This window comes from Columba livia, chromosome 2, assembly GCF_036013475.1.
Source record: "Columba livia isolate bColLiv1 breed racing homer chromosome 2, bColLiv1.pat.W.v2, whole genome shotgun sequence".
NCBI classification, from domain to species: Eukaryota; Metazoa; Chordata; class Aves; order Columbiformes; family Columbidae; genus Columba; species Columba livia.
This window is the reverse complement of record NC_088603.1, coordinates 26,557,759-26,846,116: the sequence shown is the minus strand read 5'-3', so window position 1 is coordinate 26,846,116 and position 288,358 is coordinate 26,557,759. Positions and strand designations below refer to the sequence as shown.

The following is a 288,358-nucleotide window of genomic DNA, read 5'->3' as shown; positions in this document are numbered from 1 at the left end:
TGCCCAGGCCTTTGCTTAGTTCTGCTATCTCATTGTTTTGGAGTGAGATAACATCAGGGGAAGGACGGATGAGCTGGAGTTTGCCCTTCGCAGAGTTAATAACGAAATCAAAAGGCCAAGACTCAAAGCCTTAGGCTACCTGCTTACAGTCCATTCCCATCTCCTCTAAAAACCCCACAAATCAGTCAGCAGCACTTAAACAGCTTATTATTACATACAAATAAACTCTGAATTGTTGCATAAATGACAATCTGCTCAGGTACAGATGGTTTTAACAGTTATTTTTATACTGTTATTAAGTTAAAGAAAAAAATACCAAGCACCCAGCCAGATCACTGAATCAATACATGGTACAGCAGATTCCACTGAGGCAGAAGAAAGAAGACACCTTCCTGCTGAACAGACAAATGTGTAGCTGGACATCCACTTTTGTCTTTTTTTTTTAATCAGAACTAATTATGCTTGCAGAATAGATGAGAAATACTAATACATTTATGGGTTAGGCTGAACAACAGGCAAGGTCAATTGTTTGACAAGCAAATCTGCCCTTCATAGTTAAAAATTTTAAAGCAAATTTTCTAATAGGGGAAGAGAAATAACTTATTCCATGTCCTGTATAATGTCAGACAAATTCTTGGCAGATACTATTTTGTATTTTTATGTTTTCTAAGTCAATACAAAACTGTGGAGGCTTCATTTTAACAATGGACATTTTGAATCATTTTTGGCACGTTTCCTTTGCAACGTTGTCTTGAAAAGCTGATTAATTTTCTTCATAACTGTAAAACCTCTTTTTTTTCCGAATAAGACAGAGAAAATAGCTAAATAGCTTGAATTCATCTAAAACTGCACAATGTAGGATGGGATGAAAAGCTAGCAAATGTTAAATACCTAGAGTACCATGGGGAAAAAAGTACACAATGGAATCTAATAATCTCCATGAAAATGTCTATATAATCATTATATTTCTTGAATATAATAATAATCCATTTTTCAAAGATTTCATTGAGAAGTGAAATGTTAACACCTAATTCTTACATAAGATGTCCCTTCTCCCAGTAGATCCTGTCTCTCTTCAATCATCACAGCTAAAATAAAGCTTCTAGCTCTTTCTCTCAAATCAGTTAAGGAAAATCAGTCCCATTTTTCCCATTTTACAGCCAGGAAGCAAGACTTGCAGAAGTACAGTGATTCATCCAGGAATGCCCGTCTCTCTCCTGACTTCCATTCCAAAAGCAAGGCATTTCAAATAAGAGTGAACTGAAAGTATTTGAGCACATTTTTCATTGCAAAGACTGAATTCAACTAATTAGGTCAAACTATTATGCTTAAAGATTATGCCCAACCCACTTGTTTAATACCTTCATTAATCTCTGCAGTAAGAACAAGAAAGAGCAGTTATTCTTTAAATACAATTCCAGAAAACACTGTGTGGGCTTGTGCAGCGTGATTGTGAACAAGTCCTCTAGTGTTGAAAGAATTCAGGGCAAATACCAAGAAAAATACATGTATTGACTCTGTAGCAGCCAACAAAATGCAGCTTCACAATCAGTGAAACAAAAGTGGCATGTTCGTAACAGCGGTAACTGTGTGGGTTAGTGAAAAAGAGTCCACTCTTATGCAGGAGCATTTAATTTTCCTTCTCAGGCTCTCATCTACACTTGAACTAGAGGATCCTCAAGTCCTTTAATTTGATCTCTTCTACACCAGTATTTTGAGGCCATTAAACCAAACAGGTCTGCAAATAAAAGCTTCAAAGCAGTTTGGACACGCTCAAGTATAGCAAGAGGCCAAGCTGATGGAAATTTTACGCAAGCATATTCTGACGGGCAATTTATTCAGAGGTCAGTGCCTTGCCCATCACTGCAAATGTGCTTTGCACTGGCACCTCTTTGAGAAAGTATCACAATGTGTGATGCAAAGTATTAGAAAATGGAGTAAACTGTTCTGCTAATTTGCCTAAGAGTCTAGAACTTGAAATACGGAAGAAATTATTGTTTAAGTGAACAAAAAAACTTTCAGGAAGCAATAATGAATAACAGTAGGCCTCCAAAGGCTGAAAAGGGCATCAGCAGAAAAGGGAAAGATGGGTTGCTCTGACTGATTACTTCCCATACATTACTCTTGCTAGACAGTAATAATAACATATATTTATAAAAAATAAAATATCTGTTTTGATTGAAGAGAAGGGGAGAGGATAGGGGAAAAAGAATCAAAAGGAAGCCTCTCTATTTTAAAACTCCACTCTGGGCCCAGAAGGACTATGCTGCTCAAATCTCCTATGAGGTTCTGGCTACTTTCACCCCTTCTATCTTCACTACACTTAAAAAGAAAAATGTTCTTTATTGTCACCTCTGTCATCACTGTGGGCTTGAATAAATCCAACTGTTTCATGTCTTTATTTGAATCAGAATTCAGTAAAGGTCAGAAATAAACCACATCAAAAGCACAACCTAAAATACACAAAAAATCATAGAATATTTTGGGTTAGAAGGACCTTCAAAGGTCATCTAGTCCAATGCAATGAGCAGGAACATCTTCACCCAGATCAGGTTGCTCAGAGCCCCATCCAGCCTGGCTCTGAATGTCTCCAGGGATGGGACACCCACCACCCTTCTGGGCAACCTGGGCCAGGGTTTCACCACCTCATTGCAAAAAAACCTTTTCCTCATGTCTGGCCTGAATCTTGGGTAAATTAAGTTACATTAATTCAATGATTGTGAGAAACATCACTAATTCAAGCCTCAGTTAGTAACAGTGGATGCCACGCAAACTTTACAACCACAGAGATTTGATAAAACACCAGTTTGAAATGCACTTGCTTCCTCAATATACTATCTTTCTATACACATGGCCAAACATATGACACTGCTGTATGCTGATGAGCCACTGTGTAATGGTATAGGAAGAGCTCCACATGTCCATTTTCACAAAATGTAGCATTTGCTGTTCCATTTTCCTGATCACTTTTTATTGCAATCTTAAAAATAAAAGAAAAAAAAAAAAAAAAAAAGAAAAAAAAAAAAAGGAAGAAAAAAAAAAAGAAACCTGCTAGGAATAGATGAACTTGCACTTCATCTTCCTCGTCAAAAAATACAAACTAAGTGCTGGGGCCTGGTGACTTCCGTGCTGAAACCATAAATGATACATCACTCTCCATCAATCCAACAGTCACCCGAAAGCTGACATTAAAACAACTCTGAAGACCAATTCCACTTCTTTTAAGCATATCTTTTTGAGTCATTCAACAATACTGAGCATACAAGCAGCTAGAAATCAACTCTAGTATTCAAGAGAAAAATAAGCACTGAACAATGAGAGAACTAGAAATCTAATTCCAGTGACATATTTCAGGAATATTTTCTGATCTACAACTTACCTCTTTGAATTTGTGAGCAAGCTTGCCGGTGTCCACATCACTGGGGGAGAACATGTCATCATTTTCAGGGAGATCAAACACTTCAATAGCCATGTCACCTCCTGGAAGGACAGGTCCCATGTCTTCATCTTCTTCATCTGTAGCATATTCCCCTGTCTTAATTTTACAGCATTTAAGAAAGTCCAGTTATCCTCTTTTTAAGTAGAAACTGTTTGAACAGTAATTAAATTACTGTGCAAATACAGCATACTGTATACAAAAAGGGTTATATTTTTCTTTAACTATAATCCCAGTACTTATGAATTCTACCAGACAAAAATATACAATTCCACCATAGTATTTCAGAACATTAAGAGAGAGGAGAAAACAGTAACCAGGAACTCAGTGCTCAAGCACTTCTGGCTGAATAGTTCAATGGTTTTCATCCTTTTCCAAATGACACCCTCTTTTCCATAGGAAGAGCTCTCACAATTTATCTCAAATTTAACAAGAAATCTTTTCCAAAAAGAAATAAAAGCAGAATAGGACCAACAAGACCTTGATTAGTGTTTTGTAAGCCATGTAGACGCAGTAATTCTCCCGTGATATTCCATGCTGAATTTGAAAATCTATCGGTTTGTTCTTTATAAACAAATCAGCAATAGAAAAGTCACACCCACACAGAAAGACAACGGCAGGAAAAAGAAACCGAGTGTCAGAGACAAGTTCAGAGACTAAAGTCAGAGTTTACTGAACTTTCACCCTAAGGAGCTGCTTCTAGCTAGTTTTAAACAGAAAATGCAGGTGTTTCTTAGGCTGGTAAACCATGGGATGTTAACAATTTTCTGACAAAACCGGATTTAAAAACACCGTAAGCTACAATAAGTATCTCAAGACTAACAAAATAAAACAATAATGTCGAAAAAATAAATCTAGTGATATTAAACACCAAGTTGCCCTGACAATCTTTTGCACACATGTGCGCGCATCTCTCTCCGTGCCCGAGGTAGTCAGGTCCCCCGTGCTCCAGCGGGGCTCCCGCTGGGAGTACATAGCGTGTGGATCACTAACAGTGTGCAGGCTGCGCAAATCACTATGCAAACATATAAAGCAAACACTTCCCTCAGGGCCACATCTGGATTTACAAAGCTTGGGACTCAATATATACATGGAAAAGGAAGGGCAGGGGAAGGAGTGTAGTCCTCCTGAAGTAAATACAGTCACAACACCAAGATTTTGACACAACTATGCACATTTTTGTTCATGAGCTTTCAGTTACCAAGATGCAGGCACGTAATATTATCAGAAGTATATTCCCACTAGTGCTGGGATTATCTATTAGTGCCATTTTTCATCAGAAGAACTTTTCAAAACAAGATGTAAGAACTCAGATGTCCCAACAACAGTTTGAGTCTCAACTTCCTACCTTAATTTAGTTTCCCAGCTGTTGTTTAGGCTTATTTAAATATCTCGCAATTCAAAAGCAGGGCATGGAAGCACGTTAAATCTAAGCGCTCAAGTACATACGGGCAGAAAGGATATATGTATGCATTCAACGACAGGATGATATGCTTGCAATAAAACATCACCATTTCTTGGATAAATAACACACAGGATCATAGAATAACAGAATGGTTTGGTCTGGAAGGGACCTTCAAAGATCATAAAAAAATTACATACTCCTTTTTAAAAACTATTAAAGTTTTAAAAAACAAAGCCAAAACACACAGAAAGCTTAGAATCATTTGGTAAAATCTTCTGATATTAAAAGAACTATCAAAAAGAAGGTAAGTCACCAATGTGCATGACCCACCCATACTTTAAATGCCACTGTTAATGAGAGCAACTCTCTGTCTCTATAAATAGTTACATATTCTCCCATGGAACAGTAACCATGTATTTTACATACTTTATATATATCAAGCCTGAGAATCCCAGTAGTCTTCAACAAACAAGGTAACAACTGGTGTTGCTTATTTTTCATTCTTTAAAATAAAAGCAGAAATCACACCATCTATCTCACTGGAGTTTTCAAGCATATTAGCATTACAGCTAAATGAAACAACACCTGAAATTAAATTGATCAGTCTGTATGTCCAGATCTCACATGCACACATGAAATTTTCTGCTACGCTACGCCTGTAGTAACTTCTGGTTTTATTTTATTCCCCACGGCTACATGGAGTCACTACCTAAACAGAAAATTAGGCTGCTAATTGCCCTGGCTTTTTCCAGGAGCATGTAACACCACCTTCACACACCATCAGGGTGGTGAGAGGTGGAACAACTACCTCCACAATCCCAGCAAGATTTCAGTGAAAGGAATTATTGTGGGGACAAAATACTAACACAGTCCATGTACTGGCAATTTTGCAGTCATTATCCCTGAAAAATCTATAAAAACATAACCATCAGTTCCACATGAAAAAAACACATCTTGGCAGGTCCGTCAGCAGTGGGAAGGAAATCTCTGAAGCACGCAAAGAGGAAGCAGAAATTGGATCATTAACTAGCAAACTCATGCATGGTTTATGTAAAAAAATGGATCTGGCTCAGCTACACGTGCTTTTTAAATGAATATATTAATTTAGTGCAAATCTTAATTATATTTATCCATTTTAGTATAATAATAAAACAGATGAATTTAGTTAAAACAGATTTCGCAAAAGACTTAAACTAAAATGAAGTACTTTACACAGAAAGAAAAACAAACACGTATAAAGGACTACGTTATATTGGGGAAAAATTCAAGAGCAGGCACTACTTGAAGGACCTCAGGAGCCAGTGTTTGAAGGGGGACATCAGGCAGCTTAAAATGAACACAAAAGATAACTTTGCTTCAAACTGTACATAGCAAGTGTGGATGAACACAGTCATTTTTGCATCAATTAATGCAAAAAGTAGTCATCAAAGCAAAGCACAGTAGTTTGTTCAAGTAAACAAGACAGCAAGATGACACGAACACATTACAGAACACTGAAATAAATGAGACATTTGCTTTCTTCTCCAAAAGAAAGGGATCCAATCTTATAATCACACAAAACTCAAATTACAGGTTGAAAAGAACCAACGTGTACTTTAAGGAAATGTATGTCATAAACTGCATGAAACATACTTTTCCAGGAAAAAAAATAGCTCTGCTGACTTCTGTTTCACATGAAACTACTAGAAGGTTGTTCAGACCCTGCACCAGTAAGATAGAATGGGAAACACGGTGTTTTACAACCAGCAGCAAGGCACAGACAAGATTTATTTTACTTCAGAGTAACGAAGCCTTGTAAGGTAACAGTTGTTATTGTAGTTGCCTGAGGTTCCTTGCAATTCATGTCGTTTTCTTAGCTGACAACGACAATAATATTTTTAAGCTCAACAGTCAGTGAAAACTTACATGCTCTTGAAGGAAAACCTCAGACTCTTCAGTCTGTATCGGTGAGCAAAAGCCCTCTTTCTCATTTCAGTAGCACCTAAAGCTTAACCTTACCCCACCCACAGTAATAGCTTCTGATATTAGCCATTCCATTTTGCTATATACTATCACCGCTAATAGCATTAAATTATCTTTATAAACATGAACTACAATTTCCCTTTTTAAAAGGGAAAATGCATTACTCACATCATTTAATTGCCCTGTAAATTCTTGAAACAGGCCTAACAGTCCCAAGCAGAAAGAAGGAGCAGCAGCACCAGCCAGGATAAGGCAGACAGACCTCCCCCAAACCACCATAACAAACGCTGCATCAAGCTAAACCTTTTGTTTGTGCTGAAACTCTCCCACAATCAGGGAACACCATCTGAAGAACTATAAAAATAACTCAAACCCACCTCTTCACTTGAGTATTTGATGGTTTATACTTAACTCTTTCAAAAGAGCAAAGAAAAATATAAAGGTACAGATCAATCACCACTTTTACAGAAGTGCTTCACATTAATGATGTTGGAAAAACCATCTGCTCTGAAAGATCTTGTTTAACAAATGTGTTCTTTGGGCATTAGGCATTCAAGCACATTGCAACATCTTTGTTTTCATATGTGTCAATAATTTCTTCAATGATTTTAATGTTGCTTCGCTCTCAAAATGTCCTGATAAATGAGAATTAAAAATGAAAAAATTGTCAAATGACTATGAGTGATATTAAAATACATTAAAACATCCCTTGCATGAAACTATTTGTCTGTGGCCACAGAGTGAACAGAATTCTGTAATATGTTATTAATTTCACATCCTGCATTGCCATATGCAGCCTTCAGGAGAACAGGTCATCTGCTTTATGTGACTCTTGCCATTCACTGTAGAACATGAAGAAGATAATACCACGTTCAAATCAAAACTCTAAGAAATGTCAGAATTTGACTATAATGTGCACAGAACTCTATGTTAACACAGGGAAGTCAAAAGGTTTCAGTCGAGGATTCTGATTCAGGTTGTACTTAACACACAAAGTAGGAAATACAAAGACAGTACCCGCTTCAAAGCCACCTAGGTTTGTTTGCTTTTTTTTTCTGACAGAATACAACAAATTCAAAGGATGTGGAGTTTTAGGAAGCTAGATGAACTGATGATGAATAAATTCTGTGACAGGCTATCGAAAGGCAGCACCTGAAAAAATAGAATCTCCCAGCTTTATTGTAGTTTACACAGGCTCGTGGGGAAATGCCAACACTGCCACTGTAAGCAGTACTTGAGAAATAACTGATACTGCTGGCTCTGCTTGTCTCCTGGGACCTTAACAACAAATTGTGAGCTGTTGAGCTGTTGCACATTTATCCTGCTTGTCTTTGCATGGACCCCCTTTGGGGCATCCCTTTTCTTTTAGTGATCATCAGTTCTGCACACGATTCTTGTGTTTTCACGTGCTGACTTAAACGAAGGAGCATCTGAAAGGATCCTGCAATCCCCTGATGACCTGATATCAGCAGATTATAAAGTGCAGGGATGCAGGGCATTCATATCATATATTATGTTTCTTTCAGGATTACTTGTATAGTTAATGATTTACTTTTTAGAAACACTATATATTAGTGTGAATCTCCTCCAACAAATAACTGTCATGTAACACTCCTGCAAGGCAAAGGAATGAGAAGTTACAGCAGACCAACAATCATCTCTTTAATTTAGCATCTGACTCAAGTCCAGTGCACACTACTGGGTGGCAGAAGTCAAAACTGTCCCAGTAATGCTCCTATTTTAACGAACTCAGATCCTTCTAAAAGAGCTAGATGCTGCTTGGGCTATGATGAAAACTACCCTAAGTTTCAAACCAGAGGACATCCAGCCAGCTGGCGGCACAAGATAAAACACCAGGACCTGCACACGCTTGGCACATGCTTTCTTCTTCTGGTTTGACCAGCTCTACCAAATGCAGTCATGTGCAATGACTCCAGGACTCACACACAGATCGCTGATTTCCTGCTCCGGAAACCCGATACGTTATTGCTGTCTTTGTGGTAAAGTCTCAGAGGCTTGCAATTTGACAGCCTCAAAGGAGGGCTGAATAAAGATCATTTTCTTGATTATTTATGCAGCATGACAGCTGTAGTTTGATAGCCCTGAGACTGAACAACTCCTGCCCAACTCTGTGCCACCTCAGCATGAAACTCCTTACACTGGCAACGCAAATACTCCTGAACTTCATGCAGTTAGAATCACTATCACTTTGAGGGAATGGACTCGAAAGGATAGGGGTCTTTGTACATTTGTGGATATTCACTCAGACAGTGTAAATTGAGATAGTCTTGCCCAAAAGATGCCCTACTTACCAGAGCCAAAGAACGCAGGGCTGGTAGTGGTGTCTGGTATATAGCAACATAAGCCCAGACACATATGACCTCCCAGAGCAAGGTGACAGTAAACGGACCAGAAGTGCTTGTGGTGACCGAAAGTGTCTTTGAACTGTCTCCAATGTGCACTAGATCACAGCTTCCATCATGTCAATTGCCCAGGAATGGTGCAAGTTATGTGAACTTATTGGGACGGCATAATCAGGTGACAAAAAAAAATTCAGGATTGCTGCAAGTTCCCAATAAAAACTACTTCTGATAAGTTTATTAATTAAGAAAGGGAACATGCCTAATTGCACACTTTAGTAACTATACCCCTGCCATCTATTCTGAGAACAAGGTGTACCACCCCCCTCCCAAATATATATATATAGCATCAAGTAGGAAATGGGTATGATCTTCAATGATCCCAATGTAGATTTTGAGAACTGATGTACTGCATTTGTTCTGATGCCTAATTCCTTCTCTTTTCAAAAGAGATCTTTGATGATCCCTGGTAGATGTCTTTTCTTTTCCTCTCTTGTCCTACTTTTCTCTCATACAGCATAAAAGTCTGCTTTGCATTGCAAACACTAATAGCCAAAAAGCACGTCATAGTCACAGAAGAGGTCATCATCCTCAGTGTAGTTCTATGATAAGAAAAGATGCCTCTAATTCCATTAATTACTTGCCCCATCTTATTTTCTCTCTATCATTCAAAGGCACTACCAATAGAAAACACTTTATCCATTCAGTATTTTTTGTGTTAAAAATTTACGCACTGAACAGGGCTAAAGAGTCTGTAACCACTGAACTGCAAGGACAAGAAGATACATCACAAAAAGAATCCGATACCTACTCACCCCTGTGCTCTTTCACTATTGTGCTGAGAAACATCTGCATGGTCATCTGTGATTGAAGTGCTGCTGTCAGCAGCAGCCCAGCAACAGTCCTGAGGCACTACTACCAGTATCAGTATTGATCTGTTTGGTTTTAACAGCATTTTCTTTATTGTCAGATCTTGAGTTAAGGCATCTGTGTGGAGCGTGAAGGTAAGCAACACAAACCTCTGAGATTTCTTTCAGGTAAAAGGTGTAATGCATGAATTAGTCACACAGGTCTGCCTTCAGCCACACATCCCTCTACTAGTGAGTACACAGTGAGAAGGGTTTGAACATCAGGCACTTACGACACACCTCTCCTTGCCAATATGAAAGCTGTAGGACTACGTTTACCATAAAATGACCTCACAAGTCTTTGCACCCTGGCATCTACAGCACGCTGTGATGAGGTGTGAGAAGTCTCTTGTTCCCAAGGCTAGAAGGAGTTGTCTCTATTTTTTTTTTTTTTGAGGAGATGATAGACTACCTTCAAGAAATTACTCAGGCACTTGAATTTTAATTCTAAACTAAACAGAACACTTGCATGTTTCTATAGGTTGAGGAGAGAACAGAGAGGATACGGATTTTCTATCCTTCATGATCTTGCCCAGGCACATATACATATGCATCCCTAATACACACAACTTTTATTTATGTGAGTTAAATATGCACCTACAATAAGATTCATTCTAACACATATTCAAATATTTTTATTTTTAGTATCAGTGGAAATTAAAGGGACTGAAAGCATCACTGGGGCTCGAAAGAACTTTTACTTAGTTTCTGGGACACTTCTCATTGTTCTGACCTGTTGCTAGTTTTAACAGTGTGTTTCAAACTCCAAGTGTATCCGGATTTTACATAAGAGTATTTTTTTTCCCTGTTTCACTGTTTAGAAGCCTCATCTCAATGCCTAAAAGAAAACTAAACTGAAATTAATGCATTGCGTGAATTCTGTCTCCTCTTCTCTATTGACTCCTTCCCCAAATAATAGAAAAATCCTGGCCTGAGCAAAACCACACTAATAGATGGAATCTGACATTTCAAACAGTATTCAAGATTATGTGAAATGAAGACAGTATGCTTGAGCTAAGTGGCTTATTAAAGCAACTGCCTTTTACCTTAGCCCAGCAGCTAATTTTGGGAGTAAGAGAGACAGCAGTCTCTGAAAAAGATTTCTTATTAGTCTTTCCAAGCATCTTGATATTCAGGTATATTAGAATTTTAGGAGAACTGGAAGGAATTATGGAAAATCTACTCAATGAAGTTGATAGTTTCAAAACCCTTGTATTGGGACATCAGGCACTAATCATGAAGATCAATACAAGCTTCAGATGAGGTAGATTAATTCTCTATCCCATGGAATCTCTGTTCACACAGGAATAATAAGCAGTGTGTGGGGAATAAGGGGTCTTAACCTGGAATTTAAAAAAAAATTCTTAATGTTCTCTATTAAGAACATTCTAGGAAAGAAAAAGGTCTAAAACTTCCCCAAACACCCAAAAGTTAGAAGGCAACTTTTACCAGTTTTCCCAAAACCCACAATGTTTCAATGCACGAGAAAACCAACTTTATTCCCTTATTTCAGCCAAAGCATACACTTTCAGAGGAGGAGCAATGATTCCAGAAGCATCAATGAATTTGATATTTGCTCTTCTGGAACAAAAACATTTTAAATACATGCTGAAAAGCTTTTCAGTAACTTTGTTCTTCAAATAAAATCCATCATCAAGATATGTAAAAATCAGCAGCAGAAGTAATGGGGAGGGCCAGAAGCTGACCTCTTAGTGACAAATAAAGAGCAGGAATTAGGAACAGGAAACAGAACATTGAAAAACACTGCATAGTGAAACACTAGACAGTCTGTTACCTCATCATCATCTGCATCGTACTGTGCGTAATGTTGCTCCAGCAGCTCTCGCTGGCGTCGTTCTTGTTCTAGGGTTTGGCTGATCAGCTGCGCAACCTCACTCACTTGTCCTGGTTTTTCTCGTCCAATTACAAACCTGTACAAAACATTAATGAAAAAATATTACCTCTATTGGTTTACCAAAGTTCTTGATTTTTAGCTGTGTCTTGTATCAGGGGTGGCCTTCTTCTCCAGAGATACATGGCTGTGATTGTTGTAACGTGTTCTGTGGATGACACTTGCCAGAAGGACACTGTGTGCAAGACCGTGACAATATTTATAGGAGGGGGGGAAAATGACCACTAAAGCCTGCATTCCAAATTTCAGCAAAAAATATTAGCTAAGTTTGAACTTTATGGACATAGATGTAGAGCAGGGCAATTAAAAAAAACACAATAAAATCATCACTTCCATTCTCTTAAGAGCAACACATTTTCTAGAAGCCTGCAGAAGACCAGATGCACAATAACAGCACAGACAAACTTCCGGCAGCTCATCGTGGAAGGAACACACGTCAGAGTAACTTCTTTCTCCATCTTGACTTGAAAGATATTTCTGAACTTTTAAATTTGCCTTCCTCCTGTCTCTAACAGAGAATCTATCCCCACATTTTGAAATCGGACAGACACTATTTTCCTTATTTTAAGCTGCATTTAAATCTTTCTTTTATTTCATGAACTTCTATTGCTAAGGAGAGTTTGTCTCCACTGTCAGCTGCTGCTGAGCTTGGGAACTACATTTCTTCGGCGTAACGAAAGATACAGAAAGTGCCTCTTTCTTCAGTGAGACTTACAAGACTGCTTCCCAATCTTGCTTTCAGCAACTGAAATTCAGAATTGCCTTGGACTGTAACACTTTTTCCACCATGGTGGCATAACCATAATTAGATATTTTTCTGTCTATAGTATTAATGATAAACACCCATTATACAGTATCAACACCGTAAACTACCGAACAAAAGCTCAATTTAAAGATGTCAAGCTGAAGGAATATTTTCTTAGCAGGCTAGAAAGACAATTAGGTAATTACAGGTGAAAAAAGGTATTATGCAGAGCTGAAAAGCACAATCAGGTGACACTAAGACACTGCATATAGTGAATTATTTGCTTCTACAGCACTTGGCTTAAATGATGAATTTAATTTATTACTGGAATAAGAGGTAGAAATGTGCTTTGTATCCCATACAAGAAAATGATTTTCATTAGTACTCCTTATTAGTGTGAAAGTCATTTGGGATTTGGCCTCCATGTGTAAGCCAACTTCCCAGGAGCGGATGACCCTGAGTCCATTTCCTATGCCAAACGATTTGTCAGAGTCTATGAAGTCAGGCACTAGAGAAAGGAATACAATTTGGAGGTTATTTCAACATCATCAAAATATCTAAGTTAGTGATCACTTCCAAAAGGATATGAAAGGTGAGAATGAGTAACTCCATTTTAAATAATGACACAAGGCGCTCTGAAAATAATTTGCAGGGAAGTGTGTTACTTTAAAAACATTTACAGAAAACACAGCAGAAAACAGAACAAAATCAAGGAAATAACATCAGCATTTTAATCCTGATCAAACCAGATCACAGTCTGGCACTCAAATCCTACAATTACGAAATATTACATCGGTTCTCATTAATGATAAAGGCCTTGGGCTGAAAGAAAAAGAACGTTGCTTCATGACCCCTATACTTCATCTGTTCTGTGTACTGACTCATAGTCGGATCCTGTTTCCTCTGACTTTTAATTTTAGAGCCAAGTATTACAAGACTAACCCAGCCATGTTTTCAGTCTCAATGGGGAGGAACAATGAACTTTTGATATTACTACATGAAGTAAAAAAAAGATTCAACCCATATTTGCGACATATTTGTCTCTTCCACGTAAAAATGAGTTACAAGATAATACGGAAAATTACCCCACTTCCATTTTAAATAAACAACTTAAGCAACATTATGCACGGGTGCATTTTTTATACACAGCAGAGAGAACACCACATTTGTAAATACAAGAGGGAGATCACCGAAGTGGTAAATTATGAAATCACACAAAGCGATGCAAATATTGTATTTCCTACTGCCCTCTGCCTGATAATTCACCTCCCTTAGAAACTAAGATACCTGAAGCACTTCATACCTAGAAAACCTAGACCAGGCAATATGTAATGGATCTGAAGTCTGATAACTCATGAAAATTTAGGAGCAGTTTTGACACATTAGACTGTAATGCAGCAATATTTTCATACAGATAAGCAAGTTTAGGTAGGAAGTAAAAATGTTAAAGCTTATTAATTGCATTTTTCTTCTCATGCCAAAGCCACTCACAGTTTATAGTGATGTGATTTTCAAGGCTTGAATCATATGTCAAAATGAAGTTTCTCAGTGACACCTGACACATGAAGAAAAGCCTCAGAGCAATGACAAAGTTTAAAGCAAATTATTTCCAAAATAGAAATACACAAGGAACGTTTTATTCTTCTATAATCTACTGCTTTAAAGTGAGACATTTCCAAAATGTCTGAAAATAATATTTAGAAGCATTCAACCTACAACTTATGTCATTTATAGAATTGTAAATTTGTAAAAGGGAATGTTGTGTTGCTAACACAGTTTTTACAGTTGAACTAAACTTTTTGCTATGTTACACTCTGTGACCTTAAGGATACCTTGCTACATGTAATTATGTTTAATTTGTAACTAAAATAAGCCATAAATCATAGATATATGACTTAAATAGACATTATTATTTCTCTCTTAGAAAACCATAAAACAGAAGCAGTTATTAAAATGCTAAGCATGAATTAGACCTTTATGCCTAGTATAGCTTTAAATATAAGAACTATCATCATCTGAAGTGTTTAAATACAAAAAAGAGACATAAGGTTGTGATTCACTGACCAGAAAATTAGTCACTGAACCATAATATGCACACTTCAACAAAGTAGCTAATTATGTATTTCACGTCACTCTGGCTCACCAAAATTAAGCACATGCATTTCAGACTTGATTAATTAGTCTCAAGGGCCAAAAGTATTATAACAAAGAACTATAAATTCTGTCATCAAAAATATACTTAAGAAGCTGGCTATGTTTCTGGATATGTGACAAATGGGGGTTTTAAAGCCTTTAAACTTCATCACGATAATACCCCCTTTAATTATTACAGCCAGCAACTGCAAAATAAAACCCAGCGGATCTGTGAGGCTGTACTACAAGCCATTACTGTACTAAATCTCAGGCCATTACTGATTATTTCTGATGTTTGCAAAAAAAGAGAGGAGAGAATATCACAGAGAAGCAGGGCATGAACTGACCTTGATATTCAGAGTTACACACAATCGAGCTGAATTACCAGCTGTGAAATATTCTTTTTGGTTGTGGTTAAAATAAATAGGAACAGAGCTAGGAATATCATAAACATTTGACTCTACCTTGTATTTATGAACATCCAACAAAATACAGTTTCTTCAACTGTATTTTGTTGGATGTTCTTAAATACAAGGTAGAGTCAAATGTTTATGATATCTGAAGAAACTGAAAATTAAACTACAGCAATGGTGGGTAAGAAAAGTACTCTACTGAAATTGGCAGCAACTCCTACATCTCCTGCGATCCAGTCATGATTTAATGATTTTCAAGTACACCTGGTATAGAGCTTTCTGCATATTTCCAGTTTTTATTAAATGAGGGTCTGCAGTCCTGTGCTTCTTGAAATAACAAAAAATAATGTATTGATTTTTTTGCCAACGATGGGAACCAGAAACATTATTATAAGAATTAATTTAATCAAGAAACATTTCAATTTTGAAAAGAGCCTCGGTACTAGAAAAATGGAGGGGGGGGTGGGGGGTGGCGGAGCACCAACTCTCTGAAACAAAACTGAAGTTCTGCAGCATGGATTTTTAGTGCTTTATTCCCTGTGAATGATTTATCCTAAAAATACTTCAGGCATTAAACACTCAGTTAAAAATAATTTAACATGTATTTTTTCAATTCAACAAAAACCAAGTAAGAATACAGCAGACTCTGTGTTTTTTTGCTGCAACAGGATTCATGTTTTTTTCTTCCAACCTTTCCTAAACTATAATTTGGTCAATAAAAAATGTACAGTAAAGTTCATTGTATTTGGGGGAGTTTTACAGATGGTTTTAAAAAATGGTTGCCCTCTGAGCTTTAAAGCACAAAGCTGCTTCTGCTACCATTTCTCTAATTTATTTCAAGATGTCTTCAATTACCTACTCTGGCTGCTTCCATTAGGATAATAGCCATATAATTAATCTAAAGTGCTAAAAGTGGTGTGAACCCTGTAAGAAGGCAGTTTATTTGGTTACAGCAGCGCAAGCTGGAACTTGTCAGGTTTTCATGAACAAGATCAAGCCCTCTGAAGAGATGGGAGCCTCAAATGCAGGGGTCACTGACTGGACATAAGGAATTCACAAGCTACAAGGTTCCGCTGCACTTGCTTGGATAAAGTGAACCGAAACTGACTTATAAAAACTCTTTGAATCATTGAATAATTCAGGTTGGAAGAGAGCTCTGGTCCACCCCAACCCTCCTAATTCAAAGCATGACCAAATCTGTCATTGCCTTGATCAGTTTTAAATCTCTCTAAGGATGGGATGGAACCTGTTCCAGTGTACGTTTTTTTGGTGAAAATATCTCGTCAGGATCTCATCCCTAGCTGCACCCTTTGTTCACTTCCTGTTATTTTGTCACCATACAGATTACAGAGAATCCGGGTTCACCATTTCTACCTTCTGGAAAGCAGCTGAGACAGCAGGAAGATCCCTGCCATTCCATCCTCCTTTTCTTTGGAGTGAAGAAGTTCTTTCTGCCCATTCCTAGGGTGTTTTTTGCACAGCTGCTCTCCAGCCCACAGTGTTTCACAGGGCTAAGCTGCTCCAGATGCAGGATTTACATTTGCCCTTGCTGGACTTTATGAGGTTCCTGCTCCTTCATTTCTCCAGCCTACTGAGGTCCCTCTGAATAGCAGTCTTGCCCATTAGCTCATAAGCTGCTCTCCCCAGATCAGAATCCTCTGCAAATTTGCTAAGGATGTCTTCTGCCTTAGGTCTCTAAGTCCACCTAGCCTTCCCATGCAGCAGAGACTCAGGAAGTGGCTGTCATCATCCCTGGAGTTGTTTAGAAGATGTGTAGATGAGGTTCTTAGGAACATGATCTAGAAGTGGACTTGGCAGTGCCAGGTTAACAGTTGGACCTGATGATCTTAAAGGTCTTTTCCAAACAAAATTATTCTATACTTCTATGTACACAGCAATCTTTAAAGCTACTAGCTGTAACCACGAAGAACTGAGGGCAATTAGCAGAAGGACGTAAAAAAGGTTGGCCTGGAGATTAGTGACGGTAGTGACCCAAAACTAACGCGAATAAGGGAACAACTCTGCCTGGAGGCTAACACCCAAAGTAACATGAGGAAGTAACTACCATCAGTAGATTAAAGGCACAATGATTGAATGAAGTCAGCCAAGGTCACATAAGAAACACGTGACGGACCAACCTGTGTATTGTCCAGTGGAGAATGCTGGCTAAGTACAGCCAGCACAGAAGAGCAAACTTTGGGAAGAGTCTGCAAAGACCCTGGAGATAAAGCTGCCAGTAAACTGACCTACTGTGCAGAAGTTCTGCAGCCTCTTTGTCCTAGACCCACGATGAAGTAAGCTGTGTGCTGTACTTTGAATCTGACCCCAGACAGCAGTACCCCGATGTAGTAGTGGTTTCAGCCAACACAGGTGTCCCTTTGCCCAGTCAACAGTCAGGATGGGTGCATGGGAACATGACTTCCTTGGTGTGGCCATGGCATGAGCTGTAGGTACAAGTAACAGTAACGTGCCAAGAATGAGATGCGTGTGTAGTGTGTGCTCTGTTACTTGCTGTTGTTGTTGTTGAAGTAGCAGTTTAGAACAGAATAGAAAATAGAATATTAACATTTTTAAACTATTCCTAAGAATAGAAGAGGACAGAACAAACCAGAACAAAATAGACTCTTTCTGTTGGAAGGGACCTACAATGATCATCTTGTCCAACTGTCTGACCAAAAGTTAAAGAACATTATGAAGGGCATTGTCCAAATGCTTCTTAAAAACTGAAAGACTGGGGGCATTGACCACCTCTCTGGGAAGCCTATTCCTGCATTTGACCATACTCTCGGTAAAGAAATGCTTCCTAATGTCCCATGTAAACCTCTCCTAGCGCAGCTTTGAACCCTTGCCACATGTCCTGTCACTGGATACCAGGAGAAGAGCTCAGCACCTCCCTCTCTGATTTTCCTCCTCAGGTTGTGGCAGAGAGCAATGACGTTGCCCCTCAGCCTCCTTTTCTCCAAGCTAGCCAAGCCCAAAGCCCTCAGCTACTCCTCATAGGACATTCCTTCCAGCCCTTTCACCAGCTTTGTTGCCCTCCTCTGGAAACATTCAAGGACCTGATCATCCTTCTTAAATTGTGTGGCCCAGAACTGCATGCAATACTCGAGGTGAGGCTGCCCCAGCACTGAATACAGCTGGATAATCACCTCTTCTGACTGGCTGGTGATGCTGGGTTTGGTGCACCCCAGAATGTGGTTTGCCCCCTTGGCTGCTCTCCACAGCTCCTGATAAACTACACTACTATCAACACTGAATGAATATGGAGTCAGGAAATCACAAGGTCATGTAAAAAAACCACACAGCAATATTAGTGCACTTAGATTAATTATTTCCACAGAAATAAATTCTAGTCCAGGGCCCCATGGACACATTAGATTTATTCAAGAGTACTTCAAAATTAGCCAAGGGATTCAATGTTTTGGCACCACTCTAGGTTCAGACCCTTACACTGTTCTGCTCTTCTAAGAGCGCAGGTAGAGAATCTCTTCCAGCTAGTCTGACAGTATCTCAACACAATGTTTGCATAAAAGGTTTTCTTGAATATGTGATTATCATTAAATCAGCATCTGCTATAGCACCACACAATTCTTAGAGGAATGGCCAGGTCAAAGAAACACATTTGTAAGTCTATATTTTAACATATGTGAACGAAGTGAAACACATACATCAGGTCAGTTCAAAGGGTTCAGATGCTACCTGGGAATGCTTCTAAAACCTGACCGCATTTTGAGGTGAGATTCGCTTTCCCTCTCCCTCACCCTTGTGGGCATCCAGGAAGGAAATACAGTCAGAAGTCAGCTGCTGAGTTCAGACCACATCCCGCATCTGGATGGTTTGGTGATGCAGGTTCTAGGAAAGCTGGACCACACTCATAGCACAGTGCAGGTGTAGTTAAATGCTCCTACAGCAGCATCCCTGTTCCTTGCTGAGTTACCCTGCAGGGGTGAATGGTGGGTATTTCTGGCCAGCTGTCACAATGTTATATCACATTAATCAAGGTGCACCAGAACCAGACTGTAGCTTCTACAGCAAAGTATCTCACACTTTGAAAGAGTAAAGAAATCAGCTAAATAAACATTTGTGTTGATATTTTCGTTGCAGGGGTAGGACCTTATATTTAGATCCAACCAACCTGAGGATGAAGTGATTCAAAACCTGTGAAGTTGCGCCTTGACAGGAACAGAAAACTGACTCTTAGTGAAATTCAGTCCTGCTGAATCTTATTAATTCATGTTGTACTTAAGTTTAAAAATAATACTCTAGATATCTAGCAAAATAGTTTATAATTCAGCCAAAAACTTTTGCATGAAGATTTGTTTATGTATTTTGAACTCAAACATATACTTTTTCGTTCAAATGTGCAAATATTACAATAAATAACTTACCATAAAATTCAAATTAGGAAGATCTCAGGACACAGGGACTATGTTTATGCCAGCAAGTTAAAACAGTGCCAAGGAATGCTCCCAAGCACTGGTAGTGTATAATCTACACTGCTAAATCACTGAAACAGTTGCTGGAACAGACTGGCCCAAGTTAACTAACATTCTACCAAATAATACTCAGACATGGTCCAGGAGTTAGCTTGGATGTTTCCAACAGACAATTTGGACATGGCCACCCTGCTCTAAAAGGGTAAGAGAGTTTAACGGTGTGAGCAATGTCCATTCTGGTGCCAGCTGGCCTCAGCACCACAGAACAGTCTGAGGCACAGTTCATCTCCTACAACAGGCACAGCCAAGGAATATAAACCAGCAAAGCACCGATGAACACAGCCTTACCTCACCCGTGCTAAGGGGTCACAGTGTTCGTGAGTAATTTTTCACGTTAAGTTCAGTACGCTGCTCCTGCTAGTCTTACACAATGATCACCAATGCTTGTAGGAGTTCTTTGCAGAGATCAGAAAGAAGAAAACAGCTCATATTATGGAATTTTTAGTGTAACCATAATGGAGTATACAGGAGAAAGTCACACTATTTTGGTAGAGAACATCACAAATTGAAGTTCTGCTGGGTGAATGACTCAGGTTTATCAAAGCAGCAGGATATACAGTAAGCACACATGGCTTCTTAAGCAGCCCTTCATAAAGTCCCGGCTCAGCAATCAGCGTCACAGAGCAAAGAACTTTTCTTTCCTCATCTTTTTCTCTCCATGGCTCAGCACTTGGATTCAAGGAAAGAGAAACAGACAAGAAAAGGAATAACAAAACCGTCACCCCCAGACAGAAATAAGACAATTTAATCCAGCTGTCTGAATCAGGCATGGAGAATGATATCTTTTGCTTTTGGGTCCTGTCTCATTAGCCAGGATAAGGAAGAAGTAGAAATCTCTCCTGCCTGTTCCACAATGTGGATCTGCAGTATGGAGAAGGCCTGCAAATGTTTAAAGGACACAGTTGTTTCGCAGGGCAAGAGCACCCGTAGGGCAAGTAAGAAAGAGCAGGCGAAAATCTGCCCAGGCGTGTGCACCACAAGATGAGAAGATGACAATCTAGGGGAAGGAGTCACTAAAATAAAGTGATGCTGTTCACTGTTACTGTGAGCAAACCGCATTCCCGCAGGGCTATACTGCTGCTGGCTTGATCCTGCAGCTGACTTAATCTGTCCTCTATACTGTCTCAGTTCTTCCATAGACACGACTGTAGAAATTACCTTTCCATATGTTGTGACATTAAACAAAACTAACAGGAGGCATGCAAATACTGTTTTCTGAGACAGTATATTTTTCAGAAAAAAATCAGCTCAGTATGGGGTGAGGAGTTAGCAGGAGAAGGAATAAATGGCATTACTAGTTGGTGTTAATTAAGAAGCGAATATTTTCACTTCTTGCCCTTTAACTGCTCCTTGTATAAGAGCTATCTAAGAAAAACCATTAAAACTTCATTTTTGTCTGAAAGACTGCATTTGCAGTACATTAGGAGTGAAAGAATTTCAGCTGTGAACTGGGAGTCAGAGTTGGGACAAAATGCTGCTTTGAATTAAAACCATCCAGATAAGAAAAAAACACAAAATGTTAATAAATTATTCTTTACTAGAATAGAGAATAGTTAAAAGTGGTAAGCCCCAGGGTTTGAGAGCTACCCTGCTATTGTTAGAACCTACTCTTCATGTTCTAGAAGATTAATTAAACATGGCAATATTTGCTAACTAATTATTTAGATTCTTTATTAAGATGGGAAGACTTTGGGGCATTTCAGTAGAATTTCATTAAACAAGAACCCGTAACCTCACTGGTAGCTTAGAATTAATGAAATTGCTTTCAAGGTGGTGCAAATCATGAGAAACAGAACAGGTTTTGCGCAGGTTCTGTGTGGCTCTCTGAAAACCCAAGAATTGATGCAGAAAGTACCATGAGAGCATCTGCTCAGTGCTTAGCAACAGTGTGGAAAGCTGAGAAAATGCTTAGTCATATTCAGAAGACAGGATACAGAAGGAAGACATGGAATTTAAAATTTTCTTCTCCAGTAAAGCACTGAATGTGGGTAATTTCCTTAAAAGGACCATTTCAGAGGAAAGCAGTAACGATAAAAGCATAGCAACAGCATATGAAGGACTGGGGTTTTCCTATGACTCTCTCTCATGCAAGACTCTTTCTGCTGATCAATGCAGTAAGTCCTCCCAGGACCATGTCCTCCTTCCCTGGGACCTGCCCTTCCCAGAGCTGCGTGGCCACGAATCTTTGTATCCAGTGAGGCAGAGAAGTGCCGTCCCCATTGAAAGCTCATGTATTTGTTCTAGGAGGGACAGAGATCAACAAAGGACAAAGGGCAAAGGACAAAGTTTTCTCTGTAAAAGAACTAGATTTTCTCTCTTGCGAGTGTGTTCAAGAAAAAATAAAATTCGCTGGAGGTGTACCCCTCTCCAAGTGAGCTTTCTCTGGTGAAAATGTTAGGGTCCCCCAGCACCATTTCGTTATGATGAAGAACAAGGAGAAATAACAGGGTCACAGAGGCAACCCAAGCAACTTCAAGGAACTTCAGGTCTGCTACTCAGCACCATAGTCCATGAGGAAGAGTGCAAGCAAAATAACCTAGGAGAAGCTCCATGGCAGGATAGGGCTCTCACTGTCAGCTTGCCTCCTTACCCTGTCTTTAATGATTGCAGGCACCACTCAGAAACTTCAAGTTGCCAGATTACATCCTAGACAGGGTCAGAAGAAGCACAGAACAATCAGTGACAATAGTCTGGCACTGCCCTCTGACTGATCCATTAATCTTAGAGCAGGGGCAGCACTCAACGATATTGGAAAACAACACACATTTCAAAGCAAAATCCCTCCTGTATATAATCAAATTCTGAAATCCACTAATATGAGATATTAGTAAACAAAATAGTTAAGCAAAATTATAAAGACGGCTTGGTATTTACATCAATAGAAATTGCATTCATAGTTGTATTTGCCAGATTAAGAGTCACAAGGACACTAATTCTCATCCCTAAAAACAGAAGCTGATTGCCAACTGGGATTATAAAAGAATTCCCTTTCCTTTGTCTCACAGGCTACCAGGGTACATCAGGCAAGTGCTGAATATCTTCCTATAAAACATTATAAGAAAGAATAATTGCATTTATTACCACTGGAGAAGCCAAATTGGTTGGGTCAATGATCTTCCATTATGGTATGACAACTCTTCTGAATAGTCCAATACTTCAAACAATGGATAAAATAACAATGGATGCTTCTACTTGCTCTTTTTTCCCCCCTTCTCACCCTCACCTAGAACAGTTCAAAAGGTAAAACCCATGTCTTAATTTTCACAGATTCTTTACTGTGTCAGCTACAGACAGTCTGGATACATTTTTCTGGCAGAAACATTGCAAAAATCTATTCTAGGTCAATGCCTTCCACTGTCAGGATCACTCAAAAGTGTTCAGAAGGCTCAAAGGAGAAAAATAAATCACAAAGTATTGGTATTATGCAAGGTCCCTGAAGAGGTATTGACTGCATTTATTACAAAGAATTAAGAAGGAGCTTTAATGTCATTCTGTTCATGAACGGCCTTTCTTTGCAACTGATCTCACACAATAAATCCTGCTACAAAAACTGGCATGCACTATAGGACAAAATGACTGTGCGTATGTAACACTGCAGGTTACAAACGTGAAGTAACGCCAGGGAAACACACACAAATCTCTGTGTGTGCAGGACACCAGGCAGCAGAGGGCTTTGTGCATCCCAGCTCTAAGACAGGTGTAAGTAGGAAAAAGTATCTGTCAGAAAACAATGTTCTCTCCACAAAAGCAGCTGCAGGCAAGGCCCTTACGTCATATAGGAAAGGAAAAACAGTCAGCAAGACAAAAATACACCATTTTCTTTCATATTAACATTCATCAGTATTAGCTCTTGCTTACTTTACACGAAATATTTAAACCTACCGCAAAAATAGGGGGAGTTACACCAAATTCTACTCATTCTTTTCTTGTAATTAGACATATACATTAGCAAGAGGCTGCTAACCACACAGTATGGCACTGTGCATATAGACAATGACACATCTGTTTTATTTAATATTAGTATTATTTTATATCGTAATTCATAATACAAATTATGTTTAAATTTATTTTTAATTCAATATTTTTATGAGGTTCCTTACCTAGTTGTGACACTAATGCATTAGATCATTTTTCTCATGAAAGCTCAATATCTTAAGATTACTTACAAGGAAAAGTGTAGAAGCTGAAATCTTTCCTTGATAAATGAGACCTGTCAGAAGCCAATGATCCCTGTGCACAGGATACATAGTGCACTTGACAATGTGAGCTCAACAACAATGACGAAATACTTTTTACAGTCCACTATTTTATGACAAAAGGGTCTAGATTGCAACCAGTCTGACTCTAATTTACTTCCCAAGAGAAAACTCTGGGAGCATTCTGTGTGAAAAATCATTTTATGTTTCTTCCTTTCTCCAAACCCATTATTTCTCCATGGAAGCAAGTATTTTATTCTGTAACTTATGCAATAATAATTGCACAAACAAACCGATTATAAATGTGTATAATGCATTTGTTGCATGTGAGTGCTTTCTTTTTTTTTCTTTAGCTAAAACACGAATCACAAAATACATATACCAAAACATAGGAAGACATTATTCTGTCATAAAGATTTTATGATCAAAGGTCTCAACTCTGCAGAAAACCTAATAAAGTATGTACTCATTTTTACAGTCAACTCAGTAAAACCACCCAGAGCACGTCAGTCTTTGCAGAAATAACACTGATGTAGCTTAACTTGTGAATGTTACACAAAAATATATTCACCTGTAATTGTACTACAATTTCTAATACTTTTTTTTTCCTAAATAACCTCTTTCAAGTAAAATGTTCATCAACCTCCCCCAAGATTCTTTGCAGAATCCACATCCCAACATTATTCCTTAATGTCATGCGGAACAGCTATGGAATTACCATGGAAATGTGCATGCCAGTGTACACCACCACTGTCTGAGGGGGAGTGCAGATATTACCACCAGTAGTTTAGTCACAGTTCAAAAGACATCAGCCCCAAACTCGTTAATTAAAGAATTCAGCTGTACTCACTAGAGGGGATTTTGAGAGAGAACCAAAGGATGACTACAGAATGGCTGTTGCTTTGCAATATGTCAAAGATGTTTACGGATTTATTTTGTAGAGCGAAATCTTTGCTGAACTGAACAAGCTACTAAACAAGAAAGCTATGAGACCGCATAGGTTTTTAAATGGCAAACAAGTTCATTTCTAGGGAAATAATGTTCTTATTAATTTACAAACACTTTACAGCCTTGCACCTAGATCAGTTTAGACTTTTACTTGCAGCATGTGTTACATTTTCTAGCCTAGTCATTACTTATGGATTTTTACAGGGATGCTTTTCAATGAACCGCAGCACAGGAACTGACAGAAACCCAGAGATGGTGCAGGGAGGTGATCAGTGGCAGCACAGTTTCCAATCTGACCAACACCCATGACCTTCATCATTACAGGTAACAGAAACAGTCTGAGGTCCATGGAGATCTAGATCAGCAAAGACTCGTCTTCTATGTGCAATTTCAGCTTCAGTCGTCATTTTTTAAAATCTAAGTCAAAACGCCCATCTGTAACACCACAGCTCATCTGTGTCTTGGGATAAGAGCAGAGAAGACACAGAGGCCAAAAACTCTGATTCCACTTGCACAAACTGACATTCCTGTGAAAGATGCCAGGTAAGCTCAAGTATTCAGTCACAGTTTATTTTCATGTAAAATACTCACCTGACTTTCCCTTTGGTGTTTCTAAGAACAGTTGCAGCAAAATTTTGCGTAACACCAACCAGACTGATGCCATCAACTTCCACAATTTGGTCATTCACTTGGATCCTTTCAGGGGACAAACACAAATATATAAATAACTCTGAATTCTTGGTGAATTTTCAGCAAAACTTAGCATACAGAGATCTTTTTAGTTTGGTTTTAAACAAAAACTTTAAATAAAAACTCAGTCATAAAATGATGGAGATAAATATGAAAAATGCATCCTTCCTTGCACGCAGACATCTCATAAATCCAGCTTCAAAGTTACCATTACAATTAATAGCATCACTCATCCCGTCACTTTCCTTGCATAGACAGCAACACAAACTCTTGAATTTGTCATATGACTTGAATTAAACAAGATACTTGAACAGTTCTTATATCATTCTTTCCTAAGCCAATCCTGAAAAACAGCATAGGACATAGCTCTGGTATTTCACACTAATGGAAAAAAAATGCAATATTTAACTAAAACAACCTGCTTATCTGTGGAGAAAAGAGCTTGTGTATTAGACTTAATTGTGACCTACTCTCTTAAAATATTTAATCTAACTCGCTCCAAAAAGATGCATTCCCAGTGTAAGTGTGATCTTGCTGTACACAATAATAAGCCCTTGGACTGTTTTAATGAGGACTCTCTCTGAAACCAAACACCTCCTTACAGTCAATACACTGTTTGAAGGAGGAAAAGTTAGCTGGAATAAAAACCGTGCTGCTTTTATCTGAAGCAGGCAGTGCTATGAAATCCCTAGAGAAGGAACTGGACTCATCTGGATTACAAATTCTTGGAAGGAGAACTGCTATACTAAAATATCCTCTAGAAATGCATGAACTCCTGTAGTTTCAAAAATTAAAACCAAACCAAAACAAAACACCACATTCAGAACTAGTCAAAGGGAATAATTTTCAAGCACTTAATAGGAATGCTACTGATCCAAACAATACAGTTCACAAAGGAAGAAAGAAACAGCTGCAAAAAAAATCCCATTTAAATTATATGAAAATACCTAGATAGAGGTATTTTATATCTTAGGGTATCTTAGCGATAAGACTTCTTTTCAAAGAATAACAGAGGCTTCAAAGGAGGGCTGAAGCATTTTGACTTGGAGTACTAATTTCTTTGTCATGTCTGGGGCAATGCATTGCAATTCTACACGTGTTCAACCTGTACCTTCAGTTCTGTGGACTCCACTGACAAGTTAAAAATACGAGCTTTATTCTTCGGTAGCCTCACACCACAGAATGTCACTGTTTTCTGGGCAGGATCTCCCTCCTGTATATAAGAATGTTTGAAAATACGATCTTTGCAACAGCCTAAAATCTCCTGCCTTGAAAATACTATCAGGCATTTTATTCTCAGAATTTTATTGCAATTTTCACTGAAGCGTTTAATAAATGCCCCAACCACATTAATATTTATTGTATGTTGATGCTGGGTTTTGGTTTGATTTGCTTTGGTTTTTGGCTTGGTTTGGTTTGTTGCGGTTGTTTTGGTTCGTTTTTGTTTTGTTTTGTTTTGTTTGTTTCTTTTGGCTGGGTGGTTTTTTGTTGTTGTTTTGTTGTTGTTGTGTTTTGGTGGTTTTTTGTTTGTGTTTTTTTCAGTTAGTTGGCCACAGGAGTTCAAGAAAAGAAGTTTAAGAAGTTGGGGCTCACTGAGTGGGAAACTGTCACCCTCTTGGCTGAAAGCAAAATGGTGTAAGAAGATCCCTTTTTAATGGCAGTTGAGCTGTAACACTTTACACACTTCACCACGCAGTGGACTAGTAGTGTTCCTACAGATATGTAGGATTTCAGCTGACGGAAAGTCATGTTCAAGAACCGCTGCCTGCAACTTTGTAAGTGGCTCCATCTTGATCAACTGCACTTATCCTTCAGGCATAGTCTGTTATCTCCTTCTTTCTTGTTTGTACAGTTCCTAAATTCATGTCCAAGTCTTATTTTTATGGCCATTGTTCTACAAACCTCCTCTCTTTCTATAAATGCATATATTTTATTTATACATAAACACATATAGATATCAAACAACATATACTTACATAATCGTTATTCAAATTATATAATCACATGTAATTAGAAAAGAAGTTTCCTGTCTGTTACTGTGTACATTCCGTAGTGCCCAGACTAACGTACTCTCACAGTCATACTCTCCCGGACATCTCCCTCATCCGCGGGCCTCCCCTCTGCCCACTTGCACCCCAGCTCTGTACCTGCAGCCCTGACCCCCAGACAAGACACCCCAGGTACCGTCTAGACCAAAATATTCTCACAGCCACGTTTTCTGGGCAGCCTTCTCTTTAGAGCCCCCTCTGTCAGCAGCTCTAGGCTTCTTCTGCCTCTCAAATACAATTTCAAACATGAATTAAAAACTAGGCTCAAGTTGGCAAAGTCCAAATTCAAGAGGTTTAAGTGCTTCTATCATTAATGAAACTGATAATTCTTCTGACAATTATTTTTGCACGCTCCTGACTTTAATATTTGCCTATGTGAAGCAGCACTTCAATGAAGCAGCAATGAACCAACTAAAGTTGAACAAATTACTTGCAGATATACTGCTCTGTATGATGAACTGAAAAATTTAACCTGTGCTTCAAGTTAAGAGCAGTGTAATGTTTCAAAACTGTTGTTCTCAATGTTATCAAAATACCTGAAAATGTGAATGACTCATCACCACAATAATTTGAAAGAAGTAGCTATTAATTAATCCAGAAAAAAATATTTTTCATATTCAGTCTAATGACTGATTTCATATTTTACACACTATTAACAATCTCTCTTATTACTTATCAACACGTTTGTCTCTGGATTCATCTCGAAGCATCGTCCTTGGTTAAATACTGCCACACACCACCTTTTGATATGACAACTGAACACTACCTGCTTGTTTGCATCAACATGAATCAAGCCAGCGGTGCTCAATCACTCAGAAACTTCTTTGTACAAATTTTGGGTTTCCATGGGAGGCAAGTACTTTGTATCATGATTTGATGGGTTTTTCAATAAAAGATGGGAGTTATCCTACAGATACTGTAATGTTTTAAATTGTAGTTTCAGAACTGACTGCTTGAAGATTGCTATGCAGTTATTCAGAATATCTGATGCAACTGCTGAAATATAGCTTTATTTTCTGCAAGGAGATTTTGTTTTGCTATCAGTGTTAATGATTAACTAGGCTTTTGACAAAGATGAAGTTAACAGGACCCTTTACAGTTGACGCACTTAATTACAGAACTGGCTGCTCCCGACTGAGAGGATTACATATCCCTTTCCCAAGTGAGCGATCAGTCAGGCTCTCAGAAAGAAAATCAGAGGCTATTTCTCAACTGACCCAACATACAGCCAGTTGAAAACCAACACGAATATTAGAATGGTCAAAGAAATACATTATTTTTTCTCGGCTGACAAGCTCCTTTCAGCTGCCATCTAGGGAAATGAAAGAAGAGACTTGTGATTGTACATTAACTTCCATAGCCCACTCAAACATGTGAATAATGAAACAAACAGAAAATACAGATCATCACAGAGCAGTAGGAAGCACGTCTGTTTCTCAGCCAGGGAATGTCACACACAATGCCAGTTGTAAGCTTAATGTCTTCTGGCTCAGCTGAAGTGTACCTTTTAGAAAAACGTTCACTTAAATTTAAAGTAATGGATGAAGTCATGACATCTTGAGGTGTCAGCTTCTTCACTTCCCTTCATAATTTTTAAACCTATGATAAATCAGTATTTGGCCTTCAACCTGCTATCTTATTGCCAAGATCTGCAATAAAGATACCTGCAAGCCCAGTCTGGAGGATGGTATAATTCACTACTTTCAGAGCAACGTTACTAAACTTTGCAAGCCCCTGCCATATGGAGCCTTCTGATTTAACCTGTGTGGAGCTTCCACAGCAGAACAACCTTTGCCTGGCTGCAAAGTTATAGGTGTTCATCAATAAGGAACCTGTTACTGCAATAAGATTTTCAGAAGACAGTATCATCTTTTGAGAGTTTACTCTTACTCCATTTATCTGTGTTTATATTTGGTGCCATTTATAACTAATACAACAAATCACTAATGGTTAAAAATAGAAGTAGAGAATGCATATAAGTAGATGTAATTGCTAATGTGTCAGATAAGTAATATTTTATTTGCATGCAAATTTACAACATGTATGCACTGGGAAGAAACAACAGACTGTATGGGGTGGAAAATGTTTAAGAATACTTTTCATTATTGAATGATTACATAGTAAAGCATTTTTCTAATTTTTTATGAGAAACATTGGCCTGATTGTGGCAGGTATTTGGTAATACGCAGAAAACTCTGCCCCATGTGATAGGAAATACTGTACGTTCAAAAGGAATTACTCAACTTACACGTACCAAGTAAACAATACTAGAAGCAAGCAGGTTTTATATAAGCATCACGTAAGACTACAAACACCAGTTCATTTCTTTAGTGGGCAAGATTCATGGTACAGCTTCATATTCCAATTGATTAAAATACTTTCAGTGCAGTAGGGGTGAAAACTCAATTCTGGAGCAGATGACTATACATAATAAGAAATACAAAGTAACAGCCTGCTTTAGTAAACTTGAAATAAGGTGTATTTAGTAAGAGTTTAAGCATTCAGATACACAAATTATTTTGCTAATCAAATGTTGAGCAGAACTCTTTTTCATAAATATTGTGTGTGTAAAGCTGATTTGAAGCCAAAAGAACACACAGAAACTCAACACCTTTAAAATCTAAACTACCTTCAAAAGTGATACACAACAGGGAATCTCCAGTTTTATTCACACCAAAGCCTCTGGGTTTTCAGGTAGTCACAAACACACACCTTTGGCGCATCTGTTCTCCTTAAACACTTAAAACTCAGTGCACTAAACTGGTGTCTTCTCATAACTCTATCAGGCAGTTGGACCTCACCAGTGAAGTTTCCAAATTTTAAAGCTTTGAGTTATCATGACATACATTAAGCAAACAACTTTTTCCTATGAAAATCTTAATTCATAGTAACTATTGCCGGGAAAATTTCCAAATGCTGAGTCTAGTTTACCTGCCATCTCTTTCTGCTGCCCCACCTTCTGTTACTGTTTTGACAAATATTCCCAGTTTTTCAAGGCCTGCATCTGCTCCAACTCCCATTCCAATGATGCTTATGCCAAGTCCATCTTCATCTGTGAAGAAGGCAAGTGAAAGCAGAAACTTCTTACATTTGATTTATACAGGTACTTGGTAGATAAACATTTATTCTTTGGCTCCTCTTGGTTTTTCATATCAGTAACATTAATATCATTTTGCTTCCTTTTATAAACTTTATTATTCCACCATTTAATTACACACAAAAAATATCACCTTCACCCTTATGAGGAGCTCCGGACAACAATCACAATTTTTACTCTTCCAGTGGAGAATGAAAACATCAGATCAAACACTGTGTAAAATCATGTGTTAATGCAGGGACAGGAAACAATTCCCCTAGGGAAATAAAGAACTGCATGTCTCTGAACTGCTTCTTTAATTCCTTATCAAACAATGCTTGAAATCTAAACAGGCAAGGTGACTACAACAGATTCATGGAAATTCAAGAAAGGCTGTGTAGGTATGTGTGGGCTCATAGATCAGTGTCACAGGAACTGGAAATGGCACACAGAGTCCATACCTTTTTCTAGTTCAACTGGGAAGAGCTCCAGCTTTTCCACACGCTTCTCGAGTTCATATTCAGCTGATGCAGCCACTGGGTCAACTTCATCATTTCTCCTGTCATAGTCTTCATTGGAATATGTATTGAAAACCTGTGGAAACAAAAAAAAAAATCACTCAGTTACCTACTCCAAAAATACCAACTGCTTTTGTCCTGTGATGTTGCAGAGTATGAAAAGGCTTTTAAAAGTAAAATTTCTCCTGTTCCTTCAAACTTCAGATTTTTAAACTTGTGCTTTTTCATTCCAGTAAAGCACAAGTCTGGTTGCAAAAGTCAATTGATTTTTATTGTTTCGATTATAAATGCAGAAGGTGATCTTGAATGACTAAGTTGGACTGTACATGTCAATATTTAAATTACTTAATTCAACTCATTAAGAATGTACTATTAAAAAAGATTCATGGACAGGAAAAAGCAAAATACATTGGAATAATGATCTGCATACAGCCTCTGTTTCAGTCTTTTCTCCCAATTAAGTTCCAGTTTGCATCCATCTGACCAATGCTACACCTGAAGATTACTCATGTACATTTATGCCGCCTATGGATACCGTTAGAGATTATGCTCTGTAGTATGTGTTACCTTTTAAGAAGAGCAATATACACAGCCATGGGTATTTTTTAAACTAACCAGGTTTACAGGTTTTTTTCTGCTTTAAAGCAGTAATGTAACATTGACTGTATTAACCTGATTATTTTATTTACACTACTTTCTATTATGCTTTCAACATGAACATGTCAATCAGAGATTATTCAGACCTTTAGGAACTTTAAACAGTCAGGAAAAACATATTTTAATATTTTAGAGGCCAGCATAGTTCACTTAACCGTCCACATTTGGCAGTAAGTAAAGAATACACATTATTACTGGTAATAATTTTCTGAACTTCAGTCCCATGCATGTATCATGTTCATTAGTTCACATAGAGCAAAACAATTTCCCATATCCCATCTTCCTCTTTTACAGGGATCCTACAGAGGATACAATCATGTCACCACGTTTTTCTATATCACTGTTTCTCTTACAACACAAACCGCTGCACCACGCGATGCAGCCATACATGTGCTCGGATCTCAAGCAGCCCAGCCCGCTCTGTCACAGCCGTGCTTGGAGGCTCCGTCACGACCTGGGCTCATTTCCACCTGCGGTTTCACCTGCCTGAAAAGCTGTTAGTGCAGATCATTTTCTTTTAAATAGTAGTTATATTAAAATTGCAATACAGAAATACTATTCAACACCATTGTAAGTACAGTAACTGTGTAATGGCTACTGCAAAGCTACTTCAAAAACCCTCTCAGCTTTACATAAAGTAGTGGTTGAAACAGAGAGACATTAGTCACTCTCCGGAAATTTTAACTCCTGTATTTTACATCAACGTGAAACACTTAATAAACTGCCTTGTCCAAGAAGACTGAGATTATAAGCATTTTACTAGAATTCACAAACCTATCTCACATTGCATTTTAGTGATACTCATGCAAGAAAGACTGGTTTAACTAAATTGTGTTCCTCAGAAGCCTTCTTAAATATATCCAAAAGCTAAGTAAAGTAAGTCACATAGTAAATGTCCAATGCTGCTGAACATTTTATGCTGCTTTAGTATGTGTAAGATTGGAGAAAAGACACTGACACAGAGATAAGCATAAGAAAACACAACCATTTGCTTGGTCTAAAATGACCTGCAAAATCTATGTGCAAGTTCTGGCCATGCAACACACTAATGGAGAAACTGTGGAACAGCCAACTCCTTCAAAATGTAAGCGATCACCTTCAACTCCTTCCCTAAGCTTCTGTTTCTAGATGCAATAATTGCATCTGCACTGGGTATTTCTTAAATGCCTTGAACTATGTGTTAATTTCTGCTCCCACTGTTAACCCCACTGGGTGTTTGAACTCCCAGTTGCAATGGAAAACAAAACAAAAGGTAGCCTCACCAGCTCAACAGCCTGACACAGGAGCTCTGAAAATCTTTTGTTACTCCAAGTCTTTCACAAACCTCTTTGACACAAGATAAAGCCTTCGTCATGTTACCTACCCCGTCTGCTACTTCTCACAACACTTGAAGACAGGAAGAATCATGAGCATGGTTTTCTACGTAGTCATATCAAGACAGAAAAAGCCTGGAGATATACTGATGCCAGGCTGTATGCAGTGAAAAAGCAGCAGGTACAGGACAGAAGGCCATCACATCTATCTTTTGATTGAGATGTAGAACTCACAGCAACCATCTAGTCTACTCTGATGCTAGTACAGATCAGTCAGAAGAGCCAGGGGACAGCACGGCAAGGCCCCGCTGTGGGCTGGTGGGGAACCTCCAGCTGCCCTTCTCAGTGGTTTGCTGTCAAAGGCCACTGCACTCACCAAGGGTTCCATATCCAAACCCAACCTCATTCCTGCTGACTCCGACCAAAACGGGGATCAATCAGTAAAGCTGGACACAACTAAAGCACTACCAAGCTAAGGTATGACCACAGACCTTTATGTCTAAAATGCAGCTGTCATGCAAGCGAGTACAGGTTAAAAGCAACAGCTGTGGGTTTAGCTTGGATTGTCTCATTTATCCACATGACGAGAGACACTTGTTTCAAATACAGAACAAAGACAGATGTTCTCAAGGAAAATGGAGATACAGACACTAGCTGTTGAAGGATGGTGAGAGATGCAGATAAACATTGTTTGCTGAAGACAAAGAATAGATGAGGGTAAGGTATAGAGAAAAATCATGTCACAAAATAAGTTTATTTCTAAATTCCTTTTCATCTTGTTAACTAGCCCCATTCTTTTCCTTATGTTCAATGACTGGCATTAGTATATTGCGGCAGCAATTTCAGATTTGTTGCCAAGTGACTAGATATGCCCCAGGACAATTTTCTTTCAAAGCATCAAATCATGTATTGAGTTTGTGTTTGCGATGGTCTTTCTTGAACCAGATTAGACAGAAGAGAAGGCTTCTTGGACCTTGCTTGCTGTTTTGGAATATTTAGATCTGCACACACAAGGGAACTAAAGATACTGTTAGTAGTGAATACATTTATCGTTATGTCTCCAAATACATCAGGCCACCCTTATCTAGTATCTCTCCTAAGCATTCAATCTGAGATTGCAGGATCACTGACAGCATCAGGGTAAAACAGTCTACGTTTCCTACCTGGCATTAACTCACTGTCTTTTGTACACTGGTTATATGATCTTGTCCACTGCCTCCAACATGTCTTTTGATTAGGGGAAAAAGGAGGATATTCTTGTATGACATTTACCTCATTTTGCACAATCACATTTAACAGTTGACTGATTCTATTAAATGAATCTCTAGGTGTTAAAATGAAGAAAACAGAATTTGTGCTTGGAAATCTTATTTCTTTGTGAAATAGTCTATCCATCACAGTCACGAACTGCTTGCTCAGTACAGTCAAAGAACTGTCACTCAAGACTTTACTTTGCTAAAATTAAAATAAACAGTTCTAACTTTTTCCTGAAAGTATGCTTAAATTGATTTAAGTAGACCTACTTCACCACGTCTGTCGCTGCTATTTCCTAGAATGTGTGTGGGATTTCAGACTCATGGGAATTCTCCCATCCCCTGTGATTTAGAAGATTTGGTTTTGCCATCACACTGGCCAAGTACCCACTACAATAAAGTCTACTGAGTCATCACTTAAAGAGAGCTCTTTTTCAGGAAAATCCAATACACCATCTTAATCTCTGCTTACACCTCTCCAAGTATTTAGAAAAAGAAAACAAAATAACAAAACAAAACAAACAAAAAAGCTTCCATGAATTCACCTGTGATGTTTACTAGAATTTACAACAGCACATTTAATCCAGCAAGAGTGGAAACAAAGAGCAACTAACAGCGGCAACAACCCAACAGATACCAGTGCTTAATGTGCATATCAAACCCAGCAAACCCCGAAGAACGGATGGGCTCACTCCAACACTGTTGTTCACAGAATATACTTCTGTCTTCTCTACAGTGAATAAAAGAGAGCCATCAGTGATTCAACCAGCACCAAAATAATGACAAACTGCATGATCAAATTAGCAGGTATTACTGTCAGGTACCCTGGGTGGCACCCCCAGGGAAATCATACATACACATACGTGCATACTTGCTTCTCTTTCAGAGGGCAGTGACACAGCACAATCTAGAAAAGACATGTCACTAACTATAAAAATATATTGCACACTCCAATTCAGAAAAAAAACCCCACATTTTGGTTCTAATACTTCATTTTATGAATAAGACCAGAAAGACGGAAACAGATTAGTCTTGGAAAAAGGAAAAGTTTGAGGTATTTTCTCAAAACTCTCAACTATCAAGAATGTTTACAGAATTTTGCTGGCAGTAACCAGTAGGTAGTGCCAACTTTTCTTTTTTATTTAAGCGAGCCAGAAAGGAGATAAACTACAAAGAATCACATGGGCTATCCTCGCCAAGGGCTGGCCATGTCATTTCTGTTGCATACTATAAATTCTGTAACATTAAAAATGCCTCATCTGTTGTGTTTAAGAAAGTCCCAAACATACTGAGTATACGCTGGGTATGCCTATACTGTCTTTGCAAGCTGTGCTAAGAAACAAGACCTGATCCTGGGTTCAGCTGCTGCTGAATACCTTGCCATCCAAGCTTTGTATTGCTCCAATGACTGGTGGCCACCAAAAAGAAAGAGCTGAGGAAGAACTGCATCTTGGTGGATGGCATCTTGCTGCAGTAGCTGCCTGACTACACCTTCAAGTTACTCAAGTCTAATACACACATAAATAGTCTCTCATGTGCAGTTCTTTATTATACCAGGTTATTCCATCCCAGGGGCCACAGCCAACATACGATGGTGATCACTGTGCTATATCGATTATGAAACCAGGCTTTCCACCCACTATTGCAACGCTGCCAGAACGCCTGCTCCTCATGCCTCTGTGCAGAAGGCAAAACCAGCACCTAAGATCCAACTCAGTCATCTGGGTGAGCTGGATCACCTTCATCATCATGGGAGGGCAGAACTGCAAAAAATGGCACCAACAGTTACAGCAAACGTTTGCCAGCAAGTCATGCCTCTAGCACCCACTCTGGGGAGGGGAGTAGGCATCACAGCCATTACCTCACCATAATGATGCCAGGCAAGCCCAATAAACTACTACTTTTCCCCAACATTTTATTATTTCTGAAAATTCAGGGTAAAGGTTTTGTAACCCTTATGTGCTAGAGACCATTTTGAAAATGATGCTAAGTCATGGACTGGTTATTACAACCTCTGCTCCTGACCTCATCACTGCCATTACTATACATGTTGCTGGTGGCCACCAACAGGCTTAGCTTGACATCGCTGATTGATCTTCAGAAGTATTCTCTAGCTGATGCAGATTTGTCAATGAGCAGAAGATAGGACCTGCCAGCAAAATAGGCTGGTATTGCCTGTATGAACAGTAAACACAGATGAAACCTCTCCTCAAACCTGCACAACAATCACTCTATCTCCACTTTTCCTTTTATCACCATCCTTGGGCAAGAACAACCAAAGACACCTATTAGAGTCATCTTCTGTCCCATTATGGAGAACTGAGAGTTCAGGCATACTTGCAGTCATAAAAAGCAATGCTATTAACCTTGGGATGATCCAAAATCCTCTCCTTTTTTCACATCTGCCAAGGCAAGATCAAGTTTAGAATCTGGGTATCCTGGGTCTTTTATGGAGCCATGGTTTTAAAAACAGCAGCCACATAATTTAAATGTGGCTTCCCAGTGGAACACCTGATGTTCACTGCTTTGGTACACATGACAAGCTCAATGAAAAATTTGGAACAACTTTGTTCCACATCTTATTTGCAGACAGCAGCAGCAGCCAAAAGTGTCATCTCTCCGTATATCCTGCTGAGAAGCCCTGAGAATGATCAGGTAGTCTTCTGGCCGTACACAACCTCTCTGCAAACATCCAGTGTGGGAAGGTGATTAATTACAGAACTGCTTTATAGTTTTATCTTTTCATAACTCATCTCTAGAGTGTGTTGTGTATTTGCTGGAGGAGAGTCACAGAGGACTCCCTCAGTGGAGGGAACAAAATCTGGCACAGACAGTGTCCGTATTTGGAGAGCATGTACCTTAAAGCACAAGTTCTTATCTTTCCTATCTCATTTTCTTCTCCAAGTGAATAAACTTGTTTATCCCGCACTGAAATGGAGAAAACAGAAATGTACAAACACTAAGGGGGACTAATCAAACTGATGCTACGGATTCATCCTTTGACAACCTTAATTATAATTAAGGTTGTAATAACAATTTACTTTGGCTGCTTCTGCTATATATACCCTATTGACCTTGGGAAAGATGAAAACTCAGAGGCTGTCTTTAATGCAGACATGGGTGGAAATCATAAATATTTTGTATCAGATGCATTAATTACAGTAACAGCTCAAATTTCAGACAAGTTTTGTCATGATTGCTAACAAGAATCCAAATAAGGAGTGACGGTGGCTAAATAAGTCATTTGGACATTCAGGAAAACAAAGATGCCACCATCAGTACTTTCTCAATCTAGAAAAGTCTTTAAGTCTAGAATGGCATGTGATAGCACCTCCCTACCCTCTGTGAGGAGGAACAGGGACATTTGCAGGGTAGTTGACAATTTCTTCCGAACAGTTGTACAATAATCCCTTGCTTTGAATATACTAAACTGGACTGCTGGGCTTCCTCCACTAAGGATGAAAAACTCTCTTGTGGAGAGAGAAGTGAGGAAGAGCCATAAGAGCGCCATAGGAAGAATCAGACATGTTCATGGACATGACAGTGACCTACCGTGTTACACCTCAAGCACAAGCAGTGTGAGGAGCACTCCTGTGCTGCACCCCACAAGGGCAGGAGGTGGCTCAGCAATGGGGATAACTCTGGCTGTGCTCAAGAAGCTAAATGAGAGAAAAAAAATACCACCACCAAAAACCAAAACAAAACCACAGCTTGACCATTCATTATCTTCTGCTTGAAAGTCTCTCTACAGCATAGCTTCAAGGAGGAGAGGAAGCTCTGACAACGTCTGAAATAGGTGATTTTTTTTTTAAAGAGTCTTTTCTCTGCGATGTGGTCGCTTTGTCACAGCCAAAGGGAGTGAGTCAGTGAGGAGGAGCCACCACAGGCTTCCTCCAGCTTTCCTGGCTTCCCACTCTCCTAAAGCCTGCGTGGGCATCAGCTGCCACTAACGCTTCAGCAGGGAAGCACCAAGGAGACAAATCTTCCGAAGATGCGACTGCAGGGGTGAGACACAGACAGGAATTAGACAGATGCAATATTGAAAGAAACTAATCACCTAACGCCAAAACCAAGCCTGTGGTTTCCCCCAGAAAGCTCTGTAGGAGAAAGACCTGTTTTAAGCAGCCTGAAATGCTGGCAAAAAGAACTGCACAGCAGGTTTTAGTTTCTGAACTCCTACAAGCATCTAAGCCCTAGACTTCTTCATCCCAGAGTGTCCTCTTCTGACACACAACAGAGAGCCAGGAGCAACTGCTGACATGCACAACCAAACTGTTCAACTTGTTGATACAAATTGGAAAATATTATCTCTAGATACTATTAATTTAGGAAACTAACACAGGCTATCATGTCTTCTGTCTGTTGCAACAGCCATGAAGACAATGTCTAGTAAAAAGCCACAGTGTCACTGTCCTGCAGCAGCACCAACACATCTCAGCATCCACCCAGCTCCATCCACTGCAGCACGTCCTGCATCCAGCCTGTTGACAGGGAGAAGCACCCAACCAATGTGAACCCCAAACCCTGCCACAGTCACGCTGCCTGGTGGGACACAGGCATTAAAATGCATGGACTAATCACGGCTTGAGACAGGAGTGTGATTTTCTTCCCAGTATAAGCAGTTAAACAAGCAGACAGACTTCACTTTAAAGCTCGTTTCACTGAAACTAGTATCTTAAATTTTATACAGTGCAGTTTCAGGCCCAAACATGGAACTGAAATTGCTTTGGTGGTAGCCAGCATCTCCTGGTATCAATGATGAAAGGCCGTACCTGCTTACTGTCTTTGACGTCTCCACTGCACTCACTGCTGTTGAAGCAGAAGGTCCTAGTGCTTCAGCTCAGGGGGGCTGCAGGGACCCTAAGTAACCTTAAATTCTGTGTAGGTTGGCATAAAAATGTGGCCTTCTTGGTTCCTTAAGTCAAGTGGAAGGCCAAAATTTTCAGATTTTTCTTTTTGTCTGTCATCTCAAATTTTCTGTGTACAAATATGATTTTTACTCTCCCTTTGCTCAGTTTCAGGTGTGACCTCTTTAATACACCTGTCTTCATTAAGTAATTTCCTAGAATCAGTGAAGTTATTTATCCTACCATTAATTATTTATTCAGTTTGTACTTGGTTTACTGCTGATGTATTAGTTTTGTTACAATTTATGTCGCTATTTGTCTACATTGCAGAAAAATACAAAGTCACTGTTGCTGGAAATGAGATGTGTGCCCCATGCTAAAAACTTCAGGCTGTCACTCTTAATTAAGACAGGTTAGAGTAATTAGCAAGTAAAAATAAGCCCTGTACTGAAGAGTAAAATCAAAGCTAATACAGATCTGCTCTTACAGAGTAATTTCTAAGAATACAAAAAATCCTTACCATCATTTGCCTAATACTGTGTCATTACCAATGAATGTTATAAGACAAAGGAGATTAAGATCTCCTGAAAATACTAGGTTTTCATATTAGTGCTGTCTAAAACCTTGCTCCTTGAAGGTAAGTTACATTTTTACTTAGATAACTAAAGTAGAAGATAAGTAAACATTTTTACAGTAGCAACACTCCTTCAGCTGAAAACATCCTGCATTGTGTGTGCTACTCTAACAAGGATCAAAGAGGAGATAAAAGATGCTCTTTTCTTGGAGTGAGTTCTTCTCACTCTTTATGAAGGGACTCTTTCCCTCCTCAAAATATCCGATCTGGAAAAAAAAAACAATCCAGCAGTTCAAGTCCTACAAAAACCAGGTAAGTTCTGAGAAACTTGGTTTCTCCAGACACCAGCTCTCATTTTGACTCCATCAGTGAGGTAGCAGAGCTGCCACCTCCTTCATCAGGAGGAACAGATGCCCCTCTGACTCCACCTGTGCTTTTTAATATATTTTTCAAAGCCTCTCCCTCCTTCCTCCACAATAGTGTATATCGCTGACCCAGTCTAAGGCTACACGACACAGACAACTTCCAGTCATCTGCTAATTACACTCAAAGTCATAGCCAGGCAATGCTCTTCTTTCAGAGATTTTGGAACATAAGATCTCTGCAAAGCAACAAGTGCTGGGACAACACTTGAATAAAGCATTTAACAAAACAAAACCACCTGAGAAGCAGCCTGCCCCACTACCAACAGCAGTTCAAAACCAAGGAGAGAGAGAGGGTGTCCTGCAGTTTGAGAACTAGTTACTCCAAGTGCCTTCAGTGACATCGAACTCCTGCTGAAAAGGAATTCCCTGCAGGATGAAACTTCTACAAAAATAAACTTTGCAGTGGCAGAACGTGAACTTTCCCATGCTGCATCTATCTCAGGTGGATTTAGGGTCCAAAGCCTGTTGGAAACAAGTGGGACCACAGCCCTGCACCACTGTTTTTTCAGACTTTCTAAGGGGCTTGAGAACAAGATAAGCTCCTTTGAAAACAAATTAATACTGATATACTTAAGAAGCTATACAAATTGTAATACTGGTCTCATTAACACTGAGCACTCTTCATTATACAACTCCTAGTGACCTTGTTCACAATCTCGATCTGGTGTACAGTGAAAAAATGAAAAGTGGAGACTGATCTGTATCCCATGGGTGTGAGTCCTTGTAGTCTGGGCTTGCCCTTTGGAGCAGCAATCCTGCTCAGGTGAAACCTCAGGAACATCACGTCATGAGAAACACAAACAGCATGAACCATTTCTCTTTTTTAGACACAGGCAACAAATTATGGCCTCTAGGTTGTTGAGGGCAAATATGTCTCCAAACCAATCCTGGAAAAACTTCAGCTATTTTCCCATGGCAACCCTAAAAACTCAAACAGTCCGCTCATTGGCAAATATCAAATTACTTCAACACAAAAAGCTTAAAAATATTTCTCTGTTCTTTTTTAATGAACTATTTTTTCATGTTTTTGGTGTACAACCCTTTGCAGAGTAGCTGAATATCAGATGTACCTTTTGCTGGAAGGCAATCTAAGTAACTCAACTTGCTTATTCTGAAAGAGTCACCCTGGTCAGACTTGAAGAGATTCATTGGAATCAAAACATGGCTTGCATGGAATTCGCAACTCGCACAGCTATTAGGGTTGCTGTGGCTCAGTTTTGGTTTAATAAGTGAGTAAAACAACAAGGTACACTGAAACCTGAAGCTGACAAAGATATCTGAATTGTCTTATCTGAATATTCCTGTTTTTTTTGCACACAGTGACTGGCTACAGTTCTGTGAGTTTTTTTTTTTTTTATTTCCATCCTTCTCATTATGTTTTTTGTCATAACCATTATTACAAATGGAATATTCCAATTTTCTCTTACATTAATGGTACACACTAAATGATTTTCACTGAATTCTGTTTGATGAGCTTTGCAGACACGGGTCTAAATTTTCTTGAACAGTGGGTTGTTTTTTTAATGCAGCAGTACAATGGGATGAATAAATGACTAGTGAGGTGACTATCCTGAGTCTTACTGATCATACAGGAACCCCAAGGAGACTTTTTAAGTTTGGTGTACTTCACAGGTATGATTCATAGGTAATTAATTCCTTTGCCTTGACCTTGCCGTTTTTTTAATGCTGGTTTCTATTTCTGGAAGTTACTGACAAAAAATTTACTTTGCAATTGTTTAAATCTTCTACTGTTTATTTTTGGTCAGTAATCCACAATATAGAAACAGAGAATAAAAATAGGAAAAAAAAAACCTTGTATTTTTTGTGTCAGCAGCTTGACAATTGCAGGGAAAAGAGCCAAGAGACAAGCTCCATTGTATTGCATTCCCGTAAAGCTCATGGTTCCTCAGAAAAACTCTCCTGCCAGACTTCTTTCACAGATCCCGGACAGACTGGAGATCTAGGTACAGCAATTTAACACGTTCCTGACTACAGCAGTGCAGTACCGACCTTTAAACCTGAATGGCTTTGGCTGAATGTAACCGCACTCCTGTTTCAGGGCAAAGTAAAAAGGTTTCCCTGCACCTCGGGAGTGTCTCCATCCAGCAGAACAAGGAGCAGTTGCAACAAGAGCACATCGATAGTCATGCTATACAAAAAAAAAAAATGAAAATATCAATAAGAATATTTAAGAAGAAAATTCAATTCCAGTGTGACAGCAGATACATTTTATCAGTCTTTTGGCAAGTTCTTCTATTGCCAAGGTAACAAACTAGCATGCTCAAGAACTCACTGTATCTTTGAACACGAAAATAAGTATGCCAATGAGAATGTCTGTAGTGAGCTCAGTTGGACAAATTAATTATAACATTGCAAGTCTGGACCTTTCATGCCTAAACAAGTTTAAACAGACAAGAGAGCACAAAGTTGCAATTTCTGTCCCTAGACTCTTATTCCTGAATCTGCTGCAGTATTTCTTCCAGAACCTTGAATCGCTGCCAATTTACATCGTAACTGAGGGTGTGATTTTTCTTCTGCTTTCAAGAGTGTGACACACGAGCAAGCCAAGAGTGAATGCTGTTTCTGGTACCAATTAGTACAGACTGCCATACAGTAGCGATGTCGCCATGAATCCACACGGCAGTGTTTCTTCTCCCAGAAATCGCACTCTCCCTCAGCCTACACGTCAAGATGGCCAAACAGAGTAAAAGTGCCACACACGTTCTCGGAGGCAAACCTCTGAAATAAAATATTGACTATTCATAATACAGTCTTATTTCTGTTTAAAATAAATCTCAGCAGAGATAAATCGTGTAACCTGCATATTCACTGAAAATGAACCTACATGACCAAAATTTCATAAGCAATTCCTTTCATCCACTTACAGATGTCACCACCATTAAGAAAATAATTCAAAGGAAAAAAGGGCATAAAAAGTGATCACAAGCATTCATTTAGGATTTAAGAGATTTACCAAATAAATGATACAGATAATTCATCCAACTCTAATTTTATTGTGTACTTAATACATATTATATAAACTGAACAAAATTAATACAATGTTTTTTATATATAGATATAAATATGTATACAGAATGTACTACAAATAGTACACATGGCTATATATCCCGTTACTTAAGGCAGAGAAGAGAGCTGAAGTGGAATAAAAGAGTTAGGTGGAAGCAGCCTGACTTGGTGTCAAATGTTCTCAACCCTACATCATCAATACAAATCCTATTCTGCTTTTTGAGATGCAAAGTTGCAACTGCCCCAAAGGTTTTTCATGACTCTTTCATAAACCTTGTCTCAGTCCCAGCAGCTACTGCATTTGTTATTAATGGGCAATCTCACTGATATTGCTGCAGACACAGCAAAGACAAGTGAGCCAAGGAGCCGGATCTCCAGTGCCAGAAACCAGCAGACTTTCCAGCTTTGCATCAGACCAAAGCACAACAAGCAAATGCACTTCCACACCAAACCACAGTGGAAGCCTTTCTGAATCTCTAAAGCTATCCCAGCATCACCTTTCACAGTAACTAAGTTCATATAAAAATCTTAAACGAAGAAATGCTTGCATTTTTTTTTAATGACAAATACTACTTAATGAATTCTTTAACTGAGATCGGATAACTGAACAGGGTCCCATGGCCTAAGATGACCGTGGGAAATTCTGTTATATTCTATTACGAAAAACTCAGAGATGTGTTGAACTCTTCCTCAGCAGAGTGCCAGCCCACACATTATTCATTACTTAAGGACACGGCTTATGAGTTGAAGCATAGCTTAAGTATGACACTAGATATTAGACAGCCCTTCAACCGGCCTTCTGTACAGGGTGAACATAATCCCCCAGTTTAAGGTGGCACATGTTACAAAGGGTATTTATTTAGTTTCAAATACAAGCATGAATTTTCCTACATCGACTAAAATGCTTGTGATTCTAAAGAATCTAAAGCCTTTGGTAGCCTATTGCTATATTCACATTAGTATCAGCATGTAGTGACATAAAAAAGACCAATTAATGGGGTGTTGCATTAATTTGGTAGGAGTGTTGCACCCGCTCGCACCAAAACCCAGCCGTTCAGCCTGTTAATGCCATTGCTTGTACACAAAAATGGACAGGCAGAGGCTAAGAGGATTAAGGGAAAAGCTTCTGTAGTATAGCAAAAGGTTTGCTGTATTCTGTAAACATCTTTCAAACGGAAAGTGCAATGCAGCATTCTCAGTGCCAGATCACTACTCAGTTACTTCATGTTGTAGACTTACCAATCCCTTAATTGCACCTGCAGGCAGAATTCATTTTGGCTGACTGCATTTTTTCTAATGATAGTTTCACATTTGCACTGTTTAGCACAATGAATTGCATCCTAGTAAGATGTAAAGCTGCCTAGGGTAAGCAAAAGAATGTTTATCCATTAAGCATTCATACCAACTGTATTACATTGCAGTTAATCACACCAATGCTTCAAAAATCAGACATTCTGTATTTCTAGAGGAATTTAGTCCTCCTAATGCCTCCTAATATGGTACACGGGGTAACAGAGACTCTCACACTAGCAAAGAACAGGAGTTCATTCCCTGGTCTGACTGCGTAACTGGTTCAAATGCACCATCTCTAAGTGCAATTTAAAATGCGGTATTAATGGCGCAAGAAACAGAAGGTTACAAATGTGTGCACACAGTATATCCGAACAAATAGACAAAGAGAAAGAAGGATCATGAGGATAAGCTGGTATTAATGAATAATGCTAGCTTGGGATGAGACTACAGCAATAATACCACAAAGTGGGGATTCAAGATAAATACATTTAAAGTGACTCAATTCAACTCTATTTTTGGACATTTTTCAACTTCGATGTTTGCTATGACATTAGCACAAAGTCTGATATTACTCCCTTGAAGTCAATAGCAAATTGACTTCATCAACACCAAGAGGGAGAGATGGGTGTCTATATTATGATTGTTTTTCACTCTATCCCTCGAATTATGGAAAAACTAAATGAGTATAGAAACTGAGTTTTGCTTGCATTAAGTATTTACACAGTCCTACTCTCCGTGCCCAAATTTACTGCACAAATTAAAATTTTATTGATGTTCCCTACACACCAGTCTGTGATGGATTTGAAATTCTGGAGAACCAAACACAAAGTGTAGCACCCAGTGCCATCCACCCTGAGAAGGCGTCTGTGGAGCTCTATGGAGCCCAGGCTGTGGGCACCCCAGCTTTCGGTACAAGCCCCCCATTCTTCCACCAGGTTTCCCGTGCCTGTGGTGGGTGTGCCAAAGACACTGAGGTAAGGCCCAGTGACACTGCCTCCAGGGCTGCTATCGCTGTGCCTCGGAAAAGCAAAGCAGGAGACCTTTGTTGGCTCCATCAATACCATCTCCTATGCTGATGAGTGAACATGAGCCTTCTCCACTGATACCTGCAGAGTCCTGACTCCTGTCAAGCTCCTGCCATTCAGCATGCAGGAATACAATTTAGGGAAGCTACAGGAGTCAAATAAATGAAGAGTGGGGATGATATATTCTTTTTGCTCTCTCTCTGTTCTAGAAGAAAACAGTTTCAGCTTGGCTGCTGTGGGAAAGTAGAAGGACGCATTTGTGCATTTTGGAGTTTTTTCGAGTTTTGAGGTTTTTTATTCCTCAAGAATTTTGGTGTATTTTTTTCCCCATAGGAACATCTTGCTTTACTGTTCTGTGATTTCCGGAGCATCCCCCTGTGCAAGTCCCTAATAGTCCCAGCATGCATGGCTACGTTTGGGCAAAGCAGCAAGTGGGGCGCTATGCCCGTCCATGTCCATTACTGGATAAGAAGACTGACACGGGGTTACCTGTGAGCCCACTGCTGTCCCAGCCACACGCCAGTTGCAGAGGTGGCCATGGAATCCGATGGATGGCCAACAAACTCCTGGACCTCCACAACTGACTTAAGCCCTCTGAGTTTTCTTCTCCTACAGATGCAACTTCTTGATCTGCTTCAGACAGAAATAGCTGAGGCTCAAGACACATTCTGCCTTTGTGAGGGAAATTAAAACATGAGGCTCAGCTTTCTGTCCTGGTTTGCCCAAGCAGAGGAGGAGAAAGCACCATTTACCATGTGCAGAGATGGAAGACTGTAAAAGCTACAGAAGAACCTCTCCGTATATTGCGTCAACGTAGTGGACAGAGGGGCATCTCTAGGAACACTGCTCAGTTATCCAACCGCTGAAGTGTGTGGCACACAGCTGGTACCACTGTCACTCACAGTAACTGTGTTCTGGCTACAAACAGCTGCACGTTTCTCTTAAAACAGACACCATTCAGAGGAAGCTGGACGTACTCCAGATAACAAATTAAAATTGATATAATCTGTGTATGACAGAGTATCAACCCAATACAGTAAGCCCTTCAATAATCTTAGCATTATTTTAACAGTTATCCCCGTCTAATATAATGAAGAAAGAGAACACACCCAAATATCTCTAAAAACTGCTGACAAATATTTTTAAGTCAGCTAGTTTTCATTGTCTAAAGAAATCAGTAAGGCTGTGACTCTTTTCTAAACTTGGTGCAGTGAATGAAAAACCAGAGGAAGACAGCAAACTGATCTTACAAAGCTTTGCTAGAATATATTTACATATATAACCTCAGCTATTTTCAAGAAACTCTAAGTAAAACCAAACCAAACAAACAAACAAAAAACAAAAACAACAACAACAACAACAAAACCACAACCAAAAAAAAAGTACACATCCAATTACATCTTCCAAAATACTGGTTTATAGTTACGGTTTCAAGAATACCCATCAATGCTGAAAGGCTTCTTTCCTTGGGCATTACTATTATTCCTAATCAACCCTCCATAGAACAAACATAAGGTAAAACAGAAAACAATTCAAAGCAATCTTTACAGGTCCTTCTTTAGTATTACTAACAAAAGTTATCACTAGCTCAGGAAAACCACAAGTGATGTTGACATTCACTGGGAAACTGCATGACAGGCAATTGGTACAAAACATATGTAACTCCTGACTGCTTTTTATCCCTAAAAAAACAATAGTGAATAAAACCACTGTCTTGGATGAGGGAATTAGATACAGGTAGTGTGGGAAAATAAATATGTGGCTGGACATCAAAACGGTCAAGCTAGTAAAACTTTAATCCTGAAAACTTTAATTTTAACCTTACTGTTATTGATTAAACACTCTGAAGATTCTAAAAAAAAAAAAAAACTTAATAAAAACACCTTTTGCTAACAAATAAAATATTTGTAATATTTGAAATTTGGAAAATAGCACAAAATTACAATTTGAAGAAGCCTACTGGTAAATTGAGTAACCACAAACGCAGTTCTGTCTATAAGTCGGCTCAAGTTTTAGCTTTCAGTTCCTCGTAGCCAAGTGAGAATAAGCCACAGTGCTTACAAGGATGCTATAAACCACTTTAGTCTTAAAGCGAAGAAATATTCTTTCAGATTATTCATGAGTAAAATGAATGAAACTGCATGCCAGAAGGTAAAAATGTATCCAAACATATTTATTTCTCAAGACCAATAGGATTAGCCAGATCCACAGCAGCTGCACGAATGCGATCTTGCTGCCTGAACCCTGGAGTAAACAGGTGGGCAGAAGAACCCATACTGGCCATGTAGGTCCCCTCTTGCGTCTAGACCAAATAATGTACTGTTTTGACAGATTTCCATACATATAAAACAGATTCCCTCCACTTTTTTTTCAAAGAAAAAGGAAAATCTCAGCTCTTTAGAATTCAAAAATCTCCGGAAGCATGAGCACCCCCCTTGCAAAATGCACAGTTACCACAAAAAAGGAGAGCAGTGCACAAAATACTGGAGGAGAAAAAGGGTGTCAACTGCAACACTGGACAGTGTAGGGCATTTATCATTTTACTTAACTTTTCAAATGACATTTTAACCCAAATGGCTAAATTGTTTTGGTACCACACAGAACATCAACAGTAGGTGGTTGTCACAGAAAAAAAATGCAGAGAACTGGTAATTTTACAGCAACAGCTAACTAAAAACTGTCCGACAGTACTTCGAATTAAAAGCAACTTTAATATATCATGCATGTTTTTGCCTATTTATCCTGAAAGGTATGAGACACTGCTTCAACTCAAGTTTTAAAAATTATTTTATCTGATCAGGCAGGCCTCATAAAAGCTGTATTAAAGTAATCTTACTTTACCTACCTTCGGGTTAAAAGCCTGTTTGTCTTGCCAAAAGGGCAATTGTCATAATCTTCCTTAAATTCAAGCTTTCAAATGGTGAATATACACTGCCCTCCATGCCCTAAGCTGAATTTTATTTCTGATAAATGTCATAATGTACCTCAATAAAGAAGGCACAATAAAAATACAAGCTGTAATTGTTATGTCTTTATGTTATGGCTTTTAGCTTACAAGAAACAGATTTATGGGAAAGCCATCATGTCTCTGTTTAGCAAAGAACTTGTATTTTATTAACCCAGCAGACTTTTCTGAGCTTTGTTCCAGCATAGGTGCTTGAAAACCAGATGCACAAAATGGGTTCCTCCACGTGTACACAAAACGCATTTTAGATACAAGAGTTATTCTTCATACTCAAGCTTTTTCTTTGTACCACCAAAAGTTAATTGTCTTATGGCTTGCATTGATTTCTGCCAAAATACATCAGGACAAAAATCCTTCCACTGAGTAGTAAGAACAGTTTAAAGGCTGTCGCTTTGCCTTTCAAAAAATGCTGGATTAACTAGGGACTTACGTAGGGAACCAGATATTAGTCAGCAAGAGACTACTGCTACATGATAATCACCTAAATGAAAATCCCTCTATGTGCAATGCAAGATAATTGAATCCAGGTCAACCCTCCCCCATGGAAGCCACTACAAACTGCTGTTCTTCTACTACCCTAAGAGATTGCCGCTGCCAGTGACAACAAATAAATCCTCTGTCTACCATCTCCATGGCATGTCATTAATGACTAAAATCCTTAATGCAGGCTGCCAAACAAACCACCTGTAACTGAGCGATGGAAATCTCATACCTCCTCTGTGGCTCAAGACCCTCATGAGGTTCATTAAACCTTGATGATCCCACAATACAAACCCAAGAGCTCACAGCTAGTAACAAAACCAATGAGGTGAGTGTAATGCACCCAGGACAGTCACTGGGTATGGTCCCGAACTGCTAGAAACAACGTGTAAGACTGGAAAAAGCTCTTCTCAAATTATGGCTATGAAAAAACCCTGTATGTTACTAGGTAATAAAAGCAAGCAATAATTTTATAGTAAACTGTTCTCTTCACTACTTTCTAGTCTATTACTAATAACAAGGTAAAATAAAATACACAACAAGTTATGGTGAAAGAGATAGAAGCCTCAAATCTGGCAGTTTGCGGGTACTGATTAATAAAGTAAGAGAAACACCGGCATTCGCCATCAACGCAGTCCCATTTGTCTGTCTTCCATAAGGTCTTAAATTATATTTATTAAAAAAAAAAAAAAAAGAAGAAAATTTAATTTTCTCCAGAGCAAAATGTTTTCTTGCAATGGTCTCCTAATGCTGAAAACCCTATAGCATGACTTAGCATTTTTAACATTATTTTTTTTTACTGCAGTTTGTGTATTCAGGTTGCACAAGGTATACCAGCAGTTCAGTGACGTGCTTTTGTGAAATGCTCAGTAAGCCATCCAAACTCTCTGCCCACACCACAAATTCCAGTAAGGAGAGATCCAAACAAGCCCCTGGGTTAGCAGCTAACAGCAAGGCTGGAGCAGACAGTTAGTACCGGGTACACCTTGCTTGAGTGCTCAGCACCAGAGGAAAGCGAAGATCGTAGCTGCAGAAGTCAGCTTTGGCCAGAGGGGATGTAGCAGCTCAGTTTGCTGCATGAAGTTACAATCCAAAAGCCAAAATCACAGCTTCAAAAGAAGAACCACGGTGAGGTGTTTTTTGGTGACATGTAGAAGTACTTCCAAGAGAAATGAAATAGGAGAAAAGTAGTATGTAAATCTAGCTAACTTAAGTCTGGCAGAGGGGAGCTTTGAGTATTACCTAGGAGCAAAATGACTGAAAGATACAGAAATGTCTTGATACAAAGCTGCAAATTTATCAGCCATATTTTATATTCTACGTCAAAATTGTATAGCTCAAGTAAAAGTAAGTAGTTTTAGAAAAGTAACAGTTAAGTATTATTTCCAAAACAAGCATTTTATTCACTATATTCTCCATTACTTAAAATCCACTCAAGGTGCCACATGCTATCTCACCCATGAAAAGGTATTCAGTGGTCACAGAAGGTGCAAGGAGCAGCCCTGGTTTAACCAAGGCACAGCGCAGGTGCACACAAAGCCCAAGGACACTCTTCTGCTCGGCCGGAGACCCAGGGCCCCCTTGCAGAGGGGAAGGCCTGGCAGGCTGCAGGCAGGAGGAGGAAAGCAAATACGCCCCTGGAAGTTTGGAAGTTCCCCTGGCCGCTGGCTGCTCCCATATCGCACCTGCAGGCAGGGGACGAGCCCTTGGTGCCCGCCATAGATGGAGTGGGATGAACACTTCACCCCCAAAACGTCCGGTAAACAAAATCAAATTTTTGCTTCTGGGCAACATTCAACAGCAGGCAAACAAATCCATTATGTTTATTCAAATAAGAGTCAAAAGGTCACCACTATTATCCAAGGAGCTCTGTCAACCTGAAATATTATCACATTTTACAATTGTCAAAGTTTTTTACATTGTGAAATAAAAGTATTTCAAAAAGCAATGTTTGGCATGCAGTGCAATACAAGTTATCCATCACACTTACCATATCCGAAACAATTATTTTTGTGCTTAGAACAGGTGAGTGCATGAGATTACCTGGAGAGCTAGATCTCCAAAGCCAGGCAGGTGTAAGGGTTCATCCTACTTAACCATCATTTTGGCTGCGTGTCACATGAAGAATAGTTTCAGTGCTACAGTAGCTGCACATTATCTCCTAATCGCATGCGTCTGTAGTGAAATGATCAGCATACATTTCTAACAAAATTTACATATATTTGTTTATCTTCCTACACGACGAAAGAAATGCAGATGAAATATTTATCATGGCACTTCTGGTCCTCTCTCTCAAACTGAACAGGTCAGAAGTTTACTGTATTTCGTGTTCATATAGTGGATGAGATCAGAACTGATTTCTTTTTTATTCTCTAGAAGAGTCAAATGAAGCCGACTTAAAATATTTTTGCAGCTATCCTCCAACAGCTGATACATAAGTAAACCTGTCCAATAACATGCCAGGAGAACAGAATTCCAAAAGAAGCATTTATAATTGTCCAAATATCAATTATATATAATAATCATTCTACATTAATACATTGTTTCCTTTAGTCATCCATTTAAAAGACCTTGTTAAAAAGATTTGTTTTCCCAAAACACAATTTCTTCTCTAAATGAAGACAGCACTTTCTACATTGAAAAAGCAATTCTCTCTCTCATGAGACATTCAGCAGTTCATTAAAATGTCTGTATTGTCTCCTCATTACATAAATATCTTCAAAATATTTAAAAAACCCCAGCAAATTCACCATGTAATATCACACTTTTTCTTCTAATGTCTGAGTATCAGCTGCTGCTGTCCAAGGGGAGGAAACAGTTTCTGGCAGAAGAGCAATGCTGCCTGGTGGCCCAGGCCAGACAGCTACAGGACAGACAGACCTTCTTGCAGCTTCATCCACACGTGTGTACTTAACAGGCCAACAGGATGGTTCGATACCTAATTAAGGCTACTTAATTCTGCTAGAAGCTGACTTTTGTGGGTAGACAGCTCACTTCATTTGTTTTTAAGAACCAGTAAGTGACACAGCTGCTATCCTGTCATCGTGCTGTCCCTGGCTAACCGAGCTCAGTCCTACTGCTGAGGCTCAGCCCTTCTTCCTCCCGGCCCTGCAGAGAGGCAATGGATGTGGAACCTAACCCTGCCACTACACTGTAGATGCTGTTTTGTATCAGCTGTTAATGCCCAATCTGTTTCCCTTTTGAAGCGAAGGATGCCATCACCCCTCAAGGAACACGATGGGCTCAATAACCCCCACGCTGCACAGAAAGTTAACCAGGCCGGCAGGCTGGTAGACATGCAGACCAAGAAAACTCTATTTTTCTCTGTCCTACCTGCTTGCTAGTTCTATCGTGGATTTAAATGAAAGCAAATGACATATGATGGCGAATTGTCCTAAGAAAGAAAAACGCACCAGTATTCCTAAGAACATGGCTTTTTAAAGCCTATGATATGACTACTGATCAAACACAGTCTAGGAAAAAAAGGAATTCCATCTTTGATTCTGTAAAACAGGCGCATCTTTAGCATTTTCAACATCAATGTTTTAAAAGACTCCTTTCTTCTGAAAAACAAATTATTTTCAGAAAAAAAGAAAAAACATTATCTCAAATCTGAGATATCAGTGGCTTGGCGATCTCCTTTGCCCTGCAAGTTTATGACTGTAAGTAATGAAATAGGTGAAACGATATCAGAAAGCCTTAGAAAGAATGTAATATAGTCGGTATATACACATACAAGAATATAGTCAATGTAAGTTCATCTCTGATAAAAACAAAAGTGCCAGACACCCCTGCTACAGAAGTTTTGATGTGAGCTATGACTGTCTAAAAAGTTCCCTCAGCAGAAAGACAACTGAAGAAAAACAAGCTGTAGAGAAAAGAGATCTTGGAAGCCACCAAGGCACAGTGAGATACTTGAAGATACTCATCTGCTATGTCCTGGAGTAAACAGAACTACTGCTTAACCTATATACAAACACACACACAAATCACCTAATACCCCATTTTGGTCTACATGCCCTCCTGAAGATAAAAAAGATTGTGTAACTGAACACTTCTTCAACCATTTCTCCAAATACCTCTACAGAAACGCAGACAGCCTCAAAATGCAAGGTGTAGGTGAGGTGTCCAGGAAGGAGACACCATGAGAAGTACAAGGCAAAAGAATTACTTTGCAGAAACAGCCAAAATCCAAATTTAAATTAAAAGCAAATAGCCAGTGGTGCATATTTACATCAAAAAAATCTGTAGGTATCTGGAATTAATATAGTTCTGCTGAGAGAAAGCTGATGAACTGGCAGTTATCAAAGAGCTCCAGGCCTTGCTGAAAGGAGGCCAGAGTGACCTCCAGAGTGTCCATCAGAGCCTGGCCCCGTATAGAGAGGGTCACGCACAGGTTAGTAGAAATGGATGAAACAGAAATCTCCATTTTTTGCCATTTTGCTGCTTCTCAATTCATTTTGTTTACCATGCAGAAAGTATAAAAAACATGAGACTTTTCATTAGTCAACCTAGACAGATGCTGTAAGGAATCAAAATGAATGGAGAAGAAAAAACAGACCAGGGAGATGTGATACTACCAAGCAACTGGTTTAAAAAAATCCTGTTCAGCCCATACAGATTTTCCACCAGGGCAACTGCAGGCCCACTGCTTCTTTGTACATATAAAATTTAAATGGGAATCAGGTATTTGACTGAATATTGCTGAATCACTGCTGTTAACAGCCCCTGGGGCTCTCAATAGCTGAGTAAAGCACAGAAACTAGTCCCGATATAGCAATGAGAGTGTAAGGAGAGATTCAGTCTATCACTTTTTTCCCCATCCAAACTACTCTGGTATCGCTGTACTAATGCAAGTGCACTGAAACCAGCTCAGTGTCCTGAAAACCCGTTAACATCTCAGCAAATGTCAAAGCACTGAGAGCTGCTTTCCAAACAAGTCACAGAGACATCTCTCCAGTGCTTTTCAATACAATCACTATCAGGCCAGTATCCAGAGGCTGACAATGCCTACTATCCCAGCATCAAAAATTGGTCCTACTCAGGGGTCACAGGTATTCACTGAACTGGAAAATTCTGAGACTCTTCCAAAGGTTCATCACCTGCTAAGACATCAAAACTACCCCAAAGGTTCCCAGATAAGGCACAGCTGTACCTCTTTTTAGGGAACGTGTCTCCTGAAGTATAATCAGGCTTGGCTGGGCCATGGACCTCCCAGCTGCTAATGTATGAAATGCAAAGGAAAGGTAATAGGCAACTGATGCTCAGGGAAGGCAAGAGCGTTGATCTACAAACAGAAGTGGTAGAAAGATCTTGACAAATTCCCTTCTACTCTGCCTTGCTACCTGACCCAAATGCAAAGGGACCATGACAAATAACACGCCCCAGAAACTACCAGCGATTTCTAATCCAGAATTATTTTCTTTATTTTTAACACACAGAGCAATTAAACAACGCTATGCCAGGGTTCACTTCTCTTTGTCAACAGACAAGGGTGGAAAAGCTACTCTTTTGTAAAGAACCATGTGATTTCCTCATCTAGAATCTGACACAAGAACATTTCCTTGTCTTTTCTATTTTTCTTTTTTTTCCCACTCTTCTATCTCAAACATTTAAGAAGAACAAGTTAATATTAATTTTATGCCATTTAGAACAGATGCTATTTCTGTTCTTCAGTTATCCAGATAACATCTTAATTAAATATCTGCATACAGCACCCTGAGAACTGGATTTATATTTTAATTACATATTCCTCTACTTTTTTATTTTGCTTTTACTTACTCTGGCCTGTGGGAACATTGCACATGGCTGTAAAAAACCTGCATGTCTAAATTCTGTAATGCAGACCTTTGAAACCAAGCAAACAATGAATTAAATACGAACAGTACTGATTCTCAAAAACAATGAAATGTAAATCTGTTCTATAAGATAATAATTTAAGTCACCATGCTTGTATATTTTATATATATTATATATGTACTTATGTATTACAGGTGAAACAAAACTTCTCAACTATTTAAACAATAGTTCTCTCACATCATAAAAAAAAACTGGTTCCCAAATGTTGCTTGTACAGCGAAAGCTGAAATGCTGACCAGCAAACAGCCCTCATATTCTGAGCCCCGCACTCCCACTCCTTATTCAAGAACTTTCAGAGAACACACAAAAATCTAGTTGGTGAGGCAATCCTTTTGTTAAAAAGCATCATGTATGCGCACAGCAAACTGAACAAACGTTCTTCCAAATATATTTCCAGTATCACAGAATCAGAGAATGTTAGGGATTGGAAGGGACCTCAAAAGATCATCCAGTCCAATCCCCCTGCTGGAGCAGGAACACCCAGATGAGGTTACACAGGAATGTGTCCAGGCGGGTTTTGAATGTCTCCAGGGAAGGAGACTCCACAACCTCCCTGGGCAGCCTGTTCCAGTGTCTGTCACCCTCACTGAGAAGAAGTTTCTTCTCAAATTTAAGTGGAACCTTTTGTGTTCCAGTTTGTACCCATTACCCCTTGTCCTATCATCGGTTGTCAGTGAGAAGAGCCTGGCTCCATCATACCATTCAATTTTCTCTCTACCAACTTTCAAGGAAAACAGTTTTTCAAGACATAATTACACATTTATCCTTCATAGAAAAATAACATGAACAGTTCGTGTTACAGCTAGAAGATTCGTTCAGCCTTCACGTGGGAAAACAATTTAGAGCTCCAGTATCCATCCCTTGACATGCTTCTCTAGGGTCAAATATCAGATAAACTTCCCCAAACACATTTTTATTGAAGAGGGCTGCAGGATTAAGTTAAAGTTGCACTATCTGTATCCTTTTCTAAGGCATCACACGTTAGCTAATCCCATTCTTTCCTAATGCACTGATTGATTTATTTGTTGTATTAAAAATGCCAGATCACCTTTACTCACCAGGGAGGATCCTGTGGTAAACTGCGTAACTCTTTCACAGCATTGACCAATTTTTGACTGTCGTTTTATGTCTAGCAGCTAGCTCTCTTACATTATAATTCACAAGGTAGCATATATATTAAGCGAAAGAAGGAAAGTGACATTCCACATGTTAAATTTAAAAAATAACCTTTCCTCCCAACAAATGAAGCTTTGCAATAAAATTCATACTGTAAATATAATACAGGTTTATTGTATTACTCTCTAGAATAGTTCAATATTTTATATGTATGTTTAGTTTTTGCACTTTGATTTACATTTCATACATTTATGTATTATGTATAAACATTTAACACTTTAATATTGATCTTTAATATTAGATGTTTATTAGTAAATATTTAAATATGTCATATATAAAACATAACTGAGTTACAAAGTGAAGGAAAATTTGGATAAAACACTAATAAATCTGTAATGCATCTAAAACACAAGATGCTATACTCCTCCTCAGTGGATTTTCTGGGTTGTTGTTTGTTTTGGTTTTCAACTTAGAAAGTGATAATTTGCAGAGTTTCCCAGAATGCCCATAGAGATTCCAAAACGGAATTCCAGCACGGTGCACTCCCAGCAGGTCAGAGGCCGACAGCCCTGCTGAAAAGACTGTGTCTGGTGTCACCAGGGCCCATCGCTCCTACGCCTGGGATTATATCTACAGCAGGTGAGGGCTGAGAGCAGGCGAGGCCGGACCTTGCCACTGCCTTCAGCTGCCTTACGGGAGGGATTAACGAGGGATCACAGCTCTCAAGGGAAAGGACGAGAGGCCACAGACAGAAGCCTACACACGGAAAATTGTCGACAGAAGGGAAGGTTTCTCCCTGTGAGGATGGTCAAATGCAGGAACAGGCTGTCCAGAACGACTGCGGAGTCTCCTTGGCGATGGGGAGATGTAAAACTGGAATGAGCAACCTGGTCTGGCTCCACCTGCTCCGAGGTGGGGGCTGGATGGAGGATGTCCTCACGTCTCTCTTAAGCTCAGCTGCTCTGCGATAGTATTCTGTGCTTCTGTGCATGGGCACAGGATAATTCTGTATCAACACATCAGGTAACCAGCATTTAGCGGCATACCACTGGTCAAGAATGAGATAAATACCCAAATAAAAACTTTAAAACCTTTTTCTGAAGTGCTTCCTAAGATTAAAGTGCCACATTTTGCAATTTTTCATGACTCCTGTAACACCTCTCCGCAGCGCCGTCCCTACAACTTGGTTCCTGCTTCTAGAACCCAGTGACCAAGTTGGATGCAGAGCTCGATCCTCTGCCCTGCGTCCTCCAAACATACGGGCATTTTGGCCCCTGCTCTGCAATGGTGGTTCCTCACAAAGTTATTTTCAATCCCCTAATGCTGGCTTTCTCTGTTACAGATGTGCTACCAACCAGACAGATTTAGATATACAACTACCCTAACTGTGAGGGGAAACATGCAACCAGACTGTAAATATCATACGTGAGATACTGGAGAGATAATTTTGTACCTTTGACACTGGAAGTCCTTTTATAAGTAGAAAGTTTAAGTGTTTGTGGAAGTGTAAAGAAGGGGAAAGTGGTATTCTCTGCATACTCCAACATAATTCTCCCTGGCAATTTCTCCTGAAAGTGTATGTCGCTATTCTCATTTAAGACACTTCATAGTTGTTGATGTATTTTTTCTTCCCATTGCCGTGCACAAACTATTATTCATAGTTCTCGCATTGTATTCAATGATAAAGAGAATGTCCTAAAGCCACTAAAACCGCACACCTATCAACAACATTCAGTTCTGTGATGAGTGTCAGATTTTCCTGTTCAACTCACATTTTTTCCACCTGTAAGCTCTCTCAGACAATCCTTTATTGTGATACTGTTTTTAATGTAATATAATGATGGATTGCTAATCACAGAAATGTTATACCTGACCTGTTTTTAAATGGCATTCTGTAAAACACAAGTAGTTCCCTAAACACAAGAGTCAAGCACAACACCTCAACATCAGGAAACCTGAACTCTGTCTCAGAAAATATTTTTTTGATTTATTTCATAAACATCTGAAGCCTGTATAAAAATTCAGCTCCCCATCTCTACATTCAAGGTGACAGAAATAGGACTACTGATAAAAAGACCATGATCCATGAATTTTGCTTTTGTACTTGTCTTTGTGCTGGAAATTCTATTTAAGAAAGCAGTATTTGGACTACATTTTTAATCTTTAATAAATATTGCTAGAATGAAAATAAACTAATTTTTTAAAAATGACAATGAAAAAGGTGGGAGAAGAAGGTTGCATTTAAAAATATACATTAGGGCTTCATGCAAAGAATATTCAACATTACAGACAGCATATTGTCCAAATCAGAAGACTGACTAGATTAGCACTAAAAACATTTGTATTTGTATCCTGTAGGGTATTGTGGTCTCATCAGACACATAATAAACAGAAGTCTATTTTTAGTGCAAAGTGAACCCTATGTGTTCAGTGAAAGGCTATGACATATCAGGAAAGGCTTAACCTAGTCTCCCCCCACCTGTTGAGTACCTAAGTGGCTTAGCAACTTAGCCTGCCCACAAGCGCAGTATTAAATATCGTCTGTGTATGTAGTTCTCACTGCACTTCCCTATACAAAGGAATCTAAAGATTGCTAATGATCTGTAATCCAGCTAAAAACAGGAAGAAGTGGATAATCTCTTTGAGAGGCACTCTCCTAAACATTAACAGACGACTAGATTGCAAAAATATTAAGATCAAAAGCTCCATGACAGTAAGTGACTGAAGGTATTGTTTGCTTTGCCTTCCTTTCTTAAACATAGGGCAATGTTACACAGTTTATAATTAATTAGCACTATTTCTTCATGACAATTTCAAGTGAGTTATCCAAGCTATAGTTCAAGTTTTGCCAACAAATGGAAAGAAGGAGTTTCTCACATTTGTTCTTGCTCTTTATATACAGAGAGGGCAAAAGATGAGAATTCAGGACACTGTTATTCCTAATTACCCAGTGCAGGTATTCCCTCACTCCTCTCTTCCCCCTGGCTGTTTGGAAGAGCAGGGATGTGTGAGGTTGTGGGTCATGGCAGTATTCTTTCTTACCCTTCTGCAGCCTCCTAACCTGCATTTGACATTATCACTGCTCACAGAAACACCCTGCCTTTTCAAATGTCACCACAGCTGGCTATTACTATCCCAGCTTGACGTCAAGACACTGGGGGTCAAGTGTTCCACATAAAATTTTAAGATGTTTCTAAAAGCATTCATTTGGCATCATCATTAATGTACTTTCTCCAAGAAGCACAGAGGAAAAACATGAACTTAAATCTATTTCACTGGTTTATTCAGAAAATGGTTCAGAAGCAATGCCAAATGTTAGCAATACCCTATCCAGACTGAGTAAGATATTTACAGGTAATAGTGGGATAAACAGTGAGAGAAGTAGAAAGGAAAGTGAAAACTATAAAATAAAACTTGGACATTGAATCAAGTGACAGAATAAAACACTGTACAGTATTTTTTAAAATAGATTGAGAATAATTTCTTTAATCCTGTATCGGTAAAGATTGTCCTTGAAAGATACATCATCTTACAGACAGACATTTTGCTTAAAACATCTAGAAAAGAGCAAAGGCAACCTTTCCAAACTTTCCAACATTTGCATATATTTCAGCATGAAAAGTCCTTTGCACTGTGCACACCGGTTAAGTGCTCGCACAGGTTCCTCTTGGCACAGCCCTCTGCTCCCAGCATTATTACCGCATCTTCACCTGCTACTTCTTGGAGCAAAACCTCCCCTTGTGCAGAAGTGACTCCTCTCAAGACACATGGGGAGAGCACAAAGTATTAGGCTTTTAAAACCACCAGGTCCTCACACTGCATCTGTCACTTCTCCCATTTACCATGTTCCTAGTTATTTTTGTCAAGCTATAAAAAGTACCTATTTCAAATAACTTCTTGTGAAAAGAAGGAGCAAGTCAAAGCTTATTGTCTACCTAAAGTTAATTTCAGAAGAATAAACCAAACTTTTTTTCATTTTGGAAAGAAGCATCTATGCAGATACTAAGCCACATAAACATCCTAGATTACAGTTAGTTACAGCTACGCTGGAACTTGTGACCACCCGTTCCAGACGCATCGCTAAACCAGAGTGCAGTGGAAGTCCACCGGCTGTAATTAAGATTCTGATCCATTACTGGAAGTTTAATATTTTATTCAAAATTCTATATACTTGTGATGGTATTCTCTTTTTGTCAAAGAGAAGCAGATCTGCAACCCCACAATGAACCCTGGCAATAGTCCTCACAGTGACGAGTACCCAAGCAGTTCGAACACTGACTACACAGTCACTTCTGAAGAACCACCAGGACACCCCGCCCTCTAACAAAAGGGTCTTGAAAGCAGTAAGCCCGACTACCTCTGGTTTTAAAAACTCCTGCCTACTCTAAAATCTGGAGGTATTCATGTGTGCCTGACTTGCGGCTAGCACGGGTTTGCTGTTTAAACCAACACTGAAGTTGCAGCCAGCATGCCTGGTGCTGTGTTCCTACACCATCAGCAGCTCAAGGCAAGGCTGGGAGACAGAAGGCACAGAGGAAAAGGCATTAGCAATGTCCCTTTCCTGTCTAAACACTGCTGGGAAAGGATATAGACACACTGATGGGACAAAGGATTTTTGGGTAAAGAACAGCATCAGTTCATTTTTACTTCATGGGTTGATATATGAACTCCCCTTCCTTAAGACAACTCTCTAAAAGCTTTCTTGGTATCTTTCTCTATCCATACCCCTTTCTGAGCCAGATGCATGGTGCCCACTCCCTTTTCCTGACCCCTCAGCTCTCCAAAACCACTGCAAACATACGCTGGTGACCTGAGATACCACTGTCGATTGCCACAGTTAACTAGAGTTGGTACTCACAAAAGAGCTGAAATTTCATTCTGTGTCTACATTACTATCTAACTAACCCTAGCAATTTAACAGTATGAATGACTGCATGACAGTGCTGGAAGGTATACGCCAGCCCTGCTCAGTTTCACACTGTAGATACAGATTTACAGAGAAATGTTCCTACAGACAGCAAATAGGCTATGGTCATTTCAAGGAAACAAAGAGATACCAGAACTCTACTTAAGACTCACGCTAATAAAAAGGGACAGGTCAGACAAAAAGTCAAATCAAATACAATTAACTTTCATAAAAGCTAGCACTGTAAGATAAAACAAGAGTTGAACATACGCAGAAGGAAGAGGTGCCATAAAACCTAACCTTGAACAGAATATTACCAATAAACTAAAGCCGACTTCCAGTACATTATTATATGCTTCAGTGTCTCTGAAGGCCTTTTCACCGTCTACAATAGCCTACTGTAATTGTCACATGGTAATCAGATCTGTTGAGTATGCAGGAACTTGCTCCATTTCAAAATGTTATGGTGCTTACAAAGGATTTTATTCATTAGACAGATTAATAGCTGTTCTTTGAACTCCCTCTCCTTCACACAAGTCTGTGCCGAGTGCCAGTCCAGTGCTGCCTGGAGGACAGTGGAGAAGGGCTTCAGAAACGAAAAGCAAGCTTACGTGAAAACTATTACTGGGAATCGTAACTGAAAATAAATTATTGAGCAAACATGAACCCCTTAATTATTAAAATGGACAAACCATAAAAATGAATTCCCTTTAATAAAACAAGAGGAATCCGATGATGATCTTTCTCCCTCTCTATTTCTCCCACTTCAGAATCAGATCACTCTGTTTTTCAAGTCTACATTCAGCAAACAACTTGGGTACTATAAGGAAAATATCACAAAAATCTCTGTCACAGACAACTATGTAAATATCTTATTGTGTTACACGAATAAAACATAAGCACAGGTAATCTGCAAGCAAGCAAGCAAGGGCACACTTATACTGTGTTGATACATATTCATCATGTTGCTTTTCAGAAAGGGTTGTTCGTGTAGGTTCCTTGTACAAATGTGAGATAGTTACTGTTAAAAATAACACAGAAATGCTTTGTTGTTTTTATGTTTTATGTTTATGAACCTTTTATTTGCAAAACTTCTTAAATGACATTTTATAATCACATTTGAAACGTACTGAAGGAAGCAAAGATAAGAAACTTTCATTTATTTAAACGTATAATTTTACATACACTCTTAGGTTCATATTTTTATGAAAATGAGTCTGAAATAGAATTTAGAGGCTGTAGATAACCATCCCTCATTGCAAGCAGACTGAAGTGCCTGCAGTCTTTGAGATTTGAATTGTTATATACGTATATTTAAATTATTCAAGAAAATGACACTATTTGGAATTTCCTTAATGTTCTTAGGATGTTAAATTCATTTGTTCTAAAATCAAGCCCAAATAAATGATCACTATTATTAGAACAAGTTTCAGAAATGTCATCGTAAGGCAGTATTTTCCCAGGGATGCTCTAACACTTGAAAATGGTAGCTCACTCTGATTTTTTTCCCTTTCCTGTATCTGTAGTATTGTTAGTCTGATTTTGCTTCAAGAAATAACACCTAGAGAAGCCTGGGACTCTTGTTTTAAATGAAACAGTACAGTTTCCAATCTTGAAAGACCAAGAGGTGACAGCACAAAAAAAAATCATTACTGTAAACCGGTGGCTTCCAATTTAAAGGAATGCCATCTTGGAACACCATCTGGGGTTTTACTCAATTAATCTTTCCTATAGTTCCCATTAAAGACAACGAAACAGATACCATGAACATCAGCCCGGCAGAACATCCCTGACTGACATCAGCACAACCACGCTAAAGACTTGGCTCAATACTTACAGCAGGAGCTACCATCTAAATGATGAATTCATCTACAATGAATACAGCCATAATTAAGTACGGGCAGAAGTAAAACATCTAGCTGATTTGCAACTGAACCACAGATGACAAAATAAAAGCAGCTATCGCAGTGCCAACAAATATGTAAATGAATGTGAAAGCAAACCCGCAAGCCTGATGTTGTAAAACTCAGAGATTTGTACTTGTTCATCATTTCTGTGATAATCTTGCTAGACCCGTTTACGTGGTTTGTGCCACAACAAGAAAAAAGTAGTTGCTAATTGCAAGAAAAAATTTAAAAAAAATAAATAAAAAAAATCCATATGGACTTCCAAGATGTTTTGTCCAAATGCAAGGATCCCTTCTGGCAGAGCCAAAGGAGAGCAGCCTGAGGTGCTGCACTGTGGTGCCAGGCCGACCACAAGCTCTTCAGTGATGGTTTGAACATCTGGAACGCACAGAAGAACTCTCATGGTCACATTTCCTCTTCCCAAGGGACAATAGCCAGCTCTGCACATAAGAATTAACACTCAAAGTCCGGAAGTAAACAGCAGTCAAGGTATTTTGAACGGATACATCACATCACAATCAAATCCAAAACAATAGCCAGTTACAACTTCCAGAATAATTACAGCAATGAGTAACAAAAATAAGGGCATTGCTTTTACTTTATACAACATGTACATAAAATGACAGCAAAACTTTACTGAAAATTTCCCAGATGCGTTACTGGTCCTTTCACATAGGAGGAAACCTGTCCTTACAAACTGCTGAGGGGGCACAGTGCCCACACTCCAGGGCATGGAAGGAGAAGGGCTGCCGGCCACAGGAAGCAGAAAAACTCCTTATGAAAAAGAATTTGGGAAGACCGAGACAGCCAAAACACCTGTAAAGTACATTTTCTCCTCCAATATGAATTCATTCCAGTTTCCGTTCCAAGTCAGCAGGAGACCTCCCAGTAAACGGAAAGGTTGCTTATTTTCTCCTTTTTGTTTTTAATTTGCTTAGTCTAAATTAGATCCTGATTTTAGAATGTTCTTTAGCCCTTTAGCATGGAGAAGTAAAAGAAGTCTATCGATTCCTCTTCAAATCTAGTAACAGATATTTAACCTCAAAGATGCGATGAAAGACAGTTTCTGTTTAGAAAAGAAATATACAGTTAAAAGGAACTATCTCTCATGTATTGAACCACTAAACCTTGCGAACACTATTTTCTTGCCATATACACTAACTGCGCTTCATTGAGAGTTTCACATAGTATCACAACAACAAAGACTGGTATCCAGCAAACCAGGAATAACAACACGGTCTGGGAGATCCTGCCAGTCTCTCACTACAGCGTAAGAAGGACCACATTTACACCAAATGACAACCATTTGCCCAAAGAACAGGGTTGCCCAGACAGGTGGTAGACGCCCCATCCCTAGAAACATTCAAGGCCAGGCTGGACAGGGCTCTGAGCAACCCAATCTGGCTGAAGATGTCCCTGCTCATTGCAGGGGGCTGGACTAGATGACCTTTGCAGGTCCCTTCCAACCCAAACTATTCTATGATTCTATGAATTTCAGTGAGACAACTGCAGTTTTCCCATTGTTTTGCTTTATCCTCCTTCCTCTCTTCACCTCTTTCTCACAGTCCACTTTTTCACTGCCCTTTCTCTTTTAATGCTTTCCTCCACCCCGAAGCAACAAACCAAACACAGTCTTCTAGCAAACTTCTAGTAGTGACATTTGGTGCACTGGCAGATGACCAGGGAGAGCATCTCCTCCGCAGGGATGCTGCCAGGGAACACGCCTGGCTGCTGCGCTGGGGATGGACCCAGGCTACCGTTCCTGACCAGACTCACCCATACTCCAGTGAGCAGCAACTGGTTTAAAATGAAATGTCTCCATAAATATGTTGTTCAGTCTTAGCAGCAGCAGCAGCAAAGCATAAGGTTGAAAGAAAAAGATTTTGCACTTCTCTGTCTTATCAAAAGCCCATATCAAGGTGGTAACCCTGACCACCCTGTGCACTCTAGCAAGCCAATGATACCAGCATGAAGCGCTTTCAACAATCAGTGACATCTTAACTCAGGAAATGGGCTATTTTTATTCGTCAAAGTTGCTTTACTGGCTCTAATCTTCCATCAGTAGCTCAGCATCTCAGCAGGGTGCTCCAGCTAATCAAAGTCTGATGACCCTCATCAATATAATAAACCTCAAGTAGCTGAGAAATGCCCTAGCTCTAGCCTCCGCTTCCACTGTCTACCCTTCTTCCAAAATCTTTGCTGTTTAAAGCCAGCATAGTCACACAGCAAACATCCCACTAACCAGGCTGACAGACATATTAAAACGTCTAGAAACAGCCTCCGCTTGTAAGTAAGACTGTAAGTGCTGCAGAACTGCTGAAGGGTCAGCTGGCTGAGGCTACACACCCCACATTTTCTTTCCTTCTATTGTCAGGCGTTACAAAAATCATAAAAACAGAAATACATGTCAGAGAAGGGTAAGGGATGTAACTGGTCTTTTAAAGTGGATAAAAAAAGAACAAGGAAGTATAACACACAACAGAAGGAAGTAAAGCAGCAAATACACCTCAAAAATCTGTAACAATGAACTACACTTGTATTTAAGCAGATGACAAGACAACCAACCCATCAAGTGTAAACTTAGATGCAGAAAGTGAAAGACTGAGATATTGTTGCCAAAACAAAATATGCCACTAAACCTTTGGCAGGAAGGCAAATGGAATCTATAAACAGGAGTAATTATACTAACAAGCAATGTACACACTTTAAATACTGAATAAAGACAAGTAATAATTAATTCTTTGTGACAGCTGTCAGTAGATTATAGCAATCACATTAGCACTGTAGATACTCGGAAGCAAAACTACAAAAACAGTCACCAAAATGGCCTTTATTTTTCAAATGTTTTAATTAACATACCAGTTTTGAGTGCTGTTTAAGTCCATTCCTAAATTAATTACAATTCTGAGCTGTTTGTACTTCAGAACAGGCAAATCTCATGCCTCTCATTATGTCAAGGAAATAACAACGACACACTTGAAAGCTAATTTGGAAAATCAATTTCCAGTATAAAATAGACTTAGCCATTTTGGGGAGTTTACTTCCCATACAATGTACTTTCAAGATCTCACATATCTGGCTTCAGCTATGCACACGAGCTCTGTATCTTCCCAAGCAGAGAAAGTTCTTTTTTCCTAATTTGAAAAGATTAAATGAATTTCACACACATTCGATTATTCTTCCTTAACACACACATGAAAGGAATGTGCCATGACCTCTGCTGCTGTTCTCGAAAGGCATTTTGTACAAACTAATTACCATACAATACACTGAAATTTCATGTTCTGAAATGTAAGCATCTTACTGATTAGTCAAATTTCATTGCAAAAGCAACTGGGAAAACTTATTGTGACAATTTACTAATGGTAATCATATCTATAGCAAAAAGAAATTATTTTCTTATGCTTCCTGTACATCTTGTATTTGGCTTCTGCTCTGATGTCTGTGAAAAGCGGGAATTTTTGCAGAAAAGCAAAACCGAACAGAACTCTCCATATAGATACAATAGAGACACTCAACTTTCCTCTTTCCTAATAGTTCTATAAATCCATAGGTCTCATGGAAGGGCTATAAAGAATACAGTTACAGACACATCCATCTTCTGAGGCAGAAGGAGTTAGATAGAAGGAAATTCTACAGAGGAATTATCTTAACATCTTCAGTTATATTAACATCTCTTCTGCCTTTTGGGGACATAACACAAAAAATGTAAAGCTGCAGAAGTATTCTATTAGGATCTACCGAAAGAAATCCACAGAAATGTCTTGAGGGAATAAATTCTAGCACAGCTTTCAAAACTGCTGCTTTACTCTCACAGAAACAAGTTGAAGTTTGTTAGCTTTGCTTTTAACTCAGGATATTTTTCTTCATTTCTGCAGTATTTTGATTTTTTTTTTTTTCTTTCCTGTCTCCTTGTGCTTTAAATAGCATTTGGTGGCCTGGAAAGATACCGAGTCAGATTTCCTGAAAAGGACTGTGATTTTAATATCGGCAGCATCTGATCCTGTGTGTTTCCGGCAGATAGAGCAGAAACACCACCTGATTTCTGCAGTTGTGCTCTAGATGTTAAGACCCATCCAAAAGCCTGAGAGAGCAGGAATTTGCTTCTTTGTGCCAGGTAAACTGATCTCTAAGTGTGTGTGATAATTAACTCCTTTATTTTTTTGTGGCTATTTTTTATCCAGACCAGTGGGGTGGCTCGGATCTGTGCTGGTAGGTAAGGGCATACAGCTCCAGCCCAGCAAAAGTGGACTGAAATGACGGCCAGAGTGGAGAGAGAGGATGAAGCTCGTTCTTAGCAAACCAGCTGCGCAGCGTCTGCAAGAGCAACCCCAGCAGTGCCTCCAGAGCTCTGGGCTCCCACTGGGAAGACCTATCTCCATTAAAAGAATTGCTATTTCTGGAATACTTACTGAAGTCTTACACAACACTCTCTCAGTTGCATTATCTGCTTCAAAGACTGCAGTGGTGTGGGCTACAGTACGCTTGGAGAACTAGAGAAAATGCTTTTTATAGCACAGACTAAACCTCAGAGGCTATGCTGTGGCAGGGACTACATTCACTAGTCACCACAGTGCCTGATTTCTAAAAAATAATGACCATGATAATGTGGAGACGATGATGGATTTATACAAACCACTGTGTAAACAGGATTTAGAGGAACAATTCTAAATTGACTTATGTGACTTCATACAATCAACACCATCCAAAATCTAAATCAAGACAAAATACCGCAGCATGAGCAAAATTACTGAGTCCACACACAGGTTACCTGCCTCATCTTTAATCAAAATATCAATCTCTTTGGAAGGTATCAAGTTCTTTGGCTATTTAACCATGATGTTTAAAAACAACGGAGTATTCAACTCTGCTGGTCTTTCAAAAATCTGAATTGCAAACTACTGTTACAACTGGCTATTTTTGACAGTTAGAATTGTACTTAAGATTGCTGAGATATTTCTGAATGTTAGTGTGTTGGGACTCCAGAAAGAGAGACCCTCATGAAAACTGCTTTGCTTCTACTACTGTCGTCCCTCATGCGCTTCCATCTGTATCACTTGTGCCATCCTGCACCAGTCATCCTCCCTGAAGTCGTTGTGCCTCTTTTGTTTCGCCTTCCATTTTCCTGTTCTCCTTATATGACATTACAAAGGAAGAGAGATCATTCCACATAATTTCAGGTTAGGAAACTAGCTTTCCTATTTAAACAATAGCTGTAGCATCTGCGCCCCACAGCAGAGAAGAGAAAGCTCAGGAGGAGCAGCAATGGAAACCCACGCCCCAGAGGCGGCTGTGACGCAGCCCCGGCCCGGCTGGGAGATGAACCTGCTTTCTGACACCTAAAGGCAGGCGGGCAACCTCCCACACTTGCAGCCTACTCTTAGAGCACTATTTAAATCTTGAGCAAATAAAACCTAAAAAGGGAAATACCATCGAAGCATAAATTTTATTAACTACCATATAGCTCTTCAAATGAAAGACCTCGCAGACTCATCACCATTTCCACTGCCCCGAAGTGGAGGCTGGCTGAACAGGAGCTTTCCTTACACTATGAGAATTGTACCTGACATTGTATATAGCACTATGCCGGCTCTCCACCAGGTACACGGAACCTGAAAATCAGCGTGATGCAGCAGCAAGGGAGAGTTATGGGACTAACAGGGGGAAAGCAGCCCTGGGGCCGCAGGAAGCCGTACTGCAGGCCGAGTTGCAACCAAGATGAGGGATTTCTAGGTAGACACAGACACTGCATGTTAAATATACTCCTATTCCACAGGGCAAGAGGGGGAAATCCAACTATTCAGTCAATAACTCAAGGCAGGATAAAGTGTACGTCATTGCTTACAATCACAGCTAAAAAAGCAGAAATATGCTTTCTTTAAAAGCAGAATGAATGGCACAGACGCAAAATGTGAGTCTGAGGAAACCATTCTTCTTTTTGTTCAAAAAAACCAAAGTTCTGATCAACACAGATGCTCCACCGAGACTTGCTGGTCTGTATGATAAAGTGATCCATCAGACTTTGTTCAGAACAAGTTAAAAGGCTGCTTCAAAGTCTTAATTGTAAAACAATCACAAGAAAGAACAGTTCATATTCAACTAAGTCCATAACAGCCACTGAGGCTCTTTCAAATCACTGTCAAAGGACACTGGAAGAGTTCACCTGGACTCTTGGACCACTAATTTAAAGATAATTACGCCTTCCTATTTTTTTCCCTTTCAAAACATGCTGAACAAGCACCAGAGTATCTCACACTTTGACCTTACAGTAGATTTTTTTGTAGTGTGGCATCTGCTCCAAAGATTTAGCGGAAATCTTAAGAAATACATTACATACTTTTTAGTAAAAAATAATTTTCAACTGTTCATTTGTAACAGGTCTGGACTGAAATCCATTTACTGTCTGACTCTACTGAGTTTCAGCCAGACCTTCATAGATTTCCTCATCTCAGCAGCTTTTTTAAGGTTCCTGGAACTCCTAACTTGATGAACCAATTTCTGCTGGTTTCCTACCTTGACATACTGTATTAAAAACTGCAGCCTGAAGCAACTTCTCACAGCTGAATTAATACCTCCTGGACAGAGCTTAAAATGGAAAAATCTGATGTGAACTACAGCATAAATATCAAAGTTAAGTTCTAACAACACCTGAGCCTTTCAGCAAGGTTTTTGCTCACGAGTGGTTTGACCGTATTCACAATGCCCAGCGCTGCTGACCACTAAAACCACCATTTCTCTTACCATGAGTAATGTGCTTCTGATATTTTAAAGGTAAATTTGCTTGGAATTCAAAATAAGAGAGAAAAATAACATTGTTTCATACAGCTACTTTTGTTTACATTGACAACCAAAGACAAGTTTTTGCAATGCAGAACACAAGATTTACACTTCGAAATACAAATATCTTAAAGAAAAATGCAGAATATTTTCCTCCATATGGTCAGCTTTTCTCCTGCACTAAACAATATGAAAATTAATAGAAACAGAAGGAAAAGGAACATCCTTCTCTTTTCACCCTCCCCCAAAAAACCTGATAACAAAATTATCTTGTGGTAAATATAATTATTTCTGGGGGGTATACAAGACACATTAATTTAAGCAAGACCACATTATTTAAATAGCAGTAGCTTTTGGGTTTGCCTAAAGACATTCTCTCTATGCACTCTCATGCAAAGTCATTAAGGACAGAATGGTCAGGAGCTTTTTATATGGTATTCATCATGGTTGAATACCATAAACAGCAGTAAATATTCAGGCTTGAGCTCAATGCATAAGCTGTATATATTTCTCTAATACCAGACATATTTGCCCAAAGGATGCCATCACAACTTGTTCTCTTATTTAAATTTCACCTAATGTTTCAATAAATTTATGTATACACACTTTTCTACACTGCCTTCCACGTATTTATGTATAATATACAATACTGTGTGTACATAAGCCTCTGCATACTTCCTATACGTAATTTCTCAATGCAACTCTTCATGTTCCACTTAAGGTCTTCCACCATTAAAGACTAAAAGTATTGTCTCATGCAAAACTCTTTCAAATGGCCTCAAAGGGTTATTTAGCTTTTTTTTTTCCTAAACATATAGTAATTATTTATTGCAATTTACTATTTTCCAAAATCCCTGCAAGTTCTCGTGCAACAAACTCCTCTTACTTCTCTTTTCAAGGACTGCATTATTACTTTCCTTTGATACTCATTTCTCTAATACAGGGTCTTTGTGTTCATTTCTCCATCTTCACATCAGATATATCAGAGAACAGAAAAATATCTGAAGTCTTCTCACAAAGCCTATTTCATATTCCACTTCACCACCTGAAGGCAGCCTCCCAAGTCCCTGGACGGTGGTGTCACAGCTCTAGGCTGTGGCCAACCCAGCATCACTGGCCGGGCTAGCGGGGGGCTGCTCATCAGCCCTCAGCACACCCAGGGGTGCTGGGGGGGTCCAACGCCACCTCTGAATAGGGAACATCTCCCTAAAGGTCTTTGCCAGTGAAAGGTTTAGAACAGCACCACACAGGTTTCAACAGGGTATGTGGATAAACTGGTACCATGTTAGTCCTTATTTGGAAAAATGTCAGTGGAGGAGTTTCTTCTGCTTCCCGCTGTGCCATTCACAGCATTTAAAGAATTCTTCCTTTTAAAACAATTAAGATATCAAGATCAAGATAATTGTACATCATTACAGTGTCTACCAGAAGCTATTAAAAACTTGTCAAATAGCAAAAGCCAGGGAAATACATGTGATTCATATCAAGAGTCACCCCAGTATTCTAAAATAGGCTGGGTATACTTCTAAAGAAATTTAAAAGTTCTGAATTTTTCCTTCTTTTCATATACATTTTGAAAAACTCATCCAAAATTTTCTCACAGAAAAGAGCAGAAGATGTCAAACTTTCATTTTGTAAGAGCAACTTTGGACATAAACAGGTGACCAGACCTATTTTTACTTATTCAATTATTGGACGAAGAAATATTCTGAAAGAAAAGGACTTGTTTCCCAAATGGTTAAAGAACACAGCAGTCTGTATTTAATTTATCTGAATTATCACTTACAAAACCAGCTGCAAAACTTTAAAAATGATGAACAGCTGCACTCTTTGAGATTAGTGTCACATTCTACACAGCAGTTGTCTTTTTTTTCATCTCCTGAAAGCCATGGTGACACCAAACTAGCCAAAATTTTCTGGTCATTGTTTGCAAATGCCTTTCCAGGAAGTTCTCTCTTGGAGGCCTGCTTGCTTTAACACCTCTAGGAGACAGAAGAGCAAGTGCAAGTAGCTTGTCTACCATCATTTCTGGCAAATGACGGCTGCTCAGTTAACAACAAGGGCTGTCACCAACCCATTTTAAAAACTGTACTGTGTCTCAAGTCTAGGGGTGTTCAAGATAGAAAACACAGCCTTGCAGCTCTTGCATGCAACTTTTATCAGGATTCGGGTAACAAAGCAGTCTCATATAAATCAAAGAACTGAAAAAGCTGTTAGGCATATGTGGCAGTTCAAATATGAAGCAAAAGGCATTCAGTCCTCTAAGATGATATTTAAAAAAACATTCCAAGGATTTAGTAAGATGTCCAGAAAGAACAAAATACCCTAAATAAAACAGAAGCTTTACTGTCAAATAAACTCATTCTATTAAAATGGCTCTGAATTGCAAAAAATTACAGAATCATAGAATACCAGGTTGGAAGGGACATCAAGCACTATCTCGTACAACCTTTCTTGGCAAAAGCACAGTGTAAACAAGATGGCCCAGCACCTTGTCCAGCTGAATCTTAGAAGTGTCAAGTGTTGAAGAATCCACCACTTCCCTGGAGAATGATTATTCCAATGGCTGACTGTTCTCATAATGAAAAACTTCCCTCTTATATCCAACTGGAAACTCCCCAGGAGTAATTTGCACCCACTGCCTCTCATCTTCTCCATGTGATTCCTTGTAAAAAGGGAGTCTCGCTCCTCCTGTAGCCACCCTTTAAATATTGGAACATGGTGATGACATCTCCTCTGAGCCTTCTTTTCTCAAGGTTGGACAATCCCAGTTCTCTCAGCCTTTCCTCATAAACCTGAGACATCCAAACAGTTATGTTAACAGGAGTCTTAACAAAACATTTTAAATTAAGCTCTCAAGACAAACTCAAGAATACTGTAAAACTTTACTTCTGTTTTGCTCTTTCTGGCAGTGTCTGGGAGTAGAACTCATGCAGCTTGACCACTGGCAGCAGTGGAAGATGCACCTACTTTCTACCAACATAAATCCGTGGTATCTGTCCTGCAACTTGAAAAAAATTGCTGCTGTCACTGCACTTCGGAGCTATGAGAAAAGGCATCTCACATGGTATATGACAGATATTAAATAATAATTATAGGCACACACAACCTGAGGCTGTATAGTTGCTTCTTACAGCATTTCTTCTAGCAAGACACAAACTAAACTCCATTTTTTTATAGCAAACATGACTTTAACCAACTTTTGCTTCTTTTCACCCTTGAGATGAGGCTGAAATGGGAGCAAACTAGTTATACACTCCACTCTTCAAAGTCTCTGTAGCAGACCAGTTGTTTTGAATTCCTTGAAACAACCAAACCATGATGTACCATTTTAAAGCCATTATTTTATTTATGTATACTCCTAATTCAAGAATTATCTTGTATAGAGACAGCTTGAGAGAATGATAGACAGGTACCATTAAGCTAAGTCTATAGGAGCATACTACAGGTTCAGTAACCATCCTCATTGACTCCTCATCTATAATACCAAATAAAATGTTTATAAAAATGTAAATGGATTTATCTTGCACAAGCTTAAGGGTATCCACATCTCCCTGTCAAGACAACAGTCAGTCTGAAGTTTAATACAACTACGCTTTTGACATATACAATGAAGAACAGAGAATCTGAGCTAAAACACGTGCAAAATCAAACTAAAACCAGCTGAATATTCCAAAACAAAATATCTTAATAAGGCACTTTCTAAACACCATTTGTTTAGAAAGAAACTCCCTCAAAATTCTGTTCTGTTTTGGGACCTTACATTTAAATACACATGGATTTTTCTAAACGGTATTCATTTCCTTTGTTTTAGGTTTTTAAAATAACTTCAGCACTGCAGTCATTACATTTAAGGGAGGGGAGTGAAAACACTTTCCTTTGTGCCAGTAGTATTATGCCAATTTTGTACTGCTGTATATTGCATATTTCAGATCCCATTTATCACCAGTGGTCATTTTCTCTATGTAGATCAGAAAGGCTTTTACTTCCATTCTGCTTTGTCTTATAAGTTTGATACCTACTGCTTTGTACTGAAAAATACATCCGCATAGTACATTCTGTTTTATATGAGTTTGTAAATATTCAAGATATAACTGCATGAATAAGAGATTACTAACATTTTTCCTTTTATAAAAGCCTAATACTGAAACTGTATTCCCCTCTGCCATTTGAGACTTTATATTCAGTGAATTCCTGCTTTCCTAAATTACATTTTCTCATGATACAAGTACATAACTTCACTGTGTAGGCTGCAAATCTGGTGGGAAAAAAAACATTTTTTAGAAATGTCGAGTACTATCCGATTATCATTTTGTGGCAAGTTTTCCGCCTACATTAAAACCCACAGATAGTAAAAGTCAAAAGGAGCTGTGTTACACACCAGCTTGGCTCCGGAGGGAATGCAATTACTGCTTTTGTACTGAATTTAGTGGCTTTTTTTCAACCACTTTACATTCCCAAAACTGCATCCGGAAACAACTGTATGCGAAAATATTTGTGCTATATTAAAATAGATGTTTCACAGCAGCCATGTTTTGAATTTTCCCAGTCACTCTGGATTCTGAATATTCCCAACTGTTCTACAAATGTAATACTATTTTTTGTTGAAGATTAGTGCTTAAAGATAACTAAAGAATGCCTTTTTTTTTTTACACCAAATACCGTAGGTCCCTGAAATAAAATGTACGTGTTTCAAAATGCACAATTCATGCACATTAGTTCAAAGTATGCATGAACTTGCCCCTCGGGACTTTATTTTTAGGGGATCTGGGCTAAACCACCTCTGTGAGATCAACCTTCAGGGCAGGTTCTTGCTTTGACTTCTATTATACAATGTGTTCTCCTGCAAATAATAGCAGTTTTTTCTTCAAGGCAATTATACATGTTTTAAAAAGAAACCCTTATGTAAGCCTTTCACAACTGAGGAAAGAGTAATTAACTTGCATAATTGTTGGTTGTGACCTGTAGTTTCAGCAATGCAGCTCAGCAGGCCTTTCAAATGGTCAAACACCGGTTGTTGAATAGTATTTACCAGGAAAGGATGCAACCATGGAGTTTCACCCTCCTTTTTATGCATACACATCCCTGTCACTGCAGTAAACAGAGGGCAGATGTAAGCAGAGACGACCTTCAAGAACAGATCTCAGATATCAGTTTTATTTCCATAAATTTTATTCCTGCCCTCCAGACAGAACATTTCTTCATGGCATTATGGTTGGCTGAGCAGAGCAGGAGGAAACACGAATTAAAAATCCCATTACAGTGACACATGCATAGCTCCATATAACTAATGAGATACAGGAATTTCCATAAGATGTAGGCCTAAAAAAGCATCAGGGAAAGTTACAAATGCAAGTTCAAAGGTATACATTAATCCTAGAAATAGAAAATTTTAATGTAAATAACTGAAATTTGAAGGAAGACTGAAAAAAAGAATATACACGTGAAATGTTTTGGCAAAAATTCATGTCCCGTTATTTCAAAATTGACAGATGTTTAGCACTTCAGGTTACGACTCAGAAATGCTCTGAGGGAAAACCTGCAGTGACGCTGTACTAGATGTATGACCTCCCCTCCACTGCACCTCCAAGCAGGAAGGAAGGCTGGTAGGTTGGACTGACTGCCTTGGCATCAACCTGATCCCTAACCCCACATTCTACATTCAGTATTCTCCTTTTGTTCCTTCCCTTTCCAGCACTCAAAATTTGTGTTCTTTCAAATGACATCTAAATGTATTATTTAAGTACCAAAGCAAAGGTATTTGCAGACATATGCTCTCACTCGGTAGCTCTTCTGTACAATTAATTATTGAAAATGTAGTAGGTAAAAGCAGAACAACCTGGACATTACTACCTACCTTCCTCAGAGAAAGGTGCAGCCCCATCTCCATTAGTGAAACTCTCCTTTTGATAACTAAGCAACTACTTTAAAAGATCATTTCATGATCCACAGCAACACCAGCCAGGATTTTAAAGCAGTGCCATTCCTTTGTGTGTTACCACATTGCAATGTTCAATGAACACTGCTTTGCATTGACAGAATCCATCTGCCCAAGAAGTTCATGCCTGTAATTGCTCTAGTGCACAGCTACCTGGTCCAAGCAGTCCTAATACACACAGGGCCTCAGACTGGCACAACTTGCCAAGAAATCCAGGGCTGCCCTAAACTTCAACCTCTGCCACCTCTACACATCACCATATTGAAATATGGGATCTTAAACAAAGGTTCTTTACACTCATATCTGCTGCACGCAAGACCAATGTTAAAACCCCTCGGAGCTGAATCCATCGACAGAGCCACAGAGCACTGTGAGGACACACGGTCACCGTGGGGGACATTGAAGCAAAGAGTCACGGCCCCTGGTGCTGGCCGTGGGCTTTCATGTTCCCCCCATCCTTCACATCCCCCTTGGCGAATCTGTGCCCGGAACACACCCGCATCCCAACCCCAATTCTCTCAGTGAAGCTGATTCAGGATCAAACTAAAACAGAGAAAATTAATGAAGAAAAAAAAAAAAGAAAAAAACAAACCAAACCCACACTTCAAATATAGGGCTGTATTTTCAAAAGCAGCCTGCCATTTTTGGAGCAACAGCTTTTAAGTCCTCCGCTTGAGACATCTTGAGTGCTATTTCCATGAAAGCTGAACATTCCCAGCTCCCATGGAAATCAGCAAGTGAGGTGGGTGCTCAGTATCTCAGCAAGCCGTGGCAGTGCTTTTGCAAAGGAAAAATGTTAAAACTGAAGCACTTACAATTAGGAGGTACTACCCAATTTTAGAAACCATGTAAAAAATACAAGGTCTTGGAACTGGAAAAAAAAAAAAATTAAATCAAAAGAAAATGTAGGGAAAAAGGCAGCATTTGGAGATGCATTTAATTCCTGCATCCCCAGACTCCTGATTTTTCATAGCCTTGGGGAGGTGCCAGCATGTTGAAAAGATGAAAGATAACATTCTTCCAAAGGGGTCACACATACCACACGCTACTAACCGTCAACAAAATAATAATTACAATGGCTTCACGTTTATTTGAGAATATTTTCCATTAACAAAGCTCCTTAAAAGATTGTTAGATGTTTTGTTCTGGTGACATTTCTACACTGAGTGCAATTTATACTCTACAAAAGATCTATTTTAACACACCAAAAGACTCCACTAGAACTGGGTATTTAGGTCATTTATATTACTGCAGTGAAGCGTCAGTTATTTCGTCTGATACTGCTAGCCATTTTGTAATTTGCCAAGAGTAATGTTTTCTGTCAGTAAACTCTGGCAAGTCAATAAATGCAGGCTTGATTTGACTCGAACTGGCATCAAGGTTAGAAACGGAGAGGGCAAATGCGAATCTTCATTGTAAAAGTAAATGCCCCATTTTGTGGATGGTTAGCCGTGATTTCTGCTCCTTCTCCTCATCACGCTTCCAGGACCATCTCTTAACAGATGTAAGGAAAGATACATGTACAGAAGTTTGTACTTGTCGATGAAAATATCTATTTATGAATGCTACAGAGTGAATTATAAAGCAACATAAGCTGAATATGCTGGACAGCTAGTAAAGGGTTTAAAGGAACGGGAGTGACCATCACGGCAAACTTTGAATACAAGCAGAAAAGCAACAAACGTTTGGTTTACAGGCAGAGATCATAAACCAGAACTGCTTCTACTTGCCCCTTTCTCCCAGAGGGGCAGTTTGGTCCCTGTAAGCTCCTGGGTACCCTGGGTCTTCCCCAGTTCTGCCCACTGCAACTATTGGACAGTTGCTTAAAACCTGCTAATGATATTCTTCCTAAGTATACAAAATAATAAAATAAAAACCTCTATTTGCCAGTTCCAGCAGACCTGGGGAAAAAAAAGGATGAAGAGATCACTGATGGCATGCTCTTCATGCTGATTTCAAGACAAGCAGAATTCAGTCACTGCTGGATGGACTAGGAATAATTAATTGTTCTTTACCCCCATGGTGTGAGCTCTTAGAGGTACAAGTTCTGGGAAAGAGGTGAGGGCTCCAACATTCAATTTTTACGCAACAATAGCAAATAAAACCAAATCCAGAAGTTCGCAAATCTAAACCCCTAGATGTCGTCAATATGTAGGTAGAACTATAATATTTATTCTAAAATCTAGTGAACTGTGTATTGTGTAATTTAAGCATCAGCAACTACATTTACCTGTGTCTGCTTTTTTGGGGTACAACATAATGTGCCAAACCACAAACTGTATGCACGTAGGACACAAGTCCAGCACAACAAAAGAAACATAACAGAAGTAACAGCATATATGTTCATAACTGTAACAGCTGGCCAACAAAGTCTTCGTTTTCACTACCCTCTGGACTTGATGGTGTGTAGATGGCTGCTATTTTTCTTTTTCTTCTTGTTTCTTCTTTCAGTATCAAAAGAATGACATCACCACAATTCGCCTCTATTTTCTGTCGCTCTCAGCTACCGATCAGACCAATCTATACTGGCATTTCAGTTAGCAAAATTACTCTAAAGCCCTTTCATTAATGGACAACTAAGCAACAATTTCTCTCAGGTAGTAGTACCTCCTGTCATTTCCCAAGAACCCTGCATCCATGTACTGAGAGAGGAAAACAATGATACAGCCTAAACTATAACACCACTGACAGTAGCACAATAATACCCTTAATAGTCTTCAAACTGCTTTCTTTTAAACAAGACAAACAAAAGAAATCCATTTGCTTAGACCTTTCATGAACTGCACATTTTGAAACTTCAAGTCAAAATAAGGGGCACAGATGCCATGATCAAAGAGCAGCTGCTTGCTTAATCCATCAGGCAAGGGATCTAAACAAAAGCTTAAATAAGCAAAATGACAAGAACTCAAAAGATGAAGATACAATTTTCATTCACTGAAAAGGAGAGTGTGCCATTCACATAACTGCAGAGGGGTAAAATAATACACAGATATTGCGATGTTTATGAATTCCCAGCTTCAAAATATTTCACTGACAAAGCCATTAGAATCTACTATATAGCAAATCCAGTGTCTTCTTGGTGATTTGAGCTACTTTCACTTCATTGCCGCTACAGACAGAAACTGTCAGATTGTTTGGGTTATGGAACTGGGAGAGAGTGTAATTCTTTTTTTATTAAATGGCTTGTGCCTCTAATTAGTTATTTAATACAACCAATGATGCACACAGCCAAGTGGAACAGGTCTTATTACTAAATTTAATGAGACAATTTGTTAGGAAAAGTTACTGTGAAATGCCTGAATGAAGAATAAACTAATATTACAGTGTGAGAAACCCCGGTTATGTTCAGCTCAGACATACAGTATTAACCAGATGAACTGAGGACTCTCCCCAGGCTAGAACCTGAATTCAAGAGCTGGGTACATTGCTAAAGACTATTTTTGTCCTCAGAGACTGAAAAAAAATACTTGTAGCAATGAAAGTTCACATTTGAATTGCTGCAACTACAGTTATATCAGCAAGAACGTGATGCACTCAATTTACAGAGCAGGGTCATTTCTGCCAGCTCTGTTGATCCTTTTATGTTGTCAGTGCAATGTAAAGTACCTGCCAAAATAAAGAAAGAATCCAACTCAAAATATAGTTTCAAAACCTCTTGAATCTTATGAAACTGGCACTAGAACAGGAAAGAAATCTAGATGGTGGGAGATACAAGTCTCTTTATCCATAGGGATGATGAAAACAGAAGAGCAGGACTCATGAAGATTATTTGAGTAAGACCTCCTTAAATTAAAAGGCATTGGAGTCACTGAACACTGATACACGGCATGTAGATGTATGCTGCATGGTGAGAGTTTGAGAAATTATATTCAAAACTACAGGTAAGAATGCACCACCAAGAAGTTCTCCCAAAACAGATCCATCTAAGTTTGTGCCAGATATTTTGTCTTCCCAGTGTCTACACTAACATAACACTAGTGCTTTTTTTTGTTACATCTTCTCAAATCTGTTTCTAAATTCTAGAATATACATCTCACTACCTGTTCAACTACTTCGGTATTTTACTGAAATAAAAACAGTGAACGGTTCCAATTACCCCAAAGTTGAAGTAGTGCAGAAATACACCATTAAATACTATATGCAATAATCTCACTTTTGTCATTGCTCTCATGAGCAATTGTCATTTAGAAAAGTCCAGCAGAACATTACTTCCATTTCCTTGTGCACATCTGAGATAACTAAGATTGTCATATACTAAAAAAATATTTTTCATACAAAAACTAAGGAATGTAATATGTAGGGTCCAAGAATAAGAAAAGATAAACACTCTTTTCAGCACAGCTGTGACCTAAGACCCCAAACCCAAGGCTTAGTCATTAATGATATAATTTGAAAAAATCCATGTTAATTTTCAGTTCTTAGATATTCAGATATTGATACTAACCCTGGAGAAAGGTGTTTCTACAATCCACAATTTTATTTCAGTTACAAATGCTATTGAAAACAGAGCCCTAGTGCATCTGAAGTTCAGCTTACAGAATAGTTTAAACTGTCAAGTAATGGCAGAGTCTGTCTTAGGTGACCCACCACATTGCAGTTCAGTTCTTATTTTTTAATATTTTAATAGCTAAAGCCAACTTCATAGTCATTGTAGAGAAGAAACAGGTTCATTTGTAAAGTAATCAATCTGTTTCAGACATTTCCCTTAGGATGATGTTAATTACACTCACTATACTGACTAGATTGCTATTAACCATAAACTTTGAGATGACTACCCCACATCAGCTTTTACTGCTTTTCAACAATATCTGCTCTTGGTGCAGTAATACTCAGATAGACTGTTTAACAGTCTGGCAGGTTATTTCTGTATTTCAATCCAGAATACAAAACTAGGTGGCTTAGAACCACCTCAATCAAAAACGGCAGTATTACATCTGGATGAACTTCAGGTATGCTTTACTCACCTCTGCCCATAAATGTGTGAAAACTCTGAAATATCACTGAAGAAGAAAAACTTCCTTCTTTACTAATAAGGTTTATTTTTCTCATTATTCAGGCTTGTCTGTGACCTGGAGAGACTGTGAATCAGCTGTTCATGATTGAAAGCTAGCTCACAATGTATTTGCCTAGAAATGTATATGGGGAAGAATGCAGCAGAAGGCAGCAAGGTGCCCAGCTGTCCACTGAGGTATTTAGCCATGTACTCGGAGGCAGCATCCACTGGTGCAATCACATCAGAAATCTCTTGTTCCAGGTTTCTCAGTTCAATTTAATTAATTCCTCTGACAGAACATAGGATAGCTTTACTGTAGGTTTTTTTGTAGAGAATGCTTTTCACTATGCAAACAGAACCATACTTGATATCAGTGGCATTTTACAGCTGCCAAGTTTGCCAGTTCCAACACGTTAGAAAAATCCATAGCTCTTGTGTGATAAACCTGCCAAAATGAAGTGGAAATGCAGGCTTCTGCAAGTATTCATTTCTTCTGTCACTGGCTTGATCCGCCACATAAAAGCTCATCTAGCACATCGTAACATGAACAGAAATCAGGAGGTCCCTTCTGATTCTCAGATAAAATTCTGCTCCTGTGGGGTACTTTGTAATCCCTTTCATGAATTTACTGAATTTCAACTTAATACTGTTTCTATGTCTTCTACCCCATTATGAAGACCCAATGCACACTGGTCTGGTATTAAAAACTATCCTCTACTTTCCATCCTAAATTGACTCATGGCTCTCTTAGATTCCATTATTGTTAGCTGTGCCCACCCGTTCATTGTGGTGCGAAGTCAAGTTTCTCAAATGCAAGACATCTCAACTGTAAACACCATCACTCAGGATACGCTTTCCCAGCTCTTCACTACCGGTACTTCATATACCTCACTGTATCTCTCTAAATACACACTTGCTTTGTATATGGCTACACAGCTCAATAGACTAATTGTACTAATCCTATGATCAACAGGGAATCCAGGTTTTTCCTCTTTTCTCCCGCGTTACCAGGAGGTGTCAGTTATAAACCCAGAAGTGCAGGACCTCATTGCCCTTCTGACTGACTGTAATCTCATGTCTGTGACACTGGTCTTCAAGGTAAACTGGATCTTCTTTTTCTATATTGTTTACGCCTCCAAATTTTACGCAGTGAACCATCTCCACAGTTGTGAAAACATTCTTAAACTCTTGAGAATGCTTATTCAGTAATTTGTCAGTAGCCTGACTGCTCAGCTTTCAACCTACACACTGATGTGACCTCTTTGCCCAATTTTCTACCTAACTTATAATTCTACTGCACTGGCAGGAAAAACAAACAAACAAACAAACAAAAACAAAAAAACCCCAGTGTTATCTACTTAGACTGAAGTTAAGCAATACTCCAAAAAAGTTTCACAGATTCACAGAATGGTTGAGGCTGGAAGGTCGTCTGGTCCAACCCCTCTGCTTAAGCAGGGCCACCTAGAGCCAGTCACCCAGGACCAGGTCCAGACAACTTTTGAACACCTCTGAGGACAGAGACTTCACAACCTCTCTGGGCAACCTGTAGCAGAGCTCGGTGACCCTCACAGTAAAACACCCTTTACTTTTTTAACAGACAAATGGCACATCACTGGCTCATGTTCAACTTGGTGTCCTCTGGGACCCCCAGGTCTTCTTCTGCAAAGCTGTTTTCTAGCCAGGCAGCCCCCAACATATACTGCTTCCAGGTGCAGGACTTTGCAGTTCTCCTTGCTGAGTTTCATGAGGTTCCTGTTCACTGATTTCTCCTGTCAAGGCCTTTCTGGATGGCAGCACGACCCTCTGGCATATCAGTCTCTCCTCCCAGATTTGTGTCACCAGCAAACGTGCTGAGGCTGCACTCTGCCCCATCACCCAGATCAATTAATGAAGATGTCAAACAGAACTGGGCTCAGCAGGAGTTCATCGCTAGTTACCAACCTCCAGTTGCACTTTGTGCCTCTGAGCCCAGCCACTCCACCAGTGCTCAGCCCACCCCGCTGTCTGCTCATCCCACCCACACATCATCAGCTTCTCTGTGAAGATGTTATGGGAGACAGTGTGGAAAGGCTTAATGAAATCAAGATAGACAAGATACACTGCTGTCCCCTCATCCATTATATCAGGCCACTCATTTCATCAAAAGTGGTATCAGGTTGCTCAAGCATGACTTTTCCTTGGTGAATCTATACTAACTGGTCCTGATGGCTTTTTATTTATTTTAAATGCTTTTAAAACATTGGAAAATAACACATCTATAATCATTACTTTAGCAGATAAAAATTAATGTAGTTAAATTTGCTCTAGTGCAATTTGCTCCAACCCAGAGTCTGTCATTTCAGTCTACAGCATGTCTTCTGATTTCAGGCATCCTGGTTTTTTTTTTTTGTTTTTTTTTTTTTTTTTTTTGCTTTTCCCCCAAGTAACAATGAAGTACAAGTCAAGCAATTCACACACTTAAATAATGACAGAAGGAACTCACCACAAGAGATTCTATACACACTTTCCATCAGCATCTTAATTTCTCATGAGATTTTCTGTGAACTCTAAAAAAAATTCTCTCTTAAATCCTATCCCCCAACCTTTGGTCTCCAATTATTAGAATCTTAGCGGGTAGCCATAAGTAGACTAATCAAACAAGAAAAACTGCATTTCTTTCCAGCTGAGTATATAAATCCTGCTCCCTAATGTTTTTCCTCCCAATTAAGCAGTTTGTAAACTTGAGAAAGCTTTTGGGAAAACAAAAACCTATTAAAAATTCTAGAAACTCTTTGACTCTATGTAAAATTTCAGGATGAAATTTTGTTACCTGAATTCTGGATTAAACACATCTAAAAATATATGAAAGCCCTGATCACCCTCAGGAAATGCTTCAGTGACCTGAATGTGTCAAAAAGAGGGAGAAGCAGCTGACCATAGTGAAAAAAACATGAATGAGAAAACAGTAGATCAACTATTTATTCTATCACTGCAAATAAAATATTTTTTACCACAATTCAGCATAGGCTTAAAATTGATGAACTACCTTTAAAGAATCATTTGTGTCACACAACGTAGGATTTTGCTATATAAACTGTCAGAAAGCATCATCTCAAATACACTGGAAGACAAAAGCATAGATGGTTCTGCTTAGAAAGCCTCACATCACAATGAAGTCTGGTGAGAGAGCGAGCTTTCTCTTATCCATTGTTTAATTTGTCAGGAAAGGTCCCCAGAAATAATGGACAAATCCATTTCCATTGAAAATAAAATATTACTCTGATTTTCAGAATAACATTATTCAACTTCCATGTTGCAGATAAGACCTGGAACAATGGTTTAATAAATCTTTATCTCATTAGAATAAACTACCAGAAGATAATGAGAAAAATCAGTGTTTCTATGTGATGCCTCCAAAACTGGATGCAACTTTGAGTGCTCATCTGTTGTGTAAGTTAAAAAATGAAATTGTAATAGTGTGGAGATTAACACAAGACCAGGAAGTACACAGTGAAAACTACATGAAAAGCTAAAGGGAAAAAAAAAAATAAAAAGTAGTACATTTTTGTTCCTTTTTTTTCCCTATCTCATGGAAGAAAATAAAAATACTATTTTCAGGACAGTTCGTTCCAAGGAAACCTGGACTGATGTGGATAGAAAAGGCACAGCCAGTGCTCCTCAGTAGAGCCGGGCAGGAGCAAACTCCTCCTTGCAACCCTGTGCAGCAGCCGTGCCACAGCTGTACAACGAGATAATGCTGAACTACCATTATACAGTTAAATTCTGCTGCTGCACTGATTCAACAGCTGTATAATGTAGCCTCAGACATTAGTAAACAGCTTTGTGCTTCTCCATTTTTTTTATTTGCAAGCGGTTGCTCATAAGACATATTTACATGTTTTAAAAAATATACAATAAGATTAATCCTCTTTGCTGTCTTTTCAAGGGCTAAAATAAAAAAACAAGCAGAACATTTTACTGGAACCTAAAAATAGCCCTCTGAAATTCTGATACTTCTGGAACAAAGAGATTAACATTCTTCAATTAAGACAGGAGAAAGCATTCTTCAAATTGATTCACAGGGAGTACATATTATTTAATCAGTTCAGAGATTAGATGTGTGGGTAAACTGGTTTCCAAGGTAACCGGACTAACCATGGGGAAGTCATCAGGGTGATAAGTAACTCAAAAAATTTAGAAGGTACCATGTGGAAATAGAAGCAAAGTTGCTGAGCTGTAGCTATTCAGATAAGCCTAAGACTTATTTTACACAAAGTAGAATGGGATTATTTAGAACAGTGTTTCTAATGTTTAAACTGAGAAGTCATGAGCTGTACCCGAAAACCTGATGTGGGGCCAGAGGAGACGGTACTTCTCACTGAACACCATGCGCACGAGCACATAAAGCTCTTTGGTGACCACACAACCCAAACTGTTGCCCAGGTTGCTGCTGCGTTGCTGTCGGGTACAGTGCAGCAGGGACATGGACCCCGGCAGCAACAGGAAACCTGGAAAGTGTTTAGAACAACGCAGATGGCTGAATTATGAATTTTAAGGCCTTCACGGGTCCCCAGTTAAGTTCCACCACAAACACCGCTGAAAATATACGAGCTCAACAACACCAAACTTCTGAAGTCTGATAAGGGGTTCTTTTTCAGGTTCTAGGGTTTTAGGCAATGCCATTCCTAGAAATACAGTTAAATAACAATGCAGTAAAATATTTTTCTTATTTAACAGTTTAATTCATATGTGCGGACATAAGTATCGCTAAATACAGAACTTGACATTTGCAATTTTTTATTTGAATGCCTGTCCTGGTTTTGTTAAAAACAAGTTTCTCTTTCAGTGAATTTGCCTGTCAGCTAAAGCCTTCATATTAACTGCATTTTCCTGGAGAACCAGACACATGTTTTGGTAAACCTAGCAATGGAATGCAAACTTATTGATAAGCACGGATGGACATCTCGCGAGAGGGGCGACGAGAAGCAAGTGACCAAGAAACTGACCAACTGTGTATAACATCCCATTCACGTGAACACTTTATATAAAAGTGGGAGATCACGAGGATCTCGTCCCTTTTTTTCCCTTTTTCCCTTCTGCTTATGGCCGACATTAGAAGAGGACCTTGCTAGTCGTCCCTGCAAACTGAGGCCTAGTGACAGACTGAATCCAGCTCCGATTGGCTGCAGAGTCCAGTCCAGGACTTCAGGTGCCAGCTCTGCAGTTGCTGAGACTTTCAAGATTGGTTTTGTATATTTTGTATTATTTTCTCTATTCTTATTAGTAGCATTAGTAAAACATCTTTATTTTTTTCCAACTCTCTTCTCTCTGTCCTTCTTTTCCTCCCAATCGCCTCTCCTTAGTGGAAAGGGGGGAGAGGGAGGGGCAAAAAGGGGGAAGTGGGGGGGAGAGGGGGTTAACAATACATCTGCCAGGGTTTTATTGTCACCCCGCAATCTTAACCCTCGACAATGCCATATTTCAGCAAATGTTTAAACTGACAGTGCAAACTAGAAAGCGCGAGTGTTTCAGCCACAGAGCATCATTTGAAGCAAAATCAAACATAACAGAGAAACAAAAATAGCTAGCCTTAGATAGAGCCTTCGAGGTGCTGTTCACTTTTTCCTCTTGCACAATTTGCACAACATATATCAATTTGCGGTATCAATCCACACTGCAATTTGATTCAAGGCAAAATATGAGCAATATACATTTGCAGACAAGTTTTTTACCTGAAGGCACACATACACACACAAGCATTCTGAAGAAAACAAAAATATTTTGTACGCAGAACAGGAAAGTTCCTCCCAGTCTGCTGCCACCAGCAGCACAAGGAGGAGAGAACCATTTTCTTCTGCAGAGGTGGAAGAGGGGCTTTCTGGAAAATGTGATGAGCTGCTGCCAACATCTGCTCTTCCCCAGATGGGGCAGAAACTCTGACATGCAGCCAGGGCCCAAGGCCACAACACGTGAGGATCAAAGTCTGTCTTCGTGTCAGATCCTAAATCGGGTAGTTAATTTTATTTATTTTAAATAAATCACCATGGCATATTATATGCCATGGATTCACTTTTGTTACCTTATACTGTGGGAAACTATGTTCATTTTCTTTTTCAGTGCGCCAAATAGCATTTCTGAAAGCTTTTAAAAGGACCTGGGAAAGAAAAGACCAGCTCATAATATCTGAAATACTTCTCAGAGCTCAATCCTGTAAGCTGCTTCTCAACTAGAAACACCATCATGTACTGCAGACATTCAGGGGGCTTCTGTAAGAATATAAACTGAAACAGCTTTGCCCAGCTTTGCACTCAGTGCAAATAGTCCTAAATCACATCAAATTCTCATATGCTGTTACATGCTTCTTGCATACTAATTTCTTAATTTGCAGTACCGGAAATAAGTTTGATAAAGCAGCAACATAACCACACATAGTGGCAAAAATATCTTGCGCAGATTCAAACACAAAATCCTCCACATTATATAATGACTCTGAAAACTACTTAGAGAACACAATAAGGAATACATTTTCTTAAGATGTCTACAGAGAGACAAAAAAAGAAAAGCCACCACCAAAATCGAAACTCTTAATTTGGCTAAGGAGAATTCATTGCGGTGGGTAGAGGCGATAATTTGCACCTCACTAACAGCAGGATTCTACTGTCCTTCTATGTCTGCCCACAATTTAACAAAACCAAAACAAAAAAATAAATCAAAGTCTGTGGAGCACGGTAGCACTAAATATTTCCAAGGTCTTACCATCCCGTAAGCTACTTAAAAGACTGGACATCCCAAAAGCTTCTCAACGGGACAGAATAATTTTTTAGTTTAACCTCTCTGCATTGAGCTTCCCAGCACCTTTGGTCTTAGGTTAGCACAGGAAGAGTCACTGTATGTTCTGTGTAAACATGCTTTAAACCACAACAGGAAAAAGAGAAAATAAAAAAAGTGGCCACCATCTGTAAAAGACATTCACCAACATAGAGCTGCCCCTACCAAATGACAAAGATGTCATCCCCTCCAACTGCAAGAGAAAAGTCTCCAATTCTTCAAATGTTGCATTCTGAGAAAAGCTAACCAGAAGTCTGCACCTGCGTCCTCTGGTATATGGGGAACACGCATTTATTTAGCTGCTTGTAAGATCTTAAAACACTCAATTCAATCACGAAAGGAATTTTGTCTTCAAACTGGAAGCTTTCTAAACTACATTCTTGAATCACCATAAATAAAATCCCGTGAAAGCATCAAATATAAGTTCACAGTCTCTTGTTGTAAGGAATATATAATTATTAGCAAATTCTATAACCATCCATCAGCAGTTAATGTTTGGTCAGGCAGGCTCAGTAAGGAGAATTTGCTTGGCTTACTTTATGTAACATAAAATAAGACAAAGTATACAACTACATTGCAAAGTAAATTATCTTTTATTGAAGACCAAACAGCTACAACTAGACTGCTTTTGGTACCAACTCATCTTGTTTAATTTTAATTCACGTACACCTAATTTATGCTGCTGCCTGCAGCAATATATACACGTACTCCCCACGACAGTCTCCTCACTCCTAAATCTCTTTTGTTTCCTGAATATAGCTTGATACCATTATACAAAGGACAGGAGTACAGAATCTGGGAACTGCAATTTGTTTCCAACTTCTATTGGCCAAGCATGTAATTATACCCACGACAGACAGTATTTTCAAAGAAGTATCAAGTCATATGGGACTGCTGCAGGGAAAAAAAAATCAGCCCTGTGGTGAACACACTAGGAACTCCAAGCATAGGCTCACGCTGCTTTCTTTTACTTCCTCAATACTAATTTCAGTTTCAGTTCTGCTGAAGATATCACTGACAACAAACCCGCTCTCATCAGTCAGAGTTACACGTGAGGTACAACTCTGTCCACAGTACATTACCACCTTTCTTTGATTTCTGAACCCTGGTTTCATGGTTGGTAAAGAGCTATGACAATGCAGGAGGTGTGCTTTGGTGATGTTGAAGACCACACAGAAGTTCTCTCAAACCAAAATGGTGAAGGACAGAGCAGTAGTACAGGCAGGAGGCAAGTGCTCCAACACAAGTAGCTGCAGCTCCTGGCTCTTTCTCCAGAGCTGAGGGAGCTGGGTCTCTTTAATTTGGAGGAAACCGAGGGTTGACCTTATTAATGTTTACAAATATATAAAGGGTGAGTGTCACAAGGATGGAGCCAGGCTCTTCTCAGTGACAACCAATGACAGGACAAGGGGTGATGGGTTCAAACTGGAACACAAGAGGTTACATTTAAATTTGAGACGAAACTTCTCAGTGAGGGTATCAGAGCACTGGAACAGGCTGCCCAGGGGGGTTGTGGAGTCTCCTTCTCTGGAGACATTCAAAACCCACCTGGACACATTCCTGTGTAACCTCATCTGGGTGTTCCTGCTCTGGCAGGGGATTGGACTGGATGATCTTTCAAAGTCCCTTCCAATCCCTAACATTCTGTGATTCTGTGATCTCACCTCAACCCCATTTATCTGTAGGTCAGTGAGCACACATGGTAAATGGCAATTAATATTCTCCATCTGAACTGGAATACTATTAAATCGATTAATCAGTATCATAAGATTCCCTGAAAGCAGTTATCTAAATTTTACAATTTTTATTTTCCATTAAAATGTGAAGGTCTCGGTTCTACTCCTCTCTCTCCCACTAATCCCAGTTGCATAACTGAGCATTATTTCGCTGTCCTCTGACTATTTCTCTCCCTACTATGTTATCTGTTGAGCTTATTCATATTCATTATGCAAAAAGACATTCTAGCCACAAAATGAATACCTCGATAAGGCCCCAACCGTGTATCAAAACCATGAAAACTTCAAGACATGAATAAGAAAACTTATCCTGGTTATCCCAGTTTGAAAATTATTCTAGCTTCTTTATTCATTGACATTTTATTTATCTTTTTTCCCTCTTGGGATTATGTTCCACATTGAAACTGCTTTAGAATAGTGAAGTTAAACGTTGGTCTTTGTCATCTCCCAGCCACCAATTGCAAATAGCATAATGGGAGAGACAATGTAGAAAAAGGCCAGGTTTCAACAGATATTGCAGCTGAGGAGTAACGGATGGAAAAACATCCAAAAGAGGTTCTGGTTTGAGAAACAAATACTATTTATTCTAATCAACAGGGTATTTATGGTCTTATCTGTCGGTCAAAGGAAAACACCACATTCATGTACTGACCAAATTAAAAATCTGGAGTTGAGCACTTAAACCCCCACAAAATCTGAAGGGAAATTAAGCTGAGTTAGGGGTGGTGCTCCACGAAGTCAGCACAAACATTGACTGAGGTCCTGCCTAGAGTCAGGAATCGATTTATTGAGTACTGCAGTCTCTCTGACTACTTATTCTTCCAGCTTACAGCCCTAGTAAGAGCTGCAAACAGACACCTACCTTTACTCAAGGGTCAAAGCCTACACATGCCTCCTGAAGGCAGGTGACTGTTGCATTTAATCAAAAAAACAGGAATATCTAACTCTCTTCAGGAAAGCCTATCCAGAAGAGGAAAAGATGATAGTAGTACACAGCATATGATAGGCCAAGAGGTTATAACACTCATCTACTATGTGGGAGTTAAAATTCAATCCCCTTTAAGTCAAAGAATCTCTTTTGAAATCTACTGTCTCCTTGTGTATTTCATTTTAATGAGTCTTTCAGCACATCTCAGATGCCAAAGCTGCCATTGGGGCCGAAGTAGAACATGCTAAATTTTAAGCCACAGAATCATCCTCACCATTGTGTTCTTTCCTGCGCCAGGACCTGCAAAGTCTTCCTGTACAGATGGTTCTTTCAGTCCCACACTCAACGGAAAGACTGGAAGAACACACAACGTAACCTACTCCATAATGTTTAGTTAGACATGCTCCTAGAAAACGATGGAGGAAAGTCTGAGTCCCCTTCCTCAGCACATGTTCCAAAGATGGTCAATCTTTCTCCAAGCTCTTTTATTACCTGCACGGACAACACAAAGTTTTTTTTATAAATTTTTATTGCAGATTTACAGCACGCCTGAAAAAGCTGCCAGCCTTAATGATATAATCTACATGTACTCCAAGATCAGCAAGTAAGAAACCCCATTAAGTGGTAGCAAAGGTTTTTTGAGTATCTCTTTGATCAGTTAGAGTTCTGATGTGATCATACAAAGGAGAGTCACTGACTAGTAATGAAACTCAAGAACTGCTTTCAACTGAAGGCACTATGCTCTCTTTGATGCTGATGCCATTTGTTACAAACTGTCACCCAAAAATGCAGCATTTTTTTTTTACTTACACATCAAAAGCATTGAAAGTTAGAAACTTTAAGTCATTTTGTTTTCTTATTAAAGTAGCTTTGCATTTCTTTGAACACTACCAGATATTGAAACTGTTTCCAGAAAAGCATCAGTTCATGGTTTCATTATAAATCTACCTGATGTAGACAACTTCTGAGGCAACAGTTGAACACTCCCCACTCCACACCACTGATGTTGTTATGATCTTTGCTAAAAAATAAGCCTAGCAATGAGGTTGTAGGGTGCCACTAGCATAAATGGCAAGCACACTACCAATTCATGCAGAGGTCCCTCCTCAGCTTTTAATAGTCATAATTATGTTTCCATCTTTAAGAATAACTCCCTTAAGTCATCCCAGTTCAGCAAGCATTTTAACGTTAAGTGCCACCTTATCTTGCTGGATTACACCACTCTCCAGTTTTGTATGTTCCAAACTTTCCCATTCACATTTGCTTCTTTTGAGTTTATTTGCTGCTACACCCTGGTGCTGCCTGTCAGCTTTGCAATTCTCCTGCTGCTCACTCAGCTCCACACTGCCAAATGCAGCGTAAGAGCAGAAAAATCAGCATCTGTGCAGTTCTTCAGGTCATTGCCACCATCATGGCTGCCCAGCTGCCCTGTTATTAGTGCATGCTGATACCTTATTTTTTGTTCCCAACATGCTAACTAAATGGTGCAGAAGACAACACGTGTCTCAGGGGGTTATAATGAGGATTTCCAGCACTGTCGTCTGCCAGTGTCATACAGTATGGTTTGCATAGTTTATACAGAACAGTATAGTTCATGTCACCATGTTTGACACCCCATCATGTGCCATCAGAAATTCTTGCATGCTATCTCAGTTAACTGAATCAGAGTTGGCGGGGTAACTCCTGGAAATCTGCTATCAGCACTACTAACCTAATTTACTGATCAAGTTCAGAACGGTAGCATGACAAAGCGCTGCACACTGTCAGGAAATCGCCAAAATATCTTATTTCTGATGGTAACACTGATGTCTGCACCAAACACACAGGCATCACCAGAAGCAGTTGATTCAAAGTAAGATATTTTAAATTTAATTTATTCTACAATTGCATTTTTTTCACTTTAGGAACTTAAATCTGAGATCTGAAAGGGGGATGAGGGACAGTCCTCCTTTACTTCTACTGCTGGTGTTTTTTCAGATAGTGAGACAAAAGATAAAATTTTGACCTTCATTTTCAGAATAATGTAATCCAAGCCAGTCATCAAAAGACAACTATTATTCAGCAAGTCACCAAGTGATGTTGTACCTTGGAATGCCATTGCTAATAAAAGACAAAGAATTCAATCTAGTATTTCATTATTATAGTACCACTCTTGTCTAAAAGAGAACAAAAAATACCTTATACCAGAAAGAAGGCATACTATGCTTACCCTCAACAGACATTTTTGCACCCTACTGGTCGGTTTACCTTGCACTGCAAAAAATTCTTGCAGCTAAAGCAAGCCCCACACCCTTGGGAGCACTGTGTTTATCATAATAATAAATTACAGAGTTTTTAATACAAAGATTTCTCTTTCAAAACCTTTTGATGAATTACCACTACAGTATTTTATTAGTCAAGCATCTGCATACACAAATCACAGTATCACAGTATGTTTGGGATTGGAAGGGACCTCAAAAGATCATCTAGTCCAATCTCCCTGCTGGATAAGTGTGTTCTTTTAATTCCTACTTTTGTAGGTGTACAAGTGTATCTTCTAAAAAGAAGTGGCTGCGATCTGCTTATAAGTTGGCCAGGTGAAAGAGATACTCCATGCAACACAGCCCAGAGAAGACACTTCCCCTCCTCTCAGGTGTCAGCCACAGTTTTAAGGAAAACTGTGATGGAACATATGGCACATCTAGATTTTGTCTCACGCAATAAAGAAGCAAGCTAACAAAAGCAAAGAGTGAGATCGGAATGATCTGTGGAGAGAATAAGAATAACAAAAGAATGAGCAGCGTTTACAGAGCCTCTGTGGATATGAAGCTATACATTTCACATGTTATTTACTTATTACAAATAATAAAACACAACAAACAAAATCCACAGACAATGCTGTGACAAAATAAACTCAGTGGAAAAAAAGCACCACAGTAAATTCTTCAGTCTTTCAAGTGATAAATATGCTCTGCATAAAACAATTACAAAAATTCATAAGTTGACAATTTTAAAAGCAGCTTTTTTTTCTCTCCCGTTTTTTAATATAATGCAAAATGTCAAGCATATAGTCCTAGAAAACAGAAGTAAGGATAAAACCAGAAATTATGTCCTAGGCCATCAACAAAACCAACTGCAGTCTGGGAAGCATCCAGAATCAATACAGTGGATAAAAAGAAGAGAAGATAACCGGAAACTACATTTAATTAAAAAAAAAAAAAAAGAGTCAGACTACAATACTCAGATAACATCGGGAAGTCAATGGAGTCAATGGAGGCAAAGTGGTGAAGAAAGGGTTCAATTGCATGTTTCAGATAATGCCACACTGCGGGACTACTGATGCAGTAGTAAGCGTTTAACTCTTAAAAAGGCCACAAACCTGCCCTATGGCTTCTCTGAGTGCAGCGCTACCGCGTATCAGGCACCTTGGCCTACGAGAGCTGAAGCCAGGCCCAGTCAGGGCAGGGTGCTGAGGAGGCTCCAGCTCAGCCCGTGCTCCCAGCCCACTCCTCGGGGTAAACGGAAACCCCGCTGCTCCACCACCACCCCAGCTCCCCACTAAGCCCTCACAGTTCTCATCACAGTGCTGCTGGAAGCTAAATCCAGCTTTCTCAAGCTCAGAAATGTGCAGGTCTTAATGGCATGGATTAACTACAAGGGTTCTCCAGGGCTTAGAGACACAAGTGACCCTCTGGACTAGAAAAATAAAATAAATAACATAAATCATATATAAGCACAAGAGATTTGCTTTAGCAGATCCACTTTTAAGCCAAAGGAGTGAAGAACAATTTACTGTATACTACTCACTATCTTTCAGTTTCAACGCCTTTATTCAAAGTGCTACCCAAAAAAAAATCCCACTAATGTCTCACGTTTTATAAATCACTGTTGGTCATCTTCAGCCATACACATCAGCTTCTCCGCTGGGAGATCCTGTGCTTTATAAAATCAGCAAAGTGCCTCTCTTCATCATTATCTGAAGGATTTCATAGATAAACAAAGCAATGCAAGCAGCTCAGTACATTTGAGAAGTGAGTAATTTCAAGACTGCACCAAAGGTGCATTGCGCAGTGTGGAATTATTTACCAGTTTGACCAGAACTTCGGAGTATTCAGCCTCAGCCGAGCGCTCAGCTGACGTTCCCGTTCCAAACAGTGCTCACCCAGCTGCAGGACAGCCACAGCCGTACAGACGTGGGCTATGCTGCATGCAAAATGCCAGTGGGCTTTGCCTCTGCTGCAAATGAACTCTACCCCTCAACAGTTTTATTTTTGTACTGCTGTTTTTAATTTCTCCATTTATTCATAAATATTTAACTAATAATGTTTGTTTAAACATTTCCCAATTTATTTATTTTTTTTTTGCATTCTTAAATGTTACTTATAAGGTTAGGTCTACCTGCTCATGCTATAACACAACAAAACTTGGCCAAAACAACTCTTAAAATCTTTTCTTAGATAGCTGTTTTGATTGACAGTGGTGGGTCATTGACAGGGAACATCAAATGGCTATTATCAATCCTTAAACTAAACTATCTGTAATTACAGGTATAAATTCAAGCTGTATTCTTGAGCTCTTGTTAAAATATTCACGTCTATTCAAAAAATGTTAACTATCATAATTTAGAGCTGCTGCACCACCTTTGGAGTTGTGAAACCACACACTCTCATAATTTTTAGAAAGTATATGAGAGGTCACTTAGTGACCAACAGCTATTAGAGTTGGAAACTGCTTTATATGCCATACAGAGAAAAGGGGAGGGGAAAACAAAACAAAACAAAATAAACCCACCACAAACAACAACACACCTGTTATGGTATTTCCATCTCCCCATCTTAAATATCAACATGAAAGAAACGCACAAAACATTAAGGTGGCAGTTTTTAGTCAACCTACCAGATTAATAAATGGGAGATAAAACTGAGTAACTACTTCAGAGAAAAGGGCTGAGCAAAGAGGAATTAAGAGTTACATGGTCCGGTAGCCTCCTCCAAACACCGTACTGAAACATTCTCATTTGCATTAGAGCACTCTGCCACACTTCTAAATCACCAGCTTTTTCAAGATTGCTCTGAAACTCTAGATTCACGAGTTCTCTCTGGTTTTCCCTTGTGAAAAAAATATGATATTAAAATATTCTTGAGTATTCTGTTTAAGCGGTCCATGCACAATAAAATCTACTGAACCCAAGGTGACATTAGTGAACAGGTATCTTTGGGCTTCTAACAAGGCAGAGCTAACAGGTAAATATTTAAATATGTCAGAATCTACATACCTACAGAGTCTAAATGTGTCAGTATAAAAATATGTCAGAGTCCATCTTGAAGATGACTGCAAGCTTATAAAGATGTAAAGAGTGATTACAAGCTAGATAAAACCTTGGGATGTTTTTTTTATCATAAAGGCCATGATCTAGATAAATTAGACAGGAGTTTAGTAGCATGACTTTTACTATTCACATCATTTGTTTAAAAGCAATAAGCTATAGAGGTTTTTAAATTTGAAATACAGGTATTTTATCAAATAAAAGGCCCTAGATCTACATGCAGAATAGTCTGAATATTAAAAGACATCCTTTCAATGTGAACCAGCATCTTATGCCCTTGAGATTACGCACTGAATACTAACACAGATGGAAACCGCAGAGAAGAACATAAAAAGTTACAGATGTGCACAGACTAAGAAGTGCAGCTGTATGTGTAATAACTCAAGGCAAACAGGTCTCAGAGATAAATTCTGTATTCACACCTTCCACTGACTTTATCGTATGGAAATATCTGAGGGATCTGACAGGTCTCTTGAATCAACTCTAGTGAATAAAATTAGCTTCTGCTCTCACTAGAATACTTTCTATTTAAACAAGGACACCACAGAATAATAGCTATCACTTTGTACCAATTAATTACAGGAATGTCAGGTACTTTTTTTAAATAGTTTATTTGTGGCCTGCAAGTTCAACAGTGCTGAAAGAAATTCCAACCTTTAACAGAATTAATAGACACTGTTAGATAATACAGCAGTCTATTGGGAACATAGGAAAAGAGTACCTGTGCTTACAACTCTTTAATCTTAGCGGGAAAATGCCCAACTCCACCTTAAAAGTGGAATGCTTCCCCTTAGCCTTCAGATGCTTTTTCTTTATGAATACAGCAGAGATGCAATTATGCTCTTTTTCAGGCTTTGTCATCCCTCACTAAGCAAGATAAATTTCTTAAGCCCCCTGTTCTCTGACAGAATTAACCAAGAAAGGCACAGATAAAAGCAGCAAGTTGCTGCAGCTCTTCCTGCAGATTCACTCGCCTTCAGCAGAATCCACCAGACACTTTCCAGATGAAGCTTCCTTAGCAAGTTATGACATTCACAATTCCCTACCGCTAACAAAACAGTTTGCCTCATGGATCTAAAATGCCATTTTCCTTCCTCACAGCTGCATGGCACCGCGGGTTACTGCTGCCATTCTGCGTGAGCAACTCACAGAGTGGCTTTCTCCCTCACTTCTTAACTCATAAATCCATCCCCACTACTCAAGCCTTCCCAGTCGCCTGTATTTTACGGTAATCCTATGCAATGATAAGGCTTCCCGACTTTTCGTCAAAACCAAGTGTCATTAGCAAACTCCAACTTTCTGAGGCAGAAGTACTGAAATTTTTAACAAGGTCTTCTATCTTATCAAAGGCAGACGCTAATTTAGTCTGACATATACTACCTCTCATAAGTCCATTTACATGTATTCCACTCTTCCATTTGCCTCCCTGCCTTTGATTCTTTTTAAAATGTTTTTCTATTGCTTTGCTATAGGGGAAAAAAAAAAAAAAAAAAAAAAATCAAGCTGCCAGAACCACCTCTTCTCTATTTTCTGAAAAACAACTACTGCATTTGCTCTTCTGCAGTTAATACCATCTCTATTTTGATAGTGTTCTGTTTGTTTTGAAATATTTTCTACAAACACTTCTAATATATAGCTTATTTCACCCAGCCCCCTACTAACCTAAGCACTAGGAACTTCTAGGTTTCATCTTCATTTCACTACAAGAATTTCCAGTGTAAGCGTTTCCACCTGTATACATTTATTTCACTCCTAATCACAATTCCATGTTCAACATGACCAACTGCACCAAAAATGAAGGCAAAATATTAATATAAACTGGGGATGACAGCTCTGACCGTAACCTCATGCTCACTGTGTAACACAGCTTCCTTTCTTCTTTCATTTTTAGAGATTATACAGCTTTTTACTACTTTGATTATTTTCCTTTACAAGGTCAAACTAAGCTTGACTTCTGGCAACATCTTATTCACACTTAAGACTTCTGAACTCTACAACAGTCTTCATTTTTTGAACAACCACTTTTGCCACTCCCTGCAAGTTCTTGGCAAGCTTCTGATATTCTCTTTGAGTGGCTTTTCTTCCAATTAGGTCTGCAATTATTCTGCTCGTGTACTCTGCTTTTTCTTGGGAGGCAAATCCTACACACTTTTTGTAATTCTGAATCAAAGAGATTCCAAGACCCCACCATTAGCTCCCTTAGCTCTTTGGTTCAATTAATTTCAAACCATTTCCTTACAGTTTCTCAGCCTCCATTTTTGAAATTCAAAATCTCTAAGTGGAAACCCCTTTCAATCTAAACCATATAAACCTCTGATGCCAATTATTCAATCCAAACTCAGTTTCTACAAATGGCTCTTCTAGAATGTCCTCAATGCTTATAAAACCCAGTTTAAAGCAGCATTATTTATTTTTAGTTCAACAACTCCGTGTGAACATTGCATCCAGGAATAACTGGTCCCTAGAATTAGTAGTCAAATTATGACCTATACAATAGTTAAAGTCTCCACAGCACACTGTGGCAGGCAAATAACTTCATTCCATCTACTGCACACCAATAATTCCATGTATACTTAACACTAGAAAACTCTTTTGCATCTAAAATTGTTGTGTGTGAAAGACTCATCCAGTGAAAGTATACAATTCCAATATAATAATATACTTCATGTAGGAGGTAGATGACCATGTTGAACACACTGATCTTTTAATAATCAAAATAGCAACTTGTTCTGAAATGCTTTATCCCTTCACTATTGTTCTTTATGTGAAAGCATCCAGTCTTTGAATCTTTAATACTTACTTCTTGTTCCTTTCACCAACAAACATATTTAAAACATTCTGCCTTTCACAGCAAGATCTTCCTTAACAAACATAACTGAAATAAAAGACCAGGTCCCAAAAACACTCTATATATCGTGCCACCAGAACAAAGAAGCTGGTTCTACATTACTTAAAAAAAAATAAAAAATCAAAGCTAGCATCACAATCCTTGCAGCACAACACATTTTATTACTGCTTAAGTCTGTAGAATTTCCCATACTTCACAATACCTGAAAAAAGTATAAGGTCATTTTGTAGCAGAATACACACATTTCAAGCTACCCAAGCAATAGCTCAGCATGTCAAACTACTTCACAAGTGGAGATTAATGGAATTAATTACCAACATGCTGCCCATGTTACAGAATTCAAGTACACCATAAAAGTTCAGTGGTTTATTCAACACTACAGGAGATGGAGCCTAAGCCTATTTAATACCTAGTTTCATGCTTTAGCCAAAACTACCATCCACGCCTAATGCTGTAAACAAAGCATGGACACAGGAGCTAGAGAACCAAATTTAAGGAAAGGAAAACATACTTTCAGCGATTTCAGAAGGAAGCTACACATCCTTCATAATCTGTAAGGTGTCTTAATTAACTCATTCAAAAGTGGATTAATTTATCAGATTCTATAATCATTTTAAATCCAATATAGCCTCAAGATCTTTCTGCAAGTCCTGCCTTTCATGTCTGCCTTCGACAAGTGTCCTAACACCCTCTTGGACTGCTTTATTTACAGACTCATATGCTCACTGAAGGTAGAAGAGTGATCTGGAAGTCATCTAAATCCAACTCTGTATTCACCCAAGTAAAACACTAATAGAAGCGGTGGCAAGTCTGAAGCCAGGGACTGTACAGTGCTTGTGGATGGGCAACCTTCACTTATGACTTCTTTGATCCAAAATAGCTCATCAACATTTTAACAATAACAGGTAAATAGCATACTAAACATCGAATCAGGCAAAGAAATACCTTCTCTTTCAACACTACAATTTGAAAATATTTCCAGCATACTTTATTTTGATGCTTACTGGAAAAAGAACTGTAATATTTTAGAGAATAAAAACTTCCAAAGTAATTACAGTGTCAGATTGTTTCCGATTCTTTCCTTGGCACTACTTACATTCCTGAATACATTTTAGTGAGAGAAACAAGGAATAAATTAAAAGAAAGACTTACTCCTTGAACTTATTTTGATAAGAAAAATCACCATACAGCTTATACAAAATTTCAAAACAACTGTTAAATACAAATATTTACATTTACACTAAACTACAGTCACAGCACTTCTTGTAAAAACTTCTTCAACGGCTCACTTTAAAAAGAGAGAGACAGAAGCACATATTCTGATTCTTAGAGACCATTTGAACAAAACATGATCTGGAAAACTGAAGTGTTGTAAGGTATGAGATTCAATCAAGCTGCATGACAAAAGAGAGGAATAACATGAGGCCTGGGCACCAGTGACCATAATCCCTTTGTATGAAATTAGCTGAAGCATGGAAGAGCCATTTAACTATATCATTTCCATTCCTGTTACCCTCTCTCTCACCCACCCCAAAACTCAGAGGTCTGCAGAGAGCTCCATTCTCTACCACTGTACCCTAAGGAAGCTTTATGGAACCCTGAAAACAGCAGCAGTAGCTTGGCCCAAAACCCCTCACTGCACAACAAGTTACCTGCTGTCTGCCATACGGTCTGACCACACACCACCCAACCTCTCCAACCCCTTGGCCAGGTAGGGCCAAGCCAGCAGAGGAGAAGGTTGCAAAAGGAGGCTCAGCAGGAGACACCTATTGCTGCTAACAGTTCTAAAGTGTACCTGGTGCCAGAAATAGGGCACTAACTAAAGATGCAGCCATCAGTTATTGAGATCCCAGACATTCTGGACTTGGAGGGAAGAGGTAAATGTTACTCTTCCATCCTAATTCTATCCAGGAGAGAGGAAGCATGGCTCAAAAAGAATTATGATTTGGACAATCAATGCATTCCATTCGCTAGAGTGTGGAAAGCCATGAGCTAACGAATTTTGCACTACTGGCAAACCTCGTCCAATTATCCCACAATGTTCGGGAAGCAGCATAACCCATAACCCAGGAAACTCTGCGAAACTCAACCAAAGGCCTATAAATCACAGAGTTCCTGTTTTTTTGTATAGAGAAGTACCCCTGGCAAAATGGGGGTATTTTTTATCTCATCACAGTTAGCTTAAATTATTCACCTCTTACACTTGCCTTGAAGAGTTTCAGTTCTATCCCTGAAAAGAAACACAATATCTCAACACAAGAACAGGACAGTGCTGGTGATGGCCTCTGTATTGCTAGATAAAACACTGATATCAACTGCTGTATCAATGTGCACATACCTTGTTTAGCAACATACACACTCATGTCCGCTCCCACTACCAGCACCAACTTTTGGGCCCTTTTAAGTTATTTTTTATAAAGCTGCCTGAAGCTCCCACAGACACACACAACTGCTCCTGTCACTGATGCCACACTCCAAATACCTAAAAACTCTCCACGACTGCAATGGCCCCTGGGCAGCCACCTGCTCCCCAAGGGACTAATTTCCAAGAGAGACAAGATCAGCAAACATATCCCATAATCCTAGAGCAGAGTAAATGGTCCATGAAGCGTGGGATCAGTGATAGTGAAATTACAGTCTCCAACGGGGTGGAATTTCCTGTACGCATGGACTTGAGTCTTTCTCTTTATAGCGAGTTTCTCAATAACAGGATCTTCTTCCTGCTTGGGAGATGTGCAGAATTCAATCTTTATCACTTTGATGAATAAGATTTTATTTTTTCATCCTTCTGCCTTCATTACTTCTCATATTCTAAAGCATTTCTCCTAAAGAGAAAGAAAGGATTCCCCTTGGTGGTAATTGAATCTCTTTGCTCAGTCTCAGCACTCTTCTCATTTACTTCTTACACGTCCACCTGAAAAACCTCTTGGAAAAAACAGTTCAAAGATGTTTATCTAAACCTGTTGAGACCTTCAAGTAAGAACTTTATGGTAATAAGTACCCACTCATTTCACAGGTTACATATTCACATGCCGGTTTTGCTAATTATTTCAGAGCTCACCTGTAGGAGGAGAGTGGAGGTATGATGCTGTGAAATCAGCAGTAAACATCTTGAGTTTGGGATGGACTTTTAACACCATTATCTAGCAGAGTAATTAAGTACAAATTGCTTCATTTTAATAAAGATAAATCAGTGTCCAACAGTTCAGAAGATACTCCTACATTGCTTTGTATTTTCCTCTCTCGGTTACATGCATGAGATGACATTCAGAAAAGTATCAATGAAACCGGTTATGGCCACTAACACAAAAAACTGGCTAGAACAGAAAAAAATCTTAAATTGTTGCTGTCTAGTCAGCTAGCAAGCATCATCCCCACATCCCAGACAGAGATGGGGTAAATTCACACGCTAGCACTGTGCAAGGGGACAGAACGCAAGTCCCCCTTGCCCTCCGGACGGCTCACTGGTATCAGAAACCACTTGGCAAAGCCAGTTCACGCCCCCCGGCAGCATGCCCGACGGGCAGTGCTGTGAGAGGCAGGAGCCCAGAGACTCGCCAGCCCCTGGGCACCCAGCAGGGGAATCTCCCGCTGCCGTCCCGGGCCCCTGCTGCGGTGGCGTGGCTGGACAGTGACCTGACACTGTGAGCAGTGACCTGATGCTGTGGGCAGCCCTGCCTGGCAGCTTACACTGCTTGACCCTGCTGAGGGAATCATAGGGCACTGTGGCAAGAAGACAGGAAGGCCCAAGAAGCAGCTTTTAATTTTCCACAAGTTCCGCTGCACTTCTTCCTCCTAGAGCAAGCCTTCCACACGGTCTCACTTCTGTTTCCCCGCATGACTAACAGATTGCATGCACTGGAGGCACCCAAGACAAAAAGCAGGGGATCTCCCAAGCCTCCCAGTCCCTCCTACACTGTTCCCTCTCAAAGCAGCTTTTATTCTGTTTTCTTCCTATCTACAATAAAGATGCTAAAATAATTAAACTAACAATTCTTTTGCTTTGGATAAGCTTGTTAAGAGAGCTTTATGCTTAAAACCATGACAAATGTACTCTTTTATTTTTTTTTACATAAATGACTTTTAGAGCATTTTCCTGATGGACTGCTATTATTACTTGATAACATGTAATCTGAGAGGAACATAGCATGAAAAACTTGAGAAGAAAAGAAAAATTTTATAGCTAAATAACTGAAAGAATACTCTTACAGCACTTGGCATGACAGCATGATTCAGACGGACAACAGCAATATGCTGAAGTAAGGATGCCACTTTCAAAACAGAAACAGCAGAAAAATCCAACTGTCTTAAGAATAAAACCAGGAGTCACTCTCTGGATTCTGATCTGTTGGAACCATAATAAATACGATAAACCAAACCTCTGCATGTAATTGGCAGAGCTTTCAGAAGGGAGAACATCATCTTGTCTGTTAGTACAGCCTGAGGGGGAAGGCGGTGGGGAGAACAACCTCCATAATCCTTTGTAATAAAAGTTTTCTCTACTTCATCTCCAAAAAAAAATTAAAGTAAAATAGCTAGACTAATTTCGGGAACAATCTAGAGGGAGCACAAGTAGTGTTAGAATTTTTGGTCCACGATGCACGCCTGAATAAAATACTAACAAAACAAAATCAAAAAATCCATTATCTTGGCTTGGAATAACTTGATTCAGTGTAAAAAAAATGGTCTTTTTAAAGTACGAAGAACACAAAGCCATCCTCCTCCCTCCACCCCCCAACAAACAGATGTGAAAACCTGGTTGCTTCACGCAGATGAACATTTCCGAATGCAAATATACGTCTTACCCCGACTTAAACCACAGGTGGTGTAGATGCAGCTTTTGTAAACTGCATTACTTCAAGTTTGATAGCATTGATTCAGTAATTTTCATTGGTAAACTCACACAACAAAAATATAGTCAATTACAATTACATATTTTTAATTTTAAAATGTTTAGACTTCAAGTAGTCCATGGTATATGGCTGTTCCAAGAGCCATTTCTGGAAAAACAACTATGTTTTTGAATTGCCCATTTGGGACCATTTGCACTAAAAACAACTTGGAAGTAAAATACTTTTATACTTAACCCAAAACTGAGCAGTGAAAAGCTGGTAAAACAAAACATGACTAGTTATTCCTTCCTGAACTGAAAATACTTAAAACAACATTCTTAACCCTAACTTCAAGGTACTTAGAGCAAAAAAGCTCTGCAAGAACCCCACCCTTCATTAGGTATTTCAATCAACTGACTTCTATAGCACTGAGATATACTAGATATACATATACTAATGTTTTAAAGTTTTTAAAAAGTGATGATACTACTAGAAAAAAATTATACTAATTCAGATGCAGAATATTAACAGCCCTCTACTAGTGAGACGGAATCACATTGTATTTCATGACACAGTGTTTAAATACAGGGACCCAAAAGAACATCTGATGAGAGCACAAGACAGCCGCCATTCAATCTAAAGAAACTGTGATTTCAAATGAAAAACAAACAAACAAACAAGCAGCATGAAAGCCACCAACTACCCACTTCTATATTTCTCTATGTGATTACAGGTCAGTCACGTAAATCAAAATGTGCATGTTAAAATTCCCAGACTTCACAAACCCAGCTGTCATTCTCAATTTCTGCTGGCTTACTCAGTCATCAAGCAGTCTTGGAAATGACACAAGCTCATCAGAGCTCAGCTTCCTTACTTCATTTAAGATCATGCTCGCTGTCTGACTGTAATAACGCATATTGAAATATCCTCTGCAATCTTTTCAGAGCCAAGGTCAGCTGTCAAAATCTACTTCAAATACAGTTGCATTTGGAAACAAACCAAACTGCAGAAAAAGAATATAGGAAACTTTACCTTAATTGGAGCACGACTAAACTGTATTTTTCTGTTGGCTGGGATTTCATCTTCATCTGGCAATCCATTGATTTCAGAATATTCCATATCAGGTTCATAACAGTTATTTTCATCACTGTCATCCTGATCATCCTGTTCTGTACCTGTCTCTCCCCAGTCAGAATTATATCTCGATCGTACCCGATACACATTGTAGTCAGAGTGCATGTACACGTGGGAACTCTGAAAATTATTCACATCTTCATGCACTTCTTTTTCACTCGCCTCATCGTAATGGGACTCGGTAGCATCTGAAACAGTATCTGTGGCAAAATCAACACCTGAAGCTACATTTCTTGGCAATTCTGCAGCTTCAGGTCTATCAAAGATACCCTCTGCGTGTTCTGACCGTTCCTTTTGTTGCAATGAAAATTCTGTGTCTGTTTTTGACTTACTCCTAGCACAGCTGTCCACAGATCTTTCGCTGTCAAGCACATTGACCAAATCCTGTTGACTCGCTGCAGAGTTCTCAACAGAATCAGCACTTGCCTCTGTACTCTTCTTTATTTCTTCAGTTGCTTTTGAACTTGCCAAAGTGCCCGTGGACATCTTCTGTCTCGGCGTTGAAGGTGTGCTGTTCTGCTGAGAGTTCTCAACAGACATCACGCCCGTACCCTGTTTGGCTGGAGGAGACCACGTGCTGGCATCTTTCAAGGGACTGAAACCCTCAAGGTTTGCAACCGGGGAGGTGATATTTGTCACAGCAGATGTGAGGTTTAGTGGATAGTGGCCAGTTACAGAATACTCTTCATTGTTTTCTGATTTTTCTACGACGATTACGTTGTGTGAGTCAGTGTTTTCAAAAACTGCACTGAGCTGACTCACAGTCGGAGAGACAGTCTCTGTCCTTGGGCTAAGACTGTCCAGCGAATCAGTGCTGCCTCTGTGAGACTTAGAGCTGCACCACTCATCTGGAAGCTCATTGGAAATGACTTTCTCTTTCTTTGGGGAATAGCGATTGGAACGTCCCATTTCATGAGCATTTCGCTCAAACATCTTCCGAGTTTCAGTAAACTTGGAATAGGAAGGGCCATCATGGATAGTATCAAATCTACTAATCCTTTCTGAGACAGATGATTCCAATTTTACAATTGAACCATCTGCTTTTTCTACAAATTCTTTGGGCCTAATTCGTCTTTGAGGTGATGAAGGGCCACCCTTCCCCCTGGTTTTAGGGGTAACTCCAGCACTTTCAGTGGGCTCCATGCCCATCTGCATAAACAAGTTCTTAATTCTATTGACATTTGAGCCATATTTCCTTCCCCTGCTCTGCGAGGCCTCTCCTTCCTCTTTCGTTTTTTGGTCCCCATCTGATTTCGGTTTGTCAAAGGTGCTTTTCAGTGCCTGGAACTCAGTCCTGTAAGCATTTCTGTGAGGAGAGGCACTTCGGAGGGTTGATCTTTCTCCTGAAGACTCTGTTTTCATCATGTTTACTCCAGGAGTGCAAAAACAGCTTACATAGTTTCTGCAGTACCACTCTCAGTCTCAGTCTGTCACAGCTGAGATTCTGCTTAAGGAGTGTTTTTCTCAGGGGGCACTGCCCTTTGGCAGGGCCATACTCAACAGAAGATCTGGAGACAAATATCCAAACACATGCAGTCAATTCTGACCAAGCAGCACAACCAAGGACTCTCAAGAACAATGGGTAATTTAACCTGCAACACAAAGGAGGGTTTTCTGAATCATGTTGGGTACCTGTACTTTAAACCTAAGCCATAATTTCCATTCAAAGTGCTTACCAAAAATAGAGAAAAAAACAAAACAAAACACAGCATAAACTAACAGCGCACAGACACAGGAAAGCTTGTAATTACAAACTTCCAGATTGATTGCTGCATAGTTTGCAATCTATAATATCATTCCATAGTGAAAGAACGGATTATTGCATCTTGTCATTCACAAAGTATTATATCATGCCACAAACATGCATGCAAAGGCAATGTGACAAGAAAAATAACACTACTTTGTGTTATTGAACTTTTCTAAAAACTATAGTAAAAAAATAATCCCCAATTCAAACCTCTAAGTAACTTACATTTAACTGTAAAATAATTCATGCAAACATGATGGTTCTACTTCCCTAAGGCATTGCAAGAAAACCGTTGCTCTCTCAAAGAAACATAATGGTAGAAATACCATCAAATATAATACACTTAGGCAAATTAAACAGCGGCTCGAGGGAATAGGAAAAAAACTGCACCCAAAGTTAACATCCTCAGTTGACACAGTAAAGAAAGTGAAATTCAGTTAGAGAAAGTTGCCCCCTGTCACGGGCAGTGGTTTTAGCACCTGGAGGTGCCTGCGAAGGAGCTTCAGAAAGGGAGCTAGGGTCTGGATCCGCTCCCACCGCCCGGCCCGAGGAGCTCGCAGGGGCCAAGATGCCGGAGCTCCCCTACCCTGGCGGCCGCCCCCGACCCCCGCATACCCGGGAAGGGCAGCACACGGCTCACCGAGAACCAAACCCCCCTCCCTTTCCGTCCATTCCTCCTCCCCAGCCCTCGCTCCGCGAGTCCGCACCGCCGCCGCTCCCGCCGTGACGGGGACGCCTCATTTTGGGCGCTGCAACACGCCGTGGTGCTCGCACGGCACAGGGAACCCCGCCGCCGCGGCGGGAGAGGCGCTCCCGGCCCGCCGCCCCTGCCCGATCGCCACGGGAGACTGAAAAGGCCACACGGCAGCGGCTGCCAGCGCGATCCGCCGCTCCTGCAGAAGGCAATAAACTTAACCCGAGAGGACAGCGCCGGAGCCCCCGCGGCGGCTCCTCCTCGGGCGGCCGCGCCGTGGCGGCAGGCGGGCGGGAGGCGCGGGACGCCGGGCAGCAGCACCTTGCGGCGGGGTAGAGCCCGGGCAGCCACCCCCGCGCGGCCGGGCCCCGCGGAACAAAAGCCCGCTGACGGCGCGGCTCCCCCGCGGAGCCCGGCGCCTCTCCCGCCGAGCGCGCACGCCGCCTTACCTAGCCGACAGCAGCGGCGGGCTCCCCCAGCCTCCTGCCTCAGCGCTGCCCCCGCTCCTCCTCCGGCCCGCGGTGGCCCGGCGCCTCTGTGGAGAACGGCCGTTGCCGCCGCCCGCCTGACAGGAGGCAGCAACCGCCGCCGCGCCTCAACGCCATTGCAGGCAGCGGCGGCAGCGGCGGCTGGGGCACCGACACGGCTCCGCGCGCACACCCGCGGCGGCAGCGCGGGGGAGGAGAGCCGCCGCGCCCCGCCGCAGCCGCGCTCCCGCCCGCCGCCCGCCCCTCCGCCGCGGCGCGGCCGCCGCGCCCCTGCCGCGGGACGCGCCCCGAGCCGCCGCCGCCGCCCGCCGCGGGGCCGCCCGCCGCCGCCGCCGCCGGGTGACAGGTGCCTCACCTCCTCAGCGAGCCGCAGTGGTTCGCTCCGGCGGGGGGGCGGGGGAGGCGGCGAGCCGCGCTCCCGCTGCAGTCCGGCCCCGGGCGGTTACCGCCGAGCGGTGGGGGCCGGGCTCGGCCGCGGCCACGCCGCCTCCGCGCCGGGGCGGTGAGCTCGACCGCGCCGCTCCGCCGCGGTGCCAGCGCCGAGCCCCTCTGGCTCCCCTCGTCCCCTTCCTCCGCCCGGGAGCGCTGGGTTCCAGTCCGACCGCCGAGGACCGCGCCGGTTCGGCACCCGCCCGTTCCTGAGGAGGGCAGCGTGCCCGCCTCCGCCGGAGAGGGGCAGGGTCCCGGTCCCGGTCCCGGTCCGGCCGGCGGCCAGCGGCGGGGAAACCCGCGGCCCGTCCCGCTGCAAGAAACCCGCGGGGCGCGCGTAGCACCGGCCGCGCTGAGAACGCACTCCAGAGCAAGACCCGGCGCATTCCCTCCCTCGCTATGGAGCCATTGAACCCAGCCTACACGAAAGAGTAACATGCCGGTAACAAACCCAGGCAAACCGCTGAACAACTCTGCGAACATGACTTGTTCCGGCACTTGCTGACAGGGACAGAGGATGACAGCAAATTGCCCTCCAAGTACAACCACAACCAGCGTGCTTTTATTGTTTGTTACCTGGGCGGCTTCGCCACAAAAATGTTTTGTTTTTATGCAGTGAATAACAAAACTTAATTGCGGAGCAGGAAACCTCTAGGTAATTTGTAAAACTGGCAATCCAAGAAGGTAATGACTGTTAATCACATAGCAACTCCTCAGCAAAGTTCATTAAACTAATTGCATAAATGGCCTGGGGATGTATGTTGCAAATTCTGAAAACTATTACGCATACAAAAGGAAGACAGGAGTGACTGAAAATGAAGACATTAGGTATATAGGTTCACAAACTTAATTCATTAGTTTTAATGAAACTGAAGCATGGGTACTATACACTATTCTAACTGTTCACAGATGTCAGTCTCTAGTTAATCTAATTTGCACCAAGGGAATGCAGCTCAAAATGATTGCCTCTATATAGGTTAAATACTCAGCACATTAATATTGACAGGCGAACAACAAACCTTGTGAAACAGATTGAAAAGGAGCATTTTGATAAATACATACACGAGGTGTGGAACAGAATTGAGGACGTTGCAACAGTGATTTTCCTGCGGTGGGCAATAAGCCTGTCCTGGTGCATGGCACAGCATCTCTCAGGCCTGCGGTGCCGGAGGAGGGAGGCACAGGAGGTGTTCAGGCGGATTCCGGGTGCTCTGTGGCATGGCTATACTGGAGGACGACAGCACAACAAGCAAGAGGAGGAGATCAGGTGAGGTACATAATGAGTGAGGATATAGAGCAGCTACAGAAAGCTCACCTTCCCAGACTGTTTCGCAAAGCAGAAGAATGAAGGAACAACTCTTTCCCCTTGCGTTGGTTTTGGCTGTGATAGAGTTAATTTTCTTCATGGTAGCTCGTATGGGGCTATGTTTGGGATTTGTGCTGAAAAGAGTGTTGATAAGATAACACAGGGATGTTTTAGTTACTGCTGAGCAGTGCTTGCACGGTATCAAGGCCTTTTTTGCTTCTCACTCCACCAGCGAGGAAGCTGGAGATGCACAAGAAGCTGGGAGGGGACACAGCTGGGACAGCTGACCCAGACTGACCAAAGGGATATTCCATACCATATGGTGTCATGCTCAGCATATAAAGCTGAGGGAAGAGGAATGAAGGGGGGATGTCTGAAATGATAGTGTTTGGCTTTCCAAGTAACCATTGCACATGCTGGAGCCCTGCTGTCCTGGAGATGGCTGAACACTCTCTTGCCTATGGGACGGAGTTAATCAATTCCTTGTTTTACTTCGCTTTGGTGTGCAGCTTTTTATTTACTTACTAAACTGTCTTTGTCTCCACTCATGAGCTTTCTCACTTTTACCCTTCTGATTCTTTCCCCCATCCCACTGGAGGGAGTGAATGAGAGGCTGCATGGGGCTGAGTTTCCAGCTGGGGTTAAACCACAGCACACAGCTGCTTGCAGTGAGGAGTCCTACAGGTGAGAATTTGCACAAGGACTAAAAATATTGCAGCTAACCAGGACATTCCCTACTAAATTCTAAACATCAGCTAACATACCAGATCCCAGGCTCAGTCTCTGACAGCGCCAGATGATTTTGTAGACGTGAAGCTGTAAGAACACTTAGAGGGCTGCTTGAGTTTCGAAGTTAAAATACATTAACAGAATTTCAAGTGTCATTGAAGAACAATAGAGCCATAAAGCAGTAATTTAAACATTTTATTTCCTTTGTGAATTTAGGCTAAGCACGCAGAGTGGTTGAAGAGCTTAGCATGTACCAGATATGTATCTGGAAATGTTGTATAATTCACTTACACAAGTGAAAAAAGGTGCACAAGCAAATATTAAACAATCTATGAAACTATTTAAACCAGTTTAAAGATATTAATTCATAACTAATTATGTAAAGATACTTAGGAAAGTATCCACTACCATATCTACATAACCAGAGCTATAAATATTATTAAATCCCTTTTCTAACAGATGTTTTGCAAACAAAATGGCCACTTCTGACCCATGGCAGAATAGCACAAACTATCTCTATATTATATTTTAGTAGAAAATAAGGAAATTAGATGACTCACTGATGCTGATAGAAGCACACAAGAAACTTCAAGTTTTATGTGATGAAAGAGATAATGTTACATTTATGTTCTCCCTAAATGTATTGTAAATAGACAGTATAGACGTTCAAGCAGACAATACCCAGCTTTGACACAGAATCTAATGCAAAATTATTTGAAGTAATTTCATGTTCCTTCGATGCCACCTCAGGATCAGAATGGCCAAGAGTTGTAGAAACTACTGGCAATTTTGGTTGATCAATCAGTTTGGACCTTATGTAAGGGTTCAGCGTTGGTCATTGACATCTAAGATATTCAAACTTAATAATCACTTCCAAAAATTTTCAGTAAACATCCTTATTTCCACAGTGCCTATGTTAAAGAATATTGTTATAGTCTCTGGGATAATAAACTGTATTTTGTTTTCATTGGTATGTCACTTTACAAAACAGACTTTTCATATATGAGTATGGCTATGCAACTAACTATAAAAATCAGAATTTTGTGTCCTTTTACATTTTCAGTATTTCTGTGACAATCCATTTGACTAGAAGGTATTTTTAGGCCCTGCTAAAGCATGATTGACATTTCTGTTAATTCCTGAGCAACATTAAAATACTGCACAGCATACTTTAGGGAAGATAAGAGACCGAGGAACTCCTTATTATGTTAGTATAAATTCAGAGTAACTTCACTGAAGGTACAGAATAACTCTGCTTCCCAACCAATGGGAATTTAAAACCTGTTCAGTTTAATATTTACATATGATAAAGTATAACTGGCATTTTATTTGCACCAGAGTAGCAACTCCATTCAAATTATTCTGAATTTGCACAAATGACAGGGAGACCCAAGTTGTTTAACCTGACAGCATCACTTTAAATTATGCTCAGTATCTTTTAAAACCAGTCCTCTAACACTGAAAATAATTGATTTTCTGTCTATTCTAGGTGTGTGAATTATATTTACTTACAAGCATGACTTTTTGGATGTCACTGATGGGTTGTTTTGAGTCACTTCTGTGCTTCTAAGACACCCAGGTTTTGAAATAGCAATTTATTTGCGCCGCAGAGCGGCAGTGGCAGATTTCCACATGGCTCAGGCAAAAGACGAAAGTTCATTCCATCATCTGTCTCCTGTCCATGTTTTTTAAGTCTTGCAAGATAATATCTGTAGGTACACGTACAAATGGAAACTATTTTACCTATTCTGATTTTTGGCTAAGAAAGCCTCTATCTGCTATCCTGCCAAACCACTGGCAAGGAGGAGGTTTTTCTTCCTTACTCATATCACAGCATAAACAGAATTGAATTCTAATTTTTAACACTCAGACATGAATTCTTAATACATCATCCAGTCTAAAGTAAAAAATCTTGTCTGAACAAGATACATGCATTTTGGCAGATAAGGAATGTCCAAGTTAGGGTTCCCCTGTACCAGAGTAGTGGGAGACTAAAATAAATGTCAAACAACTGTAATAATGACTTTATAACCTTTAGTTGCAAACATTAACAATCTCTGGTTGCAGTAAGTATAATTCTTTTACATAGGAAGCCATTAATTGTGAAAAATGTGAGCTCATTAATATCACTCATTTGGCAACTGCAGAAGATTGTGCTGTTTTAACACAGAACATGTCAACCGACTTGAAAGCGCAAGAATAGCATAAAAAAAAAGAACTTTGTCCTGAAAGAGCTGAAGAAGATCTCTGCTAATGATAACGAAACTGCACATTCTAGCAGTTTATCAGAAAGGCAAATATTAGCATTATGAAGGCCTAAACTCAGACTAGTAATAGCCTTTTCTCAGTTACAGTGAGGAGACTGTCACATCCATTCTTAAAAAATCTGCTTTTATATTATTCAAGAAATGCACAGTTATGTCTCAAATAAAATGGGATTTTCAAAAGGGAAAGATATGGATTATACACTGCGTACAAGTATTTGCATTGAAGTAGTGCTTTTGCCTATATTAAAAGCTAGAAATCTTAAGAATGCTCGAAAGTGTTGTATTTCACACATCTTTCTCTCATGGGCCCTCAATACTGAGCTCTGAATTTATAGCACAATAGAGACAGCTATTAGTTAGCAGCTTAGCTAGAATGATGCCAGCCAGTTGCAGAAAATATATGATCTCATGGGAAATGAAAAGACTAAAGGTACAGTCTTTTAGGAATTCACTAAGAATAAAACCCTGGAAAAACTCTTATTTCATGTTAAACTGTTCAGGTGGGGAAATTATTAGGAAACGTTCTAGAAAAAAGATGAGTTGACAAAATGAGTAAGATACTCCAAAGTAAATGGTACCTGTCACATACCTTAATTAATCAGATAAGTATCATATGTCGATGGAAGAGAAAACTCTCAAACATCAGCAAGAAATATTCAGACTTGGAAATGTTACTATTTCAACTATTCTAACCCCAAAAAGCTGAATTTTGCACCTGACATATTCTTTCTTAACAACGTAAATATGAAAGTTATGCTTTTCATAGATGTCACATTGATTAAACTAAAGCAGAAATAAGATATAATTGGGAGCCTCATAATAATTTTATAATTCATATTATTTCTTAATAGAAAAGCTTTCTTATTATAACAAAATTCATTTACTATTGAAAATATTTTTTTTCCTTAACAGTCAGAATCCAGAATACAGAAAATAATGAGGTTCACCAGTCTGTGCAAAAGCATTATCTCAGAGTATTTCTTGTGCAGTAAATATCTATTATTATTCTTAAAGAACACTTATTTAGCAAGAGGAAAACTGGGAGAAGAGGGAGAAGTATACTTGATGCTCAGGGGTTACAAGTGTCCTTGATACTGTCAGTATATAATACTCAAGCAAATCTGGTTACTGAGTTCAGTAATCATTACCTTGCCAAACCAGGTGATGTTTTGTGCCGTGGAAAAGGCAGCAAGTTCGGCATTCACCTTTTCCAACTGACTAATTCAGTGGCACTTTAGAGCCTATACTCCCATTCTGGAAAGAGCAACAGGTGACTTCTCAGAGAGAGAAGCATAGGCCAGACTTCACAAACAGAGCACAGTTCTGCTGTCTTGTTGTGTGCAATCTATGGGCAAGTGGGAAAAATATCTGTCTGGATTGCTCCACCCAGAAGCTGATGCATATGCCTCTATTTGAGCTCACATCATAGTACCCTGTGTCCCAAACCCTCCTGGTAATACAAGTGTGGGGTGGTTATGGATGCATTAGTAGAATTTCTTTCTCCTTTTTCCTTAAAAAAAAAAAAAAAAAAAAATTAAGAATAAATACAAATGAGAAAACAGCTTTTTAGCTCAAAACAGCAATCTGTCACTTATAGAATGCAGAGCCAAGCGTAGTTCCCCATACTTTGGTTGCCTGCTGCATACTTTGATTACATTTCCTCCTCCCTTACAGGTACTGCCTTCCTAATACATGCTCAGTGGAAATTCGCTCTTAAAGCTAGATTTAGTAGTCAGTTTAATTTAGTGCATAAGAGCATTGAATACTTAATTACTGTGTTTTATATGGCATCAGATAATGAATGTAGGCCAGCTAAAAATATTCAGTTATTTTGGAAAAGCTGTGCTCTTTGCCAAAGCGTAGAAACAGTATCACTGTGCCACAGTCACTGTAGGAATACAGGTTACCAGGTAAATGTGTCTATAAATATAAATGAGAGTTCTGTGCTACCAATAAAGCACCTGTGTAAAGAGAAAGAGAAATCAAGAAGAGTGACCACTTCATCACACCATTAAAAAGAAACATGAGAACACTGCTGTCATGTTGAAACACAAAACATAAGATTTAATCAAAGTCCACAAATTTACAATGACATCTTTAAGAAAGGGAAGGAAAACTCACATTAATCAGTATGGAATTATAGAGGAATAGGGTTACATCAATATTTGCATAAACCAGAACAAGTAATTGCATAAGGCAGAAGAGACAAGCTTTTGAAGGACTAAGGACATTGCCCAAGAAAAAATACCCAGGAATAGCTGCTGTGGGGTAGCCAGCTTTGCACAAGCAAAACCATTAAGCCACCAGGAAAACAGAGAAAAGGAAGAGCACAACTCTAAAAGCTGAACAACGGGTCTAATATTAAACTTTCGGGCTTGTAACATTTAAAAAAAATACGAAATCCGACCGCGAAGGTCAGTGAGGAGCCGCTCCCCAGCGCCCCCTATTGGGTGGCAGGGGCAATGCCTCACGCGTGGTACACACGTTTCGACGCTTTTCTGAGAAACAATTCAGAACGGAAAAAAATGCTGAGTTTCTTTATTGCTCTGAAGGGTTGTGGTCCATTAGCTCTGCCAGTACAAATGGAAAGGTGTGTCGCTGGACAAGGGGATCCTCTTCACGTTTCACTGTTCAATCACTGACAAAATCCAAAAGGGAGACCAACAACAAAAGGACTTCTCCTCTTTAATAAAAATTCAGGTGACATGCTGAGTGGGTGCAAGCAGGAAGGAACACAAGATAGCTGGAAAATGCCGTTATTTGGAAGCTCTATTTCCTGTCCTTCAAGAACAGGGTTGCATTCTGCAAAGCTGCGTTAGTTACGATTACTCTGCTGCAGTACATATTGCTGGTAATAACGAAGTAGATGCGCGCTCTCTCGGAAGGGAATTGACCCCCCTCTAGAAGAATATTGAGAAGCTCTAACTTGTATCAGCAAGCGTTGGAATAGGCCTTCACAATGGATTAGGCAGTGGATCCTTGGCTCTCCAGGAAGAGAAGTTTCTGTCTAAGCCAGAGGCAAACAGGGCTCTTGCTACCAAGGAAAGTTATATTTACGCACAAAACATCTATCTGTTTTCATTACACAAGTTATGCCTGATCTAGTAATTTGTAACTTTACTGTGAAATGATAAAGACACTGAGGAGCTCCAGGACGTATCTGATGAATGGCTCTCAGGCCTGAGAGGGCCATTGATTATTCAAGTGCCCTCTTTTATGGGTGACCATTTTCATTCATTCAGGCAGAGAGTCATGCACACGTTAGCAGAATAATAGATCACTTAGTAAATAAGCTGATGGTAGGGCTTGGACCAAAATATTTGTACATGGTAGTGTCTTGGGCAGCAAAAGCGGGTACTGCAAGCACGCTGCCTGATACCTTGATAGAAGCAAACATACCAAAATCAAGAGTCTACAAGAAGTAAAAGGGAGAGGATGCAGAATCAAGGAGAAATAGGATGCAGAGTTTCAACTGTTTTACTAAGGTCTTTGCATAAATTGGACAGTTAAAGTAAGATTCTTTATAATGAGGTCATATAAGTATTTTTTCCTCTGTATTGTGGTGGTATTGGTATATGTAATGCAAGTTTTACAAATGACCAGTCTCTCTTCCAAGCACTATCTTGTCATCTAAGGAAAATGTCTGTAAAGAAGGGGGAAGAGAGAGCTGGACCAAAGGGTGAAGGAAGGAAAGTGAGATTACAGGGGACTAAGCTAAGTTAGACCTACTACCCAGCAGTCTGCATTAGTTTCATGTTCTGCCACGTGAAAGAGAAAACAGTGTTTGGGAATAAATGGTGATGAGATGGAGGCAGAAGGGAAATACAGATGGGTATGAAACTGCCAACAACCTGTCAGATCTGAGAGGAGGGAACTTGTAAGGGGTGCATGAGGAGCAAAAGAACTTGACCCATTTTATTTATCTTTTTTGGATGTAGTGGAATTTTCAGATAGGGAATGAAATGACTGAAACACAAGAAGATAAGGCAGTGCATGTGTCCATGCATCTATACAGGCAGCTTCAAGAGTCCCACCACTGACTTGACTACAATGACAAAAACCAGACTAGTAAGCAATGGCACATAAACAATAAAATATTGGAATGCATCATGTACTAGCTGGTAAATGTCTTGATACTATGTAGATTCCAATAAAAAGAAAGAATAAAGTTGCATATATTTATCTCTGCAGAAGCTTTGTCTAGAACATGAATATTCTCTCCAGCATCTTACTTTCCTATCAGGCATGAAATCACCAGCTCCAGTTGGGGCAGGTTGTATAGTAGAGACATCATCTAATCAGTCCCAAAAAATCCCAGCTGTAAGTAAACAGTTTTGCTTTGTATGTCAGGAACTCCAGCTTGCCCGTAACTGGAACAGGGAAAGAAGTTTTTAAAAAGAAAAAGGAAGGAAGTGGCTCAGGCAGAGCAATGAAGGAACAATTAGCTTGCATGGCAGTTCTCCTCTCAGATTGCACAGAGGACTAAAGGCAAAACCCCACAAACAGGCAAGTAACTAGGGTAGGAGAGGGGAAGGAGAAAAGAGCATTTTCCTAGTCTCTTGTATATGAGAGCCTACTCAATCAGCTTCGCACAACTGCTCTACAAGAGCGTATACAGGCAGTGAAGAGACTAATCTCATCAGCTGAAGAAATTATCATGTTATTTCACTGCAAGGAAAAAAAGTAAATGGATATTTAATATAGTATGAGGTAGTAGTAACTCATGTTGCTACTACTAGTAATGCACAGTGCCATTCAGAGAAGGAAAAAGAACGCAGTGCACCAAGTCTTCAGAAACAGCTGAGAGAGTGGGAGTTTAGATCAAACCTAAATTCACCAGCACTACAGTTCGCCCATGCATGGTGTTCTAAGCAATTTGTAAGTGCTTTGGAGGGGCCATCTAAAGCTATACATAGATGCATGCCTGCAAACGGGTACCACATTACTATTTTACTATCTTTGTAAAAAATAAGAGAATGCTCGGCATAAGTTTAACTACGATCATTTTTCACTTCCCACAACTGCAAAACTGACAAGTCCCTGCCAGATGCCTGAATAAGATTTGTGGATTGCTGGAGGCAGTCTGCACCTAGTAAGGGAGTTTGAGATTTCACTTCTGGTTTTCATTGCTCTCCCTCCTCCCTGGGCAGCAGATGGTGGCTTTATCATGGATGGATTATTTGTTAACAAGGATCTTCTCACGACTTCTCAATATAAAAACCATCTAAGCATCAGAACACAGGGCACACCAGGTTGGCCAGGTGTATGAACTGCTTTAAGTTTAAAAGGACAATTGAGACAACTTAACAGAAAAATAACATGGAAAAAAATCTTTTCCATTGCAAAGAGAAAACATGGAATTAAATTCTGCTGTCTTAATTATTGTAAATGTACATTGTACCGAGGCACCAAATTCTGTTTTTTATCAGGATAAAGACTATAAAGTCATAAAATTATTCTACAGCTTCAAAATTATGGGAACTTCAGTAACATTGCGGACAGGTAAATAAAATGGGGAATGACTTTCTGACTGTATTGAACCATCCCAATCACTAGAAAAGGAAATGTCTGTAAACGTCCCAAACTGCAGAGAGCACTGGATTGTTTGAATGTTAAGTTTAGAACTCTCAGCCTACACAGTAAAGGCAGAAATGTGGACAATAAATGAATAAGGACAAACTATTTATTTTTAGGCAGGCTTTCTGATTGCTGCCCAGAACATTTCCTATGGCACTTAAATGCCTGAAACCCTTATTAATTTTCTTTTAAATAGATTTTCTGAAGCTTTCATTAGTAGCTGCCATAATAGCAAACTCACTAAATAGCCAGCAGACCTATCTGTTGGTGACAGAAGAAACAATGGGAAAGAATATTGAACAGTAGAGGGGGGAAAGCAGAACAAGGAGGAAATATTTTAGGGAAATACATGTGTATATATTACCACTTGAACACTTATTTTAATATGCTGAGTAAAACTTGTGTTCGGTAGTAGTACAAAAAGGTACGTTAGGCATCCTTCAAAGGACACTAGGACACTCATGTTACCATGAAGCAAAAAGAGAAAAAAACCATTATGATCAAAAGTCAAGCTGGACAAATCTCTTTAGGATCCCACTCCTCCACCTCCTCCCCTAAATTTCTATGGGTCTTTTCATACTGATATATTTTGGAAAAAATGCTTAGTCTGAGCATAGACAAGCTTTTACTGTTTTTCTACAACATATATACATGGCACTTATCCTTTCTGCACTCATAGTCTGCATTCTGGCAACCAGTCCTAGCAGGAAGTTCAGTGGTTCAGAATCTCAAAATTGAGGCATTTATTTCTTTCTGCCTACTTTCCCTAAAGCCTTCGCTCTATCAAAGCATCTTATTGCAAGGATTCCTTATTGCAAGGAATGACTTGTGCTACGTTGCACTTTGAGAAGAATTAACCTTCTGCCCATCTCCATTCTTTCACCTTTCCCCTCAAACTGTCTTGGTAGAAGTAACCATTTGATTCAGCACTGAATGGCAAACACTGACCATATAGCCTTGTTTAACTTTTGTTTTCCGTTTCCCTTGTAGTGAGCTTTAAAAGTATAAGCTTGAAATCAAATTTCCAACCCTCTGAAATTAATACCATTACTGAGATACACACTATTTCTCAGATTGAAACTACCTGTAATACTTTGTATCACAGAATATATGATTACCCGGGATTTTGATCAAGCCTTCTGTTTCAGTGATAGGTCAATAACAAGGTCCTCATGGATGCAAAAGAAAATTAAGAGCTTCTTGCTGAAGGAATGAGAAAGTTCACTGGGAGATAACTCAGTAGGAATATGATCCTCAGGCCACAGAGGTGGGGAAGTTCAAGAAATATTTTGTAGGAATGAGTCATGGATTCTTCACTAACTGATTCATCTGTAACACAAGAAGTTTTAAAGACGACACATCTTCATGGAAGGCTCAATAGTGGAGAAGAAAAATAGAGGCTCCAAAGGAGAACTAGATTTCTTAAATTAGTGTGCTAATCTTGGGCATGATTCAGAGAATGTTCAACTTTTTGCCTTCTGAGAACAGACCATAGCTTATCACAAAACAGAAACTGTTTTTAAAGTAAGAATAATTGTTGCAGACTACACTGCCTTAAAATATTCTAAAAGGAGAGATTCATGTTAATTAGAAAACTGTTCCTGTCGCACGCACTGCTGCCTGTTCTATGCTGCTTTTGGTGAAGGGAATTGACTTTGCATTTATTTATTTATTTTATATACCTTTATATTTCAAAGTTCTGCAAAATTAAATGTATGAAGTAACAAGGTGATGGAAGCTATTTTCAAAAAAAAAAAAAGCAGAAGTCTTGAACATTGGACTATGCCATAATTACAGAGATGGTGCTAATTTTTATGTGCTTATTTCTTTATTTAACCAAGCCTGTACAAACAAATGCAGTGAAGTAAACACCAGAATCCTAAGTGAAGTCTTAAGTATTTTCAAACTTACTGAATGGAAAATAATATAGACCAAAATCAGGAGTTCTGCAGAGGGCTGCACCAATGTAGATAGCTATGATATAGTAGCAAAAAAAACCCATCAAAACAACCAACCCAACCAACCAAACCCAAACCAAACCAAACCAAACAAAAAACCTAAATCAAACAAATAAAAAAACAAACCCAAAAAACATAGCCTTCTTCACAGTAAGTAGGTGTAGGAATTCTCCTTTTAACTTGCTACTTCTTAGTTGAGCCAGTCACAGCTCATAGTAAACCCACAGGGGAAAGCTAACTACTAAACACCTCCCGTGGCATAATCTTACCCCGCTGCACACACAGTGGTCTTGCTCTACATGGTTACAGAGTGGAGAATAGCACGGGAAAAGCTTCCGCACCTCCCACATTGGGATGCTCTGTTTATACAGAGAAAACAAGCAGGAGGTCATCTCCCTGCCCCTTGACCACAGAGCCCATGGCTTTGCTTGCCCGTACAAGAGGGAGCAGAGCTCCCAGTATTGTTCTCTTCTCTTTATCCATGCACACAGACAAGGGTTAAGTACATAGGGCCACAGAGGGAAAAGCAGACAAGGAGGGGACGGGAGCAGAGCATTTTCTCCTGCAGAATTTGGTTTGAAAGGTCAAGCAGGCCTGACACATAGTGGTACAAATCTTCCAAAACACAGTCATGGATTCACTCAGTCTTCCTAGAGCTCGTGTCTGGTGTGGGAGTGCTTGTGGGAACATTTTGCCCCTTGAAAAGAGCACAGTATAAATCCCTGGCAGACTGCTGCATAAGTCACAGCCATGTTACCAAGGACAAAAATGTAACCCCACTTATTTGACTAGATCCTCTTTTAGCCGAAGTCAGCGTTGCTTGAGTCACTCTGCAACAGCTTAACTAGCACATCACAAGGGCATCTGCTGGGTTCCTGTGAGCCGAACTCCTCTGCTACAAAAATTGAACAGAAAACAGCCTTTCATTTCAGTGAATCAGGAACAGATCAGTCCTGGAGAAGGTTATGCTTCCAACATAACAACTCACAGTTGTTTCTTAGGTGCTGCTTTTACTTGGTCCTGAAGAAATTCCTCGTCAGTTGCTCTAAGATCTTCTAGTCTAGCAGTCCTTTATTTCCTTTAAAAAAATACTTTAGTAAGTTTAACTCAAGAAGTGGTGTGGTAAAGAGAGGACTGGATATTTTTTTCGGATATAAAGAGTATGATGCTTATATAGTAAAAATAATCCTGATATATGTCATACACATTGTATGATAATATCTACCTAAGATACTACAAAGGAATGTAACAGTTCAAGCAGTAGCTAGAATAATGATAGATGGGTTGTAATTCTTGAGCTGCTTCCCACCATTGTAAAAGTTGAAGTCAAAGTATTTCAACACTGTGTCTACTCTTTTCCCCTCTTACTTAACCTTACTTGCTTACACTTTTAAGTTTGCATTTCATGGATCTAACAACTTCCAGAAATAGAGACTCCTTGTGTGAAGGACTACTTAGTGGTCATTAAGTTACTTCTTGCCAAATTTTCAAATAGTCACCTCAAAGGTTTCTGCAAGGTAAAATATATTTGGCATGCATACTTGGAAGAGACAACATAAACCATACATTGCATCCATTAAATAAACAATTAAAATATTATTGGTTTACAGAAGACTACATGAAAAAGTATGCAAGACTTTGCTGGCAGGCCTGGCTGGCTGGATCATTAAAATAATTCTACTTTTTTGCTTCTGTCCTTCACTGGGAATCTTTATTTTAATGTAAAATGACTGCTGTTATTCTTGCAGATGGATGTTAGACACGAATGTCACAGTAACAAGCTTCTTTTAGATGACTCTTGCAACATTCTGTACAGTCCCTTTTCTAACCTAGCTTACATTTTAAAAGCTCCTTCAAGCTTTTCAGCTCATAATGATGTTCAAATAGTGAAACACAATAAAACAAATATGACTGGCAATCAAGTGTGATATCAGGGAATAAGCACACAACAAACAGGTTTTTTATGACTCTAAATTTGTTGATGTTTATTATTTCTTCAAAGACTCTTAGATCGTAGTTCACCTACTGGGAAAACATTCCTTCCTTGGATGGCTAAGAAACAAAAGTGTATCTGATAGTTTTGTCTTCCACTGGGATAGTATACTTTACAAAAGAGTGAATTTTCTATTAGTATTGTTCTACCAAGATTTTCAGCAATAAAAAGAGATGTATTGTTACCTCTGACTTGTACTGTATCAAAATAAGATGAATTCCAGCAGTGGCCATGCAGGGCTGCACATTCAGCAGGGAGGTCTACACAAGTCCTTCTCTAACCTAGTAGAAATACAGGCTCTCCTTGGTCGGAAAAGACACCTGCTGCTTCAGTGAAAGCTTTCCTAAAGCACCTACATTTTTATCATAAACAGTGGGAATTAAGGGTCCAGCATAAAGAAGACCACAGCATATAACCGTAGCTACTACAAAAAGTCACTCTAAATCTCAGCTGTTATTTCAGACCAATTTAGTTAGCAGCACACTAATCTGCACAAAACATTTATTTCACTGAGCGTGACAGTGACATTAAAAAAAAAATGAGTGTCTCATGCAGGTCTGTAGATTAGTCTAATTAAAATGAATTAACCAACTTAAAGTTTGATTTTAAGTACAATTTTCTCATGAAGACAAGCCCACTTTCTTGGAGCGTTGCCCATATTCATCACATTTGGACATTTTGTTCAGAGCAGACATAACATTTTTGATAATATACAGTATGCGGGATAAAGCCGCAGCAGTTTGTCATGGGTGGGCTGATCCTCGCCCACTTGAGTTAGACAGGTTTTGGAGGACTTGTGAGAACAGCAGAGAGCTTCTCTCGTGATTAATAAGCATGCAGCATTGTTTGATCTCCCAGGAAACGATGCTGTTTGATTTGGGCATGCTGCGATGAAACGGCAGTTGTATCAGCCCTGTCCTTTGTTCCACTGTCTCCCATCAGATGTTTAGGAACCACCACCATTTCTCCTGTTCTTATATGATTATCGTTACATTTTCTCTCACTGTACCACTCATACCTTCAAGATAAGCAGCAGCCCTGATGCCTTTTTCTCTGAAAGAATAAGTGCTTGAGATTTATGATTCATCAATAGTAACAGTCTTCAGTTTATCATCTAACAGTTTTCTTGCCTATTTTCTTTGGTCAGCAATTAGGGATCTGGCTCAGAGAACAGCAGGGAAAACAGTGTTAAGCAGCCTACCAATATTAGCATTTGGTGGCTTGTTATACTCCACATCTACCATGAGCCTGCTTTTCAGACTGTAGGAAAGAGAAGGAGCAGCCTCTTTCCTGGTATAACTTCAGGTAGGTCAGCTGGTCACAAGAATGAAGAATTTTTGTGATGTTCTTCACTCCCGAAAGTCGGAGCAGGCCTACTGTATAGAGAGAGCGGCAAATATAAGAACTGGGTAACGCTTGTCTCAGTCAGGCAGTTAGAAGTGAATGAACCCTTCCAGGCATGAAAAACATGGAACGACCTTTGAACACCAGACCTGTATAGGGCAGTCATTTAACAGGATGATGTTTTGTACCACACAGAAGGAAATGTGGTATTAGAATTCAGGAACAAAATGAGCACTACTTGACCTGTTTAAACTGCACACCTCTTGCTTGCAGGGTCTCTGCACACAGCAAAGAGTGCCCAAATAAAGTGACCCAAAGAGCATAAGGGTTTGCCAAACCCACCATATTCCCTAGCTGTGCTTCATCTGCTACTCCATCCTCCTCCTGTATTAGGGATTCTTTGATATTGTCAGTAATAGAACTGGGTTTTCATCTCATGAGCCCATCAAAATACTTACTTAATGCAGAAAAATCCTTCTTACATTTTTTTTTTTTTAATGGAAACATCTCATTTATTTTAGTTTCAGCCACAAGCTAAGAAAAAATATTTTAAAATTTGAGTCCTCATTTTTAAATACAGCAATTGCCTTCAGTGTTTACAAGATACTAATTACTGGTAAGAGACAGAAATGGGATTTCTTAATTTAATCACTGGATTAGATCATTAATCACATCTATGTTTGATATATTATACAATGCAGAAATAACAATAGCTGTTCTCCCTCAGGATCTATTATTTCAACTAATTGAAAAAAAAGAAGTTTTTCTGAACACTGTAATGATGCTCTATGTATGCACTTTTCTTTTTTCTTTCTTCATGTTTGTGAAATAGAAATCAAAATAATCGCACAAAGGTGTGTATTAAATACTTAAGCTCAAAACCACTGGAAAATCAGATTATGCTAAAGAATATAAAAATGAGTTTAAGAGAAAACATGTATTTTTTTAAATCATACCTTACCATTTACCCTCCTACAATTCAAGTTTGAATGGTAGTACATTAAAACTACAAGGCATAGGTCAAATTTAAGTTTCTGTAAGGAAGACATTTCTGATCTTTTCTATGCATCAGCATTTACAGAGAACTGGAACTTTGCTGCAAGATTCGTGGAACCTGCTTTCTTCCGCTTTTGGAGGTCATCTTTCATAACAGATATAATAGATTTTAAAAGGGCAGATATTTCTCTATTCTTTCCGTATATTTTCTCTGCAAGAGTGAAACATGGTGTTCTTATCTTTTCTCAGTATTTCAGGAAAATAATCCCAATGACTGTGACGATCAAATAATGGCCATCTTAGCCAAGCATCTCATTGGACTTCTGTGTGACTTTATTTACACAGAATGTCTGCTCCCTCCTACAGTATCACAATAAACAACCCTCATTGTAGCTAATAGTCATGGTAAGATTCACTCAGCACTGTGCAAAAACTGGTGTCAGTGCAATTCTGGAGACAAGTCCACGCTAGGACCTGGAACGCTGAACCCAGGACGGTTTTGTGCAGGATCTAGAGTAGGCTCTAAAATGTTGCACACTGGTAACCAACTCAACTCCTCATGACCACTGCTCCCTCGCCATCTTCCCTGGACTGTGAGTGTTTGGATTGAATAGAGTTTTCCATTCTGTCATTCAGGAAATCTAAATGCACAGGAGAAGATAGTGGTTTTTCCATTTAATACAGCTAGCATGAACCCTACAGGTACACAAAGCAGATTTGGCCTCCTTCCAGGTGTCTTTTCTCTCCTTCAAAACATAATAAGCTTTAGTACCTTCCATTAAACATTGGAGAAGTAAATCTTTGCCCACTGGTAAAAAGCAAGATTATTATTTGACTGCTTCAAGACTCATCAGTTCTCATTCTCTGGTTCCCATGGAAACCATCCCAAGTGAAGTTTGAGAGGGGCTATGTGCACAGCAGAAATGCTGATAATAATGCAGAGAGTTGACTTTCTGCAGGGGAAAATCTCAAGTCATTTTCAAATTTTGTCCAGGCATTGGATGGCAAATCATCTGCTAGTTTATTTTTTGCCTGAGATTTTTAGGGAAATAAAAAAAGGATACTGGAATAAGGAAGCCTGTTTTCTCTGAATAGAGACCTACGTAATCAGCATAAAATTAAAAGTACACGATTAGGCTGAAAATAGTCTAGTATTAGACAATGTTTTCTCAGAGATTTTGTACCTCATTTTATGGATAAAAATCTGTCAGCAGAGATACATTTACAATCTCCCTTGAAACACTGAGACTGTTTCACTGAACCTGTAATGTATATTAATTTGATGGAGCAAGAAGTAATACATTACAGTTGGAACTGGCCCAGCATCCTCAGCAGAAAAATACAAAGGTAAAGGGATACAGCAAAATATGAGAGGAAAATATGAGTGTTCACTTAAATACAAAATTTTGTTAAATGTATGAGTGCTCTATTAAATTCTAACCCTGATGAATGAAAAGCAGTAGGTTCAATAATGACAGTACTTCATAAAAAATCCTATGCTTAAAATTAAATCTAATTATCTTCTGTAGAAAGAAGTTACACAGATTTAAAACAAGCTGGATGATTGAAAGAAGTGATTATAATGATGAGGCATGATAATCAGGTAAAGTATTACAGAAACTATGATTAGTAACTATTTTATATCTCTTTTTTGTTTTACAGCTTTGGAACTGGAATTGGCAAAGAGACAGGAAAAGGAGCAAAGGCACTAACATGGGGCCCTACTCAGTTAAGGCTACATTCAAGAGAGAACTTAAACACCTACATAATTGTATAGCAATTCCAAACCCATCGATCAGCGAGCTGCCGGTGCCTACTCCAAGGAGCACCTCCCAGTTAAACTTGCAAGTTTTCTAAAACTTCTGTTTCTGTGGAAGCAGAAAATGAAGCATCTTGGCAGCTGTGTCACTTGCCTATTCTAACTGAAGACCTAAAAACCCCAGGTTTCACTCTGCCCCAGGAGGAGCCCAGTACCTGCACTCAGAACATCCCCAGCCTATAGCAGGAGCCCAGAGTACTTCAGAAAATGAAGAGATGAACATTTTCTTTTAAAACACAGCCAGAGAGGAAAAAAATGTTGCAAGTGTTCTTTTCCACACAGTATCTTGCTGGTTAGAGCATTCACTGGAAAAAACCAGGAGACACCTGGGTTAAAGGTCTCTTCAGCAAGAGGAGGTTCCTCTCCTGCCTCTGAAGCGTGCTCAAATACCAGGCTGGAACGTAGACTGAGCAGTGGGAGGGGAGCAGAAGACATGAAGGAGAGGGTTTACCTCTGGGTAGTTAGGGCTCTCACCTGAACGACAGAAATAGATATCGCATCCCTTGGACTAGTTTTGGAATTGCATTTAAAATGCACAAACAAGTCTGGAAGCTGGGAGTGGACTCCAGAAGTTACCCCTCCCTGCTGGGAGAACCAGGCCAGGGGTCATTCTCCTCCCTGCCCCAGGACTCGCCCATTCCTCCCAGCCCACTCTCATCACACAGCTCTGGCAGCACTTCCCTCCCCAGGCCCAGCCCCGGGCAGCTTGCTCCGCTGGATGCTCCCCCAGGACCTGGGAGACGCAACTTCAACATGCCCAAGTGAGCAGCAAGCCCTCATATATTTACTAGGTTAATGCTTAAACTACTGATTCACCTATAAGAGGCACAAGGAAAAGGGAAACCACCACAGGTTTGGTGGGGTTTTTGTGTTTGTTGTTGTTTTGTTTTAAATAAAAGACACAGAAGGATAAAAGATGGACCAGAGCTCAGAGAACAAGCCTGGCATGCACTGGCAGGAGAGGCTATGTGCCAAGGGAAAGCGTTGCCCATCGCCCACAGAAAGCTGAATGCCAAAGCTGCGGGAGGAGGCAGGATTTCAGAGACATCCCTGTTCTTGTCAACTGGCTCAGAGCGGATTCCTGCTGAGAACGCCGACTCTTTCAGATCACACTTCCCCATATGCAACATCCACCACCTCAACTGTTTAACAGAGGTAATTAGGGTGCCAAACACCTGAAAGTTATGCACAGGAGCTTATTTTCCATTTCTTCTATTTCACATAGCCTTCAGCCTCTACGGACCACAGTTTTCAATTTGTTAAAAGCAAATAAGCTTTCTATTCCACAGGGGTGGCAAGGATGAATGTACTGAACATTGAGATGCGCAGATGCTACAGTAATGAGGGGTGTAGACTTTGGCATTAGAAATTTCTATTTTTGTCCATGCAACTTTAATCAAATCCTTATCATGTCTCAAAAGAAAAAGTGTATCTAGTCAGAGTTATACAGGGTTTCAAAGTGGTAGTGATTGCTATTTAAAGGATGCCGATACAGACAAGACTAGTGGACTGTGTGTATAAAGCTTTACTAATTGAGTAAGACAAGAGCAAATATACTACAGTTCATAAACCTCACAGAGATAAGATCCTTGTCTGAAACCTTAACTATACAGGCAACAAACCAAACTGAGAAGAGTAATATGAAGTGATACCAAACGATTAGAATATTGAGTTGGTTAAAAGAGACTGACCAACCAACATTGTGGGGGGAGAATCCCCTACAAGCTACACTAAAATCACAGGATTTCTGCACAAAAGCAAAAAACAGCAAAGCCACCCTCAAAATTCTCTCCCAGTCCTGCTGCCTACTTGAAGGAAAGACAGTAACAGTGTAGCCCAGTACTTACCCCTCCAAAGTGGTGCAGCACAAGTTAGGAAAGGTAAATAATAAGGAACTGACACAACCAAAATGAGATATAATTTTTAATCCCTGGTTTGGGGAGGGAAAGAGGCAGAGGAACAATTGCAGAAATGAAAAGCTTTGGCATAAAACAGAGTAGGGCTCAGACTTGGACCCTCCTGCTAGGGCTGCCTGGAGAAAGACATTTCTGCTTCATGAAAGCTGAGATTTCAAAATCTGGATTTAAGCCAAACCAAGATGAAATTTTATAAGCTAACAGTTTCCAAACATGAATTTTGGAAAATAAGCAAGATGCTTGATTTTCCATCAAGCAATGATCCTGTAATACAAAAGCAGCATTTGTTAAAAAAACACAGAATTTAGACTTTGGCATTAGAAATTTCTATTTTTGTCCATGCAACTTTAATCAAATCCTTATCATGTCTCAAAAAGTGTATCTAGTCAGAGTTATACAGGGTTTCAAAGTGGTAGTGATTGCCATTTAAAGGATGCTGTTACAGACAAGACTAGTGGACTGTGTGTATAATGCTTTACTAATTGAGTAAGACAAGAGCAAATATACTACAGTTCATAAAATTAAATAGTTCCTTTCTCATGCTTTTGCTGAATCGTCTCTTCTCTATCACTGTGCCACAGAAGCACCATTTCAGCACAGACTGATAGCAGAGCCTTGCTCCTGTAGATAACAGAAGTCACAGACTGAAACCCAGAGACAGTAGATCTAAGGTTTCCTCCTCTTCCTTCAGGCACAGAAATACATTTGGGAAGTTGCCCATTTTTTAACCGAGTCACATAAATTCTGTTTTATATGTAGAAAAATATGGAAAATGGGATAGATAGATAAAAATAAGCTCAGTCTGGGAAAACCCAGAATTTTCTAACATTCGCCACTCTCTTTAGAGCTGCAGAGCTGTTCAGCAGAGGCCCCACTTTGGAAGCCTAAGGTTGCCATCTTTTGGAATTGCATGTGAAGTGTGGAGCTCCTATGCAGTGCCATTTCATGAGGTCAGGAAACAGCAGTAGCTTAGTAAAAGAAATTTTGGATCAGACAAATCGCATGTATTACTGAAAAGTCTTTACCTCCAAGTGTTTTAATCAGTAGTAGCATCTGACTTCAGAAGAAATTTACATGCTTTTCTTGTCATCAGTATTTACATCACCTAGGTAAGTTCTATACTGGTCCTACAGGTCAGCATGACATTCCAAATCAGCTTGTGCCTCACATGGAAATGCCACATCACCTGCATTTCGAATGGAGCATATGGAAAGGCTTTCTGTTTTGGAACAGAACTGGGCCTGGCCTAATACCCTCCTCTGGGTGATCCCGCTCTAAACCAGGGTCTAAGCTTCTCATCAGTTAGAGTGGCCACATACTTATTTTCCAAACATATGTCTCCATGCCTCTTTCCCTCAGAGGCACTGCTCTGAAACATCCTCAAAGTTACAATCCTATCTAACCTTCACTTCACTCTGTAAAGCTCTTTTGCTATGATTATTGGGTTGTTGATGTGTTGTAGCTACCACTGACCCAGGTGCTCTCATTGTTCTTTTTAATTCTTCTGTGTTTCTGCATTCTTCTGTCATCTTGTTTTATATACCTAAGGAGTAAACTCTTGGAGTAAGGACTGGCTTTTTGTTTTGTGATTATACGGCCTCAAGCACCTTATGCATACCTAGAATTCCTAGATACTATGGTAAAAGCAAACAGTAGTAAAAATGATCTGTTGATGTAACTTTAAGAAAGTACATTATCTATCACTTTTATTTTTAGATACTTGTTCAAGAAGGTTTTCATCGTGGAAGACATTCATTTCACTTAAGTTTAGCCATTTAACTGCCAGAGACCTCGTGGAAAGACAGATAAGCATCATCAGCCAGGCATTCATCTCACTTATCTCAAGAAACCTATCTCAGCGTGGTATGATCTGCCTCTCTCTTTCCATTTATTAGAAAAGGAGCATAGAGACATAAAATTTAGCCAGCTGTGATTATGCGAAAAGATAATCTTTTGACTAGACATGAGTCTACGTATTCATCAGTAAGCATCTAACTTTGAACATTTTTAGTTCAATGGCCGGGATAAAATCCCATCTTTTATCTTTACCCAGAGAATGGCAGAGAGAAAGATAAGATTTCTTATAACACAACATTCATGTAATTTAGTCACAAGATTATGCTTTACTACTTGCAGCGTGTCTTCACAGAAGCTGAGAGATTCCAGTGTGCATCTACTTCTTGTTGTGCACTGATCCAGCTTTTTGAGAAAACAATCATTTTTCTCATCACAGACTGCAAAGCTGCTGTGAAACACAAAAACCCACTCAACTGAGCTGTTCGAGTTTCAGTTGAACATGCTTAAGATCTGACTTAGGCATTCCCAAAAGATACTTAAATGCTTATTAACTTAAGACAACATTGGAGTGGCACAAATAACTTAAAATTCTGTTGAGGACTCTGAAAGTACTGCTAGATTTCTGGTAATAAGGTGCTCCCGTGAGTGGCATTCAGTATCCTGACATTTATGTTTGGGGGAGAAAATGGCTTGTTAGAAGTAGTAATGGATGACTGTTGTAATATAGAAAATATTCAATTCCAGCAGTCTGTTATTAATGATTTATACAGCTGTGCAATTAATATTCTGCCTTTTCAATATAACTTAAGTTACACAACAACAGTGAGAAAAATGAGGTTTTTACCTAACAAGCTGACCAAGGCTGTGCAGTGTCCTACACAATTTGCAGCTAATATTGAGTTAAAGAGATTGAGAGAGAGCACTTGTTTTTTCTTTGTTGTGAAATTCAGTCATGCAGAGAGAGAACAAGTGTTTACTATTCTTTCAGAAAAAAGAAGCGTCTGTGATGATTGCCAAGAAGGACTTACTTGCTCATTTAATGATGTGCAAAATCTTGGTCAAGGGCTGGAAATATTTTAAGTTTCATTTGAATTTCAGTAGAAACAGTGCAAAAACCCCTTTGTGGATATATAGCAGTCACCTCCAGGGCTACTCAAAGGAGACAAAATTCATTTTAGAGCTTGCTAGGTTTTGTAAGTTTATAATAATATAACTGCAACATTGACAAAGATTAGACCTCTTCATTATTTTTGAATGGGTGGAGGAGGGGAAAGGGAGCAGGCAGGATTAAGGTTCAGTTTCAGCACCTTTAACTCCTATCTAAGCATGATTTTACTCACTAACCAGTCTTTGTGATCCTAACATTAAAGTATTTACAAAATAATATAATTCCTCATAAATAAATGCAGAGTGAAAAAAAAAAACAACAAAAAGGCTTTCAAATATAAATATCAATTCAATATTTAGTGGCATCTTAAAAACCAAGGACAACTTTGCTGGCAGCACACTGCTCAAGATTATCTAAAGAATCTAATTCTGGAATATAATTTAAGTTCCTATTCTTGATATGAGCTTGTACAGTCTAAGCTTTGCTGAAGTTTCAAGACAGAGTTCAAGTTACAGATGCTAAAAAAAGAGGTGGTGATACAAAGTCTTTAATCTCTGGCAAAAATACCAAATATTCTCATGAACAATGGCTGCTTTGAAGTAGGCAGTTGAAGTTAAACTGAACACACCTTCCCTGGTTTTGTTTCTTTAGTAATTATAGAAATCCGTAGATCAGTGAGATCTTTTAGAGAGAGAATCTACTGCTTTCTGTGAATCTTCCCATCCCAATATTTAAAGCTTTAAGGCAAAGCTCAGCCATACTGTGGCAGTCACAGCACCGACACTTGAAGTGAGGTGTTACTATTACTGAATAGTAATTTGATGATGTGAGCTCTTACTGCAAGCTAGGGCCTGGCTTGTCACACTTATGCAAATCTGCCATACTTTCTGCTTGCACAAAAGCTCTGTGCTTGACATATACAAGCCAAATATCTTGTTACATGATCATTAAATGTTCTTTGTACTTAGATCCAAAGTGTAAACAAGACAGAAAGCCACAGAAATGCCAACAAAGAGACATAATTTGCTATGCCACACCTACTTAAATATCAGGATCTTCATTCTGGTAATTCCAATGGGAATATTCTGCTCTGTTCAACTGTCCTTACCACCTGACTATGTATATAATCTCACAGCAGTTGTCCCCATTCAAAAGCACTTTTCTGTGCTTTTACAGCTCCAACATCCCCCTGTTTGTCAGAACAACACATCTATCATTTTGTAGTTATTTTTTCCTCCAACCACTCTGAGTATTTTGCCAAGTAGCTTTACAAGATGTCCTTGAAAAATAAGCAAGTCTTTTTTCTTACTCCCTGTGGTTGAAACCTTTGACTGAGCTCAGATCATCTTTCTTCTGAAATTCTTAAACTACTGCTACCTCCTCTGTTGCTTTTCCTAATTCCTACTTGGTACTCCCACAGTGGCTACAAACCCTTTCCACAAAAGAACTCCTTATCATAAATCACCTCACTACTTTCCTCCATCATAGCAACCAAATATTTCCAGTTTTGCTAATCTTATTCTTTCTCGTATTTCCAGTTTTTCTTTCAATCATATATTCAGTTGTATTGGCACTTCTGGCATTGGTAATGCAAAATCAGTTCTTATGCCCTGCAGCAAACTTCCACTGTCTCCTTCCCAAAACCCATCACTGCCATACCTACAATTATGCTGCATACAACCTTCTAGGAATATTGTTTTTTTCCCCAAAAAAGTTGGTTTTGAGTATTCCTGAACCAAACAACAAGAACTCCTGCACACAGCTTTCTACACAGCCTGTGTGACAGGCTCACATTAGAACTTCACAGTGAATTAAATACTGTAATTTCTAGCTTAATGCAGCTGATGTGCTACATAAAGGTCCTCCTACACAGCAAGCTCTCTCATGCAGAGATTTTGTATTTGTTCTGACACTGTGCTGAGAACATATATGTCTTTAGTTCTGATAATATAGGACATTTATTCCTTGTAAAAGCAAAATAAATCCCTGCCTTGCCCTTCCTTCCGAAAATACAAGCTATCCTTCCCCCTCCCCCCCGCCCCATGCTAATCAACAAACATCTAATATAAAGGACTTGAATCATTAGCTTGCCTGGTGGCAATAATTTTACAACTCAGGATGGTGCATGCTTAAAATAGAATGTTACTTTTAGAGGGGAAACACTCAAATTTGTTCTTCAGATAGAAAAGGTGAAATGGTCTAGCCTTTGTAAAATCATGTGTTCAGAAAAAAAAATAATCTTCTTGTATTCTAACTAAGCTTGTAGTTTCAAATTAAGCTCTTGTGCCTTACCAAAAAAAATCTCACCAAAAATCTTCTGTATATGACACTGCCCAAAAACCATCATGACTGGGAAGGCTGGCATGGATCCAACAGCTTTAAAGACCAAGGAGGGAAGGAGTGTTCCCCTGCATTACGGCAAAAAGAAAATGCTTAGTGTACAAAGTCACTTCTTTATAACTGGATTAGAGTTTAAAATACTTCAGTTCTACTCTCTGTCTGGACCCTTACAAGGCTGTGCAACTTTATACAAGTCACATCACTTAATACCTCTCTGCTCTACCTTCATATACTGTGTGTGGAATCTTCTCTATAGTTTTTAATATACATGGTTACTGCAACAATAGGTAGCAAAATCCTGGGTTGCAAAAATGACTGAGTATCTACTTCAGTATCTTCTTCAGAGTATCTGCTCTCTCTACAGTTATTTTTAGGATTCTGTTTACTAACTTGTAAAACACAACTGAAAGAAACATTTTTCCAATTACTGCTTTGAGTTCCAGAGTATTCCACGCATCATGTACTGCTCATTATTTTATTGGCAAAGGTATTGTCTGTCTACTGGTTAAAACTTTTTAACCAAAAGATAAACAGAACTGTCACTTTCAGTACTGTAAACAAACTCCCTTGTCTTAGCATATACAAGGTGCCTGAGACTTTTCTTCAGTTAGTTCGCACCTTTAGGTCTGATTAACCAGAGTGACAGTGTATATACAAGAATATACAGAAAGGGAGTGTATCATAGAAAGGATGAAAAATACAAATGAGTCAGGCTAACCCTCAAAACTTGGGTACTAACCCCTTCCAACATCAATATGGGTGTACGAATCCCTCTTCCCAGCAGCCAACATACCTAATCTTAAAAGGAGTGCCCCTATCCAAAAAAGGTTGCCCTGTGCATAGTTACAAGGCAACTATTTTCTGTGGAAATGCTCTTCTTGTACAGAAGTTTAAAAGCTGAATTTTGTAACATGGTCAGTTTTCCCCACCCATTTTTTATCTTCTCCCCTCTATGCATTCCCACCTGCTGTCTCCCACCCAGCACATACTGTTTCCAGCTGGGATTCTCACACCTGTAATCTCTGCTCACATTCTAGATAGTCAGAACTTGTCTCACCTCAGGAGTCTTCCCCTTTTGTCTATGCAACATTAAAGGGTACAGTCTAACCTGAAAAAGAGATACATGCAATATTCAGTTCCCTCTGCAATCGTATATCACTTCTGAGAAAAAATATAAAGCTTTTCTTGATTTCAGGAAACAGCTCAGGGTTGTTCCTGCCACGCAGCAGAGGCTGGCAGATGCGACCGTTTGATATATATCCATAGTCGCTGATGAAACATAGATGTTCTTGGTGATGAATTTTGGTGATGAAATGTCAGGTAGGACATTTCCAGTAAACCAGAGTAAATTCCTACTATGACTAGACAGACTCCTGTAAGGTAGAGAAAAGCTGTTCACAGTGAGCCAATGCCCTTTAAATACAAGTGCTAAGTGCCCCTCGAGAGCTCACATTGCAGATCTGGACATGCTTCATGCATCACGTCCTTCATGTGCAGGGATGGCGACTGTAACATCCCTGACATAGCTCTTCTGGTCTGAACAGAATCCCATTTCTCTGCAACACACACCCTGTGAAGAACCGTGGAGGGCCAGCCTGTTGTATTGCTTGCCGAAATCTTTTAGCAATTGCCTGTTTGCTACAGGCGTTCATTAAAAGGTCAGAGCTAGCAGAGTACTGACAAAACGTCTCTCTCCTTCTCAAAATGACAGCACAATGACAAGCCCAAGAAACTCCAGTCTTGCTGTGAAATCTTGATGTGGCAAGATGTTTTGTTTACTCCTAAGAGTAAGAGGAATGAAGAGGAGGGCCAAGAACAAGGGGAAAAAACCCCAAGCTTTGAAAAGCAACCTGGAGAGGTCATTCACAGATAGGAAAGGCAGGCTGGGCTGTCAGACTGTGCTCGGGGAAACATTTAATAGAGGAATAAAAGTAGATCCTGCTTCTCTCCTCTGCCTTTGGATTTCTGCAAACCAGAGGCAGGTATGCTATTGCTAGTTCAGAAGTTATCTGAGCTGGCCTCTGAAGCATGCGTGGTGTGAGAGGGACAGCCCAAATCATGTCCGGATCATGACCAAATAACTGTGAAGGCTCAAACGCTACCAGATATGTGTGTGTCTCTAACACTGACCTGTACGGCACGCTGAAGATGGTCAGCATGGTCCAGCCCAGACTCCATGCTGAGGTGCTTATTGTGCAAACTCGGGTTGCATTGTCTGCCCTAGGCTGGGTACTCAGCTAGTAACACAGAAGGAAGACTTAAACTCAGAAACACTGTAAGAATTCATCACATGGTGGAAGGTAGCTAGAATGGATTAAGTTTTATAGCACTGTGTTTATTTCTCTACCGTGAACAGCATTACCATGCCACAAATCAGGGAAACACACAGACAAAAGCAAAGACATTCCTTTAAAATTAAAGCAGAGCAGTGGCAAAAAAGAACATGAGGCTGCACAAAGACAGGCAGAGAGGTCTAAATATTGTTCAGCAGTTTTTGCAAATCTGTACACAAAAGAGCAAAACCATTTCTGCAGGAACATGATGAAGAGAGCAGGATACATTTAATACATTTAAGGAAATACAGTACATACACTGTCTTGCAGAGTTAAAGAAAGAAGAGATTGACAAGCAACCCCTAATTAAAAACTGGAATATTATTTTGAACATTCCTATGCATAAATTAAGGTTGAGTTTTAAATATATGAAGAAACTGAGAGATGTAAAGGTAAAAGTTCTAATCAGGTGGAAGAGGATTGTGCTAAACAAAGATTTAAAACAAACCTTCAAAATAATTCACAGTTGCTGTGGGAAACTGAGGTCTTGCTCTAAAGCTAAAATGTGAAAAACCTGCATGTCAACTGAAACAACCTATAATATTAAATCAAGAAGCTTTATATCTTTGGTCTGTGTTTGGCATAGAATTTATTTTGCAGTAGAAACTGGCACAGATCAAGATTTTCACTGTGCAGAACACTTCAGAACAATGAATTTCAACCTCATTTAAAATCCAGATTTGCCAACAATGCAAAAACTATGACAGATCACACCACAATTTGACTTAAAAATCTGTAATAATGCTGGATGTAAGTAAGTTCAATCTCTTGCAAATTACTTCAAATCAAAAGACAGCTAGAGTCTATTGGAAAATAACATGAAAATGCTTAAAAGAATTATTACAAAAACCTGAGGAATCCATTATAGAACTTGTTTGGAACCACTACATGACAACAGTTGTGAAACCAGGACCATCACATACTAATGACGTTCAGTGGTCAGATTTTATTAACCTGATGTTGTAAGAATTTACAATACTCATATTTTTGCATTAAAAAATCCTGAAATACGATGTAGAATAAAATGGGTTCACATAATCCAAAATCATTGCATGTGTATGAAGGCAAAACCAGTGGGCTGCCAGGAATCTGTAGCTTATTTCCATGTGACAGTTATAGGAGCAGGTCTAGAAGAATCAGAAAAGGCCTTCCTTCTCCTATTGCAGAGGCTGAAAATATGAATTTTGAGTCCTACAGATCTGAAGCAGAACATGCCAGCAACAAGGTCTAGATCCAGAAATCTGGCTATTAAGAAAAGCTTCGCCAAATTTTCAGTCCTGCACAAAATCCTTCTAAATGTGAGAATCACAGGACTTCTGACTTCCAAGTCACCCCTTCCTTCTCCTCCTCCCTATCACTATAGGCCTAAATTTGACAGTATTGCCAGTTTAGAGTGGTCATGCGCACCTTCATTCACTAGATAAAAGCACTACTTGCAGTCCACTTCATCTAACTTGGATGCTTTAGCATTCACATGATTTACTACCATCAGATATGGAAAACTTATCCAGAGAAAGCAAACAACCTTACCAAGATTTGATAAGTGAAAATCTTGAAACATAAATGCCCAGAAAAAAAGACTAATCCATTAACTTTTTGGGCTGCCCAGTCTGAAATGATCTAATTTTGTTTTGTTCCTGCTCCAGCAGGGGGATTGGACTGGATGATCTTTCGAGGTCCCTTCCAATCCCTAACATTCTGTAATTCTGTGATCTTCCAGGATGCTAAATTCTCAGTTCCTACTAAAGTCAATAAGAGTAGTAAAGGACAAGACCCTGTGTAGGCTGTTCCTTCCCGGATTCATTTAATCTGATCACCTGCCTTTAGCTGGCTGGTCCTCCACCTCTCCAGATTAAATCCTGCATTTCAATAACTCTTCAACTCTGGTTGAAGCAGTAAAGGTTGAGGGCTGCCTTGGTTGCAGTGACCATGAAATGGTGGAGTTCAGGATCTTGTGTGGCAGGAACAGAATAGCAAGCAGAATTGCAACCCTGGACTTCAACAGGGCAAACTTTGACCTTTTCAAACAATTGCTAGGGGAAATCCCATGGGAAAAGCTGCTTGAAGGGACTGCTTCTACCAGGCACAAGATCAGAGCATCACAACACGTAGGAAGTCAAGGAAGGGAGCCAGGAGACCTGTGTGGTTAAACAGGGAACTACTGGGTAAGCTCAAGTGGAAGAAGAGAGTTTATAGATCATGGAAGGAGGGGCTGGCCACTTGGGAAGAATATAAGGCTGTTGTCAGAGGATGTAGGGAGGCAACTAGGAAAGCTAAGGCCTCCTTAGAATTAAACCTGGCAAAAGGGGTCAAGGACAACAGGAAGAGCTTTTTCAAATACATGGCAGATAAAACTAACACCAGAGGCAATGTAGGCCCACTGATGAATGAGGTGGGTGCTCTGGTGACAGAAGATACAGAGAAGGCAGAGTTACTGAATGCCTTGTCTCTGCTTACTCTGCCGGAGGCTGTCCTGAGGAGCCCCATACCCCTGAGCCCACAGAGGAAGTTGGGACAATGGAGGAGTCTGCCTGAATTGATGACGACTGGGTTAGGGAGCAGTTAGGCAATCTGGACATCCATAAATCCATGGGTCTGGAGGGGATACACCTGGGGGTGCTGAGGGAGCTGACTGAGGTCATTGCTGGACCATTCTCCATCATCTTTGCCAAGTCTTGGGGAATGGGAGAGGTGCCTGAGGACTGGAGGAAAGCAAATGTCACTCCAGTCTTCAAAAAGGGTAAGAAGGAGGACCCGGCTAACTGGTCAGCCTTTTCAAAAGGTCAGACTGGTCAGCCTCACCTCCATCCCTGCAAAGGTGATGGAATGACTCTTGATGCCATCTCAAGGCATATCAAGGATAAGAGGGTCATTAGGGGACCAAGAGGAAGTCATGATTGACCAACCTCATAGCCTTTTATGAGAACATAACGAGGTGGACAGGTGATGGTAGAGCAGTGGATATGGTCTACCTTGACATCAGTAAAGCGTTTGACACAGTCTCCCACAGCATCCTCACAGCTAAACTGAGGGAGTGCAGTCTCGATGATCGGGTAGTGAGATGGACTGTGAACTGGCTGAAGGGAAGAAGCCAGAGAATTGTGGCCAATGGGGCAAAGTCTAGTTGGAGGCCCGTATCTAGTGGAGTGCCGCAGGGGTCAGTACTGGGGCCGGTATTGTTCAATATATTCATCAGTGATTTGGATGAGGGAATAGAGTGCACTGTCAGCAAGTTTGCTGATGACACTAAGCTGGGAGGAGTGGCTGACACACAAGAAGGCTGTGCTGCCATCCAGAGACCTGGACAGGATGGAGAGTTGGGTGGGGAAAAATTTAATGAAATATAACAAGGGAAAGTGTAGAGTCTTGCATCTGGGCAGGAACAACCCCAGGTTCCAGTATAAGTTGGGGAATGACCTATTAGAGAGTGGTGTAGGGGAAAGGACCTGGAGGTCCTGGTGGACAGCAGGATGACCATGAGCCAGCACTGTGCCTTTATGGCCAAGAAGGCCAATGGCATCCTGGGGTGTATTAGAAGGGGGGTGGTTAGTAGGTCGAGAGGGGTTCTCCTTCCCCTCTACTCTGCCCTGGTGAGACCACATCTGGAATATTGTGTCCAGTTCTGGGCCCCTCAGTTCCAGAAGGACAGGGAACTGCTGGAGAGGGTCCAGCACAGGGCAACAAAGATGATCAAGGAAGTGGAACATCTCCTTTATGAGGAAAGGCTGAGGGAGCTGGGGCTCTTTAGCTTGGAGGAGATGAAGGGGTGACCTTATTAATGTTTACAAATATATAAAGGGTGAGTGTCACGAGGATGGAGCCAGGCTCTTCTCGGTGACAACCCGTGGCAGGACAAGGGGTGATGGGTATAAACTGGAACACAGGAGGTTCCATTTACATTTGAGAAGAAACTTCTTCTCAGTGAGGGTGACAGAACACTGGAATAGGCTGCCCAGGGGGATTGTGGAGTCTCCTACCCTGGAGACATTCAAAATCTGCCTGGACACATTCCTGTGTAACCTCATCTAGCTGTTTCTGCTCCAGCAGGGGGATTGGGCTGGATGATCTTTCAAGGTCCCTTCCAATCCATAACATTCTGTGATTCTGTGATATGCTACATGTTTCCTCCCACAATCTGTGATATTTCATAAGCTGAGAGGTTTGGCAACCACTAGTTATTTACTTTGCCAGCCAGACAACACCACAACACATTGATGCAGGATTATCTTCTCCTAAACAAAATATGGTTTACTTACCAAAAGACATAAACATTCCACATGGGAAGACATGGCAGTTAAACAACAGAGTCACCTGAGCACAATCGTGTCTATATGCAGTATTTCTTTTCAAAACTAAATACAATTGGCTCCCTTGGGACTTATTCTCTGGGGAACAAATTTTAATGTTTGCTGCTTTCAGTCAATATACATCTCATAAAGACACATCTGTACAAAACTAGCCTAAGATCCTGGATATAAACTCTACACTACTCAAAACTAGTTCAGATATGTTTAGGTAAGGCACGCCTTTGGCTCTCAGTTGAGACAGAACCACATTCAACAATCCTGTAAGTACAGCTGCATTGCACCCTTCCAGCCTCCGTGTTCTTGCTGCAAACCTGAATATTGTATTTTGTGGCACGCTCTTAATTTTTTTAGTCTTTCTTAACTGCTAGCCTTAAACAGCCACTTTCAACCTGGCTCTCTCCTCGTATGGTAATACCTCACACAAATACACTGGAGAGCATGTGATACTTATTTAAAATAAAATAAACAAGTATTTCACTGTTCCTCCAAGCAAAGCTTGTTCTTGAACAGAAAGAAAACTTGTTATTTGTTTCGTGAAAACCTTGGCCCTTCTTCCTATCACCACTGTCAAATTTCATGCCTTCAGGCTGAAAACATTCCATTTTTCATCAAAACATTTTCATAAACCTGCACATAACACTCACATCTGTCACAAACTTTTGCTCTGCACCTTTGAGATATTCCTGCAACTCCCACACTTTTGGCAAGAACAGACTCCAGGTACGAATCAAACACCCTCCTTTATTCATCATTTAGGATGTACAATTAAATCGCTTTTTTCAAAGTTGTTGCCTTAAGCGCTGGGTGTTGACTATCCCCACACGAGGAACTACACCTTGTTCAGTGCTGGCCCACGTTTCCGCTTCTCTTGGCTGAGAATTCATAATGAAGCTGGATCTGTGTGTTGCACAACCTGGCCAACACGATACTGACATCCAAGGTTTGGCACTCGCAAGAGTTCCTGCTGGGTGTGTTTCATCCCCGCGTTTAGTCATAGACTCCATCTTGACATGGAAACTACTTCTCCAAAGCATCACTGATCTATTCCATCAAATGTAATAAAGGACTTCAGTTCACAGACATGTATTTATGACAATGCATGTGAAACCCCTAAACAGAATGTGCACCATTCAGTCTAGATCACATTTCACAGGTGCTAAATTACATTTGTTACCAATCCTAGTTCTAGGATAATGTCAGCCCTTTCCAGTAAATTTTGTAGCAAATTATTTGATCAAAGCAGAAGAGATGGACATTAATGCAAAGGAAAAAAAAAAATCGAACCTTATCGCCAGAAATTAGGATTTACTCACTCAGTTTGCATTTGCCAATGTTTTCTCTAATAATTCCTTTTGAGCTACTTCTGTGCATCCAGGGAGTGCATCACCATAAAGCTGCACTGCAAGGCCTATGCTCTGCTAAAAAGAAAAAAAATAAATAATTCCAAGTATAAATATCCTCTTGTTTCCAGAGCAGGACCTACAAAGTACAGAGGACATTCCTTAGTGACATTATCCACAAAAGGTACATAGCTTTATGCAGCCACACATTAGGAGAATGTAAAAGTTCTCATTTTTCAGCCATTAACTCTGATAATTTTATTTCAGATATGCTTCTGAACAGACACCTACTCTTATCTTCCCAGGTGGGGGTGGTTTGCCTTGATGTGGATTACAAAAAGAGGCTGAAACAAGGAATTTAGGTAGATAACTCAAGAACTGATAAACAATGAAGACACAAGAATTAGTACAGAATTTTAAACTAGTTTAGTGATTAGACCAAATTTTCTAGGCAGAATTTACAAGAAATTAAGCCAAATTAAAACCTTGAGATTTAGGAATGGAAGAGCTCAAAGATGAGGAAAATGTCAATTTAGAGATACTTATACTGAACTAAGTAGTCTACTAATCTGAGTATTACAGACAAATATTTTTAAAAATTCAGATAATTGTTCTGGTACTGTTTTTTTCCCCATGAAAAATCAGTATAGGTACAGTATTTATTCTCTGTGGCATTCTACAAGATGCAGCTTTTTCCAGTACTGACCAAGGAGAGAAAAATCAAACTCCCCATTGCCTAGCTATTTTTTTATTTCTAGAATAGCAGTTAGAAATATTAACAGATAGAAATATTAATTATTTGAAGCAACATGCTCCCTAAAAGCTCAACCACCAGAAAAATTGTGTGACAGAAATCAGAGTCAATACTTTTTTATTTTAAACTAAGGTAGGAGCTATCAGTGAACACCCGTCTGCAAGCATGTTTGAAATGGAATTCTGATAAAAGCAAAGCACACCTCAATATTGTTTCACTCACTGCTGCCTGACAGTACCCTATAAAAGGAGAGAGGAGCAAACATGGGCTGTTTGTACATATAAAGAGAGTGAAAGCTTTCCTATAATGTTGACAAGAACCAATATTTCAGGTGCAGTGGAGCGTGTCTGAATAGCCAGAGTCACGTCTCAGATGCGTGAAGCCATCACGTCTAGAGTAAAGCCAAAGTCACTGACACACACGGCTACTGGCTAAACAAGCGCTGGTTCAGCAACTGAAGTTGCCCGAGGGGTGTTTTAACTTACAGTGCACTTCTTATTTCTTCCAAGTTCTATTTCTTATTTGCTCTTGTTTGTCACTTCCATATTTGGACATATATAGCCTCCTTTTTCTGAACGCATGGTATTTTCCAAAATATGTGCCAAATTTTAGAGAAAACTACTACATCGCATAATTAAATCTTTTGAGCTCCTCTTCACCATTTAAAATTCCTGGAAAAGATAAAATACATGGGCTAAATCAGCCAAAACCACAGCTCATAAAAATCTATTTCTGTTCAACTCTGGAAGTTAATTTTGAATGAAGTGCTTTGTTTCAATAACCATCTGTTGGGTGCATATCACATAAAATTAAAATTCTTAAAACCTTAATTCTTGAAGAATTTTTTGTTGTACAGTGTCCTGTAGCACTGCTGCATATGAAAAATGTACTTAAACACTGCACAAAAACTGGTAGTATGCGGCAGTCACAAATTACCACATTAATAACCCAGAAGTATTCCAGTAAACACTAGAGAGACAGAAGTACAAAAGAATAAGAATCCTTGGAGTGCAATGAAAGGCGGTGTTATAAACTCCTCAGGACTTGCAAACCAGAACACAAATTGTAGTAGCTCTTTTTATGTCTTACATAATAACTTGGTATAATAGTTGCTAACCTTACTAAAGGTATAGAGATATACAAATATTGTTTCTCCAAGAGTGCCTTGGGGGAAAAAAAAAAAGGTAAGAAAAAAAAAGACTACTTTTCCTTCTTTTTTTTTCAGGTGGGCTGATCTTCAGAAGCACTGAACACTTCTAAGTGTTCGGTATCTATAAAGATCAAGCTGGAAGCACCTGTGGTCTAAAAGACAAAGAGGCAAATGGATGAGGTTGTTTCTTTCTTAATGAAGTCAACAGCCAAATGTGTCTAAAGAACAAAATAAACCTTCAAACCTGCAGAATGCGTGGGGAAAGAGTAGTTTTCACTATTGCATCTCTAAAAAGTGAGGGGTTTATACTCTGGAACTAAAAGATTTTAGCTAAAGCTTGTAGTAAGTGTTATCCAGCTTTCTACTTTCCAAAGCAAATGCACTATATATGGAACACAGAGCAATTTCTGTAAAAATGTCTAATCACTGCATCTCTTTCCATTAATTTCCATTACAGTCTGTTAAATTACAGTACATGGAGAAAGAAATATTTACAGACGAAGTATTTCTAAACAATACCAAGTCATTGGTGGCTGATATGAACAAGTTGTTTCCTCCATTTCACTTCATTTTTTAAATACAAGCATGAATTTCTTACAAAGCGCACAGACACAGAACCGTTTCCTCCCAGGCAGCGTATCTCACCAACATGTTTCAGATACACGGAGCCTTCTTTCTGTGCAGAGCTGGCAGAGCACTCAGCACTACTACACGCCTGCTACTACATTAAAAAACTTGGTGTTGACAGCTTTACAGTGTCTATAGGAAGATCTCAAGATGATAATACTTGGAAAGAAAATAGTAATTAATAAGCTAATGACAGTACAGATGTTTACGAAAATCAGACACTCCACTAGCATAACAATTATTGTTGGAAAACTACCAGTATCCTCATTCATTACTCTAAACATCACCATCACAGGATGAGCTGGCTATTTGAGATCATTATGGTACAGCTGCATCTGCATGGCTTTGTACGCTTCCACAAGGGAATGAATTAAAAAATCACATATATTCAGAGTGGAGGGAGGACTACTCAAAATTGTAAAGTGCCGTGGAACAGAAGAGTACTTCCAGATAGAGGTAAATGAAGGACATTTATTTCTGCTCTTAAGTATCTATGTAGTCAAATAAAAAATGTGAATATATTCTGAAAGAAGGTCTCAGTGGAAAGAGAATAAAAAAATCTTTTATCTGGGATAATGAACTGGCTGACTAAAACACTGGAGTATTTTGCACCTTAATGTCAGGCAGAACTTCTATACTGAAGAGCCTCTAACTATGTAAAGTTCCCCTTCATGAGATGGTTTAATGGAAATTTAGAGCTGAAACAAGACTAAAGCCAGATAGGGTAAAGTCTTCTACAGTTGTATTTTTTCCCCTGCTTATAAAGAGTTTAATAAGGTCAATACAATTTGAGTAAGCCAGGTTATATTTCTTCCTTCCAAACCCCAAACACATACAATTATTCTTAGTTTTCACAAATGCATTTGGCTCGTGAGAGTGGAAATGTGTATGAAATTTCATGAGAAATCAAAATTCTGTATGCAGAACAAAGGAAAGAAGGTCATTTGCACAGATAATGAAAGACTTACTGCAATTCGCAAATATCAAACATGACAATACACCAGAAGGAGAAAAATAGAAAACAGATTTATTGAGCTGGGGCTTTAGTTGTGGAACATAAAAAAACCCCCAAATTTCAACTGCATTCCATGCAATTCCAAGCAAATATTTCACAGAAACTCCCCATCCAAGTCTTGTCCCTATTCAAATGTACTTCTTTGCTAGCCTATACAGCAAAACATTTACAAAGTATTTGTCAAAAAAACATACCCTCACATGGATAACTGCCCTAAGATACTGCAACTATAAATAATGAGTTTATCAAACCTATTAAATAATACATAAAATCAGGCATGGCTTTAGATGAGGTTCTATAGGTAGCTCAAGTACAGGGACTACTCTTATATATACCATATACAAAGGTGAGACAGTGTAGCTCGCTAAAAGAAAATGCTGTACTTACATAGCACTGCGTCTTAAGTGGTTACATATGACATACACATCCACCTACCCGCAAAATACATCGCTACTGCCAAGAAGTGTATTTGACAATATTCTTCCGTCCTACAGAGGGGGATTTGCTTCCACAGCAGAGCAAATACTGTCATGGCTTTTGGGCTACGCCACAGACGTTAAACGGCAGTCAAAATCAGTAATTAGTCCAGAAAGCATAATGCAGCTGCTGTGAAGTGAGGCAGCATGGAATGGTCAGAGCTGGCTTAGGAAATCGGGGCCGCAGAGCCGCAGGACGGCAGTGCCAGAGGGGCGCCAGGTCCCCGTGTGCACAGGAGCCCGGAGCTCAGACCCCCACCATTCCCCCCTGCCACCCCACTCACAACTCTGCTATCCAGTTTCCCTGAAAATAATACAGGGTCTTATACAATTTTTGCTCCAGAAGTTGCTTACTTTTTTACACATGTAGCTGCCCGGACACTATTTAAATTGACTTGTTTAATGAACTGTAACTAGGACTTATTTTTGGATTAGGGTTTATATTTGGAGCATCCTTTAAAATCCTGAAAAATCATGCTAGGACTTATTTTCGGGGTAGGTCTTATTTTTTGGGAACAGGGTAGTTGCAGGTGCAATTGCAGAATGTTTGGGAAACAAACAACTTTGGCTGTAAAGGCACAATAGGGATATAGACTTAAACCAGGGTAAGATGTCCACAAAACTGATGCTGCAAGGACTGCAGCCGTGACGTCCTCCAAGAGCACAGGACACCCGCGTACACCAGACAAGCTGTGAGGTGTCGTGTCCTGCTGCTGGTGTCCTAGTTTCGGGGCAGGGCGAGGCAGGCAGCGGGGGCACAGCCGCTGCCCCCTTCCCCACCCGGCGCAGCACCAGCGCCTCCTGCACTGCCGCTTCGTTCCCGCCGGGTGGGCACCGCGGAAAACGCCGAGCCCCGGCAGGTCAGCAGGAGGTACCGCCTCGCCCCGGCAAGTCAGTCAGCCAGCCGACCCTTCCTTCAGGGGAAACGGCTCCCGCAGCCTCCGCCCCCCAGAACCCCTCACCGGGTAGGATGGCACCCGGACCGCTCCCCGCTCCCCCTCCAACATGGCGGCCGCTGTGGTGCGGCGGGCGGCTCCTCCCGGCATGCCCCGCGGGGCAGCGCTCTGCCAGGAGCTCGGCGGGGCGGGGCGGGGAGGATGCTGCGGCCGCCGCGGGGCGAGGCGGCACCGGCGGCCCCGCACGGCGCGGTGCGGAGGATGCGGCGGCGGTGGCGGCAGCAGCAGCAGGCGGAGGAGCGGGGAGCGATGCGGTGCTGCGCGGCGGGGCCCTGGCCGCACAGCGGGGGTGCCCTCACCACCCTCCTGCTGACAGGTCGGTCACGGCGGCGTCTCACCGCGGTAAAGGGGGTACGGGCCTCGCCGGTAGCCGCCGGCCCGCGCCGCGGTGCCCCCTCTCCTGTGGGCTTCGTGTCGCCCCCACCCCGCCTTGCCCTGAGGCTGCGGTTCGCTGTGCCCCTCTCCCCGCTCCGTATCCCCCTTGGTGCGGGGTCCGAGCTGCCCCGCATCCATCCCCGGGGCGGCTCCAGCGGCTTCCCGGCGCGGCGGAGGCACCCCCAAGGCGGCGCAGGGGTGGGGGCCCGCCCGCCCCTCGCCTCTCCCCCTGCGGAGGGCACCGCTGCAGCCCGCCCCTCCCAGCGCGGCAGGGAGCGCCCCGAGCCCGGCGGGGCCCGAGCTGAGGGAGCCCGGCTGCGGCGGCGGCGGCCGGGCTGTGGAGCGGGTTTGCGGGCAGGGCGCGGGAGCCAGGCCCGGCCGAGGGCCGCCGGGTGGTGGGGGCGGCTGTTCTCCCGGGGATGTGGCCGGGCCGGGCCGGGCGGCTGGGCCCGCTGCTCTCATCCCCTCGGTGGACCTGACGGGCTGATGCCTGTACCGAGGGCTGGGCTATTTTGAATACAGTGGTATCTTTCGTACCCCCTCTCCCCTCGAAATTTATTTTCTAGCTTGACCACTTAATCAAACTATATCGTAATTAAGTCTGAAGAAAAAGTCTTAATTCTGCTCTCTAATGCATGTAAATAATAGCTGTCATGCAGCAAGCGGGTTTCACACCCATGAGGCTGTTCACAGTGAAATACTTTAAATGGGTAACAGCAGCAGCCCAGACATGAATGCCTTTGTGAGACTATTCCTCCTTAAGAACAAGTTAAGAGCAATAAATCTGTTTCTTTAGCTTATTTTGTGACGTGAGATGTCAGTGATATGTCATTCAAAAGCTAACAATTTGCTCAGTTTCTTCTTGAGTAACGTCTAGATACACTTCTTTATAGGATACTGACAACAGAAGTGATGTGAAGTGTTGGAAATATTAGAGATGCAAATAGCACCTAAACCTTAAGCTGTTCAATGTGAGGATAAAACTCGGCATTTGTTAGATGCAAGATACTGCTTTCTCCTGATGTGGAAATTCTTCTGGCTTCTTCCATCTCCTTTTCTCAAGACCGGTTGTGGGATAGCAACCAGGAAAGAGTGAGGACAGTCTGAGGATAAGCTTTTGGTATGAACTATGATATTATGTTTAGAAAAGTTCAACTGAAACTATCTTCTAGAAGCCGAGTTGTGGGCTACATGCTAAAGGAAGCGATCTTAAGGTTTTTTTAGTGTTAACATTTCCAGATTAAATTCAGACTTTTTAAAGTTTGGTTTAGTTGGAGTTCATTAGTTAAAACAGCAGAATACATGGCTTGAGACTGATGTAAAAAAGGAAGCATAAACGAAGTTCAGTTAAGGTCTCTTAAGTGTTATCTATGTAACATCTGGGGGACAGTGAATGGGAGGATGCTTATGTCCTGTCTGGTGACCAGCAATAGGACATGAAGAAATGGTATGGTGACTGAACTGCTTCCCTGGGCAGCCTGTTCCAATGCCTGACCACCCTTTCTGTGAAGAAACTTTTCCTAATATCCAATCTGGACCTTGCCTGGTGCAACTTGAGGCCATTTCCTCTTGTCCTATCACTTGCTACTGGGGTGAAGAGACCAACACCCTCCATGCTACAACTTCCTTTCAGGTAGTTGTAGACAGCAATAAGGTCTCCCCTCAGCCTCCTTTTCTCCAGGATAAACTGCCCCAGTTCCCTTAGCTGCTCCTCATCAGGCTTGTTCTCCAGTCGCCCTTCTCTGCCTTTGTTGCCCTTCTCTGCGCTCTCTCCAGCACCTCAATGCCTTTCTTGTAATGAGAGACCCAAAACTGAACATAGTATTCAAGTTGTGGCCTCACCAGTGCTGAGTACAGGCGGATGATCCCTTCCCTAGGCCTGCTGACCACACTATTCTTGATGCACACCAGGATGCTGTTGGCCTTTTTGGCCCCCTGGGCGCACTGCTGGCTCGTGTTCAGCCGGCTGTCAGTCAGCACCCCCAGATCCCTCTCTGCCAGGCGGCTTTCCAGCCACTCTTCCCCAAGCCTGTAGCGCTGCCTGGGGTTGTTGTGACCCAAGTGCAGGACCCAGCACTTGCCCTTGTTAAACCTCACACAACTGGCCTCAGCCCAACGATCCAGCCAGTCCAGATCCCTCTGTATGGCCTTCCTACCCTCCAGCAGATCAACACTCCCACCCAACTTGATGTTGTCTGCAAGCTTACTGAGGGTACACTCAATCCCCTTGTCCAGATCATTGATAAAGAGATTAAACAGAACTGGCCCAAATACTGAGCCCTGGGGAGCACCACTTGTGACCGGCTGCCAGCTGGATTTGACTCCATGACCATGTGAAAGAACTTCCAAACTGGACTGCAGGCTCTGAGACGAGCCACAGCCTTGCGTAAATGTCCTTTCTTTTGAATCTTGTTCTTAAATAGCCTCTCTGGTATTGAAGCATTACTTAGCCAGGCAAAAGGCATCTTACAGACAAAACGGAACATGAGAAGTAGCACAAGATCTGCGAATAGTTTTGAGTTCTCTTCCACTAGTAGACATGAGGTTTTCCCCTTTCTGTTTTAGCACTTGATCTACAGAAGAAACTTGATTTGTGTTTTTTGCACTTCTTAAAGATGTATGAAACATACACTTAAAGGCTTTTTGGAGGAGGCTGCTTACTGTCAGAATTCCAGGTTGTTGTGACTCTCACACCCCACACCTCCATGGCAAAACAATAACTCAAAATCCAGGGATTTCAAGAGACTTAAGAGTTTAAAGGGTGTAAGAGTGATATCAGAAGTCCAACATTTGCTCCTAGATGGCCAATGTAGTACTCAAATAGAAGGCATTGACTCAAACACTAGCCGATAATGATTTTCTACAGTGCCAGAAAAAATGGGAATTGACATTATTATGAGGTTTTAAGGTTAAGCTTTTCTGAGACAACCTAGGTGGTTTTCTTTGACTTCAGCTCTCACAGTAATAGACACAGTAGAAGTTTGTTAGACTAAACTAGTAGAGAAGTTTGCCATAGAATTTGGCAGAACAATGAGCTGCCACCATATTCTGCTTCTGCAGAGAGAGTGGTCATTAAAGAGTTGCTTGAATGATTGTGGCCATTTTGTGGTTATTACCAGGTATTTCTGCACTTGAAAGAATGAGTTGTCAGTGCCCATATTTTCCCTGGAACGCCTGTTTGCCCCTGAATAGGAAATCATAGAGCAACTGAGTCATATTCTCCCTTCCCTATAAAGAGGTCAAAATGGAGAAGCAGCTCACTAGTTCTCATTTCAGAAGATGTGATTATGTGGTCACATTAGTTTGTCATAAAGCAGTGTTGCTGCCAGAAGACATTCTTGTGCCCTTCCACAGCTAGGCATTTTTCACCACCTCCCTTGTGGGGGCTGAAATAACTCGTACAGTGATACTGTGAATTGGGTCATCTGTCTGAAAACTGCCCACAAACGGAATTGTTCACTGAAATCAGTTTACTGACAAGGACTAGCACAGGATGATTTACACTGGTGTGCTAGTTGGCCAAGAATGTGCTGAGAATCCCTCCTTTCATCAGGGCTGCAAACATAGGCTAGTATGAAACAACTGTGAAATTGCGGACTAGGACGGATATTCAGGAGACTGAACTAAATACCTGCACTTTTCCTGCTCTTCGCAGCAGAAGTGCTATTGGCAATACTCTGCTTCTCAGCTGCACCAAACAGAGGGAGAGAGAATGTTTCACAGATGATCTGCTCTTTCAGTGTTTCCAAACTAATATTGTAGCCTGCTTGCCCTGTTTTCTTTTGTGGGTGCAACCATTAGGGCAAAGTATCAGTTTTTATTCACACAGGGCTCTGAATCTCTGCCTCTGAAGATGGCACCTGTCAAGTCTTTGTACTAATCTGACCCAGATCAATAAATAAAATCTATTGCCAGTAAGTACTTGCTTGAATAAGTAATTCTTGGAATGAAAAGCTAGCCATTCCATTAGTATGCTTTTCATTATAAAAGCATGTTATTTATAGGTAGTATAGTTTACATGGAGACAGCTTAGAGATTTTAAAGCCAGATAATAAGAAGTTAGCTTTATAGCATTAAATCATTTTCTATATGTAACTTTAAGTATGTAAAGACAAACTACTTTTTGGTCTTTCATATTTGGTTTGTTTTTTGGGTTTTTTTTAGGTTTGGTTAGAAGTTCATTAGATTACTTATCATGGTTTAACCCCAGGCAGCAACTAAGCCCCACACAGCCACTGTGCCCCAGTGGGATGGGGGAGAGAATCGGAAGGTTAAAAGTGAGAAAACTCATGGGTGGAGATAAAGACAGTTTAATAGGTAAAACAAAAGCTGCACACCAAAGCAAAGCAAGGGGTTGATTCACTCCTTTCCATTGGCAGGCAGGTGTTCAACCATCTCCAGGAAAGCCAGGCTCTATCATGTGTTATGGTTACTTGGGAAGCCAAACAGCATCTCTCCAAAAGTCTCCCCTTGCTTCTTCTGTTTGCAGTTTTATATGCTCAGCATGACATCCTATGATAGGGAATATCCCTTTGGCCAATCTGCGTCAGCTGTCCCAGCTGTGTCCCCTCCCAGCTTCTTGTGCATCTCCAGCCTCCTCCCTGGAAAGTTCTTGACTTGGTATAAACATTGCTTGGCAACAACCAAAACATCAGTGTATTACCAGCATTCTTCTCATACCAAATCCAAAACACAGCACTATACCAGCTGTTAGGAAGAAAATTAACTCTGTCCCAGCCAAAACCAGGATAGTATTTAAGGAGTTACTGTCACCAAATTAGAACTCTTTAGATGAAAGATTGTTTGCAATCAAACTAAGGAGAATAAATTTCAAACCTAGGCAAGAATATATGTTTTCATATAGCTTTTGGGCTCTTCTTGAATAGGTGTTGATAACTTTAGAGCAGACGCTGTCAGTGTAGAGTGCCTTCTTTTGGCAGAGCTCTAGAGGAAAGGAGGGAGGTGGTAGTTTTGATTACTTCCACAGGAATTTGAAAGAAACAGAGGAGCCAAGAAACCAGTGAACATATTAGTTTCCCTCCAAATTATTCAAACTGCTTTTCAAGCAAGTAGTAGCAAGAAGTGGTAGAACCAATAAGTGCTCTAACTCAAGAAAAGCTTTTACATTACTGTCTTGCTGAAGTGTTTTCAGATTGAGAGCTGAAGGTACACATAAGTACTGATAAGTATTGCTGTGTTGGAATTAGCAGGAACTTGTTACGCTCATGGAAAGTATACATTCTTTTGTTAACAGCATAGTTATGGGGCTCATTATGTAATACTAAAAAAAAATAGTTTACCTAGACTGTGTCTAAGTGTTACAATTGCAACACTAACCACCAAAAATTCCTGTAGTCTTTTAAATCAATTGCCACCTCAGAAATTTGGAATATAATTGCAGGGACACTCTGACAATTAATATTAAGAGATGACAGGAGTATAGGGGGCACCTTGGAACAGTTGGCTTACAGGGGGACCTGGCCATACCTTGTGGTTACACCGTGGGTTTGGGGCTGGACCTCAGGAACTAGCAGTTTTTCTCCTCGCCTTCATGGAAAAGCTGATCTAATTAAGTTCTCTTGTCAGGTCTGCAGTAGGAGGGAGAATGGTGGTGGGTAAATGTTACTATTAATAAAGCATAAGGTTTTTGTTCACCCAGTGAGACTAACAAAATGTATTATTCAGTTACTTTTCTCAGATGATCTTTGAGAAATATTCAGGTGTTATAGTAATCAGTGGATGGCACAGAAACAGGTAGAAAACCATTACTTACTGAACAAAGTTGAGTGAGTATAGAGCTTAGAAACATTTCTGTGTTTGATTTGAACTTTCACATAATAAATGGAGTGCAGAGTGACCTGAGCAATCCACAGTGGTCATCTAGCACAAATTAATTCTTGTTTCTTATGTAGTAGCTGTGGTTGAAGAGGATCGTAGCTGTTAGAAAATACCCTATCTCAATGTGAATTTCTACTGAGAGAATCGTGTTTAGTCCATAATGAATTTCTAAAATGATGATTGCTTATACTGCTCATTAGCTAAGAACAAGGGGTGGGGGGGCTGGGAGAGGAGGGAGAGTAGGTGCAGGTGCAGCTCCTGCCTCCAGTAGCAGGCAATGTGACCCGGAGGGCAGATGTCTCTGTGCAGGTATCCGTGGATCCTCAGGAACTGCCGGGGTACAAGCTCTGACTTGAACTTTGGGCTGAGCACCTCGATGCAGATGGCTGCTTGACGAATGGTTTGTTGTAACTCAGTTTCTGGTTGTTCTGTATAAAAATAATATAAATATAGTTTATATTTATAAAACAGCACAAATATAATTAAAGAAAAATGAAAAATATTAGTTTAAGGGAAATAAAAAAAAGGACTAATTAAAGAAAATATAAAAGAAGACACTGTATTTGTACTTCACCTGGGCACGTTTAAGGCTCAGGCAGGGAACTGTGAGCTGCTCCTGCTGTTACAAGCATTGGTGGGTGCTCCAGCAGCTGTGGCAACATATATAACAAACTGAAGACCCTGACACTGTTAACATTTTTTTCAGTGAGAGTTACAAAGCTTATTAAATTAATTCTAAATTGTCTCTTTGATAAAATGCGTAGTTTGAATCTCTGCATTCTGTAGTATAAAGCCTCTTTTGTCATCCTTTAATCGTATTCACAGATCTTCCCTGAGCCTTCTTCATGTTGTCACTATGCTACTTGAAGGCTCCGTGTAGGTACTAGACACAGCATTTGAACAGTGATCATATATGTGTCGAGGACAAAAATAAAATCTTCCTACTTTTCTTTCATGTTGCTGTTTACATATCAGCTGTTCTAGCCAGTCTTCTGCTGAAAGCTTCTGTTCAACCAGTTGTTACCAGACATATCTCCCTGTTTTTTTGTCAAATTTCAGCATCCCTGAAGTGTGTGCTCTTTGTAATATGCATATGGCATGCTGCCTTTGTTCCTGGGTATGCATTTACATTTTATTCTATTGAAGTGCCCATCACTGATCACCTTTTTACCAAACAACATAGACTGCTCTGTGCTAATGGCTTGTCATCTCCATTATTTATCTATCTCCCTGCCTTTGTTTTTGCCTTCAAATTTTATTAGCATATGTTGTACATCCAGGTCATTTTATATATATATATAGTATATATGTATATATGAAGTCACATTGCGTAAGGCCAGTGCCAGAAGCTTGTGAGGCCCACTAGAAATCTAAAAAATTAACTATCCAGTAGTTCTGTTCTCTTGCTTGAAACTGCCGCTCCTGTGGTGAAAGCTGTTGAATGGGCAGTGTGCTCCTGAATTATTTCATTGCACACCTGTCATTTGAAATAAAATAGGTGGTGACAAATATTTATATTAAAACGCCACAGTGTAAACTCTAGGATCTAAAATCAGGCACACTGGTTGCGTTTCCGTTTCCCCTGTGAAATGCAGCGTAGGGTGAAGAGGTGGACACATAACCTCTTTAATCCCCACCCCTAAACCTAGCACAACTTTGAACCTAAATCAAAGATGTTTACTGATTGTTTATATTTAAAAATACATCTTGGAACCTGTTTTCTTTTTTTATTCGATTTAAATATGCTAGGATGATTTTGTGTCTAGTTTCTCAGAGTGCTATGTGATATGCTGCCTATCTAAGGGTAACACATCATTATTGCTATTTTTGTCAGAAAAAAACTTGTGGGCTCATCAAAAGTGTCAGAAAAGATGCATTAAATGCTTGTTGACTGTGATAATACTCTTATCCATTTAATAATTCAGTAATCAAATCTTGTATTAATTATTTTCCTTGGTGCTGGTTTGTAGCTGACAAGCCTTTGATGGCCCAGCTCATCCTGTTGAAATATTAGAACAACTTTATTTTACCTTTCTGCATTCTCTTGAGTGTTCCAAGAATTACAAAAAATTTGCACTAAAGGTCGTATGCAGTGCTGATTTGAATAATCCCTAGGATGGTATTATGTTAAGACTTGCAATGTGTGCAGATCAATTCAGCAGGGAGAAAGTTGTCCATCTTGCAAGACAGATGCAGAACAGTGGATGCAAATAATAAATTTTTTTTCAATCAGATCCTTTGAGTATATTGAAAATCTAAAGAAACTTAACAGAAATTCATAATTTAGAAATGTTATTTTGTTGGTATGATAATTTGAACATGGAATATTTTTGTTACATTTCATCCTCAATTCAGTTTTAGGTGTTTTGAGTAAATTATCATTAATAAATGCCTCACATGCATAGATTATTTGTGTATTGTGACTACTGCTTAAACCAGATCTGTTTGGCCTCCTAAATTGTGTTTGGAGAATGCGATATCAGTAATGCAATAGCTGACCAGTGTAACTGTGTCAGCAGAAGTTTCCACAGATGTTTAAGCTTCTGGTGTAAATGATACTTGTATAGTTGGAGTGTTTGCCAGTAAGTGTTGGTTTCTTCCTGCAGACTGATGTATCTGAATGCAAGTACTGCTACTTGTTTGATACCATGCTTTTTACAAGGAAGTTAAGATGCTGATAACATCTTTTAACTGGGGTCTGACATGAGTTCTTGCTCTCAAACTATTTCAAAGGAAAGACTGTTTATTACAGCCACATTCCCCTTCCTAGCATCTGACTGCAGTTCCTTCCCTCTACACTTTCAGTTGACACGTAGCTCTACAAACAGCTGATATATCTATTATTCACCACAGATGAAAGGGAACAAAAGAACAAAAAGTGGGAGGTGAGGAGCGGGCTTTCTTGGCAGTTCTGCTACTGGTGAAATGGAGTTTTTCTGTCAGCTCCACAGCTGCTGTCTGTCTCTTATAATCATTTGCTCCTCACCACATTTAAACCTTCTTGCACCTTCAGCTGCACTGATCCAGCTGTTTCCAAGCTGTGTTCTGGCTGCGTGGGATGAACACAACTGGTTCTTTTTTCAGAACTGATTATTGGTTATGCCTGCAAGGCAAAGTGGCCAGCCCCATGTGTCTTTATATAAGCAAAGCATCTTTGTATAAGCAAAGCTGTTCTCTTGATTATGTTGCTTTCCTTACTTTGGCCAAAATATACTATGCCAATGAAAGCAACTTTAGATATGTCTTTACCTGTGTATGTGGTTTTGCAGGTGAAAATATATTTATCACAGAATGCTCTTCATCATCTTTATTATCAGTATAATTAGGTCAGCAGTAGTGTCTGCAGAGGTTTAAGCATTTATTGTAAACTTAGTCTGTTTGGAAAAATGAGTGTCAAAAAGGTGACTCTTGGAAAGATTATTATGTGTTTATACATTCAAATCAAATGTCACCATTTTTTTTAACCTGAGGCTCCTAAACTTTGACTAAAACCAAAACCTGGTTTAGAAGGCATCTGATCCCATCTGATACTTGTTTTTTGGAAGTCTGTTGACCTGACTAATTTTTTTTGCATTTGTTTTGTTCTGAAAAGCTTTTTTGTTAAGCTCTGCTGATGGCAATAATGGAACAGTTAACTGGAAGACTAAGCAAGCCCACAGTTATATTATCAGCAGAAAAAAGGCTGTTGAGAAGAATGGTGAGTTTAGGTTGTAAATTTAAATCCCATGTTGGTTCAGTCAAATCTGCTTTTAATATTACTCTTGCTTTTTCAGTCATGTCCTTGTTTTAGGAATAAGGTGCTATTTCAAGGTAAGTAATTTGGAAAATTTTACATCTCTTCAGTCAGTTCAAAAACATTCACAGGGCTGCGTGTTTTTGTGAGTCTTCCCCAACTTTTCCTGTTCCTGCAGCTTTGCTTGAAATAATGGCTGTGCATATACCTAATATTGCACATTTTCTTATCACAGCTGGTTGCTTTGAAATACCTCTGCAGTTCGCTTACTACAATAACTTGTCTGTAACAATTTAAAATATCTTTTCATATACTGATGTAAAAAGACTATTTTACTGTCGTTTATGCAAGTACACACAGAATATTGTAGCTAGTGTACACTAGCTGAGAAGAGGCTTTGCACTGATTACCCATCCAGGCAGGCAACCTGGATTGGACCCCAAATCAAGTTATTTTTGGGATTGCACTTCATCTGCTAAAAATCAATGGAGAGAGAACCCATTGAAAGTCACGGAAAAAATTTCAAGGGTGTGTTTTTTTTCTGAAGGTCGTCAACGTACAGGCTTCAACCAACATAGTAAATAATCTGAAATTTCTGGAAACGGGTCATCTGCTCCATGCTGGAGGTTGATACAGTCCCAGCTGTACCCATGTTCAAGACCTACAAGAAGAATGGCTGGGACAGTTTCTTGATATGTTTAAAAAAGAATAATGCATGTTTTCCAGCCTTCAGTTCCCAGTTAATCTACTTCTTTCTCAGTCTCCAGAACTTCTAAACTTTCTGCACAGATATGTCTTGGGATCTACAGAAAGTCCTCCAGGAGATCTGGAAACAAGAAGGAAGAAAACGGTGGTGTCGAGGTAGCTGATACTATCTTTTTTTTTTTTTTTGATCTGTTAGGATCCTATGTAGTGAAGATTTTTAATTTCCCATGGTTAGTTTTACAAAAGCCTTTAACAGTCCCAGAGATTTTATTTGCCAGAGGGAATTTGCCCAAGCAATTCACACCTGGCAGTCTGCTGTATCAGACTAGTATCTAGAAGTTGGTAAGTATATTCGGTTTCATCCCTAGATCACCTAAGATGATAACACATTCGTCTCCAGTCTCAGGCAGTCTTATGAAAATAATTGTGGGTTTTAAAAGCTTCTGAAGAAAACAGTATTTCACTGATTTCATTATTGAAAAGCAGTGGTTGCTGTAGTGGGCTGAAGACTCATCATATTTCTTCTGATTTTGAAGGATCTTCATAGGAAAAAAAGAAGGAGGCTTCTCTGACAAGTGGGGGTGAGAACTTTTGAGTTCTAAATCTCCGTACTTGTGTCATTACAATGGTTCTGTCATAATAGGATAAAACAGATTTGTTTTGTTTTGTTTTGTTTTCCTTCTGAGAGGCATTTTTAGACTTCCACCAAGATCACTGGTTATATCTGCATGAAATCCTTATTGGCATGCTTACTTCAACAACAGAGAACATCTCATTACTAGGCATGGACAGGTGTTCAGTGGTGGCTATAGATTTCCTCTAACAGGCAAAAGCAATAGGTTATATGTTTGTGTTTTGTTTTGTTTTGTTTTTCAGTAACTGCTGATTCTGTTATCCTTCCTGTCTAAGATTATTGCTTATGGAGAAAATATACATTACCTTTTCACTGTATTTCCTGTTTGAAATGGATTCTTATTGTATAGTCAAAGCATCAAAAATGGTCTATATTCTAGATATTTGACACATTTTCAGCCAGCCACTGTATATTTGTCGGCTTTTCTGCTTATGTTATAAATGTCTTCTTTCAGATTTTCTTGAAAATATTTTAAAGGAAATTAATTAGTTTCCTTGCTCTATTTACAGTTCATTCATAGAAGTGTGTAAGATTTTTGGGTCATCAACTTACTAATTTTAATTATACAAATCAGATAGCTATGTTACTGTACTTAAATCAAGTCTACATGATTAAAATTACAGTAACTGGTTTATTAACCACACAAAATTGTAATAAACTATTTCAACTTCAGGATTAGTTTTAATTTTATCTTTATGGTAAAATTATTAGAAAGATATTCTGTTCACTACTGTGTTAAAAAAGGTTTCCAAAAGTGGTGAAAAGCAGCTGCTGTAGAATTTGATCAGTAGTATGTCCAGGGCTTGAGACTATTAATTCTGCAACATCAGGCTTGAAGATTGGGAAATGTGTAACTAAATGTAGAGGTCCGCATTACAGATGTCTGCACCTCCTCTCGGCTGCCTCTGCAGTCACTGCAGATCTGGTTTGTGCAGTCAGGAATCTGGGACATGATTCATCTCGTTTTACAGGAGAAATCAAATTAATCAACCCAGAGAAGTGTCTGTTTCTTCTCCACTGACTATAAAAGGAGCCTGACTAGCTCAGTGGTGGATGTTGTTTCTGTAGGCATCTAAAATTAGGTGAGATAGATTCCACACGGAGTACGTGGTTCAAGGAACGGAATGTCTGTGATTAATGCCTAATTAGCAGTGGCTGTTTAAGCACATCTCAAGTAAGAAGGTTGGTATAGTGATACGGGTGGAGAAATTACACCAGGATGAGAAAATTACGTGAAGTTGGTCCACATTTCAAATGTATCTTGCTTACATCTTTCAAATGTATCTTGATCCAAGTGTTGAAATGAGCCCTTTTATCTTCTATGAATTTGTTCCCAAGAGTTTGTTACAATACAGACTCTGAAATCTCTTTCTGAGTCGCTCTTCCCAATGAGAGTTTCCCCCATGCTGTATGGCCTGTAACCTTTCTTTGGAGATAGGACTTCTTATAGGTTCTTTCACTTTAGCAAGCAGGGCAGGTAGCTGTGTGTCTCTGTATCTGTGACTTATCGTCTGTATGTACCACTTGTGTAATCCTCATCTCATTGACAAAATTTACCAGCAATGATTGATTCTTTCAGTAGTAATATGGAATAGCAAAATGACTTATGACCAGTCCCATTAAGACATAATGAGAAATGGTATTCTCCATTTATACTTAAATTTTGAAACTTGTTGATAAAGTGGTTTATTATCCATTTAATTTATAGTAAAGATTTTTTTATTCTTCTAATTCATGCGTTATACCTAAATAAGATTTGCCTTTATCAGCTAAATTTGTAACTCCATAAAAATAGCATATTGCTTTGATATATACTGGTGATTCTGAATTGTTTCCTTTAGGTTTTTAATTCTGAGTCCTGTAAAATATGGCTTCATTTTTTGTTTTCGGAATGAGTGATACCTGACTGGCCTATAATTACTCATGTCCTTCTGTTTTATCCTTCAATACAAGCACATCTTCAGTAATGAGCTCTCTAACCAAATTTTTAGATATAAATTATCTGAACGTGCTGATCTAAGAAAGTCGAGCTTTAAGAACTTGTAGAAATCCTCAGCTGAAGTTAATCACTTTGTCCTTTTCTGCACAAGAGCTGAAAAATCTGCCAATTCCATTCAGTGAGGAATCCGTACCACCAGTTGGTAAGATTCCTCTGTATTCCTCATGTTCCTTATTTATATGTAAAATATCAAGAAAATATGATTGTATCATGAATGTTTTTTTTTTATGTGATATTACAAATAAACCAACTATAAAATTACAATAGCCTTCCTTGTTTTTTTTTAATTGCAAAAAAAATGAAGAGCTTGTACAACTTCTGCAATCAATCCTAACCCATTTTGTTTATTGCAATGTTGAAGGGACCCTGTTGGGCAAAGCGAGGGTTTGCTCTGCCGTCTGTTCTTATATCTATGCAACCTTTTAAAAAACTTATTAACAGTTATCTAATATTTGTTGCTTTCCTTTTCCCAGATGCCCGCATTGCCATTGAAATGCATGCTGTATTATCTAGAGCATGTCTCACTTTTGCTTTTTTCTGTCTCTTATCTTTCCTTCTGCATTTCAGTGTACACGATTCTGTCTAAGGTGCACTCTGATCGGAATGTATACCCTTCTGCTGGAGTTCTTTTTGTTCATGTTTTGGAGAGAGAATACTTTAAGGGGGAATTTCCTCCTTACCCAAAGCCTGGTATGGGATGCTACCCACTTTTGCTTTAAACACGAAATTGTGAAAGTTTAATAATTGTTAAAAATGCCATTTATCTGATCACTGCTTCAGACATAGTATGTATATGAAAGAGCACTTTGAAAGCATATAATAAGCTTCAGACAAAATAGAAGATTAAATCAAATATGAGACTACATAATGATGTTTTCTTCAATTTTAAACAAATATTCATTTGAATTCAGCCGCCTTCTTATATTTAGGAACAGTTTAATGTTAGTAAGCTGTTTGTTTTTAGAGAAAGAGCTGTGATTTCCTAAGGTTAAAGCTAAGGGATTGATCATTGACAGATTAGAATATGTGTAAGCAACCTGGGGGTTGGAAGAGAGAGTATTCTGCCCCACATGCTTATCAACAATGAAAGGGAATATATATGTATATACAGGCAAGAAAAGGAATAAATATATAAATGTATCCTATTCATCTAAGTATAACTATGCTGTTTTCCTATGAAAATGGGAAAAACCTATAATACGTATACAGTGCACAGATAATCAAAACCTGTTTAATTAATAAGCTTTTGAATTTATTTGAGAGTACTATTTTCAGAGCTCACGTTAAAGAAAAAAGGAAGCTTCTGTTAGCATTGGTTAAATTTTGTCATGAATAAACCCAAATGTTTTAAAATTGAAAACTGAATTGAAAACTGAAAAATTGATGTTTTTCCTGACGTGTAAACCTGAGTCTTCCTTTCATGTAACAGTGACTGGCAGAGTGAAGTTTGTCTCAGTCCCCAGTTTTCTCCTGGTTTTGCCACACAGATGGAGGGAACCTGGAAATTTTACTAATGATGGATTGTCTTTCAAGTCCTTACAGCCCCATCCTGTGTTGACAATCACGTGATTCAAAGGCAGCATGAATTTAGTCTCACGTCCTGCTGAAATTTCTGTACCCATAGACGATTGCGATCATAGAAATTCACTGAAGGCGAGATGTTACCATGGTCCTTTTATTTTTGTCTGCTGTGCTGGATCATTAGCGTGGCCTACCTTGATGAAGGGCAAACCAGAATGTGCCACAGGTGGCTTTCACGGTTTCCCCCAGAATAGTTTGTGATGCTGGGAATTTTATTCAGAATGCAATAGGTTAGATTACTGGGACGTCCCTAGGGAATCAGAGAATGCCAGGGATTGCAAGGGACCTCGAAAGATCATCCAGTCCAATCCCCCTGCCGGAGCAGGAACACCTGGATGAGGTTACACAGGAATGTGTCCAGGCAGGTTTTGAATGTCTCCAGAGTAGGAGACTCCAAAACCCCCCTGGGCACCCTGTTCCAGTGCTCTGTCACCCTCACTGAGAAGTTTCTTCTCATATTTAAGTGGAACCTCCTCCGTTCCACTTTGTATCCTTTGCCACTTATCCTACCATTGGTTGTCACCAAGAAGAGCCTGGCTCCATCCTCCTGACACTCACCCTTTACATATTTATGGGCATTAATGAGGTCACCCCTCAGTCTCCTCCAAGCTAAAGAGCCCCAGCTCCCTCAGCCTTTTCTCGTAAGGGAGATGCTCCACTCCCTTCATCATCTTTGTGGCTCTTTGTGGAAGTTGCGTTACACCCTGGTGCTGGTTTGGGGTGGTTCTGGTCCCTCTTACTTACAGCCAGATGTGTAAGTGTGGACCTGAAAACTAGTTAGCCCTTGGCCACCGGTCTCTGGAGGAGATGTCAGCCCTTCTTTATTCGCTGGGCTCAGTTTCTGCCTTCTGTGCCAGCCTGCTTGTCATCTTCTCTTGTCACCTGCCCTACGATGGCTGCTATTGCCATTTCAGAGACCAGCTGGAGGAGTGCAGTGCAGCGGTGCCTGCGCAGGCTCAGAGGGATTTGCCCAAGTTCTGTGCCTCAGCTGCAAGGTACTTATGCCTCAGGGGTGAGTATCTGGTAGTGTTGAGGCACACCTGAATTCACTTAGAAAAGCTAAAGTAAACTGAAGTAAAATCCAGACATTTGTAAAAGTGGTGATAAGAACCACGAGAACTGTTGTACTGGTTTGACTTGAGGGACTTTTAGAGATTGCATCTGGACCATTGCGTTTAGTAGCTATCAGTGGACCAGGAATGTCTGGTCCTTTTTTGAATTATTTTGTTCCCTAAAGAAAAAGCTACTGCCAGCTGTTGGTGCTGAAGACCTGTGTGTCTGTCCTGATGCTAACAGAAGCTTTCAGGCATTGATGGTTACTCTTCACAGTAAGCCCTCCCAGGTACATTTGGTCTCTGGAGCCATTATCAAAAACATGAATAAAATAAAGGTTTTGGGGAATTACAGAACTGAGACCTTTGTGCTTTTGTCGGTGAGGAGGTTAGATGCTTCAGTTCTAGGTGGAATTAAGCTCTCAAAATCAGACCTACTAGTTAAGGAGCATGAGCTGTACCAGTACATTCATCTCTGCAACTGGTTTACACTTTTCAGATATTGATTTCTTAATACTTACAAGTTTTAAGTAAGAGTTCACATATATCTGGTATGGTAAAGGTTAGCAATTTTTGTTTTTGGAAAGGTTTTGCAAACATAACTGGAAGTCAGAACAAGACTTTCTAGTGGAAACGTCAAAATCAAAGCATATAAATGTTTTCTTGTAAATATTCTAATACAGTGTTTCTTATTTAGGTGAAATAAGTAATGATCCTATAACATTTAATACCAATTTAATGGGTTACCCTGACAGACCGGGATGGCTACGCTATATACAAAGGACACCATACAGTGATGGAGTGCTGTATGGCTCACCAACTGTAGAAAATGTGGGCAAACCAACCATCATTGAGGTATTTTCTTTCAAAAGTTCAAAAATATGTGTTTTGGTTTAGAGTATAAGATTCAGTACTGTCAACAAGTATTGCCTCTTATTTTTGAAAAGTTAATTACAATAATAACAAAAATCTTGTAAGACGGGAACTTGTGACATTAACATTTAGTCTTAGGTACCATTATATCCTCTTTTGAAAGAAAGCCAAGTTGTGTGACATTTCATGTTTTAAGGTATAACTAGTAAAAAGGAATAACCACTTAATATTCCTAGTTGCAATGCCTTTTGATTCTTGCCCTTCATCTTTCTAAAAGGCATTTTATTTCAGTAAATTATGAATATATTAAAGTTTTATTCAAAATGCAGGGCTAAAAAACCTTTGTAAACTACTGTACTTGAAGAACAGATTAATTCTGAACTTTGTAATATTCAACGCTAAATATGTGTCAGACTCTTGCCCACTGGAAAACATAGTGTTCAGTCAATAAGCAAGTTTGGTTTTATTTTTTAAATTAAGTTGCCTTTCATCAAATGTTCCCTGGTTCATTATTCATGTTTATTGATAGATTTTATTTTAATTAACCCTTCCATTTATTTAATTCTGTTCATACAAGTTTAACAATGACAAACCCCACTACTTTATTTTTGACAATTAGCTACACAAATGTTTAAAAGCACTAGTTATTAATTGAGCAGTGATTGAAAGGTAAAAAGGACTGTGTATTCTGCCATGTATGTCACAGACAGCAAACTGAATCGGACACTGTGTGCTCATTCACAGTATTCAGGAGAAATCTGCTCATTAACTTGCTCCAGCCATTTTGCTGCTTCAGCAGCACATTTGTCTTAAGTTCTTGATGAGTTTTTTTTTTTTTCCTAAATTGCATTTCATATAATTTTTCTGCCTCAAGGATGACATCTCTAAATGTTAAGTTGTACTGTAGATAATTTCTCCCATGCTTAGTTTTATATACGTGATTCAGTTTTGATTTCAGCAGGACTCATCACATCTGTAAAATTAATCATGTGCAGAAGTATTTGCAGACTCTGCTTAGCTTTCTGTAGAGGAAACCATTATTTAAAATTGCCCTTTTTTAAATGGTACATGCTTTTAGATACTAGGATCTATATCAAGATCTCCATTCTAAGCATGACCCCAAGCCTGTATTGAACTAAATCTTGCCTAGCATACAATTTAATTCCTTGCAGCCCAACTCTCAGATGTGGCTTTTGAATTAATTCTTTAGTATGTGAGGAGGTCAGATTGCATTTGATCCACTTCCCAGTGCCATCTGAGAAGAGCAGCTGCATATTCTATTAATTTTATAGTGGAATTGTTACATTATGTAAGATATAATTGTGTCAGGTAAGCTTTTCCCACCACTCTTAAATGAACCTGCAGAAGATATTCCAGGGCAATTTTCCTTTTCATTTACAGTCCTTAAAATACAACATCTGTTTCTTTTGTTTATTTAATAATCAACGTCACAATACTTTGTAGCTGGTTGCTGAGAGGCAATGTGTTTGTCACTATTATTGCTACTCCTCTGCCTCTCCTTCACCCCTGAAAGGAATGAGCTAAAGTTTAAAATTAGGAAGAAAATTTGTATTTTTCAGTTTGTTTCATGAAATATTCTCACTTTTCAGGGAAAAAAAAAAAGTATTGAAATTTATACATAATTATTGCTGATATCCAGCCTCATTCTGTATTTCCTATGAGTGAGCACTTAATTGTAGTACAACTTACTAGACTACAGTCACCTCTGAGGAGCAGCCACTTGTGAGCATTTCAGGCATCCTGTACATTTAAACTATAAGATTGGTATCCTTGGGTAATTTGATTACGAAGGCATAGGTTTCTAAAAATAAGTCATCAATGCTGTATCTGCCTACGAGTTTGCAGTTCCCCTACAGTTACAGATTCCAGTGGTTGCTGTTTTTTTTAGATTACTTGTGTTGGAGCAATGCTTGTGAATCTGTTCATGGAGTGTCACTTCACTGGGGCTACTGCTAAAACTAAACCCCAGCCCCAAAGATTAGAATTGCTGGGATCCCGACACTCCTTTAAATATCTCTGTCTTGGTTCGTTCTCTCAGAGTGATCAATGAATGTAGATCTTCCAGTATTGATGGAGGGGAGTTGGAGAGTGGGCAGGGAAGTGGAGAAGCTGGTCTTCACGTGTGGTGGTTCCTAACTCAAAGACAGCAGAAAACAAAGAATATACGTGTATGGCAGAATGCTTTTATCTGGACCAAAATATATTATTTTCACACGTATCCCCTGGATAATTGTATTTGGCTATCGGCTGGTCGAGAAAATTCTGGTATCCTGACCTGAAGGCGGTACTGCATCAAATAAATCGACCTTACCTTTCAAACTTTATATTAATGAATGAATGTTCATACTTTTCAAAATAAAGAGGCAAGGTGCTTAAAGGTGAGAAGTATTTCTAAATTATCAGTTTCATTTTCTTTGATGTTTTATTTACCTGATTTTCATATTTGCATTGTTGGTTTGCAATCATGTCTTTTCACTCCAGATCACTGCATACAACAGGCGTACCTTTGAGACAGCAAGGCATAATTTGATCATTAATATAATGTCAGCAGAAGGTATGTACAGAAAAGAGCTTCTCTTGTTTTTAACTGAATAAGCAAAATCATCTTATGGGCTCCTGTTCTTTTAAAATTAAAAAAAATATAATAAAATAGTTGTCTGGTGTTCAAGCCAAATGCAGGGGCACAAAGGGGAAGCAAGAGAATTTTCCCTCCTTTGATTCAATTTGTTATTTTTATCCAGATTGTTTGTATCAGGCAGAACTGTTATTCCTCATTTGCAAAAAAAGTTCTGTTTCCCTTTTATAAAAAATTAATTTGAATTTTTTCCTGTCTTTTCAAATAGACCTTAGGTGGAGGATTTTACTCTTTTTCTGCATGTTGTTCATTTTTCTTAGTTCTGCGTGTTCTTTATGCAGAGAACAATTGTATAGGTGGATTCTGAAAACAACAGATTATGGCATATATGGATATCCTTAAAATTAGTTATTTTCATTATATTTATGTATTTACAATCTGGCAGGTTGGAATCCATTGTCACTGCAGGTCAGTTTTGACCCCCAAATTCGCATGAATGTAATTTTATCTGTTTAATGAAGATTTACCAGCTGAGACTCTTTTACTCTAGTCTGCTCCTTCATCTCCCAGTTGTTTTATAAATAGCCAATGGTTATCAGCTGAAGTGTTCATAACAGCTAACGGTACTAACTATTTCATTAAACATAATCACATTAGGTTCAAAATGACCTAATTCAAATACATGAGTTTTGGAAAGGTGTATCAATCTTGAAGGGGTATTACGTTAACCATTACTTCAAATTCTTCGTTATGGAGCCTTTATTTAAGGCAAAACTCTTCCTTTCTCATCACAAATAGATTTTCCTTTACCGTATCAAGCGGAGTTCTTCATAAGGAATATGAACGTAGAAGAAATGTTGGCCAGTGAAGTTCTTGGCGACTTTCTGGGAGCAGTGAAGAATGTGTGGCAGCCAGAACGCTTGAACGCTATCAACATTACTTCAGCCCTCGACCGGGGAGGGAGGGTTCCGCTTCCCATTAATGACATGAAGGAGGGGTAAGCACGTGTGTCACTCGGATGTTTTTGCTTTACTCGTTTTGTTACTGAAAAACACAATATTTTTTCAGGTTTTCTAGAAATTTGCAATTATTCTTTTATATTTTGGAATTAGGTATGAAAAGTTTACTGATGTTCCAAGCCCCCATTATACCATGGGTTTATTGTGCTAGATGCCGTTTCAATGGGCAACAGTTTCTATATATTGATTTTAAAATCCATTAACTATAAAACAGTTGGTAGTAAATACGCTGATTTTGTAATTCCAGTCTTACTTCTGACTAGTCATTTAGCATGATTTTCAAGTATTTAATAGTTCCCAATTCCAAAAACTTGAAATTTTGAAACAAGGTGTGATAGATCGTAGGTTACAAAGACACTTGGATTTCCAAGAGTGTTTTGCATATAACAGTGTCATTTGTAGCTGTAATCTCATTTAGTGAAATTTAGTTAAGTGCTTCAGAAGCACTGTGGACTTTCATGTGAAAGTGATTGATAAGCTGAAGTATCTGGGGAATTTAGGTTATTGAGTGTAAACTGCACTCTTTCTTTCCATTTGTGATTCATAACCATAAATTCTGCTCTGAAATATGATGCTTCACTTAGAAACTAATAAGGACTTAGTTTTTTCAAAATACCATTGTGGTAGTGCTTTTCCCTGACAACAATAAAGATGCCTAGTTATTTTTAGATATTTATTTTAGCGCTAAATAATATTGAAGAAAGGGCTGAGGGTTCAAAATCTGTGATGTGTGTATAAAATAATGCTGTTTCAGAGCCCTTTTGTGCATCTGGAGTTTCTGAGCACATCTAAGGAATGAAAGTGACTTCTATACTAATCGGAGTAATAGCAGAGCCACTTATATTAAGTGGCTACATATGTGGCCACATTTGAAACGTTTATTTAGGTAGTACCTAATATACCAAATATAAACCAGGACCTGATTTCTGTTTCATGATCCATTGGTACATTATTACTTGTTGCAGCTGACTATATTTTCCAGGAGCATTCTACATATTTAAATATGAAAATGAATAATGTGTTTAGGTCAGTTGCTCTATTTTATGTATTGTAATACTAAATGAAGTATTAAGTTGACATTCAGCTTTCAGTATTCTGCAAATGTCGTTGACAGTAGACATGGAGTACGTATGGAGTAGGTATGGAACCTTTTAGGAGAAGCTGGAGGCTTTGGCAGGTTCGTATTAATATTAGGTTTAGAAATAACTAGGCCTCATGAATTTCATTTGAAAACATGGGAAGAAACTCTTTAAAAATAATCTTGAAGAGTGACGTTTTACTTAAGATAAAATTATGCTATTTCAATGCGATTTTCAACAGTAGTACTGATTTAATTACATGAGGAACCTACTCTTGGAGCTCTTTGACTTCATAGACATTGACAGCTAATGGTAAGCAAACATTGACGTTATGCAGCAAACCAGAATACGTTATAATAAGTAGCTAGAAAAATAATTTGATTTCAGTCTGTTATTCATATGCTTAGATAAAGCATACTGTCAAGAAAAATAATTGAAAAAAGTCTTTAAAGCACAGCTGAATGCTACCACGAACAGTAACAACGTTTGGAGAGTACGTCACTGTCCCCTGGGGATTTGTGAGAGGTTTCCTGACAGTCTGTCACCGGTCTCTTTCTGCAGTGTCTATGTTATGGTTGGAGCAGATGTTCCATTCTCTTCATGCTTACGAGAAGTGGAAAACCCACAAAATCAGCTGAGATGCAGTCAAGAAATGGAGCCTGTTATAACCTGTGATAAAAAATTTCGAACTCAATTCCATATTGACTGGTGTAAAATCTCTCTGGTAAGTTATTTTATTATTGCCTAAAAATGATGTTTGTAGGAGTACAATATTTTAGCGAGGCATGATTGAGGTAAGAGTTTTGCCAGCCTGGCCAGAGAGCTCTGCCACATTCCACTTTGTCATGATGGATTGACGTTGTTTTCCATCTAGAAAACACTCTTAAAATTGTGAAAGAATTTAGCTATGTAGAATAAACTCTAGTAAATGTGAGCACCAGTGAAACCACCATATTTGTTTTTACTTCTGATGATTTATATAAATGGCCAGAGAACTGTAGGATTTACAGAACTAAAAGTAATGAGAGAATTATTTAAGTAGGTGTAGTTCATTAATTCAGTGCGCTAATACTGCTAGTTACACTTGCTTTTTTAAAAAGCGTGTGTCTATATATATATGTTTTCTCAAATATTGAATCTACAGCACTGACCAGTTAAATAGTATTTCTATTCTGTTAAAAACTTCTTTCTGAAAATTATCTAAAACACATTTCCTGTTAAAAATGAAAAATAAAAGAAAATAATGTTCAATAATGAAGCAAAAATAAATTAGAACATTCTTCTGAGTCAAATACAAGAAAAATTATAACTGAATGCTGGACTATTTGCCATGGAAGGAGTATAATTCCCAAAGAGGCTTTTAAAGGTTATTTTTTGTTCAGTTCTGGTAAGGCAAAACTAGAAATGATACAGTATTGGAAGAGAATGTTGCAGATAAATTTGAACAAAGATGGTGGAGGTACATAAAATAAACTTAGGTGATTGTTGAGCGGCTTCAGAAATTACCCAAGAGGAAGCAGAAAGGGGAGATATGAAAAGCTTTGGTACAAGGTAAAAAATGTATTGAATATGAGAAAAGGTATTCATAGACAAAATAGATTAGATAGCTTTCAACCCTTTCTTTCTATACACTATAAATTAGGAAATCTGTTAGAAAGCTGGAAAATACTTGTTTTCAAAAGAATTTTGAGACTGTTTATTCTTTATTGGCTTTCTGTTGACAAATTGCAAAAGGTACATGTGTACACAGCAATACTTATCAGCACCTGAAAAACAGCAGAAGTCAGCCTTTGTCAAGAGCAAACCATTTCAAGCCTTTGATTTCCTTTTGCAAGAAAGAAGTAAAACAGGTGCTGCAGCAGATGTCAATTATTCTTGATAAGGTTTTTTGATACTTTCTCATAGGCAAGCTCAGGAACATGACCTAGGGGAAGCTAGGGCCTAGTGGAGAGCTGGTTGGATAGCCATAATCAGAGCAGAATCATTAATAATTCCTTGCCATTCTTCATTAATAAGCTAGGTGATGGAATGTGCTTATTAAATTAAATGTGCAGTCCCCATGAAACTGCAGGTGTCTGCAGGCGCATTGAAGGTCAGGATACAATTCAGAGAGGTCTTGAGAAATTGGAGGAATGGCCTTAGAAAACAGGGTGAATTTCAAAGGGAGCAGCAGAGGAGCAGTGAACTAATGTGAGAATAATCAAAAGTACCCATGCTGAATGAAGAGCAGCTGGTGAGGAGCACTTCTCCAGAAAAAAATAACCAAACGCCTGGTAGTGGTTCATCACCTACTGGTGAAGCAGCATCGTGCTGTTCTGAGAAAAGCAGAGACCACCCTGGCATGTGTAACAGGAATGGGCTCTCAGAGAAGTGTTAATTTTCTGCAGCAGCCTATGAGGCAACCTTCACAGCACTTGTTTGGGCAGCGCACCATGATAACCGAATTTAAACAGTCTTAGGGGTGTTTGCTGTTGCCAACAGCGTTGCTGCTGCGTGCTGTAGCCTGATGCATCGAAGGGAAAAGGGAGCATAGCTCCCCCCATTTAATCACAGAATGTTAGGGATTGGAAGGGACCTCAAAAGATCATCCAGTCCAATCCCCCTGCTGGAGCAGGAACACCTGGGTGAGGTTACACAGGAATGTGTCCAGGTGGGATTTGAATGTCTCCAGAGTAAGAGACTCCACAACCCCCCTGGGCAGCCTGTTCCAGTGTTCTGTCACCCTCACTGAGAAGTTGTTTCTACTCAAATTTAAGTGGAAACTCCTCTGTTCCAGTTTGTACCCACTGCCCCTTGTCCTATCACCGGTTGTCACCGAGAAGAGCCTGGCTCAATCCTCGTGACACTCACCCTTTACATATTTATATACATTAATGAGGTCACCCCTCAGTCTCCTCTTCTCCAAGCTAAAGAGCCCCAGCTCCCTCAGCCTTTCCTCATAAGGGAGATGCTCCACTCCCTTAATTATCTTCGTTGCCCTGCGCTGGACTCTCTCCAGCAGTTCCCTGTCCTTCTGGAACTGAGGGGCCCAGAACTGGACACAATATTCCAGGTGTTGTCTCACGAGGGCACTCACAGTCTGTGCTTCACCCGGCAAGCGAGGGGCAGGAGCCCCCAAATCCAGGGGCTGGGAGGGAGCTGAGCTCCATTTCTCTAACCACAGCATAGACCAGGGAGTGGAAATAAAACCATCATCTCCTCTCCCTCCCATGTTTTATGAGGTGACGATGGTTGTTAGCACATGAATGAAAGTGACAATTTGTGTGTCCCAAATTCTGAAAAGGGGGGCAACATAACACATGCTTCCCATTAACGCTGCTGATAGCTTGTGCATGGGCTTCTGCCAGTCACATCAATAAGTGCATAAGGATTTTTCGTGCTTTGCTTAGGGTTGTAGAGTCAGCTAAGCAGCCACGTGCAGCTTGGTGTACCTGACATAAAAAAAGATACTGTGGAATTAATGAGTGGAGAATGCATAAATTAATTTTTATCAAACTATCTTGCACTTACATTTGACGCTCAACAAAACATTATTTCTAGCACGCCATGAAAACCTGTTGATCCATTGCGTAAGTTTTAATACACCATTTTATGACTTAAAATATGAATTATAAAGAAATGACCGTCAGTTGGTAGGTTTCTCAAGGAACAGTGTCAGGCAAGAGGTCAAGAATGTAGGCAAATATAATTTATTTTCATTAATGATCTGGAGAGGGTTTTAAAACTAACACTGATAAAATTTAAAAGTGCTATCTAACTGAAGGGAACAGGAAAACGAAGGCAGAAAATTGAAAAGTCATGTGGGAAAGGCAGTCAGCTAAATGCAATATGAAAGTCAGTAGCAAAAAAAAGAGTTGAATTTGTGGCAACATTAGATACAGACATTTAAAAACAATTCCTTGTGACCAGGAATGCAGCCTTCTGAGGGTTAGTTGGATTAGGAGGTAGAAGCAGCCTTGGCAGTCCTTCTCTGATCACCTAAACGCGCATCTTGTGTCCGGGGCTTCCTGCGTGGGGTCGGGGGAGGCGCGAGAGCTCCGTCCCCAGCAGCTCCCTTCACGTCTCCTGCTGCTTCCAGCGCTGGATGCAAAGCTCAATAGGGAGAAGGAGAAAGGAAATCCATAGGTACGCCACTCTTCCTCTCTACCACCTCTGTACAAGAGAGGGCAGTATGGTTATTTAGGAAGACTAGTAAGAAATGGGTGAATTAATCAAAAAGAAATCAGTGTCAAATAATTAGTTTGCAATAAAAATGTTTACTGAATTTTTTGCTCACATACTATCTGTGTGAGATATCCCTAAAATTAATCTGTAAAAAATGTAATATCTCTGGTAGGCACAAAATAAAGTAATAATGTGGTATTGTGACAAAGTTATAAAGTGGTATTATGTATCACATTGATCAGAAGCTTTCCACGAAATGTAAGGTTTTGTGAGTTAAAAAAAGGTATTGGATGCAATTGTATAGAATTTGTCAAATGTGTGATAGGCATTCTTTTCTATGTTGTGGCTGGTTAAATACTGCCTGGTTTTTACACACTGGTACTTTGTGATACAATTGTCTTTTTTTTTTTCTTTTCTTTTTTTTTTTCCTGGGTATCAGGTTGACAATACAAAACAAGTTTCCACCTTTCAGGAAGTGATTCGTGGAGAGGGGATATTACCTGACGGTGGAGAATACAAGCCACCTTCTGATACACTGAAAAGCAGAGACTATTACTCGGATTTCCTAATTACACTGGCAGTGCCCTCGGCAATAGCACTGGTGCTTTTTCTAATACTTGCCTACATCATGTGCTGCCGACGGGAAGGAGTGTGAGTACTTTAACACACTAACAAGTAACTGTAGGTTTTGCTAAGGTTATAATGCATAGAAGACTGTTTGTTAGAATTCCATTCAGTTCATTAAAAAACATTTAAACAGGCCAAAAGATAATCTGCTTGAAGTATTGAGCTATTTCTCAATTAAGCACATACAGTAATTTCCAAGAGAATGGATGTAGGGCCTTTAATTGTTCTAGCTGAAAGGGTTAAAAATCTCACCGTATGCACAAAACTCCACAAAATCTTCACATACGCACAGCTCGACAAAATGCCCCAAACAAATAAAATGCTAATAAAGGATCGTTGATTCAGGAAAATACTAAGTAATTTCTAAAATGCTACCTTTTATAAAATAAATCTGGTTGAGGATATGAACTGAATTTAGACATGTTATAAAAGAAAAGTGCATAAAAGGAAAGCAGCAAGTAACGCAATTTCTGCCATTTCTTACACAAACTACAATTTCATTTTGTCACAGAATTTATTTTAGCCAGAAGCTTGTTCTTTAACTTGCATTTTCATTTCTCTGTGTGTGTCCGTGTGTGTCTGTCATCAGTATCACGTCTCTATACGTGCGCTCATCGAGGCCTCATCATAAACCCAGTTGCAAATGCTGCCAAGTTGCGTTTAGCATTAACCTTGTCAGCATTTCAACATCATGTACTATTTTCATCATCAGATAGATTTAATGTTCCAACTATCAATGCTATTATTTAATTCATAAATTTTGTTTTGTTTTTAGGGAAAAGAGAAACATGCAAACACCAGAGTAAGTGTCTTCTTTCCTGTTATTTTTCTTTTACCATTTAACTTTCATTCTCAGTAGCTTGTGTCACGCTTCATACATGTGTGTCATAATCTTCCTTCATTCTCTCTATAATCCATGGTTTAATTCATAAATATGAAAGCTGCTTTTAAATCAGATTCTTGGCAGGGATAGAAGACTAGAATAAAAAGGGTTTGAAATTAACAGCTGTCAATTGAAAATAAAATAGTGCTGTTAGAATAAATATGCTAACATGTAATTTATACTCTGGTTATTGGACTTCCCAGCCTCTGTCTTAAGGGCAGTGGACAGGAGAACAAATATCTGGGAAGGTATCCAGTGCCTATACTATGGAGCGTTTTACAATTAATCTACGAGGGCTTTTTAAATCTAACGCAAGAATCAGGAGTTAATAAAAACTTTTAACTGCAGCAAATAAGTGGAAAATTAGACATAAATTGCACAGTCTTTGATCCTATGAAAAATACTTATGTAGACAGCAAAATCTAATGGAATAATTACTGCTTTAAAAATTAAATAAACGTAATTTTTATTAAATTAACTATGTAAAGTTTTACTGTAATTGCTGCACTATAGAGTCTGTAGCATGTATCAAAGTCCTTGCATTTTTAAGAAAAATAATAATTGTAAAAGTCTATCCGTTTTGATAGAGCACTTAAAGCCTGTATTTACTGTTTTATTTCCTTTTGACACAGCATCCAGCTGGTCCACCACAGCGCCATCCAGAAATCAACCAAAGAGCTTCGTGACATGTCTAAAAACAGAGAGATCGCGTGGCCCCTTTCAACGCTTCCCGTGTTTCACCCGGTTACTGGGGAGATCGTGCCGCCCCTTCACACCGACAGCTACGATAACACCAGTATGCCGCTGATGCAGACCCAGCAGTAAGTATTTACCGTTTATTTTCTTTTTTAATACTCACTATGTTGCACGATGCTTGTCATCTGAAATGTGTTTATTATGGAGGTATCAGTAATGACTATAGTTCAGGATTGCTCTGATGTTCGCATTTCAAGCAGAAGGAAAGGCCTTCTGTTATAAAATGAAGTGGCTGGGTTTCAGTCTGCACGCTTGGCAAGAAGCTTTGCGTGGAGCAGCTACATTTCTGCATATTTTGGAGGAAAACTACTGTTGACAGAGGAATCAATTAGAACTGTTCTATTTTAGACACGCTACGTCTTAACCCGTGGTATAAAGCTACCACCGCGCTGGTGGTGGTTTGATACCGGAAAACCACCCAGGCTTTGTAAGTAGTTAGTCATGTTCTGTCACACGTGGTTTATGTTTGAAATGGTAACATTGAACAGAAGAGCATATTCCATTTCAGAGATAACCAATACAGACTTGCCAGTGAAAACGCTCAGAGCTCTCAGCCGTTTCCATTGTTGCCAGCCTCTCTCCAAGAGAGACACCAGAAAAATACTCATTTGTGTTTCTTGAAGTTCATTGACCAGTAACTTAATGAAACTATCGAGACAGACCCATCTAGTGCTTTGCACGTTTTCTCATTCAGGCAAGTCAGTGGTGCTGTAGGGAAAAGACATTCCTGGGAAGGTTTGGCCGAGGAGCCCGTGGTTTTGCGATGCTCACAGAAGCGCCTGGTGGTGTTTTGTTGTTCCCCAGCGCCGTCTGTTGACGCTGGATCCAGTTGGGAGCTCAGCTGGCAGGTCTCCCTGGCCCCACTGATACCCACGCAGTGCCAGCACTAACCTGGCCCTAATTTAGACATGCTTGCCCCGAATTCCCTTCATAATGTAGATATGGTAGAAGAGTGTTTTCTTCTCCCTGTCCCAAAGCTAAATTCTATATAAAGTAGAGCTGTGTAAATTAATCCATGTACAAGTGCTGTGAAGTGCTCTACCCTCTCTTTTATAGTTCGTTCTCTGTTTGGGATAGCATTTATTTATGACTGGGGTGCCAAAACCTGTACCAAAGGCTTTCTTGAGTTGTACATAGAGTGTTTATCTGCTTCACTTGTGTTCCAATCCCTAATTCCTTTCTCTAAAAACAACCTGATTATCTGGTAGCTGTGAAAGAGACACTTAAGCAGGACACATAAATGTAACTTTGCCTTGATAAGTCAACTGGTCCAATATGTAAAAACTAGCTGACCATGAATTCATCCCACAGTCAATAATTAAGTTGCCAATACTGTCACCTTTTCTGTATTCATCACTTATGGAAACCAAACACCAGAAACCTGCGGTGACTCTTGTTCTCTCTGGCGTTTCGCCAAGTCTGAGCCTTTGAACCTAGTTGACAAGTGAAATAATAGTAACTACCCTGTGACACTGGTTTTCTTTATTTCATTGACTTGGCTGACCTTTTGACAACTGTTATTTGCATAGTGAAAATGGATTATTGCCTCATAAGCAAAAAAAAGAAGTTTAAATACTGAACTTTCACGCATAATGTACTTCAGACTTCATATGGAAGCGTTAAATATATTAATTTTTCTTTTTTTTTTTTTCGTAGGAACCTGCCACATCAGACTCAGATTCCGCAGCAGCAGAGTGCAGGTCAGTAGTGAGAAAATATTGTAACTATTAAGTGACCAGTGCAGAGGAATCACTAGTCAAAACACACACAGTCTATGGATAGTGGAAACCATTTTCAAATCTAGTGAAGTATTACAGCATTGTAATTCCAGATTTTATTTTGATACATCAGTGGAAATTTTGGGATGGGATTGATGGAACAAGTAGGAGAAATGCTACATTAGGACTCAGCACGAGACACTGGAATCTGGTACAGCTAAGTTAGAAACCTCCTTATAGAAATCATTTTCTATTACAACATGAAGCTACAGCCAGATTCCCAAATGTGGTTACACTGTTCAGATTCTTTAAAACTTGATAGGAAATAAAAATTTCTAGTTCCCACCAATACTAGTTAAGCTCTGAAGAGGGAGCTGCTTATTGCTGTTACCAAACATGAGGAGTCGATACCGGGGAATGTGGTGAGGCGCACATCCGTGTTGCGGGTTTGCCGTGTCTTAGTCATCACTTTTACATCATTTTCACAAATCCTCATGTAGTGACTGAGGTCGTGAATGATCCCATCAGAGTACTGACTGAGGCTGATTGTTCTCTTTAGTTAGTGTATCAGGTCTGAGAAAAAGCTACAGCCATAGCCATATGAGAGGGGAAAAGGATCATACAAGGAAAATGTAGAGGTCAAAGTGTAGTTTTTGAATTTTCACAGAAGTGTTTAGGCAAAACTCTAGAGACAGATATGTATTGAACATAATATGGGAACTACAGCTCCAAGAGGAAGACTTGTTTTAACTTAGGAGTTACATAAGCCACTCTTTCTTTTCATTCAAAATCCTTCTTCTTCATTACTGCTTTCGGGGATTAAAGGAGAATTTCGTATGACAACATTTCAAAGATTTGAGGCAAGTATATAATAGATGCTTCTGCCCATGTGGGGTTTTTTTGTTATCTGGAAATTAAAAACGTTTATAAAAAGGAACGTGACTGCAGTTTTGCTAGCTTTGCTGTTTGTGTGCTTGATTATACATACAGTGGAAATGGCAGATGACTCTGGCAGGCAAAACCTCAACCCAAGGCCTCCAGCACTGGTTTGGGTTGACATCTAACATAGATAGCTCTTCACACTCACTACTGCGGGCGTTTAGAAGGTACAATAACAATCTCACACACTTCAGCTCTTCTGTTACCACCGTTCTGTTACAAGAATTCCTGCCGGTCTGTCTTGCAGGAAAAAAGTTGCAAAATCACCTGGTAGCACTGTAACTTGACAGCAGTGAGGAATTCTTAGAGAGGTGTGAAATCTAAACAAGCATGGGCTTGTCCCTCACAAGTTGCACTGAACTACTGCCGTAAAAATAGACCTTAAAGATCCTCCCGTGTCTCTGTTTTCTGTCGTATGTTATTTTTGTAGAATACACCTTTTCCTTCAGAGTCATTGCAGATGCTGCCTGTGACAAGCTCTCAGAAATCGGGGGGCAAATAAAACGTATTTGGGATAGACGATGTTTCCTCCTCTTTTAGTATACACTGACGCCTTCCTTCGTAGCTCAGATGTGCACTGCAAGCACTTCCATGACATGATGACACTGATGGATTATAATAATTCTCATCTATTTGCAGGTAAATGGTATTCCTGAGGAAAGAAAACTAACGGAAGCAATGAATTTGTAATCAGAGAAGGCAGCAAATTGTCTTATTTCCTTATTTGTTCTGACTGATGCATGAGCTTTTCTGGTGTATATTGTGTATGCCCACAGTACTAAGATGATTTCAGTGCCAGAGCGTACAATCACTTCCATATAACTAATGTACTGTATCCTTTTGTACTTTGGACATTTTTGACAATTTGTAAACACTGATATCTTTTTATATTTGTTACATTCAGAAAATAATCTTTCAAATATATGTATTAATAAATATCAAACTTTATTCTGTCTTGTGATCTCTCCTGAAAGTTTCAGCAGGGAAATTAAAACTTCAGAATAAACAGCAGGTTCAAAGGATTTTAGACTCTTCACTGGGAGGGTATAATTGCCTGACATTGGCACGCGAGAAGCAGTGCTGTACAAGCATGAACACTTCTGCATTGGATGAGGCTCAGAAATAGTACTCTAGATTTATTAAGCATTAATTTTGTAGAGATCATAAAAAATATCATGAGGAAAGTTATTTTTGGAAGAAAAAAAAAAAGGCAAAATAAAAAAAACCCCAAACAAAACCCTAAGATGACTCCTGTTGAAAATTGGCTTTCTCTTCCTTTACCAGATATTTTTGCCTGTATTTGACAACTTGCAAGCAATAAACCATTTAAAATCTGTCCATTCATTAGTCTGGTTCTGTTAGAAGAAGCTGTTACAAACTACTGTAGGCAGAAATGAATATCTGCAAAGAAGGGTAAATTTTGTTATGGTCTCCATAGACTAATTTTTAACTCTTTAAAAATAGTCTCTTTTTTTTTGGTGACATTCCTGATGTCCCAATGCGTGGTGCTGTGGTTGGGGTTGGGGTTGGTTTTTTTTTAACTGTCCTCCACATTCTTCATTGTTTTTGGAGCAAAAAGAGTTGTGGGAGAGCGAGCTGTCCAATAAACCAAGGGTTATTTTGTTAGAGTCTTAAAAAGGAGCTGATTAAATACCTATTTTTTGGGAGGTGGTTACTTTGAGAGGCATTTGTCTGTGCAGCTAAAAGCTTAATAACATGAACTTTGTTAAAAGGATCTGAACTGAGGTTTCCTTCTGTTTCAATAGGTGGTGATAAATTACCTTCCAACACCTTTGTGTGTATTTCAAATGAATTTTTCTGATGCTTATTTAAATCCTCAAATAGCAGCACAACACAGGGCTTCAGGGTCTCCAGCTCTTAACAGCTCCCACCACCAGTTCTTTGGGTTTTACCTCAAAGCATCGTGCTGTTCTAAGCTGACACTTATGTTTTGCCTTTTTTCTGCAATATTTTCTCTTTCAGAAGCTGTATGTTGATCAGGACGTTGCACTGTAAACAGAAAGCTGCGTCTGCTTTGAAATTACTAAATGCCGGCTACATTTCCTTAGCTGAGGTTTCTGAGGTCTCTGCTAAGAGAAGTTCTGTGTAATTTAGAAATTTAAGACTGAGGCTAAAAAGACACTTTAAAATAAGGTTTCTAGAGTTTGTGAGAAGACCCAAATAGTCACTGGCTTTTTTTTTTTCACTCCTTATTACAATTATGACAATTTTCCTTCAAAACAAACTTGTTTTTATGTTTATTTTTAAGCAAACAATGATGTGTTTATAGGCTTAGATCTGAATGCAACACCTCAGCAGGTGATAGTTAAAAGAAGTCCTGAGCTGCTTTTTAGATGCATTTTGTGCAACAATATGGCAACTATTGCAGCAAAGTATATAATCAGTGCTCAGTACATTGTACTTGTATATTGCTGAGCCTTAAACGTCGGAGTTCACGAGGCTGCCCCAAGTGCTGAGCACAGCCCGGGATTATGTTACCAAATGCATCCAGCCATAGCAGCAGTGCCAGTGGTTGTGGTACTGCCAGAGCAGCTCAGGCTCCAGTCGTGGAAGTTGAAAAACTAAGTTTCTGAAAGAGCTGGAATAAAGAGCCATCCCTACTCACCACCGACCTCATCCAGAGGTGCCAGGAAAGAGGTTTCCTCAGCCACGCAGCCCTCAGAGAGCCTCCTTTCTCCCAGCAGCTTGGGTAGTTACCGGTGAAAAGTGGATTAGGAAACTGCACACTGAGATTTATAGTAAAGAAAAGATTCACATCTTTTATCCAAGCAGTGAAAAATTTAAGTACAATCAGCGTTTGGTTTCTACTGATTTGTTAGTTTCTACTACTGACTTCAAATGCATGAGCTGTCAGTGCTTTGAAACAGAAATGAATGGAATGGATTTTAAATAATGATACTTAATGCAACCTTAAGACTAAACATTGTAAATAGTATTGGATTTGGCTCATAACAATTTCTGATAATTGATTGTCACATCATACTCAAGTTAACTACTAGTTGAGCTACTCCTATCTGATTTGTATTAATTTATAACAGTGACAATATATTTAAGGAAATTTATTAATTGGTGTGTACATGCATAAAGAATCAGTTTTCACCTACTCCGAAAAGAACCTAATGATGTAGGTCACTTGAGTATTAAGCACACCTGAATTATTTTATGACTGAAAGTTTCATTTATTTGAGGTAAATTTAATAACAAATTATTTATTTTTACTTATTAAAACAATTACTACAGAAGCACAGATTTCTAAAGCTGGCTAAAGACACTTAAAAGAATTAGTTAAAAGTGCTGATGGTTAAAACAGTAAATTTACAGCCTCTTTTAATGTATGATGACAGTATGAACTGATATTGTATTGATTGACAGTTGCAACCAAAATAAATAGAGAGCACTACAGAACTCTTTGTAAAGATATGAAATGTAAAAATCTAATAAATAGGAAAACATTAAGTAGTGATGTTGCCTGGTTATTTTACATAATGATGCCTGGACAACTTTGTGTTACAGCTGTTAACATCATGGATGGTGATACTGGATGGCAAGTGCCTAAGGATGGAAGTGGCCCCAGTCAAACAGGGTTTAACTGGGCCAGCTGGTGTAACTGGAAAGGATGGAGAGTATTTGCAGGTGCTCAAGTTAGATGTTATCTCCCCAGTTATACCAGGAGCTTTGGGGATACAAACTACCTCTCTAAATCATTTGCTGAAATAGTCCTTTCTTAAGCAGCTAATTAAAAGTTAAATTCCAGAAACCAAACAAATCTTACGGATAGGTTTCTTCACGTTGCCAGGCTGAAGAAAAGCCAAGTCAGTTCCTCTGCTGTGGTTTCTTTGGGGGATGAAGTGGTCGAGACCCCGCTGTGCCGTTCTGCTGAAGGCCCCTGCGCCCCAGGGGCGGTTTTGGCTGCAATGTCATCAGAGGCGGGACAGCACGATTTACTGCAGAAGAATCGTGCTCCCTGCATTGCATCTGAAATAATTTGTGATACGAGTGAATATCTGCCCTTCATCTGAAGTAATAGTATCCAGACCATCACTTTGGAGAAACTGCAATACTAATCTGTAGTTTAAGGTGGGTATAATAGTGAACTGTAGTCCAGCTAGAGTCAAGTAATAAAAAGTTTTTACTTAATTGATGCTGCTCCCATTACAAAAATAAGCATCCACAGCACATTTATTTAATATTTAAATTACATCATATTTTTACATAACCTGAAAAGAAAATATATTTATCCCACATACAGTAATAGTAAACAAGTGCATTATTTCAAACATTAAAAATAAATCTTTTAACCAAGTCTGTACAACAGATAAATAAAATTATATCTACAATACTTAAGTTGTGAAGAACAAAACAAGAATTATCCCTCAAACCCCCAGTTCCCCATTGCTCCTAATACTGGCATAGATGAAGGTTACGTGTCCCATGCCCACCTCAGTGTTCACCTACACCGTGTCTTTCAGCCGTTCCGAGGTGCTGATCAAGGAGCTTCACTTCCCCAACACTGGAAATAATGCGCACAAAGAACAAGTAGCTGAGTGTCTTTCCAATAGCTTCAGAAGAGCTGGCAGACTTAGTAATAACTGCTGAATTTGGGGGAAATGAATGATTTATATTTTTATGATGAATGCCTGGTCATTCTTTAAAAGAAACTGTTCTCCACAAAAAAAAAAAAAAAAAAAGGAAAAATTGAAGCCATTCTTTTCACATTTTTTCCTTCCATTGACGGCTGCAAAATTGAATTCAATTTTTTAACTGGGATAAGATCAAACACACGTACCTGACAGTACATATGGTACAAATTAGAAATCATATTGTTTCTAATCACACATAATTGCACATATGCTCAGAAAACAATACTGTGCTTGTGCTAACAATCAGTAGAAGGATAAAGGTCAAACTATCACTTGAACCAAAACCACAAACAACAAAGAAATGACTGTAACTTCACTGCCACACAAAAGGGCTATTTCTTTCAGGTTTATGTTTTTACGCTAAAGGGAAGAGTTACTAAGCAAGATGGGTGCTGCCAAAAAGGATGGGGAAAAAGGTTCCTTCAAACAGCTCCAACCTCATTTCACTTGTAATTCTGGGACTCAACCATCTGCACGCAACAAGGCGACCACTCAATCCCTCCTCCTCATTACACCAATGGATTGACTCTCATCCTTTTAAACAATATTATTACAGGATAGAATATGGCACCAGTTCCCTAACGAGACGTAGTTCAAGGTCACCTACAAACTCCCAGAGAGGTTCAAAGATCACCGTTCTCCTGTTCACCCATTTCCAGAAGATCCGATGGAGCAGATGTGGTGGGATTTCATCTGACTGGAAAAGGCTGGAGGTCTTCCAAAGATTCTCTGTCTTGAACTGCGCCTCTGAAATGTATTCATCTGTTTGTTCACTGGGATTGTACAGACAACTGCACACAGTTACAGGAATCAATGGAAAAATTATGAAAAAGCAAACAATTTTAGGGGAAAAAAAATCAAATTTTCTGTATAAAAAAATTCCACCTCAGAATTCACCGTATTTGCTGAAAACATATTAAATTTCTAAAAGAAGCCCATAAAATATTATGTAAACTTGTATATAATCTTAAATCACTGAATTGGTGATGACTGTTTAGTTCCATATATAAAGGGTTTCATCTAACATATACTATCTCCACCCAAAATACTCATTTCTAACCAAAAAAAAAATTACCATTTTGTTCAGAAAAATGCCCTGGTTTACCAGTAACTTCATGGTTCACATCAGCTAAAGGTGACCGTTAACGAAGGATCACAAGTTTGCTGTTCTGTTCCTTGATGACAAAGATGACGGCACGTGTTCCGCGCAGGTGGTGCTCTTGTAGCATCCACTCTTCATTCGGCTGACCCAAGGTAAAGTTAATTCCGTGATATGCACATGATATTGCTAACAGTTGAACTTCACTTCTTCATGTCATGTTTAAACAGATATGTAAACAGAAACATATATCCAGTAGAAAAGACTCATTTTCACATGCAATGCTGTACAGTGCATTCTTGTTTCTCAGATTCTTTGAGAAGGTGATTTCCACACAAAATATGTACATTCGCACTATATACATTTTCCACACGCTTCATTTAAGTGTCTTCTTGTACCTCCAGTTCAGAATATTTGTTCAGGCAGACACAAAGTAAACCTGAAGAAAGTTTCCAAGAATCTTCTCAAATTAATGCCTTGCCTGATCTTGCATTGCTGAGAAGAACAGTAGTCCAGATAAAAATCCAGCTATGCATAGCAACCTTTTCAGCAGAGTTGAGTTATCTTTAGGAACCACAATCTGTGCCAGATCATTAGTGATCTGAGAAATTTCATGTGCCACACACACAAATATAAAAGTGCTGACAAGAACATTAAACATTGGATATCCAGGAATGAGCACCAAGATCCCCTTTGTGTCTGCTGCCAGCCAGATGTGGTATTGGCAAATGAAAAGCTGAAAGAAAAAAAAGAGTGTTTTTAATAATACTTACATAAAAGTATTTTTACTTATATAAAAACATATAATTATTACTATTGCATCAAATGACACACTGTACTTTTGCCTAAGTCAGACATGCATGATTCAATAACATACTTTGAGAAGCTGTTTTCCACATGTCTTTGCTATAAGACAATACTATTAGTCTTTACAGTGCACAGTAAAATGGGTTTACTTAGTCCTTAACCAACCGTGGTGTCGGGGCACATAATTCACATTAGGTCAGAACAGAGGAGGAATACGCCTCCGCTCAGTTACTCAGCCTCTGGTGAGGGACTGAACTAATGTGCCTGCAAAGACAAGATAATGCTTCAAAATACGAAGGTCCCTGGAGGTGATCAGCACCTTACCGTTCACCAGGAATCAGGACAATGAAAACGTGATCATTTATGAAAAGTTCAAAATCACGTACTACATATACATTATATTACGAGTTTCTCCTCTAAGTTCCTTTCCCTTTAAATAACATATTCTAGTAGTACAGTAAATTAAACAGCAAGTAAAATGGAAAGATAACTCCTACTGTTTCAAAACATACACTCAGTGGAACGACATAACATTTGCACTAAGAAGGGTTTTGTTTGTCAAGTTACATTTTCTGTTAATGCAGGAAAGCTTTCTAGGGCAAACACATAAGTGTAATACTTGCCAGTATAATTCATGCTGATTCTTCCCCTGCTTTAAATTTTTATCTTCCAACTGCATACACACCACATCTTACTCCGGCATTCAATCCCCACTCTCGCAACCCAAAACTCTCCCCCAAAACCAGCATAAGAAATAAGTTTGCTACTGTGAGACTGCTATTTCAGCTATGATATTTAATTGTAGATGGAAGCTACAGTGCTAAAAGAAGTCAACGTGGTAACTTTTTTCCACTATTCATGTGTTATACTACAATTTAGACGAGAAAGCCACCTTAAATTTCTAAGTTTCAATTCACTGTACTTCTGATCATCCTACTTACCTCTAAAGAAATTTTGCCAAACCAGGCAAAGAAGGAGCTATACACAGATCGGACATATCCAGGAATGTTCCTGATGAGGATGAAAGCTAAAATCTTTAAAATAAAAATTTTAAAAAGGGTGGCTGTGGATGACAAGCCGATTACACACACACAGAAAAGGTTTATTCATTTTCACATCTAAATCAAAGTGCATTCTGCATTCAATTTTCTTTAAAATTTAATAAATATAAAAACCAAACAAAAATCCACACAAGTAGGTCTTGAATTTGCAAATCTCTTACACTACATTCTTATAGCACAGCAAGTCACATTTAAATCTTCAGTAGAATCACGGCCTTGATGCTGATAGATATTCCTATACAGTTACTAGGCATGGTCACAAAACATGTTATACCATGCTGGCCTAAGATGAAGGTGGCCACAAATCTGAGTCAACCCTCACTTTTTAAAGAGAAGGTGTCAAGATGGACAAATCATATTGAAAATGTTACACCTGCTGCCCTCAGGAGAGCAGGACAAACTATTAAAAACAAAACAAATCAGAACACAAAGCAAAACAAAACAAGAGAGGGAACAGAATCAAACATCTGGGGTACAGAGGGGCACGGGACACAGTAAGAGGAAAATCTACACTTTAGAAAACCAGACGCATGCCCCTGTGGGCCACCTCTTCTCTGCATAAAAGTGACTACGGGGTCCCATAGGTTGCTTCCTACGTTAATACCTCCCAAACATGCACATTTCTCTACAGCTTTCTTCTTTTCCACTGCTATGCAATTAGTCAAAAGTTGGGTTTGGACTTCAAATGGTGCATAAGAAACCTACACTAAGGACATTGAGGTTAATCAAAAGCAGAATTGCAGTATGTGATTTCAGTGCTTGAAGGCAATGAAAAACGAGCAATGTAGTTAAACCCTTTTCCACTTTCAGACATGAGAATGAAGCTCAATAGCTGACATTCCATGCTAAAGCAAAAATATATTTTAAAGCAATTTTTTAAAAAGCCCAAACAAGAACGGAATAGAGATTCTGTGACTGTAAGGAAAAGGACTATAATTATAATTACCTGCACCACAGAAACAGAAGGATGTAGTTCATTGCACTCTGTCTTGTTTTTACAGCTACTAGCCCAAATAGAGTAGGTCTGAAAGATAAAAAAAAAAATCAGTCTGTGTAGCAGTTATATGTAACATTTAAAAATGAAACAAGAGGTAACCTATTTTGAAATGCTTCAGCACTAGTTGGTTCACTAAGATGTGGGACAGTAATAGAAAAAACTCCATGTGCTTAGTTTTCTCTTTCTCTCAAATTCTTCTCTGCAACTAATGAATACCACACTTGTTAATACTCTAGGATACAGCTACACTGTTGTCCTGGTTTTGTTAAAAACAAGACTGGTTCTCTTTTAGTGATTTTTCTTTCAGCTAAGTTCTTCTAGGTGGCTGTACTCTTCTGAGTTTTAGCCTGCATATTTTTCCTAGGATGCTGTACTCTGTGCTGATAAGAGACCAACGGAATGCTGAAGAAGCTCGTGTTTAGATTTATTACTATGGTAGCTAAGAAAGACTGATAAGTTTTCCCACGTTCTGTTGTGAGAGGGGCGTGTTTGAGGAGGGGTGGATGGAACAGGTGACTGGAACTGACCAACGGAAGTATTCCATCCCATAAATGTCATACCCCCTGTATAGGAGGGTGATCACGAGGGTCACTCTCTCCGACCATGGCCGGCATCTAGAGAGGACCCTGCCTATCCGCCTGTGATCTACAGGCCTCATGCCCCGCACCCTGCAACCAGGTTCCGGTTTGCTGTGCAGTCCCGCCCATGACTTCGGGGGCCTGAGCTGCAGCTGCTGGAGCCGCCAGCTCCACACACCCAGCTCTGCTGCTGGAGTGACGCCAACTCCACATCCAGCATTCGAGATTGGTTTTGTATATTTTGTATATGTATTGTCTATTTATTAGTAGCATTAGTAAAACCCTTTAAAACTCTCCAGCTTGAAGTCTAAGTCTCTCCTCCTTTCCCCTTATCTTTCTTATCATCTTTCTGATCTAAAGGAAGGGGTGGCAGGAGGTAAAGGGGATAACAGGGAGTGTCTGCCACGGTTTATTGCCGCCTTGCCTTAAACCTTGACAACTGTTGACATTTTCTTCATCACAAACAGAAAAGCCATCAAGAGTGGAGATAAGAGCTCCATTATCTACCATATTATTTTCATGTTCCAATTTTCCAGTAACGTTTGAACAATGAACTGAAACAGTGATGATGTTTTCATCTACAGTTGACTGAAAGGAAAAGTATTTATTGAGTAGATAGGTAGGGCTGTGCACAAAAGCACACCTGAAGTATCTCCAGATCAAGATCTGATTTTTTAAATCAATGTATTTTCTAAACAAGAACTTCAGGAAACTTGTTCTTTAGAGATCTACAAACCTGATTGTACTGGTTATACTAGGTACGTACCGAAAAGGATACAACTGAAATAAATAATAAAACATTTGAAACTCTGTTGGAGAAAAGAGGATCTCCCTTTCCTTCTGATATCATCTGCCGTTTCTGCAATGCCAGATAAATAAAAGCAAACAGCATCCCATGAAAAACCACCTGTAAAAGACAAACAACACATTGAATATTTCATGGCTTTACAAGTACTTCAGGTACAAACTCTTAACAGAAATGCTACAGGATAAACTATTTCTAATACTGAAGCTTAGGTGTCAAAAGGCCCTTTCCCAGAAGCAAACAAAAATAGGCTTTCTACCCTAAGTTGTCATAAGCTGCATTTTTAACTCAACTAAGAAACTAGAAATAAAATACTCCTACTAATGCTTCACAGGGCATTAGAGACAAGACAAATTTCAGGAAGCTTTCAAGTACCTACTGTCCCCTCTGCAACCCATGCCAGCACTGAAAAGGCCTTTCTCTGGGGAAAAAACATGAATCTCTGGCCTTCTCCCAAGCTGGCAAGTGAAAACATTCAAGAAGCACCAGAAGCGCTTCCCTCTCCCACAGACACAGCTCCTCAACACTCTGTTCTGTGACCTTATGCCAAGTTCTCACTAGCTACCAACACGATGCTGCCTCACGCCCATGCGGTGCTCGTCTCCTCTGTTTATTTTGGGATTTCCTCTCCAGCAGCACCACAGAGCACACGCTGTTCACCAGCAACACAGCTCCAAGTTGGGAATGTCCCTGTGCATGGGATCCCGTTCAGGATAAGCTTAGCAGATAAATGCTCCCATCTCAGCAACTCACCTTACCAAGAAGGCAAAACTAAAAAAAAAAAAAGACCAATGTTCTATTCCCCCACATCACAGGGTCAGTAACTGGAAAGAAAGCGCTTTCCCACTGGAAAACCACTTAAAAATATGTGAAAAAAATAGTCTGATTTGGGCACCAAGACACTGATTTTAAAAGCGTTTTAAAGGTAAACCTAAAAAAAATATATCCTTAATTGATACAACTGTCAAAAAATATTATTAAGAAAGCCATCACAGTAATCTGCCCCGTATTTCAACAGCCTGAAGTGCTATAATTGTTAAGCTTTCACAGTAAAATTTTTGAGAAAAGATACATCTAGGTCACTTTATGACTTTATTTTTTAAAAGCAAACTAAGCAGGATCCAGCAGCAAATAAATCAACATCCATCTTTTAAGCAAGGCTTTGACAGACATTTGCAGAAGTAAGTTGAGTGCAGCTTAGTGTTATATTAAACAATCCCCAGGGACAAACTCCTGCTTCTTCTGAAGGCAAGGAAAACAACCTTCCCTTCCCCCAAATTAAAAAACACACTTGAAAGACCAGTATAAATTTATGCAAATGTTACATACATAGCGATCCAGTTTCCACCTAAACCACCACTCATAGACGTTCCCATTCAGTTCAAAACACTTGGAGAGTGGCCAAAAAGAAAATATCTTCTCAAATGCACCCTGTAAAAAATGATCATGGCGAAAGTGTTAACACTGATGTCAACCATATTCACTACATTTAAATCAATATGCTGTCTTTTAATTTTATCACATCCCTGTTTCACTAGCTACGCAGCATTACTAAAACAACAGGCTGCCCTGAAGGCACTCCACTTGACAAAAGAAAGCAAACAAACACCATGACGAAAAATACTTCTTCAAATGAGAAAGGGTTTCAGCTTTGCTTCCCATTAAGGTATTGGAATACCTTCCATTTTGCACCGGAGGCTTAAAGGGAGAGATACACTGATAGGCTGGGATAACAAATGTACACTCTACAGAAGACTCAACGGGTGTAAAATCCCAGAGTGCCCAACCCTGCCCTTGCTTCTGCCCGCTGTACTCACAGCAGGCAGTGAGTGGCTAATTTAGTGTGAGAACCAGGCTTTTGATACGGTATCAAAGCCAACTCCAGGACTAAGAGACACAGATCTTCGTATCACCATACATATCAGCATATGCTCACAAAAAAACCAGTAACCTTAAGCACATCAAAAAAAACCTCACTCCAAAACCAAAGCACAGACCTTTGAATTTATTACACTCATATTAGTATACTGAAACCATAAGAAAGATACAGAATTGTGGTTTTTCCCAGCATCCACACCAATTCAAATATGAAAAGAAACTGAAAGGTTCCATTTTCCTTCTTCTGTATTTATGATGCAGGAGCAAATATACAAGTTATGCACACATTAATAAGCAGAGAAAGGTAATACACTCTTAGGTCATTAAGCACAAATATAGTGAAAATTTACAAACCTGAGAATATGACAGAAAATATATACATGTCAGTAAGCAAATCAGTTTCAGCAGTAAACCAAAGTGCCATAAGCAGTTGCCTGAGGAAGAAATAAATTAATCAGTATACAGTCATCAATTTTTCAAAAGCAAAACACCCAGGACACATTAAATAATAATTGCCAATTATTTAGTGTAGCTATGCTTAGTAACAGATACATTAATAAATAACTGTTCAAATATTGCCAGCAATATTTTATCACTATGTGCATTTACCTATTACATTTGACTTTAAGCAATTAAAATAAATAATCACAGCAATTAACAACTTATTAATTCTAAATCAAGCTTCATGTCTAAAACAGGAGCAACACATATACAGAAAGAAGAGAATTTAGATGTTCAAACAGAAACATGATTTTAAAGTCTCTGCTTTCCCAAGCACTCTGCACAGACAGTCCTTATTCTAGTTGAATGTCAATGAATAAATAAAACAAAATGCCCAACAGTTTTGCCATGTGAAATAAGCAGACCATGCGTTATTAAACTTTGAGGTACCAGTTGTACTCTAAAGCTCAGCTGAGGTGATGAAGGACAAGTATCTTGTTAAGATAAGCCTGAAAATCTGCTCCTCAAAGCTGTCAACTGATACTAAGCTCTACTCAAGCCTCACCATTGCAGCAGAGATCATCTCCCTCTCTCGCCACACAAATTGGTGGCTGTAAATAGGGACTTAAACAGATGGAAGATGTCACTGAAAGATTTTCTAGTTTCATAGTACACTATTACCCTGACATGCAATAGTAATTTCTCTCTATCTGGAGCAGAACTGCCTTTGTCGAAAAAAAAAAAGTAATATTGGAGCTATTTGCCTTCAAGATATCTTGTAAAACTACTCACTAGTTATATTTTTGCAGTATCTATTTCTAGGACTCATTTGGTATATTTCATGGTCATATCTGCAGACTATACAATTTGGATATTACTCCATCAATAGGGAAGGAGGATATAAGACTTTTAAGGTTTTAGTTCTAATTTAGGTGAATTAAATAATAGGCATTTACCACATGATGACAGCTCTTCAATGAACTGCAACACATAAAATAAACTGGGATTTCACTTCAGCTTTTATTTAACATATCCATCTCACAAGACATATTTCTGATAATTCATTTAATCAGAGATACTAAGATAACAAAGCCCAAGTTCTCATTTGGCAGGATACAGCAGAATTTGTGCTCAGGATGGATAAGACATGTTGACAATGCAGAACAGGGAAGTCTGAGTGCTCACTGTTCATGCTGCCCCCAGTAGTACAACACAGCAACAACCTCAAGTAGCATCAATAGCATGGCCTATATTTTTAGTTTGCATCCAGTAAAATTACAGCTCTTGATAAAACACATTTCTGATGGTCAAAACCTATTAAAAAGTATTGTACTATGACTGCAATCAGAGATAGACTTTAGTCATCAGCTGCTACATTTTTCAACTGACATATGACAATCGTCTATGACAAACCAGAGGTATGTGACCAGCTGTTTAACATATTTTGACTATGTTACAAAGAGACTGAGGTGTACTAACTATACCATTCTCTGTATGGTTATCATTTGTATTAACATGTAAATGTTTTATAGCGGGGGGGGGAGGGGAGGGGAATCTTACCATTTGCTTTTTTCTGGACTATCTGAGGCCATATAGCTAAGGTGGCATAAATGATCATAAACCAGACAGTGACTAGTGGCACAAAATAGTAGAACTGGTAAGGTCGGTCCATCACTACACACAGTACCACGACCAAGAAATTGAGACGAAATAAAACCTGGAAAGAGTCAGAGAAGACAGACTATATATCAACTTGTAGGCAAAACTAAGAAAGACAGGGAACATGCTTCTTTAGCACTGTATGAAAATATCAATGTATTTCACATAGAATCATAGAACCATTTTAGTTGGAAGAGACACTCAGGATTATCGAGTCTAACCATTAACCCAACTCTGGCATTAAACCACGGCCCTAAGAACTCCATCTACACGTCTTTTAAACACTCGCATCTCACATGCTGATAGTATTTCAGTTGAAACATGGGTTAAATATCTCAGAGAACATCAATAATGCACTATCAGACTGCAGGCTGATGATGTAGTACTGAACCTGTCCTATGCTGGCCTACTCGGGTGGAGACAGCAAGAAAAGAGTGTAGAACAGAACTGACTCTGGGCTGGGACGGGTTATTCCAGCTGCTGGATGCTGTCAATACCTCTCTGCTTTCAGTCCCCCAGTGCTGTCATCATTCATTTAACAAGCATGATGAGCTGAGTTATATGACAATGTAACACTTAATAGCAATTAGAGATTCATTTTTGGTTTATTTTTTTAAGCTGGTAGAGCACGCACTGCAAAACTTGGGAGGGGAACCACAAAAACAGGTACATTCTCCAGTGTTGTTAATTTTCTTTATTAACAAATGTAGGCTTCAATGCACTGTCTTTGGAAAAGAAAACAACCCATAGAATCAATAAAGCTGACTGGAAAGTATTTGTTTCCTCCCTATTTGCATTTTGATCTGAAAACTCAAACCCATAACTGAAAAGGCTTTTGGGCCAAGCAAAACACCAATTTTTAAATAAAAAATACAAAACCAAAACAACAATAAACCTGCATATTTGTTTTTCAAAGGAAGCAGATACATCTGATACATTTGTGACATTTTCATCTGTTTCTAAAGAAAAAACAGCAGAGGGGGTGTGGTATTTCTGACCATATTCTATGTATCAAACAGTTAAACATACTGTTGCACAGAGCTAACTGTTCCAATCAAAAATACAACCCAACAAATTCTCAGTTGAGAACAAAAGAAAAAGCAACGTACAATATTTGGCAATACTTTGCTATGTCTTGAAAGAGGTAACAATTACTACAGTGATGCCTCTTGCTCATGTATTATTAATCTACTTCAGTGCAAAACAGTTGGATACTTAATAAAGTAGCAATGTGAAGAGTTTCTTTAACAGATCAGAAAGATCACTCATCTGAAGGAAAGAGAGGTACCACAAATGCTTTGGGACACTGTCAATTTCCCCAACTAACCAACCAAAAAGTTTTTCTTTTCAGCAACAAGTGAGGAAAAAATCCAAAATGCACACTAAAATCAAAAGCTTTCACAATTTAAGCAAGTGGAAATGACTTAAATTTTAATCAGAGACAAGAAAACATTTGTTCCCTCTACATAAAGACTTGTTATGCTGGGAGAAAGCAAATCAATGTGCCTAATAACTTGCTGAATAAATACCTTTATTCACAAAAGAGGACAAATAAAAGAAATTCTGTACACAACTGACTAGGATTTGCCAAACATTTATCTACTTGTATAAAGAAAACTCTAAGAGAAACATACTAATAATTAAAAAAAGGCAAACACACACGGGAAAATGTCAACATGGAGCAGACTCATGTTTTAAGAACAAGGTAAGAGAAACAAAATGAAGTATTTCCAATGGCTGATTTGAGAAAACCACCATGTTTTGGTGTTGTTTTTTGGGTTTTCTTTTTCCCCCCAACAGAGGTGAGCAGACGAGAACCTTCACGTCATCTATTTATTCTCAATAGTAACTGCAACAAGGCTGTTCCAGAGGGCGATTCAGACCATCATAGGTATCCACACAAACCTCTTACTCACCAGTGACTACTGAAAAAAATCTAGGAAGATTTAGCAAATAAATTTCTCGCCAGTGATATCGCTCTTTACTGCCAGCCGGCGTGTCATCATTACTCATATATTGCTATTTATTGTAAATTGCTACCACAATGAAAACTCCATTGTTATATATTGAAAATTATTTGTCTTAATATTTTAAGGGCTGCATACTTGCATTTTTTACATTGCAAGTATCATTTATATGCTATATGTTTGTATTAGATAAAGGCTACCATTTAAACAGATCAGATTACATGGCAACAACAGCCATTTTTAATGCGCAGACCCTGGTTAAGTAGTCACATTATTTAGGGAGTATGGATATATCATGGATGTGGTGTTATCTGAACACATTTCTTTATAAAAACAGTAAGTAGATATTCTTACCTGACACACTCTGTATACACCAAAGTCCCCTTTTACCCAAAAATATGAGAAGTGTCCATAACCTGTTTGGAACAGATATGCAGCCACCAGGACTCGAATGTGCATGTACACAGGCAAGAACTGTAGAGAAAAATAAAGTACCTTTTATAAACGGCCACGTAAATGCTCTTGATGTTCCTTTCTTCCCCTCATTTTATGCTGTTTCTGCATTGCAGTAAAACAGCTCTAACTAAGAGATGAAACATTATGCTGAATTTCCCTGTTTCTTACTAAGCTCTTCTGTTGCCCTAAGCTCTCTGATGTTAAAATGAGTTGCTGCTATTTATTGCTCTACACTTTCCATATTCTGTAACCAGTTAAGAGAGAGTTAAGAAAGGATCTTTGAAAGCTTGCCTTCAGGAGTTTCAAGTTCTGAATATAAAAATGAAGTGTTGTTAGCAATTACAAATAAAGTAACATAATATTCTACATGGAGGAAACAAATATATTTTTTCATCGGCCAAGTAACATATAAAATGCTCTTATCAGTGAAATCTACACCTAAATAGAGAGAAAAGCTAATCTTGCTAATACAATTTTTAAAACTACAGAACAATAGCATGAGTTATTAATTCTATTCAACACTAAATATGCATTCACACTTTCTTTTGCAGTAACATGCCCAAATTGCATTCCCGCTTAAAAAGAAATGAAATTCAAATCACTTACAGTGCTTGCTCCAGAGATATGATAAATCAAAATAACAAGTTGCATCCAGCCCTTCCATTCATCAGTCTGTTCTCTATTTAACACTTTAGTCTAATGCAAAACAAAACAAGAGTGTTGCTATTCCAAAAAGTACAACGAACATCTACAAAATGAGGAGAAAAAGTTCAAAACAATAAACCACTTTATGGGTAAATAGGTCTCAGTTTTAAAAGACTACTGCCTAATGGACACAGGTCTACCAGATTTTAAAGTGCTCTACACGCTCTTGTACCTGAGCTGTGCTCACTCCAAATTTCACCGAATGATAAAGGATAAAAGCGCTTATACTCATATGCTTTCAAAACACTTCTGCATCTAATTCCATGTAATCATTACATTGCTTGTGAATGCATTTTTTGCAGGTGAGTCATACTGACTTTGAACATTTGACTTTCAATATTTAGCAATTACTTATTTACACTCAAATGGGGAAACAATGTTATAAGTAGGATGTCAACATGATCATTACCTCTTTGGTATTTTCGGTATAAAATACTCCCAAAACCAAGATATAGACGATTGGTATGAAGAAAGATGAATGTGTATAAAATTTATTTTCCTTCATGAAAAGATTTGCTCTGTCACATAGATAAAAATAGGTCATGATTAGACCAAGTTTGCAGAAGGAGTGTAAGAGCATCTCTAACGTAGAAACATTAGGAGCGCTGATGGCAGGTTTCTTCTCCTCTCCACTTTCCAAATCAGTGCATGATTTGTTCTTCCGAAAATTATTCCGATGAATTAAACTGATAATTAAATACCCAATAATGGACAAAGTAAAGAAACAGAAAGCTAGCTTCTGTATCAGAGTGAGAGGAGGCTGAGGTTGGCAGCAGGAGCCATCAATCGGCTTCATTATCTTATTGCAGTAGACATTCATAAGAATCATTGCATTCTGTCAAAGAAATAGGCAGGTTTGTCAATTAATCTCTAATAAAAATGTTAACATTTTAATCGTAAGAAATTTTCTTCTAGAGCATGCATTGACATAAAACATACGCAATTCTCCCTTATCATTACACAGATTAAATTTCCCAGTACACCCATACACTTTGTTGCATTCAGCAGTACAGACAAAACCATCTTTTCCAAACAGGAAACCCTTGAGCTTCTTGAGGTAAGCAAAAAGAATTAATCCGAATCCTTACAACAGCAGGGTTCTCTTTACCGGCTGTAAAAGGAGCTATAAAGAGCTAAACAGACTATAAACAAAAACCAGCTCACAAACTTGGGTCCTAAAGCGGCACAGTAAGGAAAGTCTCTAAAATACAACAATGAGACTGAAACCTGTGTTAAGATGATATTTAGTTCATCTGGTACTTGAAAGCAATTGAAATCTGCAAAGGAGTGGAACTAGAGGTGACACAGTGGGAGAGCTCCATCACAAGAAAGGCAGACTGACAAAATTCAGAAGGGCTCAGTGCATGCATCAATATAAAATAAGAAATAAAGGCAGCGGTGCTCCATATACCCAGGATATTGTGTGTTTTCTTATCCTTTTCATACTCCTTACTAAACAAAATTATATGGGCACATATGGGAAAATTAAAGACATTTCTTAGCACTGCCTTACAGATCATTATCAGTCTAACTCATTCACACGAAGGCACCAAGTTTGCACTCAGGATGTAAAGGATCTAGTAGGTTAACAGCTATTTTAAAATAGCTACGAACTACTTTGTTTGCTATTGTTTTTCAAACATCCTATATAACTGAATGCCCTCCCACCTATTGAGATCTTCTGAACAAAATTTCCAGAATAATGTGCAGACGCTCATTACATTCATATTATCTGCCATTTCAGAACATTGACTTAAAATCTTGTTTTACTGTTATTACTTTTTAATGCTGACCAGTGATAAAAACACTTACTGTATCTCTACTTGATTCAGGGAGATGCAGGCCATCTGCGGACTTCATGATAGTTTCTTGTGCTATCAATTTTGATACGCTGAACACTTTAACTTTAGCTTTGGAATTTCGGGAGCTGCTGTTCAGAATACGAATCGCTGCTTCATTATAAGCATCTATTTTCTCATTAGTGATCATTTTCCGACTTTCACTCAGCATATCTTCACAAACAGGGTCTGAATTTGAAAGGACAGAGAATAGGCACATTAATCTTCTACTTAACAAATACTTAGCTCAAATTGTACAGGCTACTTTCATTTAGGTAGCCACATTTGTTTAATGGTACAGAAAAAACATACAATGAGGAATGAGTGACCGTTACAGTAACTAGTGTAGTATGGAGAGTCGTTTATGAGGAAATGTTCTTAATGCCATTCCCCTAGTCATGCCTAAGTGCTTATAGATCAGAAAGCTTTAGCCAGACACGAACGCCTGTTTGATTTCCCCAGACCCATGAAGAGTGTATAATGATGGAGTGCAGAGCTGTTTATGCCTTCTCTCAGCAATGGAATCCCCCAAGGAAAGACTCCAAAGCCAAGAGGACCAAAGACAGGCAGCAGAATAGACACATGAAAAAACACACAAACAGAACACAACAGCAAAAGACTCTCAAACCCTCTAACTAGAACCCTCTAAACTCTAACCCTCTAATTAGCTGCAGAAGAAACCAGTTTCTCATTTCTCTAAGTCATAGTGTATAGGCATACTCCACTTGCTCCTGCTGATTCCAGTTTAACTGATGGCAGAATTTCAGTCTTTCAGAAGAATGGAACATGACTTAATTGCCTGCAGGCTTTAGAAATTATGTAGAGCTTAACACAGGGTTCTAGATCAAAAGGTCAGCGAGAGATCAACAAGTTGCTATGAAAAGCTACTGATGTTTCTAAGTCCTGTGAAACACCCTCTACGGGCTTTAACTTGATTTGCTGCCTTAATGCCTACTTTTGGACAATTAATATCTAGAAAACTCTGTTCATACAGACTGCTTTTCCTCTTATTTGTTTCATTAAAGAGCTCAGAAGAGACTTAAATTGACTGGATCTTTATCAACAGAACACTGAGAAATGTCTGACAGCTAACTGCTTCTGTTATTGATAAACATGGTTTTGAAAGGAATGCAAGATTAACCTCTTGATCCAGGTTAACCTCTGAACTCATCTTTGACAGGAACTTAGATGTGACAGTACAGCTGGATATAATCCCATCAGGGCTCAAAATCTGCTGTTGTTTCTAAACTCAGGTGATGATCATCTAAAATGCTGTATCCCACAGCAGATAAACCAGGAGCACATTCTGCTGCTGAGCTCATTGTTCAGAATCAGAGACATACCTTAGTTTTATTGAAGAAAGGCAAAAGAATACGAAGCTTGGTGACACAGTAAAAATAACACAGACTTACTATGAACCATGATTTCCAGCTCCTAATCTTAGTGTATCAGTGCTCAGTGTACGGAAGCAAGTTTCATCCTAGAGACTTAAATTCTCTATAGCACGTAATTTCATTCCAGGCACACAGAGAGGATGCACTTGTTGAACCTTTTTCTATTACTCATGTAATTTGAAAATTTAGTTGAACACAAACACAGGAATACAGCTGGTTTATGCACTTGTGATCTTGACTCCTAGGAGGCACATACGGAACACAGCACAAGAAACATACATACTGTCTCTGACAGTATGCTAATGCATAATTAAGAGTTCAGAAGGCAAAAGACTTTCCTGAGAAAGCTCTAAAATTTCCATCATTAGTAACAGCTAGTTAGACACCAGCTAGTTAAGGGTGCAGAATGCCAGACTGGAATTCAATCAACACCCTTTCTACTCTGCAAGTAAGCACTATGGACAAAATTTTCCGTATCCCACAAGATAATGATTCAACGGACAGTGACAGTACAAATTGTTACCTGATGCTCATTACTTTACCTTGTAAGACCCAGTAAACATCACTACTTTTTGCTAATTTTTCCAAAAGAGGAGCAATTGAAGTGATATTGATTTTATATTGCGTGAGGGCTTCATTGCTGCCATTGTGAATCTTGATAGACCACTGGAGAAATAAAGAAAGAAATTCAGAACCTGTATGTCTGAGGACACTTAATTGATTCCATTGCTCTATTAGTAGGTATTTTCCATTATTTCTATAAACTAGATTATTTCTTCAGTCTTCACCTTTAAAGTGCTAAAAAAATTCTTTGGACCAAGCAGCCATCTAGACAGATAAATAGTCTGTTGGAATGTAATTATATTCAACCTAGTGCATATTTGATTTTTCATAAATTGATACAAGGTGTTTTAAGTAAAATCCCTTTGACTTCAAACAATGATGAAGTAGCAAAGCCAGAGACATCATATAAAAATTGTAGTAAATTTGGTCAATTTTAGTCTATGAACACTGACCACAGGAAGAGATGTGTGCAAGCAAAACTTGAGGTAGTATCAAGTGCCATGATTTCCATCTGTTTCGCAGATATCCACAAAGAAAAAAAAAACAACTAAGAATAAAAGATCCATTTTCATTTCTGATTTAATCTTCTATATGAAATGACTGGGAGAAGGCTACAGCCACCCAAGAATTTCTCTTAACTTCTGAAAAGAATCTCCCATATTGTAGGAAAAATAAGATTTAGCATTTTTTTTTTAAGTATTACTGTATCTATACTAATTTAGTCAAAATCTGTAAAAAAAAAAAAATTGGCCTGAATGTAGAGAACTCTCTAGTTATTTTCATATATCTACATAAAAATTTTGATGTAACCCAATTACACTGATTCATCTACTTCTTGAGAATATTACTGAATAAAAACTAATACTTTATGAAAACAAATAACATGCAGCTGCTCCAAGAACTCACACTCTGGAAAAAAAAGCAGTTTCTTCCAGAAGCTAGATCTTTACTTATGAAATTCCTACAGTATTTAAACAGACAATTTAAGAAGCATATTCTATTCAGCAGAAAACTAAGAAGCAGAGCACTCCAGTGACATTCTGAGACCATCTTCTTTTCCCAGAATAAGCAAGCAACTGAGTTTTGTACTAGCTGGAGGTTCTCCAGCTTATAAGACTTCTATTTATAAACTGTTACACAGTTGACTTCTTAAGACAGACGTGTCCAGACCAAAGTCGCATGATCAAACTGGAACATGACTTAATTGCCTGCAGGCTTCAGAAATTATGTAGAGCTTAACACAGGGTTCTAGATCAAAAGGTCGGCTAGAGATCAACAGGCTGCTCTGAAAAGCTACTGATGTTCCCAACTCCTGTGAAACACCCTCTACAGGCTTTAACTTGATTTGCTGCCTTAATGCCTACTTTTGGACAATCAATATCTAGAAAACTCTGTTTGTACAGACTGTAAATTAAAGATACAGGTAAGTTTCAAAATGCTGACAAGACCAAGGACACACACCAATTTAATCTATAACAGCAGCAGGTTACCTCACTAGTGCCAGCAATAGTAATGTTGCTGATGTGTCAGATTTTTGAAGCACTTTATTTTTCTGCAAGTCCCTTAAAATAGGGGATATTTATCTTTGGCCAACTCTAGATACCACTATTAATGTTTTGTGTGAATCTGTCAGTGTTACAAAGAGCTGAGCATCACATACATATTGTTGGTTCATATCTCCTCCTAACGTAGATATATGAGTAAAAAGAATTATTTAGCTATGAGTCCGCGAGTTTTGCAACTTGACCTTCTGCATGTCAGAACACTATCTATATATAATGGCATTTTCTGTGTGAGAGACAAAGACACCTGCTAGCAAGACATGCTAGATTCTCAGACTACACGGAGATATTCTAGGCTTACTGAGATTCCTAAAACTCAAATATTTATGTGGATCCTACAGAGATTTTGGGGGTTTCACCTGTAAGGAAACAGAGAATTTCTGATCCCTCAGGAGATGTGTAGGGGGTCTGCATACATATATGGACCTTCCCCTAAAACTGGGGGAATTCACCCTAGACTGGCATGCCCAGTGGCTTCCAGATTGGTAGAATGCCCGAACTGTCACTGGACCAAACTGCTTTCAAATAATTTTGCTTAAAATGGAACACATTCTTCCCCCTCTACATTTGACCTGGTATGGATTTACAACAGCTAATTCCTTTCAAATTCCATTTCCAAAATATCCAGAAGTAAGGGACATTAAATGTGGAATCAATGTTGACTTGTTGACTCCCAGTACCAGCCAACTACTGGAACAGACTACTTAGGGGGGCGCTGTCGAATCCTGTCCTTGGAAGTTTTAAAGGATTGGTTCACTCCTGCCAAGCACAACACAGGTGTAACTGATCCTGCCTAGCGGCAAACTGAAGGGTTAGGAGACCTTTTCAGGTCCTTGTCAACCCTGCTTTCCAAGATGCTGCAGCTCATAGCAGTGGTGGAACCTTGCAGTGGAACAAGATTCAGGAAGTGCAATCTCTTTGGTTGTTGAATTACTCTTGTAAAATTGAGGGTTTTCCCCCTGTAAGTATAAAAGAAATATGTGTGCTCAAAAAGAGCATTCCAAATTGGACCGTGCTCAAAAGCAGTACTTTGAGACTGAAAAGAGTTCATTAAAAATACATCTCAGTTACTATGCAAGTACTTTCATTTAACTTTTTAAATTAATAATCTGCTTTTAACAAATAAACTACTTTATTAGCTAGGTTCAAGCTAATCAATGCTTATCAACCAGTATTGCTGCCAAAAAGCAAGTACTGTACACCACACAGCTACAATAAAATACATCTGATATTTTAGAACTACTTGTGGTAGTGGAAAATTCACTGAGAGTATATTTTTACTATAAATTTGGCTTAATAACTTCATCATGTAACCAACTTGAGAGCATAAAAATTATCCTACTAGAACTTCCTTCTTTACTAAAATACACTATATAACTTACCGTGGCAGCTCCTACTACAATTATATGAGGTTTTGCCACAGAACCCTAAGACAGAAAGTAAAAAGCAATTAGTTTTAGAATATTCACAAATTTTACTTGTTGTTATATTGAGCAAGGTAATTAGGACTTATATCTCAATTAACTGTGACTCAACTTGTCCATCAGTTAGTGGTTACAAAAGAAAAGACTCTGAATATGTTACAGAGAACATCAATTTGTGATACACCAGAATTTGGAAAAGATTCAATAAGCACTTAGAATCATTATCAAATTAGCAGCGTAAGTTGTCTTTAAAAGCTATTTAAACATCTCCTCCTAAAGTCAAGTAAACTGTAGATCACATTATTGAAGTACTTCTTCTCTCAGCATCTCTCACCATTCTCAAACATTTGTTTGAGCTGTTCTACTGACTGAAGTGACCACAAACCCACTGCAAAAACAAGGACAAGGGGCAGTTGTTGCCCTTGTTTGAAAGTTACGCCTAGGACAAGGAACAGAACATGTAGTCAAACAGAAGAATACAAGGAAACAAACAGTGCTGATCAGCTCAGTGTGAGTTTTGCCTTGGCACATCAAGGGTTTAGCAGCTCTCAATTTTTGGTAGTAATAACAGAAAAAGAAATATGAATTTTAACTTCAGCTATCTTAATGGAAGGTGTTGTGCATGAATGACAAATAGGGTAGCAAAAGGATCACTGGGGGCCATTGCTAAATAACCCCAGGCTTTTTAAAAGACAACAAAGAAAGAAGAAAAGTTTAGTTGCCAATCTGTAAATATACTACTCTTTATCAGAATTACATACACAATTTTATGCTGAATAACCCGACTGAAACATAAAATAATTAGTATGTAATTTGAAGGAAATATTGGAAAAAAAATCAAGGCATTCCTGACTTTCCACATTGCATTTGTCCTTCAGGTTGGAAGACTCAAATTGACATAAATACAACATCACAGAATCACCTAATATCTCAAGTTGGAAAGGATGCGTAGTATACAAAAATATTTGTTCACATAAAAGTGGAGTCATTGCAGACACAGAGGAAAAGTTAAATCAGAGTAAAATCCTTTCAGCTCTTAATAGGATTAATCAACCTGCTCCTAGGAAATAGGGTTCTCCTGGTTTGGTTTGAGTTTTCTTTTAACCCAAGTGAAGCCAACCTTGTGAGACCAGGAGATGCCCAGAAGCATACACATCAGTAAACATCCCACTTTCACTATTTTGATATCAAATTTCAGATTTATGGTACATAACTGACTGAACATATGTGATATGTTGCAGTCTGGATGACTAGAAATTATAGTTGTGTCTATGAAAAAAAAAGAAAGCCAGTACTCCTCAGTCAGTTGCTATATTTTCCTAAAATAAACAGTTTTTAAAGACAAACCTCAGTCCAAGATTTGATACGTTGCCTCATAGAACCATTAACTTCAGGATACCACAGGAAATCCTGTAAAATAAATCCAGATGTACTCTGTAAGCTTAAAGACAAGCAACAGATTAATAACAACAGATTTAAAAAACCCCACTAATTGCCATCAATTCAACTGCAAAGGAATAACACTTGGCCCAAAGTGAGATTTCCTTTATAGTTAGCATAAAAAGTCTGACATCTCAGTCTACCATGGAAAACAGACAGAAAGAAAAGAAAACAAAACTAACAACAACAAAAAACCCCACTAACAAAACAACAACAAAAACCAAAACAAAACAACAAAAACATACCACCAATAAAATCTCCACCCAACCAAACAAAAAAACCCTTTGCCCCCATGAAAAAAGGGAAAATTCTCATTTGTAGTTCAGAAATTGGGATTTCACCAAGAAGGTAACTGTTTAGCTTCTGCCAAAGGGGATGTCCTTGAGCCTTCAATGCAATCAGGGCTAAAACCAAGCTGACATCTATAACTTATTTATTACAGCTTGCTTTTTGCTCAATTTCCCAAAGTTTTTACAAACAGTTTTTTGTGGGTTTGTTTGTTTTTTTCTTCCAGGACTTTCCATAATACGACTGACAGCTTGAAATAACAATTTTCAAACAGAAATAAATCCTAACATTTTACATGACCACTTTATAAATTATTAGCTGTTTAAATCTAATAGTGCTATGGACATTAAATGTATCATCTAGTGACCTTTTTTCAGATGTTACGAGTAGTGTCCAACCTTCATCTAGAAGGACAGACTAATGTAATCTATTTATACAGTCCTAAAATTACATTCAGCCTTTTGAAGGCAACCGCGAAGCTGATGTGGCCCCCCAGTGAAAATGAGTTTGACACCCCTGGTCTATACCTTGGCTAGTGCTATTATGTCTCCCAGATAAAGCTGGGATCATCTAGCATCTAGTTACTCCTCAAGTGCAGAACTACTGAAAGGCTAAAAATACAGGAGAGCGCAATGGTAGGGACTACATATGCAGAAATTATTGTGAGGAAACTTTATAATGCAGAATGCAGAAACACTACCAGCAGAGAAAAAAAAATCTCTACCTTCCACCTGGCACATACCTAAAGATTTTGGTAGTTCACTTGTACTGTCAACTCAGCCTTTGGCAGGAATCTGTGAGCAACCAAGCAGCCACCCTACAGCGGCTGAAGGATGGAAGGGTCAATATGATGACTAGAAAGGGCAAAATTAAACTCTCCACTTGTTCCCAGTGATCTTCTCTTTTGCTGGTCAAGTATTTTCCACATTTAGATTATTGAGGTTACTGCCACTCTGAAAGTGAAAATTCAGCTACCATGCCAGTAATGTCAACAGCAAAGCAAGGAAGCAGCAGACGATTTTCTGAACTACTCAGACGTCTCCTAAAAGCCCAAACCTGCCATCTCAAATCTTGGTGGTTAGACATCTACCAAAGCTTAAGGAGTTTTGAAGATGTAGTTCTGTCTCAGACTACACCAACACAAATCACATTGCTTTGTCTCCTCTGCCATGCCTTGCATTCTGCCCTCTCTCTTCCATCATTCACATACCTATATGACAAGCCACATCAGACTTGACCAAAAACCCTATAAGGTAAGATTTTGGCTGAATCGACTCCTAAACGAGCCCACCCCACAGTTGTACCAGCACTAGTTACAGCAGAGACACAGTGTGGAGAGCAAGGGAGTGGCAGAGCATGCGCTTAAACTGCCACGGGCTCATACCTTAAAATGTGATTCTGTGCCCCAAATCTTAACCATGTACACAAAACAAGTACTGAAAACTCACTTGCAGACAACTCAGCAAGTACACTACTGCTTTGGTTTTCATGAACAGAGAATGAGTTGTCTCCAGGGAATAAACAAATACATGACTAGCAGAACCCCAGTGCTGCTGACAGCTGTCATGGGAAGCATCGAAAGCTACTGAGGACACCATTGTCATTGCCAGGGCAGAGGAGAACTGAGTCCTTCATAAAACCTACCCTCAAGTACTTTGTTTGTTTTCTTTTTTACAATATACACATTATAATCAACATTGTGGTTATTTCTCCATGCAAAAACGGTGGAACGAACCCTTGCTGGGATAGCATAGAGCACTTGACGGCAATTATGACAATTACCACTCTGTGTAAGTTAGCCCCAGATACACATTCTTACAGCAGTGGAAGACTAAACTTCCTGGCAAAAACAATTTTTGGGAAGGCCACATTATAAGACCTGACAAAAAGAAAAAATCCAGCTCTTGCTGCAATTTAAATTACATTGTATGAAATAATAATACGCATTACCGCGGCTCACAGTTCAACGCTAGATAAAAACTTACCACTTTAATTGAAGAAGATTTATCTTCAAAAGGGATATTTCCATGCTGTCAAAAAACCCAAAACAACAAAATCAAAGTAAGACAAACTTTCAGAAGGAAAAAAAAATTGCATTCATATGTTAATTTGCTCTCACCCAAAGGTTTATCTTCAGTAGAAAGGATTTTTCTTGTATAAACTTGTCAGTATACTCATGCAAAATGTTTATGTTACTCACTTGCTAAAACAAATTACTTGCATAAAGGGTTATCCTTCCTGGAAGAAATCTATCCAAGAAAGCCTGAAAATCTCACTCTCTAACGAAAGTATATTTTTTTTTGCCTAAAATTAGCCTCCCCAAATGAGAAAAACTTAGACTTTTTTTGTTTTTCTTTTCTCATACTTCCTTTCCTCTACCGTTCCTTTTCACTTGTCCATCTTCTTTGCACAAAACACCTGAACAGTTTTAATTAAAGAATAAAAGAAAATAATCTCAGGTAGAAATAAATTCTGGAATATATTATTATGTTTGCTAAGTGAGACTGAAAGAAATCAGAGAGGAAGAAGTCAGACACGGCATACCCAATCCTCCTTTAAAATATGACTAAATTCAATATTAGTTTCAATCCTGGTACAAAAAAAACAAGTGCATTTCTCTTCCACAAAGTGAGATCTTGGTTTCATAAATACCTGACAAAAGATACCTCTTGAAACAAACATCAATGATAGCACTCTGTCATCTCACCATCACTTTTGGCCAACAACTGTGACCCAACCAAAAGACTAAGAAAGCCAGAGTTATTCGATCAATCAAATATCTTGTTTTGACAAGTGAAAGTGAGTGCATGCTGCCTGCTGAAAAAACTGCTAGCTTGCACTTCTAAACAACAGAAGTACTAACTAATTGACAAATCTGATCTACAGTTGAAAGTGAAACATCTTTGCCCTCACTAATGTACACATATCCATAAAGGGATATGCCTAAGAAGCATGATATAGCAAAAGAAACTAATATTCCGTTCAACAAATGACACAGCTAAATCCTTTCTTACTGCTTCCACCCAGCAAGCTGCAGCTTACATTCTTCACCTTATAAAATTCAAACAGCTCTTCAGCAAGAATCAAAAGGAAGGTAAGACCAGAAGCTATTTTTAGTTTCAGGCTTAAGATAGACCTGGAAATCTGTAATTGCCCCAAGGATTTTTATGAACAGATTAGATCAGCAATTTAACTGACATTTAAAATGACAAATTATAAGTAATGAATTACTACTATTTAAAAACACACAAAGGAGCAATCATTTTCTCATCAAGAAGCCAAATATGAAGCATAAATTGCTATGGGACAAGTGAGCTTCATTAATTTATTCCCAGACTGCCGCAAGCTTTCTCTCAAGCTTCCTAGCTCACTTCTCAGGTTCCCAATAATCTCATTAGCACCCAGAAAACTATCTTGGTCTAATCTTGTTCTTCTCCTTTCTGTGGTTCTTCTTCCCAATGGTTATGTCAGCAAACGGTGTAACTTCTTGCTTTTTTGGAGTCCACATAAGAGTTATGAGGTAAATGAGGAACAAAGAAACGAAAACATCACCAAAATAAACTATCTCACCTTATTTCCTTCTTCTTTGACTTGTGGATTTATGAGTTTTATAAATGAATAGAACAGCTGCCGAATTCTAGAATCTCCTATAAACACAATATGTTTGTCTACGAGGCAATTTTTTGCTTCACTGTAAGACAAAACAGCAACATTCATGTTACAGGCAATTTGTATTTTAGGAAAAAGTCTTTACAAAATCTATGGAGCAACATAATTCTAAGCATTACATCCAAGTCTAAGGAATGGTAAATCTTTTTTAATCATGCTGAACTAATAAAAAGTTTAGTGCAATTTGCATAAAAATGAGAATGAACACTCCTGTTAATGTGATTATGAAAACAACTAAGTAGGCTTTCCTATTCCATGGTGCTACAAACACAGTGGTAATATACAGTGTAATGCTAAAAAATGAAGTTCTCTTACTAGTAGGTGAAAAAACGTGATTGGTAATTTGTATTTATTTATGTTTTTACTTGCAGTTCTACACATAAGGTCAGCATTTTCCCTTTCAGCAATCTGAGAGTGCCATATGGAGCTATGCAGTCTTTTGCACTATCTTGTGGCTCTCCATAATACGTATCAGTACTACTACCACCACCATTTGTATTTTCATATATAAATGCAACTATGGCAAACACTGTTGACACACATATAATATACAAGGAAAAGTTTTCCTTCTGATAGATGTTGATCATTTTTGAAAGCCTAGAGAATCAGCTAAAAACTGAAAAACAGATGACATGGTAATTACTACAGCTGCAGTCAAACAATTACTCTTCTTTCTGGCAGATGAACAGAAGACATGAGTTTCCTTACCTATTTTTATACTTATGCATCATACAACTGTGGGGCTGCCATACTTTTTCTCCAAGAAATCTTCCACTGGACAGAAGATACTCACATGTGTCACCACCTTTAAAATGTTATATTAAGATTAGAATTCAGACACACGGTATTTAAAACATAGCCCCACACCCATTAAAAAAAGAAAAAAAAAAAAAAACAACAATATTTGAAACACAGGAATTGATGCAATCAACTGCAGTAAACAAATTTAACTTATTGTAAAAACATCTTGCTCAAGTTTCTGCAAATTGCCTTCTGACTTCTTATATCATACTTGTGTGTAAATAGCTCTTCTATGCACAAAATGTTTGCGACCCCATTTCTGCTGTCAGAAAGACACTGTGACATAGAATGGCATTTCCATCAAAAGATGCCAATCCACTGTGCTATCTACTATCCAGAATACACTAATACTAAATTAAATTATTACACAACAGTTCAACATAATAATTTTCTACACAGAATCACCATACACAACATCTTGTATAGAACATGAATCTCAACAGGAGATTTGCTACAAAGTCTGTTACATCTCTTTGCTTAAGACACAGCAGGCACCTTAGAGAAGGTGAAATGATGTGCTGGGTTAATATGCAAAAAAACCCCAAACAAACCACACAAACAAACAAAACCAACCAATATTTACATGGGAATTTGCTGATCATTCTGAACTGCAGCTACCTTATTCCAGCCAAGAAGTTGCACACTAATTAAGAGTATTCACTTTACAGGCTAAGTTCATATAAATAAAATACCTCAGTTATGAAATCAGTGAGGTTTATCTTTCAGCAAACTCCATGTCAGATACTGCTGCCTTACAACTGAACACAGCTGAACACTGTCCACTGCAAGAGGAGTTGCCCTCCAACATTTTTGTCATACTTGGCATTTCAGAGCACTGACAAACAGCAAAATGGTGTGAATGAAATGGCAAGTACTTGTACTAGCTTGTACAGAAACAAGCCCATACTTAATACCTCCTGTGAAACCTACGCCTTGTTAAACTCAATGAGAACTGCTCTTCTATTCCACCGGTCCTTGCGCTAATCCTAAAGAACAGGGCGTCTCCCATCTACTACTTATTTTCACGCCTGCTGGAAGCCACACATTAAATCAAACAGACTTTCTGCTTCAATTATTACAAGAGAATCTGAAGCTTTATCTAGAACTGGAAATCAGACGAGGTAAATGGAAAGAGATGCAAGTAGTATGAGGTTTGATGTCAGTGTGAATGGGAATTATAAGGCACCACTGACATCTATGAAGATCCGGCCTCATAGCCCTCCAACATGAGCACTATAGTAAAGCTCTTAAAAAAAACAGAGCCATGGTATCACTTCCCTTGTGCTTAAGCAAAGGCTTCCACATGACCACAGTCTAATCACAAAAAAAATTTGGAAAAAAAAGGTATACTGGATAAAGAAAGGCTTTCTGTGTAACATTCTGATAAGAAAAAAAATATGCTAAATTAAGGTCCTAAGACCACAGTGAAAGCTAACTGATTCTCATATGTACTGAATCAACTTTTTTGTCATTGTTGTGGGTTTTTTGTTTTTTTTTTTTTAAGTTGGACACAGGGTAATTAGAAAAATTACTTATTTCTATGATTTCCCAATAGCGGGAAGAATTACAATACTATCTATATTGAAATTATTTTTCTATAAACATTTAAAACCTATGGGTAATAAGCTTCAGAAAACATTAATAATTACATGGGTGACAGAAATATATCTGTATTTCAAACAAATATGGAACTAGGATCTTTATAATCCTGTATGACCAGAGTTCTTTCCAGATAACTCTTGCATTAACATTGGCAATGATGTTGCTACTCTAGTTTGTGAGCTGATACTCAGCCGCTGGCTCCTTCACAATCCACACAGAGAAAACAGGTAAAGTTCTCATCTATGAAGCTGGGAAAATGTTACAAGAACCAGAAAGCAAAGCACATCTTTAAAGTATAGCTGACACCCAAAACTCCAGCTCTCTCCTAGTTAGGATACAAGAAGAATACCTCAGATACATGAGCACAGACAGCACATCTCAGGTATGCTGCTTCTCGAAGAATATAAAACTAGCTTGGAGGAAAGAAGCGGCAGCTGAAGACACCTTTTACCCTTACCTTCCTTCCTGAAACTTCTCCTACTTGTTTTTGTGAAAATCAGAAAAAGGCAATGTAGAACTGACCGTATTCCAACTCCTACTCCTTGGCTCATTTGTCTAGCCAAACCCAGCAGTGGTAACACAATCAAGTAGCGTTATTTACCATGATATAAGGCTCCTCAATCCCTCATTTCAAAACACAACGTAACAGTCAGACTTATTTTCTCTCCTGGAACTTCAACTGCTATTGCATGGTGACTCCTAAAAAAGCTGGAGTAGCATGAAGAATTATAACAGTCTTGAAAAAGATCTGGATAAATATCTCAGATTCATGATTCTGGGTTTGGTCTGGTTCTCTGTGAGAAGCCCACACATGACATACTCCTAACACACATGATAAACTGGCTTTACTGTAACTGTTATTCTTTACTCTCTGTCTCTCAGTTCGGGAGCTCTTGGTCAGGCAGAGTTCAACGTACAGAAGAAAAATGTGTTTAAAATTTGAATAAAAGTTATACATATGATGTTAAACTCCTATTTTTATCATCAATAAGAGCCTATTAATCACCCCAGGATAGTTCTCAAAGTGACAAGTAACGTCTTGAGCAAATCCTTGAGATACCACAAATCAAACCAACGCTTCCTTCCTAATTGCAAAGCACATGCACTATCCATGTCAAACTGATTAATTACTGCACAGCAGCAATGGGACGCGGCAAGTGGCCAGATGCAGAGGGCCACAGGCTTCCGAACATTTAAAGGAGCTCTCATGAAAGTACGCTGAAACCACAGATGTAGGTTGAACGCAACAGGTTTCCAGAAAGGTTCTCTCTGTCACTCTCCTATCTTTCAACTGGTACAGGTCACTCCAGGTCAGTAATATTATATCTTTTTACAGTCAGTGCCTGTTTCATTATTCAGTACACTGCCATTTCTGAACAGATTAAAGACACAGTTTATTGATGCCCTTCCTCTCCTCTTCCAACTGCTGCTACTTATAGGATAGCTGCAGATCCTGCTGCCAAAACTTCAGCAAAAGTAGCTCAGAAAAGCTGAATCTTTACCTGTTTTTAAAATATGTTGGCACAGTTCAAATTTGCTGGACTGACATCTTTCCGGTAAAAATCATAAATTGAAAATGAACATAGTTTCAGTTTTTCTTAATGGTTTCAAATATAATCCTTTTTCTACCTCTGGCTTTCAAGCAACATAATTTCCTTCATTCTCAAACATGTACACTTACGTAAACTATCATTTCTAGTAAGTTGCATAAAAACAAAACTGTCAGAAATAATGATTAAAAAAAATCAAACTCATGTTGCTTGTGATTGGATTATGAGAATAGCTGACTTACAATTATTACACCTACTGCTACAACATCCTCCACTTTGGAGATGATAAAAGTTAGATATATCAGAGCAAAGTAAGATTGAACTGTGCAGAAGAAAATCCATTACTAATTACATTGCCTCTGAAATCCACTAACTTGCTGAGGAAGATGCATAAGAAAATAAGGACAGTTATACACGGTCAGACCAATGGTCAGTCTAGCCTGGTATTCTGCCTCCAACATGGGCCATAAGCCAATGCCCAGGGATGAATAAAGAAGAGGGCAAGTAAACATTATGTTCTTGTCTAATATTCTTCCAACTATGTTCAGTCCAGTGACTCCCTGAGCTGGAGTCACTATATATATTTTGTAGAACCTTCAACAGATTTTTTCCAACAAATGCATGCATTCTTCTCTCAATTTTTTAGCATCCACATCATCTGTCCACAAGAGCTTTCCATATGCACAGCTGCTGGCTGAAGAATCACCTGTCTTTATTTTAAACATGGTTTCTACTAGATCTACTTGGCATGCCCTAGTTCTTGCATAAAAAGAGACAGTTCATGCTCATGTCTATCATGATTTGTAGACCCCTATCACTTCTTCCTCAATCAAGTTTTCAAGACTGAAAAATCTTGGTTTATTAAGTCTTCACAGGAGAGCATGTTCCGTATCTTGAGTTCATGACCCAAGCTTGGTAGCTCTGCATTCCATGGCACCTTTATCATAATTACCCACAAATAAAACAATCCTCCATCCTACAGTTTACTGAAATAACATTCCATACATCACACCCTGTATACATTTGAAACATAGAAAGAATATTTTAGGCCAGGAAGTTACACCTTCTTTCCCAACTCCCAATACCGAATACCTCCCTGTTTCCCTGGGCAATATTAGAAAGACTGAAACAGCAGCCAAGAGAGTAAACTGGAGGTTACAGACAAGACAGCACCTCCAGAAATGCTCACGTCTGACTTAGGAGTTGAAATACACAACAGTCAAATAAACGCTCTCATTTCAATACACCACACCGTCTTCTTAACCAACAATGAGATATTAAAAGACAAAAACAGGAAAAAAGAAACCCTCAAACCTGAGAAAAAAAATTTGTCATTCTATACATAAAACACATACACCATTCTTTTTGAGCTCTTCCTTTGTGCTTTGCTTAAATTATCTTTCCAACATATTACCTTTTATTTTCATCAAATGTTGCACTTAGATATACTAACGTATAGTTATACAAAGAGTATAATTTATCTGAATTTTATTATGCTCATTATTCTAATTTACCATGACTCAAAATCACGCTTTTCACCATTGAAATTGTGAAATCTCAAAGTCTCTGTTCAGTGCCAGAACAGATCATGTTTCACGATCCTTTCTCTAAAAGGCATACTCTCTATTTCAGAGAAATCAAAAACCGATTGTTCTCTATTATTCAAAATAAAAATATAGCTTTAAGCAGTATCTATTAGTGCTGATTTTAAGAATGCACAATTTTAAATTAAAACTTATTTCCAACAAGGTTTAGGACTGTACCTTTGAAATATAATAATAACTGAAAAATACACAGCACTAACTTCACAGTCTCCCTGAACATGAATTTGACCTCCACAACCCCAGACCAGCAATTTTTCATACACATAACCTTTATACAGGCAAGTTTTACTGGGAAGTGCAGTGCGTTGCTCCTATTTATAATACACATTTGCATGGCTGAGGCCAAAATTAGCTGAAACCTTTACGTGTAAAGACAATCATACAAAACACACGGAGTTCTAACAAAAGTCTCAGTCACCCAAAAACTCCCAAAGGAAGCCAAGACAAAACCAACTTCTTTGTAAAACATATGCATATTCTTAATTGGTGCCTTGTCAACATTTCAATATTGCAACAGGAGAAGAAAATCAGATGGCAATCTGCACAACATGGGTTTCTAAACTGAGCAACATAAACTATGCTAACTACCAAAAACTTAAAGCATCCAATTGTCCCTCACTTTAAATCTTACAAGTACAGATACACTGCAAACACAGAATACCTACTTATTAATACTTTCACTCCTACCTAGGGATAGTAAGAAAAAGGAAAAGGTAGGAAAGAAGCAGCCTTTATCATTTTTAGAATGTCTTCGTCCCACAGAAAGAAGGATTCACTGACAAACCTTCTTCACATGCAGCATTCTCTGACTGGTTATATACATAATTCGTGGCTTTTTCCTTCTGGATGAATTGTCCAATGCAAAAAAAATGCAGGATAACAGGCTAGAAGTCTCAACACTGTCAATGTGTTTCTGTGGTAGAAGTTTGATTTTGTAAATAATAGAGGACATAAAATAGCGAAGTATTTTAACGTAACACAGAATTTTTCTTCAAAGCCAACTACTGTCTTTGTCAGCCTTTAAACACCCTACAGGACACCTATACACCAGGATCTTGCTTGTATCATCATCACTGTATAATGGAGGAAATTAGATTGCAATTAGGCATGTCATTCATAGATTTAGACATGCCTAATTGCAATCTAATTTCCTCCATTATTCAGGCAGTTGCTCTTTCAAATAATGGAAACTTATCAGTTTCTTCAGATATCAAATATCCAAGGTGGGGCAGAGGGAGGAAATGCAGAGGAAAAAAAAAACAAACCACACCTCCCACAAAACATATTTAACTAGTTTTTGTTCATATGCAGCTCTCTCTTACTTCCTCCATATTCCTAGAGATCTAAGATGGACAGACACATGGGTGGTTAGTCCACTGTCAGATTTCTTTGCCCCACTGTGGCAGAAGGTATGTTCATATGAAAGAGCTGGTCTTGCTCACTCTCCTCTTCCTGACAGCAGCTAATGACAGATGGTCAAAGTATAAAAGCTCAAGAAACAGAGCAAACCCTTCCCTGGCAAGGCCCAGCTTTCATAGCCTGCCAACTTTGAGCTGGAGGGTATAAGGAGTTCAGCATGTTTGCAGCCCCAGCTCATCCACCCTCTGCGAATCAGGATGACCCTTTTCAGGGTATTTTTGGTATAAAAACTTGGTAACATATTTCAAAATGCCATATGTGGAAAAAAACTTGATTCATTCTCATCATTTTAAAAGTACTGTCTGCTAATTTCATTTTTCAGTTGATAGTTTTTGTGTTATGATACAATCACAATTATTTTACCATCCCAAATCATTCATAATAGTTGGGACCATTACCAGGTTACTAATTTTCTGTCCAGGCTACAGAATTTTAATCTATTTCATTACTTCTTGCACAGAAGCTGTTTAATTTTCATCTGCCATTTGTGTTGCTCTTTTGTACATGTTTTCCAAGCTTTATTTTACCATTACTAGGAGAGGGTGACCAGCACCACTGACAATAAGGAAGGTGCTGGTTAACTTTCATTATGCAATATCACAGAGAAATCTGCTGTTTTGTTTTTCATTAATTGCCAAAAATATCCTACCATTTGCTGAATTTCAAATGATTGAGATCACTGAAGGGCTGCAGAATGATCTGTCAAGCAACTCTTTTATCTATCTTGAAAACTTTTGTATTGCTATAAGCGCTCCACTCTCCTTTCCTAAGCTATTTGTGTCTTTTAATGTTGTTTGTTCAAAGGAGCCCAAGCTTGTAACCCTGTACTCACTCTCACTTTATGCCCTGCCTTTTAATCAGTTATTGAAAAGCCTCTCTCTTACCTGTAATAGATAAAAGAAATCAAAAGCCTTAGGCAAAGGAACTTGTTCAAAGCTTGGTGAAAATCCATACAGTCGATATCAACTTACATAAAGGCCTGCAAATTCTCTACCGCTTTGCAATTCGTGACTCAACCCCCTCATTAATTTTCCCATCACATACTGGTTTTATGCACAGTCCAGTTTCCTTGTAACCTGCTTGATATGTCAGTCTCAAAATCCCTCTTCAAAAAAACATCACATTTGTCACCCTCCATCCATCTATAATAGTTCTGCGACTGATTTGGGCCTTAAGGAACATAGTTCAATGGGAAAGTTCAATTACTGCATGCCTGAGCACCTCTAGAATTCAGTTAATGCTTCTGTGTCTTCCAACTTACTACTATTCAGTTTATCAGACTTACTGGCATGGCAGACAGAGGGTGAATCTAGGGAAGGCTCCCTACCTCCTTTCCCATATCTACAATAAACAGCCTCAAGCTTTGTCTTCTGTGGACACTAGCAGCAAGTATTAGAATACGACACCAGTTGTCCTACAATAAACAGAGCTGCAGTGACCTCTCTTTGGATCAACTTTTTGATTTACCCACAAAAACATACTACATTTTTTAGCATTCATCAGAAACAAGAAAATATTTCCATTAGCAGTTCTGTTAGTATCTACGGATCACGCCAAAATTCAGAACTTTGGGGTCCAAACAACCCAAAAGAAGAGGAATCAGCAGAGATCCCAGCACACCCGTACCTGCCGTGCACCCCTGTGCACCGCGGTCACGGTCACCAGCAGCAGCTTCCAGGCCTTGGCTACTGGCCTGTCCTCAAACCTCTAAAAACATGTGAAACCAAACTCTTTATCTTGCTTCATCCACCAAGGAGGCTGGACTTTGTTGTGTTGAAGGCAATAGTTCAAACAGTAATATAACATATACCGAATCTTACGCCAACTAAGCTATTAATCACTAATTGTCAGGTAAAAGTCGTTTAATCACGCTGTAGGGGAACAAGTGACAGGGAAGTCACCCTCCACCCCTGCAACTTCACCTGCAGCCGCACAGCTGCTCCACACGCCGCGGGCAAGGCCCCAAGAGCGGGGCTGTGCTCACGGCAACAACACCGCAGCGCCGCACACCCCAAGCCCCGCACGCCCGAGCCCGGGGCCCAGCCCGGCTGCCGGGAAGTCTGCGGCGACCCCGGGCCCGGGTCCCGCCGCCGTTGTCCCCAGGCTCGCCTCCCGCAGCAGCCGGGAACCTGCCACACCGCGGGGCCCTCTCCGCCCCAGTCCGCCAGGAGAGGGGTACGCGTGTCGGCCCTCTCGTCCCCGCCACGGCTGCTCCGGGCAGGGGCACCGCCGCTCGCCCTGCCCGGCCGCGGTCCCGCCGGGGCTCCGCCTCCCGCTGCACGCCAGCCGCGGCCCCCCGCGGAGCGCCCGCGGCCGCCCCCTCACCTCGGTAGCGGCGGGAGGCGGCGTGGCAGGCGGTGAGGACCAGGACAGCGCCCAGCGCCAGCGCCTTGGCGCTCCTCACGCTGAAGTAGTAGTTGATCTCCCGCTTGCCCAGGGTGTAGGCCAGGGCCGCCATCTTGGCTCCTCCATGACAACAGCGTGCGATGGAGCGGGCGGGCGCAGCGGGGCAGCACTGGGTCCCCGCTGGCGGCGAACGCAGACCCCGCCGCTGGCGGCTGTCACCGTCCCCAGCGCCGCGGCGGAGCGAAGCCCGACACCCCGCCGCCGAGGGCGGAGCCGCCGCCCTCCTCCCAGCGCCGCCGTTTCCCCTCGGCCGCCAGCGGGCGGCCCCAGCGCTCGCCTCCCCGCCCCGCGGCGGACGGCTCGGCGCGGCGGGGCCCTGCGGAGGGCGGGGGAGTCGGTGTATCCCCCGGGCTTGGTCCGAGGCCCGCTGCTGAGGGGGCGGCGGCTCGGCGGGGGCCGTGCCGGGCCTCGGTGTGTTGCAGCGCGCCGGGGGGTCGTTGTGACTGAGCTCCGTGGAGGAGCGCCTGGGCGAGGGGTGTACCTGAGCCGGGACGTGACAGCTGGCGCCGGGCAGCACTGGCTTTTCTCCAAGTAATGCGATTTTTAGACACTTGTCACTCCCCAAGTGACATGGAGATAGCCAACCCGGGCTGGGAGACTTCACTCCCTGTGAACGCGGATAGCACACTGTACAAGCTGAACCACGTTCACAAATTCACCTGGGTTTACAGAAGAAAAAAATGAAAAAAAAAAAAAATAAGGTGCATGTAGCAATTGAAATGCTGAAATGTTACGAAACGGAAATCCACAGGCAGTTACGTAAATCCCACCCGCGGAAAGGCTCTGGGCAGCGCTCCTGCCCCCGGGCCCCGGCCCCAGCGGAGCGGGGCACACGCTGCCCGGCGCGGGCGGTCACCGGCAGCATCGAGCGAGCACCAACAACCATATGGAAACATAAAACTTGGGAAAAGTGTTCGGTGTGCATTCGCATAAATATGGGAAATGAACAGCGAGCAGCTGTCAGCCCTCGGGTTCGTGATGAAGTACTATGCTTCACAGATGTTGAAATACGTACTCTCCCTCAGATCCTGCAGGACTCTTCATTAGGATTGGCCAAAGAAACATGAATGGAAAAAGGTTTTTCTAACCGAGCGGGTCAACAATAAAAATGAATCATTTGGGTTTTTGAACAGAAAAGTGTGGTTTTTCATTTCACCATCCTTCCATTTCCCTGCCATCCAAACAACACTGTTCTGGAAGTTCTGCAAATCCTTGAAGTTGATTATTCCTTTAAACACGTGAAAAAAACACAATTGCGGGGGAAAAAAAAGTGAAATATTTTAAACTGAACTGGAAATTCTACACACTGGAAGCAAAGTTTTATTTTCAAATATTGTCTGAAAAAAAGCAGAAGAATTTGAAGTATTATGCCCATGTAATGTACATACAAATTTTGAGTTCTAAGTGTTCCTCCGATGTGCACTGTTACTATATAATCAATGTATATCCCATTTCCACCCAATCAATATCTTTACTATCTGCCAACATATAATCTATATTCTTTTATATTCAGTTCAGTCTGTTAATTCATTCAGTTTAACAGCAATGTTTTTAAATACTAAAAACACTATTTTAAAGTGCTCAGGTTTATTCTCTCAGGGAGGGAGGGAAAAAAGGTACCAGGTAAGCTCTCAAATATACGGATTTATAGTTACAGCGTTATTTTTCCTAAAAGATTCCCACCCACCCACCTCCAAACAAGCAAACAAACTAACAAAAACAAACAAAACCCCCCAAACCTGATCATAGCACAAATGCTTTTACTCCATAAATGAAAAGTTCCCATTCATGTACTGGTTTTGGTGATACATCACTCAAAAAGCAAACTTTACTATTTGTTAAAATATTCCTGTTAGCGCTTAGCTTTCTTTGTCCTTGTTTCACATATGTTCAAGTGACAGCTGCAAGCATTTTACACTTTAAGAAGCAACTTTTAAACGTGTTTATACAGCTCATCTAACTGAAAGTATTCGCTGGAATATTTTTGTAGCTTTCCGCGCTATTGGCCGTTAATGATTCTTAACAGTCTTATGAAATGTGTCTTTCCTGCAGTCATTGAGGACCATGAATACTCTTCTTCATTTGCTTTTGCAACATTTATTCATGAAAAAGTAAGGCTTTTCATCCAGCCACATTTACTTCATCCTGCCTCATTCTGCAGTATAACTGTGTTTTTAGTAATTTTGCTGGCTCGCTTGCAAGTCTGCAAGGTGCATTTATGACAGTGACTGTAGTTCCTCAAAACTTGCCCTAATGAACACTGTGACTATAAGCAGAGCAGATGCAGAAAGCGTGGAGTTGAACTGGAGCTCCCAGAGTGCTGACTCAGCTTCTCAGGATGGCTGCAATGCTTGAGCAAGGATATTTAAATTTTTCTCTCATAATTAAAAAAATAATTCGGCTCTCTACTGTGAGATAGTATCTCTGGAGAATTTAACTGATCCTCATTGAAATCAGCTGCATCCTATGAAGGAACGGCAGAAATTAAAAAGTTATCAAAACAACCATACTTTTGTTTATAGATACCTCAGAAAATCACAACCTTCAGAAGCAGCAACTGTGTCCCACAGCCTGGGGAGGGCTGCTGCACGTCTGCCTCTTGCTGCTGGAAGACCCTGGGCAGTCCTTCTTTGCCCTGAAGTGCTAACACTGGCCTTCAGCAATGCCAGAAAACTCCATGTGTGGATTACATCTCTGTTATTTCAGGACCGCACAAATGCATACTGATACTGGTGCAGGATGAATACCTTAATTAAGACAACCTGCCTGTGTATATTAAATATATATGTGGATGTGAGCAAGACATCTACTTTTACTTGGTTGCTCCTTTGGAGACATTGCTGAGGTGTCTGACAGAGAGATCTCCTTCATGTCAGTCAGAAGCTTTTGGCTGAAGTGCCATGAGCTGGGAAGTGGTTTGCACACGTGCAGTCTTGCTTCTTAAAGGTTTTTCACAAGCTATTTGAATTTGGCATCATTACCTATACCTAAGTAGTTCACACCTAAACCATTATATATATAAAAAAAAACTGATATAAAAGGCTAATTAAGGATTGCTATGTACCTGATGAAACTGACTCCAGGTGTGAACTATTATTAGCTAGAAGCAGCTTTCTAAATTGTATACCTACTTTATTTTCCTATCTGCCGATAAGCTTAGTGTGCTGGAAGCAAACCAGTCTGCTAGCTTTTCCGATCAGTCAAACCTCAACTTTTGGTTTGCAAATGCTAAAGCTTCACGTTGGCTTTCTGCTTGCTGTGCTGGAAGCACCAAAGGCCATCAGTGGGAGGGGAACACCTGGAACAACCACAGAGAAAAGACCCAGCGAACAGGAGTTTCTTTGAGAGGTGGAGATTTCACACTGCTGCATGCATGAGATAATGGCTGTGAATATTAAGAGTGAAAAGCCATAGAAGGGTTTTCACATTTCTATTTTCTACAGATGTATCCTTGGCTTAACTGAATTCGTTATTTCCATAAGAGACTGCAGTGTTTTGTATGGTGATTATTGATAGAAGCTAAAAGTAGTACTGTGATTTTTGGTTGTGCTTTTCCCCTGTGTGTCAGTATAACAAAGCAATCAGGAAAGATGAGGTTCATCTTGCCTAACTCCACCTACTTATAATGAACACATCTATTTTAAAATAATCACCTACCTCCATCTGTAGAAGTGGTGGAAGTAAGGCACTAACAATGTACTCATAAGTGAGAATAAGGTGGATGACTTATTGCTGGGAATGGTGACTGCTGAATTTAGATAAGTTGGATAGATGTCACTTGCACAGGTATAATTTAGGTGAGATAATTCTTCCTTTACTGCTGCCTGACTTAGCTCGACAAGCTCAGTGTGAATGGAAGAACTCCGTGCCATGGGTCACACCTGGTAGGTACATACAAGTTTGCTGATAAGCTCAGTTCCCAGTAGATCTCTTTCTCTTGATTTTCCTGTTTTCAGCATTATAGCCACACGTGGCTTCTGGAGTTTGATCTGGTGTCCTCAATCAAAGGCTCAAGGCAAGCCCAAGGACTGTAAGTGTAAAAATGGATGAAGTGACTATACATTACAGAGAGCTGATACTTGAACACTGTCAGAAGAATATTAGGGCATTCCCATGTGATGCTTTCCCTTTAGAGTTTTTATATGCTTATAGGTGTGGAATTAATTCTGCACAAGTGTATGTAGCAAGAAATGTAGGCACCAGAGCTGGAAAAAAAATTATGATTTACCTCTAATCTGTAAGTTTCATGTATCATCCAAGGAACATACTGCTTGTTATATACTAACTAGAAGATGCCCTACATTATCTTACAGGTTAAATGTTGAATAATTAATTGATAGGATTTGTCATATCCAAAACCATATCACATCTTAATTTCTGCAACACTGTCAGATTACTCTGCTCATGTTGTAATTCCAGAAATAAAGCTGTATCTCCAACAGACTCCTGGGGAGAGTAGTATTTTCAGTACTGCATCTTTTACTTCAGCACCTTTTATGTACTTCCAAATCACAACATTGAACATTTTAGTTGCTGAGTTTTCAGCCTCATCTTTCTGTAAGCATCAGGTTTCTGTGTGGTGTGTGCAGGTATGGTAGCCATCTATTGCAAATATTTGATTATGTTAATGAAGAGGGAGTACAGAGAGTAAAAGGTTTATTTCTCAGTGGACTTGTTCAATCAAACAGTGCGCCCTGAGTAGTGTCCCAGTCAATTACTGAAGCTGATATGCCACCAGACCTGTAATATCTTGGAAATGCTATCACAGATTACTGCTTTTACAGATTTATGATTTTATAGCAGTTATAAAAATGGTTCCTCAATACTCTGTGCTAAAATCAAGCTGATATTACATGAAGCAGTTTTGAAATCACATGTACAAAAGCTATATTTAGCTTTATCACGAAGAGAGAAATACATCCATGGTACTATAGCATGAGACTTAATTGTGTTTTCAGTTCAGATTTCTGTGGATCTGACATAGAGGTGGATTGGAGGGATGGGGACCAGGAAGGGAAATAGGCAGATTGCAAATGTTTGTCATCCATCCTCTTCCATTAAGGACAGTCAAAGGGCTGCACTTTTCTGCATCGTGAGGTGTGGTCATCACTGCAGCCTCGCGTCAGGACTGGGACTCTGCATGGCTCATTAATGCAAAGCTCTTTTTCTTTTGGCTGTGTAGATTCTTATCCTCAAAGGTTCGTATTCATCGATGTAATGGGTTCAGAATTTTCAATTTAGATTAGTTTCTTGGTATGCAGGTACTATCTTTTTTTTTTCTATTTTCGCCTTCTGTTTTCTTGACTCCTTCTTGAGAGAAAGTGCTGGTCACTCTTAGTTCCTTGTCAAATTGAATTATTCTTTTTTTCATCAACACCTTATTTTCTCATTGTTTCTCTTCCTGGTTCCCCATTATCCTCCCAGATGTGTCTCTTTAAAATTCAGAATTCTTTACGGGGCAGCCTTTGGAAGCCTATATAGCCACTGTCTGAGCTGTGTCATGTTTTTGGAGCATTAGGAACCTTCTCTTCTGACTGCCAGCAAGACAGATGCCACCCTTTAAATACCATGTTATTTTTAAAACAGAGAGAGGGAGAACATAATTTCCACTTCCATCAGTGCAATCTCTAGTAAAAATCATTAACACTAATCATCATTAATGTTCTCTGCAGTATATTAGTAGTCTGCCTTATACTGTTCCATCAAAAAGTACTGAACCTTGAGTTCAGAAAGTTCTGCATCAAAGTCTCAGGCAGCTTGTGCTTTGTGTGCAACATACCCTGCCTCAATGGTCACCTCTGTCACAGATGTTAGGTAGGTGTCCTCTGATAAAAAGACCAGGTACCTGTGAGAATGAGAGCTGATTTTCATTTATTGATTACACTGACATGAAGCTGAAAGGCAAGGAAGTTCTGGGAAGAACTTTACAGAAGGTACATTTTAGGAAATATAGCAAATGAACTAAAACAGTGTAATAAAAAATTGCATGATAGAAATACAGAGGCAGAATAGCAGAATAGTTTTTATAAATTTAATGGAGGGGAAAACATCTTTGTACTTATTGTTTCTACATTTTAAAATGTTAAGGAACATTAACTAAAGAAACATTAAAAAATACTAGTAGGCGGTCCAACTGTTAAGGATAAGTCTTGCCCAAGATTCAAATGATGAGCTGTAGAAGATTAAAAATTCAGTGCATCCTGAAGTGCAAACATCTGAATAAGCATGGGATTCATCCCAGAGGAGCGATGCCTGAGGGCACATCCCTCCTAGAGATTAATATCTAATAGCTAACATAAAGCTGCATTACTACAAATCTAACAGGAAAATAAAACTGACTTTTCATCCTGTCTCTAGGCCAATGAGATACAGCCTTTAGCCTAATTTTTATAGTTTCTCCAGACTGGACCAATCTGGTCTTGTTTTGTGCTTCAGTACCTGCTTCTTTTGTTCTCTTTCCCATGATATCACCTTGAAATACTTTAGGCCTAAAGATGTAGTTTCTTTAATGTAATTTATAAGGTCTTAGAAGGGTTACTAAAGCTCTTTAGAAGTCTGTCGACATGGCCTCTTGTCCTCTAGCACTTCCTGGACAGGCTTCATTCTTTCTGTTCTAGGAGGAATCTTTTTGCTCTGTGCTTGCACAACACCTACTCTTACAGCTTCGTTCGTGGCTTGTGCCTGTTGATACTGCTAAAAAGGTTTGCAAGTTATAGGACCCTGCACTTGATATGAAAACTGGTTGAAGGTAAAGCATCTCTCTAAAGCAGTTCTCTTTATTCCCTTTATTCTTAAAGAATCGGTTCATTTTTTCAAAGCCTGAAATCTGTAATGGGGTCAGCAATCTATATAGGGCAGAACACATCAAGTAAAACAGTCAAAAACCTAGAAAATTATCAAAAGAACATCATGAAGAGGCAAGCTGAATTTCCTGACAAAACAATGTTCACAAGAATAAAAGCAGTATAAGAAAGGAGTGACATTTTGAGAGTTGAAGGTAGGTGAAGAGCTGGAAAAGAAGGTGAAGCTTTTCTGTTAGAAAAGAAAGTGAGAAGTGAAGTTGCTGTTATTGCCTACAATAATGCTGGAATATGGGGACAGGAAAATATCTCAGTGGGTAGGAAAATACTGGGATGGGAAATGAATCCTTTGATCCTTGAGCCTGGATAGAGGACAAACTTCAGTGTCACAAAGGACATTTGGCTAAAGAAAAATTAAGGACAATGTAAATATTAATGATGAATGAAGTGGCATCTCCTCCTGATTGTGAGAAGCTGGAAGAATGTTCCACTGAGCTTCAGACCCCAAATGTAACCGACCTGTTTTCACTCATGTATGATTTCCACTATTTTTGGGCAATTCAGTGCTTCATAACCTATCCAAAATAGAAAGTGAAATATTAAATGTATCTGTGCTGATGGGCAAATTCTTGACTAGGTTGTTTAATGCTGCTGGAGGCTGCACAGTGTCTTTTGGCTGGGCACTGAGACCACCTCATCTCCTCAGAGTGGCTTTTAAGCTGTCCTCATTCAGCCGCCTTCCCTTCGTGTCCTCAGCTGACACTGCTTATCCTGCAATGTTTCAGGCAGTGAAATTGAGTGGTTATAAAAGCTACACGTATTTCACTGTGGAACCAGCTATGAATGAGCTATGGAATTTTTAATTTAAAAGCAAATAAAAAATGGAAGGGTCTGACTAGTTTATTGGACAAAAGTTAAAATGGAAAAGTCGAAGTGTGAGAAGGTTTATTTGTGAATGAAAAATTATAATTGACTATCATGGACACCAGTGCCAAAATACAATTTTTTGAAATTACTAAATGACTTGTCAGCTCTGATTTTTCCAAGCAACTTATATTTGTACACTTGATTCTGTAATATTCTTTCAAGAGTGAAAACCAAGCTACATTAGAAATAGAAGAAGTCAGTTTTTATAAAGATATTTATCTCTATAAGGTAATTTCTTGCTGAACTTAACATAACTCTGAATCTTTAGAGTTATGCTATTTTCCCAAGTTTTTTTAAATGAGTTTGAAATTTGATGGAACTGAGTATACTTGACTGATGTCAGGGAGGAGAATATCCCTGTCTGTTGATTTTGATTTTGAGATCAAGCCTTTGGAGGGCTCTTTTTTTTCTAGGGAGAACCCACCAGCCAATATAGTTTCTCCAATAAGAACAATCTTACTTACTTCCATTGTAATTTCTCACTGGAATTTGCATGGTGCTCTTGAGTAGTTTTTGCATTTAAACACTGAATTACTTAGTTCCTCTATGAAATAATCTACTACAATGAAATACTGTATCGTAATTTTTTTTTTCCATCTTGAAAGAGTGTAAGAGTTAGTAGAATTTAATGCAGAGTATCTCTGCTTGTTGGAATCAGTGTTCTTAGGAAAGTAATTTTATTTTAGGAAGGGCAATTATTTTTTTATTACAGAGGATTTTTGCAAGGCAGTCTCTGTGGCGCAACCGGTTAGCGCGTTCGGCTGTTAACCGAAAGGTTGGTGGTTCGAGCCCACCCAGGGACGGCTTCTCCCCTTTCCTCCACCCATGGCAGGGGGTTTGGAACTATGTGGCCTTAAAGGTCCCTTCCAAACCACTCTATGAAACTTTGGAAAACAAATTCTCTGTTAGCCTCAGGCTTCTAAAACATTCAACAGACTAAAATCTTTCCATGGGTCATTATTTAAAGATGAAATTACATGGAAGTAGTTTAATTTAAGCAGAATATTACAGAGTGTTCTGTCGTATCTATTTGTGTATATAGGTTGTTGGGCTGCTGTGAGCTCTAATGGGTTTACGTAATTTTATGATGTTGAAATATAAACATATATACACAAAATATCAACATGGGCTACTATGCACCTCAGGTTTCATGAAAATTTCCCATTTCAGAACTAGTAGAAAGCTGAGAAGTTGTGCCGTTTCCAGAAATTTTGTGTAAAAGCCTGGTGAGCTGGAATCTGCAGGACAGATATTATTGTTTGCTTCTAGCTTTGAATCCCCTGTGCATGGTACACTTTAATAATTGCTCTAATGACAGACATATGGATCTATGTCTTTGATGTGATGTTTTTGCACATGCTTTAAAAACACTTTTACTGGGAGGCTTATCTAACAATATGTCATTTTTTTAAAGCCTAAAACCAGGACAAATCCATATGCAGTGGCCACTGCGTAAGCCTATGTCCTTCAGCAGCTCTCTTGTAATTTCATGCATCAGGGAAAAATGACAGGGCTCTCTCTCCACTGTCCATCCGCCTGTTTTCATGGAATATGCAATAATTTAATCTCTTTGAGATGTCCTCCTTTCTGTAGTGCTGGAGCATAAGAATCTAAATACTAGGAAAGAGGAAATCAAAATGCTGTTTTCAAAACTGAAGGCAGAAACTCTAACATACTATCGACTTGAGAGCAGGAACAGACAAGTAGCTGGTAAAGAGGTGATACAATAGCCAATGAAAAATACTGGCCTTGATCTAGATGTGAAAGAGCAGCTAATAAAAACAGAAGAAATCTTTGGCCTTGCCTGTTGGCTTTGACAGGCTATTTCCACCACACAAGTAAGGCACCAGTCTTCAAAACACCTCGTGGTTTTCGGAGTATGGGTCTATGCCCTCAAGGTGGCAGAAGAGTGCAAAGCAATTTGGAAATGGAAAAGAGATCACAGTTGTTTCTCAACATACCAGATCCAGATTGTATCAGATAACCAGCTTAAAACTGTTATTTTTTAGAAGATCATGCACCCATAAATTCCTGAGATTAAGATAGTAAGAGGCTATGAGTTTAACTGAAATATCTATTAAAATTTGTAACCATGTTAAGAAACAGATGAAGGGGTCAATAGAAAACAATGCAATTATTCTTCATGTTATGTTGCCTTCCTCCATCAGTGATGAGAGAGCAACCAAACCCATTCTCACCTCAAACTGGTCTGCTACAATTTTTCCCCATTATGAACACGTTAACCCTGTATATGTATTTGTGTAAAGCATAATTGCTGATGTCCAAGTCTCACTGTGAAGTCTGGAGGATAATTTAGTGGGTCACGAATAGTTTACCCAAGTGTGGGTGCAGTTATTAATGGCTTCCACTTATGCCTCAGGACAAGGCTATCTTTGCCTTGCAAAAAATAACTTTTAACCTTTCCAGAAATGCAGGCAGACAACAGGAGGAAAACAATGAAACCTCGCACTGGGTTAAGATAAAATTAAATAGTCTAGAGTGAGTCTAGTGTAAATGGATTGCTTTTGTCTGAAACACACAGTGTGCTCAAAGGCTGAGGCCCTGACTCTGGGAGCTGAGTAAGCATCTATCAGTTTGTCAGGAATCATAGAACAACTTGGGTTGGAAGGGACCTTCAAAGGTCATCTAGTCCAACCCCCCTGCAATGAGCAGGGACATCTTCAACTAGATGAGCTTGTTCAGAGCCCTGTCCAGCCTGGCCTTGAATGTTTCTGGGCATCTACCACCTCTCCAGGCAACCTGTTCCAGTATTTTACCACCCTCATTCTAAAAAATTTATTCCTTGTGTCTAGGAAAATAGAGAAGAAGAAAGAGATGCTGTGAGATGCCATCTTGAATTTCCTGTCGGCCACCCGTGTCCTTATGAACCTCACAACAGTATTGTGGAACAGGAGGAACCCAACCCTGCAGTTCCTCTGTAAATTAAATTATTTTTGCTCTGACCTGTTCCAGATCACTCCCAAAAGCACTGTATATGTAAAAGAAGTCCATTTAACAGCAGTATCTTTGCACAGAGCTAGTTGCAGGAGACGGACAGGTGAGTTACAGACAGCATCTTAAGCAGCATTTGCTTCATTGTGGAGCTATTAATCAGATGAATTTGCTTCTACTGTTTCAGATTCATAGAACGTAACAACTGTAAGACTCAATTATTATTGTCTTGAGTCTTTTCTACCCCGAGTGAGACTGCAGTTTGCTGCCAGGAGCTTTTCTGCTTTGGGTGGGTGTTCTTCTGATAAGATAATATATTTTTAGGATGAGTTGTGATACTGTTATTTTGCAGAGATAGTCCTTGGGATATAGGCAAAAGATATGGATAGTAACCATGACAGTGAATTCAGAAAAACAAACAAACAAACAAACCACCCAACACTCTTCAGGGGCTGGTAATTAGTGTCTAAGTCAATAGGTGGTGCACTATGTGCATGGAAATGATGGAGACCTGCTCTGGCTGTTTCACTAAGGGTGTTAAGAATGGGCACTTGGGAAAACTTGTTTAATTTCACCCAAATAGTCACTTTCGGAAGCTTGAAAGCAATAAGAGAAAATAAAAGATATAAGTGTTTTTAAGATGATGTTGACAATAATTATCGGAATGGATTATATATATTTCCAATGCTTGTGTTCAAAATAGGATTCAAATGTTGTATTTGTTTCTGTTGATAATTATACTTGGCTTAACGAGAACCAGAATTTCCTGAGTACTTGGAGAGTATACTCAAGCATGTAATCATGTTTAGGAAATTTTGCTCATGTAACACCTGTATTCAACCACCTGTTTTCCAGGATAGGACAAATTTACTCCAGCCAAAGATTATGAAAATATAGTAATTTCTGTGGAAGATCTTTGTTTATGCACCATAGGTTGCAATCATTTTTCATCTGGGGTTTATAGTGGAGCAATACAGAAAATTAGTGGTATTTCAATGAGATCAGAATGAAGCCTGCATAAAGCCAGATGAATTTAAGATTTCTTCTCGTAGCGTATCTAAGAATTTCTTCACTTGAACTTGCTATTCTCTCATTGTTTGAAATTAGTATGCATTATTCTAATCTAAAACACTGCATCAAGTAGGTGTTAGAAAAACATCTTCTAGGAGATCCTGTCTGAAACCACTAAGCGCGACAGCAGAACTCGTCAAGTCATGTCAAAAGCTGCAGCCTCTTAATGTTGCTTAGTCCATTACTTGTATTAAAGGAAATCTGTCTATTTGCAGTCTTTGGCACAGTATTTATGTTTTAAACTGATGAACAGAGATCTTTATGATGGTGATCAGTGGCTCATTATTCTCTTCCCAGTGAAGGAGCCTGCACAGTCACAACTGTTCCTTCTGCAACAGCTTTCCAGGTTTGGAAGTTTCTTTTTGCTCTGCCTTGCTTGAATTTAACATGTTCACATCACCTCTATTTTTAACGTACTTATGCCATATTCATGCAAAAGCACAGGCTATGGGGAGCCCAACGTACTGCCAGCTGAGCCTGTGGGAGTGGGAAGCAGCATCTGCCAGCCTGAGACTGGGCCCAGGAGAGCAAGCTACACTCAGGAGGAGAAAGGAAAGGGGAGACTGAATTAATTCATCACCCCCTGGCAACTGCTGTTTTGTTAGATTCACATTTATCTGAACGATTCCCCTGCATGCTGGGATCACAGGCTGACTGGGAGGGTCTTGTGCTCATGGACAGAACATGCTTATAAAAGTGCAAACCAGCCTCAAGAGCTGTTGCCCATCACAACTAGTAAAATTCAGGTGTCAAGAGGACTGTGTAGGAATCCCAGTTCATATGCACAGGGACACTTTAAACACTTCTACAGACTTTTTAGTAAGCCTCATGCATCTTCTCCAGCAATTTATCTTTCGCTTAGTTACCCCAGCTATTTTCCTTTCCTTCCAGGTTTCTTTCTTGTTCTGAACACAAACTTTAACCTGTTTTAACCCTATTGTTTTAGCTGATTTATGCTAACAGTCTAGTTGCATTACTGCTGATATGTACCCACTTCTAGTTAAATGCTCCAGAGATAATCCTTACAGAGAGGCAGACCACTCCCAAAAATGATTAATTTCACTTTACCAGAAGTTTACTCATCATTTTATATTCCTGAAATTTGACAATATGAAGCCTCCCTGTGCTGCCTGCAGTTCATCTCACTGATTTTCAGCTATAGTTTTTGAGAGGAAAGACAGTTTCTTCAATATTGTGCACAGCGTAAGCAAAATGGACAGTACATTCTGATGAGCTCAAAACCTGCAGGCCAAACTGAGTATCTTCTTGATGCTAATGAGGATAGAAGTTGACAGGTAGGTGCTATGTATTTTTTCAGCTTTGATTTCCAAATGAGTCCACTTCTGTGGCAAAGGTGTGAAAACACAGCAGAATTTGGATGTTACCAATGAGCTGGTAGAAAGGAAGTGTTCTGTGCCTGGCAGGACATGCTGTGGAACAGATCACAGAGAACAAAGGAGAAATCAGAAGATGACAAAAGAGACAGGATTTGCCTTTTGTAGTTTCCTTGCTAAACCTCAAGTGTTAATTTAAATGTGTTGTGGTTTGGTTTGGTTTTGTTTTCCTTCCCAGGCAGCAAATCCACCTCCTAGTCCTAGCAATAACCTTTGCATACATCCTAGTGGATTGTGTGGACTGAAGGGTGTTATTTTATCTTTTCAGTCCTTGTAGGAGCTTCCTGGTGTGTAGATAATCTATGTAAGAAGAGACACTCTTGCCATGCTAAAACATTTAACTATTTTCTTTTTAGAACAACAATAAAAATTATATTTTGACATACCAAGACAATGACTGAAATACTAACACTTTATGAATCATCCTGGTCCGATGAATCAATGCAGGTGTTTACCTGTAGTATGTTTTACTCAAGAAAAAATAGGCTGTTATTTTATCACAGCAATTCCCCTTCTGTTAATTCAGCACACAGCTGTGGGCACATAGCAGCTACACGTAGGGCCCTGTTTTGATATTTGTCCATTTTCCCTTAACCGATTAATTGCAAGCAAGAACTAAAAAATTTCTTTAGAAGCTTATTCCTCCTTGCACTGTTTGGAGGTGCCTTCAGACTCTCAGCCACTAACCTTTGGAACGGTGCTTTCTCCAGGTGATAGGGATCTTCTCCTGGATATTTTCTTCATGCTTCCCTTTGGGAGTTCCTGCTGACGAAGTCTCTCTCACCTCTCACCTTACCTGCTTTTGCTCTTGTCCTCATGGTCCTTTGTGTGTTCTCCCGAGTGCCTTCCCTATTCCAAAAACACGGCTGTTGGAATTACGGTTCACTTAGGGTTTTCAGAAAAGCACTGTATGACAGCAGTCTCTTAAAAAGGCCTCAGAGAAGAACAGTCTTTACTTCTTGTGGTGTGTTTTTTGTGACAGTGAATTATAACATTAGCAATACCAGATAGTTCTGTGTCTCACACAGAACTGAATGAATAGTAAGAGCCTAACAAATCCTGATCTCCCTGACAAGACAACCAAGTTTAGAGGTTTCTTGTATGGGCTTCTGCATATCATTTTGAAAGCACACAGCACAATTCTCTTAACACCAAGGAGCTTTCTGTCTTCAAGTGTAAGATGAAGCCTCATTTTCCTTCTTTTGGCCATTAATCCTGTTTAGCATTTGGAAAAAAGGAAGGAATTATTTCTACTTTTGAACTTCTCATACTATATTGTGGACTTTTCAAAAGGTGGTTTTGAAATAAAGAGTCAAATAGACAATCACACCTATAAGAGAGTTGTAGGCAGACTTTGAATGCTCTAAGAAAATATTTTACAGCAATGGGCTAAGATAGTTGCAGTAATGAAACGTATTGTAAATTCTGGGTATGAAAATCTGCCAAGGCATCTAAGCAAGCAACTTAACTCATTGAATAGCTTCTTTTGGAACACTGGACATGCTTTATTTCATTTTTTTTTCACAATTTATTTAAACATCTCACATATACAAAATACATTTTCTTTCTTTTTTAGAGAAATGATTTTTTTTTACCCATTGTAGAAGATGGAAATGAAATTTGAAAGCAGGAGCACCTGATTTTGGAGGAAGAAGACAAAGATGAGGAAAATTGATCCACATGCTTAAGCTGTGGGTGAGACAGGACATTCTAAGTTTTGAGACAGACTTCAAAGAAACAGAGAAGTGATACTTTAAATGCTACTAGCACCATCAAAGTTCAAGTATTGGAAAGATACTCTGTAATAATAATTAGCACCACCGTATTTTTGAGTGGAACTGAAAGTACCTCAGATCATATGGAGAAGTTCCTACAAAAGATGTGGATCACACTTGACTTAGTGTATGAGGTAGTTTAAACCTTTGTAAGTCGTGGTTTTAAACTTCCTCTGTGGAAGATATTCAAAGGCCACAAGTGGTGCAAACTTTCATGATTTTTTATTTTGTTTATTTTTTTTTCTTTACAAAGGTTGACATTTCCCAAAGCAAGGTGGTAAATCCTGAAAGACTTCCAAGTTCTTTTGGGGCTGTATTAAATTTCATTGCACAATGCTCCAATCAATTCTTCTCCTTCTCTTTCGCCCAGAGTTTAAGCAAGTAGATGAACAGAAGAAATGGAAGGAGTCAGCTTTCATTATAAAAAGAAATGACAAGAGAATAATTTGGGAGAGGCTTTAAGTTAATTTTAGTTCATTCATTTGAAACAGACTGGGCCAATGTCCACACCAAATTCTTGGTCAGCGCCGCCAATATCCAAAGGTGCAATGTCAAGGATGGGCAAGCGAGATGGCTTGTTTGTTCTGTATTCAATAATTGTTTTGCCCCATTTATTGTTCTTTTTCTGCAAGAGAAGATTCATTACAATTGTTATTGCATTGTTCATAGTACTGAGAATTGTTTCACCTGAATGGATAATTTCTGAAAGAATTTCATATTAATTTTGCTGAACATTGTTAGCAAGTCAGATACCCATGTCCAATTATTTAGATCTCTGATACAGAGAAAATATTTACATTAATCTTCTGAAGTTATATGTGTGATGCTTTACATAAACTACTATGTTATTCACACTAATGTTAAATCCTCAGAGAACCCTGCCTGAGTTTTTCAGGACTTAAAGATCCTCCCCCTCCCATAGCTTGTGCACAATTTTCTCATCAGTCTTCAGCTTACACAGGATCTGGGTCTGGTCCCTCTGAAAAGCTTTTTCTTTTTCCTTGCCACACTGCACAGCAGAAGGTGGCTTTGTTTGTACCCCTCTCCTTCCCACTTGTTAAAGATCTGGCATAGTTTGTTTTTTAAGCTATTTATCTTCATTGCATAAAATTTTGCTGGTCTGACTGAGAATCTAATTCTGAAACTCTGTTCCTCATCACGTGCTTAAGCATAGGCAATCGTGGTGCCCGTGGTTTCTGCGTTACTTACAGAACAGCCATCCTCGAGAACACTGAAAGTGAATCTGCTGTTGCCTTCAGCTCGTAGCTCAACATCATTGGATCCCTGCAGTATAACAGCCTTTTTAAGATTGCCCGTTTCCTCATCCATGTAGGCAATGCTGTTCTTGCAGTGGTAGGTGATGTTCTGGGAGGCATGGTTGGCCAGCAGACGCATGAAGGCAAGTTGGGTGGCCATATCCTTTGAGGTGACTCCTTCATCATTGTATTCAAACTGGAAAACAGAAAGGAACCTGGTCAGTTGTATTGCTGGGGAATGGTGGATGTTTGTAGTGGAAGTATGTGATATTTTTTCTAGGAACATGAGAAAAAATAATCACATAAGTCTGTGCTCACTTGTCTATTGCAACTAAAGAACATCAAATAAAACTAGTAGGAGGTAGGTTGAAAACCAGACATGAGTGGATGTAGTCAATTAAATTGTAGAAATTGGTTCCAAGATGGGGTGTTAACAGTTTATGTGGAGTCTAAGACAAGATCACACAAGTTCAAGGAAATCTATCGTTTCTGTAGATAGACAGAAACAATGCCTGTCTCAAGAAAACCCCCAAATCTTTTTTTTTTTTAGTTTAATAGAATAGTGTCTGTGGATGTTACAAATATTTATTTCGTTCTTATATTCTTTTACAGTATCTGCTTTTAGCCACCGTAAAAAACAGGACCCCAGACTACCCTGGACCCTTGTTCTGAGCCAGTGTCATCAGTCTTATGTTCTTTTACTATAGATCTTGGACACTGTGATTTCATCAAAACATCAACTCAGTTTCATTTAAGAATTATGTAATTACATCTCCTTAGATGTACAAAAGCTATTTATTTGCAGTTGGCTAGTACAGTGTCTAATGTGCAAGTACGTTCATTTCTCATTTCTAATTACACTGGTAATTCTGAACGTGGTGGCATACACTCAGGATCTGTGGTGTGTAATATAAATATCTTTCCAGGAACAGTGTCATGTAAAAAATATCAAAACAAGAAGCAAAGATATTTGTCTTACTTTTTCAGACAGTTTCTGGGCTGTCTTTATACTAATACACTATATTTCAGTCCAGGCTTCCCTTGGCAATAGCCATTAGTCATATGGAATTGATCGTTTGCAGTCACCAAGAAAAATTAGAACAATATTGAGAAATCCTTTTAGCAAATTGTGATCATAACCAGAACTGGAGCTCTGTTCCCTTGAGATAAAAAGTAGTTCCCTTTTTCATATTTCTCCTCTAGGAGAGTTTATGTGTTTGCTCGCTGAGAGCCTGTGAATTGGGAATTCTTCAGACAGCACTGTAGGAAATGATCATCCTCCCATAAATCACTTACCTGGCTGCCACCATTGATAGTTTCACCAAACCACACATGCTTCTTGTCCTTGGGATTCTTGTTGACATACCAGTTCTTAGCAGGAATATTGTCGGGGTTAGCATGGATGCAAGTCTCACCAGTGGCAAAGTCACAGTACGCTCTAATGGCATCCGCAGAGCAGCCTTGGTTAGGGTCAATCCAGTAGAAGCCTGCGATTGAGGACAGAAATGTGAACAATAGTTCACTCAGCCTAATATTTGCATTCAGTTTATATTCACTTCTTTGATATAGGAACTCAGAGGTCATAAATATCACAACTGGGTACAATACTAAGGTGATAACTGGTATATGTATTTTAGATTGTTAATGTATAAGGAATTATATCCAAAAGCTGAGTTAAGTATTCTTGTATTATTTTGGAAAATTATTGCAATAATTTTGCAACAATGGCTATAAACAGCTTTTCGGAATGTCCTTACATCTATTTTCAGTGGAGGCAGAGAGAAATTAATTAGTCACTTAGTATTTTCACTGGGTGGCCAAGGATACCATTCATCAAAGAAAGGGAACTGCTCCCTGAGCCAGAAAGGGCAAACATCTGGCACTAACATACCGCTGCTCCATTCTGGGTGGCTAAGTCTTAGGTCACGGCAGGTGCGAGCTGGGTTCTTTCTGGAGCCTTCTGGGGTCAGCAGGGTCTCAATTTGGTTGTTCAAAGTTTTCAGAGTGGCATCAACTTCATAATCCTTGGGTCTGAGAGAAGGTTGATCAGCCCGGTAGTATTCTGCATCATAGCCAACTTCGTATCCACCACCATTTGGACCAGGGGGACCAGGGGGACCGGGAGGACCGGGAGGACCCTATAGTTTTTCAAAAGCAAAAGACAAGCAGCATTCTATTACAGATATGGTTCTCTCGACTAAATTCTTCCACAAATGCATATTCCTAATTAACCCCTAGCACCCTGAGCTCCAGTCTGAGGCAGCACATATGGACCCACCCTGTGGTGACTACTATGGGCCTCAAGCAGTAGAAGATGCACAGCATAGGACTACCACATTTTCTTTGGGTATTTGCTCTCTGGCCATAAGGAATGAACAAGGACTTCAGGTTTAGGCCTGTCAGGGGAATGTTTAATGCTAAATACCAACAGACATTTGGAATAATTTTTTAATTTAATAAATAAATATTTTCCTAAACTGCTAAGGTTTTGAAGTGGTTGTCTTGTAACTGTGACATAAATGTGTTTATTCAATTAACAACAATAAGTTATACTCACAGCAGGGCCTTGGCTACCATGAGAGCCACGTGCACCAGCAGGGCCAATAGGTCCAGGGAGACCATTGCGACCATCTTTACCAGGAGGACCAGAAGGACCAGGTGGACCCTAAAAGGAAACTCAAACAGTTTAATAACAGTAGAAAACACTACGAATAGAGATTCATATAAACAGGAGTGTACATATATATTGCACAAAAGGAATGGGAGAGTTATTTGTATATGCTCTTAAATTCACATACCCTTGGGCCAGCAGGGCCGATATTACCAGGAGGACCTTGATCACCATGTTGGCCCTATTGGGAAAGATACATGCATAGTAATTAAAAAGATGCAGTGGCACACATTTGTATTAGCATGATTCATGGGGGAGATATTTGGGCTCAGAGAATGAGAATCTAGGGCTAATGACAGTTATTAGCAGAGTTGGGGTATAAAATGCTGTTTTTTGGGAGGGAGGAGGGAGAGCATAAAGAGGCATTTAAGAGGATAACCTATAAAAGCCTCTATATTGTTTCTTCAGATTTTCAGAGAAGACTTTAAAACAAACATCAGAATTCCTAAAGGGGATACCAGAATTTAAAAAGAAGAAAATCTACACGTTACTTCTGTTACTCTTTAACACAAAGCTTTACAATTTATGGCCAAAATAAGAAATAGTATTTTAAAAAAGGCAGAGCTTTTTGAGCTCTGTGCAGACCAAATGCAGTTGAGTTTCAGGACAACTAATGTTACTTACAGGTTTAAAGCCAACTATCAATGGCAATATAAAAATTTGTCATTTTGTCTGAAGACAGTTGAGTGTTAAAGAGAATCTCATGGCCTTTGAAAGATGATACAGAATGCAGTAAGTGGTATCAACCTGATGGGTTGTGCATATGTAGTTGCACACTAGGGTGACCTTATTTCCTTTTTTTTTGCTCTTTATATTCAAAATACTGAAAATCATTTACTTACAGCAAGACCAGGAAGACCCTGCAATCCATTGTGTCCCTTCAAGCCAGGCAGACCTCTTGGACCCTTATCACCAGGTAGACCTTTCTCACCACGTGGACCTTGTGGGCCCTAGGAAGGGATATAGGTGTATGAGAAATAAAATAGAAGGCTTCAAGTATGTACCACTGTCAAAGCAAGAATTAAGCATGAGCATTCTACCTTATTCCATAGGTTGCTCCTGTTATATATATATATTTACACACAACATGTTAACATACCCAGGAAGAGTGTCAATCCCAAAAGCTTCAGGATTGCTTCCATACAAGAGAACACTCATCTTAATTCTAGGTCTATAAATATTTGCAGCTCCTTAAACACTACTTTTTGGACCCATATCTTGAGCACAGTCACAAGTTCTTATTAATAAAGCATGTTTTCTCTTCTTGTGTCAATGTGGTATTGTATTTAGAAATCAGACTTACAGCAAGACCTCTTGGACCAAAAGCACCAGCAGGACCCACAACACCAGCAGGACCCTGAAACAGGAATAGAAAAATGCTTGTCAGTGCTGTATATTATACCTAAGGAAGATTCCATGCTCAACACATCTCTGCAGAAAGCAAAATAATTATCCACGTATTGTAGGGACTTGAGGTATAATATGTATATATTATGGACAAATGTTAGTGCTGTGTTAATGAAAAAAATTAAGGTCTTATCAACTTACAGGTTCACCACGGTTTCCAGGCTTTCCAGCAGGACCAACTTGGCCATGAGGACCAGGAGCACCCAGTGCACCACTGGGACCAGGGCTACCAGGAGCTCCACGCTCTCCCTGGGAACAAAGGAGTGGAAAGGGACAGACAGTGTGTTACTACTGACTTACACATACTGGAATATTTCTTCCATGATTACGAAATAAAAGAACAAGTTACCTTGAAGCCAGGAGCACCATCACGGCCTGGAGGACCATCATTTCCAGGGTTGCCCTGTTAAAATACCATGAAAAAAGCATTAAATTCCATCAGCCTTCATCTCACATGGAACTGTGTGTCAGTCTAATTGCTTCCAATGAGAATAAGAAGACATTGAGATGAGATAGCGTAAATTTTGACAATAAAAAACTCTTCCTTATAAATGCCACTTTCAAATCCCCTATATATATTTTAAGTGTTCTCAGAAAAATAAGATGGCCTTTTAAGTCTTTGCAAGTTCAGTACAAGAAGAAAGTTACTGGATTTCGCTATATTTCTCTAAATGAAAAGGTCAAGACAATAGTGGTCTTCATACACTTCATACACTCTTCTAAAAGTGAGACTTACTTGTTAGATGAAAAATGCCAGTGGCGAGAAAAGGACTTACACAGTAGTCAAGCTAAATTACTTTGTTGTGGTACTTCACAAGCTTAAATGACTTCATTTGCGAATGTTTATTTCACTTCAACTGTTTCACTGTGTACGCTAGCAAAGCTTTTTTTTTTTCCAGTTTCAGGACTCACAGGAGTCTCTTGTTAACAATACTTCAGGTTATCAAATAAGTTCTTCTGATAAGGTCCAGAGAAAGCTTTATATAGTTATCCTTACAGTAGACAAGGTAACATGTTAACACTTTAACTGTTCTTATAGTGTAAGTAATGTATAACCACTGTATGGATAACTTTCTTCGAGGTGAACTACCAACTTGGATGGTTAAACTGGATGGGTAAGTTTATTTGCTGCTCTGTGTAGAACTGGGATCAGGACCCTGTCCTGCAAGTAATGACCCATAAGGCAGGGCAGCAGAGGGAGCAGTTTGTTCCACTTCAGTGTTCCCACATTCTCCCTTCTGCATAGGACTCAGGTCTTAACCTGCACTGATCTCTGCTGTTCAGCAGAACCGACCACACAGGCCTGAGTTTGTTCCATCATGTTTTTAGCCTACAAGTATACTTCACATTTTGTGGTGACAGAATGCATATTGAGAAACATTATCTCGTTCAGCCACAATGTTAAAGTGTACCCGTTTTGTTAGGGCTCCAAAGTAGTGCTGAGTGTTGCACACGTCCAATAACTGAATTCCAACATTTTGTGTAACGTGCTTCATATGCCTTCTGAGTGGGCCTAAAGTTAAATAACACTTTGTCTTTAATGCCACAAATCATGAGACCCCTCAAGTAAAAGTGGCTGCAGTTTCTATACTTCCCTGAAAGCTATGTTTATTGCATCTAATATGATGCTTATGAAAATTTGGTGATAACAAGCTTTCCTCATATATTCCTGGCAGAATAACCTCCAGTCGCATCTGCTTTTTCTGTCTGTCTTTGGCTCAGAATAAAAGAAAAGTAATCCTGAAGAGGAAATAAGACGTAGCTTACATCACGACCAGCTTCACCAGGAGCACCATTTGGACCAGGAGAACCCACAGGACCAGAGGGACCACGGGCACCAGGAGGACCAGCAACACCCAGAGGACCAGGTTCACCCTAAATACAGGAACAGTGATAACAAAATGTGACATTATAATACAACACAACCAGTCTTACAGAACTTTTGGCCTATATCTAAGAGAAACATTTCTCTGCAATCAATTCTGGAAGTGAAACAAATTAATGACACAAGAAACATATCTAACTATACCAAATATTATCTTCATTCTAAATGTTCTTCTTCTATCAGAAACCTCTGATTCCATTCAAAAAAATGCTCACTTGCAGACACAAGTCTTGTTTGTCTGCAGCGAGCAATCATTTCTTCCACTGCTCTAAGTCTGTGAGGTCCATATCCTCTGTTTGCAGCAGCAATGGAAACAGCAGATTCCACATCTCCTTTTCCCTGGTTTCCCTTAAGAGGAGACGTAAACTTTTTTCTTTTTAAATGAGTTAACTAGCCATATACTCACTGTTGCTCCAGAGATGCCTGGAAGACCACGTTCTCCCCGAGAGCCAGGCAGCCCAAGGATACCAGGAGCACCAAGAATACCTTGAGGACCTGGAGCACCAGGAGGACCCTATGACATAAAGAGAATATTATTTATATTAACAGAGAAAAATATAATTTTTATGGCACTTCACGTTTCTCATTTGATTTGCTCTACAACAATATCAACTGCTTTTCAAGGATCTCAATGTATGTTAATGCTAGATCCTAGAAATTGCAACCAAGCCGTATGACTTTAAACTACAAAGCTAAATAACTGTAAGAATATAAAGCTGGTTATACTCCCCTCACAACTGTTTCCCAGTGAAAATGCTGTTAAAGAACAACACTATATACGTTTTTTTCCCATCCCATTCAATAACAGTGGGTGGTGCATGAAAATTGGGGTGTTAAGTATGGAGAGGATGACTGTGTGAGGGGATTCCATAGCAAAGAGACTGGCCATCTGAGACTGATCCAGAGACAGCCTTAGAAGATCTCTTAGGTGGTATCTGACATCTCCAAACAACCCTTAGAGCTCTATATTGACCATTTGAAAGGTAAAGATTATCTAGTCAAGTCACTTTTCCATTTCCTTGAAATTTGAGCATACATAGCAGTAAACTTGGCATAAGTAATCATCCTGATAGATTACCCAAAATTATTATCCTAATTTACAGTCAGACCTACTAGTTCAATTACATTTTTCACAATTGAAATTAAATTAGAGAATAAAAATTAGAAAATGTATTGCTTTATACTGGACATTAAAGGGGAAATTTTCAACTGTCACTTTCAAAATTTTAATGTAGATGTCTAACAATGACACTGAAGATTTCATTCTTAGCTGCAACTTCTGCAGATCACAGAAGATATTTGTATAATTTTTTTGAGAAAGACAGAGTGTTATTTCACACAAATGCATACTTCCATAAGACAGAAATATGTCTGATTTTAAAAATGTCAGTAATTCAACTATCAGGCACTCAACATTAATTAATTTATTTGCATAATTCTAAGCCACCCTGGGGCCAGACAACTTTAACCTTGTGATCCCCTCAAATTAGTGTTTCTGATGCAGAAATGAATAGAGATTGTTCTAAATGAATGTTCACATGTTCCTTCTTTTTCCATCTGTGACGCTCAATTTCAAAGTAGGAGACACTACTTCCCTTTCTCAGACTAAGTAGCAATTTCTTCTGCAGTTAGCCTTTTGCTTTCACGTGGATAATTGCAGAGAAAGATGCAATTCACCACAAAAAAAAGAAAAAAAAGATAAAAACCTGACCCTGAGATCAGGTTCACTTCCTATGACGTATTTGTCAAACATGCCTATAAACACTTGCTTGAGTCTCAGTGGAGCTTCTACTTAAAAGCTTTGCTAAATCTGAGGATAAAAGAGAAAAGCCCTTCACAAATGGCCAAAGTATCTTAGAAGCCATAACATTTACATGAAGAAAAACATTTTTAATGAGATATCATGCTGAGGAACTTACAGCAGCACCAGCCTCTCCAGCTGGACCTTTCTCACCAGCGAAACCAGGTGGGCCAGCAATACCTTGTTCACCAGTACGGCCAACTGGACCAACATCACCACGTAGACCTCTAGCACCATCTTTACCAGCTGGGCCAGGAGGACCAGGGGGACCAGTGATGCCCTAGGATTGAGTATGAATATGATATCATTACAATATAGACCCATTTAGCGGGGAGAGCAGAGATAAGTTTCATTTTATAAACCTCACAAAAATCATGCTTTGCAATAAACAGGTTATCAGCTGTTGTGAAGCAGCAGCTTCTGTTGCTTTTGTTATCAGTAGATAGGTGTAATCAGTAGAATTATTGGACTGAGATTTTTTTTTCTTTACTCAGCGCAGGTGAAAGTCGCAAAATTTGGCAGGAAAATATTTATTTGGCTCTGAATACATTAATATAACTACAAAATCTATCAGAAAAACCTCTTCAAATTCAACAGGATTATTTGGTTTGGATACTGGGATTTAAAATATATTAAAATGTAGGGTTTCTAACAAAATAAGTGCCTTTTGGCAAAGGTCAGAAACACCTTTAAGAAGAAAACTACAAATGTTAATTTGAGATTAGAATTTTTGGCTGAAAAATAAAGATGCAAGGATTCACATTCCTAAAAACGAGAGGCTGCCCTACTTGAGACAGGAGCTGAAACTGCAGATACTTTAGAAAGTGTGGACAGAAGATAACCTTAACATTATTTTACAAATAGGACATGACTTTCTTATTCCACTCAAAATCAGTGGCTATGCAGTTACTCACAGTGAACAAAAGCAAAAGGAACACGGATTTTTACAAATGGTTGGACACCTCAAGATGCAGAGGGATGCTTGGTGAATTATAAAAACAAAACAAAACAACCAAAAACTAAATGCATAACTCCCACTCTGGGAGTTTAAACAGTTTAGAGACTTTGTATCATCCAGTCCTCTAAGGATCTAAGCTGATTTCAGTGCAGTTAGAATTAGTGTCCATCTAACACAAATGAGGATTATCTCTAACCGGTGCAACTTCTGATTTATCTCCCTTTAGAACTTCTTCACGAGTTACTTACAGCAGGGCCAGGAGGACCAACTCTTCCAGCAGCACCGGGGAAACCAGTCATGCCCTAAAAATAAAAGTGAAAAAGAAGATTTGGTTTAAAGGAAACAATGACTTCATAAAAAGCAACAATGTCAGTGCCAAGAGCCTGAAGACTTACAGGAGGACCAGCGTCACCACGAGGGCCAGCAGGACCAGCAGCACCAGCGGGACCCTATGTATGAAGGATTGAAAAAGACAAATGAATCAAGCAAACAGTGTTAATCTTCCCTATCTAGAATAATGGCTCCATCTCACTCTCATTGAAAGTAAGGGAAATTTTGCTTTTTTAACAGGAGCAGGACTTGGCCCAAAATCACAATTCCTATCCTGACACTAGGGTAGTAAATTCTCACAGACATTTAAAATCAGTATCGTAAAACTGAGAAGAGTTGCATAAGGCATTTATAATTCAAACGAATTTGCCTTGCAACTATTACATGCATCTAAGAAAATCTGAAAGCCAAAATGTGAAAGACACAGTAAAGCAGAGAACAGCAAGCCCTCTGTTTGTACTGTATGACTAATAATAGCCATATAGTGCAAGGATCTGGTGTTGCTCTATTAGAATGATACAGTAGGAACCCCAAGCCATGTTATCTTGCACTACTTTACGGTACTTGAAATACCAGGGCATGACTTTCTATATAATTTCAACCAGTTTCCCAGTAATGCGCTGCATGTATATGAAGTAGTATATACCTTTGGGCTAGAAAGGTGTTAGCACACGAAAAGCCTGCGTGCAAGTGAGTGCACAGACAAATTTGCACATTTGCTTTTGGATGACTGGGTCTGAAAGTCTGAAAGTGACAGAGCATCCTGTCTTTGAGAGGAAGATACCATCATCCTCAGCTCAGAACTTACCCACAATCACCCCCTGAATGGTCCAAGATATACTGATTTTGCTGATCTTCAGGGCAAGTTGATTTTTTTTCTCTGCGTTTCAGTTCCAGACTTACAATCTGAGCCCACATAAATAGATTGACAAAGTTTATATAATGTGTGAATATCAGTATGGTGACTTTCCTCACAGTCTAGTTTGAAGTTTTGTTTCTTTTTTTAATTATCTTTTCAAAATTCAAGGCCTTCAGGGTACCATATTGCTTATATAGCACAGTTAGGAACCAGAGACAGTGCACTTACTGGTGGTCCAGAAGCACCAATTGGGCCAATAGCACCTGTTGGTCCACTTTCACCCTTAGGTCCCTTAGGCCCACGCTCGCCTTTAGCACCAGGCTGACCAGCTGCACCCTATGGGCAGAAAAACACATTGAACAAGAAGTTGGAAAAGCATGCACAGAAAATACAGCAATGGTGTGACATCCATAGGAGGACAGCACAAACAATACTCACAGGAGGTCCAGCAAATCCACTAGGACCTACGGGACCAGGCTCACCGCGTTCACCCTAAAGAGAGGACAAGGAAGAGAGGACTAGTTGGAATGGGCTTTAAAAAGGCATTTTTCTCAATATCATGTCTCTGACACAGGAACAGTGGTAGGAATTGCTACTTACAGGGATACCACGTGCACCAGCAGGACCAGCAGGACCAGCAGAACCTGCTTCACCCTAAAACAGATTTCCAAAATGTTATGACATCACTGCAGTCAGAATAGGGGTGATCTTGTGGTACAGACACATTTGGCAATGAAAATGCTTCTGTTTTGACTCACCCTGTATTTACAATTTCTAACAATAATCAGACAGGATAAAGAATCATTCTGAGCTAATGTGTGGTTGTTCACCATATCAAAAGCTCTTCTCACAGCGTGAGGAGGATTATGAGATTAGTCTCAGCTGGGAAGAATTCAGAAAAGCCTACATCAGAATCTTCTCCCCATATAACCCACTGCCATGTAGATGTGTATCTCTTTCCTGCCCTTTTAGGAATAGGTTGGGGCTGCTATGGGAAACTTCACTGAATAGCTCTACAGTCCCAATAATACTTGCAACCCTAATCTGAAAAACTTGCAGAATTCATGCACACTAGAAAGATGGAACTGTTTTTTACAGAACTCCTCATCTTAAATATTCATGCATGGGTAAACTGCAAGAACAAACAAGACACTTTTTCATTCAAAGACTAGACTTACCCGGTCACCAGCACCACCAGCAGGGCCAGGAGCACCAATAGCACCAGGGAGACCCTATAGGTCAAGAGACAGGACGTCATTTCTAACAAAATGTAAGCAGGAGTGACTATTAATATTTTTTTCTCTTTCCTCCCAGAGACAGGTGTGTGACTTTCTTCCAGCTGTTTTCAATATAAAGGACACATGCTTTTATAAAACAAAATCTATTCAGCTGTTTTCTTTCCAAAGTATAAAGCCTAGGACCAAACAGCCAAAACCTCAAATTAATGATAATTTTGTGTGGTTTTGCAGGCTGCCTTTAGAATTAGCTGTCTGGGCTGAGCCCATAGAGTTAAACAGGATAATGTCACACTGAATAACTGTCTATAACATACAAGGCTCTCTGCTGATGTCGTTTCTCTGCTTGTGTGCATGAGAAGTTATCACTTTTCTCTCCCCCCAGATTCAAACATCCCTGGATAAAGGGCAAAAAATCATATTGATTTGTATCAAAAGTGAGCAAATATAAGAAAAAATGAAATGCAGTGGGAGATACAAGTCCTGAACATCCTTTTCAGTCACTCAAGTTCTGAGGTGTAGCAAGGTAAACTCAAGTAGAACCAAAAGATACTTACACGAGCACCATCTCTTCCTGTTGCACCAGCATCACCTCTCAGACCTGGGGGACCCTAGAATACACACAGGGGAAGAAAAATGCATTATTTTATATATATATATATATATATATATATTCTAAACTATGAATGTAAATCCCCCTTCAAAATCACTTTGCTTTTGGTTGAGAAATAACCACACGTAAAAATTATTTTGGGTATTCATGTTTTACTTTCTATTTGAAACAGGAAAAGAACTGTTAAAAACAATTATGTCATAGGAGTGATCACAAAATGACATAAGTTGTGTATAACAAAAAGTTACATCCAGGCGATCACTAGCGTTAAGAAATCAGACCTGCACTTTGTTCCATCTCCTTTTTTAATATATCCTACTCTTCTGCATTAATCTGCTTATTAGTACATAGTGTTTTATTAAAAGTTGCAAACAGTTTTCATCTTAATTTCCTTACAATTTCATTTATGCTAAATGACTATGGATTATTTTAGTCAAAACAAATAAAGCAGTTCTAGAAATTTCAGTTTACAGTTTAAATAGTGAACAGAAGAGAATATGGAATGAGATGTACATAAAAAGATAAAAATCGATCTATAGATAATTTTGTAGATAAAGCAGAGGTAGCAACAGGGCGTGCAACCAGACTTCACAGCTTTATATAAAGGCTTACATTGGCTAAAATGTTTTCTGGTTTTATAGACAGCTGATTTTTGTAACCGATTTACTTATATCATAGTCACTGCACCTGGAATAGTCAAGGATTGGATCAGAGACTCAGTCCTTTGTGACTAGTAGGCACATTCCTACTATAAAGCCTGTACTCAAAGACAGCTTTAGTATTTCTGTGGTAAAGATAAGCTCATTGTTAACCAAACCTGTGGAGCACTAACTGCCACTTAAACCAACTCAAAATATTGAGCAAAGATCAAAATACAACCTTAGAAAATAGTCAGTCCGTTGGACCAACAAACCCTTGACTTATTCACTACTAATGAGTCATCATGTAATACAGTTTCACAGCAAATAAGTCACATGGAGGTAACCTGCAGTTTTTTTTAAGTTCATGAAATCCAAACATCTCCCGGCCTGTACATGCCATAACAAAGCAGGTTAGACCATCCACCTTACCTTTTCACCCTTGCCTCCTGGAACACCAGCAACACCTCTCTCTCCTGGGATTCCACCAGGGCCAGCAGGACCAGGACCACCAGCAGGACCAGCATTGCCAGGCTCACCCTGCGAGCAACAGCATATCATGTAAGACAGGTCAAATCATTCACACAATTTTGAACAAAATTTTGTCATTACTACTTTGCCCATCATTCTGCTTGCTTATAAACAGTGTGAAGTAGCAGCATTTCATCTTAAGATATTTTACTTTTACTTTTTCAGCTAGTGAAGGTGCCAGATCTGAACACTGATTCTGTGGGCTTCTGAGCTTTGGGGTGTCCCATATTCTAAAGTGAACTTTTGTGGAGAGACTACTCACAAAATATCTTGAAAACTAAGCCACATATTCAACTAGCATTGAGCCAACATTATTCTGGTATATAATGGCTCATTATTGCGCTTATGTTTTGGGGAAAATACTGCTTACTTGACACAAGAACTTCCTGTGTATAAGGTGGGTCTAAATAGAAGTCAGCATGAATTTTGCCCAAAATATTGGGCCCTATCTTAAAACAGAATAATAGCATATCCAGCTGACAAGTTGTATTCAAAATGATTCCAAACCGCAATTCTCCTCCTGTTGCCTATAGTACTAAACTAAAACCTTTAATATTGGTGTGGACTAGCTGGGATGGAGCTTTACTATGTGAAGAAATGACCCAGTGGGTATATATGGTGTATAGGTAACTACCTGTTACTAGGAATCACTTATGCTCTCAGGAAAGAGAGTTTTGGATTGACTTAATCAGGAATTCCACAGGGAGGCAATGGCAGCTGGAAAAGACGTACCTTGTTACCATCAGGGCCTGGTGGGCCAGAGGGACCACGGCTTCCAATGGGACCAGCAGGACCAACAGCACCGCTTTCACCAGGAGGACCACGTTCACCCTACAGGAGACAGTGTGATTTGAGTTTTTCCTTGAATTGTTCTGTAGCTTAAAGGCTTAAGAGCACTGACCAGCAGAAATGACGATGCCACACATTTTCAGCTGAACAAACCGTTAAGAACTGTATTAGAATTGTGTGGATATTAACTAAACTGGACATAAGAATTTGCTCTAGCTTTTATCAAAAATATAGCAAAGTTAAGTACTAAAGTCTTGCATCATCATAACACCTGACAATTAAAGTACAGGCACTTCTTGAACATGGATTTTGGCTGCTGTGCTCATTCTGGTAACAGTGTCTTGCATGCTATTGTCAAATGGAGCTTCTTGCATGCTATTGTCAAATTTGAGAACACATAACAGATTCTAGTGAAATTAGAGGCACAGTAATTGGCAAGCAATTATTTTTACAGTGTCAAATGCCTGGTGAATATTGGAGAACACAGGCTAAAGCATACTAACGTGACCTATATGTTATACGTGTTTAAGGATAAATTCTGAAACAGAGGTCATCTGGAGGAGCAGAGGTAGCCAGGAACTGGGCTTAAATGCACAATAGATCTAACAAAGGTAGAAATATCAGTTTTACTAAAGGCATCTCAAATTATCCCAGTGTGATCAAGTTGGACATCAGTGAATAATCTGATAAGGCATATTGGAGATCTTTAGTTATGTTGGAGAATCTAGGAGTTTGAATGAGAACTATAATGTGGCCAGAAAACTGACTCAGGGAGAAGTACCATACTGCTGAAACGTGCCAATGATGCAGAATGTTAACTTATGTTGTACAGATGTTCCCCAATTAATATATCTTTTCATTGTTTTAACATATATTTTGTTAATGACAGGAGAAGCAGAAAAGGAAGAAAGGTATTTATGAAATATGCAGATACCACAAAGGTGGAAGCTCTTGTCAACAGGAAGAAGAGCTGACACATTACACAGAAGAAGTGAAGAACCTGCTCTCTGCCTGTCGCAGTAGAAGTGGCACAAAATTCAGGAATAGAAAGTACCAGGCCATTTATTTAGGTACAAAAATGAATATTTGTGCTGTAAATGGGGGGATTCACCTGGTGAAAATGACAGAAGGGGAAAGGTGATATATCGTAGACAACGATGTGATGCAGACATGAAAAAGGCACATGTGACGGGCACAAGCCGTGAGGTATTTTTAGGAAGTGTTAATTTTATTGTACAAAGCATCAGTAAAATTTTTGTTGTACAAAGCATCAGTAAAACCTAATTTGAGTACTGAATGAAATACACTCTGGCTGGGTACAAGATGCTTAAGATAAGCTAGAGACAGATAAACGCTACTACAATGATAAAGGGAACTTGGCTTGGATAGACTAGCAATATGAAAGTTTAAAGAGGACATTGTTATTAATGCAGCCTCAGGGTACTAAATATAGGGAGGAAAAATGCTATTTAAACTGATTGACATGACTGATTAGAGTGAATGGGAATATTTGTCATGAATACATTTAGTCTGGAAGTCAGCAGAAAAGAGGAAGCACTAGAAGGAGTTTAAATATCAACCTCTTTATCAGGGGATTTGGAAAGCAAATAATTAATCAAGCATTTTATAAACTACTGATTGCTCTGCATAAATGGGACTTTCCTGCCAGGCAGGATGGCCTCCACACAAAGCTCTATACAGGTATCTATTCACAGTGGAGGAATAAAGTGAAGTGGGAGGTATAGTTACTATTATTATTGAACACATTATTAAGACAGTCTACTAAATTTCAGATGAGTTACTCACTCTTGGGCCAGCAGGACCAGGGACACCAAATTCACCATGAAGACCCTAAAAGAGAGTAGATGTATTGGTAAAGCTTATTTCTGAAGCAAACTCATTAGCTTAAACTGTGCTTTGTTTCTTAGCAGTAAATAGAAATGCTTTTCAAATTGAAGCAGCATATTGAAAATCTTCAGACTAAAATGCACAATATCTCAAAGCACACCTGAGACAGTAGTTTCTCATCCGAAGAAAGAGCTAGCTATTCAATTACAAGCTCGTTTTTCAGGTACATGCAATGTAAACTCTAGGGACAGAGAGGGATGTAACTATAAACTTTAGGGTGTTATGACACATAGCATGTGCCATTTGCAGATTATATCACACGCTTTAACAGGACAGAACCTAGAGCCTGAATTACTACTGAGCTACCTCAGTTGTATGCCATTGTAAATCAATTGATGTGAAAAAGCACACAGTTGGAGTAATACAGGTTAGACTGAACCTTGAAGACTTCAAAAGAAATTTGAAGTAAAATATTTTTCATGTACTGACTTGTCTGTTGGAGGGGGGCATATTTTATTGCTGCTTAAGGCCTGGAAAACTAATGATTGGCTTTCCTCAGTTTCATACCAAAACTTTGAAATAAGTACTATGTTGGAAATTCCAACAAACCTTCTTCATTTGTGGCTAGCTTTAACAAAAGGAACTATCAAACTTTGCATATAACACAGATTGCTTTGGCAAATGGACCCAACAGGCTTCACCACATGTGCAATTGTAAACATAACGCTTATGCAATGCCTGCCCCTACTTGTGGAGTACTGTATCTGTCACTTACCCTTTCGCCTGGTTTACCAGCTTCTCCAGCTGGACCCGAGGGACCTGGCAGACCCTAGGCATAAAGAAACAAGAATACAAATGAAGTTAGGGCAGAAGCACTTCCTACTTTGTAAACCATAGATAAGACTGAGCAGAGCAAGCAGTTACTTACCTGGAAGCCAGGAGGGCCAGCAGGACCTTGTTCACCCTTTCCACCTTGGTTGCCCTGGATGAAATGACAAACAAGTGATTAACTTGGAAGGAGGAATACAGGACAGTGGATTTTAAAATGGGAAATCCCAGTAATGAAAAACAAATCACAAATGGGATCTGTGAGGAAGATGTTACTTACAGTGACTCCAGGAGGACCCTGAGCACCGTTGTTTCCCTCTGGACCAGGAGCACCCTAAATGTGTTCAAGTACAAAGCTGTTATCAGTTTTGATTCATTATGAATAATATCCCTCTAAAGTGATTCTGTGTCAAAACCAAAGGTCTCCAACCACATATTTTGAACTTAACCATTACTTGTAAGAGCTTCACTGTTAAAGGGTACTAAAGATGCCTACAATTTTTAATTCTGGTGACTGTTTTTGTTATTGCAGCACATTCATCCTTAAGGAAAATTATTTTGGAATTACAGATTATAGGAACCTTGCTGATAGCATTTCCCCCACAACAGACCAATTATTTGGTCCCTTAAATACAAGAAGGATAAACTAGAAACTATGCACTGTCCCAAAAAATTTGCATGGGGTGTGCTATTTTTTCCTCTTCATAGGAAGCTCATACCGCATAATGAATTACCCAATTAATACTCAAGAAGGGTAGTTTTCATTTATCCCTTAATAGTCCCCACTGGCATGAAGCTAGGTGAATGCATTCCCAGGTGCTTTTCTATTTCACCATCTATCCATGCTTGCATAAGACAATGCTATTTCATTACAGAGGTTTTCAAAATCTACATTTTTCTCTCTAGGGGCTGAAAAAGAAAACATATCCACATACCCGTGGGCCAGCAACACCAACATTGCCTCTTTCACCAGGTTTGCCAGGTTCACCCTGAAGTTGAAAGAAAAAGATATAAAAATTAGCCAAGGTTTCATATTAGATTTAAACTACTAAACAGAGACTGATACTCTCCTTGCCAGAAGTTTTATTGTAATATTTCTTTAACCGTAACTAAAACACCGACAAGTGTAATCTGCCATTGTATCCACTTAGAACGTATAGCTCAAAACAAAATGTCTCTTCAAAACTCAATTCCTTTATTTTTTGAGATCATAATTCATGACACTCTGCATAGTATCCTATGCAATACACTATATATATGTCTGCACCTGTCTGTGTGTACAACAACGCCACAAATCCAGTAGATGATTCTTGCTATCTGTGGCCTCTGTGTGGCAGGTCAAGAGCCCCCCTGAAATAATTAGTAGCTTTTCTTCTAAAGTGAGTGAGCTTTGGATTGTGCTCCATAAATAATAAGACTCTGGAAGACTCTTAGGCCTGGTAGCCAGCCTGTACAGAGCTTTTACTGAAGAGTACATACAGAAATGATAAAATGGACATGAAGAAATTATAATATTGACATATATTATTCTAATCACTCCAATGTCTAAATATTCCTAAACTAATTACATTGTTTTCCATTTTTTAAATAATATTTTAGAGAACTGGAACCATAATTTAAAACAGAACTCTTGAATATAAGCAGATGCCATCCAATAAGCTGTACAGGATGACACAAGATATATTCAATTGTCAGAGTCGGGGACCTACAGATTAGTCTGGAAATACCTTCATAGCAAATAAAGTTTCTGTACTGTACTTACAGTGGGACCTTTTGGTCCAGGGAATCCAATGTTGCCAGGCTCACCTCTATTTCCAGCTGGACCGATTGGCCCAACCCTACCATCTGCTCCAGGGAAACCCTAGAAAAAGAAAGCACGTTGTTAAATGGCTGGGGTAATTTAATTAGAGTTCAGTTTTAGGAAAAATGTGTACTGACAAGAAACAAATGCCCTTTAACTTTTAATCACTGCTTATACATTGCATGCTCATGAATTCCTCCATTTTTCTCCTCTTTGCAGAACTGTGAATTTCTTCTTCCCCTTCCAGCACACAGGCTAGATTTGAGATCCACAGAAATGAATGAGAAGTTTCTCACTTACTTTTCAAGTAATATGGTAGTAAAATATTGCTGGTTTTGCACACGGTTGTGTTAGAGCTTAGTGCTGAGATCTCTGCTTTTTAGAATCTCAGTATATGTTTATGTTTCACATGCAATGGGGAAACAGAATGAAAAGCAAGGTACTTACAACAGGACCTTCCTTGCCAGCAGGGCCTGGGCTTCCAGGTTGACCTGGGAGACCCTGAGGAAGAAAGGGTTTCATGTTTTTAGAAGGAAATCAACTCACCCAAAATTTAACCAGGTGTTTCTTTTTTTTTTTTTTTCCTACATGTATGCATACACAGACAGATGCCAATGTATCAATACACACTGTGGAAACAGGACTGTATCTCCTATCAAGTTTAAATCTAAAACACACTGAAGTTTAATTTGGTGGTGTGTGCTCCCATGTCAGCTGAAGATTTGCAGATGCCTAAGAGTTCACTCTTCCACTTCATGGGGTGGGGTGGGATGGGAAGAGAAAGAGTAGATCAACTAAGATAAAATACAATTACATGGACATAATCTGGCTGCAGCCAGCACTGTGAAAAGTGGATGGCTCTTTTGCAAAATAGAATTGAAATAATTGAGATCAGCCATCTAACATGATTTTAGCAGGGTTTGCTTTTATTTTAGTTAGCTAGAGAGGATGCACACACTTCAGCTGTGATCTTAATGATCACATTCTGTAAATAATCACAACTGGAATCCCCACTCAGAAGTCAGTGCTGAATGCAGTACAAGGGTGCACTGCTCCATGACAAAGCAATCAAATGCTACCACATGCAAAAGAAGCTAATTTCAATAAACATTTTGATGCTTCTTAATAATTTCCTCAAGAATGTTTTTTCGATAGAGTGGTGGAAGTGCCCTAATTATGGGTAGCAGAGGCTGAATTTTTGCAGTTGGATTTCTGAATAATTCTGTCCCTAAATTTTAAGTAATTTTCTTTTTGCATAGTTTAAACTTATACCACAGAGTTTAAACTTACTCTTGGACCCATAAGACCAGGCTCACCAGGACGGCCAGCATCACCATTAGGACCCTTAGCACCAGCAGGACCAGTAGCACCACGGCTACCAGCAGGTCCCTACCAAAATAAATAAATAAAATTAGGCAGAGGTAGCAAAAAGTATCACACATCTCTATATAAAAGAAGATGGTTTAGAAGTAGTGACCCAGACAAGAATCTTACCATTACACCAGCTCTGCCATCAGCTCCAGGGAGACCACGAGAGCCAGGCACACCCTGCAAGTGAACACAACACAAATCAAGAAAAGGAAAGACATAGATCTTTTCCTGTAAGGTGCATTAGTGATTGCTAAATTTCAGCCTTCCAAGCAGGTCTGCTGAATTTGAGGTAAGTGCAGCTCTGAGCACATGTACCTCAGTGTAAATGTATCATGTGAAATAAATCTCTCTCACTTCCTTTAGATTTCTTTAAATTCTAATCTGCTTGTATCAGATCATTTTCACTGTTCATTGTAATCTAAAGGTGGCTTCAACCAGCAGTCAGGGTCCCACAGCCTGGCCCACACAGTTTCACCCTTTCTTCTGTGCGTAGTTACTGGCTTCTCTATGACTCTGCGTATCCTACCCAAAGCACAATACTAAAACTTTATCTCTACAAAAAAAAACCTGGTTGAAACACTGTCTTTTTTCCTATTATTTTCCAGTGAAGTCCTGCTCCTGCATGAAGCCACATGTCTCCTGAAATTCACTGAGTTATTTCCTCACCCAGTGAAAAGAGTTCTAGGCATTCTTGAAGACAATGAAGTGAAACCCTCTGCTTCATGCTACATGTGAACCAATTATCTGATTTAAGCAGTTAAATCTCATTACAAAGTTTTAAGAGTAATCAAAGAGAATGCACTAAATATTGCACAATGGATAAATCAAAGCAACCTCTAATTACTTCAGGGATAAGATAGTACACAGCATTAATACAAAGCAAAAATAGATTTGCTCCCGACTAATAAAAAGGCTCAGAATAGCAAATGATCTTTGCTTAGCAGCATTAATGTAAATGTAATTATTCATAATTACTTAATTTGCATTTCTGAGTCCAGCTTTATCTCCTCTTTCTTTTTTGCTTCTACTTCTGGAACATGTAAAGAAAACCTACTCTTAGACCAGCAGGGCCCGGGGGACCAGCAGAGCCAGGTTCACCATTGCCGCCTCTCTTGCCTTCCTCACCGCTAGGACCAGGAGGGCCAGGGGGTCCAGCAGCACCCTATTTCAAGCAAACAGACAAAAAGAAGAAATCAGATGCTGTGTTGCAGGTACTACCAGGCTTTATTCATCAAAAAAACCTTAATGTATTGCCATACTTACAGGTTCACCCTTGTTACCACTTTCTCCCTTGGCACCAGCAGGGCCTGGTTCACCCTAGAGTCCAAAACAAAAAGAGAGCATAGAATTAAGCCTCATTTAAAAAATCTCTTTTACCTGAAGAACTTTTACATGAATCAAAATGCTCTTTAATCATCCACTGCCGTGCCTGCCTCTATTTTGATAAACAGTCAATTAATCTAACTGTATGTTTGGCTTAACAGGCATGAAAATAAACATCTCAAAGATACTTAGAAATGGCAATTATTGAACAATGAAACATCCAGGGCTGATTCCTCTACTGAGGATACCCACTGAGGGCCTGATTGTGAGACTGCTGCCACATCTCTCTTGGTAGTATCAACATGGACAGAGCTTAACAGTCCTTGTACCCAAAGGGTACAAAGTGAACCTCTTCAGTCTCAGCATCTGAAGCAGGCAGCGAGACACAGAAATGAACTACAATGTTTAATTTTAGTGGAGCAAGACATAATGTCTGCATTAAAGCCAAAAATATATGCAGAGGAAATCCTTTGCAACTGTGGACACTGTGTCCAGTTTTCAAATGAAGACATACAATATAAAAGGTCACTTACAACAAGTCCTCTAGCACCACTAGGACCAGCGGGACCAGGAGGACCAGGAATACCACGGGGACCGGGCAGACCAGGAGCACCAGCAACACCAGGAAGACCCTGTCCAACAGAAATAAAAAAAGGTATTGTAAGTCCATTATCTTTTCTGTTGCATTAACTGATTTTTTTTTTTTTTTTTTCAGAGCAGACAAGTGTGAGTAAGATTGTACTTACAGCTGCACCTTTAGCCCCTGGAAGACCATTAGCACCAGGGTTGCCCTATTAAGAAACATAACAATACTGGTTAGGTCAGAGTCTCTTGTGCACCTGTCCAACAATAGATAAAGTCTGGCAAGTTACTCACTGGAGGGCCAACAGGACCACTAGAACCGGGAAGTCCAATCTCTCCTCTTGGACCAGCAGGACCAGCAGGACCAACATGACCAGCAGGTCCAATTTCACCCTGTTTGAGAGAAGGATAGGGCCCTCTATCAGCATACACAGAGTTAGGGCAACAGTGGAGCAATCCTATATCAGCCTGACATTAAGAATACAAGTTGGTATATATATTCCAACTTCGGAAGCCAAGAAATCAAGGAGTTGAGAGTTTTTTGAGTTTTAAAGGCACTGAAGTTAGCTAGGAAGCCTAGCTAGGCCCCATCAAAGCTGATAACTAGCATGGGAACAACAGATTCTCAGCATATCTAAGAAGCTAAACTATCACTGAGGATTACACAGAAGCTTGACCTAGAAAATCAGGATCACAATCAGAGTCTTATGTGCAGCCATGTGCCTTCAGCATTGGCCTGAAATGATGCATGGTGTATGAGACCTAATTGCACCTTAAGATGCCATTTGCACTGATGCAAAATGATGCCTGATCGGAGTGCTGAAGGATAGTATTCACATTGCAGTAAGTGACAGGAAAAAGGTTCTTGGATTTACTCTCTGAAGCTTGTAAGTTTACTACCAAAAAATGAATATGACAACTTCTCTTCAGCAATTCTCTGAACTAGTCAGAGTTCACCATGGACACACAGCCAGTCTTCTCTTGAAATTACATGCTATAACCACACTCACACCTGCATCAGAGAAGACTTCATGGTTTCCTAAAGTCTTGCCTTTTGATAAAAATAACCAGAATGGGATCTCATTTTTTCCTTGTGTTCTCTGCAGTTAATACTAAGAGGTCTAGCAAACAATACTCTAATTTCTTCTAAAGTTGATCAAGATAAGAATTTCATTTGTTGTGACCTGGAGTTCATGCATTGGTATTAAGGATGAAAAACTGTATCACACTACATGTCAGTGTATGCAACTTCGAGCTTCTTGGTAAATGGCGAGTGAATTTTTTAAATGCACTATATAGGGACATTCTGGTCCAAAATCCTCTGTTCTTCCTTAGACAAAGTAAAATTCAAAATAATGAGAGTCTTACCCAGGTAAAAAAAGCTAAGATCAGAGTCATAAACTGAATTATCTAAGTTGCAGTCTGCAAGAGCAAAATGGTATTGCCCTAAACCTGAAAAGATTCTCCATTGTAGTTGCAAGAACTTACACTGGAAGGAGTGCAATACCCAATTGCAGCTTCTTGGCCCTCCACTACTTCTGTAAAGCAATGTAAACTGCTACTCTATTTATAATGATCCATGTTACCTTTGTAAGGTGTATACAAATGCACCATGCAAGAAGTAGTAAAAAAATAGAAAGAAGTTATGTGTCTTCCTGAACCTGCCTAGCATCAATCTTCAGCTGGGAAATAACTTCTGGTATTTTAAATTAGCATCCGTACATGATTTAACTAAATACTACAGGGATTCGCCCTCAACCTGATCCTGATAAGAAAGCACTCCCATTTCAGATAAGGCGTTTTTTTTGCTGCCAAGCAACACTAGTTACTATATTTCATGTTCACTATGAAATGTACCACTAGAAGCAGATATTCATACCTTAGCACCAGGAGCACCGGGGAAGCCTGGAGGACCAGCAGCACCAATAGGGCCCTAGGAAATGAAAAGGAAGCAGTTGTGTAAAAGTATTCAATGATGACAATGACAGAAGTAAATTGCTTGCTGAAGTAAACAGATTTTTTAAACATAGATTTACTTAGACACTTCTGCCCATTACCACCTCTGAGTATCAGTTGCCTTTTGCATCTTCAAACTGACAGATTTGGTTCATTACAAATGATTAGGAGCAAGGTCAATGCTGAAAAACACTTGCAGCGCAGCTAACGAAGTGTGAATTAAGCAATGACTGGTAAAACCTTGCCCTGAGGCCAAACACCTGAGAAAAACTAAACAGAGGATGAGTAGAGGCGGGTGTCTATCTGCAAGGCAAGATGTCTTGCTCTACAGTCCCATGAGGAATGAAGGGAAGCGCTGCACCCTGCAACGGCAAGCATCAGGTGGCTGTTTCCAACACCTTTACCGTGCAGGGTACCTCTGTACGTTTCCACACCGGCAGTCTTTCTGGACTACTGGTGACACACAAGAGCACTGTGTTGATGACAGGATTTGTCCTTCCTCACACGTGGGAAAAGGGCTGGTAAGATCTCTGCACTACTTTACAAGCCAGTGCTTGACACAATTTAGACTGAAGTCAGTAAGGATGTACTAGAAATTGGATTAGGCTTAACAGCAGCTGAGGTCAGGAGTTGATTCTATAACATGTGAATGTATTAAAACTCTTGATTCATACCCAGAATATACTTCTTTAGGCAGGGAACACATGCAGACCTTGTGCTCTTTCACTAGACTGTTTTCTTATGGCAAAGCCAATGGCATGTCAGCTTGAAGAGGACTTCCACTGATTCTTCTGTGTCTAGATACTGCTGTGAGATCTATAATTGCGATGGGACAAGCATCCTAGCATACAGTACTCAGAGACCACAAAAGGAGATATGCTGATGGATTTGCAGCCTTTGTTATTCTTTAATGTATACAAGAAGAAATACAGAGTTTTTCTTCAGTTATTAATGAAATATTCAACTAATTCATAGCTATTGGGGATTGATATCTCCTTTTTTTTTCTTTTTTTTTGGTGAGCTAACATCTTTCAGTTATAAAATTGCCTGACAAACTCAAGGGAATAAAATGGGTCAGCTGGTGTAGCAAAGAGGAATTGGCTTCTGACATTCTATAACCTACTGTGGTTGTTATAAACTGGGTACCTGGAATTCTCACTGGTTTTACATAAGAAGAAAAAAAAAAAGACAAAAAAAGTAGGAAGACTAAATGCCCTGTAACATATGTATGAAAATGGTAACTCATTTGCCTTCAAGGTGGCTAAAATGCTTTGGTTCTACTGTGAATTATAACATCAGATCTTGGCTATAAGGTCTCTATTTGCCTGCAATTCAAATGCCCAGTCACATATATGTTTCAAGTATCCAGTGTGGGAGAACTGAAATGAAATACAGATGTGTTTAATATAAATCCTCAGGCTCTCAGGATACTGTCTGAAAAGGGCTTTTGTTTTAATATGTTTTTTTGTGATGGTCTGACAAGGAACAAAGAACTGTGTTAAAAATGTCCACACAAATGACTTATCAGAAATCCAAGAAATCCTCTATAAACAGAAAGAGGGACACAAGGCCTAATGAAACATTATTGTCAAGGATCAAGACTGGAACTTACAGCAGGTCCAGTGGGGCCAGCGCTGCCATCACTTCCACGAGCACCCTGTGGGGAGAGAACATGATAAACAAAGTTTGAAAAGAGATTCAAAGATCAAGGAAAGCCACAGTAAGTGGCTGGTCATGATCACAAACAGATAGATGAAAGCCACTTACAGCTGGTCCAGGGGCACCTACTCTTCCTCTCTCACCAGGGAGACCACGAGCACCCTGAAAGAAAAATCAAAATAACTCATTTATACCTATTCACTGAACAAAAACGTATAGATTTTTGTTTTCTTCTACTAAGTCTCTATATAAGGTGTGTTGCAGTCAGACAGTTCCGTTCTAAATATTCACATACTATCACATTAGGGTATCTAGCAAGCTGGAGTGTCAGTGATGACAAAAATTGACCAAAAAGCTGGCTGAATCATATCTATCAGATTACTATTTTCAACAGGATCAGGAAATACTTACAGGTTGTCCTGGGGTACCATTTTCACCAGGGGCACCAGGTTCTCCCTATGAAAAAGAAAGTTTGCAGGCTTGAATTACTTAAAGGATGCGTTAGACAGATAGCACAACACCATCTAGAGAGATATCCAAGTGCTGAATCCTACTGTCCTTGTCTTCTGTACCACTTAAACCACAGTGTACAATAACATCAGATCCTGAGGGTACAGAGGCTGTGACTGTCCCTGCATACACTGGAACATGGACAATTGGAATTCTCTTAGAAGAGAAGGGCCAGAGAAAGTCACTTCACTTGCCAAACTCAGCTTTCTTTACTCCTTTCTTTATTCTGATATTTAGTCTGTAGCACACACGTAAGAGATAGGGCCTAGATAGTCAGCTACCCATTCAGATCTATCAGCCCCTGTTTTTTTAGCTAGAGCAGAAGCAGAATGATACTTTCTTTTGCCTTATGTTAAGGTGTTGAAGTTCCTGTCAAATGGCTGGAAATAAGAATCTGCCTCAGATATTTTTAACTTCAGACCAACAAAGCTGAGATATGAGTGACAGCTGTCAAAACATGACTCCTTTCCCTTTAGTGTTTAAGTGTTCTCAACAAGCCTGCAGTTGGTCTAGACTGATCTATAGTGACAAGATTTGTCCTAGAGCACTGGTATCCTGAATAGACCTGATGCACATAGTCTTAAATGCTGTAAACTTCACAACTTTTTGCATTCATCACTACCTTTAGCATTGTTATGGGTGACCTTGGTTTGTTATGCTTGTGTTTTCCAGTCAGATTAGCACTCTTACTAATAACTCTACTTAATTGCTTTGTCTGCTTTTAATATCCAAAGACTGGGCAGACCAAGTATTTGCTATCTCATTACCAAACTTTTTCTGGAGATTAACAACTTGCTGTGATATTGGAGAATGCTATGTTACAGTTAGTAACTCTAAGCAAGTAGTGCCAAGCAATAGGGAGAATTAGAAAAAAACAATAGGGAGAATTAGTATTTAAGTTTTTCACTGTTATGTTAAAAGCTCTTGAATGCACATCTCTTGTGAATAAGTCTGCAGAGTTAAAGCTTCCTACAACTCAATGCTGCAATGGTGTTTTTTTAAGAACACTGCTGTTAGACACTAAGGTGGAATGGGAGAAGAAGAAACTAAGAGAGGGAGAGTTTGCTAAATGTGTTTCTAGACCATGTTTAAAAACATTGTTTTAAGTATAATGTTCCCAAGGTGCACTAATCTGAGTAAGGTAAAAGGAAAAACACTGTGAAGATCAAATGGCCTTAACTCAGAAGAGCACCACACCTACTCAAAGCTTGAGCAGAAAGCTTTACACTAGAGCATGCCTCACAGCAGAAATTTATAGAAAAATGTGATCTTTTCATTTTAGTGTGTTTTACAAAAAAATCCCACAAAAACCTAAAGTACAATCCCTAGAAAAGCAGAGATATCAAAAATCAGTTTAAGTGCTTCTGGATAACCAATCATAAGGAGCCAAATTCTGCAGTTCTTATTTACTGAAAGTACTAACCTGACTGAGGGCTCAAGAATAAGGCTCCAGGAACAATTTCTCATGTTAAGGTGCATATATTTGTCCTGCATGGATCCACTGACTTATAGATTATTACAGCTGAGAAATGTTTAATGATAACATGGAAGACTAATTCGAGAGGACTTGCTATGTCTTTCACTAGAAAGATCTATAAATGCATCCTAAATTTTTAGATTTCATCTTTACCTTAGTGCCAGGAGTACCGGGTTGTCCCTTTTGACCATCCAGACCATTGTGTCCCTATATTGAGTAGAAAAATAACATTAAGTGTATATTTTCCCACTAATAGCTATAGACAAACTCTTAGTCTTGTAAGGTAAATCCTTCCTCCCATGCAAAATTATTTCCTAATATATATTTTTTTAATCACTCTTTCATATCAGGAGATACTAAAAACTTCAAAGAGGTTCATGCACTTAGAATACATATTCTTAACTTTTAGGGGATTTCCAGGAGTTTTCAGTATGCTAAAGTGTTGTCAGTCTTAACTATTCAGGGAAAAAGTAGGAATAGACTCACTCTAATTCCCTTAAAGCCGGGCAGACCAGGAGTTCCAGGGAAACCACGAGCACCCTAAAAAGACACAGCACATGAATGATTGTTTCTCATATTATATACTGCAGTTAAAAATAAATAAAAAGCATGCCTTTCAAGAAAATTAACGAGTAGATTTGGGACATGATCACTGAAGTGAGGAATTCAGTCCATTCCCTAACCTCCCAGGACCAGACTTGTTCCAAGACTGACAGTAATCACCCTGATTTTCCAGTTCTGAATCTCAGAAGTTTCATGCATTAACATGTGACAGCACAGCTGTTTTAGCTTTCTATGCCAAGGTGCCTGCTCACCTGCTCCTGTGTAATTCCTCACTATGTCACTTCTGTTACTGATTACACTAGCTTTACTGGGCGGGGGGGGAAACACAAAACAAAACGGTAACTATATGATAACCCTGAAGAACTGAAATTAGATTAATGCATATAGGGAATATTACTAGACTGTTAATTCAGATATATCATTAGATTTCACTGATAAGAGAAGTGCTTTGTAATGTATGCAGTAGACTGCTACATACCTGAGGGCCAGCAACACCTCTCTCACCAGGTCTTCCAGGTTTGCCAGGGTGACCCTAAAAGAATACAGTAAAAATGCAGTGAGAAGGGAAACTCATTTTATACAACAATTACGTAAACCATTAAAAAAAGAAGACATTGGCAAAGTTTCTCTTTTTCAATAAATGCAGAGAGCTTGTTAGCTTTCAAGTTTCCCTCTTCCTCTATTCAGAAAGCTAAATAATGTATTTGGAGAGATTTTGAGGTTATCAGTTTTCCTATACATTTCCAACATACAACAACTCTTGTACTATAAAACAGATGTTTTAGGAGTTTATTTACTCTATCCAGTTATAATACAACATAAAAGCTATGGCCAATAGAATGCTTAGCGTAACCACAACCTACTGTCAGAGTTGAGTCAAAGCCCCAAGAGATGAGAAACATTTAATAACAACTTACATCTTCACCAGCCTTTCCTGGAGGACCAGGGGGACCACGAGGACCCTGGGGACCCTGTTAGAAATAAATTGAGAATTACATAAAGCATCATTCTTCAGAAAATCCTTTTCACTGGTTTCTGACTTGAGTTGGAGCATAGCTGGACCCTGAACTGAAGCAAGGTCCTCCCATCCTAATTGACTTTGTACTTCATGGTTCCAGTCTGAAGGAGTCTGAATCTGGGTGTTCAGTTCTGTTTCTATAACAGGATCAAGTAGGAATATGCAATTCAAACATCCAAGGACATGCATATGGACAGGAGAAATGGGTCTAAGAATCAGAAGCCTACTTTGGTGCCCCATTTCTAATGCTAAGAGTGTCTGTATGTGAAACCTGTACTTACTGTTTGACCAGGTTCACCAGGCTCACCAGGAACACCTTGAAAACCAGGAGGACCCTAGAAGAGGAGAGAGATTTTGTTAGTGTTTGAGCAGGCTATTTTGTAATTTTATAGGTATGTTAATGTTAGTCAGTAGGAGAGATGAGACTGTACTTACAGGGGGTCCAGATGCTCCAGGTGGGCCTCTAGGTCCCATTAAGCCCTAGGGGAGAAAAATTGCAAAATCTTAAAAAAAAAAATCACCATTATCCAAACTTATCTATAACACCAATTCCTGGTATTCCTAAAATATTGGTAAGCTTTACAGTTTTCAGCATGCAATGTCCACAGCAAGTTAGAGGAAGTTAAGAGATCTGCCTGAATTTGCACAGGCAGTCTAAGTGCAAACAGGTCTTCTAATGACAATGAACTAGCACAGAATCCAGTGAGATGATTAGGAACATACCATTACAGCTGGGAACCTTGCGATGAAGCTTCTTAATCTATTCTAGCTTGTTAGCAAATCCACTGGTTCATTCTTCTATATACCCTCTCCCTTACTGTGCATGAACTTACCGAGTTTAAAGATGAGAGTCATAACAACACATTAAGAAAGGTTGTATTTTGGGGCCTGTAAATTTTATCATGATTTTCAGGAAGAGATGTTGGAGGAAAAGAGCATTAAATTGGTGGACAGGTAAAAAGAAAAATAAAGATATATAAATGGCAGTATTGCCACAAGCTGAGAGGTTCACACATAATTTTGGAAAGATATCAAACAATTCTTACATGTATTTTGTCTACATCTATTTCAAATAATTGTCTACTTCTATATAAATATTTCATTGTTTTCTGGTTTTGATTGAATTATCTTCATTTCACCTCCCAAATAAGCTGCTAACATACTCTCCTTGACTTAATTTAGAAGTTACATGTATCTTGAAAAAAAGGTCGAAAAAAGGGGAAATTTCCATAGATTGCTGTACTTTCTTAACAGTTTTCTTAAGCTTTACTAAGCAGGCAAACAACTTTGAACTGAAATTTAATTTAGGCTTCTATTGTCCAAACAAATTTTTATGAGATGTTTCAAAATAAAACATTAAGGTTTTAGTTGGTTTTAATTGTTCATGGGAACTCTTTTATAAATGTTCCCATTACAAGATAAAAATGACTCACTTTTCAATGGCTTACCTAGCTTTCTTGTAAGGAATACTTTTTATCTACATTTTCTAATTTATTGTCAGACACTAAGTGCAGAACTTGATTAAAGACACTCCTAGTTTCCCATATTTAGTATCTAAATGGATGCAAAACTATTTTCAAAAAATTATTTAACATTACACTACTTTCAGGAACAGAAACAAGCATTTCACCTAGAATAACCCTGGGCAACCTTCGTCCTTGCTGCTCACCCATAAGATGCATGGTATGTAACGTCAGTGTGTGTGCTGAGTTTAACTCCATATTCTGTTATCTATGTACACTGAAAATATTTGCTAACATCAGGAAGGGATAGAAATTCATGTGGAGAGGCAATAGACTCATTAAATTCAATTTGGACACAGTATGGAGTAAGCGATAAAGATTCCTTCTCAGAATAGTCTTGTAGTAGCAAGTACTAAAGTTCAGTTGTTGAGAACCAAAGATGGTGGCCAGCTTCCTACCAAAGCTGTGCAATCCAAGGATATCGAAAGGGTTATACAGCCATGGGAGAAAAATGGTCACCAACTGGAGCTGTGATACCAAGTTACTTTCTAGACCTGTGTCTGCTTTAGAGAGCAGCTTTGCAATCAATCTCATTCCTAAAACACAATCTTCTGTCTCAATATGGGTAAAGTAATATTATATCAAAGCATGTGTGTTATCTGACACATCTGAGATTCACTGATTCATAAAAGTGTGGTCAACAGCCAGAATTACAGCACGAGACCCAGTAGTGCTGTATTGAAGTTAAATATACAGTCCTAAGACCATATTTCAAGTCCTAAGACTGTATTTCAAACATTTCACATTGCCTTACATCATAGGATCAGATCACAGTCTGACTCAATGAAAGATCAAAATGCTAATTTTAAAACTATGCTTTGCATTAATACAGCTGTGTTAGACTCAAAGGAAAATACTAAACACATTATCTATGCAAGTTATCAAGTGCTAAATCATATACCTACCATAGGTCCTGGGCCAAAATCAGCTGCTTTAGATGGATCATACTGAGCAGCGAAGTTCTGTAGGAGATAAAAAGTTTGAAATTAAAATACCAAAAATTTTACTTTTAAAAGTATTTATGATTAGCATTCTACAACTAACTCACATCTGACTTGCTATACTTGCTATATGGTATGTTGAAGCAGCATATGTAAAACTTAGTAAATATGGCCCTTTTATAAAGACAATTCTATTCCCTTCTTTCCAGAAAGACTTGATTTTATTAGGAAGATCCTTTCACACAATGGCCTCAAATATCTCGTAGTAGTGACAGAGAGGCATTGCAATAGTGGGAACTGAAAATTAAGAATGTAAATCCAGTACTCATTTAAAATTGAAAACATTCTGGAAACCCTCAAATTGTTCTGCCTATTTTCCAACGCAGGAAGCTATGCATATTTTTTCACCACATTGTTTAAGTAAAATTCATGTACCAGACCTGGCTGCGTATTGGATGAGGTAGGCCCTGCAGCTTCAAAAATATCTGGGGAGCATGCAGCCTCAGAAACACTGCCCTGGATTTTTTATCTTTTATCAATATAAGTTTGGTACACAAATATACATCTAGTTTTGTAGAGTACACTTTCCCTCTTCACTAAAATGGAAAAAAGTTCTATACAATGCAGTTGAAAACCCCTTTTTTGCTTGATTTTATTAGCATATTAAAATAATGGAAATTAATTAAAGCAGTTTGGGGTTTGCTAATAGGAAAATAAACTATTGCTATTTATATTGAATGCAAAAGAGTATTCCTCCATGCAGGAGGATTTACGAAACTTGATCAATATGACATTGTCTATGTCTTCATGCTCCACACTGCACAAGCTAATGTCAAGGAAAGAGTTAAAGCCAGTATTCTGCAGAGAATACGTGATGGACACGTCTGCAGAAAGTGTGCATGCAACACTGCCCACGTATGTTCTGCAGCATGAATACAGATAAAAATGAAAAATTCTAAAAGAAAATATTCTAAAATTCTAAAGGACTTTTAAGTATGGACTTCTAGCTTAAGGGTAGTCTTCTTCAGCTTATTCCAATGCAGTTGCTTTCTCCTGAACCCAACCACAAAGTACCGTTTCTTTTCCCCACCTGCTTAACAGCACGGGTTTCATTGAGTTGATTCTTAATCCATACACATTATGGCTGTATAAATTTAATGCTAATTAACAGGGTTGATTCGCTCCTGTGCATAAGTTGAATACAGAATCCAAATTTGCCATGAAAAATATACATCCCAAGGAGAGTTTCATTCGAACTGGGATAATTAATTTCTTTCTGATGAGAAGAGAATGTTTCCTCTACTCTTCAGTGCAACACCAATGTTTTCCAGCAGACAGGCATTTAGTCTTAGCCACAAAGCACAGATTATTGGTTTCAGAAATAGAAAGTTTGGATGCCTTACTCCGCCAAGACCTGGAGGACCAGGAGGGCCTGGAGGACCTGGTAGACCATCTTCACCATCTCTGCCTGGTGGACCTGGTGGACCCTAGAGTCAAAAAAGCATTATAAATTAAGCATTACCAGTGGCTAAAGAAATCTCTGAAATGATAAATTGATTAACAACCAAGCACTTGCAGCACACACTACAGCAGTGCTCTTTATGCAGTTTCAATACATGGCTAACTTCAGGAAATAAGCATAGTCTGAATTTACATTGCCTTGCCCACACCCTGTATCAGATATTTAATGTAGTTTCATATTTGAGAAGATTTATGGGGGCAATATTGGATCTATGCTACCCAAAGTGTAACCTCCAAATTGGAAAGATTTGTTTTAAGCGACCAAATTTTGTACCCATGAACCCCAGGTGACCATGTGGACGCACACAGCCAGTCAGGTTCTGTTGGTGAGAGCCTAAAATTCGACCAGCTGGGGATTAGCAGAGGTCAATCCTACTGGTACAAACTGAAATAGATCCAGAGTAACTCAAAGGCCAGTTTTTAAGCAGTCTTGACTGTTTGCTGGTCTAACTGAAAATTCTATGACAATAAAACAGTGCTTTCCTACAGATAATTGATAAAATCACTCCACTACCACTACCATAACTTTCTACAACAGCTTGAAATTACACATGTTCAGTCCAGCAACATTTGCCCTTCTATTCTTTCATCCTCAATGCACAAAGCTGGTCAAGTTTTGCCACCGTGACAACTGAGGTGAGGTATTTCATTTGGACTGTATTTTGGATTCGATTCAGTGCTGGATGAAATCCATAATAAAAGTCTTTATGGATTTCTAAAGGAGTGGGATCAGGCTTGCTGCCTTCAGCATAAAGCATGTATCTAATTTCATTAAACAAATCTATTTAGTGGTAGCCTAAAGCAAATATCCAGTTGACCATAAAGATATATTCTTCCTAATAGTTCCCACTATGTTTGTCGGCATATTATGATCCAAGAAACCTTCAAGAGCTATCTATCAGTACTATGGCATTTTCATTTTCAGAATATAAAAATGACATGATTACTACACGCCTCCCCAATAAGGATGTGAATTTCAGAATAACACTTTACAAAAAGCAGCAATCATGCAGAGCAAAACAGAAAAGCAGATGTCAGCAATATGAATGAACATTATAACTAAATTATTGAACTCTCCTTATTTATGGTTATTTTTACAGTAGCCTTTAACAGTACAATATCCACTTTGACTAATAGAAAGTAGATGAGAAATGCCTAGTTGGCAAGAAGAGAGCTTTTTCAAGCCATCTTTGGAGGCATAGTCAACGAAAAATCCTCAAAGCTAGCTTCGTCTATTCAGGCTTGACGTAGAGAGCTTATCCATATATCATATTGTTCAAAGACTGCATACATATATATGTAAACTTTCCCTTCTGAATTTTCATGCACGTTTTCTACTATGGGCAGTTGGAAAAAAGCTTTTAAAGCCATCACTTGGAGTGCTAGGCTGCTGTCTGAACTCAATCACATCTGCTCAGCCACAATGACCATGACTAGGTTGGTGCTGTATTTCCAGGGCATAATTTGGTACCTAGATAACTTGGTTTCTTTTAAATGAAATCATACATGCAAGATTCTACAGGAACATTCATATAATCTCACATCAATGTCTAAACTTATTTTTTTCCTACTGGTTTTCCAACAACTGTTTTCAAAGACCACAAACAAATGAATGCCAATCTAATTCCTTACCCTTTCTCCCTGTGGTCCTTTGTCTCCTCTAGGGCCCTGATGGAAGAAAATAGAATATAATGAGTTACCACGGAAATTTTCCAGGATGATACAAGAAAATAGATACATTAAAGACAATCAGTGTACATAAAAAAAGGAAAGACAACTGCACATGCAGGTCTAATAGCTATTTTCCAGAGAGCATATTATTTTTCCACAATAAGCTACTGGAAATAGGGTAGTCACTGTCATTACTGTTAAAAGCATCACTGCACAGTGCACATAAGTACTTGCAAAGTTGGTTTTAGTGTCTAATAAATAACTGGCTCTGATTTAACTGTAGTAAGTTTTAGAAGTAAAACAGAAACTACTTAGCCTTTTAGACCTGTATGGGTATTGCTGTACTGTCCAATTCATGTAAGTCTTTCCAAAACAACTCTGGTTGAACAAGAATGCTACTTTGATGCGCTTAGTTCTTGGTAGGCTTAGTTCTGCTCTTCTGTAAAGTACCTTAAATCCAATATTTGAGTTTATCCTGGTGTTAAGATGTTGCACCCATTGTTCCCTCCCTTTTACTTCCTATTTATCCCAGTGCTACTGCTATTCTCAGGGAATGCTGGAAAAAATGACTGTAGTCAGCTTTCCTTTCACTCAATATTCAACAAAATATTAATCTATCTAAGAATATCTGATACAATTTCTGTTTCTACACAAGAAAAATAAAAATGCTTACCTTTCGCCCTGCAGATGCCTGGAAAAAATAAATAAGAGAATTTTTAAAAAGATACAATTTCTCCCAATATTTTAAACTAAAATAATGTACAAACTTAGACTCATCTTCTTACATAACTATAATTTTTCTCAGTACAGTATAATTAAGTATGCCCTATGGTTTTAAATTACTATGAAGGCTAGGAGTTTATTACATAGCAAAGATACATTAGAACATTCTATTGAAGACTGACAAATTTTATACCTATTACAGCCTACAAAACTGTATAAAAAAGTCACACCTGAGTTCTTTCATAATTCTTCTGTGCAATGAAATTTAGACTGGAAGACTGTCTTTAAAGTGCAGTCATCTCCAATCAGAGCTGCCAGGTATAATGTCCAGACACCACTGCTCTGTTGCTTTAGCCTCATGGTCTTTACACCTATGAAGGCAGTCTCTTAAAAAGGCCGTCCCACTTGAGAAATTGGGGTGGGTACATTTCCAGGCAGTGCCTTCAGGACTTAATATGTATTTTTCCATGACCATCTTGGGAATTGATGTTAGTAAATAACACTGCCACAAGAAAGAAGCTAGCCTCTTAATTGAAATTGTGTTACGTATTAGATAAAATAAAATTATACTGACCTCATTCACATCTGGAAAAAGAAAGAAAAAAAAAAAAAGAGAAGATAATTAGTGTGTGGATTCAGATCTTTTACAAGTTTTACATTTCAATGCTTTTAAATCAAAACACAGTTTTGTTAATTTTCTCAATACAAGAAACATTTCCTTAATGTATTTCTTACTTTTAAGGTGATTATCTTAAACTGTAAAGACTCACAGGTGAGATTGCAATGTATTTCAAATTCAAAACAGACTTGTTAATGAAATTAAAACACATAATATGCTTGATACAGTAAAAAGGCAAATATCTTCTATAAGCCTGCTATAAATATGCTTAAAGATATCTCCACGGAAAAAAAAAAATGCACATATATATTTTCATATAAGTGTGCATGCAACAGAAAAATAAACACAGACAGGCTAACCAATGCAAAGATACTAAATTGTAAAAATAATCTTAATTTTTAATATAAATGGCCCCATCTCACTTGTTATGGGGAATGGTTCTACTCAAATATACTCATTTCCACGATGTCGTGCAAAATGTTATAGAGTGTAACAGAGAACAGTATGAAGCCATGAAACACCAAACAGCAAATAAGTTTATCTGTGAATGTTATTTACTACAAAGTACACTCTTGTTAATTAGCTGGAGATAATTTTCAAAAATCCGTTTTCTGAATTTCAAGAAATTAAAAATCTGATTTGGCTGAAACTCTCCATGCTAAAAACGTCTCACATCACACCTTAATGCCAGCAATTTTACCTTATTACTCATTAACAAGTTGTTGTCTGTTTTTCCACAACGTGTCACTTTGGCAATGTATGGTCGCATTGAATTCAAATGATTCACAGAGTCCAGCAAAAAAAAAGTAAAAATAGTGAAGCTCTGAACACCATAAAGCACAGAAATGCCATGGCAGAGCACCGGTTGACTAGACTAACTCTTCCTAAAATTAAAAACACTACTGCCCCCAGGTGATGGTGACCCTGGCGACTCCGCTGTCTCATTTCGGGAGGAGGGGGCGGTCGGTACGGCCAGATGCCCGCGGGAATCGCTCCGTCTCTTCAGCCTCTGCCCAGGCGCTGCTACCGCCGCCCGGCACCGGGTGGGAGATGCCCGCGGTGCCCCAAGACAGGCCTCAATCCGGCCGCTCCGACAGAACGGCCCTGCGGCGGGGTTCCTCCGGGTCACGGCCACCGTGCCGCCCACCGCCACGGCTCCCCTGTGGCCACGCCAGGCTGCTGCCGGCGGGTGGGGCGCGGGAGGCACCTTCCCGGGGGCTCCGAGCGCCCGGAGCGGGCAGGGCAGGGTACGGCTGCTCCCCCCTGCCGCGCCTAGGAGCGCGGCCAAACCCCAGTTCCAAGCCAGTCCTGCATAAGAACAGCGGCGCGGGGGGAAGGGGAGGGCTTCACAGGGTGCTACCCAGCAGCTTCTCCCCCAGCCAAGTCCGGGGTGTGCGTTTCTCTCCCACCGCAGTGTGCGGGGAGCGGCACTTCTCCCTCAGCGATGGAGGAGACTGAATTCTCTTTCCAGTGAGCGGCGGGGAGCCGCGCTGCACCCTCGAGGAGCCCCATTCCCTTTTCGCTAAGGGATACGCTTTCCCTGCCTCTCTCTTCCTCCCTCATACGGCCTTTCCAGACACCCTAGGGAGTGCGGGTTCAGTGCGCGGGGGGACACTCGGGGAGCAACGAGCACCGTCCCCTGCGGGGCTGGCTCGCAGGGCGTCCAGCAGCACCGAGTGCGGCAGCGGCTTCACTCCGCCGCCAGGGGGCGCTGCCGTGCGCAGCCGCAGCGCCGTGGGGCAGCGGGTCCCGCAGCGACCGACCCGCCCGGCCCGGGGACGGAACGGGGGAGCCTCCGCCTTCCCGCTCCTGCCGGCTGTCCCGTTTCGCGTGAGCGCGCCTGAAGTCTCACAAAGTGCAGCCTGGATTCTTCCGCTCGCCGTAAACTCTCTCATCCGAGCCTTTAAGCATCTGCGCTTGAATTAGGGCTTTGCATTTTCCTTTGGATACGAGCCCGTCTTTTTAAACTTTTTGTTGTTGCTTTTAGAGAGGGGAGGATCTCTTTGGCCTTTCGCCATCCTTTTCTATTTCTGAGGAAAGAAAAGAAGCTAAATTCTGATTTGGGATGGAGGTGGCAGTTTTATGAGATGGTCTCTATAGCTCGGGAAGCTGTAGCTCCCTCTTCTCTCTCCATCTGGATAGAGCGCAGAGTAGGACAGCCACCCCGACACCACCCATGCCACAAACAAGCTGAAAGCACTTACGTTGGCCTGTCGCTAGGTATGAAGTTACTGCAAGCAGCAACAAAATCCGTGTATCCACAAAGCTGAGCATGTCTAGTTGCAAGACATGCAGACTCCTTGTGGTGCAGAGTCCCTGGTCGGTGGTTAGCTATTACCTATGGGACGCAGGCATACAGTCTTGCGGAGTAACTCCAACCTTAGCAGAAACCTGCTGCCCGGGATGCTAAATTAATCAAGCCCCGGTCCGCCCTATTTATACAGCAGGAGGGTCCCGGGGCTGCGAGTCACCGGCGGCGGCGCAGCCAATGGGCGCGCGGCGGCCGCGGGGCCCGCGCGGCTCCCAGGCCGTCACGTGCCCGTGTCTCCGGCCCTCAGCGGCAGCCTTGGCAGCGGCGGCCCAGGGGTCGGCCGGGGGGGGGAGCGAGGGAGGCGGCGACGTTAAATTGGTTCCATGCTTTGAGGACGTGGACACTTTGAGGCTTTCGGAAGGAAAATCTGACTCGTCGTCTGATTTTTTTTTTTCAGACGTCCCCCGCCCCTCGCCCTGCTTTTCTGGGCTGCGCGGCTGCGGGAGACTCGACGGGCGGCCGGCTGGCAGCGGGCGGGAGGGCGCTCCGAGGGCTTTCAAAGCAGGAGCTGTCCAGGGCCTGCGGAGCCTCCCGCCCCGCTAGGATGCCGGCGGGGAAGATGCCGGGGGAGCCGCGAGGAGGCAGGATCCTTTGCCCGCCCCGCCGTCCCACCGCAACCGAGGGCAAAAGGCAATGCTGACCCTCACCAGGGGTCCCGAGGAGCCCGGGCCCTCCAGAACGGGGTGCCCGCACTCGTTCACTCCTGCCCCTCCCATTTCCCCGAGGACAGCCGGCCTGAATGCTCGGTTCCCCGCGGAGAGCACGGGCAGCGACAGCCCCATCAGACCGCTCGCAGCCGACTGCGGCAGAGCCCGTTCGCATCCCGGCGGTTCACTCTCCCGAAGGAGGTCTCTCCGGCCCGGGCGCGGGCAGAGACCCGCGAGTTTCTCCTCCCGGCTTCGCGGCCGCCCGGGCAGTGTGCGTGTGTGAAGGGGGAGCCCGGGGTGCCCCGGCAGCCGGCCGTCCCGAGCACTCCCCGCCTCCCGGCCCGTTAAACCGAGCCGTGTAAGGGGCACGGAGCCCCGCGGCAGCTCTCGGTGCAGGAAGGAGGGAGGGCGCTCCCGGCAGCTCCCCTTCCCGCCGGCCACCCGCGCACCCCGCTGGGGGGAAGGCAGGCGGGGGTTGTTTGCCACGTCTGTCCGGCAGCCGGTTTCTCCCTTCCCCCGGGGGGAAGGAGCGGGGAGGCGGGGAGAGGGGGAGCGAGCGACTGCCAAACTCCCCACGGCGCTCAGAAAGGCCAAGGGGGGTGACAGGAGCTGCCCCTGAGGGCTGGCAGGGACAAGCCGCCCCTCACGGGGGACAGCGGACACCCGTCTTCCCTCCCCAGACGACTCTGCCCCGGGGACTGGGGTCAGGGGGCTGCAGTCACTTAGGGTCGCCCATCTCGGCCCCGCCAGTCTCTGAGAGGAGCTGACGTGGTCCCGCCGGCCAAGCCAAGCGGTGGCCGCGGCCAGCCCCCCTCCCCGCCCCGGGGCTCCTCCGAGGCAGGCAGCCGGCCCCCTCCCGGGCCCCCTATGCTCGCTGAAGGGAGTCCTGGGCAGAGGTAACGGCGGAGGCCAATGAGAGCCCCGCCCTAGAGCGGGCCCCCCCGCGGGGCGGAAGGGACGAGGAGGGCGCCGCGGTTCGCCGTGCTTAACTCCTTTTCCCTCCCCCAGCCCCTGGGTGTTGGTCGCCAGGCAGGCGGGTCCTGCTCAGACACACCAGCGAGTCGACACCGGTCTCCGCGCTGGCGGGGCAGCCGCGGCGGGGCGAGCCGGAGGGGCTGCCGGCAGCGGGGCCGGCGGGAGCAGCCGCCGCGCCGCCTCCTGCCCATTCCTTCGCGGAGGGAGTCCTCTCCCACAGCCTTTGGGGGGATGCAGCGGGTATATCCAGCCCTTATTTGTAAGTTGCCTCCGGGGAGACGTGTACAGAAAGCGTGGGAAAAACGGAACATGGGTGTCCGTCTGAGGGGGGCCCCCACGGAGGTTGTGTCCAAGGGGCAGCAGCCCGGTGCCGTGGTTCCACGCGTGTCAGGGAGACCCCCGCCGAACCCAGGCTGAACAGCCTGCTCGCAGCCGCCCCTACGAAAGGGACATCCCCTAGCTACCAAGAGTGCCAGTGAAATGGATAACGTGAGTGACAATGCACGGAATTAAACTGCATCTGAAATTAAAGCTGTAGTTTGGCTGAAAAAAATATCGTCAGGATTTTAAGGCGGCGATCTGACAAAATACGACTGACCACAAAATAAGAGCCCAACAGATGACAGATTGAAACATTGTAATAAAAGTAGGTGGCAGAAACGATACATAAGTATTCTTTCAGATTGTGTCTTTCATGTGAATGGCATCAATTAAACCAAGTAGGATTTAAAATCAACCTTTGCAGCAGAGTTAACTGCTTTGAAGTTTATACCAGCATAAACCTGCAATAGCTCAGTGAGCTTTGAACAAGTTGAAAAAATGGTTGAAATTAAGCCCCAAGCACTGAGGCTCAAGTCCAAGAATGAGTATTTCTTGACACCTCTGCTTCCAGTATTTTTTTTAAACTTGTCCCTTGAAATCAATCATTCGACCCTATAGCCAGAGTTTTTCTTCATTTTGTCAAGTGAATTTTGACCTGCATCAGCAGAACATTTATTGCCTGCTTATAATAGTAATTAGACTCTTTTGAGTAAAAATTTCTTATAATTGTTTATACATAATGTCAGACACCTATTGTTTGCCTACTTTTTTTGAACGTTTTCAAGCAATGATAGCCCTTTTCTACTAATGGAATACTCTGATGGTGCAAGAATGTGAACACTTGTTTCCTGACCAAACCAAACTAAACCACCATTCCCCTACATCCTACCCATGAAATTTCACACAGGAAAGACAAGCCCTCACCCCAAATAAGGGAACCCTCCCAAAGACATGGATTTTCAGCTGCCACTGCTACCATAAAGCAAATGGCTGAGGGAGAGATGTAGCCAGAAGCTCAGCAACACACAAAACCTGTTAAGGTGATGTGAAACTACGGCTCCTAGGCTTCAACAGAGCTACGTTCTTGACGTGCTCCAGGCATTACAGGATTGGTGCATGTGGGTAAGGATGCTCTTCGCTAGAAAAAAAAAAAAAAAAGAGGAGATACAGAATAATGATTAATTGGTATGCCTCTTTTCCCATATCTACAGGTCTCTCTTCAACAAACCACTCTGCTGAAAAACCCATATCTGTAGTTCTCTAGGACCAGCAACTTTGACATAAGTCTCAGATGTATTCCTGACCTTTGGAACCTGTCGAGCCATTGGACATTTTCTTTGCTAACATTCATTATAGTATTTTCCCATATTTTGAGGAAAGATGAGGAAGGAAAAAGAGGAATCTCTTTCTCTCTCTACTGTCAGCCCTAATTCAAGCTGCACCAAATTATTTTAGTGACAAAGGCCTATTAAGTTGATTGTCCTGCAAAGTATTTTTGTTATACAGATACTGTCACAGCTTCTGTTTGGAAGGTAGGCTACGGTGCTCATTTACTCTATCTAAGCGTGCAAAAGAAATCTTAGAAAGCTTGGGAAAAAAACAATATATTTCCAAAAAAACGGAATACTCAGTGAATTTGGATCTACAGTGTGAACTCAGAAAATATATTTTCCTTAAAATACAATTATTACAAATGATTTCTACTATGCAAATATCTTTACTACAAAGGGCCTTTTAAATTGACAGAAGTAACATGACAGCTTTTGAAATCATTAACATACCAGAAGTGATTTGATCAACCAGCTTTAACAAGGAAACACCTAAGAACTCATTTTCACTTTGGATCACATATATTTAAAGGAAATATTTAACATTGAAGCCAGTAATGCCTATGGCACAATTTAAACTGAAACTGATGATAAGAAAAAATAACCTCTGGAAAATTTGTTGTTATGGCAAGCTTTGAAAGAGATGAGTTTTCAGGTGATGTCAAAGCAGATTTATTTCTCATCATTTTGAACAATTCATTAGAATGCATGTCTAAAATTCTGAAAAATAAAACTTTTTAAAATATGAACACCAGGAAGCATTTGCCTTGCCTACTCCTTCAAAACTTATCAGCCAACAATTGAGCCGTTATCCAGTCAAATGGTTTAATATTGCCTGACCACTTCCATATTACAAGAAAACACAGAGCAATGACAGAGTTTGCAGAAAGATCTGCATCTCTTTAGGCTGTCTCCCGTACCCCAGATCTCATACTCCAGAGTGGATAACCAGGTGTGGTGTGCTCTCAGACCCTAGCTCTCCTCAGGCTGATATTAAGGGGAAAGCCACAGTATTTGTGGTTGGTGCAAATAGTTACTTATTTTTTTTACATCTATTCCAACACAAAGCTTCACACATTTCTCCAGATAATAGATGTGTGCTCAACAGTGTAGCAGTAAAGGATAAGCAATGAAGCTGCATAAGGGAAAAGGTTTCCTGGTGGGAGTCCTCTGAGTACTGGGGCTGGTTAAATGACATGATCTGGCTTTAGCCTTTCTTTTGTAGGATATGTACACATAGGAGGATCTGTATGATTTAATGCAGCACTAAGCTGAATCCTGTGTAGGTTCTACTTGGTGTCTACTGTGTAGACACTTGATTAGGGCTAGGTTTCATGAAACTGCTTGTGATTCTGCACTTCACATCTTAGCTTGCTTATAGTCAGCATATTTTTTCTGAATAACAAGGAGACTAGCATGATACTTTGCCTGTGGAGAAAATGCAGAAACAGGACAATGTATCCCACTCACTACAATTAATTGTTTCACATTTGCTGTTTTCTTCCTGGCTGCTTAGTTAAACAAATAAACAAACAAACAAATAAACAAACACTTGTGCTACTCTTTCATAGGAAAATTCTGAGGAGAGACAAGAGAGTGCAAGAAGCTTCTACCAGTTCTCTGCACCCTGTGTTGGAGGGTCCATTATGTTAAGCTACTGTGGTCAGGACATTGTTCCCATGTAGGACTAAAGGCATACAGAGATATAAGAGCATGGCACAGGTAAAGAGAGTAATGACTTGGCTTGTGCGTGTATCATCATTTAAAGGGAGTCTGTAGAGTGCCAGTAAACAGTGTGGAAGCAGGAATATTGTTCCTTGTGTGAACAGCTCATAGCCATTGACTGGTGGTACTACTTCTTTGATATTTTAAGACAATTCTTTCAGAATCATTTAAAGTGGCTTTTGAAAAGCAGTCCAGCAAATTGACTTTTAATGAGAAACAAACAGGTTCTATGTGAACGGCTATGGTAGCTGCTTCCTTTAGTTCCTGTTCCCCAGTGGCTGTGTACACTTGAAATAAAACATCATTCATTATTCTCAGCAGGAGCAATGGTCTTGGTTTCTCAAAAAGGAACAACTGATAGGCAGAGAACAGCTCAACAGCCCCTGAGATAGTGCTGTTGAAGGAATCAGTAGACAAATTTAATGGAAAAATTTCCTTGATTTTCTTGATAAGTAAAGACAAAAAAGAGGACTGGTCAAGGCTGTTTCGCTGAAACTGAGATGTCTAGTTATCCTTCTCAAATGTGGTAAACTTCTGCAGTGGCAGTCAGTGAGCTTTCTGGGTGGCGCTTAATTTTTAAAGCATATATTGTTTTTAATTTTTTTTCCATTTTTTTTTTGTCCACCAAAGGTTACATATTTAGGAATTGAAGAGGTCAAAACAAAGGTTTAGTCCACGTATTGATAGAAGGCTCACATGGTCATTACTGGAGCCAAACCAATTCATCAAGTTTAAGTAAATTCAGGACACTTAGACTACTTGTAAGATAGTTATCAACTCAGTCTATTGGTCTATGACACTGGAAGTCATCCAATAAAATAATGCTATTATTAATATGCTGGAATACTTTACCTCTGAAAACTAATTTTAAAACTAAATTTTTAAAACCATTTAGACTTCACCTCCATTCCATTTAATAAAGCGATAAGTCTGCACTGCTGTTATAGACAGTCCTCCACACCGGCTCTGGTTCTGTTCTCACCCAGATAATGGAATGGAAACTCCCATTGACTTCAATAGTAGCAGAGCCAGGCCAGTATTCACTATAGTTGTAAATCTCACAAGCTCAGAAAATCTCACAATTATTTAAGCCAAATCACAGAATTCTGGACTTTTTTTCTGCTTTCAACGTTCCGCCCCCCCCTCCACCCTCCCAATTCTATTTGCCAATATTAGGATTTTGTCTTAAGGCACACAAGATTGTCATTCAAAAAAAGAAGGCAAGGTACAATTAAGGCAGGTGGTCCTTTTAATATGATCATCAGTCTCAGTAAATTCTAGTAAAAGCAAATTAAAGTAATGCTGATGAAAATACTTTCTCAATATGAACACAAATATTAATGGATGTGTGTAGGCAGACTGTAAATAAGCTGTAAGTTTCTGCTGTGGCAGTGTGTTCTGGTATGCCAACTTGTACCACTGTTAATCAGCATATTGCTGAAATGGAGGTCAAATAACTATTAAAAACATTCCATAGCATCTTCATGGCATAGCACTGTGAAGTGACAGCTACAGACTCTCAGGTCCTGGGGACTTCCAGAATTATATTTCATTGACAGAGAAAATAAAAATGCAAACGCAATGAGCATCACTTGTAGTGGATCTGTATCCATTCCTTCACATTCTCAACAGGCTTGGGAGTGATAAGGTCAAGGACTCAGAAGTACATGTATAAAATAAGCACTAAAAATGTAAAAGAGAGAGATCTGTGGAGTAATTGAAAATAAGCAAACATGATCATGGGTTGTATTTGTTTTGTGTGAAAATGTATTTGCACAGAAGGTTGTGGAGTGTATCATATAAAGCACCAGTTATTACCTGATACAGTTATTATAGAAATCAAAATCGGATGGGCAATTTACAGGATAATGCCAAATCATTGGTACCTTGACTTGAAATTAACAACTGAAATTAACTGCTGCACTGTTAGAATAAAAAAATAAAAAACAAACAAACAAAACAAAAAAACACAAAATAACAAAAGAACCCACAAATGGAAATATTTATAGCAGGTGAAAAAAAAATAATCAGTCTTTTTGTTTGTTTCAGGTCTTGAGTTTCAATTAATACAGTGAAAAATGGGAGTTTTCTGTATTAGGTGATAATTTTCAGCTACAACAAAAAGTACATAACCGATGATTTAAGGGAAAGAAATCTGTCTCAATGAAAGAAGCACCTTCAACCTGATCCTTCATTATATTGATATCATTTGGTATGCATGCTGACAGTCGAAAATAAGCAGCAGCGCAAGTAAAAGCTTGTTTCAGACACCACACATGGCTGATGCTACTTTCTGAAGCAGCTGAACTCCCACAGGCAGTGAGTGTAGTTTTCAAATGCATCTTTGAAAAATGAGGCAGCATGCAGATATCAGTAAGATTCAGAAACAACATTGCCCTGTCAGTCCAGGCTTTTCCATGACTTCAACACTTTTCACCCCTTGTCATCCTGCAGAGTTAAAAAAAAAGTTCTGCACAGGCCTGAAAATCTTTCAGCTCCTACAGCAGCTAAGGATGGGTGTTTGTTCTGCTTTATGTGTAGTTAAACCCCCTAATTCTGGAGGGAGGATGCAGAGGAAATCTGCATGATGATTGCTTTCAGATGTTCTTCCCATAACTTTCTGCCCCACATTTGCTGGGAAGATAAACAAGATATCCTGTTGCATACTAGAGAAAAAATCTTGGGGCATCTGAGTGCCAGGGCTCATGGCATATGCTCATGTCACACAGAAGCAAATGTGGAACCTCTGCAGATGCAGTCGCTCATGTAAGGCCTGAGTGCAGTATCTTGCTGTGTCCCGGAGTTACTTGTACACCACAGTGTTCCCATTTTTAACTGCTAGAAACGATGAATGGCATGCGGTATGGTGCTGTTTCTCCCTATAAGCATTTTTAAAGCTGGTTGTGCTTTGTTTAAAGCATTACATAATGATTAATAGGTCATTGTTCATTGTAATAGCATGTAGTTTTGTAAAAAAACCCAGGTGACTCCATGAGTGGTGTAACCAATAGACAATACTGATAGATGTAGGATGCATCCTAAATTCCTCATCTCCTCCCTTCTCCCAGCTTACCCTCCCACATCTGCTATATCCACTCCCCCTCAGCAGGCCCAGCCCCTCCTGTGTAGTTATCCACTGGGCAAAAAGCAGCCCATGCTGGGCTGGCCCCAGGCAGGCCAGTGTGGTTGTGTTAGGTGGCCCACTGGCAGGCCAGGCTGGACTGGCTATGACTCCCGCTGCAGCCTTTCCTACCTGGAGTTGCTGCTTCCAGGTTTTTCCCTCTGTCTACCTGTCAGTTTCACGAAAATTGCTGAATCTTAGTATCTTTGTGCTTTTTCTCTCACTTCCATGGAAGTGGGCTACAAGGTTAGGAGTTACAGAGGATGCAACAGGTGGGAAACTGGAGTGCAGGTGTTCTCTTCCTGAGGTCTGTTGTACCTTCAGACCAAAAATATGTTTGCTGAATGTTGTTGACACTCTTCAGCACAGAGTAACTTCTTAGTATCAACTTTTCTTGCTAATAAATACTGCTAATGGATAGAGAGTGGTAGCTCTCCATTCTTTCTCCTGCACTGTTCTCCACTCTTTGAAAATGTTTGCTCATCCTTGACTTGGTCTACATGGGCTTGTGAGACGAGGAGCACCCTTGCTCTAACAGTGTACACTACTATTTTTTTCACAGAATTATATTTTCACATATGAAATTTCAGTATTTGAAATATTAGGCAATAAATTGGTGGACTCATTGATGCTCCAGAAAGGGCAAATTGAAAGTGAGAGTTGAGGCTTGTAGTTGCTGCACCATAAGAAGCAATAAGAATATTTTAATAAAATACTACCTCTCCTAGGGTGTTTTTGTTGTTGTTGTTGTTTTTGTTTGTTTGTTTGTTTGTTTTTAGTGTGTGCTATTGGTCACTGTCAGAGATAAAACACTGTGTTAGATGTACCTTCGATGTGATCAGATAGAGCAACTCCTGGGTTCCAAAGCACTTATGAAACAAAAAACCCCCCACAGTACTGAAAGAAAGCTGCATTCTTTCAAAATCTTGATCATATCCATTTATTTTCTATAACTGTTGTCAGTACTGAGCCTGTGTATTCAAAGTAATTTTAATTTCCTATATAGTTTGCAGATTCAAAGTTTGCTTTATTTCTTCTCAGTCTTCCTTGGGAAAAGTCTGTAGTTTAGAATATGCCTGCCACTGCCATTGAAAAATTAAATGAAAAACTAATGTAGCTGGCAAGTATACCCATAGGACTCTGAGAAAGCTAGGAATATGTCTGCAGAATCCATGTTACTGAGCAGGTGATACATGAGAATAGCTAAACTGTCTGAGCTTGACCTGATTTTGCTAAACAGACAGGGAAAAATATTTTCATTTGTAAATTTCTTTTTATTTTGTGACATGAAATGAGATGGTTGGTGGTGGGTATGGATAAGATTTGGACAGAAGACCTCCAGATGAAAAATGCATGTACAAATGTCTGCTGTCTTACAAATGATACTATATTTTGATAGTTGCTCCTTTTTTATCATGTAAGAAATTACAGAAAGAATGGTTAAGAACTGGAATGTGTTGGTGAAATTTCTGTGTGCATGTGGGCCTCGGTCCTAAAACACTGGAGAATCTCAGTGGGTCCACCTCAGGAAGCCCGACAGGTTGTGTCTCAGTATCAGTGCTGGGAACTTAGCATGGTCCTCAGTGGGATGGATGCTATGATGTCCTATAGGAAAGGCAGTGGTGTAGAGCAGGGCTATACCATGAACGAGCAAGCTGTCCTGCTCTGAGGTGACCGCAAGCAGTGCATAGAAGTGAGTGCCATGGTGCAAGGCTCCAGGGCAGGAGCTGTGTGGATTCTCTACAAGCTGTCTAGAGTGCAATGACCTCTCCTCACAGGATAATCTGGGGCTGCAACCTCAGTAGGCTGAGTAGCCTCAGGAGCTGTGATTCAGCATCTGCTCAGCCTCCCCTGCAGCCATCACAGGACCGAGACCACAGGCTGCAATTACACCAGAGATTATCGAAATTGAAAACAAAAATGTTTTCTTAAAATCTTTGTACTGAAAAAATCTCACAGAATGCAAAAGGGACAAGCCAACAAAGGGTTAAGGTGTTTCCAAAACAAAGCAGACTGGCTCATTAAGTGAGTAATTACATTTCAGCAGGTCTTTGGCTTTTGGAAAGGCTACTCTGAAAGGTTTCGAACCACAGAGGATGGTTTCTCAGTGTTATAAAATTGCTGTAGACACAAAGTGGAGGGGTGGTGGGTCATTCCCACCACAGTGCCCTAAAATGCATGAGAGCAAAGCAAGCTAGATTCAAGCCTGATTCAAGGTGCCTTCTATTTGGCTAAACTGCAAATGAGGTTAAAATATTACCGTTTACGAGAGAACACACAGATATATCCATTCTTATGCTATATCCCTAGCAGAACTGGACTGTGGATTATGCAGCCAGCTGAAGCCAAACTCTCTATTAGCCATCAAATCATGTACAGTTCTCATGAAGTGATATTTTTGCTGCAAGTGAAATGTGCCTCCCTCCATGAAACCAAAAGACATTCAAATGAAGGCAGTTTTTCTGAGCGCTGCTGTGTACTACTGGTGATACAGCCTGTGTGTGTGTCCTCCAGACTTGGTTTATAAACTTCATCTTGGTTTAAATGCTCTTAGGAATTATTGCATGAAGCTATTTACGTTCAAATAGAAAATGTGAGAAGGTCACGTGAGGCTTAGTTAATTATTTTCTGTACTAAATACTCATGCTTTTATTTCCGATTTTAAATGTTGAGATAGTTTGTGCTCTCATTGGTGCTCAAACTCTAGCTCTGCATTGCCAGCATCAGCCATGTCCAAGCGCCCAAGGCCTTTGCAATCTTTGTACATATACAGGCACATCAGCATAGTCAGTCTTGCAATCTCTAATATTCTAATTTTCTAAAATCCTAATTCTAATACTCTAATCTTCTAAATTCTTGTACTCTTAAGAATTTAATGCTTTTAGCTTGGGTAGATTCAGGCCTCATCATGTTTCTGCCTCCTCAGGTCAGGACAAGATTTGCTTGTTCATCACATGCAAACTCCAACCTCACTGAACAGATATTTGATCACCAGAGGAGTCTGAGTGGTAACAAAGAGAAAAGCGAACTGCGTCAGAAAATGTGTATCGTAGCTTGTACAAGCGTTCTCTTTTTTCCTTCACTCTGGGTTCATTTAATTTTCCTTAGCTGCTTCCAAATCCATAACTTACCCTGAAACTTAGTGTTGCCACATTCCAGATGATTTCTGACTGGAGATGCCCAGCTGAGTTTTTATTGCTTTGTTTCCACACTCTCATATTTCTCAGCTCTTTCTAAGCTGCTGGAACCTCTGCCTCTGTTGCAGGGAAGAACTCTACTGAATGGGAACACACAAGCCTGCTGTCACTTTTTCATGCACAAAGCTGAGTTTGGGATCAGAGGGATGACATTCTTGATGTGTGTACAGTATCAGCTGTGAAGACTTTTTTTGAAGTGAATTTCACCATACAACTCATAGTATCTTAGGACTTCCTGAAACAGCAATAGGGAAGCAGTGGGCTTGCTTCTATTTTAAATCAACAGGAAAACTGTGTGGAAACTGAACCATTCTGCCTGATTACAAGGGTTAATTTGTTCCTGTGAAACTCTCATGGTTCACAAACTTGCCTTAAAAAATTGGATAGTATTAAGACTAGCGCAGTTTCTTCTCATCTGCATTGTAGGAAATACAGGAGGAAAGAGTTCAACAGAAATAGATGACTCATAATTAGAAATCAAAAACCAAAACATAACAAAAAAAAAACAAACAACAAACTATTTCTTTAGCTAAAAGAAATATCATTATTTTATCCTAAGAACTGTTTTTTTACTGGTGTTTGCTGATGATATCCAGAACAACACCTCTCATCTGCTATAGGAGATATGTTGAAATATAGATTTTATGTAATAGGCAACAAATCCATCACACATCAGGTAATGTATTGATTTGTAAGCAAAGTAAAAACATGAACCATTCATATTTAGTGTCATGGGATAGAGACCACAAAGCCAGGTTGATAGGATTAGATTATAGACTTTTATCCAGTGCACTGCTTTTGGATAAGGGCACAGAGCTGCATCAATCCAGTTCTGATCTGCTGGTGCATTCATGGGAATTAGGGCTACAAAAGATGAGTTTGAATTTTCTCTCCCTTGTGAGCCTCTGTTTCTGCAGCCTTGGTGCATTTGATTGACTTTTTTTCAACAACAACAACTAGGGAAATGAGGAGATAAAAGGAATCAAAGGGGTTTGAGAGCAATGCTTTGGGCTTTTACAAGGAAACTGTTTAGTAACTAGCTTGGAAGAACCGATACCATGACTTGGTGAGCAGCTACATTTTCTCATTCTAATCCAAAATACAGGATGAATGCCTGGGATGTATTAAGATTTTAGGATTTCATTTGGTAAAGAAGAAAACATGTTGTAAATGAATTCCTACACTGCTACACTTCAGTCCTTAAGTTCGCTCTATCTCTTCAAAGGTTTTTGTCAGGAATAGTATCTCAAGAATAAGGGAAAGAGTATACATTGACCTCAAACATTCCAGGTTCTGATGAGTTCTGTATCAAAAACTTCAAAGCAAACTTCTTATCATTGAAAGCTTGCCAAAAAGTAAAACACGTTGCAAGGGATATCCCATACTCAGTGGATACAATTCTGTCTTGTAATTGCTGGCCTTTGTTTCTGAACTGACTGATGGGGATATCTCAGACATGGTGAGGTGGGAAACCCTTTCTTCCAGGACTGTCAGTGAAGATGCCAGACAGGCATTAGGCTGCCTATGGAAACTATTAGGACACTGAGAGGAGGTAGCAAGTACCTGTGGTAAAAACAGGAATGTGTGACGAAACCCAGCCATCTCCAACTACATCCTAGTCTAATTTCCTTCTCCAGACTGTTGACTGAAAATTATTTTTACTTAGTCATCCTTACCCTTAATATCTTAATTTTTTGCCCACAACTAGCCTCTTTTCCTACACCTACAATCCCGTTTCTACCAACAAGATTTTCTCAGTTCTGCTTTCTCTGTCTTCTAGGTTCTTTGCTTGTATACAGAACTGCATTTGACAGTTGCAAAGTTGCTCATTAAAATATTTTTCATGGATTTCAGGTTCTCAATTCTTTTCCTAACAAACAATTGCTCCTAAACTAAGATCAGAGCAGGAGGTCAATTATTAGAGATCCAGAACTAAATAATGATTGCATTTATACCTGGGGAATTTGGTCACAGCACACCAGAGAATTTCACTGGTGCAAGAATCACACTACTAAAAATGACAGCACTTTGGCTCTAATTCTCAGTATTCTTGCCAAAATTAGACCGAGTAAAGCAAAGAATACCTTTACATTTGCTCCTGCAATATCCGTTTCATAGTTTTCTGCTCATGGTTTTTAACTTACTTTGCTGTTTTACCTCCCATGCCTCGGCCTACCAGTTAAATCAAATTTCATTCAGAAATTTGACTAATGAGTTACGTGATAAACATGTTTATACACCAATATTCAAATTTGAAGTCACTAATAGAGTCAACCGATGCAAACAGATTGCTCAAACAGAGCCCCTATTTGCCAGTTCAACAGAGCTTAGCGTCTCATAATTTCAATGGGTCATTTTAGAACATTTACACACAAATGATATAAAAAGGCAGCATGATGGTATTTGCCATAAGACCAGCACTCAAGCATTTTTCATCACCTGGATCCACTGAATTACTAGTTAATCTCTGACAATTTGCCTCCTGGGTCCTTGTTTCTGCCCCCCCCCCGCACAATGCCTGTAAGAGCCTTCATTTACATGACTTACAGACATGCAATGCATGCTAATGGTTTCATGCTGGCATAGGTCTTTGAAGATAGAAGTTCAACCATGGTGCTAAATATTCTTCCTTTAGTCAGGCCTGCCTTTATTTCAGATTACACAGAAATGTTTATGTTTTGGCACAAGCAGACCTGTGGCTGAACTCTGATGCCAGTCTGAACCTCTAGTGCTGAGTCTATTCACTCGGCTCTAGCTACAGAATTACAGAATCACAGAATGGCTGGGATTGGAAGGGACCCCTGGAGATCATCTAGTTCAACCCACCTGCTAAAGCAGGTTCACCTAGAGCGGATCGCAGAGGAATGTGTCCAAGTAGGTTTTGAATGTCTGCAGAGAAAGAGACTCCACAGCCTCTCTGGGCAGCCTGTTCCAGTGCTCTGGCAAACCTGGGCATTACATCTCTCCAAGTCATTAACACTTCAAGAACTATCTTTCAGTCATCAGCTGTACACTTCTGTTAGACTGCTTACCATTGTTGTGTGTTATCCTTGAATATTATCTTTATACTTCCACCAAGGAGAATGTTAAGTCTTATTTATTACTGAGTTGGTATAATGATGAGAGAGATTGGGAAATGACATTCTCAGTACGTGAGTTCAATAGTGGACATAATTCAGCTTTTCAGTCTTCTTCGTGCTAGGAAGGTGTCTGCAGAGGCTGTCTGGCCATTAAAATGCCACGTGGAAGATGCTGTCTTGATGGCCAGCTCTAGGTTAGTCCATTCTAAAGATATTTTAGGGGGAACTTTGTGGCTGATGGTGGTTCTGAGAGCCTGAGAGCTTTAAACCTCAGCAAGGTGGTGGTGTTCTAGCTATTTTTTTTTTTCACTTCTAACATATATTTCTCAATGAGTTAACAGAAGGGGATTATGTTGTTGCTTTACTAGTCAAGTAAAGCTGTAAAGGAACCAGAATGAACAGGAAGCCCTTGTCTTCAAGCCCTAATTTGAACAATATGTGTGTTTACATAGAGCCAGCTAACACCTATTTTGCTGTATGATCATGCTGCTCAGAGATTTGCAGAAGTCTGTTGGGTAGGCAGAATGTAAACACACCATGCAGTGTGTTGTATGGGAAAGACTGTGGTGGGGCATGAGAGGAGCTGTACTAGAAGACAGAGCTGGCTTTGCAGGGAATGGATGCAGACACTGTAGAGAAATGGGAACCACTTTCCGCTGGATATCTGGATTATTCTCTATGAGCTACTTAACACAACGGGGTATAAATAGCTGATAACAGAGAGCTGCAGGTCCAGGAACATGAAGTGGGTCAGCTTGCTCCAGAAGATTCTTCACTTTCTTTTCAATAAGCTCTTTTATTTCACTGCTATGAGGTATTAGAACAGTTCCTTTTCCATACTGTGTGCCCTTTGATGGCAGATAAAGCATACACCATTCCTCGGAATAAAATAGTCTGTAGTCACACTGGTTGGCAAAAGAAACACAGAGCCCTATCAGTCTTCACAAGTCTTTGTATACAATGCAACCATGAAGAAAGATGTGAACTACTGTGTACAGGTGGTTTGACAAAAGATCTGGCACCAGCTGAGCTGCAACCAGTGTTTCTGAGTATGATGAAGAAATCTGTAACAAACATGAGAAAATGAGATTGTCTTATCTCTGTTCCCTTACAGGCTAAGGTAAATTGTATTACCTTGCAGTTTCCATGAACTGTGTGCACATAGAATATAATACAAGCAGTTGGTATGTAAACATCTTAAACCACTGACTTGATTGTGTTGTATGGATTGATACCTGTGTCCATCTAAAACTGTGTAACCATGGAAGCTTGTGCTCTTTATGAGACGGGGGGCCTAAATCTGTACTTCATGAAACTGTTTGATAAGTAAACACTCATTAATCTTAATGAGATGATGGTTTTGCAGTAATATCAGTAACGGAATAACATTCCGTGTTATACCATAAATTTTCTGTTGGTATTTATACGGAGTGGTCAGTCTTTTTTTTTTGAACTGGTTGGAGGCTAATTTTCGATGGATTGATCCCAAAATCTGTTTTAAAAACAGGAAAAATTAAAGCTGGAGTGAAAAAGTGGGAGTTCTTCATAGGCAGTTCTGCATCAACTTGTGTCCCTCTGAGAGTGTCATTAGGAAATCTAGGAAAGAACCCAGGTTCAGTCCTCGTGTCATACAGGAGCTGTTACCTAAAATTATGGCTTTGTTTGGACTGAGCACCCTGTGCTCAAGGAGCTACCTTCCTTTTCCTGAGCAGATTAGGTAGAGTGAAACTTTTGACAAGTTGGCTGGTGTTTTAAAGTGGCAGAGAAATCATGAGTCAGAATAGACCTAAGGAATGTTTTCCAACCCAAATAGTTTATTTAAGTACAGTACAGTCTGCAGAATGGGGGCAGGGAGGGAGACGGGACTTGGACATTCTTACGATTTCAGCTGAAACTTTCCGGGTCTTGGGGAGGAGTTATTTTTCTTAACCCTCTCAATAAAAGTTAAATATCTGAATAGCTACCGTCAGTGCCAGAGACAATCCATCTTTTTTCTGACTATAACAAGAAGATCTATATTTTCATGGAGACCAGAGAAGGAGAAAAAAGACACAATAAGAATAACTGACATCAATTTTCTGAAAGGTAATGGAAAAGCTTCCCTCATTTACAGTAGTTTTAATATGGCATAACTAGTAAACTAAGTGAAATTTCTTTAGAGTGCCAGTAGTTTGAAAACAAAAGTTACCTATACCTTTAGATATTCCTTTACATTTGCTGATGTCAATGTTAGTAGATTAATACTGTAATTGACTACTCCATGAATTCCACCATAAAACTCATCATGTAAATCACAGCAAATGTGTAGCATCTGATGACGTGCACTACTGCCAGCTACCTATATATTTACAGTAGCATATACACAGTGGTATACTGGCATAGGGTTTTTTTTTTTGCTTTCTATTCCTTTCTCCTTCCTAACCTCCACTATTACAACACCCCCCACCCAAAACAGCCTTGTCTGGCTTTTGTTTCCACTGTGCTCCAGGGAGCTGCTGCAAACTATTCTGTGGTTTGCCTTGATGCAGTGCAGCTGTTGGGAAGGACAGTATCTCTCCAGCCCTCCAAATGCTCTTTATAGCTGCAGCCGTTTCCTCCTCCTTCCTCTTGCTGAAACTGCTTGCAACTCCTTGATTTCAGTATTCAGGCAAAGTTCATTCTGAGTATTCTCCTTATTCTGAAGTGTTGGGGGCGGGGGGAGACAAGCCACTATGAACCACTGGCTGCTGTGTAAAAGATAGTTGTCGCTGACAGCAAATAATCATGTTTAAAGCACTTTTTTCTTTCATGCAGCTGTTCAGAAGAAGAGAATAAGCATTAGTATCAGAGGAAGTCCGAGCAGAAATGGTCAGCACTATGCCTGGGTTTACCTGAGAGGTAAGAGGCTTGAAATAACACAGGGGTGAATTACCCGCTTTGCTAGAATCCACTTTTGACAATATAACCTTTCAGTTTTCTCGCTTCTTTAGTTCTCATCAGTGCTGTGCAGCATTTCACTGGCAGTTAACTCATGGCATAGAAACATGGACTTCAAAGTTGAAAGCTCAGAGAAGGGCACACCCTTTGGTCAGCATAATGACCATTTACCTTTCAGTGAAATCCACATGACTCATGGTTTTTTAACCAGACAAATTAAAGAACTAAATATATCTGTTACTCTGAGATATGCGTGAAAGGCAGCTGGGAAGGACTGTTTCAGCCATAGTCTCTCTCTGATCGTGGCATCTAGAAGTCCTTTCTTATTTAAATGAAATGTCCAGTGAAACTCTCATTTTAGACTTCAGTGGCCATTTATTCAGAGTAATTGCATTGCATGCACTGCACTTCTTGGATGTTTAATCACCTGACTCCAGGACCTGCAACTAAAGGAAAATACAAAATGTTTTTAGAACTGGGTTTAAATTATGGAACTATAAAGTGCCTTGGTGTATATGCACTGACAGTAATCAGTTTAACTGAAACTCACTGACAGTTCTTATAACTTCAGATCCTATAGTTTGGGGTAGGGTTACTCCTAGAGATATTATGATACAAGACATTAACCCTTTTAACTTCCCTGCTTTGCTGTTCTTGGAAAGATCTAAACTCTCTGTGCCAGCAGACCATAGCCCAAATTACCTTGGTTGATAACAAACTAATGAAAAAAAGTATATATCCTCCATTTTTTACTGCCTCCCTGCATAATCTTGTGTGTGTGAAAAAAAAAAAAAACCCAAATATTTTATCTGATAAAATATCAGAAATGTTTAATTCTCCAGAAAATTTGGTTCAGCACTTTGATAGGGCTGGACATGGCTTTATTTCATGAAGGCTGGCTTTTAATACAGATGAAGGTTTATTGCTGAGATGCAAATTATTTTAAATTGCTTGGAAAATTGCTTGAATGGCCCCCCTCTTTTAGTTGCGTTGCCCATTAGATAATGTTCTTTTCACTTCTTATTAGTCTGGAGCATATACTGTTAGATTGTAACTACCACCAAGCAGACTGAAAAGCACACCAAGAATGTTTCAATTTCAAATGAAGAACATGATCAGAAACAACTATCTGTAGCCCATGGATGCGGTAGTACAGATGCTGAAGAGAAACAAGCCCTGAAAAGATTGTTCTGATTCCTACCAGCATGATCTCGGAGTGCTTTGGAGGCAGTTGCTCAGAAAAGTGACTTGCAAGTATAAAGATGGGAGAGAGAAGACGAGGAAATACTTTTGTAAGAAATCCTACCAATCCTAAAAGGACTGTGGCAAAGTTTCCTTGAAATTCCTCTGTCTGAGAACTGGAGTCCTGGTTTGGGCAGCTTACTGCTGAGCCACGTTTGCTGTGTCTTAGAGAGAGAGCTGGAGAGTGATAGCGTGATTTGTTCCAGCTATGTGGCACTGCTGCTGTTGCTGCAACAGGATTCCTTCATCATTACGTGTCTTCTCTCAGGCTCCATAGGCAGTTCAGCTCTCAGAATCTATGCTTAAAGTTATGAGGTCTCATAAAAAAAAAAAAGGAGAAAAGCCTCCTTCTGCCCTTCCCCCCTCCTAGTCTGAAGAGAAAATATTTGCAGTAGCCACACAATTCCCATTGGGCAGGCAGGATACTGTTGCATTAAATTAAGCAGAAAGCAGTCTCTGCCTGTCCCCATGATGGGCTGCAAGAGCTGCGATGCTGTGTGTGATACCCAGAAGGCACACAGCCAGCTCTGTGTCTGTTTGACCTGGGAAGTGAAGTTCCCTCAGGGCCTGGGAAGAATTGGGTTCTGGGGACGATTCACAGCTCACAGCAGGATGAGTGGGGGATTCCTGCTCTGGTTCATGGAGGAAGAGCTGGAGAAAAGCTTGCCTGATTTTTTTTTTTTTTCCCCTCTCTCTCCCATATAGTAGCAGGATCCATAGACTGAAATTCCATCCTGGATTTAACCTCCTGTATCTGTCTCCTTG

General features: G+C 39.6%; 4 protein-coding genes, 2 long non-coding RNA genes and 1 other non-coding gene across 29 annotated transcripts in view; 4 read left to right on the top strand and 3 right to left on the bottom strand.

The window, feature by feature from the left end:
- PPP1R9A (protein phosphatase 1 regulatory subunit 9A) overlaps positions 1-107,613 on the bottom strand; it is a 140,624-nt gene extending 33,011 nt beyond the window's left edge. For 8 of the 9 annotated variants that reach the window (XM_065051096.1, XM_065051091.1, XM_065051095.1 and 5 more), the window contains exons 1-7: positions 107,082-107,273; positions 104,090-105,783; positions 31,190-31,322; positions 30,584-30,704; positions 25,506-25,610; positions 11,867-12,002; positions 3,380-3,535 (exon numbers count right to left, since the gene is read on the bottom strand). In XM_065051096.1, the coding sequence (XP_064907168.1) occupies positions 3,380-3,535; positions 11,867-12,002; positions 25,506-25,610; positions 30,584-30,704; positions 31,190-31,322; positions 104,090-105,556 (2,118 nt within the window). In that variant the 5' untranslated portion in view covers positions 105,557-105,783; positions 107,082-107,273. Of the gene's footprint in view, positions 1-3,379; positions 3,536-11,866; positions 12,003-25,505; positions 25,611-30,583; positions 30,705-31,189; positions 31,323-104,089; positions 105,784-107,081; positions 107,274-107,475 lie in introns of those variants that run through there. The other variant, XM_065051090.1, reaches the window with a different exon arrangement.
- A 37,885-nt stretch (positions 107,614-145,498) lies between these two features.
- On the top strand, positions 145,499-179,705 carry SGCE (sarcoglycan epsilon). 10 transcript variants are annotated; one of them, XM_065051111.1, is made up of 13 exons: positions 145,499-145,973; positions 155,463-155,567; positions 159,509-159,631; positions 162,272-162,429; positions 164,950-165,022; positions 165,842-166,040; positions 167,703-167,865; positions 171,745-171,956; positions 172,708-172,734; positions 173,448-173,636; positions 175,228-175,271; positions 176,115-176,149; positions 176,868-179,705. In XM_065051111.1, the coding sequence occupies exons 1-13, from the start codon at positions 145,799-145,801 to the stop codon at positions 176,916-176,918; spliced, it is 1,554 nt and encodes a 517-aa protein (XP_064907183.1). In that variant the 5' UTR covers positions 145,499-145,798; the 3' UTR covers positions 176,919-179,705. The 10 variants fall into 10 exon arrangements, with proteins under 10 accessions (XP_064907183.1, XP_064907173.1, XP_064907175.1 ...); XM_065051101.1 differs by lacking the exon at positions 172,708-172,734 and having other exon boundaries at positions 145,778-145,973; XM_065051103.1 differs by lacking the exon at positions 176,115-176,149 and having other exon boundaries at positions 145,778-145,973.
- Positions 156,334-159,066, top strand: LOC135578435 (uncharacterized). Its single transcript, XR_010470019.1, has 3 exons — positions 156,334-156,464; positions 156,845-156,889; positions 158,934-159,066. It is a non-coding gene; the product is annotated as an uncharacterized LOC135578435 (long non-coding RNA).
- A 652-nt stretch (positions 179,706-180,357) lies between the features above and the next one.
- On the bottom strand, positions 180,358-215,195 carry CASD1 (CAS1 domain containing 1). 3 transcript variants are annotated; one of them, XM_065051099.1, is made up of 18 exons: positions 214,823-215,195; positions 206,230-206,326; positions 205,423-205,543; positions 203,838-203,882; positions 201,472-201,534; positions 200,083-200,127; positions 197,117-197,240; positions 195,155-195,369; positions 193,752-194,177; positions 193,244-193,333; positions 192,536-192,655; positions 190,116-190,272; positions 188,469-188,548; positions 187,566-187,667; positions 186,198-186,338; positions 184,803-184,880; positions 183,737-183,829; positions 180,358-182,724 (listed from the first exon to the last, which is right to left on the bottom strand). In XM_065051099.1, the coding sequence occupies exons 1-18, from the start codon at positions 214,953-214,955 to the stop codon at positions 182,458-182,460; spliced, it is 2,397 nt and encodes a 798-aa protein (XP_064907171.1). In that variant the 5' UTR covers positions 214,956-215,195; the 3' UTR covers positions 180,358-182,457. The 3 variants fall into 3 exon arrangements, with proteins under 3 accessions (XP_064907171.1, XP_021146608.1, XP_064907172.1); XM_021290933.2 differs by lacking the exon at positions 214,823-215,195 and adding an exon at positions 214,420-214,438 and having other exon boundaries at positions 180,411-182,724; XM_065051100.1 differs by lacking the exon at positions 214,823-215,195 and adding an exon at positions 207,015-207,065 and having other exon boundaries at positions 180,411-182,724.
- An 8,164-nt stretch (positions 215,196-223,359) lies between these two features.
- Positions 223,360-223,433, top strand: TRNAN-GUU (transfer RNA asparagine (anticodon GUU)). Its single transcript has one exon. It is a non-coding gene; the product is annotated as a tRNA-Asn (tRNA).
- Positions 223,434-230,025: 6,592 nt separating this feature from the next.
- On the bottom strand, positions 230,026-269,211 carry COL1A2 (collagen type I alpha 2 chain). 3 transcript variants are annotated; one of them, XM_005504926.3, is made up of 52 exons: positions 268,935-269,184; positions 266,686-266,696; positions 266,062-266,079; positions 265,350-265,385; positions 263,600-263,683; positions 262,161-262,217; positions 260,168-260,212; positions 260,014-260,067; positions 259,632-259,685; positions 259,193-259,246; positions 258,637-258,690; positions 258,304-258,357; positions 256,575-256,619; positions 256,272-256,325; positions 256,117-256,161; positions 254,428-254,481; positions 252,843-252,941; positions 252,713-252,757; positions 252,500-252,598; positions 251,907-251,960; positions 251,698-251,805; positions 250,767-250,820; positions 250,563-250,661; positions 249,720-249,773; positions 249,234-249,332; positions 248,407-248,460; positions 247,752-247,805; positions 247,572-247,625; positions 247,419-247,472; positions 246,602-246,646; positions 244,739-244,837; positions 243,908-244,015; positions 242,782-242,835; positions 242,168-242,221; positions 241,590-241,643; positions 241,428-241,481; positions 241,218-241,325; positions 240,196-240,249; positions 240,049-240,102; positions 238,961-239,122; positions 237,448-237,555; positions 236,924-237,031; positions 235,506-235,559; positions 235,298-235,405; positions 235,053-235,106; positions 234,592-234,699; positions 233,877-233,930; positions 233,636-233,743; positions 232,970-233,216; positions 232,375-232,565; positions 231,032-231,274; positions 230,026-230,447 (listed from the first exon to the last, which is right to left on the bottom strand). In XM_005504926.3, the coding sequence occupies exons 1-52, from the start codon at positions 269,002-269,004 to the stop codon at positions 230,301-230,303; spliced, it is 4,092 nt and encodes a 1,363-aa protein (XP_005504983.1). In that variant the 5' UTR covers positions 269,005-269,184; the 3' UTR covers positions 230,026-230,300. The 3 variants fall into 3 exon arrangements, with proteins under 3 accessions (XP_005504983.1, XP_064907160.1, XP_064907159.1); XM_065051088.1 differs by lacking the exons at positions 266,686-266,696; positions 268,935-269,184 and adding an exon at positions 266,342-266,475; XM_065051087.1 differs by lacking the exons at positions 266,062-266,079; positions 266,686-266,696 and having other exon boundaries at positions 268,905-269,211.
- Positions 269,212-285,284: 16,073 nt separating this feature from the next.
- LOC135575257 (uncharacterized) overlaps positions 285,285-288,358 on the top strand; it is a 12,421-nt gene continuing 9,347 nt past the window's right edge. The window contains exons 1-3 of one of the 2 annotated variants that reach the window (XR_010470017.1): positions 285,285-285,520; positions 286,229-286,312; positions 287,379-288,358. The exon at positions 287,379-288,358 is cut by the window's right edge and continues 7,067 nt beyond it. This is a non-coding gene — a long non-coding RNA (uncharacterized LOC135575257). The remainder of the gene's footprint in view (positions 285,521-286,228; positions 286,313-287,378) is intronic. The other variant, XR_002416463.2, reaches the window with a different exon arrangement.

What these genes read in the sequence shown, in the direction of transcription:
- SGCE (XM_065051111.1), top strand. Translation starts at nt 145,799, where the DNA reads ATGCTGCGGCCGCCGCGGGGCGAGGCGGCACCGGCGGCCCCGCACGGC. An exon ending in TAATATAATGTCAGCAGAAG is followed by an intron (nt 165,023 to 165,841) that starts GTATGTACAGAA and finishes CATCACAAATAG; the next exon opens with ATTTTCCTTTACCGTATCAA. An exon ending in TGCTGCCGACGGGAAGGAGT is followed by an intron (nt 171,957 to 172,707) that starts GTGAGTACTTTA and finishes TTTTGTTTTTAG; the next exon opens with GGAAAAGAGAAACATGCAAA.
- CASD1 (XM_065051099.1), bottom strand. Translation starts at nt 214,955, where the DNA reads ATGGCGGCCCTGGCCTACACCCTGGGCAAGCGGGAGATCAACTACTAC. An exon ending in TTTCAGTTGTATCCTTTTCG is followed by an intron (nt 184,881 to 186,197) that starts GTACGTACCTAG and finishes TTTATCTTTCAG; the next exon opens with ACCTACTCTATTTGGGCTAG. An exon ending in CTTCTGTTTCTGTGGTGCAG is followed by an intron (nt 183,830 to 184,802) that starts GTAATTATAATT and finishes TTTATTTTAAAG; the next exon opens with ATTTTAGCTTTCATCCTCAT.
- COL1A2 (XM_005504926.3), bottom strand. Translation starts at nt 269,004, where the DNA reads ATGCTCAGCTTTGTGGATACACGGATTTTGTTGCTGCTTGCAGTAACT. An exon ending in CTGGAGCATCTGGACCCCCT is followed by an intron (nt 260,068 to 260,167) that starts GTAAGTACAGTC and finishes CTCCTCTTCTAG; the next exon opens with GGTCCTCCTGGTTTTCAAGG. An exon ending in CAGGAAAGGCTGGTGAAGAT is followed by an intron (nt 259,247 to 259,631) that starts GTAAGTTGTTAT and finishes GTATTCTTTTAG; the next exon opens with GGTCACCCTGGCAAACCTGG.